The following is a 288,358-nucleotide window of genomic DNA, read 5'->3' as shown; positions in this document are numbered from 1 at the left end:
GCTATTGCCACAAACTTACCTGATGATTTTATTTTCACTGTTTAAAAGATTTTTGTTTTTCACGAATTAGACACCAAACAAGTTAACCCTGCAGTAGCCTTGATTTCCATCATTTTAGGTCCTGAAGAAAGCCGGGTCAGTTGACCACACCGGCTGAAACATGTCGACCTTGCTAGACTAAGTCAGGAAATAGTCAATCTTTCCAAGACTATTTGTTCTTTTAAATATGACACCTGGACAATCCTCAATAAACATATTTTTTGCCCATGTAGTCATTTTTAATGCACATTTACACTTGAGCACTGCACATCATTAGAGTCTTCATAAGTTTGAATACACACCGTGGCAGGAGTTTCTCTATCTTGGTATCATTAGGTCGGGCACTCGGCAGGGCCTGCTGGCTCGACATTGTGGGTCCAGACCATGACCCCGTAGAGTCTCAGATGACGAAGCTCCGCCAATAAGGGTGGGCTGATGGACTCTTAACTCCTCCTAGGTGATGTACTAACTATCTGAGGAGGTTTTCACTTTTTCTTACAGCATTCAGTGGCTTTCTGTTCTCTAAGAACCGACTTAACACCTTCTGTTAGTTTTTTCCAGTTTCTTTTGGGGATTGGAGGTGTGATAGTCCTTAAACTAACTCCCCTGGGACCCTTATTTACATTGTGTGTTTGGATCTTTAAAAGGGAACAAAGTCTGCAGGCTCGGGGACGGTGGATCTTCTGGAGCGACCAACACTTCAAGGGGTAAGTTGGGATCTTGGAGGGTAGGTAGGCACCCTGGAAATTGGGCACAGGAGACCGGGGCGCTGGGTGCAGGGGTGTTTTGGACGTTGGGAAATCTTACCGTCTGCTGGTCGCGGTTGGAGGGGTCCCTGGTTCTGAGTCTGCAGGCATCGTCTGGGTCATTGAGGAGGGTCCTTGGGCACTGGATGCCAGGTCAGAATCGCCGGGGGGACGTCCTCAGGGTCTTTGTCCACTCGGGCACAGGCCGTGCTCGGCGGGTGCGGAGTGGGCTGGATTCGCGGTTCCTGGCTGGCACCAGAGGTGTTGCTGTTTGAGCAGAGCCACTGCTCGTGGGAGTCCCAGTCTCTAAGAGGGTCAAGGCAGGCAGGTCCTCCGGGGTTCTTGAAGTTGCTGTCCGCAGGAGATGCCGGGATTTAGCAGGAGCAGGTTCAAGGATCAACAGGCCTGTAGGGCTGGGGCCAAGTCAGTTGGTGGCATCCTCTTGTTAGTAGCTGCACGGCAGGTCTTCTTCTTCTTGGTCTTCTTTCTTGTTTCATAATCGGGATCTGAGGAAGGAAGGTTCAGGGTGCCCCTAAATACTAAATTTAGGGGCGTTACATGAAGGGGAAGGGCAGGGACCAATTGGTCCCTGTCCTGGGGTGAGTACACCCCCTATCCTGCTCCTCTCCTGTGGGAGGGGGGCAGGAGCCTATCTCTGATTGGGCAGGGCTCCCCATCCTCAAGATGGCCGAGGACCAGAGTTGTGCTTCACCTCGCCTCTCCCACCTGAGGGGTGGAGTTGGCACAGGCTGGCACACCTCCTTTCCTCATGTAGGGATTCCCGCCAGTCTTCCTGCCAGAGTGGGGGTCAGAACCGGTGGGGGCCAGTTGCCGAGTACAGCAAGTGGTCTGGAGAAGCTCACAAAGGCGGAATGCCTTTGAAGCTTCCCCCTGCCCATCCTGGGGGAGGAGACCTAGCACCTCACCCAGGATGTGCATTGTTGCAGGCCTAGGAGAGCGGGGGGGATCTCCACCCAGGGGTCCAGCAACATGTCTGCTGTGTGGCAGCCTAGGCAGCCTCTCAGACAAGACGTGGATTGTAGGTTAGGTTTCAGGAGGCATCTCTAAGATGCCCTCTGTAGTGCATTTTACATTAAATCCCACACTGGCATCAGTGTGGGTTTAATGTGCTGAGAAGTTTGATATCAAACTTGTCAGTCTTCAGTGTAGCCATTATGGTGTTGTGGAGTTCGTAATGACAACCTCCCACCACCATATACTCTAAATGGCATCACTGCACTTACAGTGCCCAGGAATGGCCCTGGGTACTGTAGGGGCACAGGGCTCATGCACCTGTGCCCACACCACTGGCATAGGGCACCCAGGTAGAGGGGTGACTGGTGTATGTCAGGGTAGTGGGTTTGTGGGCATGGCACACAGGGATGTGTGCCATGTCGACTCTTTATTTAGTTCTGCACCAGGACACTCAGTCTGCAAAGGCAGTGTGTGGTTGTCAAGATGCAGGACCCCTAAGGGTGGCAATAAGTGCTGCAGCCCTTAGGGGTGTTCTCTGGTCACAATGCCCTGGGCACCTAGGGTACCATTTACCAGGGGCTGACATGTATCCAGAGATGCCAATTGGGTTTCAGCTTCAATATAGTTTTAGGAAAGGAACACAGACCCTGGGCACCTGATTGGCAGGAGCCCAGGGCACACTCAGTCAAAGCACATCAGCAATTCAGCAGAAAGTGAGGCATACCATGCAAGAAAGATGGCACTTTCTCACAGATGGGGCCTGAGGTGACGTGTGCAAACACGCCCTGTGGCGGGTTTTAAGATGGGAAATAATTCCCCTTCAATCCTGAGGGACCCTGGGAGCCAACTAGTCCACCAGGTGCTTCCAGTAAGCGCCACTGCGCTGCGTTGCACAGAGGTGGTCCAGGCCGTGCCCTTTTTTACACCTCTCTGCAACGCAGCTCTGTGGCGCTAACTGGAGATACCTGGTGGGCTACTTGGACCCAAGAGACACTCAGGATTCAAGGGGACTTTATCCCCCAAATTAAAATGGCCACAGGGCGTGTTTGCACACGTCAGCTCAGCCCTCCCTCCCTTCACCAGTGTGCAAATGCGCCCTGTGGCGCGTTTTAAGAGGTAGTTTTAATCCCCTTCCCTATTATGTACTAGGGGCTTACAGAGGAGGTCATTCTAATCACAGGGATACCCCAACGTATAGTGTCCCTAGTGTATGTAGTTGTTTTAACTGTATTCTAAGTGTCTTTTAGCATAGCACTGGCTCTAGGACTAGTTAGTTAGTCAGTTACCACCAGTACCCATCTGAAAAAATTGTAAAAACTGCACCAAAACCCAAACATTTATAAATTCACCCAGGCACTCTCCTTGCAGTCCTCTAATCACTCAGTCAGTTCCCCAGTATTCATGCAGTGAGCCAGGCCTTAGCACATGGACTGCTTCAACCCCCTATCCACTATGCATGCAGTCCTCTAACCACCTGCACACTTGTCTTTCACACCTTCAATTCCCCAGTCAGTATACACACACTTTCAACAAAAACCCTGTCACTCCCTTTGCACTCCTCTAGTGGCCTATTCAGCACCATGTACTAATCCATTTACTGCGCCAAAACCCAACCACTCCCCTTGCAGTATTCTAATCATTCAGTCAATACCCAAGTACTCATGCACTGACCCAGGCCTTAGCACATGGACTGCTTCAAACCCCTATCCACTATGCATGCAGTCCTCTAACCACCTACACACTTGTCTTTCACACCTTCAATTCCCCAGTCAGTATCCATACACTTCCAGCAAACACCCTGTCACTCCCCTTGCACTCCTCTAGTGACCCATTCAGCACCATGTACTAATCCATTCACTGCACCAAAACCCAAACACTTATAAATTCACCCAGGCACTCTCCTTGCAGTACTCTAATCATTCAGTCACTACCCAAGTACTCATGCACTAAGCCAGGCCTTAGCACATGGACTGCTTCAAACACCTATCCACTATCCATGCAGTCCTCTAACCACCTACACACTTGTCTTTCACACCTTCAATTCCCCAGACAGTATCTATACACTTCCAGCAAACACCCTGTCACTTCCCTTGCACTCCTCTAGTGATCCATTCAGCACCATGTACTAATCAATTTTCTGCGCCAAAACTCAAACACTTATAAATTCACCCAGGCACTCTCCTTGCAGTACTCTAATCATTCAGTCACTACCCAAGTACTCATGCACTGAGCCAGGCCTTAGCACATGGACTGCTTCAAACACCTATCCACTATGCATGCAGTCCTCTAACCACCTACACACTTGTCTTTCACACCTTCAATTCCCCAGTCAGTATACATACACTTCCAGCAAACACCCTGTCACTCCCCTTGCACTCAACTAGTGACCCATTCAGCACCTGTACTAATCCATTCATTGTGCCTGTTAGAAAGGATAGACGGACCGGGAGGGTCGGCCGGGGTCAGGAGGAGAGGTCTCCGGGGAGAGCCGTCTCCAGCGATCGTACAGACAAGTAACTTCCCCCCCACAGACAGATACCACACACGGATAAGGTTCAGTGTTCTTTATAAGCACTTCTTAAGGTACGGTTGAATGGTACAAGGAGGTCTGGACTCAGGGGTCCCCTCGATTCAAGTCTCTCAAAGCAGGGTAAGGGGTAGCGGGACAGTCTGTCTACCAGTCAGGTAGTTTGGATGAGATGATGATTAGCTCACAATCCTCGAGCTTAGTTGGTACGGGCCGCGGCAGCGCCAGCAGGTCCCGGTGGAGATGGTCGGTACACGGTCCGCGGCAGCACCAGCAGGTCCCGGAAAGATGGTCGATGTACGGTCCGCGGCAGCGCCAGCAGGTCCCGGTGAGGATGGTCGTTACAACGGGCCGCGGCAGCGCCAGCAGGTCCCGACGAGGATGGATGTTGTAGAAGGCCGCGGCAGCGCCAGCAGGCAGGACGATGGTTCACAAGAGCGGGCTACGGCAGCGCCAGTAGTCCATCAAGGCTGAGTTCTCTCGGTGTCTCTCGACTCCAGGATACAACTGCCTTCCTGCTCCGGAGTTGCCCCAGTTATAGGGCAGGCGCCCTTTGATGTCCGGACCCTCGCACTTGGAGGTCGGAGGGCCCGGGATGAAGGTGTCCAGACACCCAGCAGGGGGTGGAGCCAGCGCCTGGGGGAGCGGGAGGCGATCGGCACCTGGCGGGGGAAGAGCTCTTGACACTTCGTCCTCCCATTGACCTGCCAAGTGGTCCGCTCACCTCCCGGGTGGATGGTGGTGCCGGGATGTCGGGGCCGGCCAGGCCCGGGGTTAGGGTCGGGGCGAGGCCACGCGGCCTCGTGGTGCAGGGCCCAAGATGGCGGCTTGAACCGGCCGGGGGAGCCGGTGGGGCTGGGCCCCGTGATGAGTAGAGGTCCGAGGGCAGAAGATCCGTCGGGAGACGGGGTACAGGTGCTTTTCGTGGGTTATGCCTGGTGGGCCGGAGCTCGGGCCCTGTCGTGCGGGGAGGGAGCAAGCCCTTCGTGTGGCCTGTCCAACATGCGTCCCCCCCAGCTGAAGGCGGGGAGAGTCACCCATCTCCTTGGGGACTCTCTTCGTCGAGGCGGAAAAAGCGGGACAGGCCATCCGCGTTGGCGTGGTCTTGGCCTGGTCGGTGCTCCACAGTGAAGTCCATTCCCTGCAGGGAAATGGACCAGCGCAAGAGTTTTGGGTTCTCCCCCCGCATCTGCATCAGCCACTGCAGGGGTCGATGGTCGGTTTGTACCCGGAAGTGGGTACCGAAGAGATAGGGCCGGAGCTTTTTGAGGGCCCACACCACCGCGAAGGCCTCCCTCTCGATGGTGCTCCAGCGCTGTTCTCGGGCCAGGAGACGTCGACTGATGAAGGCCACCGGCTGGTCATGACCTTCGGGGTTTAACTGAGAAAGGACGGCTCCGATGCCGTGGTCGGAGGCGTCGGTCTGTACCACGAATTCCCGACTGTAATCGGGGGCCTGGAGCACAGGGGCGGTGCACAGGGCGGCCTTCAGCTTCTCGAAGGCCGCTTGACAATCGGGGGTCCAGTTAATCCGCTTCGGTTGGTTCTTGGACGTGAGACCCGTGAGGGGCCCCACGATGCTGCCGTAGTCCTTCACGAACCGCCGGTAGTAGCCGGTGAGCCCCAAGAAGGCTCGGACCTCGGTCTGGGTGACGGGGGGCTGCCAGGACTGGATGGCAGCAATCTTAAGTTGTAGCGGGGCCACCAGCCCGCTTCCCACTTGGTGCCCAAGGTAGGTCACAGACCCTTGGCCAATTTGGCACTTGCCGGCCTTAATTGTGAGGCCGGCCCGCTGGAGGGCCTGTAGGACCTCTTGGAGGTGACGGAGGTGGTCGGGCCAGTGGCGGCTGTATACAGCGATATCGTCCAGGTAGGCAGCGCTGAACTCTTCGAGCCCCGCCAAGACCTGGTTCACGAGGCGTTGAAACGTGGCGGGGGCATTCTTCATGCCGAAGGGCATGACCTTGAATTGGTAGTGGCCATCGGGGGTAGAGAAGGCTGACCGTTCCTGAGCCCTGGGTGTGAGGCCGATCTGCCAGTAGCCCGCTGTTAGGTCGAAGATACTGAGGTAGCGGGCGGCCCCCAGCCGGTCGATCAGCTCGTCTGCTCGGGGGATCGGATGAGCGTCGGTCCGGGTGACAGCGTTCAAGCCCCGGTAGTCGACGCAGAATCTCAGTTCAGGTGCGGTGCCGGGGGCAGCGGCTTTGGGGACCAATACAACCGGACTGGCCCAGGGACTGTCCGAGGGCTCGATGACCCCGATTGTGAGCATCTTGGCCACCTCCTCCTGTATGCAGGCCCGTACCCGATCTGGTACGCGGTAGGCCCGGTGTCGGACAGGGGGACTGTCCCCGGTGTCCACGTCGTGCAAACACCAAGGGGTGACCCCGGGGGTGAGGGAGAACAGGGTAGCGAACTGCAGCAGGAGGTTCCGGCAGCCCTGGCGTTGCTCCGAAGTGAGGGCGTCAGAGAGCCGGACCCCGTCCACGGAGCCGTCATTCTCCTGAGTCTTCAGAAGATCCGGGAGGGGTTCGGAGTCTTCCTCTGCCCCACTGTCCGTAGCCATCAGGAGGCTGAGTTCTGAGCGCACAAAGTGTGGTTTGAGTCGGTTGGTGTGGAGGACCCGAAGGGGGTTCCGGGAGGTCCCCAGGTCGATGAGGTAAGTGACGGGGCTTTTGCGCTCGACCACTTTGAAGGGCCCCGTCCACTTATCTTGCAAGGCACATGGTTCGGTGGGGGACATCACCCATACTTGTTGTCCAGGCTCGAACTCAACGGAGGAGGCATTGTGATCATACCACTTCTTCATGTCCTCCTGGCTGGCCTCGAGGTTCGCCTTGGCCATCTCTCTGAAGCGCCGGGTCTGATTGCGTAGGGCCAGGAGGTATTTGAAGACGTCTGGAGGGGTCTTTAGGGGGGCCATCTCCCAACCTTCTTTTACTAGGCTGAGGGGCCCTCGCACAGGGTGCCCGTACAGGAGTTCGAAAGGGCTAAAACCGAGGGACTTCTGGGGAACTTCTCGGTAGGCGAAGAGGAGGCACGGGAGTAGTACATCCCACTGGCGACGGAGGGGCTCTTCCAATCCCCCAATCATCCCCTTGAGGGTGCGGTTAAAACGCTCCACTAGTCCGTTCCCTTGGGGGTGATAGGGGGTCGTGAATCTGTAGGTGACCCCGCATTGTTGCCAGAGGGACTTCATGTATTTGGATATAAAGTTCGTGCCTCGGTCGCTGACGACTTCTCGGGGGAAGCCTACCCGGGAGAAGATCCCCATTAGGGCCCGGCCAACCACCGGAGCTGTCACGGTCCGTAGGGGCACCGCCTCGGGGTAGCGGGTGGCATGGTCCACCAGTACTAAGATGAACCTGTGTCCTTGTGCCGTGCGGGGGTCCAGAGGCCCCACGATGTCTATCCCCACCCTCTCGAACGGGGTGGTGACCACAGGGAAGGGTTGCAGAGGGGCATTCAGCTTCCGACCACTCTTCCCGCTGGCTTGGCATGTGGGGCAAGATCGGCAGTGGTTCAGGACGTCGTTCCTCATTTTCGGCCAGAAAAAGTGGGTCACTAGGCGGCTGTACGTTTTATCTTGGCCCAGGTGTCCAGCCAGGGGGACATCGTGGGCCAGGTTGAGCAGAAAGTCTCTGAAGCGGAGAGGTACCACCAGTACTCGACCGGCCCCCAGCTCGGCGATTCTTTGCTCGCTGTATAGCAGGTCGTTATCCCAGTAGACCCAGTGAGTTCCGGTGGAGTCCCCTGCGTTCTGGGCGCTGGCTTGTTGGCGGAGTCCCTCGAGGGAGGGACAGGTCTTTTGTTCCTGGCGGAACTGTGCTTGGGTGGGCCCCCCCTCTTGACGCCACTGAGCCAGGTCAGGAAGGTCCTGGGGTTGCGCGTCCCCTTCGGTCGTCGGGTCTGGGAGGCTGGCCTCGTCGTTGTCTTCTACTGGGGCGACTGGGGGCGGAGGTGCTGGCCATTCTGGTTCTTCTGCTCGAGGGACGGCACGGGCGGCCATGGACCGGGTGGTTATGCAGGCCCAGTCCGGGAGGCCCAGCATCCCCAGGTGCTCTCTTCTCTCAACGGTGGCCCACGGGGAACTCTCGAGGTCATTCCCCAGGAGGCAGTCCACGGGGGCATCGTCCCGGACCGTCACCTTCAACAGGCCGGAGACCCCTCCCCATTCGAATGGGACGCAGGCCATTTGACACATACTTTCAGAGTTGTCTGCCGAGCGGACGGGGCAGAGAATGTTCGGCAGGATCTGCTCGGGCTTCACCAGGTGACAGCGGACGGCCGTCACACTGGCGCCTGTGTCACGCAAGGCCTCGGCTCGCTGTCCATTAATGGTCACCCACTGACCGTATTTCCTGGTGTTAGCGGGTAGGGGAGCCCGCGGGACCATGTCTCTTCCCCCTAAGCACGCCAGGACCATGGCGGCCGGTTCCCACTCTTGCTGGGCCGGCTCATACTCCTCTGGTTCCTCCAATGATCGCTCTTCCCCCAGGGCGGCGGCAGCTACCTGGCGGGGCTTGGGTGTTTGGTTCTGCGGGCAGCTCGGGTCATTGGCGTAGTGGCCGACTCGCTGGCATCGGTGGCACGTGACGTTGGCTCGGACCCCAGGACGCCACGGGGGGTTGCCCCGACCGGCCGGAGCCGGGGTGCTGGCCACGGGTGTTGCGGGCAAGGCGTCTCTCCCTCGCCCCTGGCCCCCTCCTCCTCCCCGAGGACGGTGCTGGCCTTGGTTGTTTCTGTTCTGTTCGTGTGGCCCCCTCCGGCCCACTCGGGTGCTTTCCCATCGGTCAGCTTCGGCGGCGAGCTGCCGGGGGTCAGTCAGCTTACTGTCGAGGAGGTGCTGCCTGAGCTCGACGAAGCAGTTGTTCGACAGGTGCTCCCATACCATCAGGTTAAAGAGTTGTTCGTAGGTGGTGACCTGGCTCCCCTTTATCCAACCCTCGAAGGCACGGCTGAAATAGTTCACGTATTCTACCCAAGTTGTACCTGGGATCCGGGTGCAATCTCTGAACCTCTGGCGGTACATCTCGGGTGTGAGGCCGTAGCGGGTGAGGAGGGCAGCCTTCATGTGGTCGTAGGACGACATTTGGTGATCTGGGAGCTGCAGTAGGGCATCGCGACCCTCGTTGATAAACCTCCCCCAAAGTCCGGCTCCCCAATCACTCCGGTCGATCCGGTGGGAGGTCATGGCGATCTCGTAGGCTTTAAACCACTGTTGTATGTCGTCTTCTCGGACATACTCGCGGACAACATCCTTGGGGATGTGGACTTTTTTCTCGATTGGCCCCGGGGTGTGTGGTCGCTCAGGCACCCCCAGTTCCTTATTCTGTTTCCGAAGTTCTATTTCCGCCAGTTTGCGCTCGTGCTCGAGCGTTATTTTTTTCTCCTCCAGCTCTCTCTGTCTCTGCTTCTCTTCTCGTTCATCTCGGAGCCGCATGTGCTCGAGGTTGAGTTTCTGTTCAGCTAACTTGAGTTCCCCATCCATCTTGAGTCGTGCCATTTCCAACTCGTGCAATCTGGTTCTTTCTCTTTCTCGGATCTCCTCCTGCGAGAGGCCCGTTCCCCGCTCCTCGGGAGCCGTGGCGTTCCCCTCTGGTGTGATGCTGCTTTGGTCGGAGGGTCCGGCGACCCCAGTTTCTGTCCACGACTCTAGGGCGTGCTTTAGATCATCTTTGGTACTCAGGCCGGTGGTAGCAATGCCAAGTTCTATGCAGAATTGTCTCAGTTCGCGGTGGTTGTATTCTTCTAATTTATCCATTTGGAATTTCTCGGTGGAGTTGCTATCTTTGGCTGACATCGTGTTTTTGTCGTGGGGTGAGCTACTCTCTGTACGATTACGCGTTGATTCGGATCGCGCCGCTGGCCACCAATGTTAGAAAGGATAGACGGACCGGGAGGGTCGGCCGGGGTCAGGAGGAGAGGTCTCCGGGGAGAGCCGTCTCCAGCGATCGTACAGACAAGTAACTTCCCCCCCACAGACAGATACCACACACGGATAAGGTTCAGTGTTCTTTATAAGCACTTCTTAAGGTACGGTTGAATGGTACAAGGAGGTCTGGACTCAGGGGTCCCCTCGATTCAAGTCTCTCAAAGCAGGGTAAGGGGTAGCGGGACAGTCTGTCTACCAGTCAGGTAGTTTGGATGAGATGATGATTAGCTCACAATCCTCGAGCTTAGTTGGTACGGGCCGCGGCAGCGCCAGCAGGTCCCGGTGGAGATGGTCGGTACACGGTCCGCGGCAGCACCAGCAGGTCCCGGAAAGATGGTCGATGTACGGTCCGCGGCAGCGCCAGCAGGTCCCGGTGAGGATGGTCGTTACAACGGGTCGCGGCAGCGCCAGCAGGTCCCGACGAGGATGGATGTTGTAGAAGGCCGCGGCAGCGCCAGCAGGCAGGACGATGGTTCACAAGAGCGGGCTACGGCAGCGCCAGTAGTCCGTCAAGGCTGAGTTCTCTCGGTGTCTCTCGACTCCAGGATACAACTGCCTTCCTGCTCCGGAGTTGCCCCAGTTATAGGGCAGGCGCCCTTTGATGTCCGGACCCTCGCACTTGGAGGTCGGAGGGCCCGGGATGAAGGTGTCCAGACACCCAGCAGGGGGTGGAGCCAGCGCCTGGGGGAGCGGGAGGCGATCGGCACCTGGCGGGGGAAGAGCTCTTGACACTTCGTCCTCCCATTGACCTGCCAAGTGGTCCGCTCACCTCCCGGGTGGATGGTGGTGCCGGGATGTCGGGGCCGGCCAGGCCCGGGGTTAGGGTCGGGGCGAGGCCACGCGGCCTCGTGGTGCAGGGCCCAAGATGGCGGCTTGAACCGGCCGGGGGAGCCGGTGGGGCTGGGCCCCGTGATGAGTAGAGGTCCGAGGGCAGAAGATCCGTCGGGAGACGGGGTACAGGTGCTTTTCGTGGGTTATGCCTGGTGGGCCGGAGCTCGGGCCCTGTCGTGCGGGGAGGGAGCAAGCCCTTCGTGTGGCCTGTCCAACAGTGCCAAAACCCAAACACTTATAAATTAACTCAGGCACTCTCCTTGCAGTACTCTAATCATTCATTCAGTGCCCAAGTACTTATTTAGTGAGCCAGGCCTTAGCACATGGACTGCTTCAAATTCCTATCCACTATGCATGCAGTACCCTAACTAACCAACACACTTATAGTTCTGCACTTATACATTCGACAAAAAAAACAATATTTTAGTTTCAATATTTAAAAAAACATTTTTATTTCTATTTATATTAAAAATATATAATATAATTAAAAAAATAAAATATGTAAAAATAAACAGTTAAAAAACTGTAGAAAATTAGTTAAAAAAATACATATAACTATTATTACATTTAAAAATCATCATTTAAAAAACCTTGGAAATTCACTGAAAAAACCATAGGTTTCAGACATGTTATAGTTAGGAATTAGCATATAAAAAACCTTAGAAATTCACTGAAAAAACCCTAGGTATCAGGGCTGTTATAGCTAGCTGGACATTTCACTCGAACAAAACCATTTAAATTCCTCCGTTATAGTTAGTTCTGCTAACTATAATTCACGCGCCCGTAATCCACTGCTGAGTATGTCACATCATTCATGACATGGTCAGTGACATCACTGATGACAACTCAAATGATATCACTGATGACATCATCCACGTGACAATCAGATACACCTCATCATACACTAGTATAACCTTTCATCACTCACTGTAAAATACAGAGTGCCATATTTGAATCCGTTGACACACCAATACAAATTTCTAAAAACCCACTCAGTGATTCCTAGATCTACACACACATCTAATCACTTACCTATAGATTCACTCATACATGCTGTCAGTGATCAATAGAACACTATCAAATATACTTATACACCTATATCGACACTACACACCAGCACACATCCTATTCACTGGGCCATAGAGTCTCATCGCCTAGACAGTGTTTTTAAAGTGCCCATAACCAATTCAGTCCTTCGTTTCTTTTTACATAAAAACAGCTAGAGCGCAAATCTCTTTAGATTTTCATTTCGGTCACCATTTTGAAAAAATCATTTGTAGAAAAGGATAAAACTATTTTGTTAAGCTCTTTCTAATCTACTCGATGACCCAGTAACGTTCATTGAAATAACTGTAAAGTACAGTATTTGAAGAGAGGTAACATACCTTTTCAACAAAAGTAATGTGGCATAATTACAATCACACTGGCAGACTACAGTGCTGATTAAAGTCCTGATAATGTACTATTTCCTGTGCATGATTCAACAGAACTTGGAAATACATCCAACTACTTCTTAATTTCATACCATCACAGGGGACATTTCTAACGAACCAAAAGTGCTTTGTGCTAATCTATAGTCATTGCACAATCCCGATGCATTATTCAGTTTGCTGTTAAAAAATGGATCATGGGTATGAGTAAAGTGTGACAGTGCAATATGTATTAAGTGCTTTTTTTCTTATACTCATCCTATTCCATACGAGGTTTATGACAATCCCTATGACAGAAGAGCATACATACAAGCAGGAAACACTAAGGTATTAAAAAAGGGGCCGGAGTTTAAAGTGCCAAGTGCTGGTAATAGTTTGAAAGTACACTAGTTAAGAGATGGGTCTAATCATATGGTTGCTCTCCAATACATTATTCGATATATCAAACAGTGCAAAAGTTTTAAAGTTGTTTTGTAAAAACATACATTTTATACAGGTTTTCTATGTGAAGTACTGGTTAAATAAAAAAAAAACCTGCCTCAATAGATGTATTAATACACCAATGATCAGGATATGGTTAGAGTAAAGTGCACTGTGCATCTAACATGGCCGAGCTTACATATTTCATATATCTACAATACTTATTCTTAAATTTCTAACCATCTATAATGGCAAAACGTACTATCCAAAGAGATGTGGTTGGAGTCTTTCCAGATCCAAGGGCAATCAATTGAGTTCTATCAGATGATTTTATCCAAATTGTCCACAACGTCTTAGCACATGAAGGTGATCAACAATTTGCCATATTCCTTTTGATCATTGAAGATGTACGTGCATCAGAGTTATGTCCCATCGGTGTTTCTGTCCTCAATGAGATGATCATTCTAGATTCCATTCTCCGTAATATTAATTCTCAATTTCCACCTCTTTCATTTAGTTTGATGTGTCCGATTCCATAGTATTTAAGACCATTTATGTCGCCTCCATGATATTCTCAAAATTGTTTAGCTATCGGATACAAGAAACCTTGGTTTTTAATGGCTCACAAGTGTTGTAGGATCCTGAGTTTAGTTTTATGAACTGTGCTTCCTACATATAGTTTATGACAATGGCACTCTAAAACATAAACCACAAACTTAGTCTCACAGGTAATATGTTCTTTAATTTTCTCCAGATTACCATTGTACAGTCAGTAGGTGGTTTTGTTCATACCATTTATACGGGCCCTCCATTTTGTGCATCTCCAAAAGCCTGATTGACTAAGCCAGTTAGTTTTTGTTATCTTTGTTTTCTCAAGTGTAAAGTGACTTTGTGTTAGAAGGTCACCCAACAATGCAACGTTTCTATAAGTTAAGGGAGGGTGTTCCGTTAAAGCATGTTTCAAATGATCATCTGATTTAAAAATGTTCCAATTTCCATGAAATATTTGTTTCAGTTCTTTATGCTTGAATTGAAATCCATGATCATGAGTATTTTCTCTTCTGTTTCTGGTGTTTTACTGCAAGTTATAAGTAGTTCTTCTCTTGATCGGTTTTCAATACTTCCAATCGCATCTGTCAGTATTTCCATTGGGTCATCCCTTTATAAGAATCTTTCCTTCATTTCTAGAATTTGATCCTCTACATCCTAAGGTTCAGAGCATTTCACTCGTAGTATCTCTCCATAAGGGACACTCCATTTTAAGGCCTTATGGTGGCCACTATTGGCATGGAGAATACTGTTACATGAGGTTGCCTTACAATGATATTTTAGTACAGATCTTTCCATCCTTTAAAATGTCCAGGAAGGTGTTGAGATTGGGACTGATGGTGTATGAGAAATTTAAATGGTAATCATTTTGGTTCAGAGTTTGGATAAAGGTTTCCAATTCTTCTCTGTCTCCTTCCCATATTACAAAAAGATAATCTTGAAATAGTGTCCAAAGTTTCACATGTTGTAGCATAGTTTCATTACCATCTGTCCACGCGGAGTCAGCCTCCCAAAAGCCCATTAGGAGGTTTGTATATGTTGGGGGCCAATGAAGTGCCCATGACTATGCCCTGTCTGTGTAGGTCGTGTTTTCCATTGAACATAAAGATTTTATGAGTGAGACAAAAGTGTCGCCTATCTAGGAGTGTTCCAGAATGTTCCAAATAACTTACTGATCTTGCTTATAAGAAATATGTACAGGCTGTGATGTCATCTTTGAGACGAATGTATAAAGGGAAGTTACATCAGTTTTCACTAGTAGATAGTTTTCTTGCCAAGGGATTTCTCAGATGTTATCCTTTGAATCACGGATGTAACATAGAAGTGATGTTACATATTCAATGAGGAAGATGTCAATAAATCTTGCTGTGTTTTCTAGCAGAGACCCAATGCAGCTTACTATGGGACGACTGGGAGGTTCCTGCAGATGTTTATGTATTTTAGGAAGAAAATAGATTGTTGGAGTGATAGGGTGATCTACTTTCAAATATTGGTATTTAATATCATCAATTAGATTGAAATCAAGTCACTCTCATAACTTCCCATAATATTCAGAGGTTACAGCCTTCATAAGATTCTCCTTGAATTGTGTGTAATGTTGTCTGTTCCTCAGTTGTCTCTCTGATTCAGCCAAATATTTGCAATGAACACTAACATTGTGAACAGAATATCAAAAGGTTAAGTGCATATAGAGGGAGTATCGATTTACTATTCTTAACTCCACATCTGTGTACCAAGAAATAAATATATATATATATTTATTCTTGGTGCACAGACGTCCGGTCCACACTCATTCCCTTTCAGCGGAACCACAGGTACGGACCTCCAGACTCCAAGGACAAATCACGGACTCCCACAAGGCATAGGTGGGTGAAGCAGTGGCAATTTATTGAACCCAAAATATCACAGGAGCAGTGCCTGCCATGATGCGTTTCGCTCCTCGGGGGGAGCTTGATCACATACATACATATATATACATATACACACAGAAATGTATATATCTATGTATATATCCATATATATGTGTTCTCAAATTGGATTCCAACCTTTCACGTTGAAAGTAGAAGAACGCATATGTTCCTAATGCACCATAGGTGCGTAGAAGTATTGAACACATTATATATCTTTGTATTGAAAAGGACTCTGTGTGCAGGTGACAGCTGACTTGTGTTCATTCTGTTCCACACAAGTTTTTTGGGACTGAAGAAAAAGTTTCCAGCAGGGCAAAGACTCTAAGTACTACACACTAAGGGGACTATTATGATCGCCTGCCACCGTAACGGAGCGCGGGACCGCCCGCTGAAGCTGCGGCGGTCCCGCCATGCACATTAGGATGCACCCGCCACACTGGCTGGTGTATCCTGTGCCTTTTCCATTGCGGGTGCATATGCTGGCTGCAGACCCGCCCGCAATGGAAAAGGACTGTGCACATCATTGCCATTCACTACATGGCATGCACCGCATGGTGCCTGCCGCGTAGTGCATGGCAATGAGGGGGGGGTACCATAGGTACCCCCCATGTGCACCCCCCCAGCCCTTCTTCACCCTGGGGCCTGCAACTGGCCCCCAAAGCAAAGACCGTATGCCTTTCCACGATGGCAACGCTGCCGTGGAAAGGCATACGACTGCCATCATTGTAATATGGATGGCGGTGTCACCATAAGAAGGCAGTTTTTCCGCCGGTCGACGAGTCGACCGGTAGAAAAGCGGCGAACGGTCTGTCCGTCCGCTGCGGAGCTCCCAGCCATTATAATATGGCGCAGGTCTTTGCTGTGTGGATGGCGGGTGGATCGCCTCAGCCGGGCCGGCGGTGACTACCGCCGGCCCGGCGGGGACGATCTGCCCGCCATTCTAATGGGCCCCTAAGTATTGTAAGCAGCCTTAAGTTATTAGACAGAATCATCTCAGCATGCCAATTTCTACTTAACATAGAAGGTTGTGTGCACCAGGTACTAACCCATGTAAATGTGCTTGTTTGCTTCAGATGTGCTCTCTGTAAAGTTTTCACCACAGTATGAAGGCTCCAGGTAGTAAGATTTTCAGCACCTTCAGACCTTGGTTATTTTAATTGAATAGGCACTCTTTGGACACGTTTGCATAGACTGTAAACTGTTCTTAGTAGATACTTTTTTAATAGTCTGTACTATATTTCTCATGAGAGTTTCACTGTCTACAGTGTGGTACACAGTAAAATCTCTGCATAGAGTAAAGAGTGTTAACAGTACACACATTTCTACTTATATCCACTTCATTTCTCAATGTAGGTTCAGTGACTGTCAGGGGTTTGATACAGGTAAAGACTGTCAACAGCAGGGCATTAGTTATGTAACACAGCTTCAGTATCTAGAGGAACTTGGGGGCATATTTACTAGAAAATGATGCAGCGTGGCGCTGATAGCCATCTTGGTGTGCCAAGCTGCATCATTAGGAGAGTGCAGGGATGCGTCGTATTTACAGCAATATGACATAGCCCTGTACTTTCCTCTGCGCCAGCACACAATTGGCTGCCTAGCGCCAATGCAGGCACCCGTGCACCATGGTGATAGGGTGCCGGCATTGCAGGGATGATTGTTTTTGTGCAGGAAAGAACACCTTCCTGCACAAAAACAATAATTGAAAGCATGTTCCTCCTTCTATGTGTGCTTCAGAAGGCGAATAGAAAGAGCAAGCACTGAGGAGAAATGAAGGTATTTCTCCTTGTTGTGCCACTTTAATGCCTCCTCTGGGGCGGTGTGAGAATCGGACACATTCCCAGGTTTACGAAACCTTGTAAATCTGGGACTGTGTCAGAATCCATGGGTGTTGTGTGGGAACACCAACAACAATTCCCATGGAATGCCTCTTTCACGCAGAGTGGTGCATGAAAGGGGTCATTTTTACAAGGCCATTAAGAACCATGCAGGGTGGCTTTGCTTGGCCTTGGAAATATGGCTCAGCATTGTGCACCACCAGAGCGTCAAACAAAGTGACGCTTTTGTGGTGCAGTGGCCTTGTAAATATGCCTCTTGGTGTTCCCCGAACAGCTGTATACAGATTGAACATTGTGCGCAGGATAAGTTACTCTTTCATCTGTGTTTCATAGTCAACATAAACTCGGCTGCCCATGAAGCGTCTGGTAATGGGTCAATGTTTCACATAACACAAGCTTGCTTCACCTATGGGGGATTGTATGTATGATAGCAGTAATGATGCTTCATATTATTCTGAGCTATTTTGCTCTTACTTTCATAGCTCTAATGCCAAACCTGTTTATACAGCAATGTGTACAAAAGAAGTTTGGATGATGTCATCAATGATGTCATCAATGACGTAATTTGCGATGTCATCAGTGATGCCATAAATGTTGTCATAGACCATGTCATCAGTGATGTAATATGTGATGTCATGAGCAGTGCATGGCGTGGGTGCAACTAATACTGGTGAATTTCTATGTATGTATTTAGTTCCAAACATTAATGTTGTCTCTGACATATGCAACTTCGTTTTTTTCAGTGAATTTTCCACCTAGCTATAATGATTCTTTAACCTTTGTTTTTTTCAGTGAACTTCTAGGGTTTTTTTAACGTAAAGTAATATTTTATTACAATACGTAAAGCCAACCACCCTCCGTGCATGGCCTTTCCCCGTGCCCAGCGGGGGGTTGGCCACAATGGGGCTTATTTACAAGCCCCTTGTGCCACCGGTACGTCACTTTTTGTGAAGCACTTTGCTGACCCATATTTACAAGGACACGTAAAGCCACCCTGTGTGGCTTTTCGTGTCCTTGTAAATACAGCCCCTTTTCATGCAGCACTTTGATTGAAAGGGGCGTTCCATGGGTGTTGCTGTGGGTGTTCCCACGCAACACGCATGGAACCTGACACATTCCCAGATTTAGGAGCAATCTTAAACCTGGGGATGTGTCAGAATGGTATGCCTCCCCAGGGGAGGCATAGGGAGGGGCAATGAGGAGGAATGGTTTATTTTCTCCTCGTTTTTTCCTCTTTCTATGCGTGCTGGATTATGCAGCACACATAGAAAGAGGAAAACACCTCTAGTTTTTAAAGGGGAGGGAGGCCACATGGCCCCCCTCCTGCGCCTTATTAGGCACTGGGGCCCCCATGCCTCAGGTCCTTTTTTCTTTTACAAGGAAGGGGGACCAAGTCGGAACTCTCCCCGAACCTTATTAGGCCCTGGGGACTGCATCATCTAGGGCCGTATTTATCACACTTCCCTCTTCATTGCGGGCAGGGAAACAGATCAAAAGTCTGCTCCCAACCAGTAGGAGCATTTTTAAAGCTGCGGCTGGGAGTAAACTTTGTGTTTGCTTTCGTTCGGTGGGAGATTCAAGAATGACCTCGCAAAGCGGGAGCAAACACAGGTTTCCCTGCCTACACCGGTGTGGGCAGGGAAATTGCTTATCCTTGGGATGGGCTCTCCGGGACATAGCTAGTGAGCGGGCCCTGGGACATGGGGTCATTAATGGCTTAGGGAGGGGGGTATTTCCAATAACTTTGACCCCAGGGGGGAGCTCACAGGGGCCTTTAGAAGCTTGAAGAGGAAGGCTGCGCAACCCCCTCCCCCTCATTATTGAAATCTTCCCCAAGGGGTGGGGTCCCCGGGGCCTCTGAAGGTTCATGGAGGACAGTCACGTAGCCTTCCTACCCTTATATGCAGATTTGAGCCCCTGGAGTGTGTTCTCCGGGCCTGTAATGGCTCGGGGAGAGGGGCCACACAGCCTCTCTCTTCTTATTTAATACAGCCACGGGGTGGGCTCCCCGGAGCCTATAATTATGGAATGCGGCTGCCATTTCTTTTTTTTCCGATCCAACAGGATCCTGTGGAATTGCAGCAAATTTTGCAGATTTTTTATACGGGGGTTTTGGCCCCAGGGCGGGAGCAAGATCGCCCATGGGGAAATAAAGCTCCCTGGCCAATCAGAATGCTCCATTTTTTAACTGGCGCTTCCGTGAGAGTATCTCGAGCCTCTTGTGGACCCAAATATCCAGATATAAAAATCTTTTTGAACCTTCATTTCTCAAAACGTACTGAAAGGATTTACACCAAACCACAAAAAGCACATTCTGCAGACCATGGGCCCGATTCACAGAACTAACTTAAGACAAAATCCTAAACTTACTACCATTTTGGTATTCACAGAAGGCACTTACTCATTTCGGTATTCACAGAAGTTAGGAGTCCTAACTTTAGGACTCCTAAATGCCTTCTGTGAATACCGAAAGTCTTAAAATTAGGATTTTTCTCAGTTTAGGAGTCCTAAAGTTAGGACTCCTAACTTTACTACTACTAAACTGAGAAAAATCCTAATTTTAAGGCTTTCGGTATTCACAGAAGGAATTTAGGAGTCCTAAAGTTAGGAGTCCTAACTTTACTACTACTAAATTGAGAAAAATCCTAATTTTAAGACTTTCGGTATTCACAGAAGGCATTTAGGAGTCCTAAAGTTAGGAGTCCTAACTGTACTACTACTAAACTGAGAAAAATCCTAATTTTAAGGCTTTCGGTATTCACAGAAGGCATTTAGGAGTCCTAAAGTTAGGACTCCTAACTTCTGTGAATACCGAAATGAGTAAGTTCGTTCTGTGAATACCAAAATGAGTAAGTGCCTTCTGTGAATACCAAAATGGTAGTAAGTTTAGGATTCTGTCTTAAGTTAGTTCTGTGAATCGGGCCCCATGATCTTGCTTCCTGACAAATTTGGTGTAATTTCGTTCAGCCGTTTTTGCGGTAGCCTTGTCTAAAGAAGTCTATGGAAAAAGCATGGGGAGTTTGCATTCGGGCCCCCCCTTCTTTCTTGACCCCCACTTCACGGATCACCCCTAAACTTTCCATGCACAAACTAGTCAATACGTAGCACCTTTTTGGAATGTTTCATGGAGATTTGTCAAATAGGGCCAACCTTATTAGGAACACAAAAACGCATTTCATATGGAAACACGATTCTAACTATAACTACACAGTGGCGACCGCCATTGGGTAAGATAGATATATATATATATATATATATATATATATATTTCACAGAGCCTCTTCCCCGTGGGAAAGATTGAGCCGCACACATCGCGGTAGTTTTCCGAATTTATTTACAGCAGTTTCACAAGCTCCGGTAGTCCTAATGCATTTCAGCCAACCTTTGGCCTTCTTCAGAGAAGGAGCTTCAGGCATCTGGGGGCTGTACACACAGAAACCAGGTAATTACTTATTTTATATCACAGTGATTTCCCTCTAGTGGGCGCCGCGGTGGACTGCGGTATGAAGCACTCTGGTCCCTGTAGTCAGCCTCACAATTCCTTCCCTTCTGTGGGTGATGTCTGTTACAATCCGCCTGTAAGAATCTGCCGCGATCCCCTTGCACACCATTTTCAAGCGTGCTGAGGACCTAACCGAGGGTCGGTCCCTGGTGGCGCGCTTTTCAAAATGGTGCGTTGCTCCGCGCCCGAACCATGCCGCATTATATTTCACAGAGCCTCTCCCTGTAGGAAAGATTGAGCTGCACACATTGCATTGGTTTTCAGAATTCATTTACAGCAGTTTCACATGCTCCGGTAGTCCGAATGCATTTCAGCCATATATATATACAAGGTACATATATAGGTGTAACAAATCTATGCTTACATTTCAATATTTTATCCTTTGATATTTGGTTCTTTTGAAATTCCTACCGCGATAATCCGGAGGCACTTTGATTAAGTTTGCAGAGATGGCATTTGATTAAGTTTAATCGTCTCCTACATGTGCACTTAAAATATCTGCACATATTAGGGATCACAAACATCACAACTAAAACTATACACAAACTCAGTGACGGAAAGCCTTACAAGCCGAACTGTGACACCTAACACGCATTTAGGTACATGTAGGAGACAAGTTACGTTGGGTTACAAACCTATGTCTGTCAACATCAAACAAAACAAAAAAATGAAGTCAATCCCAATTTCATTTCGATCACAAACAGGCCAGACGTTATGCTGGATTCAGACAACAAACATAATCAAATGATTGCAGACAAAAAATATACCTCAATGTCCTTGGTGTGGGCTTTGTCTACGTCTTTGTTGACCCGAATGAATATCTTCACATAGAAAGAAGTTTCACAAGCCCTGTTATACCCCAAAAACAAACATAAATTTATATTTGCATACCGGGATTAAAACCCATGAAGAAACACAGCATGGCCATGGCCACGGCCATGGCCTGGGCGACCTAATTGTTCCACTGTCTGCATACACCTACAGATCACTAGTTTTAGAGTGTTTCAGATTTTTGTGAATTTAGATTAAAACAAATTGTAACAGGAAGCACCCGTGTCCAAATAACATACCTCTCAATGTGCTGTTGTTGGACATTGTATATGGGAAAACAGTAAATATAGAGACAAAAAAACCTTTCCAAACAAGCAATTGTAGAATAGCTTTTCAATGCGGTGTAACATGAGCTAATTAGCCAGACAATCAACACCAGCATTTGGAGGTTTGACCATATGGCTTGTTAGACCTGTCAGATTTAGGATGGTCTTTTCCCCAAACTTTTTGCCTGCTTGCCTCTAATTTTGCTGAATTCATTTTGTTGGTTTTGGGATTCTGAGCACTTTACACTCATCCCCAATTTACTTATTTAATTTACCAATAATTCCCTAATAGAGTGCACTACATGTGCCCAAGACCTGTAAAATAAATGGGCCTGCAGCACTGATTGTGCCACTCACACAAGTAGCACTTTAAACATATCTCAGGCCTGCCACTGCAGAGCCCGTGTGTACAGGTTACACTGCCATATCACCTTGCCATTTGAAACACCTTGCCAAGTCTTAAACTCCCCTTATATTACATATAAGTCACTCCTACGGTAGGCCCTAGTTAGCACATAGGGCAGGGTTCTGTCCAATCAAAAAGTAGGACAAGCACGTTTAAGTTTTGCATATCCTGGTAGTAAAAAACACCCACATTCGTTTTTAACTACTGTGAGGCCTACCCCTCTCATAGGGTAATATTGGGTTTTCCTTGTTACACTTTTAAGCTGTCATTCCTGATTGAGAAAGAGTAGATCTGCAATGGTTCATATCACTGGAATGGTAATAATAACTCCTCTTTACTGGTAAAGTCAAATTTATCATTACCCTTTTAAAAATGCTACCTTTAGAGAGATTTTTAATCATGGGGGGTTGGGCCCTTAACTACAGCCACCTTGGGCTTCTTATAAAGTACAAAAAACAAAATAGGAGGAGACTGCGTTGATTCAAGTCACTTTACTCAAAAAACAGGCCTTGTGTATTCATTTCACAATTCATTAAACCTGATTATTGTGTTTTTAACAAGTCATAAAAAGGGAAAACCCTCTTCTTTAACATAAAATGTGCCACACAAAAAGGGAAAAAGATGGCATTTCATTTTTACACTATATGGTAACTTTGGTGCAAACGTAGTGCAAAACGTGCTCTGGGTTAAACAAAATAAGTGTTATCGAATAGTGGTGTATTTATAGACACACATTAGAAATTAACTGTTTTAACCAGTTCAATACTTTTTGGCCAAAGGGTTGGTCATCTAATATATATGGGTTGTTTTTACCCTCTCTTTTCACTGTCCATATTGATGCAAAGTGAATGGAATCCCCGATGATTCTCGTCGATGCGCTTCCAACCACAGGTAGCTGGGGGTTCTCATCAGGACTTGGGGCTGGTAATTGTTCAAGTGTATCTGTGAAAAGTGTACATGACACTGTGTTAACTGTCATCTATAGCCTCTCTAAATTCAATATTGTGTGTGAGACCTCACGCCAGAGTTACCCTGTATCTTCAAAGGGAGGCCAAATCCATCTGTTGTGGCTCAGTGCACACGGAAAACGCCTAATTAACTCAGTTTCAGCGATTACCTACAAACTAAAAAAGGGGAAATTCAAAATTGATTGTAGTCTAAATCTTGAAACAACTACTTATGTTGCAACAAATGTTGGACATGCGTTTATATTTTCTGCTCGAAGAACTGCAGGGTTAGATGGTATGCTGTATTTTGAACAGTGATTTAGACTACAATACATTTTTGAATTTCCTCTGCTTGACTCATTTGTTAATTTAGAAAACATTGCATGTGCTGCATAACCAATGGTTTTCCGGGTTCCTGTATTTTCCCTTTAGGGGGTGTGTTCTCCACACTCCACTAGTCGCAAGTTTGGTGAGGCACCCGAAGGTGGCCCCTGTCAGAGTATCTTTTGATAGTTGTGAATAAACTAAGGGTGATTAATACAAACAACTTAATCTCTTTTATGAGCTGTTGAGCCCCCCCTCCATACTAAACTGGATTCTTAGATTAGCCCAAAATATATTTGCGGGGTGGTCTTATTAGCATAGAGATGGATCGCATCACGGTTTAGTTGGGGGTTCATGGGCACCACTAGCTCCCCAAGAGCGTGTCTCTCTTGGTGTGCGCATGGAGGCGCTGTCGGTGTCAGTCGCGTCTTTCAACCTACATGTGCGTGGGAATATGCGATGAGGGGGCGTCTCACTATTGAGTGTTGGTGATTGTAATGTGCCGCAAGATCACGTGTGTCTGTATCTCCCAGTTCCTGGCATGTGGCTTTCAACACAACCCTCCCTTGCAGCACCAGTTATCTCGACCACACCCTTTCTCTGGAAGGAATATGCTACTTGCCAGTATGCATCTGTTCTTTGCATGTAGAGCTGCAGATCTACACACTTTTGCATAGATCGCCATCTGGTGTTGGGCCCGGATGTTTGCAGTTTGTTTTTCCTCTTGGAAAGTCTTTGGAAGTCACGAGGTCGGTGACTCCTCCCTTGGTTCGTATTGCGCATGGGCTTCGGCTCCATCCTCAGATTGTTTTTCGCCAACAGGGAAAGATGGAGCGTAGTGATAATAGTGAAGAAACCCATGTGTGTTGTATCTCAATAAGATAGACTGGAACAGATACAGGTAGCCGGGGAGGCGGGTGGGCGTGTGTAGATCTGCAGCTCTACATGCCAAGAACAGATGCATACTGGTAAGTAGCATATTCCGTTCGAGGCATATGAGTTGCAGATTACACACTTTTGCATAGACTATATAGCAGTTCCCAACCCTAGCGGCGACCACCGGTATCTGTTGCAGTGGTTTGAAAAAGTGTTTTTAGTACAGCCTGGCCCACACTAGCTTGTTGCTTTGTTTGCACATCTACACAGTAATGTTTAGTGAAAGTGTGCGGTGTTGACCATGTAGCTGCTTTGCAGATATCATTGAATGGGATGTTCCCTAAAAAAGCCATAGAAGCCCCTATCTTTCGTGTAGAGTGGGCTTTAGGGGGAACAGATAGCGTGCGTTTTGCCTTGTGGTAGCAAATCTGTATGCATTTTACAATCCACCGAGCTATCCCTGATTTAGAGATGGGGTTGCCTTTATGTGGTGGAGAGAAAGAGACAAACAGTTGTTTTGTCTTTCTGAAAGGTTGTGTTCTCTGGATATAGTAAAGTAAGGCCCTTTTAACATCCAGTGTGTGTAGAGCCCTTTCTGCAACAGTTTGAGGTTGCGAGACAAAAAACGGTAATTCTACCGATTGGTTTAGATGAAAGGGGGGAAAAAATGTGTAGGAATTTTGGGTTAGTACGGAGGACAACCTTGTTCGGGTGCATTTGGAGAAAAGGTTCTTGTATAGTAAGTGCTTGTATCTCACTGACCCTTCTAAGGGAAGTGATGGCTACAAGGAAAGCTGTTTTCCATGTGAGAAATTGCAGTTCACATTTATGCAAAGGTTCGAAAGGCGGTCCCATTAGCCTTGTGAGAACTATATTTAAGTTCCACACAGGTGAGGGTGGTACTCTGGGGGGAATTATTCGTTTGAGGCCTTCCATGAAGGCTTTAATGGCAGGCACTCTGAAAAGTGATAGGTGCTGTCTGTTTTGTAGGTAAGCGGCAATTGCTGCGAGGTGTAGCCGAATGGATGTATATGCTAGGTTACACCTTTGTAGATGGAGTAAGTAGCATATGATGTGCTGTATAGATACATCTAGAGGGTTGATTGTGTTGTTATGGCAATAAACAACAAATCTTTTCCACTTTGCAGCGTAGCAGTCTCTTGTGGTAGGGCGTCTAGCTTCTCTGATGACGTTCATACAGTCAAGGGGAAGGTTAAGGTATCCGAATTCCAGGATCTCAGGAGCCAGATCGCAAGGTTGAGCTGAGCTGGGTCCGGGTGTCTGATCTCTCCTTGGTTCTGGGTTAGGAGGCATGGTGAGAGGTGTAACTTTTGGTGTAGCACTACCGAGAGTTCCAGCAGCGTGGTGTACCACGGTTGTCTGGCCCATGTTGGAGCTACTAGAATCAGTGTGAGGGAGTGCTGTTGTAGCTTTCGCAACACTAATGGAATTAGTGGGAGAGGTGGAAAGGCGTACGCAAATTTGTCTGACCAGTTCATCCATATCGCATTGCCTTTGGACAATGGGTGTGGGTATCTGGCGGCGAAGCTTGGGCATTTTTTGTTTTCGTGGGTGGCGAAGAGGTCTATGTGTGGATGCCCCCACATCTGAAAGAACGGGTGAAGAACCTGCGGGTGAAGTTCCCACTCGTGGATCTGCTGCGTCTGTCTGCTGAGCAGATCTGCCATGGTGTTTTGGACTCCTGGGACATGTTGGGCTAGGAGAAAGATTTTGTGTGGAATTGCCCATCTCCATATGCTCTGTGCTAGTTGAGAGAGCTGTGGAGAGTGTGTGCAGCCTTGTTTTTGAATGTAGTACATGGCCGTCATGTTGTCTGTGCGAATAAGGACGGCCTTGCCTAAAACCTGTGTCTGAAAGGATTTTAGGGCTTGAAAGATTGCCAGTAACTCCAGATGGTTGATGTGGAGTAACTTTTGTTGCGGCGCCCATGTGCCCTGCACTGTGAGGTGTAGTAGATGAGCTCCCCAGCCGTAGAGCGATGCGTCCGTTGTTAGGATTATTTGTGGAACCGGGACCAGGAACGGTCGACCTCTGGAAAGATTTGTGGTGTTCCACCACTGCAGAGAGCGATGGGTGCGACCGTCTACCAACACCAGATCTGTCAGTTGCCCCTGGGCCTGGTTCTATTGGCGCGCTAAGCACTCTTGGAGTGGACGCATCTGGAGTCTTGCATGAGGCACTATGAAAATGCAAGAGGCCATCATCCCTATTAGTTGCATAAACACTCTTGCTGGGAGAGAGTGTTGAGGTATGAATCTTTGACGCAAAGCCTGAATGCTTGCAATCCTGGCAGGATTGGGGTAGGCTATGGCTTTTGAGGTGTCTATGGTGGCACCGAGGTATTGCTTTGTGTGGGATGGTATTAGCTGGGACTTTTGGTGGTTCACTGTGAAACCTAGCTGGTGAAGTAGTTGGATTGTAGTGGCGGTGTGATGTACACATTGGTTGTAGGACGCGGCTTTTATTAGCCAGTCGTCCAAATATGGCAAGACGTGAATGTGCTGTCTTCTGAGGTGTGCCGCCACTACCGCTAGGCACTTGGTGAATACCCTTGGTGCTGTTGTGACCCGAATGGGAGCACCTTGAACTGGTAGTGTTGCCCGTCCACTACAAATCTGAGGTACTTTCTATGAGCATGGTGTACCGGAATGGGAAAGTATGCGTCTTTCAAGTCCAGTGTGGTGAGAAAGTCGTTCTGGGAGAGGAGCGGAAGTACCTGCTGAAGTTTTACCATGTGAAAATGGTCCGAATGTATGTATGTGTTTAGAGGCCGGAGATCTAAGATAGGTCGTAGAGTCTCGTCTCTTTTTGGTATCAGAAAATATAGGGAGTAGACTCCTATATTTTGTTGCCTGGCGGGGACTTGTTCTATCGCCTGTTTTTGTAGGAGGGAGATTACTTCCTGTTTTAGTAACGTGGAATGTTCTTGTGACATTGGGCGTTGCCTGGGTGGAATGTTTGGGGGGGTAGATGTCAATTCTAGGCAGAACGAATAAGTTGGGTCACCCATCTGTCTGAGGTGATGGTCTCCCAGACGTGAAGGAAATTTTGTAGCCTGCCCCCGACCGTAGTGGGATGGTCTGGAGGGAGCAGGGGGAAGTCATTGGGTAGGCGGTGTGGCAGAGCGGGCGGTATTTGTTTTGCCTCTGCCTTTATGGTTATTGCCTCTGTATCCGCCTCTTTGATAACCCCTTGTGAAGGTGGATTTAGCAGGGTATTTGTAGGATGTGGACGCGCTATCTGAGGAGTAGCCTCTGGCCGTGCCCCGAAAGGAAGAGCGGCGAAAGGAGCGCCTAGGAGGGTGTGACTGCAAGGCTCCCATAGATTTTGCCGTATCGGTGTCCTTCTTCATCTTCTCGAGGGCCTCATCTACCTTTGGACCGAATAGATGTTCTTGATCAAATGGATGATTGAATATGGAGGCCTGTACCTCAGGTTTAAACCCTGAAACTCTCAGCCAAGCATGGCGACGGAGGAGGACGCTAGTGTTAATGGCCCTGGAGGCTGTGTCTGCTGCGTCTAAGGCACAGCGTATAGAGGTGTTAGTTATGGTCTTACCCTTTTGAATTAATTCATTGGCCCTATTTTTGTATTTTTCTGGGAGATGGTGCATGATGGTTTCTAGTTCATCATAATGCGCTCTGTCGTATCTGGCCAATAGCGCTTGAGTGTTGGCGATACGCCATATATTGGCTGCCTGTGACGCAGTGCGCTTTCCTGACGCGTCCAGTAGCTTTGACTCTTTGTCTGGTGGTGGTGCTTCGCCTGACGCCTGGGAGTTTGACCTTTTCCGTGCAGTGGAGACCACTAGGGAATCCAGTGGCGCTGGCCCTTTGATATAGGCAGGATCTGTGGGGGCAGCTTTATACTTTTTTTCTATGCGTGGGTTAATGACCCTAGCCCTGACTGGGTCTTTAAAAACCTCTGGCGCATGTTTTATTACCCCCTTGAGCATAGGTAGTATGGAAGTATACCTATGTGCGGTATCAAAGGTGTCGAGGAGGAAATCTTCCTCTACCGGGTCAGTGTGTAGCTCTACCCCGTGATAATGTGCCGCCCTCTGAAGTAGGTGGTGAAAACCTAATGAGTCCTCTGGTGGAGATGGCCTGGATGGATAAAGGTCATCTTGTGGGACATCTGGAATGTCTGGATTATTATAATTGTCCCATGGGTCTGGGGATCCTGTAGGGGTGGGGTCTTGTGGCACATCCCCTGGATCGTAGTATGGGTCCCCCTGATCATCAAGGTCTGGAGACGGGGTCGGAGAGCGATGAGGCAGAGGTGGAGAAGGCGGAGGGGGCGGAGGTGGAGAGGGTGGAGGAGGTGGAGGAGGTGGGGAAGGCACTCTGAAAGGGGAGGTAGCACAGTCTTTCCTCTTTGGAGGTGGAGGCGGAGCCGGTTTGTCCAAATGTCTCTTTTTAGAAGAAAGTGCCAAATGTCCAGTTTTTGGATCCTTGGTAAGTGTCTTTTGCAAGGGATCCGGTGTAAACAGTTCCTGAGACAATGTTTGTTCCGTCGGCGCGAAGGTTTTGGGGCCGATGACTTTTTAGGCTTGTCCGTGCCGTGCTTTTTTGGAACCTCCGTTTTTTTGGTCGGCGCCGAGGTAGGCTTTGGCGCGGGAGTGTCGGTGCCGAGGGCCTTATGGTGTTTGGTCGGTACCGAAAGGCTGGGTTTCGACACCGAGGGCTTTGGTGCGGAGCTCGGTGTCGAGGTGGAGGCCGGTCTCTTTTTCGGTGCCGAAGTGCGTTTATCGGCACCGCTGGCAGGCTGGCTCGAGCCCGAGCCGCCGGAAGGCTTATTAGGCTTCTTCACCGGGCCCGAAGGTGGGGTGTTCGAAGCAGTGACTTTGGTCTTGCCGTGACCGAAGCCTTTTTAGGTGTCGGCGCGGGTGTGGGAGGGGGTATAGTACTCACGACCCTCTGCGCCGGGGTGATGTCCTCCACATCCGAGTCGTCGGCTTCGGAAGCACTGACGAGGACCTCTTCGGTGTGCTGCTGTCCCGGAGCTTTGACGTCGTCCCCGAAGATGTCGACTGGAACGGAGGTCGAGGAGTGCGCCATGTTTCGTCTGGCCCTTCGATCTCGAATAGTCTTTTTCGATCTGAAAGACTTGCAGGCGGGACAGTCTCGAGCCTCGTGTTCAGGGGAGAGGCAGAGGTTGCACACCTCATGAAGATCGGTGTGGGGGAATTCGGACCCACATCGAGGGCACTTCTTGAATGGAGTTCTTTCCATCAGCCGGGACCGAAGCTTGGATAGGCCCGAAGGCCGCCGTCGATGACTGGAATCGAAGATGTGTCGAAGAGAAGGTGATTGAGGAGATCAGGATCTGAACAATACCGCGAGGAGCGAGGATTCCGCTTCGATCGTCGAACTGGAAATGTTCGGAACCGGAGCGAGAAGTATTACACCCGAGCCCGATGGCGGAAAAAAACAATCTGAGGATGGAGAGACTACTCTGTGGCCCCCATTTAACCCTACCTATGCCGTCTAGTGGTGTCACAGGTAGGGTCCTACTACGTTCCCTGGTTGGTGCATGTAAGGCTTAAAGCATTTGTTAGTCACTATGCCCGATATGAAGGTGAGCGCATCCAGTATCGTACCATTGTCGGGTGCTGCAGTGAACATTGATGATCCCCCTTCCCTGGCACCCCCCCTCTACCTTGGACCACATTCTGCTTCCTCGCAGCGCATCTGTCCCTGGCTTGAATCTCCTTATGAACTGGTATGCTTTTGTCGCTATTTTGGAGGGATATAGCACGGTGGTCAGACATCAAGAGTCAAAAAATCGGAAAAACAGGAATGGGAATACAAAAACAAGAATAACCTGGGGCCTTGACCAAAAGCTTTTGTAAAAGTCTGGCAGGTGCTGATGAAGAAATAGGACTGCCTCAGCAGTTCTGGGATGCCTGGTCACCCTGGTGAACCCAACTGAAGACTTGGACATCATGAAGATGATTCGCAGTTTTACTGGCTCTTTGTGTGCGCTGTGGTGTTTGTAGGGTTTTTACCATCCCAGGCTCAGAGGAATCCTGGTTCCAGCTACTGAGGACAGCTTTGTTTTAGAACTGAACATGGGGTTTCCATTGGGCAGAGGCTTCTGACGTTTTGGAGGCAATGATGGGACTACACGCCATGATGGAAACATTGGTTCCGGGCCGGATGCCCGAGAATGGGGATCTTTCGACCTCGTGAAAGTAACCCGTCCCTATTGACTTTTGGATGCATGGACCTGAGAGTCTGCTTTTTAAATACTTTCTCTGGGAGCCGCCTTTCCCCCTCCTCAGACTGCCCTCCCCCTGGGTTGTGGCTAGCCAACCCCACCCTGGGGTATCAGCAGCAGAGTGGGGCCTAATTGAGGGTCAGGGTTGATGTGGAGTTCACAATAGGCAAATTAGTTAATTAAGACACAATTTAATTCACATAACTTAATGTAGCGTTTTTCATATCAGCATTGACTTTTTCCATATAATGCAAGGATCTCTGGCATTATGGAACATGAGCAAAGTTTTAAGAGAGTTTCTCAGGTCACCTTATACTTCACATGCTTGCAGCATATAACAATGCAGTTGCTAAAGAGGTGTACTGTCACTGATCATCCGTGTAGTACTAATCCCATTTCTGTCAAAGCCTGGCAAGTCTGAAACAACTGTGCTTCCTATCAGCAGTTATCTTTAATGAATAATAGTTAATGATTACTGCTCCACTGCATCCACCTTGGGAATTTGTGATGCATGTAGTAGAGGAGAGTACCAACAGCTCATCAGAGACCACATGGGTTCAGAAGAGGAAGACAGTCTTCAAGCTCTCTCCATCCGTGCGCTGTCAAGCACCACGCTCAGACGGATGCAGAATTTCCTCTCCACTTTGGTCATTCCAACACTTCTATGTTTATGGAAGGGTTTTCCAGCAAGGAGCCCAAACGGAGGCAGCGAAACTCCAGGCAGCTCCTCTGTCCTGCAGGATGCAACCTTGGGCTTCTTTATAGTCAAAAAGAGACCATGATCTCTTGCAAAGGAGCAGAACCAAATCTTATAGTCCTTTCCAAGACGATCGTCTATTTGAATTTCTCAATCCAAGATGTTGCAGAGTCGTGATGTTGGTTCATGTCTGAGGCCACGTATACATGAAGCTTAATGAGAGTAAGATGTGCTTTAGCTAAGTTTGTTCCTTGATTTTTTGTTGGCTACTATTTTGATTCAAGCTTCTCCAGCTCTACCTTCACCTTCCAAAGGATGTTTTTTCCATTTGTGAGTTTTTCCTCATAACTGAGACCCTCTAAAGGAGAGCCAACCCCTTTTACATATATGATAATTTGTAGGGTGCACTATGGCTACTGGAAGAAGCTTTACTTTCCTAGGGCAATCTAAAAACTGACACTTAAGAGACTTTGTCAGCGTCTACCAGCTTAAACCAGGTGCAATCTCCATGAAATAACCCCACTTACCACTGGTGGTTCCCCTAAAGTCATAATTCAATTAGGCCCAGTGATTAATCACCTGGCCGTTTCTAAGGAGAGTGAGTGGTACAACCGATAAAAGATGTTTTTTATTGGACTGGATGTTTAATAGCAAACATTTAGAATTTATCTGGGCCTCGTCTAGGTAAGCAGGCTGCTCGTGGCTGCTTTGCATGCAATGCGTGTGGCATTGAAGATGATCATTGCTTGCAGTCAAGCAATGTAGATCAAAAAAGGTGGCCAGACATGGCTTATTTAATACAACCCGTTGATATGATATGAAGTGTCATCAAAGATGCTTTCAGTGGAGACTGGGTAGAGTCAGCAAAAGTAGTGCCACCTTCTTTGTGGACAAGAGGTTCAATGGGGATCCTGAAGTAGGTGTCCAGATGTGAAAGTTGGAACCATGCACTCTGTAGTTTCTTGGCAATGTGGGCTGCGAATAAGCAGTTGAAGTGCCAGTAGATTTAACATGCATGGAAGGTTATCGTGTCAATACTTCCAGATTCATATCGTAGAGTCATTCTTCAATGAGAACTTGATTGGAATCACTGCCAGTTAGGGCACATCCTGTGTTGGGTTCAGTATCTGATTGGGCATTCATGCTTGAATGACGAGGTCTTGGGTTCAGTATCTTGTACATGTTGGGCATTCATGCTTGAATGACGAGGTCTTGGGTTCAGTATCTTGTACATGTTGGGCATTCATGCTTGAATGATGAGGTCTTGGGTTCAGTTTCTGGTGCACACTGGACATTCATGCCTGAATGATGAGGAAGCAGACTTTGAAGTGTTGGAGAATTCCAAATATGGTATTGTCCGCATATTGAGGAATAGAAATGATTGGGTGGAGAGGGGTTGGTGAAGACCAGTAAATCCAGAGTGGAATATCTGTGGGTAAAAAGTAGCAGGTGAGATCTTAGGCAGATCTTCTGTATAAGTTGTGAAAAATTGGACAGGCAGGACGAGAACCAAATGATTCTGGTGTTTATGACGTAGAGGCGAGGCTCCTGTAAAAGTTAAAGGGTGACCCCAAACAAAAGAAGACAAGGCTCATCTTGGTCTGGAATGAAGAAATTCAAAGTGGAAGCCTTAGAGCTGATACATATTCATGTAGTAAGTGAATTTCACTCTGCTCTTGGACCAAGATGACAACAAATGATTTAATTTATTTTCCAATCTATAGCAAATGGGTTAGTGGTTCATACCTGACTAGATCATCGAGACTGGCATTTCTTAAGGTGAAGGAGTATTTGGACTGGTTTGAATGTATGATAAAACGCCTTGTATGAGGTAGTAGGTATTTATATGGAGGAGTGGCATAAGTGCATTCCTTCACTGGAAATTCAGTAGAATCAATGTGAGGAGTGACAGCAGCACACTGCTGTCCGAAAGTTCAGGGTAATCAAGGTAAGGATGTGATCTTGTAGGAGGCTGACCTTAAGAGTGTGGAGGATGGCCATGAAGTCCTAAATTGGGTCCCCTAAAGATGGGGCATATAGAATTTTTCGCGAGTGTAGAAAGTTTTCTCCATCTACCTGTTGTTGAGTGCATCTCCCCCCTCAAGGATGGGTTGCTCCCAATGTGAGAAGGTGGCCTGATACAAGGTGCCCACTAGAACTAGTGGACAGCATATATCAGTCCAAAACAACCCCTTATGGTGATAGGTTAAAGACAACCTTTATTGAAAGCTATCCTAGTGGTAGCTATGGAGAGCAGCCTTCAGGCTACGACTTGAAGGAATGTAAAGCAGCTTGTTTTACCAGCCTATAATCTCTTGAATGACCAAATGAAAAGACAACCACACCAGGTATATATTAAAAATATATGTATTTAAGATAAAACACACCACTCTAGTCTCTTTATGAGACTGGAGTTCGAAGTACTTAGTTTACAAGTCAGCAATTATCAGTAATAGCACAAATACACGTTTGGGCCCTAGGGGCGTACAAAACCATATACCAAAAAAGTGGTATAAGAACCACAACTGGAATAGACACTAGGCCTATAGCCTGTAGAATCGCTGGGGCCCCAAGGAACCACCCAAGGTAGTGACACAGGGGACCCACGGGGACTGTATGCAGTGTGTAAACACAACCGCGGGTTCCCGTTATCTTCTATGGGCAATGTCGCGGTTGGAAATTTAAAGATTAGGGACACTTCTAATCGAGTCAGGACCAAACCCTTTTGGATTTAAGAAGTTCTAGGGCTAGCAACCATGGGAGCACCGGAGTACTCGAGTTACCTCACCCAGAGAAGCCGGGTTCATAGGTGTCTTTTGGTGTCGGGTCGCGTCGCGTCGTCGATTCAATGGGAGCCTGCAAAGAACTGCTGCTGCCGTGAAGAGGAGAAGCGTCCGAAGAGATCCAAGCCTCGATCTAGGATGGAAGGAACCTGAAAGCAGAGGGGACAGAGTCTGGGTCTAGCCAGTGACCAAGGGCAGGATGGATCAATGCCCACAGATGTCGGGTGCTTCAGGTGAGTTGATGGGTGTTTTGACTCTTCAGCCACAAGGTCCAGGAGGCGTCGACGAAGTTCATGAGTCGGATTCGAGCTGTCGAGTGCTGCGGTGTCAGCGACCAGAATGGACCCAACAAGCCTTGGCAACGGCAAGTCACTGAATTTCAGAGAAAGGACTGCGGTACAGACCAGCAAGGTCTGAGGGACTCACCCAGCACGGGTAAGTCAGGGCACATCTGGAGCAACCAGGAAAGCCCAAGCAGAAAAGGAGTTGCCTTCGTGGGGACCTGCTAGCCAACAGGCTAGTGATCGCAAAGGAGCCTCGAGCGGTCGCACTTGAAGCTGGCCCATGGGTCACTCGTGGAGTGTGGAGGCCAACAATCTTCGGTGCAGGAGGTGCTCAAGGCTGGGGCTACTTGGAGCCCAAAGCACAACTTCGTGGAGGACCAGGAAGATAGTGTTGCTGCAAAAGTTCATAGTGTCCAGGGGTCAAGGTTCCACGTCACCCATGATAGCCACGGGCCTCAGCTTTGGTGTGGACTCAGGGTAGCCTCGGGGAAGTCTGGAAATCCACCTCTGGTGATGCAAAGACTTCGGCGTCCGGCGGGAGCTTCAGCGATGCAGACTGGTCAGTTGCTTCTTTGGTGCCTGCCAAGCAGGGGAGTCACTCCATGACCCCAAGGGAGATTTCTTTAGTCTTCTAGTTAAAGTAGAACGTCGAAGGTCCAGGATATATGTTGCAGAGTTTCGTCCAGGATAATCTAAAGTCCTAGGGACTGGATTCCTATACTTATAGTAAGTTTAGGGGATGGACTAACTCTAAGGCCCCACCTATGGGTGGGCCTGGAAAGAGGGGCCCTTTTCCTTTGTCCAGTTTTGCGCTAGAGCAGGGGCAGGTAGCCCCTGCAACCGGTTTGAACTGGGCTATGCACAGAGACAGCAAGCATGCCCCCAGTGCAGGACTTCAAAGCACCAGAGTTCTCCCGCCCAGCCCAAATACACATCTGACTGTCTGGGGAGGTAGTCACACCTCCCTTCGACAGGAAACCAATTGTCCAGGCCTCCCCTGCCGGAGTTTCGGTCAGCAGCAGGAGGCCAGACCCGTGTCTGTGGCAGAGGCATCCATTTTGTGATGTCACGGCTCAGGAAAGTCCTACCGGGTTTAGCCAGTGTGAACATGTCTCTCCCTCTAGAAGGGTGGAATGCTACCCCCGCCGCCAGAACTGGCGGAGGGGTAGTATTCCAAAGCGTTTGACACCAAACACGACATGTTTGGATGCAGCCATTCCAAAGTTAGCATTTACCGCGAGGTTATAATGCACTTAAGAGTATATGGTATGGCTGTATCACAGAACAGCCATAAGGAAGTATTTCCGAAAGCTGCAGAGGGGCTCAGCTCATGCTTGGGCACCCTCTCACATAAAACCAAGCACCCTGCCTTCAGGATTGTCAAGGCCTGCCATAGGAGTGGCTTATAGGTTTATATGTGTCTGTATATGTGTGTGGATATAGGTAGCCTATACCACTGTATGGGGTGCAAGCACACCCTTACCCAGGCTGCAGTAGCAGACCTGTGGTGCCATTTTGGAGTGCTTTCCAGGGGTGGCATAATATATGCTGCAGCCCCTGGTAGGCCTCTGAGGTACCTATGCCCTAGGTACATAGTATACTGTATACTAGGGGCTTATAAGGCACTCCAGAATCCAATTAGATATGTACCTAATGTACATGGAAACCATTTTAGAGAGGAAGTAGCTAGGCTCTGGTCCTGATTAGCAGGGCCACAGCCAGACTAAGGTCGAAAAACAGTGAAACACCAGCAAAAAGTGGGGGTACCCATGTGAAGCAGATCCTACTCTCCTACACCCAATGTAGAGTTGTTGTAGGCCGCTGAAAATCCAGATGACCTGGTACCGGATGTCCATCTGCTCTGTGTCAGACTAGAGTTTGGGGCATGAATACAAACAGATTTACACATAGCTCAAACCCAGGAAATATGCCATTTTTAAAGCATTTTCAAGTTTGCATTAGATGCCTTAGGAATAGGCTAATACAGATCCAGTTAGCTCCTCTTGATGAAACACTACATTAATTTTCCTCTTGCAGACTGACCACCGGCTCTTTCATTGGCATCCTGATCAGTGACTTGATTACTTATTCCTGCCACGGTACGCTGTTGGTTTTGATTGGCTTCTACCAAACTTTAACCAAATTTTCCAAAAACGAAATCCCACAGCGGGTGTTTGCTATTAAAAAATAAACAACTAATGAACACCCACACAAATTTTTTTTCCCTGGGTGGGTGGGTGTGTGTGATGGGGAGGGTCATTATTTGCTTTTCCTGTCCCTCACTGCCAGGTTTTACCCTATGGTGAGCTCTGTACTTGACAGGAGCCACCATGACAGTTCCTGTCAAGATACAAAAGGTTTGTTGGACAGCTGCAATTACTTTTTATGTGCATCTACTAAACTTTAACCAAATGCTCCAAACACAAACTCCCACAAAGGGTGTCTGTAATTGGAGGGAAAAAAATGAGCCCCGCACCCCGGGAGTTTTTCCCTGAGAGTGGGTGTCATTGTTTATTTTTTTCTGTCCCTCAACACTGTCAAGTTTTTGTGACGGACAGAAAAAGGTCATCACACCATCCACTCTAATTAGGGTGGGTAGTGTAATGCCCCTTCTCTCACGGCCCCTACTCATCAGGCTGTTGGAGGAAGCTTTCTATTGATGGAGTCACTTGTTTTTACTATAGCAGAGAGACCCAGCCAATAAAGGTACCCTGGGGGATTCCTTTAGCTATTTTTATTTTGCACACACCCTTTTCCACCTCTACTCATACTACTCCCAACACTTATGCCTCTGCACCACTTCCATCTCTTCATCTACAAAAGGAAAAGACCTACAGCAAACAGCCCACTCGCGGGGCCCGTTGGGAATGGCAGCACCAGCCCTATGAGGAGCTGCCCAATGATGAAGCATGACACCTCTTGGGTGGGGGTGGGCCCTAGCTCCTAAAGGAGCTACGCCCTTTCTACCCTTCTTCTTTTGACACCTGGAATATCACCCTCCCCCCTACCACATCCCACCGCCCTGCTGCCACTAGGAACTGCATACCCTTGTTCTTGCTATTAATTTTTTTATTCTTACCACGATTCCTTCTTCAGCCAAATATTTTACCATGCTTGATTTAAAAATTGCATTTTTGTGTCTGCCCATTGCTAAAGGAAGTCAATACATTTTCTCATTTTCATTTCAAGGGCGTTCCCTTCAATTTACTCGAACTCCTCAAGGGTATACAGAAAGCCCTAGTATATACAGTCAAGCTTTGAAGAAACAATTAGACCTTTTTACCCCTTCAATAGGCTCTGTATTACTCCAATACATTGATGACCAATTAATTGGCTCAGATGTAAAGGTAGTCTGTACTGAGACAACAGTTAATTTGTTACATCATTCAGCACTCTTAGGACATAAAGTATCTTATCTAAAATGCAATATTGTCAACAGGAAGTTGCCTAATTAGGTAACCTCCTGTCAAAAGGGGGTAGAAGACTGCACCCACCTGACCAGTGCATGCTTAACAGGGTACGAGTTAACACTTTTTGCTCCAAATACTGTGGAATGTTTTGAACCAGCCACAGTGCTACCCATTCCCAGGGATTATGGGGAAGGACACTGTGATTGTGTGTTCACCACTGAAGAGACCACGGGACAGGTAGACCCGACAGATACTCCTATATTTGACCCACTGGGAGAGGTGTTGGTGAATGGTTCGCGTTTCAAATTACCGGTTGGTACAAACACTGCTACATATGCCCTCACCACTTTGAAAACAGTGGTAGAGTCATGTAAAATACTTCAAATGTCAGCACAAGCAGCAGAAGTAATTGCCCTCACACAGGTATGTGAATTGAGTAAAGATCTGATTGTAAATATTTATACCGACAGCCAGTACGCCCTTGGCGTCGCCAACTCATTTGGGCGATTATGGAAAGAAAGAGGCTTCTTGACATCACATGGTACTAAGATACAGCATGGGAAATTAATAGTAAAGTTATTGGATGTCCTGATGTTACCAAAAAAAGTTACCATTGTTAAATGCAGTGCCCATAAAAAGTTAATTGACAAGATAAGTCAGGGAAGTGCTTTTGCAGCTGAAACAGCCAAGCAACCAGCCAGATCTGAATACAGTTTAATGTATGTTACAGGACCAGCTAGATGGGTTCCTGAAGTACCAATGTTTAACAATACCTTAGAATGTGTTAGAGAGAAACAAAAGGAATCTACCATGGAAGAGAAAGGGACATGGCAGTTGTATGGTAGATTAGATGATACCGGATGTTGGATAGATCTGTCAGAAAAACAAAGATGGATACATTCAAATTGTTATGTTAACGCCATTGTTACCATGGCACAGAGCCCGGCTCACATTAGTGCCAAAGGAATAGTGGCTACATTAGATCATGTATGGTTCAAGAAACTGATTTCTAGAGTGGCAGAGTAACATGTAATGAGATGTATATGTGCTACTTATAACCCAGGAAAAGGTATCCTTGTCCCAACGGGCCATTTCACACCCCCAGATTTGCAGTTTGAGGTCTTGCAGATAGATTTCATTGAAATGGAACAAGAGGGCAAGCTGAAGTATGTCTTAGTGGTGGTTTGTGCCTTTAGTAGTTGGGTGGAGGCCTACACTCTAAGGGATAACACAGCCTTGCGTACTGAAAAAGTACTCCTGAAGGAGTACTTCCCAAGATATGGCTTGCCCCAAGTTCTTTGGAGCGACAATGGGCCACACTTCATTGGCCAAGTGATGTACCTGGTCTGCAAAGGCTTGCAGATAAGGAAAAAGTTTCACGCTGCCCACCATCCACAGGCTGCAGGCCTAGTGGAAAGATACAATGGTATCTTGAAAGGAAAACCGCCTTACCAATAGCATTGCTTTCTATTCGCACCACTGGGCACTCGAAAATGGGTTAATCTCCCTATGAAATTGTCATGGGGAGGCCTGTAAATGTATGGGGTGTACCTAGACCAAAGAAATTTTATTAAATTGGATATCCTTGCTGGTTGACTAGTGTGAACAATTGACTAAAGATTTGAATCTCATTCATCAACAGGTCGAGACCAGTCTCCCACCTCGCCTTGAAGGAGCCGGACACATACTGAGGCCAGGAGATTGGGTCTTGACCCACAGCTTCCAAAGAAAATCCAGCCTTGACCCTCACTGGAAAGGGCCGGTGCAAGTGCTACTTGCCACTCAGACGGCTGTCAAGTACATGAGACACAAGCACTGGATGTACGCCAGCCACTTAAAGAAAGCTGCATTGCCTTTGCCCTATGATAAATGTGTGAAGCAAATTTCACAGCAAGTACCTTTTAATGATGGTGAACTGGTTGAAGACGGAGAAATTGCGTATCTATTGCTCAACCTCACTCCTGTTGAGCCTGAATTGATACCAATACCTCTATTTGAGCGTCTGGATTGTGATTCGCCTAGGTATAATTTGAGACCTAGGACTGTCAAAAACTATAGACTTTGATTAAAAAAACTATATCTGGAGAGATAGCAACCCATGCCGGTGGTCAAGGTGGCCAACATCTGGACCTGTATATAAGACGGCAAGTGAGGCTTTGATGTAAAGGACACTGGGAACTCTTGATGTTCTTTGGTAGAGTAGATAAGGATTTTAAGGATGTCTTAGTTACATTACTTTGCTTTTGGCTGTTAAGTGTTTCTGATTTGTCTCTCTTTTGGGAAAAAAAAGAAGAGGGTTATCTATCCAAGGAAAGAAAGGGTAGAAAAGACAAAAAAAAAGAATGGTGTAAGCATAAAGACAAATATTAGGAGAAGCATTAAACGCTCATCAAGAACAGGTATTTGTACATCATACACGATAAATTCATTATGGGTAAGACTAGGAGTATTGAACTGAGACCGTTTGGGGAGTCACCCTCTGATCTGGGGCAGGAGGGGAAGACTCCAGTATCTGGTATACAACAATTTTGGACTAAGAAAGTGAAAATTGTGGTGCTTCTGTGCCTTCTGATAATATTAGGAATGCTAGGGTTGTTCTGGTGGTTAGAAGAAAACCACCCAGTCACCAAGTTAGTGACATCGGTCACCACACCAATTCCAGAGCATCACTACATACCCCTCGCCCCTCATAAACAAGCACACCGCTTGCATTGTGTGAATAATACATTAATTCAGGTTTTACAGAACGCCCATCTTGGCTATAATGCTAGATTGTTGGATATGTGGCTTCCTGCCATCTTTAGTCAAAAGGAAGGCTCCTCTAATTCCCCTACCTTTATCCTACAATGGGTCTTGCAGTGACTGATGGGAATTGAATTATGCGTCCTATATCAAAGTCACTAATAAGACTGTACAGTCACCTCTATTATCTATGCTGGCTAAATGCTGTTAGGATTTATGGCACCATGGAGGACAGGGAGGAATTCACCGGCTATAAATCCTCCTCGATGCTATTATCCTATGAGAGAAAGCTGTCCAAGGTGGCTATGATACCCATACCTGTGCATGTCCATAGAACCCCCTTTTGTGTTCAAGGTGAAGGGCCCTTTGCTGTTGGGAATATTATTTGCTGGTACAGTGATATTAAATTACATTAGTTCCCCATCATTTGGGGACTTGCAAAACACCTATTTTGTTTGTGGTAATCAGGCTTATGTCTGGCTCCCTAGAGGATGGTCAGGCAGATGCTATTACGGATTTATTCTCCCTCCCACTTACCATGCACCCTCTGATTATCACAAGACATTTTAACTTAATAAATGGGAAGTACAGGTTGACCAGATATATACCACCCTGCAGCAATTTATCGATGCAATGAAGGGCCTGGTGCCTTTCTGGGGTCCCATGGCCATAGTATTCAGGTCTGTAGATTGACGAGGGTAGTGGAAGCTGTTATCCATGAGACTACTGGTGCACTCAGTAACATTACTATAGAAATGCAAGCTACCAGTCTTGTTTACCTTCAAAATCGTATCGTTTTAGACATCCTTTTAGCAGAAAAAGGAGGGGTATGCCGCATAATTGATAGTTCATGTTGTGTGAACATCCCAGACAACGCCCCTAATGTAAATTTGCTGTACAAAAACTTCACAAAATTGCTCCTGAGATACATCAGGATACTAGAGATTGGACTTGGTCAGGTTGGTTTAGAGAAGTACTGCTCACATGGTTTTGGAAACTATTAGTGATAGCCTTGGTTATTGGTGGGATTATTTTTAGGGTGCGGTCTATGTGTGAATTGTCTTCCCATGTGCTGCACCATGCTCCTTTTAGCCTGCAAACCTCTTCCAGTTTCGGTTCCACAACAGAATATGCAAAGGCCCATTTGTTTATTTTCCTCTGCTAACAACCCTATAACGGAGAATATCTGAAAATGAAGTCCTATCATTATATGAGGAACCAATCCAAATTATCTACTACTGATACTATAGGTTAGTGATAGTAGGTAATGACAAAATGTTGAACTTATTTTCCAGGACCATTTGAGTGAAAGGTTGTATGATATGAACATGAGTCCAGCCATTTTTGCATCTACCTGACTTTGTACATTGTTGTCTGTGAATTGTGCATTTTCTTGATCTCCATGTCCTTGGAAAGTACCCAATGGTTGCTAGAATAATTACACCCTGTTAATCATCTGTGCTTCTCTAAGATGGAAAACCACACTTTTTTCCATCCAATTTGCAGTTAGTCAAGCCCTGTGAGTCTCTCTCACATTACTTACCTTGAAAATGTAGCGTGATTAGCTATTTTTTTGTATGTATAACTGGAAGGAAATTTCAAATGGACGAGGGGAGTGAAGTCTGCATGCAGACGTGTTTGCAATATAGTATAAATATGAAAGGAGAATTGTTTCAGTTGTTCATTCCCTTCATGGGCATGTTTTTCACTTGTTGGTTTGAGCCCGCTCAAGCATGATTAAACTACTCTGCTTTACCTCTGACTACCTTTACTCCTTTGGATTTAAATGGGCAAAAGTGGTATTATCCAGGGCGCAGGGGGCACACTTTCCACAATCTGTGGCTTGATCATTGTGAAAACCACCCTGGAATGGAGTATGAATTATTCAGTTGTCTCTAACATATTCCTAGAGATATTGGAGTATTAGTTTTGCACATATTTCTCCTTCACCATTAATTAGGCTGATTGTTAGCATGTAGGATATCCTGGTATAAGAGCAATATAACACCATCTCTCCATGAAGTGGTAAATACCAGCTCTGAGAGACACTGTGGAAAAGGAATCGTAAGATAAAGTAGTTACAGTCCTGGGGCTTTTCCTGATATGAACCTTGTTGATTTTGTAATCTGGGTATCAGAGCCCCAATATGCGATTTCCTGCACTTGCTGTTCTTCTCCCAGTTCAGTTGTAATCTTGATCAAGGGGGTCGACAGTGCACTAAAGCGCCCATCCAGGGGAAAGATACCTTTGAGGTGCAATTCCTACAGGTCTTGTGTATCCTTGTTCTTAATTCAGCTTCCTTTACTGTGTTCCCCAGCTACCCTGTGCCCCCATTTCTTTGAATCTTCACTTCATGCCTCACAGCAGAATTTCCTGATACAAAATGTTCCTGTTTTTTTTATTAAGAGGGTTGCAAATGCTCTCCTATATTCCTCCATTTACATCAGGATGTTTTCAATATTTGTTTCTCTTCTATGTATTTCGTATAGAAACATGCAATTTCACTTTTGTTTTCTGCTTCTATTCAATTGTGGGTATTTCCTATTCTTAATGACTGTAAAATATACTTGTCCCCCAGCTGGGCATAAAACACCATATATCCTCCGCTGTGAAGGGATATGCCAAGTTTGCACTGGGCTTTAGCCCTATTTTCGCGATTAGGGAATTCCTTTTAGAAGCTGCATCTCTGGAGAGTAGTGACTCTTACATCTCTTCCTGGTTGACCAAGTGCCTTTTTAGCCTCATATAGCTTTTCCTCTCTACACTTTTTCCATTACACCCATTGGTTATGAGTTGAAGTTATTTTGCTGGGTTCAGAATAGTCACAGCAGGAATACAATTCTTTTCACCTCTGTATGTGGGCATATTTTAATTGGGGACGTGCATGCAATGTATTAGAATACATTCAATTAATGAAATTGAGAATACACTGCAGAAGGAGGGTGCCAAGAAGGCATCCAAGGAAATAGTACACATGGTGGAAACTAGGTCCATTTTTGTGCAGAAATCTTCCAGAACCTTCCCTTTCCTGTTCTTTGCATCAGCAGGTGATTTGGTACTGGTGAGACAAAGGCCATTCCAGGTTCCAGAAAATCCGAGTGCTCACCTTCCAAGGGGCCTAATTTGATGGTTATATCTCGTGCAACAAATAGTTGTCCTTTGTAAGCCCCTTACATAGTGGGCAAGTTAGCCACCTCTTCCACCTAGTATATCAAGTTGGTAGGTTTACCATCTTTGGACAGTTGACACACATATTTATAATCGGCCAGATGCAAGTGCTGAAGGAGCAGCAAAAGAATAATTGTTTCTCTCCTTTTTCATTGTTTTTCCAATAGGAGCAATATCATGTCCAGGTCTGATGCTCCCATCCCAGGCCTACCATATTGCAGTAGATTTTATTTCTTCTTTTCGTCACTGTTAATGTTTATAATTGGTTGCTTTAGTTCTTTTTTTACCTGGGCTTCTGTCTCTTCAGCATGGAGGTTTCTGCAGAAGTAAAGGCTGTCCAATTCTTATGTTTCGATATGATGGGTCGGGTTGCCTATCGAGCAATGAATTATGTGAACTGTGTGTTAAAAGCCTGACTTCTTTGATGCATTTCTTTGGTGAACACCTGCAGGGCCTCCATGGTTGTCCGGATGGCTCAAATTACTGATTCACAATTCTCATACTGTTGTTGGCAGAGTCCTCCAATGTGATGGTATCCTTTGGTGTGGCGCAGAGGCCAGGGTGGCTGACTCCGGAGCAGGGAGCTCACAGCTCGATTCCCGGTGCCAGCTCAGCCCAGCACCCTGTGACTCTGGGCAATAGCTCACTTAATTTCCCTGACGGCCCCCAGCGCCTTGACACCCTTTGGGATGATTTGTTCGTGCTTTACAAATACCGTGCTATAAATACCAGGTTTTGACTAAGTATGTGAGCTCTTTCTAGTACCCATACTGTGGCGGTGGGTGCCCCCCCCCATTTGGTGGTAAGTCCATCCCTTGTGTGACATCAGACAGCAGCCTGGAAATGTCTGTGTCGCTGCCATCCTCAGATTATTTTTTCTCTCTTCTTTTTCCTTTTTAACTCCTCCTTGTCTCAAATTGTTGTTCTCCTCACCTGCTTGCTTTTGCCCCATTTCTGGGGAGGTGAGGGGAGTCGCGTGTGAATCCAGAAAAAGATTCAGGCTGCAAAACTACTCCTACTGGTAAGTAACCATATTGTTTTGCCTATTGAACCCTTTTCTGGATTCACAAGCTGTGCATCTGATTATGTAGCAGTGTTTGGCTCTTTGGGAAGGAGGGGCTGCAATGTGGGAGACTTGGCAAACAGGTCACCTAGTACTTTTTGTCCCACCTGTACTTCCCTGTTCAAATGGATGTCCTCACAGTAGTATTTCATGAAGGTGTGTGAGGATGCCTAAGTTGCAGCCATGCAGATGTCGGTAAGCAGAAAGTTTTCCAGGAATGCTAGGATTGCGCCCTTCTTCCTGGTTGAGTGTACCCTGGGTCATGTGTGTAGAGTCTTTCCCACCCTTGCATAGTATATTTTGATAGTTTCCACTATCCATTGTGAAATTGTCCCTTTGGTCACTGGTGAACTGGCAAAAAAGACGAAGAGCTGGTTCCCCTTCCAGATTGCTTTTGTCTTGTGTAGGCCGTACGTGAGTGCTCTTTGCACGTCAAAGGTATGAAGTGCCCTCTCTTCTAGAGTCTTTGGGTCCTGAAAAAAGGCTGGAAGTTGAATGCGTTGGTTGACATGGAAAGGTGATACCACCTTTGGTATGAAATGTGGGTCTGTTCTCAGGACAAATTTGTCCTTGTGGATTTGAAGGTATGGTTCTAGGATTGTCAGTCCTTGCAGCTCACTGACCCTGCGGAGTGATATGATGGCTATTAGGAATGCTGTCTTTAGGGTTAAAAACGTCAATACAGTCTTGTGCATTGGTTTAAATGGTTCTGCCATGAGTTGTGTGAGTACTGTATTACGGTTCCACTTGGGCGCTGGTTCTGGTCTTGGAGGTGCTTCTTCCTTTGATTCTTCCTGGAATCTTTTCATTGCTGGTAATGTGATAAGACTGTTCCCTGTTATTTTTCTCGCGGAAGCCATCATGCCCATCAGCTTCATGACAGTCCTCACTGTCAGAGACTGTCTGTTTTGGTAGAAGAGAAGCTCCGCTGCTGCTGATGCCCTCTTGAGGAATGGGTATGCATGTGCTGTCCTGGAGTCTGATGTTGCCCCCAAGAACACCATCGCTCTCTCCGGCAGTGGTGATAACTTATTGTGGTTTATGGTAAATCCAAGATTTTGAAGAGTTATGATGACAGTTTGAATATCCGTGTTGCATTTTTGTTTCGAGTTCGCATTTACCAACCAGGAATCCAGGTATGGTTAAATATGTATACCGTCTTCTCAGGTTTGCAGTCATCGCTGACAAGAATTTTGTGAACACCCTTGGTGCGGATCTCCAAGGGTAGCACTCTGATTTGGTAGTGTACTCCATCCACAAGAAAACGGAGGTATTTCCTGTGGTTCACTGGAATGTGAATACAGGCATCCTTAAGGTTTAATGTTGCCATATAGTCTCCCTTTCTTAGGAACAGGATTACTTCTTGTAGCGTTGTCAACTTGAAATGCTGCGTTCGCATGAACTTGTTTAGGTAAGTTCGGTCTCAGTATTAAGTCTTGTTTTGATACTAGGAAGTAAGCAGAGTAAATCCCAAAACCAGCTTCGCTCTGTGGGAATTTCTCTATGGCACACTTTTGATGAGTTATTTGGCCTCTTCTCACAGCTGTAGGAGTTCTTTTCCCCATACCGTTCTTGTCTTTGGGGAGACATGAGGTGTTGGTTTGATGAGTTCTATCCAGCAGCCATGTTTTATAATGTTTAAGATCGAATTGTCTAAGGTGATTTACCTCCACTCCTGGAGGAATCCTCCTATTCCCCCCCACCCACTGGTGTTATGTGGCAGTGATGTTGGTTGTCTGAGTCACTTGTCAGTTCCTCCTTTTGTAGGTTGTCCCGTGCCTCTGGGCTTTCCGCAGAAGGGCTGTTTCACTGGGTGTTACCGCTGCTGCTGAACAGGTTGCTGTGCGATCAGTTGGTTGAAGTTCTGCTGTTGGTGTTGTTGCTGGGTTGGCAAGAAACCTGCTCTGCCTGATGGTCTTCTGTTGGGGGCACCTCCCCTCCTTAAGGATCCTCAGAACTGTAAGGTCTCCATGGCCTTAACCGTTTCATTATCCTTCTTGATTTGGTGGAGCGCCTCGTCCACAACGGTTCCGAAAGGGTCTCCCCTATACATGGCATGTTTATAACCAAGAACTGTATCTTGGCCTCGAATCCTGCAATCCTGAGCCATGCATGCCTTCTCAGTTTGGGTCCTTGCACATCTGTCTGCTTGTGGTGTCTGATGCATCCAGTGACAATGCGAGGCATGAGCTGCCAATATTTATGCCCTCATGGAGGACTGCTTTTGCTCTTTTTTTTGGAACTCCTCTGGGAGCTGTTGCATCAGGCCTTTCATTTCTTCCCATTGCTGGTGGCCATATCTGTTGAGGAGAGCATTAGTATTTGCAATTCTCTATTGCATTGTTGCCTCCCTTTCCATCTGCCTACCCACCAGGTCCAGCCTCTCTTTCTTCTTTCTTCTTTCTGGCTACATCCATTATGATAGTCTGCTGGTACGTGTCTCTTGATGTACTGGGGGTCTTGATTAGAATACTTATATTTCGTCTCCACTCAAGGAGTAATCACCCTAGCTGTGGTGGATTCCTAAAAGGCTTCCTTGCCCTGGTCTATAATGCTGGGGAGCATGGACTGGTATAGATTTGCCTTCCGTTATGGCATTAGGGTTTTGAAGAGGAATCAGGATTACTCCCTCTTCCTCTAGTTTGACCCCATATGTGTCTGCCGCTCTCTTGATTAGTCCATTGCACACAGACAGGTCGTCCAAGGGGCGAGGGCCTCAAAGGGTAGCTGTCGACTCCTTCCTCGGGGGATTTGGCGTCGAAATCCTGCCAGGTGTCATTGAACCGGCTCTGCTTCTCTGCCCCAGTGGACTCTTTCTCCTTGTAACTGAAGAGGTCCTCCAGTTTTTCCTCGTGCAGTTCCGGCGTCAGCAGCACCTCAATGTCTTGAAAATCTTCTATCAGATCCCTCAGCTTGAGAGTTAAGCTGGGATACAAAAGGTTTTGAGGGAGTCGTGAAACTTCTTCCGCTGCATGAACACTGCCATTCTAGCTACAAGTCGGTGTTTTTTCCTTTCGCCCTCAAGCGAGCATTCGGCATTTGCCATAGAGGAGGACTTACTCTTCAAGGTAATTGACTCCATGTATTTGCCTCCCTGGTCCTGTCCTTCAGCACCTCCTTTGCACCTACTGGCGTCAAGGCTTGTTTTGAAGATTTTCCCCCATTGGTGTCCTTTGGTAGGGACCCGTGCGGCTCTTTGTGCCGTCCTTCGACCGTTGATTATTTTGATGCCAAGGTGGCCTTCGGGGTCTTTGAGGCTTTTGTTACCTTCCTTATTTTGGGGTCCCTCTGCGCTTTACTTGCACCTTTTATTTTTTCGACGTCAACAACGTTTCCTTCGGCGTCCGACTCTCCTCACTGTGCCGGCTCAGCTTCTTTGGCATTTTCTTCATCGTCGCTGGAGAGACCCAAGTCCTCAGGGATTCTTGTGGTTTCTGGGTGCCAGCCATAGCATGATGTGCGAGTCACTGCTTCAGTCTGGCCTTGAGAGTCTTCGGTAGGATTTTGGCACAGACCTCACAGTCTTTGGCGCTGTGATTCATCTGAAGGCAAGTTACAGACCTCGTGTGGATCCTGATGTGTGAACAGAATTTAAAGGTGGTGTGCTCCATTTCAACTATCCGTTCTTCTCTCCATTCTCCTGCCACAGGTTCCCATTCCCCAAGAAGAGCTCTCCTACTGGGATTCGATGCGCCTCATGGATTCCGGTGATTTTCAGTGCCCTTTTTCCTCCTCTTTCCGCAAGTCCTTAAAGATTCTTCAGTGCTCCTCCGGTGTGCTTCCAGACTAAACAGCAGAAAAAAGAATCTTAAGGCGGCGGCGACAGAAAGGAATTTTCGGTGTGCTGTCTGACGTCATACAAGGGATGGACTTACCACCAAATGGTGGTTGACAATACCCCCACACACAGAAAAGAAAAACAAAAGAAGAGAAAGACAGAAGGACAAAACATGATTCCAGACCCAACCACTAGATGGCAGAATAGATGCACAGCATGAGAATCCAGAAAAGGATTCATGCTGCAAAACCCTTCATATCATGGTCCTTTTATGTTCTTATCGCTGACAAATCAAATGCTCCTTCTTTGGGATATCCCTGAATCAGGCTTTAAAAGACTTAAGAGTGTCATCTTTTGTGCATAGTTTGTTTTGCCACTGGGTACTTGCTTGAATGTCATTTATCATCTTTGAACTTTTACCACATTTTTTATGTCTGTTCTTGTACATCTCATGTGTAATCCCATGTGCAGGCATAGCGCTGTCAGTCTGTTGTACGAAAATTTATATTTTGTTGCAAGTCTTGCATCTCTGGACTGAGTAGTGGGTAGGTCTCAGCCACGTATTGGGGTAGGTCCTTTGCAACAAATATATGTTTTTTTGAACGGGAGTTCTTCCTTTTTTTTTTACGTCCTACGTACTTCCGTTCAGCTCATAGGACAGCGCCTGAGCCAATTTTCATGTTCCGCCAGTCATAGGTTTTGTTTTTCAGGTTTTAAGATTTATTGTACTCTTTTACTGGATCTGTATTCAAAATTACTAGGCCTCTGAATTGAAACATTTATTATCTCATGTCTGCACCCATTAACATAGTTAGTCAGTGAAGTTTCTGTATTAGACCGGTTTGGTTTAAGTTGTCCATTTAGCTCTACACATTCCACTGCTACTCTGGAGGAGGCTAGCTTCCTGGATCTTTTCATCAACTCCATACATCCTTTTTATTAGGGCTTTCTAGAGGCACATCATTGTAGAATATCTGCTTGAGAAAATAAATTTTTTCAGCTTTGAACCCACTGAGCCTGGTCCTAAACTCAAATGATTTATTGGATGTAAAAGTCTTTTTAAAGCATCAACTGTATGACGGATTTCATCCACAAATCTCTTATTTATCTCGGATGTTCTTCCTATAGCATCAAGAACATCTCAATGTTGGTTCAATTTTAGAAGTCAGACCCATCAACCGTGGCAAACATTGTTTCACTGTTTAGGGCTGTATTAAGCGCGACTCAAGGACTTTCACTTTGGTGTATTCCACAACTGCTGGTTGCCACGATGCATGTTCTTCTGGTGGTTCTTGTAGTAAGCAACCCTATTTGGAACTTGCTTCAGCACTTTCCTTGTGTTGCAGGTGGAGCTCTTTCCATGAGGGCTGACCAGGTGTGGGAGTTAGGGGAGAGAATCAATGAAAGTCTCTTCATGGACACACTCCACCATAAGTCTAATGCAGATTGCACTGCTCTATAAATATTTGTGCTATGTGCTCACAGGTTGAATGTCTGAGGTGGCTTTCGGATGTAAAATTACCAAGTAGATTTGTCCTTCCTTCATTCTTGTTGTACTTCCCTTTTATCCGAAGATTCTTCTTGTGATTCACTTAGGTCCCTGTGTCCCCCGGAAGTATGCCCTGTACTGGGGAAGGCAGTTCTGAAGATAGATACCTTAATCTGACCAGATGGATGTGGGACATTTCTGTGTTGTTAATCAATGGTGATCTCTACCAGATGGGGAGCCTTGACTGGAGGAGTGTTCTGGTTTCAATTTCCCTCATCTTCATTTCTTCTGTGCTTCTTCATTCGGAGCTCCTTGAATCCAAGGTGGTATTTCAACGAAGGGGCTCTTCAAAATTCAAGTCACCTGGGGCTCACTAGCTTTTTTTGCCCTTCTCAAATATATTCCTTATCAAATGGGCCAGGGCCTTGGTCTGAGAAGGCTGATCATGGTGTTGTGTCCCCGCTTGAGCTGACGCAATGGGCCATTATAACTCGAATAACCTTAACTTGATTCAATTCTTCCCATTTTGGATCTCCTGAGGGGATATTACCCTTCCTCTGGCATGCTGTTTTCATTAAGTATATCCAAATTTCTGCCTGTCTTTCGGGCTGTTCCCAAGTAATTTGGGTAAACTGTGGTCCATGTCTCTGCAGGGTCAAACAACCTTCCTGGCTACAACTGCCTTGGCTTTTGCTTATTCCACTGGCTAACTTTGCTAGCAGTCTGCAGGTTCATGCATTTTCAGTGCTTCCCTCGAGTCCCATTCCATAGGGGGCCAAAGGAACGGGGTAACATTTTAAGCAAAGTCCTCTTCTGAGTCTGGGGCACTGGAGAAAGTTAGCAATATGCTGATATGCTCAGCAGTGTGGCCTATGAGCTCAGACACAATTCTTCACTTAACTCTTATCTTCCTTTTCTTCTTTTTTTGATGAAAATATAAACCCCTTGATTTCTAGTTCTGGGCCCTCTTCAGCGTAGTTGCACTTCCCTTGGCAGAAGGATGGTAATATTTGGGCATATTCTGGCCTAAATATTGTCAAAATTAGGGGTAGGCGGAATTTGCATAATCGCGTTACGCAAATCTCCGCGAAACGGTAAAAAATCTCCGTGAACACGCAGAAATTCCGCGAACACGCGGAATTGCTTGTTCGGGATACTTTTTTCCTGTTCGCGATCGCTGTTTGCGTGCTCGGGGTGAAATATCTCGCGAACACGCATACTGAGAACGCGAACACGCAAAAAATTTCGCGAAGTCGCGGAACGCAGATTTTTGGGCAATTTCGCGTTCTCCGCGGAACGTGAAATTACCCAAATTCCCCAAATTCCGCGAACGGAACGGAATTTACCGCCCAGGCCTAGTCAAAATACCAGTTGGATCTTAGTCTGCTAATACTCCAATCTCCTCCTGCTGACTCATTCTCTTGGATCCAACTACTAGCTCTATAGTGCTTTGGCTGGGAAACAGCCTTAACAACAAGGTTTTTACCTCGTTGTGCCTTTACCATGCATTTTTTTGCACGCATGTTTTTACCGCAAAAATGCATTTACAACGCATGCCAATACCACACATTTAGGGTAAGTTGAGGGTGTGGGGGGTCTCCCCCCACAAATACATTGTTTATAAATCTAAAAGCAATGAGTGGTATTAGCATGCATTGCAAGGAAAATGCTACTTACCAGTATGCATTTGTTCTTGGCATGTAGAGCTTGGGAAGCTTTGGCGTAGAGTGTTCCTTAATGGGCTTAAGCTGTGAAGGTTTTGTAGGGGTTTTCGACTGCGAAACATTTTTCAGCTCTGAGCTTTTCTTCGGCTCCGAGGCTTTTGGTTTATCCTATTTCGGCTCCGCAGCTTTTGGTTTGTCATGTTTCGGCTCCAAAGCTTTATCTTTTGGTGGCTTCGATGTGAAGGCTTTCGGTGTCGAAGGTGGCTTCGGTGCCGGCAAGGCAGGGTGTGCACCGGCTTGGTTTTAGGCTTCGGTGCCAAAGGTGTATGTTCGGTGCCAGAATGGGGCCTACTCGAGCCCGAGTCAGAAGGCTTTTGTTTCGGTTTCAAAGCCGGCCCGAGTGCGGGGAGTCTGAAACATGTTCACGGTGTCAACCTGAGCCCGAGGGCGAAGGTGTTACCGGAGCCTTAGGTTTGGTTTTGGTGGTGGCCTAGGGGGTTAGTACTCACGGTCCGTTGAGCCTGGGTGACGTTCTGCTCGTCTTCCTCGGAGTCGTCAGCTTCGGACACGGAGATATCTTCTTCTGCAGGTTGGAGCTCTGGATGGACATTAGAACCTGCTCCTAAGATGTCTAGAATCGAGCTGCTGCCGCAGGACATTTCGTGACGTCGAGCCAGACGATCACGGATGGTTTTCTTCGACCGGAACGATGTACAGGCCTTGCAGTGCTTTTCCTCGTAGTCAGGGGAGAGGTTACACACTTTGTGTTAAGTCCGTGTGTGGGAACTTAGCACCACACCCGGGGCATTTTTTTTACACGGAGTCCGTTCCATTGACGGGCGGCGTGGTCAACGCGGGTCGGTTCAACAGCCCGCTTCGAAGCTCTTGGTCGAAGATTATTTGAAGTTGGAGTATACGGGTCGAAAAAGGGGAACGCGATCGAGAACATTACCGTCGAGTGGTGAAGTATTGCACGTCAAAGGGGTTTCGAAGACGATACTGACCGGGAACGCAGCAAATCACATCCGAACCAGATGGCGGAAAAAACAATCTGGGGATGGGGATGGAGTCGATGCCCATGCGCACTATCATCGTAAGGAGGAGTCACCTATCTCGTGACTACAGAGACTTCTTCGAACAAAAACAAACTGCAAACATCCGAGCCCAACACCAGATGGCGATCTATGCAAAGTATATAATCTACAGCTCATATGCCTCGAACATGCATATTCGCAGTAAAAACATGCATGCTAAAAAATGCGTGGCAAAGGCATCGATGTATTTACCTGCGTTGTACCGCTGTACAACTGCTTTGGCTTTCCTTGAGCAGACTGGATCAGATTGGGTTCCGTTCCAGAGAGGGCCATCTGGTCTCTCAAGCAGGAATACTAACACAGCAGTACAGAGACATCCTACTACCCCCCATCAAGCATACAAAAATAGCGCCAGGACCGATGTAGGACTCTGGCAAAATCAAATTAATGACAGTTAGTGTGGAAGGAGGTGTAGGGAGTACATGGGGACAAGTAATGCAATACCTGTGCCCATAAGAGGAACAGGTACATAAAAGCTTATGCATATACCTTTGTGCCCCTGACAAGTATCTGAGCTAATTCAGCAGTGCTACTAAGACCACCTCTTTGCAGCCTCAGCCTCCATCTCAGCCTTAATTCTTCACGAGATTTCAGGGTTCTTAGCGTCCAATGCAGCATGCCCTTGTGATTAAGTGTTCAGTCTCGGAAGCATTTAGTGTGCACAGCTCCTACAGAACTGTCTCTTTCAGCTGCTGACATCAAGCATGCCACCCGACAGTGTGATCACTCCCGAATTCCTACTAGAATCTCACTTTAAAGACCTTTCCCAGAAATTGTTCCATAGGCAACTCAACTATCTCCTCCTGTTATGCAGGACATCCTGATGACATTTATTTTATTTCCAGCATCTCCCTGCCTATTCTTGATATGTTCAGTTTATTGGAGTAAATACAAGTGGAGTTTATAACACAGTCCATTTTGCTAAGCTGAAGGCTGTCACTCCATTCCTTTCTGAGCCCTTTTACTTCTTGCTTCTCCTAATTACTCTGGGGCTCCTAAGTGATGTTAATTTCTTGATCTTTTATTATTGTTTCTTTCAAAACAGCATCTTCATTGACTTCTCAACAGTTTTACCTTTGCCTTAATATGCCGTCACATCAACACTGCTGCAGGGAACTCTGTTCGCCTTCGGAGAGTCACCTTTTCTTTATTACTATTCATTGTTTAACCTGTGGGTCTTCTTCCCTTCCTGTTCAAGGGGGATTATCGGTTTGAGGACAACAGTCAACCTCCAAATGTATAGCTTTGGAAGAGGGCCCTGTGTGAAAAATGCAACTCGGGTAGTGTGACACACTGTGTATTCAGACCGGGATATGGTGCTCTTTTACTCTTGACCCTGTTGGGGTGACAACCTGGATTTCAGTGGTTCTCTGATTCGAAGTTTGTTTCTACCAGCTTTATGCCTGACACCCTGTTTCAGCATGCACCAACCGCGGGCAGGTGGAGTCATCAATTTCCAATGTTTTCTTCAACAATAAGTGTACTAATTTGATTTGTCCCCCCACCAAACAAAGCTACATGTTAGGGAATACATTCCTTAAAGAGGTAATCTTCTGCATCCCACACTGCCATTACGTGTTTTTACATTGCAGACATGTCTATGTCTCTGCTTAAGTTCACCGTAAGTACATCTTTGGAGTACGTGTCTCAGTATGTCCACTTAAGCATTCTCTCAGCTGATATTCTATGAAAGAATCAGAGGTGAGCAGGTGCCAGAATTTCAGGTCACCTTCTCAATCAGGCCTATTGCGTTTTGTGCTTTTCTACAATTTCTCTGCCAAGGCGTCCATCAACTAAGGTAAAAAGGCTTGTAAGGCCCATATTGGGGCCTTATTGGTTCCCTTTCCCTGCTCTGATGAATAACCAGCATACATCAACAAACAAATGACATTCCACCAGCCTCTCTTTTCCTCACAGACACCCCTCTGGATTCGCTGATCCAACAGCAGATGTTACTCCTTCTCTCACCTGGCGGCCAAAGCCTGGAACGACTTTCCCCTATACCTCAGGTGTGCCGCATCGCTTCAGGAATTCAGAATAAGACTCACAACATGGTTGTTCAAATGAACGGAGCACCGCGACGCAGATAGCAACGCCAGTGCTTTGAGACCCTCACGGATTATTTGCCATGCTTTATAAATACTGATTGATTGATTGATTAATTGACCTCAGTTTAACAAGCATGTAATGATCCCCTCTATCAGAAAAACCTGGGGACCGGGAAGGTCACAACTTATAGGGGAAAGCTTGCCACACTGGAAAAATACTGCTATCTTAATAGTGGCTTGGTCACTCAGAGTCTGTAGGGTTTCTTCTACTCCCAACCTGTGAATCCATTTACCCCCCACGCTCTTCCCACCTCCATCGCAAAGGCACCTCCCCCTCCTAAACCTTGCTTATGGGTGTTTAGATGAAAGTGAATCTGCTTGTCTGACTGGGTTTGGAATGGATTCTCCCCCCAACCCCCCCCCCCCCCCCCCCATATAGTGCGAGCACCTGCCTCTGCTTCAGTCAAAATGCCGCTGACATAGTCTGACCTGTACAGATCCCTGCACTGAAGCAGGGGGTTGCCTCACAGATATAGGTGCGGATTCTGCCCTACACTTGCGTTATCTAATTCAGTTGGTCGTGGGTATCCCCTTGTTTATCCGATTCATGCAAAGAGGTGTCTTTTCCCCACAGCTGTCATTCAGGATTGAACCAAAGGCCCCTAGTAATTTGTGTTCAGAATGATGCTAATTTATACAGACTATAGGGAACCTCTGTCCTTGAGCGCCATATTTGTTCCAGTACAACTGTTTTTTACATTTTAAAAACTATTCTAGATTGAATCCCTAGGCGGCAGGAATATGTAAAGTGTGCAAATATACAATAGCTTTGTGCTGCAAAAAAACCCTCTTTCTTACCTGTGATCACCAGAGCAGACAAAGACACCAGCACTCCTCAAAGATACCGCCCTCTCCACCCCACCACCTCTCCCAAATTACAAAGCCACAGGTTCTTTTATTCTTAAAAAACGTATTTAAAAGGCAGACATGTTTTACATGCATAGTGTTTGCAAAAAAGGTGGCACAGTTTGGACCCCTTTGCTTCCCTGATGACCCTAAATATGCTGAGCACATTAACTTTGTTCTGGACGAATAGTTTTTGAGTGCAATTGGGCCCTTATTGTCCTGCTATTCTTCTGTGTAGTGACCGTCGCAAAAACAAAGGGCAAGGAGCCCTTAAGGCAAGAGATTGGTAGAATCATAGAATGTGAACAACAAACCACCTCCGCATGAGAACGTTTTTTTTTTTAAAAACAGCTTATTTTTCTGTGCTTCAGCGATCACAATTAGCTTAAAAAGAAATATTTCATCGATCATTTCTAAGTTGACCATATTGTAGGTCACTTCTCTTGCTGCATGAACACCTGTAGACTCAGGATTCTTCTCTCATGCATGCACTCCAGCTGCTTCCCCCATGCAATGCGTAGAAGCTGCTTCATCTTGCAGACCTTTACCTAGAGAAGGCCATTAGAGAAGGTTACCCAGTGGCAGCCACTTCTGTCCTGCTGTGTGCTTCTTAAAACCCTTCTTCTCCATCTTGCAGTCTTTGTTCTGTCAGGATAGTGCAGGTGGAAGTGTCCCGATGAAGGCCATTAGAGAAGGATGTCAGTGATAGCCACTTTCTTCTTTCTCTGTACTTCTTGAAGTCCTTCTTATCCTTCTCGCAGTCTTTGTCCTGTGAGGATACTGCAGGTGGAAGTGTCCTGATCTGTCCCTCGTCTGCATTACATGCATTCTGTCCTTCAGCTCATTTTTAGTGATGCCGAGCAGTATCCTATCCTGCAGTGTCTCCCTTTAATTTCCTGGTCAATGTTCCATCACTTAGGGTCTCTTTTGTTCTGTTGTGCAATATCAGCCTGTGCATTCTGTGCACACCTTCTCGCTGTTCTACTCAACTTACTAAATGTGTACCCAAGATGTAGATCACAGGCAGTTATATGTGTAATCTCACGTTCACAGTGTGGGGGGGGCATGGAGCATCCCTCATCTTATTTTCCAGTCTAAAGACTTTAGGATAAGAGGCGAGAAAGCAAGGCAGGCTCCATTGAAGGCAGGTCTCTCCGTGGTCTCTGTTCTGTATGTACTTGCAGAGGGCTGCTGTGCCACCCAGACAGCTCTTCAGTGGCAGGATTTCTGCAGTCATATCTTCCCATCAGTATCTGGTCAGTAGATCCTCACTGAGGGCCAATTACAGGTGTCTCCTTCGTGGCTCAAGCCCACTAGCTGCTCCCTTTGCCCTGGCTGTTCTTGGCAACGGCCTGTCGGGCCTGCTCAGGGAGGCGGCCAGGGTTGGACAGGATAGAGGTCACCTTGATGATCTGAAGGAGTGATGAACTGATGGCTAAAAGGTGAGGGGAAGACAAAAAGGGGTGTGTGAATGAGTGAGAAGGGGGGATGGGAAGGTAGGGGAAAGGGAAAGCATTTACGAATATCGGAGAAAAGCCATAGATTACGAGCATGGAAAAGCCACAAACAAAACGGGAGATAGTTGATGGAGAGGGCAGGAAATATAAAGCAGATGAAGGCGATAAAAGGAGGAAAGACAATGGAGAGTAATACCACCAGAAGTAAAGAGGTACGTGGAGGAAAGATGGCAGAAGATTAGCAGCAAATGAGCAAGACAGCACCAAATACGACACAAAGGAAGAAAAAGAGAGAAGCAATAAGGGAGAGAGAAACAAAAGAAAAATTATGGAAGGAGGACACAATGTGGAAAGACACATTTAGAAATTGACAAAAACAGTGCAACACCAAAAGGGAAACAGCAGGAAAAGAGAAACATGGACAATTAAAGAAGAAATTATTTAACAAAAACAGAAAAAAGAGGATCTCAAGGGAAAGCATAAGTGGATTTCCAAGTGGCAAAAGGCAAAGGCACAGAGAGCAAAGTGTTAGATGTAGTGAAATGAGAGGAGGGTTAAGAGGTGTTGGAGTTGCAGAGGCAAGGGAAAGAGAGTGCAAGAGTCGCAGGAGAGGGTGCAAGAGTCGCAGGCGAGGGTGCAAGAGTCGCAGGCGAGGGTGCAAGAGTCGCAGGCGAGGGTGCAAGAGTCGCAGGCGAGGGTGCAAGAGTCGCAGGCGAGGGTGCTAGAGTCGCAGGCGAGGGTGCAAGAGTTAAACATGAAGAAAAGAGAAGCAAATTGAGGTAGAGTAGGTGAAATAAAAGGGTGACGAATGTTAGCCATATGACAAGAAGAAAGTTGTGCGAATTGGAGGTGTAAAATGGGAGGATGAGTTTGAATAAGGAAAGGGGTCATGCAAGAGAGAAAGAAGGAGGAAAGCATCAATTTAAAAAAAAAAGCTTCAAAGATAAGGGAAAAGGCAATTCAGAGCCAAGCTCAATCATGAGTTACTTTCAGCACACTGGTCAAGAACACTTGCTTTAATGTTTCATACACCCAAGACTCCTAGAGGACCTCCAAAGACACTTAAAAATCTTAAAGACTTCAGCCTCAGAATTAAGGCCCATTGGTGGCTTCAGAAAGCGATGTTGCCGAGCACTTTTTCTGAACTGCCTTGTGTTTTTCCTTCATTGAGCTCGCCTCTATGATCATACAAGCACACTGGAACTGCTCCCAGTATTTAGCATTTTTCATGACTCCAGAGTTATGCTCCGAGATCAAGAGGACACCAAAAGTGTACCCAAAGTCTGAGTGAGAGTGTCTGCCCCTATGTTAACCTAGCCTGTGCGCTGTCTGTCGTGGTAATAGAATTATGGAGTAGGGACTCTGTCCTTTTACCTGTGCCACAGTGGGCAGACTGGCTACTGGGTCTTCCCCATAAACATCCATTCAGTCCCTAAAACTGGGGTTGTCTCACTGATGTTTGGGACATGTCCGAAGGACACCTGGCCATGCATATGGGAAAGTAGAATTATAAAAGGACTGGCAAGTGCTGGAATCTGTTTAACCCAATGTGCATCTTTTGTATACAATTTGCGGCTTCCTTTGGGTTGAGCTGGTACGTGTCCATCTCCCATGAAAGCTGTTGCACCTGGTGGGTGGGTAAATATCAAGCCCATTTCCATTGTCCTTGTGAAGGGTTCCCCTGGGAGAAAATCCTAGACTCTTTGCCAAGTGTCCACATGGAGACCAGATGGAGTTCGGTTGTCATGTGGATTCATCTCTATCAGGTGGCTCAGTTGTCGGGAGGGATGGTTACAACACATGAAATAAAGTAGGGGTGGATTTTACTTCTGCAACAAAGATGGGAACTAGGCTGGCTACACACCCACTCTACACTACGTACAGGAATGCTTCATGATGTCCCAGGCGTAACAAAGACCAAGTAACTCATTGAAGGTCGACTACTCGCAAGGGTACACATAAAGAGACATATGGCCTCTGACTGTTCCTCTACCTTTAGTCATGACCTTAGCTGGGTTGAAAAAGTAGTAGGCACTCACACAAAACGCGTACACTTTGGGGGTTCCTTGGCAACAGAGCTCTGCACTGATAACTACAAAAATGTACATTACAGAGAGAACTTCCAGGTGGCTTGCATGATTACCAACCACACTAAGGAAAAGAGAAGGTCACGCATGGCTGTCTTGATTCGTACAATGGCAGATGGCACAGATTAAACAAAGGAATGCAGAGGACTGTTGCCTGAACCGCACTATTCTGTAGAGATGGCAGATAACTCAAGAGACAGCGTTTCCTTAGATCCCTCCTACAGTGATTAGACATGCTCCCTTGTGAGGGGCAAGAAAACAGAATCACTGGGGGCTGAAAAATCAGGTAGAAACTAAGAAAGATAAAGATGTTGCAAGTATTTGTCTCAAGAACAATTGATGCAGGAAGTGTGAATCTCAGCAAAGGATGGAGGTGTTAAAGAGACACACAGCCTGGTTAAAGCCTGACTGCTGAATGAAAATTTGATGAAATATGCTCCCTAAGACTGTAGAGGTTGGATGCATATGAGAATTTCCCCATGGTGTAGAAACCCTATCCCTGGTGTGGAAGACAGACCCCGGGGTCCACCCTCAGAAATATGGTGATCGCATTAATGAAGTACTGCAGGTGTCCAGAAGAGGGTCAGCTAGGGCACTTACCTCTATCCCTGTAGGTCCTTCAACAACAGGACTGGGTCCCATTGGTGGATCACTGTGTGAACATGAGGGGAGAAACCCGAAAAGAACAAAAATTAAACGTGACATACCTGGTCGCAATACAGGAAGAGCACAGCGCTGCCTGAGCCATGCCAGTACAGAGGGGCGGAACTCCTCAGGACTTGTGGAACTGACAGCCTCCTGGTATGTCTCAAAGAGAGGCCTGAAAATAATACTAAACTAGAAAAGAAAAGAAGTAATATGTTACTTATCCTATTCCACATTGGTAGACAGCAGTCTCCATCCCCCAGTCCTTAGCCCACTAACTCCACACTATGAGAGGCACTTACATCCCTCTGGTCCCACAGTGGGAGAGTCATCTAATCCCTCATTTGGATACAGCCTCCACTCCCCCTCTTGTTCCATCACAGAGACAGCTGCTTCCATACCTCTGATGTACACACTGGGAGAGAGCAGACTCCATCTCACCAACCCCACACTCGAAGAGGTACTTACAACCTTCTGACCCCACAATGGGAAAGTCATCTAATCGCACACTGGCACAGAGACCTCCTCTTCCCCACTTATCCTATTACTCAAAGAGACATCTCTATCCTTCTACCTGTGGGACCGGGGTGCCTTTAAAGCTTTAAGTGTATATAACTGCGCAAAACTCCACGGCTAGCTGCACCCAAGTGTGCATGGACTTTCTTGTCTTTCACTTACATCCGTTAATCAAATAATACCCTCTCCCTTGCATGGTTTTTGACTTAATCTAGAAAGGGGTCCTAATGTCTCAGTACACAATGGAGGGTCCCTCTCACCAGAGGACGTATGTCGTCCCACAAAGACAACCTGAAGGCTTCATGCATTCAACAAGAGTTCTTGTTCTGTTCCACACAGAGAGGAAGGCCCCACTCCTATTAAATTGCTTTTGGTGAAATGCATGCGCAGCGCACCAGCTTACCAGCCAAAACTTCCAATTGTCCAGAGTACGGATTCGCACATAATTTTCATAGAGCTGGTTCAGGTGCTCTGTATGATGAACAATTGTGGGGGCACCAGAGGCCGGCAGCTGCTTCTGAGATTCACTGGTAAGAAGGACAAGACAGAGAAGTCATCAAATCAAGGGCAATCAAGTGCTGCTGCCTGTGTGCCTTCCTCTGTACATTGCCCTGGAACGGGATGTTATAAATACACCTCAACCATGGACTTCTCAATTAAACCATATCCGTTTTAATGTTGATCTGCACAGCAGTCGCTTGGCAGATTTGTAGCCCAAAGCATTACCAAATAATCAGTTCTTCTACCGAGGGGCTCACCTGATGGCGGCATTAAGCTCCTCGATCTCATCTCGAAGGCGCTGAGCATCATCCTGCATGCGCCGACGCTCCTGTTGTAGCCGTGTGATGAACACCACCGACTTCTGAAGCAGCACGGCCTTGCTCATCTGGCCAACAGGGTTGAGGACGAGAAAGCATCATGAGCCAGACGAGGTGAAAGGGTGTTAAAACAAATGGCAGAATGGTAAAAGACTGAAGAGAGAGAGAGAGAGTCAAAGATACACAAAAACAGGGAGAACCTGTGATGCGAGAATGGAGAATTGTAATGAGAGGGGAACAAATGAAAGTATGTGAACATCTGAAACCCAAACCCAAAATAGCAATTATCATGAAATAATAACCTTGGAAAACTGTAATCAGGATATTTCAAGGTTTAGAGAGGGAAGAAAAATGACAATATTGGAGGTGTGGAAGAAATATGATGGTTTTATAGTAAAGGAAGAAAACATCAATGAAAGCTACAAGAATGCATAAAAGGACTTATTATGCTAACTAGATACTACGATTACAAAGTTTTAAGTACCATAAATAAAAATGAATGTAAATAATAAATTTCCCCGTAAGATAAAATAAAATGTTTCAAAATGGACTTCTTAAAAACAATGTTTTATAGTGGGAATGAGGTGCAGACTGATAGGCAGGGAGAGGTTGCGGAGGTGATAGAAAAAGGGTTGTGCAGCATGTTCAGGAGGTTATCAGCAGTAAAAGAGCCACAATACCAGAAATGGTGATGAAAGGACAATCAGAGTGAGTGTTAGGATGGTAGAGGGATGAGCAAGAGGAGGGTTTACACCACCAGGGAATAAAGAGAGTGGTGGCATACAAAATTCCAAATAAAAATTAACAAAAGTACTTTCTTCACTGTCATATTGATCGTTATTTTATAACAAATTTAATATAAATTAAAACAATTGTGTTAATGGCTTCTTTATTTGTATTTTATGGTGACAGCTATCTCAATGTTAGCAGTCTTTCTTTTCCCATAGATTGAGAGTACATACCTTCACTCCTGGTTGTGTGTGCTCTGGATGGACCAGGCTGGCCAGAGCCTCCAGGCCATTGCTAATGTTCATTCTTCTGGCCCGATCAGCAGAGGGTGGGTGCGATCGGCGGCTGCCCTGTGAAGCATAACACACAAGCCTTTACTCAAGCAGGAAGCATGCACTTTTAATAGCTTACTTATCAGGGCAACAACGTAAAGGAACATACTGCACCCCCAGTACTCACCCACCTACAAAAAGTAATGATGCTATAGCAGAGCCAAAACCCTGCTTCTGCTACAGCCTCAGAATGATTGTTCTTAGAGAAGAAACTCTGTCTTTAATTCATCTGTTCTACTGCAGCTACACCATGAAATACACTTAGAACAGCACCAAACAGCACTGTGCTGAGACAGGCACCCTGAACATGGCTTGCTAAAGTAGAGCCGCTCTGCCCTGTGTGCTTTCACTGACCTCAACAATGGAGGTGCTTGATCGCGGGAAGAGTGATGTTCACAAACACAGCCTAACTTTGTTGAAAGGGACCCACCAATAGAGGTGGTGGCACCTGTTCCCTCACATCAGACTCATGCGTCTGCTGCTAGCGGAAGCAATTCTAGTTTCGGGCAGTCTAGTCCTCATGCATGCGTGTGGAGCCTTCCTGCTGGGTCCCCGTGTTCAAGTTCTGTCCAGTCCGCTATCCCTGCAGTCCATTATCCTCATCTGTGGGACATGCGAACAACATAAGTGTCTCATTCGGGAAGGCCTCAATGTAATGTAGTGGGGCGGTAGGTGTGGGGGGTGTTTTCAGCTCTCAACGCTTATCTCTTGATATCTCCAAGACCACCACCACCAGTGCTATTCTATGGACATGAAGCTATTCTTTGGCCTGGGGAGAGGAGTGTTTCACCATTAAGATGCCCTACATACCAGAAACAGGACCATACCCGTGATGGAACTCCTCTGGCTTCTCCTGGTAGCCTGCACCAACTGCAACACCATCACAAATAACATGCCCTCTTACCTATCGGAGAAGATCACCACCTCTGGTGGCTCTCAGCACAGTTGCAGGCAGGACACTGTCAGAAGGTAACACAAGGTAACTGGCCATCTCCTTTAAAGCACTCAGGTCTTGAATGATATGATACCCATGTCTCCACCAAGACGACTCTACACCTGCTCCAATTTACGAGAGAGCTAAAGAAACACCTCTTTAGAAACCACTATGGCATACTTCCCAACAAATTAACAGCCACTTTCGCTCAGAGTCCAGCTACCCCTTCAATCACTCATACAGTGAAGGTGCAAGGGAATACCGGCCAGTTGGTAGAAGGGTGCAGAGACCCTTTAGAGAGCATGTCCGGCTCAGGGGATCCTGCAAGGACTGGATTGCCCTTATCTTTGCCACAGCGCCTTGCACTGTATGTGAGTGGTAGGCATTTTGTTTCTTTCCTACTTTTGAAAAATCAATTGGCTTCCAACATTTTTTTGCCCCACCACCTACTCCATGAACTATCCCGTGTGGCTCAGTCAGTTTGCCTTGCTGTTCTACCTTCAAGTACTAGGCAGATCCCTGAACGGACAACTGTCGCCAGGTGAAATCCCATGAGTGTGTTTATTCTACAGTCAACCTATAGCTGCCCACTGGATACCCGCCCATTGAGGCCATTCTCCCACAGCTTCCGAGTGACCTGGTTCAGCCCTGGTGCTTGGACTGCATACATTATATATGTCCACATTATGATCCCAAATTCTTCAAAGGACAGACGCATCATCAAAATAAGGGGCTACTGGCTGATAAACTGTTGGCATACCACTCATGAACAATCAATTATATTTTGTGGTTTTAAGTTCTGGTAGAAGAAGAAATTTTCTCCACACCCCACAGGATGACACCGACTGTCCAAGGGGAAACTAGAATCGGAACTGCACCCTGACAAGAACATTTCCCCACCAGTCAGACAGGATCAGCTCTACGTTTTCTGTGTCATCAACCTAACAGGGTTCTTAGATAAGTTCCCCTCAGTACATTTTTCACACCAAAGTGAAAAAACAGAGACAAAACATGTAGCGTTACAGAAGCAACAATGCATGGACAAGAGAATCCAGCATCTTAAAATGAAGAATATATGAATGATGTGTGGTCACTTCTCAGGCGAAGGCTGGTTCCCCTGCTTCTAGCATTGCACTGCTCTCTCCTGATATACTACCACCAGGAAACGTCTGTGACCGGGTGTTCTCATTAATATAATCAAAGATCATTCCTCAACTTGAAGGATCCCCCTCGGACCCCAAGAATCAGTGGACTTCCTTCTGCATCAACCCCTGCGTTACTGAAAGAGATCATGTTACCATTGTGGACGAGATGGTTCTGTCTCCCGATGAAGCTTCCTCCTCATCTTTAGACACGCATGAGGAAAGAAATGAGACAAAATTAGGAAATTGTAGCAAACCCTCTGAACAATATACAAAAACAAAGGCGAAGCGCAGCTTGGTCTACGGAGTGATATGATGTGCACGCAGGCAAGGAAGCAGACTCTGTGGTGGAGTCTGGAGGCCCTGATCTGCTGTCAAGATTTAGGAGAAAGGTCTAGTCAGAAAACTCACAAATCTGTACAGATCACTCACAGCTCAACTTCATCACTACTGACAAACCAAAAGTGGACCAGGGAAAGACTCATTTACTAGAGCTCAAACGGAACATGCATAGTTGTTCCAAGGTGTCATGTAAAAACCTCTCTCTACGGTGGTATCTTTACAAACACCAGAGTGACAGATGTGAAAAGTCATAAAAAGATGCGCCGCTCTAAGCACTCATGCTTAATTCTACCTGCTTTCGAACATATTTCGTACACAAAGTTAAAATCATTCTATTTTTTCTTCATATATGTTTAAGGCATGAATTCTTCTAAGCTTCAAACAAATAATAAAATGCTTAGCAAATGTAAAATATACACCGAACTCAGTGTGTAATAAGAGACAGCTACTCATTGGGTCTGCAGGATCCTTAACATTTGTGTATGTCTGCTTTGAGGGAATGCTGAAAGGTGCAGCATCAAGAAGGAAGTCAGACGTGGACATCTTCACATGCACACATCCACGACAAAGCCATTAGCCTTCCTGCACCACTTTCAACTATCTATAGCTGGGCAGGTGGAAACACGAGAAAATGTAGAGCTGAGACAGGAGAGTAAGTGATAGGAACTCTGCATGGGAGTTACCAAGATCAGCAATGTCGGTCTGTTTTGCACCACATAGTGGACCCTACCGCAAAGGAAGAGGCGGATCTGGACAGTAAGAATTCGCTGTTAGTGCTTAGTCAGGGAAATTAATTCTCCCCAATGGTATTATTTTTGCCTGACACTGAGTACTAAAGATAATCTGGAGAGCTGGCATGGACAGGCTCGGGCTTCTTTGTGTGTGCAACAACCCAACATTGACTCTTCTGTAATTGCTGTCGAGTCCGACTCATGAGTGGCATCTCTTGCCGCTTTCCTCGCCGATGCCAACTGGTCGCCGATGCTATAATCATACACAAAATCCTGCTCTAAACCAGGATACACATCATGAGCATCCCCTAAACCACACCTTGGTTCAATGCTTAGGTACCAGTTGTCAAATTCTGTACATCTTGGGTGCTCCTATCCTTAATTAAAACATTAATAGAGAAAATATTTTCTTTTTCAAAAAAGTGTCTGTCCCCAGTACATAAATAGGTTTCATACGTTTCTCACACCAAGAGTTTTAGCACATCATGTACAAAAAAAATATTATGTACAAAAAATATGTGAAGGAAGTGGAGACACCTCACGGAAGCACCACCATGGGAGCTACTGATAGGTTCTCATCAGTGTGCTCCGATTATCATCATTGGCAGCCTCCACAACCCAAAGTCTGCTAATGATGTTCATCCTGGTTTAGAGCAGGTTTTTGTGAATGATTATAGCGTTTGAGTGGAGGGCGACCTGCGCTTTATCCCTCTATCGCTCCTTTTGCGAAGGACGTAGCCGATGCTGCCTTCTGCGTCTCACTCTTCTCCCTGCACCGGGTCATTCCCCTCTTCCTTGCTGGAGAGGCCTACGTCTTTCAGGGATTCTCGCGGCTTGTGGGCACTAGCAATGCTGTGGTGAGTTAGGCACCGTCTGAGTGTTGCCTTGAGAGCCATTGGTACAAGTTCGGCTCAGGCTTCGCAGTCCTCGTCGCTGTGGTTCTTCAGAGAAACAGGTTGCAGACCTCGTGTGGATCCCTGTGCGTGAACTTGTGTTGGTAATTGGAGATAGAATTTAAAGGGGTGTTTTTCATGTCCCTTATCTGCCTCCCTCCCCTAAATTCTCTGTCCCAGTGGTGCTCACCGGCGGGATCCCATCAGGACCAAGAAGGCTTCCCTTCTTGTGCTCTCCGGTGATCTTTGTTGTTTTCCTGTGAGAACTCGCACCATTTTCTCCGGGTCTTCCAAGATCCTTTGGGGTTCCCCTAGCATGCCTCCGGAACCAACAGCTGAATAACTAATCTGAAGATGGCAAGCACACATGGGGACTTTCTGGGTGCACATTTGACGTCGCATGAGGGATGGACTTATCACCAACTGATGGCCAACGACACCCGTGAAAAAAAGAGAATTCCAGACCCAACCACTAGATGGTGGAAAAATACACAGCATGAGAATCAAGAAAAGGATTCATGCTACAAAACTGCTGCAAAACACCAGGTTGCTAAGAATAAGTGTAAAAAGGTGACCGTTGTGACCTAGGCTTCCTGTCTGTTCGCATCCAAGGAGGTGGGTAGGGTGCATGTTCTACAGCACTACAGGCTGCAAAGTGACTGCAACAGAGAAGTAAAGTTTCCAGTTTGCAGCCTCTGCTTCTGCACGCAACACATGATGTCATAGGCTAAAAAGCAGAGATTTATAAAGCAGTGACTCGCGAGCAGAAGTGACAGATATTTACAACAACAATATAAGTACTCTTTCCCAGACCCCTGCTTTTGAAGGGCATGAATGTCTACCCAATAAGGTTTGGTAAACGTGTGGATTGATAACTTGGTAGCAGCCTCACGTGTATCTGCTAGTGGTATATGGTATAAGGACACCATTGTGGTTACTGAGAGCGGAATGAGCTCTAGGTACATCATGAAGTGCGTTTGCCCACCAATCCTCCTGGCAAGCCCTGCCTTAACACTGCTTTACTGATACTGTTGCCAAGATGTGGCTGGTCAAAGACAACACATTTTTCTGATAGTCAAAAGTGTAAAGCCTCTTCTGATAGCAATTGTTGTTCGGGGGAAAAGATGCTAAATAATAGATGAACATGAAATGGTGAGGCGACTTTTAAATAAACAATCATTGGCAAAGACAATAGTTTTCGCCTATACAAGAGTTAGTGGTTTTGTCAACGTGTTTTTGCCATGTTGTTCACTAGTATGGCTGCTGTCCAACATGGATAAAAGTTATTGGCGTGGAGTGTCCTAGAGTGGATGGATGGGAGTAGAGTGTCATAGACTAGATTTGTTGGAGTAGAGTGCTGTAGGTGGGAGTAGAGTGTTGTGGAGCTGGATTGGAGTGGGGTGGATTGGATTGGATTGGGGTGAGGGGCGGTGGATTGGACTGGAGCGGGGCAGATTGCTTTGGATTGAGTGGATCAGATTGTTTTGGACTGGAGTGGGGTGAATTGGAGTGGGGCAGATTGGGATGTTTGGAGTGTGTTGAATTGCATTGGGGTGAGTGACTTGAGTTTGAGTGGAGTGGGGCCGATTGGTGTTGGGTTAGGTGGGGTGGACTGGCGTGGACCGGAGTGGCTTAGATTGGGGGGTACTACACAATTATGTGTTAAATCATAATTTCAGAAAATACACATAAGAAAGAAACAATGTTGCTTTGCAATAAAATAATCCTCATCTTTTGAGAACCGCATGCAAGAGAAAAAATAAAAGACAAGCATTGGCATAGCCAATAGGTCTCGCCTTTGGGACCTTATGTGTTTAGCCAGAACTTTTGGCTATGTTGTAGAGCATTGTGGCTGCTGTGCATCATGTTGAAAAGTTATAATAAAAAGTGTTAAGCATTTTTGTTACCTTTATAGAAACCAAGACGACATTATATACAAATGAACAACCTGATTAAAAAAAATTTAACATAAAAAATGTCTTCTAGTTTTTTTGTACTTGCACTGGTGGCAACTTCTTCCTGCCTGTTCTCATGCTTGTTTGTTATAATTTGTTTTGTTATGGGGGAGCGGGACATAATTAATGGGGGAGTGGAGGTTGGAAAACAGTCATTTAATTAGAACACGAGCAGCGGACGGACACTAGGGGAGAATCAACAGATGCCAGATTCCAAGGGCAGACTGACGTGATGCTTAGGTGATGATTAGGTGGTGTGCTGATGCAAAATGGTGGAGGTGAGTGATGTTTGGTGCTCAGGTGGTGCTACTATATGGTGTGGATTGGAGGTACCGTGTGGATTGTGGAGTTGAAATATGTTGTTTGGTGTGTAATTATGTGGTGTACATTGGAAATGTGTGGAGTTGAATTGTGTAGCCTGGAACTGTGGTGTTGAGTGAAATTATGCTTAGTGAAATTGTGTCATCGTGTGGAGTGCATTTATGTTGATTGGTGGTATGTGGCATAGAGTGCATTTATGTGGAGAATTAAACGCAATCACAGACATGCCTATATCAACCACAGCCTGAACTTCAACCTCCCGTCGAGAAGACTGGGCTTTGCCTCCCTATCACTTGCCCGCACTCCCCGCATATACCAAAGCAGAAGTAGACGATGCTTCTGTAAGAAAGTACCCTCTTTTTGCATGGTTGCCCCCACTTTTTGCTAAACTGCTGATGTGCTTTGACTGAGGGTGCCCTGGGCTCCTGCCAAACAGGTACCCAGAGCCTATGTTCTTTGCCTAAAACTGCGTTGAAAACAAAATCCAGGGGGCGTGGCTTAGGCAAGATGGCCGATCGGACGTGATCCGAGTCGGCTCCCGCTTCAACCCCGGACTTACCCCGGCTGCGGAGCGGTTCCTGGCTCCCTGGGTGGGACGAACGCCCTTCTGATGTGTGTCTGAGCGGAGGGGCACCGGTGGACCAGGGCGAATGCCGATCGGCGGCAAACTGGAGGCGCCTGAGACCCGCGACTGCGGCGGGGCTGCGACGGACAAAATGGCGGCGCCCGCCGACGGCCCGGATCTTCGCGCCAGGCGCGACTGACGCACTGCTGTGCCCGACCGGACGAGAGGATCCGGGAGCCTGGAGGGGCCGTGAACGGGGCGGACGCGGTCCAGACGGGAGTCCTCCCGAGGCGGCAGAAGTTGAGGAGGCGGGGCCCCGGGGACACGGGGACCCGGCCGCTGGGGCCTCCTGGTGCAGGACGAGGTGCTGGAGCAGTTGAGGCACGGTGAGGAGCGGGACTGTGCGATCCCGGGCGGCCCCCTGGGAGAGAGTGCGCCGGCCTGGACGGAGGGGGCGGAGTGATTGCTGATGGGGCACCGTGGGGGTCTCTTCGGTCATGCGGTGCTGCTTGGTGCGGCCCTGACGGCGGGGGCGCCCGGGAGGCCTCCGGCTGTGACCTGTTAGCGGCGCGCCCTCCCCGTGGGGGGCAGTGGACAGAGACTGTCGGGAGCATACGAGCGCCGGACGAGGGTGCCTGAGGTGGGTCGTCCAAGCGAGCGTGGAGCCTGGCGAGTCCCGACGGTGGCCTTGGAGTGGGGGGCCAGGAAAGACAACAGAGCGCTATCAGGGCAGTCCGAGGCCCCGGGGGCAATTCGGGGGCCGCCTGCTCGGGCGAGTCGGTGGTCGATCTGGTGGGGGGCGACCCTATGCCGGCTAAGAAGGGTCAGGCTAAACGCAACGCCTCCGTGACCGCCTTCTTCGGGCCGGCGGACAGGGGGCCGCCTGGGGCACTGGTGGTGCCGGCGGACACAATGGCACTGACCAAAGAGGATCTCCTGGCCTCGCTGAGAGATTTCCAGGTGGAGCTGCGGGAGGAGATTGGCCGGGATACCCAACGCTCGATTGATCAGTTGCGGACAGACCTGCGGGACCAGCTGTCCGGCCTCCGACAAGACGTTGACGCGGTGGGCACACGAGTGGTGGAGTTGGAGGCCCGACATGAGAGCCTAGACGGCAGGTATGCGGATCACTCGCGGCGGATACAGGCCCTCCAGGATCAACTGGCGCAAACCCAACTCAAGGCGGAGGACCTGGAGAACCGCGCCCGACGTGATAACATACGCGTCCGCCACTTGGAGGAACGAGCGGAGGGCCCGGACTTGGAGGCCTTCCTGGAGGGCCTCTTCGCGGAGGTGGTGAAGCCGCAGACCCTCAAGATCAAGCTTGACCGGGCACACAGGGTGGGCTTCTTGGCACCGGGAGACAAGCGCAGGCCGAGAGACATACTTGCTAAATTTCACTCCTACAAAGTCAAGGAGGCTGTGCTGGCGGCGGCCCGGAGGTCCTCGGAGGTGTCGTTTCAGGGGTTTACATGCGCGCTCTACCAAGACCGATCACCGGCGACGTTGGCGAGGCGCCAGGCCTTCCGGCCACTGACGACCAAATTGAGAGCGGAGCACATCAGGTATCGTTGGACTTTCCCCTTCGGCTTATCATTTGAATACCAGAATAAGCAACGAACTGTGACAGACTTGGCGGCCGGCAGGGCCTTGCTGGGTCTTGCCGGTCCAGAAGATGAGCAGGTTGAGGGGGGAGCAGCACCGGCTGGAGGCACCGGGTCACTGGTCGGAGAGTGGGCCACGGTGGGACGCGCCCCTCCCCGTTGACTCTGCAGGCGACGCCGCTTGGAGAATGCTTTACCCAATGGACGGAGTCCTCCGTTCTGGTTACGAATTCTGAAGGCCACAACTAGTGGCGGCCCCAGCGGGGCGGAGGGCCGATGCCCAAGAAGGAGGGTCGCTGGGTGCGGGCCTGCGAGAGGGGGCCTGGTGAGGGGCCCAGGAACTACCGTTGAGGACGTTTTCCTCATTACTTACTATGCATAGTGTTATTGTTGCGGCCGGGGTGGGGGGGGGGGGGGGGGGGAACGGGTTGCCGTGCCCCACGGGTACTTACCACGTGAATGTTGGGAAGTAATGTGGTATTTGGGCTTTGTTTATCTCTTTCTCATTTTTTCCTTTTTTCTTTCTCTCCTATTCTTTTCTTGACCCTGGGGACGGGAGGTTGGGCTTCGGGCGGGGCTGCTGAGAGTGGCAGGCAATCCATTACATGATGGCGGTAACCCTAGGCTCCTGGAATGTACAAGGGCTCAATTCCCCCCAGAAGCGACAGAGGGTGCTGAAGTACATATCTGACCGGCACTTAGATGTAGTGGCATTGCAAGAGACGCATCTCCGTAGGGGGGACGAACAGAGACTGCGACATAGGTCGTACCCACTCATGTATAGCTCGTCAACTACCGCTAAACACAGAGGGGTGGTGTTACTGTTTCATAGCGGGGTAAAGTTCCAGCCATTAGAGGTCTGCGCAGACAAGGCGGGGAGGTGGGTGATGGTAAAAGGGGTCCTGCGGGGGCAGACATGCACCTTTATATCACTCTACGCACCCAACACGGGCCGGGCGGGGTTTCTGTCCACTTTTTGCTCGCGGCTGGAGCAGTTTGCGGAGGGCTCGGTGGTTCTGATGGGGGATTTTAACTTGGTGTGGCGAGCGGAGCTGGATAGTTCGCACTCACAGAGAGCGGAGTCGGGGGCCTTTTCGGCGGCTGCGAAACATCGCTTCTCGGAGCTAGGCTTATGCGACGCATGGCGCACCTTGCATCCCTCCACGAAGGATTATACCCACTTTTCACATGTCCACCAGTCATACGCCCGGTTGGACTATATCTTCATCAATCGCTTTCTGTCGGGGTCACTACGAGATGCGCAGATCCTGCCGCTCTCCATCTCCGACCACAGTATGGTTACAATGACGCTTCACTGGCCGGGCCCTCGGGAGCCTCAGCGGAAATGGTATTTCCCCGCTTCCCTTACCAGGGATATAGTCCTACGCGCATCGCTACGGGAGGCTATAGATGACTATTTTGCCCTCAACAGCGCAGGGGAAACCTCGGAGCAGACGCGATGGGACGCCTTCAAGGCGGTACTCAGGGGCAAGTGCATCGCACTCAACTCCGCGCTTAACCGGCAGCGCGCAGCGGAGCGAGAACGCCTGGAGGAAGAGTTAGTGGCAGCGGAACAGGCCCATAAGGCTAAGCCTTCTCGCCTTACTTTGCGACCCCTTACGGCGCTGAGGGGCAAACTCAAGTCAATCTACGCTAACAGGGCCGAACTTACCCTCCTGCGGCTACGTCACACCTCATACAGCCAGGGGAACAAGGTGGGGAGACATCTGGCCAGGCAGCTCCGAGTTAAGCGGGACAGGGAATATATCGAGGGGGTGCGAGATGCCGCGGACGTGGTTGCTCACTCGGATGCGGGCAAGGCGGACTGCTTCCGCTCCTTCTATAGTGAGCTCTACTCGGCGGACTCCCTGGACGGCCCAGCACAGGACGATTATCTGCGGGAGCTACCACTCCCTCAAGTTACCGCGGCTGCCAATGCGGACCTCTGCGCTCCCATCTCCCTAGAGGAGGTTACCAGGGCCATAATGGCGCTTAAACTGAATAAAGCTCCTGGGCCCGATGGCCTTACAGCCCTTTTCTATTGTACCTTCGCACCGGACCTAGCCCCACGCCTGCAATCGCTGTTTAACGCTATCGTCGCTCAGGGGGTGGTCTCCACGTCCATGGCGGAAGCGGTTATTACGGTCATCCCCAAGCCGGGGAAACCCAAGGATCACTGTTCTTCATACCGCCCGATCGCATTGTTGAACCTAGACGCTAAGCTATATTCCTCGATTTTGGCGGCTCGGCTTAGCCCGCTCATGGCAGCCCTGATCCACCCCGACCAATCTGGTTTCATTCCAGGGAGGCAAACGCACGACAATACACGGCGCATAGTGCATCTTATGGAAAAAGCTTCTAAACGTCACCTGCCGGCCGTCCTGGTCGGGCTGGATGCCGAGAAGGCGTTCGACCGGGTGGATTGGGGCTTTCTATTTTCCACCATGCGGCGGATAGGCTTTGCAGACGCCTTTATCGCAATGGTTCGGGCCAATTATCGACTCCCTACGTCGCGAGTCCAGGTCAATGGGACCGGCTCGGCCCCGTTCGCCCTCTCGCGGGGCACCAGACAGGGGTGCCCTCTGTCCCCCCTCTTGTTTGCCCTGAGCATTGAGCCTCTGGCGATGGCCGTTCGACTTAATCCGCAGATCGCGGGTATTCCGTTCGCAGGGGAGGACCATAAGATCTCCCTCTTCGCGGATGACGTGCTTCTGTCCCTCACTGACCCCTTCGTGTCGCTACCGACGCTCCATACCGAACTGCAGCGCTATGAGCGGGTGGCGGGGTTCAAGATTAACCAGGATAAGTCATACATCCTTAATCTTACGCTTCGAGACGAGGAGTTATCGCGCCTTCGGCGGTGCACACGGTACCGCTGGGCGGCTACCTCGCTCCAATACTTGGGAGCTCAACTTACCCCCTCAGTCGATGACCTATATAAGGCCAATTTCCCCCCACTCCTTGCACAAATCAAGGCCGAATTAGCGCGCTGGAAGCCCCTGTTTATTTCCTGGATGGGGCGAATTCACTCGCTTAAAATGACGATATTGCCGAAGTTGCTCCATTTGTTCCAGGCCCTCCCCATTGAGGTCCCTCGTTCCTTTTTCTCGACTATGCGCTCCCTCTGCTCCCGCTACATCTGGCAAGGGGGCAGAGCACGGCTGGCATTCTCCTTGTTGCGGAGGCCTCGCTCTGCGGGCGGGGCAGGCCTCCCCGACTTCTATCTCTACTATAAGGCGGCTCAATTGCGCGTTTTGATAGAATGGTCGAAGAGGGAATCGGATAAACAGTGGCTGCATATGGACAGGTCGGTGGCGGGTCGGACGATTTGGGATCTGGCATGGCGCCCGAAACGGGATAGACCGGGAAACGCGTACATCAGCACACCCACTAGGACAACGTTGCGGGTGTGGGACACCCTGGCCTCGGACGAGCGGTGGACCTCTTTCCCTTCCCCTCACACTATTCATGGGCTGGCGGCTTTTCCCCCGGCGCTTCTCAGAGGGTCATTCGCTGCGTGGGAGGAGGGGGGGTGCTTAATGGTTGGACATCTTTTTAAGGGGACCCGGTTGATGACCTTTTCCGAATGTAGGGCTGACTTCAGCCTCCCACACACCGAACACTATCGCTATCTCCAGCTTAAGCATTGGCTTCAGTCACGGGAGCTCCAGGCAGCGATCCACCGGCCCCAGACACCCTTTGAAAAATTTGTGCGCACTACCACGGCCATGAGGGGGGCAATCTCCTTTCTTTACGGCCACCTTGTGGCCACTGTCGTCTCCCCGTCACCGCGATACAAGGCTAAATGGGAGGCGATGCTGCTGCGACCACTCGAGGAACGGGAGTGGGAGGCGTTATGGTCGGATATTTCTAAGCACAACCACTCGATAGAATTACGGGAGGCGCACACGAAGGTAATGGCGGATTGGTATCTGTACCCAGATAAACTGCGGCGTATCTTTCCAGGCACCTCTGATCGCTGTTGGAGGGGTTGCGGGTTGCTGGGGCACTTTGAGCACATTTGGTGGATGTGTCCTACGATCCGCCCCTTCTGGGAAGAGATCTTGGCGCACATTAAATCTATGTTGGGTTACCCGATCCCCACCTCCATGGCGTCGGCGTTGTTGGGCCTTCGAGATCCTGCCCTGCGCTACCAAACCAGAGCGGATAAGGCCGTGATGTGGCTGTGCTTGGGGGCGGCGAAGGTGGCCATTGCGGCCAACTGGAAGAAACAGACGGCGCCCACGGCCTCGATGTGGCATGCCCGCCTCTGGAGACTCTTGAGCTTAGAGAGAATGTCGGATATCTTCAGGGACGACTATGCCACGTTTGAGCTCAAATGGGGTCCGTTGGTGTCGTTTCTTTCTAGAGGCCTGCCGGCGGCGGTTTGTCCACCTCAGCTTAGAGGCCTGCGGCTGTTCCAATTGTAGTTGGCCGCGGTGGTTTTAGGTGACACCCCCTGCCTGTGTGCCCCGTGGTGCCGGGGGTTCCTGGGTGGGCCCCTGATGGGTCTGCACGTGGGACGGACGTCTCTCCTCCCTTGACATAGCGGCGGACCTTCGGGTCCGGCGACCGGAGTCCCCCCCCCTGTCTCCATCTTTCTCCCTTTTCTTTCTCTATCTCTCTCTCTTTTTTTTTTTCTCCTTGTTCTTGGTTTTCTGGTTCTTTCCAGACTTGGGGTTGGGGTGTGGGAGGAGGGAGGGGGGTGAGGGGAATTGGGGATATGGGTAAATTGCAAGTGCAGCCTTATGCCAGGGTGCCAGCGGGACTGTTTGGCGCAGCCTTTTGTAGTGCCGGACCGGCACGGGACTGTTAGTGTTTGATGGACGCTCGTTGAAGGTCTCTGGGGCACGTTGCCCGGGCTTGCTTCCTCTTCTTATCTTGACTTTTCTGTAACCCTCCTATAGCGACTGCTACGATGGGGGAGGCTTGCCCTTTTGTGGGTTTGACTACGGGCGGGTGCATTGTGGTTGTATTCCCTCTCGTTGGTTGGGCCATGCAGCTATGACACTTTTGCCATGGCATGGTTTGTATGTCATTCTTTCACTTGTGGCTAATAAAAACAATTTTGACAAAAAAAAAAAAAAAAATCCAATTTGCATCTCTGGCCAAAGGTCAGCCCCTTGTAAATGGTACCACAGGTACCAAGGGCACTGTGGCCAGGAAAGGCCTCTAAGGGCTGCAGCACTTATTGTGCTTAGAGGTCCTGTACCTTTACACTCACACACTGCCTTTGCAGGCTGCGTGTCTTGGTGCAGAACAAAGTGAAGAGTCAATATGTGCCATACCTACAACCCACTGCCCTGGCATAAATCAGCCACCCTTCTAGCTGGGTGCATTATACCAGTGGTGAGGGTACAGATGCATGAGCCCTGTACCCCTACAGTGTCTAGACCAATTCTTAGACATTGTCAGTGCAGTAATGCCATTAAGAGTATATGGTGCTGGGAGTTTGTCATTACGAACTTTACAGCACCATAATGGCTTTACTAAAAACTAGGAAGTTTGGCATCAAACTTCTCAGCACATCAAACCCGCACTGATGCCAGTGTAGGATTTAATGAATAATGCACGCAGAGGGCATCTTAGAGATAACCGCTGAAAAAGTACCAGCCACTGGTAGGTTCCCTGACTGGTACCCACCAACCTGCTACCACGAGACATGTTTCTGGACCCTTGGGGTGGGAGCCTTCGCTCTCTGAGCCCAGAAGCAAAACCTTTCCTGGGCGGAGGAGGTCATACCTCCCCCAGGCCAGGAAGAGCCATTTATGGCAGGGGAGCATCAAAGGCCTTGCCGCCTTTGTAATGCGACTCCCATCCTCTCTTGCTATCAGTAGCAGGCCCCTTTCCTGTCTACCCTCCTTTTCGGTGCTAAGACAGGCGGGAAAAATAAGCCAGCTCAGAAGGTGTGCCCACATCTGCCAACCCCACCCCTCAGGTGGGGAGGCGAGGTAAAGTCCACTCTTCAGTGCCCGCCATCTTGCAGATGGCAGGCACTCTCCAATCAGGATTAGGGATTGTGCCCACTCCCCCACGTGGGGCGAGTACACCAAGCAACCCTTATGGTGTGGTTGTAAGTCAACGTTTTCGGGCCAGCTGCCCTAGTGGTAGCGTAGGCTAAGCAGTCTTTGAGGCTAAACTCGTTTAAGCGTGTTAAGCAAGCTGTTTCACCATATGTAACCCCCCTTTATACCATTGAAAGGACACCACACAGATATATATTCAAAACATATATGCATTTATTACTCAAAGTATCCCCTAGACTCTTTATGAGCACAGGAGCACAAATCGTTAAACAAGAAAGTATCACAATTTACAGAAGTTGCACCTTATATGGATAGGCCCTGGTGGCCGCTCAAACCATATACTAAAATAGTGGTATAAGTACCACGAACAGGAAAGGGAAAAGGCCTAGGGCCTCTAGAATCGCTGGGCCTACAAGGAGCAAACTTCAGTTAGTGACCAGGAGGTCCACGGGTCGCGTGTGCAGTGAGGAAAGTTACACGCGGGCTCCCATAGGTTTTCAATGGGTGCGTAAAAGTTCAAAAGTTACTGCTAGAAGGGTCTTCTGGTTGGACTACGAATTCAAGACTTCAAACCTAGACATTGGAGATGTTACTCTACACTTGTGCATCGGAGTGCCAGCTTTACCTCACCCACAGGAAGCGGGTGCATAGGTCTCGAAGTGCGTCGGGTTTCGTCTATCTGTTCAATGGAGCCTGATGACAAAAATGCTGCAGGCGGTCGGTCCAGAAGAGATGCGGTGGATCCAAGGATGGATCGGAGTTGTAGAAGACCTGTAAGCAGAGGGGACAGTGTTCACAGTCACTAGCCAGTGACCGGCGTGGCACCAGGTAGGTACCAGGCGATGTCGGGTGCAAACAGGTGAAGATGTGTAGCTTGTCTCTGCAGCCACGTGGTCCCTGGAGGTCGACGACGTCCAGGAGTCGGTTCACGAGCTGTCCCATGCAGGCTCTCGCTGTCGGCGGTGTCGGCGACTCAAAAGAAGCAAACAAGCCTTGGCAAAAGCAGGAGTCGCAGGAATCGAAGAAAGCTTGTAGCTCTGACCAGCAAGGTCAGAGGGGCTGCTCCTTTGGAGGGAAGCAGGGGCCAGTCTGGAGCAACCAGACCAGCGTCGTAGTTTTCAAATAGGTTCGCCAAGATGGCCACTAGCCAACGGGCCAGGGACCGGTTAGGCGCGTCGAGTCGCAAAGTGCAAAGGGGCCCCACGCAGATCGTGCAGATGCTGGAGGGCTCACCTTTGGTGCAGATGCTGCTCGGATGTTGGGCTTCTCAGGACCCAAAGCACAACTCGGAGGGAGCCTCTGTTGTCGTGCTTGCAGCTTGTCGAGTGTCTTCCAAGATGGCTGGCTCCACGTGTCTCGGTGCCTCCACGGGTTCCTTCTTTGCAGGGACTGTGGATCGGGCTGTGAGAAGTCTGGAGGTCCAGTTCTTGTCGGTCTCTGGGCTCGGGCTCGGGCTCCGGCGGGAGGCGGCGGCAAAGCAGACGTCGATTCGCTGGTTGGTGCTTGCGTTAGCAAGATGGTCACTCCCTGACCATAGGGGAGAATTCCTTCAGTCTTCTGTGCAGCAGAACGTCGAAGTTCCCGTCTTCTTCTTAGTGTTAAGTTGATTCCAGGATGTCTGAAGTCTTAGGACACAGCTCCTACCTTTAAGCGGATTCTAGGGGCCGGACTACCTGCTAGGTCCCTCCCTAAGGGTGGGACCAGGAAGGGGGGTGGTTACACCCCCAATCCTTTGTCCAGCTCGCCCCAGGTCCGGGGCTGGTGTGCCCCAGGACCGGTTTGAACTGGCATATGCACCAAGGCTCCTTGTGAGCCTCAGGCATGTCTGATTCTATTCAAGCCCTACCTGACCAATACACAAAATCCTGTCTGGGGTGGTGCTCGCACCTCCCCTGGCAGGAAACCCTTTGTCCACGTCTCCCAAGCTGGAAGGACTCCCAGCAGCAGGAGGGCAGACTTGTGTCGGTGGTGGCAGCGTCCATTTTGTGGAGCTGAGGCTATGTCTGATTTTACCCGGGTTTCAGGTTCTGTACATGTCGTGTCCCTCTAGAAGGGTGGAATGCTAACCCCGTCGCCAGAATTGGCGAGGGGTTAGTATTCCAATTCGTATGACACCTTACTCGACATGTTTTGATAAAGCCAAACCAAAGATAGCATTTAACCGCGAGGTTCATAATGCACTTAAGAGTATATGGTATGACGATATCTGGAAACAGTAGAAGGAAGTTGTTCCGACCACTGCAGACAGGCTCAGCTCATGCCAGAGCACCATCTCACATGAAACCAAGCACTCTGCCTTCAGGATTGTTAAGGCCTGCCATAGGAGTGACTTATAGGTTAACATGTGTCCCATTTAAGGTTAGGTATAGGTATACTACACCTAAGTAAGAGGTGGATACACCAACTTACCCCAGCTGAGTGATCAGCCAGTTGTGTCAAATTGTGAGGCCAGGCCAGGGGTGGCACAATACATGCTCCAGCCCCTGGTAGGCCTTAGATACACCAATGCCCTGGGTACCTAGTGTACACTGGTACACGGGCTCACAGGGTGATCCTTACCAATTGTGTATGTACCTAGGGTACATGGAGTCCATTTTAAAGAGAGAGCAGCCAGGCTGAGATCCTGAATGGCAGGATCTCAGGCCAACTAAGTCGAAAAACCAGCTAGACACTAGGCAAAAAGTTGGGGGTAACCATAGTCAGATATCCACCTTCCTACACAACCCCCCCCCCCCCAAACGAAGGGAGATAAGGCTGTCCTTGACCAGGTAAGCCTATATTGCCCAAGTGGCCATATAAGGAAGAACCAGCACTGGCATGGTTACCCCCTGTCTCATGGTCCACTAAGCAATCCCTCACCCTAAAGGTATCATAGGGTCTCCACCATAGGGAATCTCTACCTTTGGTGTGTCTTTGCAAAGTAAAAGGCTGGTGTTGAGATGGAGTATTGAAGTGAGTGTCCTCCAAGTGATGCCTCAGCTTCCTCCAATCATCCTCCACCATGGATGCCTTTCTTTCTTTAACTGAGTTGCAGTGTGCTCTCAGGGTCAGCCTCTGGCTACCTAAAGCTGGAGGCTGGGTCCCTTTTGTGGGCTTACTGGAGGGACAGGTCAGGTTTGGGGCCCTAAGGTCCCATGTTTGCCTGTGCCCAACAGAATCCCTCTGGGGGAGGTCCCTAACTACCTGTACAGGGGATCCCTCAGGAATGTGTTTAACCATCACCTGGCTAGGGCTACTAGCCAGGCAATCCTCATTCTTTTGATGGGGGGGGTTCTTGTGGACAGGGACCCTCTTGGGGGCCACTGGCCTCCCTGACCTCTGCAGCCCTGGGCTGACTGAGGCAGGGTAGAGAGAGGCAGGCTACCTGCACCAGACTGGGTCCCACCCTGGAAAGGTCCACTGACATCAGAGGCTCTGCCAGGCTAGGCTTGGCTACCTCTGGGGCAGTTCTTTCACAAGGGGTGGTGTCAGATCCCTGGGGAGGCTGACCCTTTCCTAATGTCTGGGGAGAGGGAGACTTTTCTTCCTCCCCACTACTCTGTTTGTGTGGAGTGATCCATAGTTTCAGGCTTCACTACACCTATGTCAGTCTGAGTATGGACTGAGACCATTACAGTCCTGCCAACCTTTTTAGGGGGGCACTCAGTTTGGGTTTGAGCTGTGACTGTCACAGCTCTGCCAGTCTCTACAGGGAAGTCTGTCTTTGCCTGGGCTGTGGCTACCACTGCCCTTCCAACCTTTTCAGGGAGGAAATCTACTTGGACAGGGGTTGTGGCTGGCACAACCCCACTACCCTTTTGTGAAAGGCCTACCATTTTAGAATGGGTGTTTTGTTCGACTCCAGCCCAAACTGAGAGTTCTAAGTCATTCCCCAATAAGCAGTCCACAGGCAAGGTTGGGGACACTGCCACCCTTTTAGGGCCAGTGACACCTCCCCAGCTGAGACATACCTCTGCCATGGGATGACTGTTCTGTTGGCCATCAATGTTAGTTACCTAGTAGGAGAAACCAGGCAAAAGCTGCTCAGAGGGAACTAGCCAATGGGCCACCATAGTGATGCTAGCTCCAGTGTCTCTGTAGGCCTCAGCTTTTCTACCATTGATGTAGGGCTCGTGTCTGTACCTACCCAAAGTGTTGGGACAGGCAGTGAAGTTGGCAAAACCCATGCCACCATCACAGACAAGAGTAGTTGCTGTAGGGGAATTGGCTAAGCCAGGGTCCCCCTGTGTTCCCCAAGTAAACCCACCCAAATTTCTGGGGGCACTCCCACCACCTGGGGGTTTACTGCTGACAGTAATAGGTGGTGAGACAGGAGTAATTGGAGGAACAGTTTTGTTTTTAGCCTTTGGGCAACTGCTGTCAGTTTTCCAATGCCCAGGAATTTTACATTCATGGCAGTAAGGCTTTTTACCTGTGGTAGAGGAGGGAGCTTGGGGCCCACCACCCTGTGTGGAGTTTTGGGGCCCTGAGGAAGATTTCTCTTTTGTTTTATCCCCACCCTTCTCTTGAGGTTTGGTGGTATCTTTCTTTTGGTCACCACCCTGATTTTTAGGCCTGATCCTGGTCCTGACCCATTTATCTGCCCTCTTTCCCAATTCTTGGGGAGAGGTCAAATCTGAGTCTACCAGGTGTTGATGGAGGAGCTGGATTTGACAGTTACTTAAAATCTGTTCTCTCATCATCAAATTGTACAATCCTGTATAATCTGAAACCTTACTTCCCAGCAACCAAACCTCCAAAGCCTTAGTGGCACATTCAATGTATTCAGACCAGTCCTGAGTCTGTGTCTTCTGGGTATCTCTGAACATTAACCTGTACTGTTCAGTGGTTAAGCCTAACCAATCAACCAGGACACTCTTCAGGGCTCTGTAGTTTCTGACATCCTCCTCTTTAACAGTGAGGAGTCTATCTCTGCCTCTACCTTCAAAGGAGAGCCATAAGATTGCTGCCCACTGGTCCTCAGGAACCTGCTGCACTTTGCAGGCTCTCTCAAGAGCAGTCATCCACTTGTGGATATCATCCCCACTTTTGTAGGGGGGCACAACCTTGGACAGGTTCCTATTATCAAAGACCCTATCTTTGTCCCTAGGGACAATGCTGCCAAACAGTGGGTATAGACCCACTCTCTCTAGGTTGCCTAGCCTTGCTCAGTTTCTCTTCCATCAGGGCTACTTCTAGCTCCTGTTTCCTGATCCTCAGCTGGGCTTCCTGCATTCTGGCCTCATGCTCCCTCCTCTGAGGGCTGGTCATCCTTCTTCTGGAATGACCCTGAGAGCCTCTAGAGGCATGAGAGGCATTAGAGTCACCTGAGTGATTCCTCTGTCTCCCAAACCAATGGTTAAGTCCACTGGGGAGATTCAATGGGGGGAACCCATTGTCATTCCCAAATAGTCTTAAGTTAGCTGAGCCAGGTATAGCACCTGGCACTGGGCTATTTCTCCCATCTGAATTACTACTACTATCAGACTCATCCCCTTTGTCATCCCTGTCCATATGCTGATCCTCATCATCTGTAGTCTGATTCTCAACTAAGGGGCGACTGTTAGGAAGGGGTGCTTCAGTAGCATCTTTAGAAGGAGGGCCTCCTGTTCCAGTCCCTAAGGGGCCTAACTGGGAGGCTTTCTTGTGAGCTCTCTGATCTTCATCAGCTTGTAAGAGTTCTCCGAGTTCAGCAGAGGTAGGGTTCCTGGGCTGATTAAGGCCCCTGATGTTTGCCAACTGCCTGAGCTCATTCTGGTTTAGGGTAGCAAAGATGGATGGTGCCCTCTGGGGGTCACTCTCGACAGAGATGGGTACGTTGGACCCCTCTGCCCCAGCCATTGCTCTTAAGTGTGGGTGGATGTGTTGCAACTACCTACACTTGGGTTTTCCTACTAAACCTATCTAGTAGTTGTAGTCAGGGTGTGCTACTCCCTTTGCTCTACAACAACTAACTTCAGTAGAACTTAAGTATATAACTAACTTGTTGTATATGTACCTAAAGGTACCTGTATGATCTTTCAATTGGTAACAAAGAGATTACAGAGGTAAAACACAGCAAGCTCAAATCCCATCGCTGCCACCAATGTGAGAAGTTGGCCTGGTATATGATGTTCACTAGTTAAAGTGACCACCTTGTACCATGCCAAGCAACCCTTATGGTGTGGTTGTAAGTCAACCTTTACGGACCAGCTGCCCTAGTGGTAGCGTAGGCTAAGCAGTCTTTGAGGCTAAGCGTGTTAAGCAAGCTGTTTCACCATATGTAACCCCCCTTTATACCAATGAAAGGACACCACACAAATATTTATTCAAAATATATATGTATTTATTACTCAAAGTATCCCCTAGACTCTTTATGAGCACAGGAGCACAAATCGTTAAACAAGAAAGTATCACAATATACAGAAGTTGCACTTTATATGGATAGGCCCTGGTGGCCGCTCAAACCATATACTAAAATAGTGGTATAAGTACCACGAACAGGAAAGGGAAAAGGCCTAGGGCCTCTAGAATCGCTGGGCCTACAAGGAGCTAACTTCAGTTAGTGACCAGGAGGTCCATGGGTCGCGTGTGCAGTGAGGAAAGTTACACGCGGGCTCCCATAGGTTTTCAATGGGTGCGTAAAAGTTCAAAAGTTACTGCTAGAAGGGTCTTCTGGTTGGACTACGAATTCAAGACTTCAAACCTAGACATTGGAGATGTTACTCTACACTTGTGCACCGGAGTGCCAGCTTTACCTCACCCACAGGAAGCGGGTGCATAGGTCTCGAAGTGCGTCAGGTTTCGTCTATCTGTTCAATGGAGCCTGATGACAAAGATGCTGCAGGCGGTCGGTCCAGAAGAGATGCGGTGGATCCAAGGATGGATCGGAGTTGTAGAAGACCTGTAAGCAGAGGGGACAGTGTTCACAGTCACTAGCCAGTGACCGGCGTGGCACCAGGTAGGTACCAGGCGATGTCGGGTGCAAACAGGTGAAGAGGTGTAGCTTGTCTCTGCAGCCACGTGGTCCCTGGAGGTCGACGACGTCCAGGAGTCGGTTCACGAGCTGTCCCACGCAGGCTCTCGCTGTCGGCGGTAAGAAGCAAACAAGCCTTGGCAAAAGCAGGAGTCGCAGGAATCGAAGAAAGCTTGTAGCTCTGACCAGCAAGGTCAGAGGGGCTGCTCCTTTGGAGGGAAGCAGGGGCTCCACGTGTCTCGGTGCCTCCACGGGTTCCTTCTTTGCAGGGACTGTGGATCGGGCTGTGAGAGGTCTGGAGGTCCAGTTCTTATCGGTCTCTGGGCTCGGGCTCCGGCGGGAGGCGGCGGCAAAGCAGACGTCGATTCGCTGTGTGGTGCTTGCGTTAGCAAGATGGTCACTCCCTGACCATAGGGGAGAATTCCTTCAGTCTTCTGTGCAGCAGAACGTCGAAGTTCCCGTCTTCTTCTTAGTGTTAAGTTGATTCCAGGATGTCTGAAGTCTTAGGACACAGCTCCTACCTTTAAGCGGATTCTAGGGGCCGGACTACCTGCTAGGTCCCTCCCTAAGGGTGGGACCAGGAAGGGGGGTGGTTACACCCCCAATCCTTTGTCCAGCTCGCCCCAGGTCCGGGGCTGGTGTGCCCCAGGACCGGTTTGAACTGGCATATGCACCGAGGCTCCTTGTGAGCCTCAGGCATGTCTGATTCTATTCAAGCCCTACCTGACCAATACACAAAATCCTGTCTGGGGTGGTGCTCGCACCTCCCCTGGCAGGAAACCCTTTGTCCACGTCTCCCAAGCTGGAAGGACTCCCAGCAGCAGGAGGGCAGACTTGTGTCGGTGGCGGCAGCGTCCATTTTGTGGAGCTGAGGCTATGTCTGATTTTACCCGGGTTTCAGGTTCTGTACATGTCGTGTCCCTCTAGAAGGGTGGAATGCTAACCCCGTCGCCAGAATTGGTGAGGGGTTAGTATTCCAATTCGTATGACACCTTACTCGACATGTTTTGATAAAGCCAAACCAAAGATAGCATTTAACCGCGAGGTTCATAATGCACTTAAGAGTATATGGTATGGCGATATCTGGAAACGGCAGAAGGAAGTTGTTCCGACCACTGCAGACAGGCTCAGCTCATGCCAGAGCATCATCTCACATGAAACCAAGCACTCTGCCTTGAGGATTGTTAAGGCCTGCCATAGGAGTGACTTATAGGTTAACATGTGTCCCATTTAAGGTTAGGTATAGGTATACTACACCTAAGTAAGAGGTGGATACACCAACTTACCCCAGCTGAGTGATCAGCCAGTTGTGTCAAATTGTGAGGCCAGGCCAGGGGTGGCAAAATACATGCTTCAGCCCCTGGTAGGCCTTAGATACACCAATGCCCTGGGTACCTAGTGTACACTGGTACAGGGGCTCACAGGGTGGTCCTTACCAATTGTGTATGTACCTAGGGTACATGGAGTCCATTTTAAAGAGAGAGCAGCCAGGCTGAGATCCTGAATGGCAGGATCTCAGGCCAACTAAGTCGAAAAACCAGCTAGACACTAGGCAAAAAGTTGGGGGTAACCATAGTCAGATATCCACCTTCCTACACCCATTGGTTGCTGACCTTGAGACACCTAAAAAGCCCCCGTAAATACAGTAGTTAGGGGGGAGACCTGAACCAAGAAGACAGATTCCCGCAACCTACGAAGAAGAAGGAGGAAAGAAGACGCCCAGCAGAGGAGACTGCAGAGAAGAACTGACTTGGACCCAGCCCTACCGGCCCGTCTGCAGTTTCCATAGATCCTGCACCAAAAGTTGCCTTGTCCTGCAGCCAGCGACCTCCAGAACCCTGGGAGGACTGACTGCCTTCAACAAAGACTGGATCTCATATGAACATCAACTCAGTCCAAAAGAAACTCCCAAAACAGGCTCTGAGCCAGCTGAGGACAAAGAAACCCGTCGTCCGGAACCACCACTGCACCCGTTGCCTACGGCCCGAGTGGCCCACCAGTCCCAGCGAGGTCCCCCAGTGCTCCAGATTTGGAGTCCACCATGGGTTGACCCCTCCAGGACTCCCCAACGTCACCTGCAGCCTCTGCACAGAGACCACCCCCAACCGCGAGTGGCCCGGTAAGGTGAAATCCGACCTCAAAAGACACCACTGCATCCAGCCGCCCTGCGCCCTGGAGAAGAGACCCCGAGGTGCACCTACGTTCCCGAGCCCTCCAACTAACCTGCCCAGCTGTTGGTTTCTCTTAGAACACTTCCTGGACCAAGCCTGCAGCTAAAACCAAAACCGTCAATCCCCATTGAAAACAACAGGGCACTGGACACCAAAACAGCACCCTGCATCCAGCCGCCTCTGCGCCGCTGCGGGTGTATTTTGGGTGCTAACTCGGATCCACCTTTGCCTAGAGCCTAACACGAGGAGCTTTTGCTCCCACAACCTCGTGGCCTGCTCGTGAAAAACACCACCAACCGGAGGCCCCCTATCCCCCATTGGATAACATTGGGTCTCAGCACTCCCCACCCAGCCGCCCTAGTGCCTCTGAGGGAGCTTGGAGAGTGCATCCTCGACCCTGGGCGAACCCTGGTTCTAACACCAGAATACCGACTCCCACAAACAAGTACTTACCTGTAAACCGATAACCACATTTTCTCCAAAGGAATACACTGACTGTTTTTCCTTGAAAATTGTTCTAAATGTGGAGTTGGTCTTGTATGAGAACTTGAAAAACTGCAAATAATTGAAAACTGCTTTACTTACCTTTTCTCTAGGAAATGTCCCAGTGTGATATCTAGGCATATCATACGGACTAGAAAAAGTAATCCATAAAGTAGTCTGTAAAGTAATCAAAAGGAATCGAACAGTAATTTCCACTGTATTGAAATGATTTACAAACTTGTAACGATTTTCATTCAGAAGGCTTGCATTGTTCAACCTGCCTTGAAAAGTACCATATACACTTACCTGTGCCAGGCTTGGCTTAGTTCTAGAAATAAAATAACTAAATAATATTTTGATACAAATCAAATTGGTCTGAGTTCAGTCTTTGAGTGTGTGACATCATTTGCTGCCTGAGTGTGTACAACAAATGCTTAAAACTGTCCTCTGATAAAGCCTTACTACTCGACCACACTACCACAAATAGAGAGTAAGGTGCTATCCACTTTTACCTCTGCCTACCTTTGGGGTTCCACTGGACTTTGTGGAAACTATACCTCATTTTGGTATAGTATATACAGAGCCAGCTTCTTACAAGGGTAGAAAGAGGAAATGGAGTGATAGGAGGTGAGCAGGATAGCGGTGTGCGGGACGATAGAGGAAGGGTGGAACGGGGGTAGGAAAGGGGCCTAGATGTTGCTGTGCCTGCATTTCTGATCCGGACTTTCAACATCTACAGGAACACAGAGGGGGGAGCATAGAAATCATAAACTAAACTACTGCACAAAGCATCAGATCCATGAAGAGAAGATGATCATGCTTCTTTAACTACTGAACCATAGCCTTACCTGTGACATACAGCTGACTGGGCAGGGAAGCGTTCTTGGTGTTATGTGTAGTGCTGAGCAGGACTGTGGTTGACAGGTCTGGCAGTCCCGGAGACTAGTAGATGAGATGCAGAGAGGGTAAAATAAAGGTGGAGAGGAAAGAGAGAGAGAAGCTGGGTTCAGCACAATACTTAAACAGACCAAGTCAGTTTAATGAGACCCCGATAAGCACTATAGCTCACTTCAAATGCCCTCTCAACTAAAAAAGGTTCAGACTCTTTCAACCTACCCTCTGGAAGGGCCTCAGCTCACTCTTGCATCGATCCTACAAACATTGATTCTTGCCTCAAACACCCCTTGCGTACCACAGAGCATACTCGCAGTTTGTCTCAAACAGTCTCGCTCAGAGCTTTGCAATTCAAACAGCCTCATGTCTTGAACGGCGAGTATTCGTATGGAATCCTTTATGAGTCAGTTTCTCATCCCTAATGAAGCCACCTCTGGAATGGTCTTATTCTTCCACAGATCCTTCTGTCACATAGGCTCTACTTGCAGTTTACTTTCCCAAACGGCTTCTGCTATTGTGGCCACTAATCACGAAGCATCTCTTTGGTTCTAAGGCCTCTGACTTCATATAGCCATGCATTGTAAGAACTACTTTTTCATGTGTAGTCCTAAACCCATCTAAGCATGAGCATCCATACATGGACAGACTCAGATTTTCTATATTCGGTTTGGTTCAACTTATTTTGTTTCTTCACTGTTCCCTAGCTATGACTTTTGCTTTGTTTTTTTTTAATAAGTGTTTTAATGAGAGTTATCCGTGTCTCATTACAGGAAGATTACCCTGATACATGGATTTACAGATCGTTGCTTGAATATTACAATTGGGTGGACAAACAATACTGATATTCACCCGTTTGGGTTGAATGTTACTAAAAATCGAGAAGTGACTAACATTTTCACTGTAAACAGAATTCCAGGTAGGAACTAAAATGCGCATGAGCCTTTGTCTGCTCCATTTGGAACTTTGTCTTTTTGCTAATACTGTAAAATGGAATTGTTCTTATCTCATTTTGGCACTGAAAAATTATAGTTAAGTGTTTCCATTGGAAGAACGTTTTTTGTTTCGCTATTTAAAGTTGGGCAGAGTTTCACAAAACTGCACGAAACTTTACAAAAATAAATTTCAGCCACCTCAGCTCCTTCCTGGAAAGTTTTTTGTTGATTTTGTCAAGCGGGGGCTGAAAAAGATAGCATGGCAAATCATTGTTTTCCCATGTTAATTCTCATTGGAAACGTTGCTCTCTGATACAGAAAAATGGCTGAACGGAATTACACTAAATTTGGAAAAAGTTAGAACTTTACTCCAAAAACATGCTTTTTGTGATTTGCCGTAAATTCAGCTGTTTTCAAGAAATTCATGTTTAAAGAAGTGCTTGGATTGGGCTCCATAAAAAGTTTGTACTATCTGGACGATGAGTCCTGCAGTATCGAAAATTTTAAAAACTTGGACCCTCTGATAGGTCGAGGGAGCTTTTTCTCCCTTCTACCACTTTGGTATCATGGGACTAGGATCAGTCCCACAGTACTGAGCAATCTGATTGGCTTGCCACAACTCAGATGAAAATGTTACATCGACCATACCAGTATTTCGCGACTTGGTATCCATGTCCTGAACCTCTGGCACCTTTAGGAGAACCCAGAGGGTCTCAGATGGACCATCCTTTCAAACCCCAGGGCAAAAGAAAATTGTTCCATGGGTTCCTCAGGGAAGCTTGCACAGTACATTAGTACCATGGGGTTGAAAGGTGAGCGCCAACACTTGTGAAAACTATTAAAAACAAAAAAAGGGGGAAAAAAGGAAATGTGGCTTGGGTGTCTGTGGGGATTTTCATTAGTGATATCATCAGAGCTGTTATTTAACATGTCATGAGTGATGCAATATGTGAGATCATAAGCAGAGCATGGTGGGGCGCAAGGTATAGTCAGCTTAGTAAACCACAACTGGTGAATTTCAGTATTTCTTTTTTTTGTTTTTTAAAAGTTATTTCTACACATAAGTATACCGTTACATTGACCTCTTTTTTCAGTGAATTTCTAAGGCTTCACATAAGTTAAGATCTTATTACCATGCACAATTGTAACGTCACTGCAACGTTTGGTTCTTCAGTGAAAATAAATAATTATATGCATCTTCGGTAACAATTTGTTGCACTGTGGGATTTACAGGATAAGATTTGTTGGCTATGCAGACACGGACAAATATTTGCCACTTAGCTGCATAACAGGGGCGGGTTGAAGGCCGTATGGTCTCTTTGAGGTTGGACATACATTCTTGGGGAAAGTGGAGATACCTGAATTCGAGGACCTCCGGTGCTAAAGTGTAAGATTGAGTTGTGCTGACTCCAGATGCTGATCTGACAGCATCTCTGTGTGAGCAGGTCTTATCTGAGGGTAAGACTAATGAGGGTCGACTGGTAACTGCAGACATGTCTAAAACCAGGGCTGTCTGGCCCAGGATGACCTTAAGATGACAGTAGAGATGTTTGTCTGAGCCTCCTGATCACAAATGAAAGAAGTAGAAAAGCTTAAGGAAATATCCATAACCAGTTCATCCATGGACCATGGATGTGGGTATCTGGCAACAAAGTTTGGCCAAATTGTGTTTTCAGCAGTGGTTAGAGCTCTACTTGTAGAGTGCTCCACCGTTGAAACTATGTGTGGAGGACCTGGCGGTGGAGTTCCCACACATGGACTTGATACGCCCTGCGGAGTGTAGCAGGCCACATCCATGCTCTTAATCAGTGCAAAGGAGAAAGAGAGGTGGAGCTCTATTGCAGTGGTACCACAGTGGCTCTAGTTCATGTTTAAAAAACAAACAATTCCTGGACTCAGCAGAGCTTTTTGGGGGCAAACCTAGGGCCACACAAGCACTCTACAGGGAAGGCAGAGGTGGCACCCGCCCCCTTGCCCCTCTTACTAACTCACTGACACCATACAACATCCAGGTAAATAAGGCACAATATTTTTGCAGAGAGTTAAATACAGTTGAAAAAAATTAGAAGATTGCACCTCAAATTACACTAGCACCTTTTTTCCCTACGTAGCCGGAAAGTACATCACTCAGCACCTGATAAAAATAGAACATCAAAAGGACTTTCCATACAATGACAGGCCATCCACACCACTCAGGAAACCAATAAAAGGAGTCAAGGAATGCCGCCCTACTAGTATGGCAATAAAGCTGTGCCACCGCCTGTCTTTTATCGTGTGATTGCCAGGACTGGTTTACCTGAGACTGATTCCTTGTAGGCTGTCCTGGAGTGCCTGCAACAGAGAATTTCAATTATTTGGTGACATAGAAGCCACTCTGTCACACGTGCACATAGCTAAACAAGCATGGTCCCTATAACGAGGGAGTTATGCAAAACAATCCTCTACTATCTGCAGGTATCCCTACAGACTCATATTAATAGTAAAGAAACCAATTACTTAACTACAACATGAGCTACGCACCTGTATGTTTGTATATTTATGTCATCTACTATTTGGTCAGAACAGTCCTGTAGCAAAGTGGCTCTTTTTGCCATGGTTGCCCCCACATTTTGCCTGGTATCCGATGCAACTTTGACTGAGTGTGTACTGAGTTCCTGCTAACCAAGTCCCGAGTACCATCTTCATTCCCCAAACTGAACTGTTGTTTCCCAATTGGCTCTACCTTTTGAACCTGTGTAAGTCTCTAGTAAATGGTACCCCGGGTACCAAGGGCATAGGGACTAAAGAGGGTACCCCAGGGCTGCAGCACAAATTGTGCCACCCTTAGGGACCCCTCACCAAGATCATAAAAACTACCATTGCAGGCTGTGTGTCTTGGTGTGGACTAAAGCAGAGTCGACATGGTACACACCGCTGTGTGCCATGCCTTCAGACACTTCATATGGTGTAGGTAAGTCACCCCTACAGCAGGCCTTAGAACCCTAAGGCAGGGTGTACTATACACAATTTGTGGACATATCCGTCTGAGTAAATATGACACTGTGATATCTAAGTCAATTCTTAGATATTACAAGTGAACAGGGAAGCCATGTGGAGTACATGTGCTGGACAAACGTGACTACGCGTTTGTCCAGCTACATGATGGCTTCACTGAAACCCCAGATATTTGATACCAAACCTCTTGTATTAATATACGCACACTGCCACTGATGGATTTATTAATGTATGCACCCAGAGGGCACCTTAGAAGTGCCACCTGAAAACCTACTGACTACTAGTGTGGTGAATGACTGGTGTTGAACAGCCTGCCACCACAGATGTGTTTCTGACCCCCAGGTGATCGCCCCTGCTCTTAGAGGTCTGGAAGAAATCCTGCTCTAGCGGAGGTGTTTACACCTTATCCAAGCAGGATCTGCTTACCAAGGCAGGAAGCTTCAAAGGCTTCCGTCGCTTTTGTTATGCGACCCCAGCCTCTCCAGATAGTGGAGATGCCAACCCCCTGTCCTAGCCCACTTTTTGTCTGTAAGACAGGTGGGAAAACTCGCAAGATAGCAGGTATGTCAAACACCTGACTAGTACCACCCATAAGGAGGGCTACCTGATGTGGACACCACCTTTCAAATTCCACCATCTTGTTTTGGTGGAATTGAATACTCCAGGGACAGAGTTATGCCCACTTCCTACGGGAAGTGGTCATATAGAGGGTGTGGAAACCTTAAAGGTAGGCAGCCCATTGCCTACTACCTGTCTCTCCCCTTAATGCCCCTAAATTGAGTATTTAAGTGGCACCCCGGAGCACAAGAACCTAGATATGAAGGATTAAGAGAAGAAGGACGAAGAAGAGTCCCTGTCCAGCGAGAACCGAAGACAAGCTGTGAACATTTGGCGCAAAACCCTGCCTGCTCGCAACTATCTCGACATTCGAGACAGAGAGGCTCATCCTGCAGCTCCAAAACGACCACGAACTCAGGTAGCCAGCCAGCACTTCGAAAATCGCCGACAACCTCCCCTGGGGTAGAGGATATACTCCTCTGCAGTCTGCAGGCACTTGGCGCAGATTGGGGTCAACAACCTTGCAGCTCCCGGGCACGGCCAGCACCTCAGGAGAAAGAGAAGAGGTACCCCTGCTCTGAAGGGTCAGATCTGGTACCCCACCAAATGAGAGGACAAAAGGACCAACGGGGAGCCATGCAGCAATACCCGGGGTACCAGACACCTTGCATCAACAGTGGGAGTCTCTTCCGGATTTTCACTGCACCATGACTGAGCAGCCGTCGAGCGATATCAGCATCACTGAGACCCACTTTGTGAGTAGGCAAGCTGTCCTGCTTTTGCCTTCTCATGCTGCCAAACCGCAACTGCAAGGACCTGCTTTGAGCACAGAGGTCAGCTGATCTACCTACTCTGCATCCCAGCCACCCAGCCTGGGTACCGAAGAACTGACTGTGCTCCCTTGATCCCAGGACCCTTGCTACCAGAGCCCCCATTTGGGAGCTCGCGGACTTGTCCCCAAGTCCCTCTTTACAGCTGGTTTCTAGGTGGCCTCCCTTCTCGTAGCACCCAACTACAACCCGGATCAGGACCTTGTCCTCGGTAGAAACTCAGCAGGTAACAAGAATTTTCTGGTGGTACTTTGGACCTTGGCCCACTACAACCCTAAGTCCGAAAGAGACCACCCAGAAACGGACCGTAAATATATGTATGCATACTTGTCTTTTCCCCATAAGAAATGCATTGTGCGTAAAGATGCATTGTCTTCAAACATTTACTTACCTGTAAACGTTCCTAACAAACAAAGTACTAACTTGCGAATGAAGTTCTTGGGATCACAAAATATAAATATATATATATAGATAGATATAGAGATATAGATATATAGATATAGATATATAGATATATAAATTGATCTTGGATTTGTTCTTGTGTGTGCAGCTCATTTATTGCCTGTGTGGGTACAACAAATGCTTGGCACTACCCTCTGATAAGCCCAACTGCTCACCCACACTGCTACAAGAAAGCATTAGTATTATCTGTTTGTGCTTCTGCAAACCAATAAGGGTTGGCTGGACTCTCTACACAGTGCACTTCTTTTTAGTGCACTTTATATCCAACAAGCTTACGACATTAGTGGTTCATAGGACAGGTCTAAAACTTTGCGTTTGCTGATCCCACTTGGTCAATAGGTCACTATATGAGTAAATCCACAAATTGACTGTAGTTAAATACCTTTTTTTTAACTGTTGAATAAGATCCCAATGATCTTAAAACATGACTGAGGCAGAGGGTAACACCCAGGAACTCAACCTGGTCCCTTGCCAGAAACTTATGTTGACCCAACTTAAGAGCCTCTGTACAGCATGGAACATTGCCATGGGGACTAAGCCTACCAAGGCTCATCTACAGACTCTACGTGCTGAGCATGATAGAGCCATGGTAATGGAAGGAAACACATATGGCCCAGAGGATGCAATTGCCAGTGATGATGAGTCTGTGGACCCTTCCACTGGCAGCACCTCTATTGTGAGTACTGCTAGTAATACCCCAGATGATGTTGAGGATAACGATCCTCAGCTTCAAAAGTCAGCAAAAAGAATAGCCCTGGAGGCCATACTTTTGGCTATCGAGAAAGAAAGGGTTGAGATGGGCCTTTGACCCATCCCTGGTGGCAGCAAAATTGTAAATAGCTTTTGACCATAAGATCCCCAAAGGGATTGCTGCCAAATATGTAGAGGGTGATGATATCACCAAGTGGTTTAAAGCTTTTGAGAAGGCTTGTAAAATTAAGAAACTCAGCCAGAAGGGATAGACTCCTGACACTGAATGAGGCAGATGCGGAGTCCTTTAACATCATGAAGGGTATACTGGTTGAGGGCTTTGGAATCGCCACTGAAGAGTATAGGATTAAGTTCAGGATGACTCAGAAAACCTCGAGTCAATCCTGGGTTGATTTTATAGATTTTTCAGAAAAGACACTAGGTGGTTCGTTAAGAGGTAGTCAGGTGCAAGATTATGATGGGCTTTATAGTTTGCATATGAAAGTACATCTGTTAAGTAACTGTACTTCTAAAAGGTTACATCAATACTTTGTGAACCTAAATTGATTCCTCCCCAAGAATTGGGAAAGAAAGCTGACCACTGGGTCAAGACTAGAGTGTCCAAAAAGTCGCATGGAGGGGGTGACCAATAGAAAGGAGTTACTAAGCCTCCCAAATGGAAAGATGGTGAACACTCTAAAGAAAAAAGTAAAGAGTCTTCTCAAGGCCTCCAAACAAATTTTCAGGAGGGTGGGCCTGGGGCACTTCACATTCCAAGACTGGGTACCAAGGTAAAAATTAGAATCTCAAAAAGGCATGGTGCTTCAACTGTAAACAGCGCGGACAGCGTGAACTGGGCTGAGGTCGAGCTAAGGTCCCATGCAGTGATCCCTGAATGGCTGAGCATAAAAACCCAGGCGAAGAGCAAAGCCCAGGGTAAAAAAGATGTATTGGTGTCTGAAACAATGACACAATCCTCCGAGAAAAAAGGTAAGAAGTCTGAGAAACACTCTTCTGTACATCCACAAGCTCAGGTCCCCTCTGCTCAGGCAGAAGAATTGTCAGCCCCAGAGGAAACTGAGCCCCAGGAACTTGGGCCTTACCTGGCACAGCTCCTAGGTTCAGGAGGGCGCTGTAGGGAAAATCTGTGCCAAGGAGAGAGGATCTGTCCTACTCTTGAGAGCCTAAGACAGCAGGCTGCTGACCAGGAAAAGGGAGATGTCAGTGGCTCCCACAGAACTTATTGGGAGGAGGGACTCCTACACACTGAGGCCTGAGACCCCAAACCTGGTGCCACTAGGAGAGTTGTAGAGGCTCAGCAGTACAGAGAGTTTCTACTCTCATTAATTAGCACATGACATCACCCTAGCTGGGCATCTTGGAGCAAGACCACTGACCCATTTTCAGTGAATTGCTCTCCGACCCGCGGAGCTCTACCATTAAGTGAGGCCTCGAGTGTTGGTGTTTGAGGCCCTTCTCCACCCGCAAGTTTACCTGCGCCTCTTCCCTGGTGGTCCAGTGGACCTCTGTCTCCTTTCTCTCGCTCTGCTTTCCTCTCTGTTTTCACTTGTTTTTACCCTCAGTTTAATCTCTTTTCTGCACTCCTCTGCCTTTCTGTGATTTTCTGCTTTATTCCACTTGTATTTCCTTGAATACCTCCATATTCCTCCTATATTCCTCCTTTCCCTTCCCCACCAGTTTTCCCCGCTGCTGCTGCCCCCGCGGCCCCTCCCACCCAGCACGACCAGCGCGACCGGCCCAATCCAGCTCCCCTCCCCGAAACCACCTCCCAGCTGTCCAGCCCTCCCCGACCCCTACTTAATGGCAGCTGCTGTGAAGCCGCGCCGCTGGCGCACCAAAGGCAAGCCCATCTGCGCCCATCCGCAACCCGACCGCGACCAGTGCCAGGAACCCTGGACCTCTACCCACCAACGCAATGACCCAGCAGCACTCCACGTACTCAATCCAGGCCGCAACAAAAACTGCAAGCTAGCATCACCAGCCGACACCCACAGACCCTTCAGCTGTCACCGCTGCCGGCACACCTACAGCACCGCCAGGACCATGGACCCAGCACAACCCCGACCGCAGGAACACACCCGAACCGAAGACCCTGCAATGCATCCTCCTCAATGTCAAATCACTTCACAAACACGCCACCGAAATCTGGGACCTCCTCGACAGCACCACCCGGGACGTAGCATTCCTCACCGAAACCTGGACCAACACAACCTCGGGACCGGACATCGCCATCGCCATTCCCCAAGGATACAAGATCTCCAGGAAAGACCGCCCCTCCCGCCCGGGAGGAGGAATTGCCATCGTCCACAAATCCAACCTCCGCCTGAGCACACTCCCCGACGAGCCCATAGACCAGATGGAACACCTGCACTTCAAGATACAGGTCAGCCCTACCACCACCCTCCGGGGAACCCTCATCTACCGACCCCCGGACCTCGCGGACCTTTTACCGACTCCATCACAGACATCATCTACCTGCATGCCATCGCATCCAACAACTACACCCTCCTGGGAGACCTCAACTTCCACCTCGACAACCAACTAGACCCCAACACCTCATCCCTCCTAGACAACCTCCAGGACATTGGACTTCCCCAGATCGTGACCGAACCCACGCACTCAGCGGGACACACCCTCTTCACAACAGGAAACTCCATCACTTTCAGCCACACCACCAAGCTCCTGTGGACAGACCATCGATGCATCCACTTCACCTTCAGAACACTCGACCAAAATCACCAACGACCAGCTCACCTCCTCACTCAGCAACTCCACCCCGACCACCGCGGAAGAGTACGCCCCCAACACCACCGCCCGAACTCTACACAGATGGATCACCAACAGCATCAACACCACAGCCCCCCTCAAGAAGAACAACACACATGCCAAGAAGGCCAGATGGTTCACCCCCAAACTCCAAGAGTCCAGGCACACCTGCCGCCCCCTTGAGAAGACCTGGAGGAACTCCAAATCCACAGAAGCCCTCAACAACTTCAAAGCCGCCACCACCGCCCCCCACCAGTTCATTAGAAACACGAGGAAAGTTGCAATTGAAGACAGAATCTCCACACACGCACACAGCAGCAAGGAACTCTTCAACATCATCAAGGAGTTCGCACAACCCGCCAGCAAGTCGACTGACATTTCCCCCTCACAAGACCTCTGCAACAAACTCAGCACCTTCTTCCACTGCAAAATCAAGAACATCTACGACAACTTTGACGAAGACAACCAACACACGGCACCCCCAGCAAACCCACCCACGACGCCTTGAAGCCAAAGATCGACAGCTGGACAACCCTCACCACCGAAGACACACTGAAGACTATGAAATCAATCCACTCCGGTGCCCCCACAGACCCCTGCCCCCACCACATCTTCAACAGAGCCACCGACACCATTGCACCCATGCTTCGCCACACCATCAACCGCTCCCTGGCAAACCCTCTTTCCCCAACAACTGGAAACACGCAGAGATGAACCCCTTCCTAAAGAAGCCCTCAGCGGACCCCACCGACCTCAAAAACTTCAGACCCATCTCCCTGCTCCCGTTCCCAGTGAAAGTCATCGAGAAAGCCATCAACAGCCAACTTGCCACCTTAATCGAAAAACACAACATCCTCGACCCGTCACAATCCGGCTTCAGAAAAAAACACAGCACAGAAACCGCCCTTCTCGCCGCAACAGACGAAATCCACTCCCTACTGGACAAAGGAGAAACCGTAGCCCTCATCCTCCTCGACCTCTCAGCGGTCTTCGACGTGGTATCCCACCGCACGCGAACACGCTGACTCCACAACGCAGGTATCTGGGACAAGGCCCTCAACTGGATCTACTTCTTTCTCTCTGGCAGAACGCAGCGGGTCAGGCTCCCCCTTTCCTCTCAGACCCCACACCAACCACCTGCGGAGTCCCCCAGGGTTCCTCCCTCAGCCGAACGCTCTTCAACGTCTACATGGCTCCCCTCGCTCCCCTCGCCCCCATCGTCAGAACCTACGGACTCAACATTGTTTCATACGTCGACGACACCCAACTCATCCTCTCCCTGTCCAACGAGGCCAACGCAGTCAAACACAACTTCCAAGAAGGCATGGAAGCGGTGGCCAAATGGATGAAAAGCAGCTGCTTACAACTCAACACCGACAAAACAGAAGTACTCATCATGGGCCCACACCCCGACACCTGGGATGACACCTGGTGGCCTACCGCCCTCGGCAGCCCACCCACCCCCACGGACCACGCATGCAACCTTGGAATCATCCTAGACTCCGAGCTCAAAATGGACCCCCAGATCAACTCCGTCACATCCTCCTGCTTCCACATCATCCGCCTCCTACGTAAGACCTTCAAATGGATCCCCCTCAAGCATAGAAAAACCGTCACCCACGCCCTCGTCTCCAGCAGACTCCACTACGGCAACGCACTCTACGCCGGAATAAACAAAAACCTCACCCGCAAACTACAGAACATCCAGAACGCTGCTGCAAGACTGGTCCTCAACGTACCACGACACTGCCACATCACCCAACACCTGCGCACACTCCACTGGCTCTCCATCGAGGCAAGAATCACCTTCAAGATCCTCACCCACACACACAAAGCCCTCCACAACACCGGACCAACATACCTCAACAGCCGAATCAACTTCCACGCACCCCAAAGAACCCTACGATCAGCCCAGCTCTCCTAAGTCGTGGTTTTCCCGCGCCAGAAAAACCAGATCAGGAGGCCGCTCCTTCGCCTTCCTCGCGGCCAGTGCATGGAACGCCCTACCGCTCCACCGCAGGCAGACAACATCACTGCCAAAAAAATGTTATAGACAACATCACTCCCCATCTTCACGAGAAACCTCAAAACCTGGCTCTTCGACAGATCCCCTCCTTGATGGACTGGAACCTGCAGTTCTCCCATCCCCCCACTCTTTGAGACCCTTACGGGTGAGTAGTCGTGCTTAACAAACCCATGATTGATTGGCCAGAGTAAGACATGGAGTAGGTTAGTCACCCACTTCTAATGGCCAGGTATGTCCTAGAAGGTGAAAGAGTTTTCAAAGCCTGTGCCACCTGTCAAGCCAGTGGCAAAGCAGGTCGCCAAAAAAGGCCCCTTTAATTCCACTACCTGTGGTTGAGGTACCCTTTGAGAGGGTAGGGATTGACATTGTGAGTACCCTTGACCCCCCAATTGCATCAGGGAACAGATTTATTCTGGTGTTAGTGTATCATTGTACTTTGGAGCTCTCAAACAAAAATCATGCCCCACAAGCTTTAAACACAAATCACAAGGAAAAGTTCTCTTTTTCACCCACCACATTTGTATTGCCAAGAAAGTTCTCCAAAGCAAACCCCAAGCAAAGACAGCCAGTAATGGCCGACAAGCCTTGTGAGTCCCAAAACAGCACTCAAAACACCAAACTTGGTTGAGGAGCCTAGCCTGCAACAGAGATGGCCGCCTGAGCCCTCGGCTCCGCCGACTCGTCCGCTTCCCTCCCGTACCGCTTCTTCTCCTGATTGCGGAATCGTGCCTGTTGTGCGGTAACGGGTCTGGGAGGCGACGCTGCATCCGATGGTAGGCTCCCCGTCGTTCCTCCTGCACCGGGAATGAAGAAATGCCCTGAACTCCTGCAGACGGCTGCTGAGTGGGTCCGGTCCTTTGTTCTCGGCAGCGTCCGGCTGGAAGGCAACAACAGCGGCCATTACATGAGAATCTGAAACCGCCGGCGAGACGCGACAAACCACCGAGATCCTCAGAAGTGGCGCAACAGTTTCTTTTGGAGTCTCGCCGCTACGCTGCTTTACTACCACCGATGCAACAAATGTATCCCCCTTTTTGGAAGTTTCTCTTTGATTTCTCGCTACGTAGTGTAATGGAAGGGGCCATTTGTATTGAGTGATCGGCGCTTATACACGGCGCCTGGTTGGACCGTCACTGTGCTGTCCCTGTGCGTGGCGCTGGACTAGAGGTTGCTGCCCTGTCCCCGTGGTTTGGCCCTGTCTTTCTGGGAGCTGACCTACTAAACAACGCCTGGACATGTATGCTAAAGACTGGGCTCGAGGGTCGCCATACGCTTGCGGATTCCGGGGACAGGGAGCTGGCATCTCTTCCTCTCACGTTATGCCCGTGAGCATCGGCGACGTCCTGGAAGCTTTGGCTGCTGTGCGAGCGGCTTTTTGTTCCAACGCCCGTGACCTGGAGCGCCGGTTGGACGACGCTGTGCCCGTTCTCTCCTTGGCTGACCGGACGGGCGGCTGTGCGCGGAGCGGATCGCCGAGCCCAGGACTCGGCAGTCGTGTGCAGCCTCTCCGGGGAGACGTAGAGGAACTGACTGTGAGTGCACTTAACATCACCGCCGCTCGGACTGTCGCAACTATGGAGGACACAGTGCATCCTATATTTGGACGGAAACTAGAAGTTCGCCGTCGGATGCCAGGACTACCACCGCCAGCGGGTGCTGCTGACAAGATTGCTCTGCTTACTTTGAACATGTTGCCCGGGAGTGAGTTGCCTAATTTCGGTGGGCTATCACTGTACGCCTGCCCGTACTGCACTCTTGGGGATAACACTGTCCTGCTTTGGATGGCGATTACTGGCTGTTGCCATCTCTCTAGGTGGTCACATCGGATGCTCTTCCTACTCTACGGGGCTACGCCGCAACTGCACTTTGCTGGCGCACTGGAACGTAGGGGTCAGGGTTGAGTTTGTCTTTTTCTTGCCTTGATACCGGTCACTACATTCCTGGGACTGTGCTGGACTGACGAGGAAGCTGGACTTTGGGTATGGTTTGCATAGGGGTCCGGGAAGCGATGGCCGGATACACTCCTGTCGATTATTTTTGTTATCATGGGTTGGCCCTCCTCCGTTGATAAATGTTTTGCACCGGTCTGGCGAGTGGGGCAGCCGGGGACCTAGTTTTCTCTGAGTGACCGGGACATGTATCGGTGGTGCTAGAAGACTATTGCGGGGGCTTACGCTTATCAATCATGGCTTGAAGATTCCTTGTTGATATTTTGGATGTTTCGGTTGGGTGTTGCTGCCTTACTTACCCTGCGCGCTGCTGCTGTGACCTCAGTTTTCTCGTCATATTGGGCATGTTATTATTATTGGGTGTCAGACTACTGTTGCTATTATTGGTGCGAGATGGCGGAGCTGGGGGACGAATAGTGGGCTCCTCCCCACCTTTCTCAATTTTATGAGAGTCTTAGGCTTCTATCCTTTTCTTACTTTCTATATTTCGGGACTCCTTTTCTTGGGCGACAGGCACACTGCTAGGGGGGGACAGGCCGTAGCCAGCTGCAGGGGTGCAGGGTGGGGGGTACTTGGGGGGTGGGGTTGCTTTCTTTTTTGTTTTTCTTTTTTGTTCTATGGGCCTTCTATTCTTTGTCCTTTTTCCTTCCCTGGGGTTTAGACGTTCCTTTCTGGGTGCCACGCAGCGACTCTGGTGTTTTCTTCTGCTATAAGATTATCTATCCTGATTGTCCAACACCAGTATTGACTTGTTGTGCTACGATATCCTGCTTATGTCTATCCTACAAGGAAAACTTTTAAAACTAGACCTCAGTCCTTCTGTAATGTATCCTCTGTGCTTTCAGTAAGTTGTAATGTACCGTATGTGTGAGCCCCCAGGGCTCTTTGTTGATTTGTATTTGTTTTTTCTCTCAATAAAGGTCTTTCAAAAATAAAAAAAAATAAAAAAAATAAAAAAACACCAAACTTTTGTTCACCCCAGAATATATTTCAAGGGGCCCGCATGACATTCTTAACCGAGGAAATATATTAAAACTTTTCAAATCATTACCAGATCTAAATCATCTCCAATCGGGGGACATAATTGCTATAGAATTTATTTCAAGCACTGGTCCCAACACGGGCGAAGCCACTCAAATAACGTTCTTAACGTCCGCTATTCGGGACCTAGTGTTGACCAAGCCCGACCAGTTCAAAACATGGGGTATTATAACAACAACCCCGAGTGTCCCTCGTTATCCTTCAATACTTGAAACGAATCAGGCATGCACTGCAAGCTCCATCTTAGCCCCCTATTCAGTACTGAGGTCTGCCAGAGGCAGCTCGCCCAAAGGCAATCCTGAGCCAGCTAATAACCAGCGAAACAGTGGCACTGCAGACTGGTCATGGTTGCCGGGGGCTTTATCCCGAAACCAGACCGACTGACCCATAGTTAACCACAACCTGACAATATGTTCTTGGAACGTTAATGGATTCGGCTCGGAAAAACAAACTCCAGCCATAATTGACTCTCTAAAAGAACACAACGCTATCCTTTTACAGGAAACCTGGGCAGGAGAAAGTATTCCAATAGTGGGCTTCTTGGAGTTTAGGACACCTGCTTCCAGGCAGTCCAAGTTCGGCCGTCTTAACCCCTTCAGTGCCCATGATGAGCTGGACTCGTCATGGGCTGCGGTGGCGCTGTGCCCATGACGAGTCCAGCTCGTCATGAACTCCGCCCGCTAATAAAAAGCGCGGCACTGGGCGGGGAAAGGGGCGGGCATGCAAGGGGTTAAGGGTGGTCTCTCGATCTATGTATCAACAAAAATATCAACAAGTGTCAAACAGATCGATTTTGCAGAGGAATGGCTCTCTGGAATAACCCTGGGAAGCTCAACTATTGACCCCCAGTTGTTAATTCTTAACGTCTATATCCCTCCTGGCACTACAAAGAAAAAATCCAAAATGGACAGTTTGATCAATTCCATCTGCGATCTCATCAGCAAGTACGGAAGAATACCAAGCATCATCTCGGGTGATTTCAACACCAACCTATTTTGCAACCTCGTAGACGACACACGCCTGGACCCTCCAAGAACCCCCCCACATTTCCTACCTCAGGCAATCCTCGCTGGGAACAAATCATCAAAACTGGGGGAATATGTGGGATCACAGTTTAACAACTTGGGATTCACTTTATTGAACGGGCGATTTTCTTTCGATACTCCGCCCGCATGGACCTGGTCAAACGGCAGCTCCCACTCCTTTTTGGACTTTACCTTGGGGAGCAGAGAAATACTGCCCAGGATCAAGAGCTATCAAATTGCCCAACAGGGAGACAGTGACCATCGGGCCCAAATAATAACACTATCTACTGGCGACACATATCATCAGGAATTAGTTCACACCCACTTAGGCAGCCATTCAGAGGATCTCAAGCGGCTAAAGTGGTCAGATTCAATGGCCCCATCTCTGATGGAAAAAAGTAGAGTTTTGCTACATCAATCTCGAGACATAAATTTCCATGTGGTCAGCGGCTGGGCCTCTCTTATAAATCTTCTTCTCAACGAACTTCCCCTAAGGAGGGGCCCGAGTAACCAAACCTTTCAATTCTTCATCTCAAAAGCCATAAGGAAATTAAGAACCAAGAGGAATCGAGCACTCCGTCTCTCAAGAAAGTTCCCTAGCAACAAAATCTACTTTAATAATTACAAGCAAGCGCAAGCCCTATTCAGAACAACTATTCAAAAGGAAAAACTAAAGGTCTCCGACCGATTTTGGCTGAAGCTCATTCACGAAAGTAAAAACCCCAACCCGAAGCAATTTTGGTCTCTAGTGAACAGGAGTAACCAAAGAGTAACCGGTCACAGTAGCGCAAACATCAGTGAAGCAGACTGGAGCAAGTTTCTATCACTCCATTTTGGATACGTACACGACAATAAAGCTGGCCTCGATCCTGCCAGTCCAGCAAGCCCTAAGTCTCCTCTTTTGAGTCTAGAGAGCCAGGGGCGAGCTTTGCCCGAAAACACCCCCTCAGAAGACTCGGCAAAAAAGGACCCTACGGAACGGTATGACACTCAACCAGAGCCTACGGTGTTGCCAGCAGTACTAAAAAACAAGATCTCAAACTACATAAGGAAAGCAAGAGCGGATGGAGCCCCCGGTCTGAACGGTCTCCCCCAAGCAAGGTTTAAATCCGACATTAATTTATGGTCAGACTATTTGACCCCGCTGTTCCATTATTGCAGATTAAACAACACGATCCCAGAATCCTGGCGAGGAGCAGTCATTCACCCGATCCACAAAGGTGGAAAGCGAAACGAGCCAAAAAATTACCGAATGATTGCACTTCTCGACGTGGAGTCCAAGTATTTCGCAAACATCTTACTAGAGGAGCTGCAGGCTTGGGTCGAAACAACCGCGCGCCTCCCCTTTAATCAGACAGGCTTCATAGCCAAAACTGGGACAACAACCAATCTGCTAACACTAACAGTTTTGATAGATAAAGCAGCATGTCAACACACACAGCTACACTGCTGCTTTGTAGACTTCAAAGCAGCTTTTGATCGCGTTCCCAGAAGCCTGTTATGGCAGAAATTAAAATCATGGGGATTACCACAGTCTCTTCTACAGGCAATAATTCAGCTCCACACTGAAACTTGGATTAAAATCAAGCTGGGCGAAGGCCTCCATGTTTCCAGAAAGATCCAAACAGTGACTGGCGTTAAACAGGGTTGTGTGTTGGCTCCACTCCTATTTTACCTCTTTATATCGGACCTTTCTCCAGCACTTGATAGAGTAAATTGTCATCCCCCAAAACTTGATGGGACCCGTATAACCAACCTACTTTATGCCGATGACCTGGTGCTATTAAGCCACACAAAAGTGGGTCTACAGAGGTTACTGGACGAATTGTTGCCATACTCGACAAAAAACCATTTAGAACTCAACCTGTCAAAAACCAAAACCATCTCCTTTGGGAAACAAAAAAGGACAACAGAAAGGTGGTTCTTCAATAAAACAAAGCTGGACTCAACGTCCAGTTATAAATATTTGGGCATCTTCCTGGAGGCAAGTGGCTCCTTTGGCAAGCACAAGAAAGCATTACAAATAAAAGCACTCTCACTAGAGGCGGCCGCCGCAAAACTATCAAACCAGCTATTAGGTCCCAGTCTTACACCTATGCTAAAAGTAATGAAAGCCAAAGTAACCAACGCACTAACATATGGTCATGAGATCACCAAGGGCTCTACCAGTAAATTAATAAACAAATTAATTACAAAAATCTTCAAACGAGCATTCCGGCTGCCAAAATCTGCATCGCCAGCCCAGGTGAGATTAGAACTGGGACTCCAAGATCACTTCGGTGTGGAGGCAGGTGCCTTTGTTAAACTGTGCCATAGACTGCGTCAGGCCCGGGAGGGTTCTTTGGAGGCCCGACTCTGGCAGGAAATACAGAAAAAGCCCACCAGTCAAAAGTACCGACAATACCTGGATCACAGCTTACAGCTTTTAGGCGCAAAAGACCTATGGGACTTAAATCTCTCCCCATCAGTGTTAAAATCTGCCATAAAGAAATCTGTTAGGTTGTGGTCCTTTCATTCAGACAGGACAACACTATCGAAGAGGGGACATGCCTGGGCAGTGATTGCCAACTACGAAGTGGGTGTCCAGTTGCCCTATCTGTCTAGCACATATGCACTTTATTGGAAGCTTAAATTTTTAGCTTTGAGGATGGGAGAATGGCCCTTTTTGAAGAATCTTCCGGCATGGCGCCTGTCAGGCTGTAGCACTGCATGCAGGTTGTGCGGTTACCATACCGAATCAATGGAACATATAGTTTGTGCATGCCCAGTACTACTTCAAGCCAGACGGCAGTTATTGAGAGGCCAATGTATTAAATTGGGTGTACGTTCCTGCCGCCAAGCAATATTGGCTGCCCTCAACCCTGTGAACACCAAGTTAAACATCGGGCTAGCGAAATTTGTTCATAAAGCGTCAAGACTTCTTGAAGCAAAACCTACATTTCAGTAAGAGTCGAGATCCTGAACTAAAAGATTGTTTTATCTCAAACAACATGAAACTTAGGGTGACGTATCGCACCAGAACATTACCAAGACATTCACGATCACTGAACTCTATTTTTTATTGATTAATTGTTTTAAACTTTTACTATAGTTAAACCAGATTATTTAATTATTAGCACGTACAGTTGTAAATGGTTTTTAAAATCAAACAATAAAGAGCTATTATCTATCATTACAGTATGATTGTAGTAAGCTAGCTCTTTATATACTATACCAAAATGAGGTATAGTGTTCACAGACTCCATTGGAACCCCAAAGGTAGGAAGAGGTAAAAGTAGATAGCATCTTACTCTATTTGTGGTAGTTAAGGCGAGCAGTAAGGCTGTATCAGAGGGTAGTGTTAAGCATTTGTTGTAAACAGTCAGGCAGCAAATGATGTCACACACTCAAAGACTGAACTCAGATCAATTTGTTTGTATCAACAATAATATTAAATTATTTTATTTCTAGAACCAAGCCAAGTCTGGTGCAGGTAAGTGAAATAATACTTTGCAAAATCGTATGCAATGTTTTACAATTGAATGCAGGTTCAAATACAGTTGATTGAATTACAGGTAAGTCACTATTTCGAAATTATGGTTCAGTTACTTTACAGATTACTTTGTATGTTACTTATTGGAATACTTTTCATTTTACTTTTGCTAATCAGTGTGATATGCCTAGATATCACACCGAGACATTTCCTAGACAAAAGTAATTCACTTTTAGTACATTTGCAGTTTTGTCAATGTTTCATACAAACCAACTCCAAACTTAAAAAATCTTTGAAGAAAAGCAGTCAATGCAATCCTATGGAAGGAAATGAAGTTAACGGTTTGCAGGTAAGTACTTATTTGTGGGAGTTGGTATTCTGCTAACATAAGGACCAATGAAAGGTATTGGCAGGTATTGATCTGCTTTATGGTGAGGATTATGTTTTCATTATAGTTTGGTGTGTGTGCCACTGGGGTGTTATTTGGCACGGATTCCACATACACTGGGTGACAGACACGTTAGGTATATGGTAAAATTTGAGATATTAAAGTTGTTTTTTCTTGTGTTCACAGTAAGAAGACCAAATTGATGTTGGTCTTTCAACACCTACGAATTATGAGTATGGTTTTTCATAATTATTTTAAGCAGAGTGACATGACAATGGTCCTGATGAATGCCATGAATTCATATCAGTTTGGCAGAAACATGTTGACCTGACCTAGTCAGATAGGAAATATTGTATCCCTATAGCCACACTCCTTATTTTAAGATCCATCCCTAAGGGAGAGCTAATAAATAATTTTTCTCCATAGAGAGATGGTTTTAAACCACATTTGATATTATTTGCACTCTGCCCCTCATTCACAGATTCACATTGGAGTGTAAAAACACCTCAGCTCCTCTCCTAAGGGAGAGTAGTAGCCCACACAGTGTACCTTGCGGACACTGTGTGCATGAGGGGACCCAATGATGAAGCATGTCACCATCTTGGTGAGTGAGGGTTCTCGTCTTTAAAAACTAATACTTTTGAAGGTGTGTTTTCTGTGCACTTTTGTAATTAACCTTTGATATCTTTTCCAATACGGTATTTTTTGTGAGTTTAGATTCTGGGGTTGAAACCAGGGTTCCCCCAGGGCCAAGGATGCACTCTTGAAACACCCTCAGCGGCACTAGGGTTGCCGGGTGCAGAGGGCTGAGGCCCATTGTTATCCGATGGGAGATAGAGGGCCTCTGGTTGGTGGCTGCTCACGAGCAGGCCACAAGGTTGTGGGAGCAAAGCACCTGGACTTTAGCTGCAATTGGTGACCTGAACGTCTTAAGAAGGCTGCTATCGGTGCCATGCACTTTGTGAAGACCCTGGGAGCGTACTTTAAACCAAAAGGGAGCTCTTTGAATTGATAATGGCGCCCTGCCACCTTAAACCTGAGAAATGTTCGATGTTGAGGATGAATGGGAATATGAAAATAGGCGTTGAGGAGATCGAGAGACATCAGAAAATCACCTTTCTCCATTAGAAAAAGAATCTCCTGAAGAGAGAGCATCCTGAAAGATTGACTCTTTATGAACTTGTTCAGCATTCTGAGGTCCATGACCTGCCTCCATTTCCATTTTTCTTTTGATGAGAAAGAAGTGGGAATAAATCCCCCAGTTTTGCTGGTTGAGGGGTACTTCCTCAATGGGCTGCTTGAGAAGAAGCAAATGTATTTCCTTCTTGCGATATGAAAGCTGACGGAGGAGAACTGGGCAGTGGAACATTTGTTAATGTTAATGTTATAAGGTTCTTATATAGCGCCTATCACCACCGGTCTCTAAGCGCTAAACAGAAGACCACAAACATAATGACGCCTCAGAAATCATCTGCCTGCTCCAATTAAACTGAAGGTGTTGCTTTTCCGAACAGATGTGTCTTCAGTTTTTTCCTGAAGGAGAGCAAGTGAGAGTCTTCCTTCAGACTGGACGGAAGGTCATTCCAGAGTTGGGGAATGAGTACTGAGAAGGCACAGCCTCATTTGGTTTTTAGATTAAATCTGGGTTGAGCCAGATTGGAGACGGACCCAGAGCGTAAGGGTCTACCGGGAACATACTTCCTCAGGCGCTGTTTGACATACTCTGGGGCCTTGCCAAAGAGCGCCTTGTGGGCCATGCAGAGGCATTTAAATTGAACCCTACGCTTCACAGGCAGCCAATGCAGTTTACGAAGGAGTATAGTTGCGTGCGAGCTTCTAGGAAGAGAGAAGATCAGTCTGGCTGCGTCATTCTGCACGACCTGCAGTTTCCTCATCAGCTTCTGTGATAAGCCCAGGTACAGAGCATTACCATAATCAAGCCTCGAGATAACAGTCGCTGAGACGATGGTTTGCAGCGTAGAGGCTGAAAGAATGGTGGTAAGCTTACGTAACTGCCGCATCACGGCCGTGCAAGAACCCACCACAGCCGACACTTGAGGGGTCATGGTGAGATCCGCATCGATCTTCAGGCCGAGACTCTTCACTACTGTGGAGGGGATGGGAGTTTTGCCGAGTTCTGGGGGCCAGTACAAATCATCCCAGGGGTTGGCCTTGTTGGCGAGTACCAGCACCTCCGTTTTCTCGGCAATTACCTTAAGGAAGTTGTTGGTCATCCAGTTAACCGTGAATCTAAGAAGATTCTTAACTGATTCTTGGGCTTCTGATGTTTCTCCCAGCTGCACCAGTAACTGCGTGTCGTCCGCGTAATTAAAGATCTCACAGTTCCTACGCGTGAGTTCTTCCATCAGGGGTTGCAGATAGATGTTAAACAATAAGGGAGAAAGTGCGGACCCTTGAGGCACCCCCCATGTCACATCCTTAATCCCGGATAACTGGTCCCCCAACTGCACCCTCTGAGTGCGGCCTGATAAGAAGGACTCTAACCACTTGAACGCCTGGCCAGCGATCCCCAGCTTCGCGATGCGGTCCAGCAAGATGGTATGGCTGACCGTATCGAAAGCTGCCGACAGGTCGAGCAGAATCAGAGCGCATGGTTGTTTATTGTCTGCTCTGATTCTGAACTCATCGGTGACCGTGGCCATGACCAGTTCTGTACTGTGCTGTGGCCGGAAGCCTGCCTGCCTGGCATGCAGTAGATGGTGTTCTTCCAGATAGCTGGCTAAGGCGTTCAGGACATGTTTTTCCAAGATCTTGCTTAGAAAAGGCAGTTGTGAAATAGGCCTGTAATTTTTCAATGCCTCAGGGTCAGTACCCGCTTTCTTCAGGAGTGGGGAGACTCTGGCTTCCTTCAGAGATGCTGGGAGGTAACCCGCTTCCAGAGAGGCATTCAATAGATGCAGTAGCTGGGGTTGAATACCTGGCAGAGCCAGTTTGAAGATTTTTGGGGGGCAGGGATCTATAGAGGATCCCTATTTGATGTAACTAACCAGTTCTGTCAGGTGCTTACCATCAATGTCAGGGAAGCTATACAAACCCCCGGCAGGCTGCAAGTTGTCTAAACAAGGTTGCGATGGCAAGCTATCTGAAAGCGTGGTGATATCCCTCAGGATATCCTGTACCTTCTGGAGGAAGAATCCTTGAAAGGTGTCACAACCAGGCTGACCCAGCCCGCAACTTTTATCATTCAGCTGCGTGAGTTCCCTTAGAATAGCAAAGGTTTCCCTTTGTTTATTCGTGGCCTCCCTGTTTTGACACTCATAAAAGGCGGATTTCCTAGCCAAGATAGCAAGTTTATAGCTGGCTAAAAGAGATTTATACGTTAATGACTCTGCAATCCCATAATCCAGTCTCCACCTACGCTCCGCCTTCCAGAGAGCTTGCTTCTCTTTTCTAAGGGATGCGTCAAACCAGGGAGCACCTTTCCCTTTTTTCCGAGTAAGCTCTAATCGTTCTGGGACAAGCTTATCTAGAGCAGAGCGAATCCAGGTCATCATGGTCGTGGTATATACATCCAGATTTCCCTGCTTCATCTTAGGAGGGGGGGAGGAGAGTAGAGTTGAGACTAAAGAATCAGCCTCAATGTTTTTCCAAGGGCGGACCTTCCTCCTGGTTTGTGGAGGGGCCGCTAATAAGAGATCTCCCGGAACCCAACATTTGATCAGATAATGGTCTGACCAGACGCAAGGGCTGACTTCTAGGATTTTCATCAGCGGCAGGGAGGACCGATCAAGAGTGTGGCCCTTTTCATGGGTGGAGCCCTTTACAAGTTGATTTAGATGGAGAGTGGCAAGGTTAGTTCCAAACTCGGACGCAATAGGCCCCCTAGGAGTCTTGTCCCAGTGATAGTTAAAATCCCCGACCACTACCAGGGACTTATATCTGGATGCCAGATCTGTCAATAGTTCAAAGAGGGAATCATTGAATTCCGGTAAGCTCTGCGGTGGACGATATACTAACAATAGCAGAACACATGAGGATTTCAGTGATATTTTTATCCCTAATACTTCTGCACCAGCACAGCTTTCCGCAATGATCTGTGTTACCTTAAGAATCTTCTTGAACATAATGGCTACCCCTTCCCCTCTGCTGTCCTTAGGGCGGTTGTACCACAGGGCATCGAAGTTGGGAGGTAAAGCTGCTAGAATGTCCGGTGTTGATGAAGTCCCTAGCCAGATTTCTGAGAGCGCAAGGATGTCTATCTCGCCCTCGCCCAGCAGTGTAAATACCTCTAGATGGTGTTTATGTAAGGATCGTGTGTTGAGTGTGGCAATTATCAGACCTTGTGTACTAGTGGAAAAAGGTCTGTCCTCTACCTGCAACAGGTCTTCCGACCGAAGGCTGGCATATGTTGTCCCATCCAGCGAAGGTATCCCTTGTCGTAAAGATCTAAGGGTTGCAGGAGAGTAGACCATTTGGAGGATGCTGAATGAATTCTAGAGTGTGGCCATGTTGGACAATGTCTAGAACCCATCAGTTTGGAGAAATGGAATTCCATTTCTGAAAGGATGCAGAGAAGACGTGATCCTGGTGTGGGAATATGGTAGCAGGGGCCTGATGATCTACATTGTCTCCTATTGGAGTCTTGGGACTTTCCAGCAGATAGCTGCCTCTTGCGTCCTGCCGGTCTCCAATAAGTCTGAGTAGTGTTGGACTGAAAAGACCGGTTGTATGCCTAGTAGGTAGTTTGCGGATATGGTTGGTACCGCTGCTGAAATTGTGGACGGGATAAGAATTGCCCTCGACCTCTAGCCTGAAAGAAATTAAAGTGGCGCTGCCGGGGATTGCTTAAGGCTTTGACTGTATCCGTGTCCTTCTTGATAGATTGTAACTCTTTGCCTATGTGCTTACCAAATAAGCACTCCTCATCAAAAGGCATATCTAAAACCTCAGGATGAAAGGTGGTTGCCTTTAACCATCCCTGGCGATGCAGGACCACCGCTCCTGCCATCTGTCGAAATGCAGTGCATGAAACGTCCATAGTTATCTCAATGAGCTCTGAAGATGCTCTTTCTCCCCTAAAAGAATATCTTATGCCTCTTTCTTTTTATCCTCTGGTAGATACTTCAACAGAGTAGAGATGTCTGACCACATCTTCCAGTCATATCTCCTCAAAATTGCTATGGCATTAGAGGCTCTAATGGAGGTAGCCTCCAAAGCCGAGAACCTCTTCCCAATATTGTCCAGGTGATGACCCTTCTTGTCCAGTGGGGCAGTGCAGGGAGATGCTGTATCCTTGGCTCTTCTCTGTGCTGCCTGCATGATCACAGAGTCCGGCCTCGGATGACCAATGAGGCACGCAGGCGAGTCATCAAAAGCCATTTTTTGTCCAGTTTTGGAATAACCGCTGGAACGAAGACAGGTGTCTTCATCAACTTTAGCCCTTCTTGCCATAGAAAGTCAATTATAGGAACTGCTCTCACTGAACGTGGAGTGCCTGGTTTAAAATCATATAGAAAACACTCAGTCTGTTTGGTTGGCATAGGTAAATCAAAATGTTTGGAAGCCCGCTCCAGACGATCATGAAATACCCCGATATCTGCCGGAGAGGAATCCGCAGAAGGAGGATTAGGAGATGGTGGCATGGGGCTATGTAGTCATTCGATTCATCATGGGCATCTGTGTCTGTTTGTATCTCACCTTCTTCCGTCTGAGCATCCTGAGTGTCCTCCGTGATGACTATAGGAGGAGGGTCTTCTCCCTTGTGGATTTGGGAGTACTTTGCCCCAGAAGAATAGTGGGTACCTCTTGAGGAGGTAAAGGCCTCTGAGGAGCATTTGCTAATCATTAGGCATGTGACGGAGATCAGACACCAGAGACATTGAAACATTCATTGATGGTTCCCTGAAATGATGACGCTCCTCCTCTCTGTCATTGTAAGGATAGCGTTCCTGGAAGGAATCTTGCCTCTGCATGACGGATGTGCCTCTTTCCTCAAATGAAAATTCCCCTGCCAGATAAGAAGATGGATCATGGTCTTCAATTTCCTCATCATCAGATTCTACGTCAGGACCGGAGGCTTCGGATTATGCTTATCCACTCTCTTCGCTTTATTCTGAAAACATACAGCAGCCAGAGAGATTTTATCGTAACCATGAAAAAAGTAAACAATATACAAAAAACTACAACTCCCTACAACCAGGGAGGCACACTGTAACGTAGTCCATCATCTGTGTTCATCGTCATGTACAAGTTCCTCTGACAACTTCCTCTCATCCTCTTTCTTCGCTGCTTCAGCCAGATGAGTACATGTTTTGTTTTCTCTCATATCTTGGGGCATAACGTTACTTGTGTTTTCAGTGCTTTCACGTTTGAACAGTGTTATTGTAGCTGTGCAATCTTTTCGCTGTTTGTTTTTCAGCTCCCTTTGCCGGCCGCGGGAACGCGTCTCGCTCCTTACGCGGCCGGCTTCCCTGTTGCTTGCGGCGTTATTCGCGGCCGCTAGGGGGACTCTAACGTCTCGTTGCTCTCGCGGCGCGGTTCTTCAGCTGAGGAGCGCGCCGCAAGAGTAACGGTCATTGAGCCTTGCCCCTACTACCTCACACCGACGTCCGCGTTGCGGATTGTATGCCCCAGAGTCTTTGACGCCCCTGGTGGGGTCTGTAAGGCGGTATTATAACCGCGGAGAACGCGCTGATACCAGCGTTGTATGCACCTTGCCATTTCCCACGCATTGCGCGGGCGTTTATGTTCAAGTTGGGCACATAATTGTTTTTCCAACGCGCTGGGGAGGTAGATACCCAGTCAGGTTTGCCCTGAGGGTGTGTGCGCGTTGTGGGTATTGGTGCACCCCTATTTTGTATCCCTTTGGGCTACCCTAATCATTGCAGCCTCTCCCCTGCGCTAAAACTTACCTGCGTGATTGCGTTGTGTTCCTTTTCTCTTGTCAGGGACCTTGAGTGGTGGTTGTGTATCTCTAGGAATACTTACCTTTCTTGTCATGGCTAAACAATCTGAATACTATGAGGAGGAGGTGCAGGAGTACCTACCTTTTAGTGACGACTTTTTTGATGCTGTGGATGACTCCCTTTACCGGGTGGTTAATGAGGTAGTGGGGCCGATGGAACAACGGCTCTCCGACAGGATAGTGCAGGAGTGTAATAGCTTGGCGGCGGCGCGTGGGGGCGTTGGGCCCGCCACTGGAGACGGTCAGGAGGTTCCCCCCCCCACCACCCAAGAAACAGCGTTCAGAGGGTGTAGATGTGGATGCCTTTGCGTGCCTTAAGTCTGCGTTTTTGGCGAAGGCGACCCCACCCGTTCCCATCACTTCTTCGGAGACTCCGGCCCAAGACATACCAGACCCCCCCATCCCCGGCGATGGATAACGAGACCCAGGTAGATACCGATGAGTAAGGGGGATCGTCCCGTCCTTTGCGTCCAACTCCAACGTCCTCTTCAGTGGCGTTGGAGGAGGATGCCGATATGCTGAATCCCGATTATGCATCCTCGGTCCTCCGCTTGGGTCCCGGGGGATAAGGTTGTTCGTTTCCTCACCAATAGTCTCCGTAAACCTCTAGAGAAGGAGGCGCGGAGTTGCTTGAGAGCAGAGTGTCCGAGACCTTCCTTGCCGGATAAGATTGCACTAACGCCAGAGCTAGATTCCAAAATGGCCACTTTTCTGGCGAAGTATGTCAAAGATCCCCGGAAGGGCATTGATAGATCCTGGCGGTCTTGCCAGGACAAACTCCTTGATGCCGTCGGTCCATTGGCAAAAATCTTGGATATGGCAGAGGAGGCTAAGGTAACAGGTTCCACAATTTCCCCTGAGGTTTTGTCTAATTGGGCCCAGCGAGCCATCATTTTTATGGGAAACGCAAATTGCGCTCTCTCAACTGAGCGTCGCCGCTCTTTGTTGATCAAATTAGACCCCAAGCTTGGGGATTTGGCTTCTTCAGAGGCTGGGGCAGTGGCCCAGGGAGGCCTTTTCGGTGAACCTTTTGTTAAGGAACTGGGGAAATTTGTATCTACCTTTACATCGTTGGATAAGGCCCAGTCTAGCATTAAGAAGGTGTTTACCCAGCGGGTTTTCCGCGGGGCCGGTCGAGGTAGGGGCCGCTCGACCGGCCGGGGGTTCCAGCAAAACCCTTCAAGGGGACAAGGCTCTGGCCGCGGCCAATACAATTCGACCGCAAATTATACCAACTTTTACCCAACGCGAGGACAGCGTTTTAGAGGCCGAGGAGGTTTCAAGTCCAACTCTGGAGGCGGAAATCCAAGCGGTGAGTGTCCTTCCCTCAGATCAAATTCTTATAGGGGGGCGGCTAGCGTGCTTCCAAGAGGCTTGGGCGGCTTTGACGTCCGATGCATGGGTCCTTCAGACGGTACAGGGTTTTCACGTAGAATTTCTAGGCAACCCTTGTCAGGAGACGCGGCCTCGCCCGCTTCATTTCAGCCCACGGGATGCACGGTTGATCGACGAAGAAGTCTCCGAGTTGCTGCGCAAAGGAGCCATTTGCCGCTCGGCTCTGCATCTGCGTGGTTTTCTCAGCAATATCTTCCTTGTAGACAAAGCCAATGGGGGTCGTCGGCCCGTCATCAATCTCAAAGAGTTCAACCTTTGGTTGGTGTACCGCCATTTCAAGATGGAAGGGATACATCTCCTGCGCGATTTGTTGCGGCCATCGGATTGGATGGCGCGTCTGGATTTGAAGGACGCCTACCTGGTAATTCCTATTCATCCGCCCCACCGACGTTCCTACAGTTTTCTTGGGGAGATTTGGTGTACGAGTTCACATCCCTTCCATTTGGACTTTCATCGGCGCCGTGGTGTTTCACCAAGGTGCTACACCCTGCAGTGGAGTTTCTCCGAGCAAGGGGTATTCGCATGATCGTCTACTTAGACGATATTCTGCTAATGGCCCAGAGTCCTCAAACCCTGTTGCTTCACCTCCAACAAACTGTGTCTCTTTTACAGGATCTGGGGTTTGTTATCAACACAGCGAAGTCCGTTCTTCGGCCTTCGCAGTCAGTCACCTTTCTGGGGTTTGTGGTGGATTCCGTTCGAGCAACTCTGAGTCTTCCGTCTCGGAAGATGGCGAAGATACGCCACGAGCTCCGCCGAACAGCGTCTAAACCAACTATTTCCCTACGTCATTTGGCCAGAATTGTGGGTCTTCTGTCTTCCTCGATCCAAGCGATCTTTCCGGGTCCCTTGCATTATCGGGCCCTGCAGCGTCTCAAAGCCTTCCATCTCCGGAGGGGTCGGTCGTACGATCATGTAGTCCCGCTCTCCGCGGAGGCCAAGGAGGAAATCGCTTGGTGGCTCAACCATATGGAGGCTTGGAACGGCCGCGCGATCTTCGGCTCCGTTCCGGATTTAATTATCGAGTCCGACGCCAGCAGGCTAGGTTGGGGCGCCCGGTGCGGCGATTTTTCCACCGGAGGTGTTTGGTCGGCAGACGAACAAGTTTTTCATATCAACTGCTTAGAGTTGCTAGCGGGTTCTTTCGCGGTTCGCTGTTGGACCAAGGACAGAGTGCAATTGTGCGTCCTTTTGAAGATGGACAACATCTCCGCAGTCCGCTATGTCAATCGCTTGGGGGGTCCCCGTTCCCAGACGTTGGCGAACCTGGCGAAGGACTTTTGGGAGTTCTGTCTGGATCACCACATATCGGTGATGGCAGAGTATCTCCCGGGTCAACACAATCAGACAGCGGACTGGCACTCCAGACACCTTTACGATTCCAGCCTTTGGAGGCTGGACCCTCTGGTCTTCCAGTGGTTGAACACCCTGTGGGGTCCGTTCTCAGTGGATCTCTTTGCCTCCCGTTTGGACAATCAGATTCCACGATTTTTCAGTTGGAGGCCGGACCCGATGGCTTTGGCCACGGACGCCTTCCTCCAGGATTGGAGGGTGGAGCACGGTTATGCGTTTCCCCCGTTCTCAATGATAACGAGAACGACTGCACAGATCCATCGACAGTGTGCGGAGGTGATCCTGGTAACTCCCCTTTGGAGATCTCAAGTGTGGTTTCCGGTTCTTCTGGAACTTTCTTGGGATTCTCCAATCCTACTCCCCCTGTTTCCTCAACTTCTTCGGAACCCGAACGGGGAGCCTCATCAGCTGGTCACACAGGGGACACTCCGCCTCATGGTATGGCGACTTTCAGGCGACGGTGGTCGTTGCCGGGACTTTCGGGACAGGCTGAGGCCCTCCTGTCAAAGGCTTGGGCGGACAGTACCACAAAGCGTTACCGATCCGCGTGGTCACGATGGGTTCGTTGGTGTCTTCGACGGGATCTGGATCCCGTGGTCGCAGGAATCGTTCCCCTCTTAAATTTTTTCGCCGACTTGGCGGCGGACGGTCTGGCATATCGATCTATTAATGCTATCAGATCCGCGGTTTCCGCCGGTCACGTTCCTTTGGACGGCGCACCAATTGGGGAACATCCTATGGTCTGCAAACTTCTACGGGGCATACGATTATCGTTACCCCCGGAGCATCGTTATTCCGTCCTTTGGGACGTCAACAAGGTTTTGAATTTGTTTCTTTCTTGGCAGCCTAATAGATACTTATCTTTGAAAGAATTATCTTCCAAGCTGGCGATGCTTTTATGCTTGATCTCCTGCAGGAGAGTTTCCGATGTTCGCGCCTTGGACATCTCGGCATGATCTTTTTCCCCGGATGGGGTAGTATTTACATTAGGTCGCAGGACCAAGTCTCTTACAAGAACAATTTCGTACCCGGCCTTCCGGGACGTGCCAAAGTTATGTGTGGTGGATTGCCTAAAGGCTTACGAGGATTTAACGCAGCAACTCCGCCCTCCGGGCGAGCGTCAACTCTTGATTGCCCTCAAGAAACCACACAAAGCGGTCTCTTCTCCCACAATAGCACGGTGGGTGCGATGGGTTATGCAAGAGGCTGGTATTGATACAAAGCAGTTTGGTGCCCATTCTACCAGAGGTGCTATGGCCTCGAAAGCTTTTACACTGGGAGCGCATTTAGAAGATTTAATGCGCGCGGCGGATTGGTCTTCGGATTCTACCTTCAAGAGGTTTTACTTTAAACCAGTGGTTAATATGGCACAGTTAGTGGTAAGTAAGCTTTGAACTAGCATAATCCGAAGCCTCCGGTCCTGACATAGAATCGGAATTTGCCTAGTTATTATGACGGTAAGTTCCAATTCTATTAAGGACACGGAGGCGAGGATTATCCCGCCCGGGGCACTGTTGGTGCGAGCCCGCCCGTATGGTTGTAAGTAAGCCTTTTTTTCGATGTATTATTCTTGTTAAGGCTTCAGCTCTTGATTCAGAAAGTTTCGTTTTCATGCTCTGTTGAGGTGCTGCTTACAGTCGGCTGTTTCCAACTTCTGACCTCCTTGTTTGGCTCTTTTAGGGAATGACGGATCAAAACAGGACCAATGATGACAAGGCGTAACATTTGCGAAGAAAGAGGATGGGAGGAAGTTGTCAGACGAACTTGTACATGACGATGAACACAGATGATGGACTACGTTACAGTGTGCCTCCCTGGTTGTAGGGAGTTGTAGTTTTTTGTATATTGTTTACTTTTTTCATGGTTACGATAAAATCTCTCTGGCTGCTGTATGTTTTCAGAATAAAGCGAAGAGAGTGGATAAGCATAATCCTCGCTTCCGTGTCCTTAATAGAATTGGAACTTACCGTCATAATAACTAGGCAAATTCCGATTCTTGGCACTTGACCCTTAACTGCGATGGACTAAACATACCTTCATCCTCTGACTCTTGGAAGTCCAGAAGGCGAGCAGGAGGTAAAGGAGAGATCTTTGAGTAATCCTGAATTTGACTGTGCTGAAGTGACTGATTTTTCCCTCCGTAGACAGTCCCGTCGACGGTGCAACCGTCGATGCAATCGTCTGTGGCACCATCAACAGTGCATGGATGTCTTTCGTCTGCGGGGATGTCGTCGCTGGAACTGTCGACAAACCGCTAGTCGGCGGTGAGGCCTCGTTGATGACGACGTTGTTGTTACTGTCGTCAGACTTCCGGTCGCTGCCGTCGACGTCTTAACTGTTGTCGTTGATGACGAAGTTGTCGACGGTGCAGGAACCTCTATTTTTCTTGAGGAGAGTGAAATCTTCAACACTGTCGATGGTCGAGAAGAATGGTCTCTGAGAGGAGCCAGAGAGGCAGACGCAGGAGCTGAAGAGGGTTTTGAAGCCTCTGGCTGAGATTTCCTGTGGTGTTTAGGCTCTGATTTGTCCGGGGATTTAGATCTCTTAGAGTCCCCATGATGTGAAGAGGGACTGCCATCCTTTCTTTTCTTTGAGGAAGAATGGGCCTTTTCCTCAGGTTCAGACTGCAAATCTGAAGCAGCCTTTTTCTTCTGCAACAGCCTACCCTCCCTATCTTGGAGGGTTTTAGCTGAAGAACAGGTTACTTACCTTCGGTAACGATATATCTGTAAGAAACATTAGTTAGTTAGATTCCTCACCTTAGAATATCCCCAGGCGTCAGGATGGATCCGGAAAGATTTTGTCAGCAATACCCTTGCGCGTCACTAGGCATCGTCTGTGGCTCCGCGTCTGTCGTCGGCGTCGTGATCGCCGGGATGATGTCGTCGGAGTACTTAGCTGCCGCCCTCGCGCGCTGACGTCAGTTCTTGTACATAGCTAGATATCGGTTCGCAGAACGGGGAGGATGGGTGGGGCGGTGAGGAATCTAACTAACTAATGTTTCTTACAGATATATCGTTACCGAAGGTAAGTAACTTGTTCATCTGAAAGAAACACGTTAGTTAGATTCCTCACCTTAGAATAGATACCCCAGCAATACCAACACCGGTGGTGGGTCTGTGAACCAAGATCACACCAGAAAGTCCTAGAGAACAGAACGGCCAAAGAAGCAGTCTCTCCGGACTTGGCTGTCCAGGCAATAGTGTTTGGCAAACGTGTGCAGCGAGGCCCACGTTGCTGCCTGACAAATGTCCTGCAAGGGGACTCCCGGCCCAGAGCAGTGGTCGCCGCTGTGGCCCGAGTGGAATGGGCCCTCAGCCCTACAGGAGGTTCCTTTTTAGTTAAGGAATAACAGGCCTTGATACACAAAACGACCCACCGAGAGATGGTTCGTTTGTGCACCGCCGGCCCCTTCTTAGCACCCACGTAGCCAACAAAGAGTTGGTCATCCACCCGGAACTGTTTGGTGCGGTCCAGATAGAAGGACAGCGCCCGTTTTGGGTCCAGACGGTGGAGCCTCTCTTCCTCTTTCGAGGGATGCGTAGGCGGAAAGAAGGTGGGCAGTGTAACAGACTGTCCGATGTGAAAGGCAGTTACCACCTTAGGGAGAAAGGAAGGACGAGTCCTGAGAACAACTTTGTCCGGATGGACGGAAAGGAAAGGAGGCTTAGAAGAGAGCCTGGAGCTCACTCACCCTTCTAGCAGAGGTGATGGCAATCAGGAAAGCAGTCTTAAGAGTCAGAAGACGAAGGGGACAATTATGAAGTGGCTCAAAGGGAGCGCACATCAGATAGGTCAATACTAGATTCAAATCCCACTGAGGCATTACGAAAGGAACAGGAGGAAACATGTGAGTAATGCCCTTAAAGAATCGAGAAACAACAGGGGATTTGAAAAGAGAAGGCTGATCATGAAGCCGTAAGAATGCAGAAATAGCTGAAAGATATCCCTTAAGGGTACCCAGAGCAGAGCCCTGCTGGGCCAGGGAAAGAAGAAAGAGGAGAACCTCAGAAAGAGGGGCGGAAAGGGGATCCACAGCCTTTGCTGTGCACCATGCCACAAATTTGTTCCACCTAGCCGATTCTGGACAACTATGATATACATTATTTCCCTACCTGATGTCCCCACTATTTGGGTAGGCCACTGGCCATACGCACTATTGTGTAACGAGACTCGTTCGCCTCCAGGGGAAGAGGTATATATGATGCTCATGTAATGTTTAACCCTCATTGCCACTTGAACCTGCATATGTTTCTTCGTTTTGTATGTATGTGAAAGTGAACCATAAAATTTCAATAAACAAAGTTTAAAAAAAAAAAAAAACATTTGTTCCACCTGCAGGCGTATACCGATTTTGTGGAGGGACGCCTGGCTGCCAGAACAACATTACAGACTTCAGGAGGCAAGTCAAATGGCATCAACTGTCGCCGCTCAATCTCCACGCATGGAGGGGGAGGCTGGGCAGGTTTGGGTGGAGGACCGTCCCCTGCTGCTGCGACAGAAGGTCCTCCTGAAGAGGCAGGCTGATCGGGGGATCGTTCGATAGACTTAGTAGCTCGGGATACCAGTATCTTCATGCCCAATCCGGAGCCACCAGGATGACTTGGGCCCGGTCGCGCCTTATCTTCTTCAGCACTCTGGGCAGAACGTGATCCATCATGCACCGGTGTCTGTGTTCGTCTGCTATGGCGTTCAGAGAGCCCACCAGATGTTGAACCACCAGGGTGATGCCCTGATGTTCCAACCATGTCCAGAGGCGCAGAGCCTCCTGACAAAGGGTCCACGACCCCACCCCGCCCTGTTTGTTGCAGTACCACATGGCGGTGGTGTTGTCCGTGAACACCTGCACTACACTTCCCCAGACAGAGGGAAGGAATGCCTTCAGTGCAAGTCGGATCACCCTCAGCTCCAGAAGGTTGATATGGAGCAGAGACTCCACCGGAGACCAGAGGCCTCTGATCTCCGCCTCTCCCATGTGGCCCCCCCCCCATCCCAGGAGGGACGCATCCGTCACTACTACGTGCTCCGGTTGGGGTAGGGAGAGGGATCTGCCACTGACCCAATCGCGGTCCATGAGCCACCACTGCAACTGTCTTGCAGTGCCCACTGAGATCAAGACATGGTCGGACAGGTTGCCCCGATGCTGGGCCCACTGAAACTTCAGGTCTCACTGCAGAGCCCGCATCCGCCATCTGGCGTGATTCACCAGCAGGATGCAGGAGGCCATCAGACCCAGAAGCCGCAGCACCAACCTGACCGAAACCCGGGATAGAGGCCGAAAGATGGGAATCAGAGCCTGAATATCCCGGACCCGCTGTTCCGGAGGATAGGCCCGGAACTGTGCCGAGTCCAGAACCGCTCCGATGAAGAGGAGCTTCTGGGAGGGACTCAGATGCGACTTCGGCACATTGATGGAGAACCCCAGCAAATGCTAGAGGTCGGCCGTAGTCTGGAGGTGGGAGATGACTCCCTGGGGCGAGCCCGCCTTCAACAACCAGTCGTCGAGATAGGGGAAGACTGGAATCCCTTATCTGCGCAGATGAGCTTAGAACCACCGCCATCACTTTCGTGAACACCGGACGGGCACTGGTGAGGCCGAAGGAGAGTACGGTAAACTGAAAATGCTCTTGGCCCACCGTGAACCGCAGGTAACGCCGGTTGGCCGGCAGGACGGGGATGTGGAAATAAGCGTCCTGCAAGTCCAACGCTACCATCCAGTCTCCAGGGTCTAGGGCAGCCAGAACCTGAGCTAAGGTGAGCATCTTGAACTTTTCCTTCCGGAGGAAGGTGTTGACGCTCCTGAGGTCCAAGATAGGGCGTAGGTCCCCTTTGCCCTTCTTGGGAACCAGAAAGTAGTGGGAATAACAACCACAACCTACTTCTGGACCAGGAACGCGCTCGATGGCCCCGTTGGCCAAGAGGGCCGTAACTTCCTCCTGCAGAAGTTGCAAGTGATCCCCCAAAATCCAGTGGCACTGCAGTGGCATGGCTGGAGGGGTCGCCTTGAAGGGGAGGGAGTAGCCCCTTCGGACGATTTGCAGCACCCACCTGTCCGATGTGATGGTACGCCAGTGGAGCAGGTGATGGCAAACTCTGCCTCCAACTGGCGTGGAATGGGCCTGAAAGCTCGGATTAGGCGGGCTTTGAGGCGGATGCTGCTGGGGTAGATGTGGACGAACCGGCTCGTTGTCCCCCTGCTCCGCTTCGGCGGAATCCACGTCCGCAACCGTGTTGAAGTTGGTTCTGCGGCCTGTGGCTAGACGGACGTGAGGGGGCGCCCCTTCCTTGGCCACGAAAGGGGCGAAAAGTGGAAGTTTGGGGGCGCGGGGCCGAGAGGCCCAAGGATTTGGCCGTAGCCCTGGAGTCCTTAAAGCGCTCCAGCGCACTATCCGCTTTGTCGCCAACAAGGCGACTGCCATCGAAGGGCATGTCCATGAGGGTGCTCTGGACATCCCCGGAGAAACTCGTGGACCTCAGCCAGGCGTGGCGACGAATCGCCACCGTGGTCACGAATCGCCACCGTGGTCGCCATTGCCCTGCCTAGCGAGTCCGTTGCGTTCAGTCCACATCGGATAGCATGCCGTTTCGCATCCTGCCTCTCGGCAAGAGCCTGGGCGAGCCGTGTCCGGGCCTCCTCCGGACACTGGGGCAGCACGTACTCCACCATATCCCACAGGGAGTGGGAGTAACGGTCCAAAAGGCATGCAGTGTTGACAGACCGTAACCCCAAACTAAGGGAGGAGAACAGTTTCTTCCCAAACTGTTCCAACCTTTTGGATTCCCGATCCGGGGGAGCGGACGGGAAGGAGGTCTGGGAGGAAGAGGCCTGGATAACCAGACTCTCGGGCGTGGGGTGCAACAACAGAAATCTGGGGTCGCCCGGTACAGGGCGGTGGCGCCGGGCCAAGTTCCGGTCCACAGGAGTAACTGTGGAGGGCTTGGACCAGGTTCCCTTCAGAACGTCACTCAGTGCTTCATTGAACTGCAGCAGAGGCTCCGAGGAGATTGCTGATGGTTAAAGCACTTCACTGAGGAGATTAGTCCTCATGGCCACCGCAGGCAGCTCCAGCCCAAGGGCTTCGGCCGCCTTGCGCAACACCACAGAAAATGTAGCACCTTCCTCCGAAGCCACGGTCGGAGGAGAGATGAAGCCAGTGTCAGGGGAGGTGTCAAGACCACTGGCATCCCCCAGTTTGTCTGCCCAGTCCTGAGATAACTGGCCCTCCCGGGCCAGAGGGTCCTCAGACCCCTCCCAGTTGTCACCGTCATCCGATTCCTGGTATACAGGTGGAAGGATCGGAGCCGGGCAGAAGATGAATGTCACCCATCGGCGTCGGATGAGGTGCCAGATGGCGCCGCTCCGACACCGGGCCCGGATCGGGACTAAACCGGGGAACGGCGTCGTCCGAAGGCGCCGCTGGGGGCAGCACCGGAGACGCCGGGCGGAGGGGTCGTGAGGTCGACTGGTGCTGACTGGGATCCAGGCCTGGATCCCCCAGCAGCCTGAGGCATCGGGACCGGAGTCGACGCCGGCGCCGGAGTCGCAGGCTCGCTAGGCCTCCCAGTCGAGCCTGCGGGGCCCGAGGGCGCGTCGGCAGGCGTCGACGGCGGAGCCAGGTTCCTCATGGCCGCGAGGAAGTCCCTGACCTCCGCCGGAGTCGCGTCAGACCCAGGTACCGGAGGGTGTGGGGTCGGATGGGACTCCTGCGGCTCCGACGGAGCCGCGCGGTTGGTGCCACCCGAACCCTCAGCCGAGTTACGCGACCGGTGAGCAGAGTCCGAAGAGCGATGTCGCCTCTTCGACTTCTTGCTATGCTTCGACTTACCGGATCACGAAGACTTCGATCCCGACGAGCGGTGATGGCTGCGGCTCCGCAACCGGTCCCTCGACCTCCTCCTCGACCGGGACCTTGAGTGGCACGGAGCCGACTGCCGGAACTCGAGCAGCTTGCGGGACCGCTCCCGCCTAGCCTTCGACGTCAAGGCCTGGCAGTCGAGGCACGACTTGGCATCGTGGTTGGCCCCAAGGCAATAGAGGCACTGGCGGTGGTGATCCGTGACCGACATCAGTCGGTGACAGGTGTCACAAGCTTTGAAGCCAGGCATCCCAGAGTCGAGGTCGACGAAGAATGGAACCAAAAGAGTTCAAAAAAGTTTAGTCATTAAATGACTAAAAAAAAGAGTATGCTCTTCCCGGATCGGCGCTTGCTGGCACGGAAAAAAGAAGAACTGACGTCAGCACACGAGGGCGGCGTCTAAGTACTCCGACGACGACATCCGGGCGATCACGACACCGACGTCGAACGCGGAGCCGCAGACGACGCCTAGCGATGCGCAAGGGCTGATGAAAAATCTTTCAGGATCCAGCCTGACGCCTGGGGATATTCTAAGGTGAGGAATCTAACTAACGTGTTTCTTTCAGATAAGGTGCGGCAATATTTGCATTCCCTGGGTTTGTGGTGGGGCTAGAGGCAATACCGACACAGTTTGTGGGGGTCTTCAGAAAATAGCTTACACTTGCCAAAGGTCTTACAAGGCCTAAACATAACCGTTTTAGGTCGAGGACCGCCGGTCTGCCGAAGGCAGAACCGGAAGTCGGAGATTTAATGACTTGGAGAAGAGGGGCTTGAACCCGCCCCTCTTCTCCCCTGTTCTCCATTGGCTGGCCTCTTGAATGCTGGCCAGCCATTGGAGAAGAGGTCCCGTCACTCCGATCAGGCCCCGTCCTTTTCGGATCGGGGGGCGTGTTTTTTGCAGAAAGTCTAATTATCTCCTCCAGCCAATGGCAAGAGGAGATAACAGCAAAACACGCCCCCGAATCCGAAAAGGACGCTGCGTTTCTCCGAGGCATTTCTGCTCTGCCTCGGAGAAAGGCAGTGGTGTCTTCCGGTGCCCTCGGCTTGTAAACAGACTCCGTGTCACTTTCTCTTGCTCGGACATCACAGGGACTCCCCCGCTGCAGGCTCTGCTAATAGACTCCTTCCTGCTCTGTATCCACTTCTGCAAGCCCCTCCACAAAAGGTAGGCCATGTGAGGGGGTAAAACATCTGGTCACACATGGATGCTTGTCAATTGCTAAAGGAACATGCAATTCGGTAGCCTGTGATTGGTACGTTTAATTTCGGATAGTTCCAATGGAGCAATCGAATAGGTGCCCTGAGGGAGACTCGAGGGAAGACTCGAGGGTCCGCATCAATGTGTTCATGAGCGCCTCCTCTCCCCTCCCCTCGACCTCGGTTAAAAGGCCCGGATCTGCTGGGGGTGGGGTGACAGTTATTTATGGATCTGCAATGTCAGAAAGAGAAAAAAAATCCACGCATCGGCTCTCCTCGCTATCAAAGAGACCCCCGCCCGCCCGCCCTCCCTCCCTTCCACCATCATAGCGTCTGAAAATGGAGTCATGAGGCCAGAGCGTGAGTTACAACTGAGAGGTGCACCCCTTTCGGAGAGATAAACGCAGCTGCCTTTGTCTGACACAATTGGGACACGTTGATCGCCCCCGTCGTCTGCCACCCTATTGTTTGCCAAATGGAGGCGTTGGGGTCGGAGGTTGAGTGGCTCGTGGTACCGGAGAGACCCTACTACCAACCCAGAAACCAACCTTGTGTGTGTAACATCTGACTGTGGTGGCGTTAAAGGGGGGCTGAACGGGGACGCCCGGCCCCGCCCCTTTCCCTACGCCGTCCCCCGTGTGCAGAACTGCTGCATCGCTAGCAAATGGTGTGTGTTTAAGCAAAGTCATCTACAGATCATTCTATTGGGGGGGGGGGGGGGGGGGGGGGGGAGGGAATACTTATCATCTGGTTGTACCAGAATATTAGGTGTCTTATCTTAACTGAGACACATTTACTGCCCATCGACTCCCCGTCCACCTTCGCGTGTGCAAGGTTGAGACCCTGAGAGAAGATGTCATGTTTCATATCCCGTAAGATGTCGTGTGTGTGTGCGCGAGCGTGTATACAAGTGGCATGTACCAGCATCCCGCCCCTTTAGACATGTCTCGTATATCGAAGGCGGGGGATGGGTGTTTGGGAACAGGGTATCACTTGTACTGATCGTTACAGGTGCAGCTGCGGCGCAGAAAGGGTTATTGAATTCTGCTGCTTTGTCATGCTATATGTATGCATTATGTAGTGTGCGTGCCTCCTATACCCACGATATGGCCATGTTGGAATCTCCCTCCCTACTTCTATCTGCCCTGCACGATGGTCAACACGTGATCTCCCGTGGTTCTATAGTCACTTCCCGTATCTGCCAAGATTGACAGCGCCTAGAAGCTGGCTCGGTGTCGCTCCTAGGCGCCATAAAAAGAATGGGACGTTTGCACTGATTTCTAGCAGCACATGATTACACATTTCATGCACGATTCCTTCTTTCCGCTTTTATCTTAGAAGAAGAAATGTAAAAGAGTTTTGTTAAATACAATGATTTCCATGTTCTTATACATGTCCCTGGAACATCCCTCATGAGACACTTGAATGCTCTTCCTGTTGTATATATTGGCATGGGCTATTGGTATATTCAATTCTGCTTTGTCCCGAATGACCCCTTGTGTATTCATCTTCCCTCGCGTACACGCAGGATGCCTCCTCTGTGTATGTACTGTGCTGCATCAAAGCGCTATGAAGATGCAGGAAGGCAGCATGTGACGCTATAGGAACCAATTAAGTCTCTTGAGTAAGTAATTGTGGTATGGGCGCGTGTACCCCTCCTCCACGGGGTTGCCCTTGGAAGCAGAGGGGTCAATCGCATTGCAGATGACCACCGACACTCCCTTGAGGTCGCCACTAACCCCCACTAACCCCCATTTTAAAAGCAGGATGGCTGCCTCTCTGCCTTCTGTGTGGCCAGGGGATGGGAGGCTGACAGTGAGGGCCATCTGCTGCTCTATTAGCCGCGTACTCCGGAATCTGCCCTCCCCACCCTTCCTCCGCAGCCTGGTGAGCATGCCATGTGACGGACTCTACCCCAGCCCTACCAGCCAGCAGCCTGTCACAGAATCTCCAGCGCTCCAATGGTGGACAATGTCCGGATTTCCAGCCGGAAATAGGACTGGCTGCGTCTCAATCGTTCCTTCTTTCAGGGGGCAGCAAGCTGTATCGAAACCTACACACTCCCTCGAATGTTGCACGTGACTGACTTCCTCCCAAAGCTACCACCGTGCAGAGGCACGATTATCCAGAACCTGGCACGTCTTCACAGTGCATTTTTGACTCATACTTGCATAAAACATACAACTTAGTGCATCGAATACTTAACATCCAGGATGATGCCAGGTACAGACAGATCTGATTAACCGGAAGGTGTTGTGTGACTGTGCTAGCGCCCAGGGAGGAGGGAGTGTTTGGTGGGGGGGCGGTGTTTGTGTGTCTCCAATCTGTATTATGTCGCTTTTTATGTTTTTTCAAGCTCTTCGAGCCAGCGGGGTGCGGAGACGCCGGCATCCTACGGGCCCTGAAATGATAGCTATAGAATAATGTCATGAGCAATGCCAATAGCTCTAACTTTAACAATGCCGAGACCGTTGCATTGTAAATGCTTGTTTAGGCTCTGGCATCTCAAAAGCAGGAAGGTCAGAAGTATAAAGTCCAAGAAATACTTTGAGAGCAGCTAAAGCTGAGACTGGAGGTCAAAAGTTGAGAAGAAAATACTGTAACTGAGCAGAGCTAAGGGAGACTCCTATCAAACAAAGTGTGTTAAGAATTCCCAGGTATGGTGGTTGTGTGTGTAGGAAGCTGGCTCTGTATATACTATACCAAAGTGAGGTATAGTGTGCACAGAGGCCAGTGGAAGCCCAAAGGTAGGCAGAGGTTAAAGTTAGATAGAAACTTACTCTCTATTTGTGGTAGTGTGGTCGAGCAGTAAGGCAGTATTAGAGGACAGTGTTCAGCATTTGTTGTACCCACTCAATTAGCAAATGATTTCACACACTCAAAGACTGAACTTCAGACCAATTGGTTTTGTATAAAAATATTCTTTTAGTTATTTTATTTTTCTAGAACCAAGCAAGCCAGGCACAGGTAAGTTGATAAATACTTTGCAGTAAATATACAGTTTTAAATGTAGTTGTAAATGTACTTTGAAATGAATACAGTTTGAATTACTGGTAATGCAATACTGTGAAATACTGTACATATACTTTGTATCGACTTTGCAATGAAAATTATAGGTAAGTTACTTTTGAGATTACTTTTTAATTACTTTTTCTACGCAGTGTGATATGCCTAGATATCACACTGGGACATTTCCTAGAGAAAAGGTAAGTAAAATCAGTTTTGCACAATTGTTATTTTTCTGGTTGCCATACAAATCACACTTAGAACAATTTTCAGAGAAAAACAGTCAATGGATTCCTATGGAGAGAAATGAAGTTAACGGTTACCACGCAAGTAATCGGTCTTTGGAGTTGAGCTTCTGGGGTTAGACAAGGGTTCCTACAGGGTATAGGATGCACTCTCGTTACACCCTCAGCGGCACTAGGGCGGCCGGGTGCGGAGTGCTGAGGGACAATGTTATCCAATAGGGAATAGGGGGCCTCCGGTTGGTGGTTGGTGGCAAGCAGACCACTGAGTTGTGGGAGCAAAGCTCCTGGACATTAGCTCAGGGAAAAGGGGAAACAAATTACCCTCAGCGGCACTAGGGCGGCTGGGTGCAGGGTGCTTTTTAGAAGTCGGGTGCCCTGTTGGTTTCAATGGAGAACCTCTGGTTTGGAAAGACACTGCAGGCTCGGAGACGAAGGTCTTCTGGGTGCGACCACCACTTCGAGAGGTAAGTTGGGGGTTGGTTAGGCACCGTCAGTTTGGGCACACAAGGCTGTGGGGCGTCGGGTGCAGGGGTGCCTTTTGGGGTCGGATCTTCTTACCAGCTCCTGGTTGCGATTAGGGGGGCCTTCTGGATTTAGGCTGCAGGCGTCAGCTGGAGGCAGGTCAGGGGTCGCCAGATCTCGCGTCAGGATCGCCATGTTGACCTCCTCGTGGTGTTTGCCCACTCAAGCTCGGGCCGTGGACGGCAGGCGCAGAGTGGGAAGGATTTGCGGTGTCCGGCCGAAGCCAGAGGTTGCAGGTGAACAAATCCGGTGATCATGGGAGACAAAGTCTTTGTGCTTGAAGGCAGGCAGGTCCTCCGGGGTTTTTCAGGTTGCTAGCTGCAGGACACACCGGGATTTCGCAGGAGCAGGTTCAAGGGGGAGACAGGGCAGTGGGGCTGGGGCCAAGTCAGTGTGCGTCTTCCTCGTTAGCTGTTGCACGGCTGTTCAATCCTTCTTCTTCTCTTCTTTTTCTTGTTGCAGGTTCTTGTCTGAGGAAGCAAGGTTCAGGGGTGCCTCTAAATACTAGATTAAGGGGAGTTACAGGTAGGTTAAAGGCAGGGACCAATGGGTCCCTTCCCTGGGGTGGGTACACCCCCTATTATGCCACCCTCTGGTGGGAGGGGGCATGTGCCTGTCCCTGGTTGACTGAGTCCCCCATCATCAAAATGGCGTGGACTGAGAGTTGTGCTTCACCTAGCCTCCCCACCTGAGGGGTGGAGTTGGCAAAGGTGATCACACCTCTCTTCCTCACTTATTTTTCCTGCCGGTTATCCCGCCCAAAGTAGGGGTCAGAACCAGTGGGGACCAGTTGCTGAAAGCAGCAAGTGGCCTGGGGAAGCTCACAAAGGCGGCAAGCCTTTGAAGCTTCCCCTTCGTGAACCCTGGGGGAGGAGGCTTGGTACCTCGTCCTAGGATGTGCATTGTTTCAGGCCCCAGAGAGCAGCAGGCTCTCGACCCAGGGGTCTAGAAACATGTCTGGTGGTGGCAGCTGAAAGCAGCAACTCAGCCTGGACACTAGTGGTAGGTTAGTTTTCAGGGCCATCTCTAAGATGCCCTCTGTGTGCATTTTTCATTAAATCCCACACTGGCATCAGTGTGGGTTTAATGTGCTGAGAAGTTTGATGCCAAACTTCTCAGTTTTCAGTGTAGCCATTATAGTGCTGTGGAGTTTGTGATGACAAACTCCCAGCACCATATACTCTTAATGGCAGCACTGCACTTACAATGTCTAAGAATGGACTTAGACACAGTAGGGGTACAGGGCTCATGGGCAGTGGGTTGTAGGCATGGCACACAGAGATGTGTGCCATGTCTACTCTTCACTTGTTCTGCACCAAAACACGCAGCCTGGAAAAGCAGTGTGTGAGTGTAGTGGTACAAGACCTCTAAGGGTGGCACAATAAGTGCTGCAGCCCTTAGAGGCCTTCGCTGGTCACAATGCCCTGGGAACCTGTGGTACCATTTACCAGGGGCTGACCTGTGGCCAGAGATGCCAATTGGGCTTAGGCTTCAATGCAGTTTTAGGGAAAGAACATATGCCCTAGTTACCTGATTAGCAGGAGCCCAGGGCACACTCAAAGTACATCAGGAATTCAGCAAAAAAGTGGGGGCAACCATGCAGAAAGAAGGCAACATAACTTAAAATCTGCAGTTTCTTGTAAAGAAATAGGAAGCCTGTGTGATTGTCATAATACGCCCCCTGGCTTGGCTAGAAAGCACCAAACACAATACGGTAATATTCTTCAGATCTGTTGTGAGGGGCATCACACTGTGGGGAAAGGGATCTCTGAGGTCTCAGCTGTGATTGGCTGAAGTTTGGATGTTCTAAAATGAGGCTGAAAAGCTACTTAAGTGAGTTTTCTGGTCCATGGAGGTGTATGGTAATGTTGTATTACTGCTATTTCTTATGTTACCGTGGGACTCCCACCATGACGACGGGGAAGATTCAAGCATGTGAATCTATAAAAGATTCAATACTGGAGAAATTAATAATCCCACATGCTCTCTTTTGTGGTAGTTTGGGCGAGCAGTTAGGCTTATCAGAAGGTAGTGCTAAGCATTTGTTACACACAATAAATGAGACACACACAAGAAGAAACCCGAGACCAATTTAGAAAAATAACACCGATTTGTATATAGTTTTAGGCACCAAGATCATCAGAATCAGTAAGTAGTTCAGATACTATTGATTATTTCAGGGAAAAAAGTAGATAATCACAGCTTTCAGATTTGAGGCGTGAGCCTCGAACGCTGTAATGTTATCCTATGGGAGAAATATTCACTGCATAGGTGCACTTACAAATGATTCTTAGGGTTAATCTTCTGGACTTAAGGTGCTTAAGGACCAAGGTCCAAAGAACCACCAGCAGTTCAGATTTACCTGCCCTGATGTGTCTGGGTGCAGAGGTGCTGGTCACGATGGTATCCTCAAACACTACCTGTTAAAGTCAATGAAGAAACCTGATATCGGAAAAAGAGGGGACTTGGGGACAAGTCCGGCAGAACCCAATGGGGGGCACGGCTCGTGAGGGTCTCTGGAGCAAGGGGGCACTGTCGGTTGGCTCAGGCTCGGACAGTGGGGCTTGGGTGCAGAGGTGTTTTCTCCGGCGGGTCGCCTGCATTGGAGGCTCTGACTACTTAGGGACAACCTGGTGATGGAGGTAAACATAACAGTACAGCCACTCTCTGTGCTGGCCTCGTAGGTAGATCGGATTTGGCAGGTTGGTGTCTGGACTGGACATTTAACAAGCCTTGGCTGCTGCAAGGGCTCTGGTACCCAGGGCATTGGTGCTGGTGGGTCTAGTGGCTCGAGGGGTGCTGACCCAGTGATCAGCAGAACAGTGTACCGGGCAGATGCGGTTGCTGCCTGCAGACTGGAGGTAAGTGGCTCCTCCACTTCAAGAGAGATGCTGACTGGTTGGTAAAGTGCTGGCAGCCCTCCAGGGCTTTAGGAGGATGCAGAGCTGCAGGATGAGTTGGGTCTTTGCAATTGTTGGGACAGCAGGAGGCAGGGTTTGGCACCAAATCCGGGGCTGGTTTACAGTTCTTACGTGTTCAGCTCTTCTTGGTCCTTCTTTTGTTCCCAGTATACTAATCAGAGTTCCTGGTGTCAGGGGGACACCAAAATACTGAATCTAGGGGTGCTAATTGGAGTGTAAGGTAGTAGCCAATGGGCTACCTACCTATGGGATGCTTACACCCCACTTTCTGTGGAGAGTGGGCATAAACCTGACCTAGAGTTCCTAGTTTCTCTAAAAACAAGATAGGGGAAGGAGTAGTTTCTTACCTGTAACTCCAGTTCTGTAGTAGGGGTATCTCTGTTATAGTCATAATCTATGAATAATCCCCGCCCATGTGCGGGGACCCCGGAGCAATCAAAAATATCTCTTAAGCTGTCCCGCATTTGCAAACCTGCAAAGACACTTAAGAGACGGACAAAATAATACAGCCTAATCACAACAAGGCTGCACTGGCCAGCACTTCCTCTGAAGTGAACACAAAAGCCAAAATAAAGTTTAAATGTCATTTTTATTCACATCTGACATCCTCCTTTATTACCACACACTCCCTTCACCAAAATCCCTTTAAACAATAGAGAGGAAGGGGTGGACAGACAAGCCCTATAGGCTGTCATTATGTGTCTGCTAAAGGGATACCGTGCCTTTAAGAAACTCTCCAGAGGCCCCCGGTATCCCAGGATGCACAGCCAACACAAGTTACTTTCAGTTCTTTTTGAAGGTGTATAACAACAGGCCTGATACTATCAGGTTACTCCACCGGGGAGGAGGGAGGGTCGCTTATGACTATAACAGAGATACCCCTACTACAGAACTGGAGTTACAGGTAAGAAACTACTCCTTCTGTAGTAGGGGATCTCTGTGTATAGTCATAATCTATGAATAGAATGGCAAGCCCATCCCAACCAACAAACAGCGGTGGAGTAAGCCCAACCACCAACAAATCACTGTGCAAACAAATTCCTCAGCGAAGCCTGTCCAACCTGCGCATCTGCCCTAGCATCAGAATCCAGGCAGTAATGCTTCGTAAACGTATGGACTGACTTCCAGGTGGCAGCCTTACAAATGTCCGCAATGGGAACATTCCTAAGCAAAGCTGTAGTAGCAGCCTTGCCTCTAGTCGAATGTGCCGTAGGCTTACCCCCCAATGTTTTATTAGCTTTTTGGTAACAAAGCTGAATACAGGAAACAATCCATCTGGAAATGGACTGTTTTGAGGTAGCTAAACCAGTTCTTACCGAACCATAATTAACAAACAGTTGATCCGACCTGCGGATATCTTTTGTCTTATCCAGGTAGAATTTCAGTACCCTACGTACATCAAGTGAATGCAGAGACCTCTCCGCCGGAGAGGAAGGATGCTGAAAAAACGTAGGCAAAGTTATCATTTGATTTACATGGAAATCTGATATTACCTTAGGCAAAAATTTAGGATGGGTACGCATCACTACTTTAGAAGCATGGAAAACAGTATACGGCTCTTGACAACACAGAGCCTGAATCTCACTCACCCTCCTGGCTGATGTAATGGCCACAAGGAAGGCGGCCTTCCAAGACAAATGCTGCAACGAAGCCTTATGGATAGGCTCAAAAGGCTCCCTCATCAATCTAGATAACACCACATTCAATTCCCATGGTGGAGAAGGTCTTCTAACAGGGGGAAACACCTTACGCAAACCCTCCAAAAAATCCTTAATCACAGGGATTTGAAAAAATGAGGTTTGAGAAGGGCCCTTCCTATACGCAGTCAGAGCTGCGAAATGAACCTTAATAGACTGAAAATTAAGCCCAGATTGAGCTAACTGCAGCAGATAAGGTAAAATAACATCTTCTTTACAGGATGTAGGGTCAAAGTCCTTTGCCTTGCACCATAAGCAGAATCTCTTCCACTTATAGGCGTAAGAAGTCCTCGTAGACGGTCTCTTCGCCTCTTTCAAGATCTCCATACAGTCCTGAGGTAGGTTCAAGTGTCCATACTGTACTAGCTCAGGAGCCATGCTGCCAAACTCAAGGACGAGAGATTGGGGTGAACCATCTGTCCTCCGAACTTCGTGAGAAGGTCCGGCCGACACGGCAGGCGCCTGTGTGGCAGAACAGACCGGTGAAGAAGGTCGGTGAACCACCATTGCCTCGGCCACTCCGGAGCAATCAGGATCATTCTGGCTCTGGATTGCGACAGCTTGATCAACACCGCCGGGATCAGGGGAATGGGTGGAAAGGCGTAGAGAAAGCTGTTGGACCAGCTGATCCATAGGGCATTCCCCAGCGTCCCTGGTTGGTAGTACCTGGACGCGAAGTCGCGGCATTTGCTGTTTTCTGCCGTAGCGAACAGATCTATGTCCGGAGTGCCCCACTCTGCGAAGACGTCTCTTAGCACGTCGTCGTTTAGCACCCACTCTTGGTTCTCTTGAACAAGCCTGCTGAGCGCGTCTGCTTGGGCATTCTGCACCCCCGGCAGATGGGTCGCCGTGATCGACAGGTTCCTGGCCACCAGCCAGTTCCAGATCGCCTGTGCCTCCCGGGACAGGGTGCGTGAACGTGAGCCCCCCTGCTTGTTGAGGTAATACATGGTCGTAGTATTGTCCGTCTGAACCAGCAGGGAGTTCGTCCTGAAGGAGGGATGGAACGCCTTCAAGGCCAAGTGTACCGCTCTGAGTTCCAAAAAGTTGATACGGTAAGTCGCCTCCATCTGCGACCATATCCCCTGAATCTGAAGAGGGCCCGAATGCGCTCCCCAGCCCTGGAGAGACGCATCGGTCACTATGGTCTGGACCGGAATATCCTTGTGAAAAGGAGTCCCCTTGCAGACATTCTCTGGGGCACACCACCATTTCAGAGACTGCCGAGCGTGTTGAGACAGCTGGATCCTGTCCTCCCAACGCCCCCGCCTCTGGTCTCATTGATCCTCCAAACATTCCTGTAGGGGCCTCATATGCAGACGTGCATTGGGGGTGAGAAAGATGCAAGAAGCCATCGACCCCAGTAAGGAAGACACCGTCCTCACCGTAGGAGAGCGGGCTGAGATGAGATGCCGAGCCTTCCCACGGATCGATAAGCGTCTCTCCTCCGAAGGACACACGCTTGCGTTCAAGGTATTGACTGAGGCCCCCAAGTACTGGAGACACTGCACAGGGATAGGCACTGACTTCGACATGTTGATGTGCAGTCCCAGGCGATGCAGCAAGGCAGCTGTCCTGTTGAAATGGCACTGGGCTTCCTGGTAAGTGGACGCTTTGATCAACCAATCGTCCAGGTATGGATACACAAACACCTTGGTCTTCCGCAGGTGTGCCGCGACCACTGCCATGCACTTGGAGAACGTCCGTGGTGCAGACTTCAGGCCAAACGGGAGTACTGAATACTGGTAATGGTTGTTGCCTACCAGAAACCTCAGGAACTTGCGATGCTTTGGTGCGATCGGCACATGAAAGTAAGCGTCCTGCAGATCTATGGCGCACAGCCAGTCTCCTCGATGCAACTGAGGGTAAATCTGATGCAGGGACAGCATACGGAACTTTTCTCTGCGGATCCACTTGTTTGCTTGACGCAGATCTAGAATAGGCCTGTACTCGTTCTTGTCCTTTTTTCTTACGAGAAAGAACCGTGAGTAGAGACCTCTTCCTTTTTGCCGCAAAGGAACCGCTTCTATCGCCCTCTTTTTTAACAGAACGTCTGCCTCCCGCTGGAGCTCCCTCACCATGTAGGAGGAGCGCACTGGTGGAATCTGTGGAGGCGGGCTGGTGAAACGAAGACAGTAACCATTGCAAACAATATTCAGCACCCACTTGTCCTGCGTTATTGTCCTCCACTCTGCCAGGTAGTGTTGAATACTTCACCCCACCGGAGCGGGTAACGGATGAGGGGGAAGTAACTTTTCAGGGCTTCGACCCGGCCGGGCCTTTGTTCCCCGACGAGGACTGATGCTGTCCTCTGCCCCTCTGGCGCTTCTGAAAGGACTGGTTTGGGAAAAAGGGGGTGGTGATGGACAGAGTTTCTGAATGATGCAGAATACTCTTACCAAGTCAAGAGATCATGGTTTTAATCCATCACCGTTTTTTAGCTCACTGCACCATCCCAGCTCAGAACCTGGCTACATGCAAATTAGTCTGTACCTGTCCCAGTGCATGATGGGAACAGGGCAAACCAAACTACCAAGCCAATTCTTATACTGGGAAGGAAACAAGCTTCCGGGGACCGGTTTCTGGCATCACAGCCTTCGTCGGCCCGGCTTGCCTGAATCCTGATGGTGCAATGAGCAAGGGACTCACGTCTGAGCATACCCTCCCACACTGAGTGTGGATGAAATCGATTTGGGAAAAAGGGGGTGGTGATGGACAGAGTTTCTGAATGATGCAGAATACTCTTACCAAGTCAAGAGATCATGGTTTTAATCCATCACCGTTTTTTAGCTCACTGCACCATCCCAGCTCAGAACCTGGCTACATGCAAATTAGTCTGTACCTGTCCCAGTGCATGATGGGAACAGGGCAAACCAAACTACCAAGCCAATTCTTATACTGGGAAGGAAACAAGCTTCCGGGGACCGGTTTCTGGCATCACAGCCTTCGTCGGCCCGGCTTGCCTGAATCCTGATGGTGCAATGAGCAAGGGACTCACGTCTGAGCATACCCTCCCACACTGAGTGTGGATAAAATCGATTTGGGAAAAAGGGGGTGGTGATGGACAGAGTTTCTGAATGATGCAGAATACTCTTACCAAGTCAAGAGATCATGGTTTTAATCCATCACCGTTTGTTACCTCACTGCACCATCCCAGCTCAGAACCTGGCTACATGCAAATTAGTCTGTACCTGTCCCAGTGCATGATGGGAACAGGGCAAACCAAACTACCAAGCCAATTCTTATACTGGGAAGGAAACAAGCTTCCGGGGACCGGTTTCTGGCATCACAGGGAGGGTATGCTCAGACGTGAGTCCCTTGCTCATTGCACCATCAGGATTCAGGCAAGCCGGGCCGACGAAGGCTGTGATGCCAGAAACCGGTCCCCGGAAGCTTGTCTCCTTCCCAGTATAAGAATTGGCTTGGTAGTTTGGTTTGCCCTGTTCCCATCATGCACTGGGACAGGTACAGACTAATTTGCATGTAACCAGGTTCTGAGCTGGGATGGTGCAGTGAGCTAAAAAACGGTGATGGATTAAAACCGTGATCTCTTGACTTGGTAAGAGTATTCTGCATCATTCAGAAACTCTGTCCATCACCACCCCCCTTTTTCCCAAATCGATTTTATCCACACTCAGTGTGGGAGGGTATGCTCAGACGCGAGTCCCTTGCTCATTGCACCATCAGGATTCAGGCAAGCCGGGCCGACGAAGGCTGTGATGCCAGAAACCGGTCCCCGGAAGCTTGTTTCCTTCCCAGTATAAGAATTGGCTTGGTAGTTTGGTTTGCCCTGTTCCCATCATGCACTGGGACAGGTACAGACTAATTTGCATGTAGCCAGGTTCTGAGCTGGGATGGTGCAGTGAGCTAAAAAACGGTGATGGATTAAAACCATGATCTCTTGACTTGGTAAGAGTATTCTGCATCATTCAGAAACTCTGTCCATCACCACCCCCTTTTTTCCCAAATCGATTTTATCCACACTCAGTGTGGGAGGGTATGCTCAGAAGTGAGTCCCTTGCTCATTGCACCATCAGGATTCAGGCAAGCCGGGCCGACGAAGGCTGTGATTCCAGAAACCGGTCCCCGGAAGCTTGTTTCCTTCCCAGTATAAGAATTGGCTTGGTAGTTTGGTTTGCCCTGTTCCCATCATGCACTGGGACAGGTACAGACTAATTTGCATGTAGCCAGGTTCTGAGCTGGGATGGTGCAGTGAGCTAAAAAACGGTGATGGATTAAAACCATGATCTCTTGACTTGGTAAGAGTATTCTGCATCATTCAGAAACTCTGTCCATCACCACCCCCCTTTTTCCCAAATCGCTTCTGAAAGGACTGCCTCGGGAACTACTGTTGTTGCTGGGGCTGTTGTTGATGGCCTGACTGACGCCCTTGACCTCTCTGCTTGGCGTAGCGCCTGCCCGAGGATCGGAAGGACCTCCTCTGCTCCTTGGGCCTCTCCAGCCCCACCGCCTTTAGATGTTTCCGCCTCAGCCTTCATGCGGGCCATCTCGTCATCCGCATGCGACCCGAACAGCGTCGTGCCAGAGAACGGTAAATTGGCGATCTTCTGCTGTGCTTCAGGCTTGAGCGGGGTCAGCCGCAGCCAGGAATGCCTCCTCATGTGTATGCCGTGGCAGTACCCATGGGCCGCCAGCAGCGACACATCCCCCGCCGCACTGATGATCTGATTAGAGACCATCATGCCCTCGTTCAGCACCTCCTGAAAGTCCTCCCTCTTGTCTCGAGGCAGGGAGGCAGCGAACTGTTGCAGGGAGTCCCAAAGAGACCTGTCATAGCGCCCCAACAGAGCGGAGGCGCTAGCGGCCTTCATCGTAGTGGCCGACGTGGAGCACATCCTCCTCCCCAAGGAGTCCATTTTGCGGCTCTCCTTATCCGGAGGAGCCGTGGATGAAGGCGTCGTAGAGTGTTGTGTACGAGCCGCCGCCACGATAACAGAATCCGGTGAAGGATCCACTCTGAGGAACGCCGGGTCCGAGTCAGGAGCCCTGTACTTTTTTAGCAGTCTCGAGGGCGCTGGTTTCACCACGGCCGGCGTCAAGAACACCTCCATTGCAGGTTCCTCCAACCCCGGAACCAACGGGAGGAGGGGGCGCGACAGATGAGCCTTATGCAAAGTTTCAAAGATCACAGAAGTAGTGGGAATAGGGGTAGTGACTGATATCCCCAACTTCGCCGCCCCTCTCATCAGCACCTCCTGGAACGTGGCAATGTCATCCACCGGCGAGACGCGGGTAGGAGGCGTCTCCGACAGCGAGGGCGAAAACCGTCCAGTCCCAGAAGAGTTCGTGCCCCTCGAGCCTCTGGAACGAGACCGATACCTCCGTCGTCCATGTCCAGAGCGAGTGGACGATCTGCGCCTACTCCGCGATCGCCTGCGAGGGCGAGAGCGGGATCTCTGCCTGCGAGGAACCCTCGGGGGCGGAGGCGGTGGCTGCGGTGGAGATGTAGGCAGCTGAGGCACGGGCAGAGGCAGCGGAGGAGGGGGAGGAGGAAGAGGAGGAGGAGGAGGAGGAGGAGGATCAGGCACTGGTGGAGGAGCCGGTGGAGGATCGGGCGCAGGAGGCAGAGGCGGCTGCTGGGTACGCAGCGGGGACAGATGTTCCGAAGCCCCATCACTCCTAGCAGGAGAGCCCCCACCAGAACTGTCCGGGCTCGCGGCCACTCTCCTCTTCTTGGCGGGCCTGTCCCGCGTGGAGGCCACCGACGGGGAACGTCCGCGTCTCCCCGATCCCCGACTGGAGATCGTAATCACCGAGGACGTGTTCCCCGATGTCCGTGACGTCGAACTGTACGTCGACCTCGTCCGGCGTCTCTTAGCCCTCGACGTCGAACGCCGTCTCGCAGTCGAGCGTCCTCTTGACGTCGAACCATGCCTCCTCGACGGCGAACCATGCCTCCGTGACGTCGAACCACGCCTCGACCTCCGTCGCCGCGGTGTCGACTTCTGCCTCGACGTCGACTTCTGGTGCTTCGACGTCGAACGCTGGTGTCTCGACGTCCGGTGCCTCGATGGCAACCTGTGCCTCGACGGCGACCTGTGTCTCGACGGCGACCTGTGCCTCGACGGCGACCTGTGCCTCGACGGCGATCGTCTCCGCCTGGACGGCGGGCGCCGGGATCTCGGCGTCGACTCCGTCAGCGTCGAGCCGTGGGTCGATGGCGAAGGTGGCGAGTGAAGTCTTCCACGGGGCTCGGTACGACGTCGATGGGTTGTCGACGTTGACCGTGACACCTGCGACGGCGACCCGGTCCCGGGTCTCGCCGGCCCCTCTCTCGACGTCGAACGCCGAGGCTGCCGCGACCCAGAGCCCTGGATCGACGGTGAACATACCGGTGCCTTCTCTCTCGCCGTCGACGTCGTGGCCTTCGACGTCGAACGCGACCTACCAGCCGGTAGGTGCCGTGTCTGCTCCTTGCTCTGCCCGGAGGTCCCTCCAGGGGCTGAAGCATGGGCGGAGGAGGGAGAATGAGATCCTCCATGCCCCGAAGTCCCACCGGTCCTCTGCTGCTCCTGACCCTGAAGGCGAATCTTCTCCCTGTCCCTCAGGGTCCTCTTTGAAAAGGTTTTACAGATGGCACATGTAGCTGGGACATGTGAGGGCGACAAGCAGAGGATACACACATCATGTGGGTCCGTCTTGGCCTTTTTCCTCCCACACTCAGGGCAGTTATCGAACAAAGCCATGCTAAGAGTGGGCCAAAACTGCTCCAGATTGCAGGCAGTAGTAGACAAAGGCTCTAGACGTCGAATGAAAACACCATTTATCCAAAAAATCCAATTTTAATCAAGTAAACCACCCAAAAGGGTAGAGCTCAAGCTCCAGGGTCCTGCTAGCAGGAGCCGGAAAAAAGAACTGAAAGTAACTTGTGTTGGCTGTGCATCCTGGGATACCGGGGGTCTCTGGAGAGTTTCTTAAAGGCACGGTATCCCTTTAGCAGACACATAATGACAGCCTATAGGGCTTGTCTGTCCACCCCTTCCTCTCTATTGTTTAAAGGGATTTTGGTGAAGGGAGTGTGTGGTAATAAAGGAGGATGTCAGATGTGAATAAAAATGACATTTAAACTTTATTTTGGCTTTTGTGTTCACTTCAGAGGAAGTGCTGGCCAGTGCAGCCTTGTTGTGATTAGGCTGTATTATTTTGTCTGTCTCTTAAGTGTCTTTGCAGGTTTGCAAATGCGGGACAGCTTAAGAGATATTTTTGATTGCTCCGGGGTCCCCGCACATGGGCGGGGATTATTCATAGATTATGACTATACACAGAGATCCCCTACTACAGAACCTTCCTTTCATTGTCCACTTCAGGTAGGCTACTTATGGGTGTAATTAGCCTGAGAGTGAACAAGCCTTCTGACTGGCTTATTTTGCCGCCCTGTCCTGGAGCCAAATGGGACTCAGGACAGGGGTGACATCTCCCAGGGCTTGGGAAAGCCAGGGTCAAGAATCAAAGGCAGTAGAAGCTTTGATGCCTCTGGCCTGGATATGCTAAAACACTAGCCATCCTGCTGGAGGAGGTGTGAACACCTTCCTCTGGAGCACGCATGGTTTCTGACCTCTCAGAGCACGGGCTCTCACCTGCAGGGGGTCAGAATATGTGTCTGTGGTGGCAGGCTGAAAGATACCAGTTAGCCAGCACACTAAGACAATTGGGATTGAGGGGGCACCTCTAAGGTGCCCTCTGGGTGCATGTCAGGACAAATACAATGCTGGCATCAGTATGGATTTGTCAAGATGAGTTGTTTGATACCATTATTTTCAATGAAACCATCATGTAGCTGCGTAACTCATAATGACCAGTGCCCATTACATATACTTAAGATGGCTTCCTGAACACTTGCAATGTCGTTGCAATAGAACCAGACATCACTGGGGTGTATCGGCTCATGCAGAAATGTCCTCACATATAATAGAATCCACCCTACCTTAGGGCTCTAAGGCATGCTGTAGGGATGACTTACATATAGTATATGCAGTGTGCATGGGTATGGCACACAAGGAGTGTGCCATGTCGTGTTTTTAAAATGGTTTGCCCCATTTCACGCAGCCTGCAATGGCAGCCTGCAAGCAATTTGTGTTATGGGTCTCGTATGGTGGCATAATACATGCTGCAGCCCTTAGGGACCCTCTTCAGTACTCATGCCCTAGGTACCAGGGGTACAATTTACTAGGGACTTACAAGGGTGCTAAAGTCCTTGCCAATTGGGTTACAATTGAACATGCATTTTGTTTTAGGAAAAAGAGCACTAGCACTGGGGCCTGGTTAGCAGGGACCCAGTGCCCTTTCAGTCAAAATCAGAACTAGGGTCCTACACAATGGGTTTGGCCACAAAGAAATGCAAGTGCTTGAGTAGTAAAAGATTTGCAGTGTTGTAAAGATTGGGGCAGTTCATTCAGATAACAGTCCCGTGTTCACCTCTAAGGCTTACAGGAATTCCATGTCTGCTCTGGGAGTTTGTCTGCAATTCAGAAACCTGTTCAAAGCAGAATCAAAAAGCGTTGTAGAACGTGCTAACGACATGATTTATCAAGCTTAGATTACTACAGTGCTAAGTTCAGGTCTTAGTTGGTACCATAACCCGAATGGAGTTCAGAGAGGGTTAAATAACTTGGCTACACTAGTACTGGGAGGAAGCTCTCCTTTTCAGAGTTCCTATGTTTGTGACTGGCATAGATAATTCTGGGTAGGTGGCGGGTGAACATGACAATTTGACTTGGAGAAACATTTTGATGTTTTGCAGGATATCCAAGAAGTCGGAGACAAGCTGTCCAACACAAACCATGTGACATCGCCACATGTGAAGAGACTGTTATCACTGCTGCCGACGGGTGGATACCCAAAGTTGGGAACCTAGTTCAGGAACAAAATTACTACAAGCAAGCTTTTGAACCATCCTACAGACTACCAGTCAATTTTCTTTGTGTAAAAGGCAACACAACTATTATTCCTCTGCCACCTCTGCCTGGCTCAAGGAGAAACAGACAGGTGAATATTGACTAGGTTGTAAACCACTATGTGGCCAGTCCTCTACTGCTGAGTGCCACAGACATCAAGAAAGATTCAGAGTAGTGCCTCCCAGCCTCACCCTACTCTCAATACCATACCCCCTGAACAAAGCAGGTAACATTCCTGGTTCGAGTTCTCAGCCAGGGATATTTGAGCTTAACACTACGCAGAACATCGACTAAAACAAACACAGCTGATGGTGCCAATATAACAGTGGCTACTGTGGAACACAATTCCATGGTTTACTATGAAGTTCCACCTGACTTTGCGCCATTTGAACTGGTGCCCTTTTGAGAGCCTCAAGAGACCAAAGACATTGAAAATGACTGGATATTTCACAGGAGATTTTTCAACCCCATCTACAGTCACTCACTGGCAGAGACTGCTTCATGCTTGTCAATGGTCTTGTGACAAGAATTTGATTCCTTCGTGGTCCTATGCTTGGATCATTTCAAGAACTTTTCTTTTCATTTTGTGGTTGTCAACGATACCCGTAATTCAACTGCTAGATAATTGTCATTTTACCCCTGCAAGAACAATAACCTCGCCTGTGGTTCGTGAAGCCACACTTCTCAACCCACAGAGCCCGAAGAGGTCTCTACGCTGCGAACATTACAGCTTATGCTGCGCCTGAGGGTATAGCAAGGGAAAAGGTTCCATATCAGATTATGGGACCTACTGAGACATTGCAATTGCCTTATGTGATAAAGGTTCATTGAATGATGTTATTATACCCGGTTCTCTTTCAGATGATTGGGACATGGAGACGGTTAAAAGAATGATGTCAGATTTAGAGGCATATGCTACTTTGAATAATAAAGATCCTTATTTGAATTCAGCCAATTAAAAATAAATGTATTGCTATAACCACAATGCATATTATTACATATTTAGGATTAGCTATCCTAGAGGAATTCACAAATGCACACAGTGAGAACATTGTGAGGCTTTACCTCAAGATAGTCACTGTAATTTCCTGAAAAAATTCCCTTACTTTCAGAGCATGGACAGATCACACCCCTTAGCTTTCTATTTCATACAGAAGCCACAGCAACTTCCAAAAAGTCTAATCTCTACCAACAAGCTGATTTACTGAATGTATGTAAAACCTGGTTGTTCGAGGATAGGAGTATTGGAAAACAAATGTTGAGGAAAAAAGTATTTGGGGAATCATATTTTGGCAGATCCAAGGCAGAGAAGCCTTCTTTCTGTCCTGTATATTGTAGGAAAGTGGGTTTCTGTTGCAGTAACCCCCCACTTTTTGCCAAACTACTGATGCACTTTTTCTTGGTGTGCCCTGTGTCTCTGCCAATCAGGTTCCCAGGGCCTGTGTTCTTTCCCCCAAACTAACCCAATTGGCATCTCTGGCCACAGGTCAGCCCCTGGTAAATGGTACCACAGGTACCCAGGGCACTGTGACCAGGGAAGACCTCTAAGGGCTGCAGCACTTATTGTGCCACCCTTAGAGGCCCTGTACCTTTACACACACACACACTGCCTTTGCAGGCTGCGTGTTTTGGTGCAGAACAAAGTGAAGAGTAGACATGGCACACATCTGTGTGCCATGCCTGCAACCCACTGCCCTGGTATAGATCAGTCATCCCTCTAGCTGGGTGCACTATGCCAGTGGTGAGGGTACCGGTGCGTGAGCCCTGTACCCCTACAGCGTCTAAGTCCATTCTTAGACATTGTAAGTGCAGTGCAGACATTAAGAGTATATGGGGCTGGGGGCTGGGAGCTTGTCAATACGAACTCCACAGCACCATAATGGCTACATTGAAAACTGAGAAGTTTGGCATCAAACTTCTCAGCACATTAAACCCACCCTGATGCCAGTGTGGGATTTAATGAAAAATGCACACAGAGGGCAACTCAGAGATGCCCCCTGAAAACTAACCCACCACTAGTGTCCAGGCTCAGTGGATGCTTTCAGCTGCCACCACCAGACATGTTTCTGGACCCCTGGGTCGAGAGCTTGCTGCTCTCTGGGGCCTGAAACAATGTACATCCTGGGATGAGGTGTCAAGTCTCCTCCCCCAGGATGGGCAGGGTTCACGAAGGGGAAGCTGTAAAGGCATGCCGCCTTTGTGAGTCTCCCCAGACCATGTGCTGCTTTGGACAGGAGAGCCGGCGGAAAAAACTAGTGAGGGAAAGAGGTGTGCCCACATCTGCCAACTCCACCTCTCCGGTGGGGAAGGCGAGGTAAAGCACAACTCTGAGACCTCGCCATCTTGAGGATGGGGTGACTCAGCCAACCAGGGACAGGCACATGCCCCCCTCCCAACGGAGGGTGGCATAATAGGGGGGTGTACCCATCTCAGGGAAGGGACCCATTGGTCCCTGCCTTTTACCTACCTGTAACGCCCCTTAATCTAGTATTTAGGGGCACCCCTGAACTTTGCTTCCTCAGACAAGAACCTGCAACAACAAGAAGAGGAGAAGAAGAAGGATCGCACATCCGTGCAACAGCTATCAAGAGGACGGCGGCCACTGGCTTGGCCCCAGCCCTACCGGCTTGTCTCCCCTCGAACCTGCTCCTGCGAAATCCCGGTGTGTCCTTCAGCCAGCAACCTCGAAAACCCCGGAGGACCTGCCTGCCTTCACTTCCAAGACTGCTTCTCCCGTGAACACCGGATTTCTTCAAACTGCAGCTTCTGGCTCTGGCCGGATACCGCAAATCAAGCCCACTCTGCACCCGCCGAACCCGGCCCGAGCGTGAGTGGGAAAACACAACGAGGAGGTCCCCCCGGCAATCCTGACCCGAGATCCGGCGACCCCTGACCTGCCTCAAGCCTCCAGCCGACGCCTGCAGCCTTAATCCAGAAGCCCCCCCTGACCGCGATCCGGAGCTGGTAAGAAGACCCGACCCCAAAAGGCACCCCTGCACCCGACGCCCCATGGCCTTGGGTGCCCAAACCAACAGTGCCTAACCAACCCTTAACTTCCCAACTTACCTCTTGAAGTGGTGGTCACACCCAGAAGTCCTTGGTCTCCCTGCCTGCAGTGCTTTTGCAAACCGGAGCTTCTCCATTGAAAACAACAGGGCACCCGACCTCAAAACAGCACCCTGCACCCAGCCGCCCTTGTGCTGCTGAATGTGCATCTTTGGTGCTAATTTTGTTCCCCATTTGCCCTGACCTAAACCCTAGGAGCTTTGCTCCCACAGCCGTGAGGCCTGCTTGCCAGCAGCCACCGACTGGAGGCCCCCTATCCTCCATTGGATAACATTGGGCCTCAACACTCTGCACCCGGACGCCCTAGTGCAGCTGAGGGTGAAACAAAAGTGCATCACTATCTCTGGGTGACCCCTGAGTCTAACCACAGAACTTTAACTCCCACAGACAATTACTTACCTGTGAACCGATAACCTGTTTTTCCTCCATAGAATAACATTAACAATTTCCTTCCAAAAAGTTTCTCAGTGTGGAGTTTCGAAATCTAAAAATATTCTTTAAAAATCGCACAAATAACCAAAACGTATTTGCTCACCTGTTTACAGGAAATGTCCCAGTGTTGAATCCAGGCATTCAGCACTGAGTAAGGAAAGTAACGTACAAAGTAACTTACCTGCAATTTACTGAAAAAGTCTATTCATTTCAATGCACAGTTTTTTTCCAAAAAACGACTGTGTGGAGTTTTGAAATCTAAAGATGTTCTTTAAAAATCCTGCGAATAACCAAAACGTATTTACTTACCTGTTTCCAGGTATCCAGCACGGAGTTAGAAAAGTAACGAGAAAAGTAACTTACCTGCAATTTACTGAAAACGCCTATTCATTCCAATGTACTGTATTTGCTAAGTGTTGCAACTTACTGCATTCCCTGTAAATCAAACAAAGTACAATTTCTATTGCATTTCCAAACTGTTCTATATCCAGTAACGTATTACTGAAAAGTATTTAATGCTTACCTGTGCCAGGCTTGCTTGGTTCTAAAAATAAAACAACAGTGTATTTTTTTTATACAAGCACAATTGGCCAATAGTTCAGTTATTGAGTGTGTGAATTAATTTCCTGACTGAGTGTGTACATCAAATGCTTAACACGGTCCTCTGATACTGCCTTGCTGCTCGACCACTCTACCACAAATAGAGAGTAAGGTTCTATCTAACTTTACCTCTGCCTACCTCTGGGGTCACTTGGACTCTATACACACTATACCTCATTTTGGTGTAGTATATATAGAGCCAGTTTCCGACATATGTTACCAACAGAAATTATCTTTATGAACAAAACTATCCAACAGATTTACTCTACTGAACTTATTAAAAACCTGGCTGTTCAAGGATAGGAGTATTGGAAAACAAATGTTGATGAAAAAAGTATTTGGGGAATCATATTTTGGCAGATCCAAGGCAAAGAAGACTTCTTCCTGACCTGTATATTACTGACAGAAATTATCTTTCTGAACAACAGACTATCTGTCTGGGTTTCAGAACAACGAAGGACTTAAAGAAACCGTGTATACCAAAAGCCAATTTAACCATGTTCACTAATTGGCAATTCCAAACCAATATGTCTGAATCAGACAAATGATACGATACAGATATATACGATTTAGTCTGAAACCTGCATGCAGAATTTCTTTCCAACACTCCAAGACCTAAAATTAATCGTCCTGACCCACGGTATAATACACAAACACTTTAGTGGTTACCGCATATAGTGTAGGTAAGCTATGCCAAAGATGGCCAGACCATTCTTGTCTTTCATCGGTAAAGGAACACTTTTCCTTAATTAATGAAAATATGGATTTTTCTGACTATCTTCTGGGACCATGCACTATAAGAAATAAAAGATTCATCGCCAAAGGAATGCATGTAATTTAAAATGAATTAAACACATTTTCAGAGAAAGAAGCTGCAAAAAGAATTAGGCAAAGAGATTAAGAAAACTTTGTGTTACAGTTACTGACAATGGAATGCACATCCTGTCCTCATATTTAGACCTCATAAAAGGAGACCTAGGTTTGTTACAACATGGGCAGGCTCAATTATGAGCAACTATACAATTAAATTGGGCATTACACACTCAGATCAGGTTTCGTGCCTCTGCAACTTCTCAATGAAACAGCTATGTTTGAACCATATAAAGTGACAAACACTCAAAAACCAATGGCCAAGAAAGTAACTAAATAATCACTATTAAGTATAGAACAAGTTGAAGATGCATCATTTACACTCATCATACTGCTAATCAGCTATGGTTTCAGCATCTTTCTCCTGTTCCAATAAGGAAATCAAAAAAAAGGAGCACACATATCCACCTGAACAAAGGTGCCGAAAGACACTGTTATGATTAAGAATCAGGCACTCGTCGTCGTGGAGGTTCTCCATTTATTGTCTTGGTTCCACTGGATACATAAACAACAGAGGGACGCGTTTCGGCAGTCTTGCTGCCTTTTCAAGACAGCCGAAACGCGTCCCTCTGTTGTTTATGTATCCAGTGGAACCAAGACAATAAATGGGAGAACCCCCATGACGACGAGTGCCTGATTCTTAATCATAACAGATTGGGAAACATATTTTTTATATATATATATATATATATATATATATATATATATATATATATATATATATATATATATATATATTATATTACTGCTCCCGTTGCACCAAATCCGAGTCACTCACGGTCGGGTGCTGTGAATGCGGCGGTGCCTGCCGCACAATATTAACGCTCCAAATTCCTTATTTAGTAAAGAATAAAAGCACTCACGGGTGGCATGTCAACGGGTCTTTATTCCCAGAACAGATGCGTTTCGGCGATCTGCCTTCCTCGGTGTTCACGGCACACCGTAACCGCCATATATTTAAACATCACAGTGTGTCATACACATAGACATAGACAGAGGACAGCGTAAAATGTTTACGGAGTTGATCGCGCCATCTTATAATGTAGCCACATCGTATGTATAGAATATACATATACAATGCAAGGTACAGATTGTTCAAAGTTATCAATTCATTAAATCTCCTTTGACACATAAAACGTTAATCACTTTAAATAAAATGATCGCCGTGTTTTTCAGGACCCGAGTCCAAAGTACCTTAGTGTGTGTTTTGCTTGCAATATCCATGGCAACAACTCCACCCATCTCAACAATAATGCCGTGTATCGGCACCACTCTCAATCATGCCGTGTATCGGCTTTCACTAGCTGTCAAAAAATCGTCTAGTTAACACACATATGTAAAGGGGTAATTGAAAATAGCTCAACAAAGCGATCATTGCACTGTAAAGACATAATCCAATTCACAAATTCACAAATTCTCTTACTTATATTGCCAGACTGTCTTATTAAGTTCCCAAATGTACTGATAATTCTTCATTGCTGTTCAAACCAAATGGAAACTTAGATTGTAGATCTATAATGTAACGTGATTCTAACCTTCGTAGTTTCTTCAGGCGGTCACCTCCTCTAATATTTTCTGGGACATAGTCAAGGCCAAAAAACTGTAAAACATTTTTACTGTTAGGATGTTTTTCATCATAATGCCTCGCTACAGGATATGAAGCGTCACCTTTCACTATTGCCCTCCTGTGTTCAAGTATTCGAATTTTTAAAGAATGAATCGTACTGCCTATGTATAGTAGGCCGCACGGGCAGACAAGGCAATAAACTGCATAGGGGGTACTGCAAGTTAAAAAGTTTTTGATGGGTCTTTTTAAGTTTGCATTGGGTACTGTGTGTGTTAAGACTCTCTGGCTATTAGAACAAGCCTTACACTTCCCACACGGAAAGAAACCTTGCATGTGTTTCAAAGTGCCCTGCAGTGATGGTTGTTTTACTAGATGGCTACTAACTAGCCTATCCTTTAATGACCTGGCCTTTTTGAAGGTTATCATGGGATAGTTAGGAATGTCCACCCCCACAGTACTATCTAATGGGGCGACTTTGAAATAATGGAATGCTCATGATAATAGAGATAACATCCATTGTGTAGGGACATAAGGAATGGACGTTTAGTCCATATTTGTATATGTCTGTATTTTTTCCTTTCTTTTGTTTTGTATAATGGACGGATGTTCATTCAATTATATGTAAAATGAATGTGTGAAATTGCTTTCTGAATACTGATAAAAAAGTTTTTCCAAACATTACTGTGTCCAAACAATGATAAGATAGATAAATGATTGATTTCTGCGTATAAATAATTTTGTGGTGAAGGAATAATTTATGGTGTCCTTCACATTTTGAAAATGATTTTTTGATCTATTCCTTCGCATCAGCCTGTTTTTTTGCTTTTTTGTTTTTTTGCTTTCTCCCCTATGATTACATCGCTTTTTAAAATATGCCAATTTTTCTTGAACATTTGTTTCAGAAGATTGGCCTCTGCAGAATATGTGGTGATCATTCTGAACTTTCCTTCATGGGAGTCGTCAGAGTCTTTTCTTACTTTTGTCTTATTCTCGAGCAAGTGTTGTCTAGGGATCCCCCTGACCTTCTTTAATGTGTTGTCCAATTGTGCCTGTCCATAGCCTCTTATGCGGAATCTAGATATACATTCCCTGGCTGCTAGCTCAAAATCACAAGCTCTGGAGCTGTTCCGTTTTAATCTCAAAAGCTCTCCATATGGGATGCTTTGGATTAGTTTGGGAGGGTGATTGCTGGTCGCAAAAAGAATCGAATTTCCCGCTGTACTCTTGCGGTAAAGAGCAGTTTCTAACTTTCCTTCTGAAACAAATACCTTCAAATCCAGATAGTCCACTGCCACTGGACTTACTGTACCCGAAAAGTGCAAATTAAGGTCGTGGTCATTCAGATTCTCTATATAACCTTTAGCTGACTCAGTCGTGCCCTCCCAGACAATGAACACGGCATGATTGAGAGTGGTGCCGATACACGGCATTATTGTTGAGATGGGTGGAGTTGTTGCCATGGATATTGCAAGCAAAACACACATTAAGGTACTTTGGACTCGGGTCCTGAAATACACGCAGATCATTTTATTTAAAGTGATTGTCTGCCCGTGCGGCCTACTATACATAGGCAGTACGATTCATTCTTTAAAAATTCGAATACCTGAACACAGGAGGGCAATAGTGAAAGGTGACGCTTCATATCCTGTAGCGAGGCATTATGATGAAAAACATCCTAACAGTAAAAATGTTTTACAGTTTTTTGGCCTTGACTATGTCCCAGAAAATATTAGAGGAGGTGACCGCCTGAAGAAACTACGAAGGTTAGAATCACGTTACATTATAGATCTACAATCTAAGTTTCCATTTGGTTTGAACAGCAATGAAGAATTATCAGTACATTTGGGAACTTAATAAGACAGTCTGGCAAAATAAGTAAGGGAATTTGTGAATTGGATTATGTCTTTACAGTGCAATGATCGCTTTGTTGAGCTATTTTCAATTACCCCTTTACATATGTGTGTAAACTAGACGATTTTTTGACAGCTAGTGAAAGCCGATACACGGCATGATTGAGAGTGGTGCCGATACACGGCATTATTGTTGAGATGGGTGGAGTTGTTGCCATGGATATTGCAAGCAAAACACACATTAAGGTACTTTGGACTCGGGTCCTGAAATACACGGCGATCATTTTATTTAAAGTGATTAACGTTTTATGTGCCAAAGGAGATTTAATGAATTGATAACTTTGAACAATCTGTACCTTGCATTGTATATGTATATTCTATACATACGATGTGGCTACATTATAAGATGGCGCGATCAACTCCGTAAACATTTTATGCTGTCCTCTGTCTATGTCTATGTGTATGACACACTGTGATGTTTAAAAATATGGCGGTTACGGTGTGCCGTGAACACCGAGGAAGGCAGATCGCCGAAACGCATCTGTTCTGGGAATAAAGACCCGTTGACATGCCACCCGTGAGTGCTTTTATTCTTTACTAAATAAGGAATTTGGAGCGTTAATATTGTGCGGCAGGCACCGCCGCATTCACAGCACCCGACCGTGAGTGACTCGGATTTGGTGCAACGGGAGCAGTAATATAATATATATATATATATATAAAAAATATGTTTCCCAATCTGTTATGATTAAGAATCAGGCACTCGTCGTCATGGGGGTTCTCCCATTTATTGTCTTGGTTCCACTGGATACATAAACAACAGAGGGACGCGTTTCGGCTGTCTTGAAAAGGCAGCAAGACTGCCGAAACGCGTCCCTCTGTTGTTTATGTATCCAGTGGAACCAAGACAATAAATGGAGAACCTCCACGACGACGAGTGCCTGATTCTTAATCATAACAGATTGGGAAACATATTTTTTACATTTTTAGCGCTAACGGTAGCACTATGTTGTGTGCACCACCAGCGATCTGGCAGCACGCCAGTAAAACGGCAACTGCTTGTTTGGATAGATAGATATTATATATATATATACATAGTGGGAAAGTGGGTTTCTGTTGCAGTAAACCTTTTCACAAACACACTGCCTTGCAGGCTGCGTGTCTTGGTGCAGATCAAAAGTGAAGAGTCGACATGGCACACATCCCTGGGTGCAATGCCTACCAACCACTGCCCTGGCCTAGGCCAGTCACCCCTCTAGCTGGGTGCACTATGCCAGTGGTGAGGGCACAGAGGCATGAGCCCTGTGCCCCTACAGTGTCTGAGTCCATTCTCAGACATTGTAAGTGCAGTGTACCATTAAAGAGTATATGATGCTGGAAGGTTGTCATTACGAACTCCACAGTACCATGATGGATACACTGAAGTCTGGGAAGTTTGGTATCAAACTTCTCAGCACATTGTACCCACACTGATGTCAATGTGGGTTTCAATGTAGAACGCACAACGGAGGGCATTTTAGAAATGCCCCCTGAACTCAACCCACAACCAGTGTCCCGACTGAGTTGCTGCTTAGGCTGCCACCCACCAGATATGTTGCTGGACTCCTGGGTCGAGAGCCATCCGCTCTCGAAAGCCTGCAACAATGCACATCCTGGGACGAGGTGCTAGGTCCCCTTCCCCAGGATGGGCAGGTGAATCTTCAAAGGCCTGCCGCCTTTGTGAGCTTCTCCAGACCACTTGCTGTACTCAGCAACTGGTCCCCACTGGTTCTACCCCCCACTTTGGGCGGGAGAACCGGCGGGAAAAACAAGTGAGGAAGAGAGGTATGCCCACCTCTGCAAACTCCATCCCTAAGGTGGGGGAGGCGAGGTGAAGCACAACGTCGAGTCTCCGCCATCTTGAGGATGGAGACACCCAGCCAACCAGGGACAGGCTCTTGCCCCCCTCCCACTGGAGAGTGGCAGAATAGGGGGTGTGCCCACCCCAGGGAAGGGACCCATTGGTCCCTGCCCTTTACCTACCTCTAACGCCCCTAAATTAAGTATTTAGGGGCACCCTGAACCTTCCTTCCTCAGATCCAGCAACCACAAGAAAAAGAAGAGAAGAAGAAGGACGAGAAGCCGTGCAGAGCTAACAAGAGGACGACGCCCACTGACTTGGCCCCAGCCCTACAGGCCTGTATCCCCCTCGAACCTGCTCCTGCAAAACCCCGGCGTGTCCAGCGGACAGCAACCTCAAAAACCCCGGAGGACCTGCCTGCCTTCACTTTCCAAGCTGTTTCTCCCGTGAACACAGGACGTGTTTGAACTGCAGCTTCTGGTGCCAGCCAGGACCCGCGAATCCAGCCCACTCTGCACCTGCCCCGAGAATCTGCGACCCCTGACCTGCCTCAAGCCTCCTGACGATGCCTGCAGCCTCAATCCAGCCTCAATCCAGAGGACCCCCCTACCGCGTCCAGAGCGGGTAAGAAAATCCGACGTCCCAAGGCACCCCGGCACCCAATGCCCCACGGCCTTGTGTGTCCAACACAGCGATGCCTAACCAACCCTCAACATCCCAACATACCCCTCGCAGTGGTGGTCACTCCTGGAAGACTCGCATCCCCGAGCCAGCAGTGTTTCTTTGTCCCGGAGAATCTCCATTGAAATCAACAGGGCACCCGACCTCCAAACAGCACTCTGCACCCGGCCGCCCTAGTGTCGCTGAGGGTGCCCCTTTGGTGCTAACTTGGACCCCAAACTTGCCCTGAGCTTAACACTATGAGCTTTGCTCCCACAACCCGTGGCCTGCTTGCCAGCAGCCTCCAACCGGAGTCCCCCTATCCTCCATGGGATGACATTGGGCCTCAATACTCTGCACCCGACCGCCCTAGTGCCACTGGGGGTGAAACAACAGTGCATCACTGACCCTGGGAGCCCCCTGAGTCTTGCCCCAGAACCCTAACTTCAAAAACCGAATACTTACCTCGAAACCGATAATCTGTTTTTCCTCATTGGATAACATTGACACTTTTTCTCCCAAAAAGTTTCTGTGTCGACTTTTGAAAACTAAGAATATTCCTTAAAAATCGCACAAATAATCTAACCGAATTTTCTCAACTGTTTGCAGGAAAGGTCCCAGTGCTGAACCCAGGTGTCCAGCACGGAGTAAGAAAAGTAACTAAAAAGTAACTTACCTGTCAATTGAATTTCCTTCCATAAGATAACAGTGGGGGTTATTTGTGAAAAAGTTTCCAAGTGTCAACTTTTGAAATACATGAATATTGTTTAAAAATCGTACAAACTACAAAAACGTAATTACTTACCTGTTTTAAGTAGATGTCCCAGTGCTGAATCTAGGAGTCCAGCACTGGATTAAAAAAGTAACGTAAAAGTAACTTACCTGCTAAGTGAAATTCCTCCCATAGGATAACATTGGTGATTCTATGTGAAAACGTTTTCAAGTGTCAGCTTTTGAAATACAATAATATTCTTTAAAAATCGTACCTCTAACTAAAACGAATTTACTCAACTGTTTTCAGGAAATGTCCCACTGCTGAATGATCCAGCCCTGTGTTAGCAAAAGTAATCTGAAAAAGAATTAATTGCATTTTTCTTAAAAAGCCCATTCATTCGAATGTACTATACCTGCTAAGTGTTGCAAACTGCTTACTTAAACTGTAACCAAAATCAGTACAAGTTATACTGAATTTTGAACTGTGTTCATACAAGTAATTTACTACTGCAAAGTATTTATATGCGTACCTGTACCAGGCTTGCTTGGTTCTAGAAATAAAACAGTATATTTTTTATACAAAAACAATTGGCCTAGAGTTCAGTTCTTGAGTGTGTGAATTAATTTGCTGACTGAGTGTGTACATCAAATGCTTTACACTATCCTCTGATACTGCCTTACTGCTCAACCAAGCTACCACTTTAGAGAGTAAGGTTCTATCTAACTTTAACCTCTGGAGACCCTTGGACTCTATACACACTGTACCTCACTTTGTTGCAGTATATATACACCCAGTTTCTTACATGTAGATATATATATATCTAAAAACACATATAATCAACTATCTGAAATGATGCAAGGCTTAAAAGTATTCATTCTTTGCTATCCTTACTATCCGTTTAATTTTTGCCATTCACATAATTTACATAGAGGATATGTTCACTGATTTTGTTTTCTGCTCCATTTACATTTATATGATTAGTAACAGTCTTTTTTTGATTCTATACATATTGTCGTTCAAGTATATATTTTACTGTAGATATTTTTAGACCTCAGTAACTTAAGAGCATGGATCTCCCTACCTATTGGATAAATCCATACTGGTTAAATACACCCCTATGACATCACAATCAAACGTAAAAGCAGGCGATGATGTAAAGTCCATTTTATGTAGGCCCTGACTCCATGGTGGACAATGGGGGTCACCATGTTCTAAATCTTAGACAATGGGGGTCACCATCTTTCTAGATTTATGCAGAATCATTGTCATGTTTGTCATTTGGCGCAGATGTCTTCTGGTCTTATCTTTCTAAGAATTGTGGAAGCGTCAAGTCATTAGACTAATGACATAGATGTTTCTTTTATTTCTGCCTTCCCCCCTGCTTTTAAAGCGCGCTCCTGGCCCCTACCTTGCACCATAATCTGGCATCACCACCGCTGTTTGGCGGGTCCGGGTTACCGGGAGGTTGTGGGTTTCACTGGGTTCGGCGCCATTTTGCATTGGGGAGGAAGCGCGAGCGCCATCTTTGAGCGTCCAGGTCACCTGGGACGCCGAGACGACGCTATTTAATGCTCGCTGGTCTCGCGCAGCGGTAACGCGCAGCGGAGCGCCTTCCCTGCGCCTGAGTCGTGCCAGAGTCCTGCCCGTCTGCGCCCGTCAGCGTCTCGGAGGCGGACGAGGTTGGACTCTGGCGTACGGCTCCTGGTGTCTGCTGGATTAGAGGTGGCTACCTGCAGCTTCAGAATGATTACGTACAGCGCTGCTTCCTTGTGTGCTTTGCGCCCCACTTGCTCGGCCTGTTTGTCTCTATTCCCCGGCGGTCGTCGTTTGGGTAAGGGCTGCCCCGTGTGTAATTGGCTCCCCACATTATCATCTACTCCTAGTCCTTCTACCCTTCCGCAATACTGTCATTGCGCGTTGCTTAATACTAGGTCCCTGCCTCGTCATACTTCGGATATATGGGATCTACTCGCGCATTCCAAGATCTCTTGTTTATTTTTAACTGAGACTTGGCTGGGAGTGGGTTCTGAACCCGACATCGCCTGTGCTGTCCCGCCTAACTATTCCATCTTACGGAGGGATAGAACTGAGGGAAGAGGCGGTGGGGTGGCTCTGATAGTGGACAAGGTCTTTGACTGTTCCTCCTTTGTGGTGGACAATATTGCCGGATGTGAAGCATTAGGTTTTACACTCCATCTATCGGCGTCTCAGACCTGTACTGGAATTCTCCTCTATAGACCCCCTGGACCCATTGGTTCCTTTTTTGAGGACCTACAGTCGGCCTTATCTGTACCCTGTATGCGTTCGGCGCACTGCTTGTTACTAGGCGACTTAAATTTGCACATGGACTGCCTTACCGATGCTGAGGCTACCAAACTCCGTGAGATTACAGAGATGTTAGGGCTAGCCCCTTTTATCCATAGCCCCACTCACGAGAAAGGCCACACATTAGATGTGATTTTTTCCTCCAAACCTATTGAGGTGTCCCCCCCACTCCTGATCCTTTGGTCAGATCATTATCTGATAAACTTTGTCTTAGTGCTTGAATCTAGGCTTAGTCAAAGGGCTCGGGAGGAAGGCCCCCGGCATTTCAGAGCCTATCACCTAGTGTCAGCAGATATGCTTTCCGAGGCTCTCTGCCAATATCCGTGTCTAATGACAGGGGTTCTGGAAACCGACCTCATCCTGGTCCAGAACTGGATGCAGGCAAGATTCGAGGAGCTGGCCCCTTTGAAGCCGGCTAGAACAGCACCTCATCTCAATTCTGCTCCTTGGTTCTCGTCCACTCTACGTACAATGCGACAAGACTGCAAAAAGTTGGAAAGGCGGTGGCGGCGCAAGTACGATCTTGTGGAGCGAATGAAATACCGAGACGCGATAAAATCTTATTATAAGCAGATTGCCGCAGCCAAAAAGAATTATCTGGAGCAGAGAATTGATAAGGCCGATAATACGAGCCGGGAACTCTTTAGGATTGTGAAGGAGTTTGTCGATCCGGTAGTAGGGACCCCGGCCCATTCTCATTCGGAAGAATGGATTAAACAACTCGCCGACTTCTTTGTGACTAAAATCTCAAAGATTCAGGCCACTTTTCCAACGGTGGATTTCCAAACGGCTGATGTTGTGTTAGGGGACAAGTTGACCTATTTAGCTCCCTCTCAGGCTGAATCTGGGCCCTCATTATCTGTTTTTCCCCAGTTGTCCTGTGAGACATCGCTTGAGCTGCTATCCAGGCTGCAATCTGGTTCGCCTATGGATGTTTGTCCGGCGAAATGCTTGGGTAAGGTGGCCTCGGCGGTGAACAGTTTGCTGAATCCCCTGCTTAATCTCTCATTGAGTTCAGGGGTGGTCCCATGCCAATGGAAACACGCACTTATTCTGCCGCTGATTAAGAAGCCTCTGCTCGACCCCCTGCAATGCGCTAACTATAGACCAATCTCCCTCCTCCCTGCTCTGGCGAAGGTGTTGGAGAAACATGTTCAGCATACTCTGACCACCTTTATTGAGAACAACAAACTGCTGCATGATTCCCAGTCCGGCTTTCGTGCGAATTACAGCACGGAGACGGCTCTGGTTGAGGTTACCGACGCCATCAGGGAGACGCTTGACCATGGGGGAAAGGCTATGTTAGTTATGTTGGACCTATCGGCGGCATTCGACACCGTCCCACACGCAGGTCTTCTCTCAAGACTTAGGGAGATTGGTCTGCGAGGGACGGTGTTGGATTGGTTTCAATCCTTTCTTGCCGACCGCCGACAGGTGATCTGGGCTCCGCCGTTCTCGGCCGAAATGCTTTCGCTGGAGGTGGGGGTGCCTCAGGGTTCTATCCTGAGCCCCACCATTTTCAACATATACATGGCCCCTCTTGCGGAGGTAGCGGAGGCGTTTGGGGCCCGGGTCATCTCATACGCTGATGACACCCAGCTCTTGTTCACTTGCAGGAAGGGAGAGGCCTTTAGCGGCGGCAGAATCAAGGACTGTCTGAGTGCAGTCTTTGCGTGGTTTCAGCGGCACAGCCTGAAATGCAACTCAGACAAATCTGAGCTGCTCTTTTTCGGCTGTGCCCCTGATCCGGGCTGGAAGACATGGTGGCCCCAGGACATGTCCCCCCCAGAGAAGCCATCTTCTCAGGTAAAAAATCTGGGAGTGGTGTTTGACGATGATCTATCCTTTCGTCCACACATCCTGGGATTAGCAGGGAAATGTTTCGGCATCCTCAAGATGCTTAGGAAATTTCTTCCTCTACTTTCACTGCAGTATCGTAGGAAGGTAGTCCAGGCGCTTGTGGGCTCCCGCCTGGACTATGCGAATGCTCTTTTTGCAGGCCTACCTAAGTATCTGTTATCCAGACTGCAGATTGTTCAGAATTCGGCGGCCAGAGCTATCTATGGGCTGCCCAGGAGAGCTAGTGCCTCTGCGCTTTTGGCTAGGCTGCACTGGCTCCCAATTCTGGGGAGAATTAGATTTAAGCTCCTCACTCTGGCATTTAAAGCCCTACATGCGATTGGCCCTAACTATCTGAGGAAGCGTATTGTCTTCTATGTGCCGCGGAGGCTGCTGAGGTCGGCGGACCGGGCTAAAGTAGAGGTGCCTGTGGTCAAACGAGTTCGGATGGGAGGTCGTTCCTTCCAATACGTGACAGCCTGCTTGTGGAACGAGCTCCCACTCTCCCTTCGGAAAGCGAACTACCTCCTGGCTTTCAGGAAGGAGTTGAAAACTCTGCTTTTTACTAAGTAACCTAGTGTGACTGTAGTAGGTTTTTTGCCTTTGGTTCTTGTTTCTCTGGGCCACTTTGCCAAAGCGCCGGGACACCCTTCTGGGGTAGCCGTGCGCTCAAAAAGTGCGGCTTAACATAACACAACAACAGATGTAACACCTGATGCAACATTAGTGTGGGACAAGTGCTTACTCTTCGCCATGTAAAGGTCGAATAAGAACAAATACAGCCAAACCAGTGTAGTTTGAATTGACTTCCTATTACCTTATATATTCATATGGAAACGTATGGTATGAACACCTTGATGCAAATAATCTGTGAAATTCCTAAACTTATGTCATAAATTCTAATTTCTGATAAGGTTTAGTATACAATGATTACCATTTCTCAGGAGAGGTCCTTCACCCAGATTATCACAGAAAATCCTGCTAGAGGTGGTCTAACCTACTGCAAGCACACTTGGCAGATGGTAAATCTTGCCTGAAGCCAATAAAGCCGAGTTTGAGAGGAAGACCGCTACCACAGAATGTGTTTGCCCTTTGCAGGGAACACGGTCTTCACACCTCCGCTGATAAATACAGCCTTTGCTATCAACAAGGTGTGCAATGTGTCTCTTCTTCCTAAGAAACTCTAGACTGCTAGTAGCTCTGCCTTCCATGCTCTCTTAGTGTAGCGCACAGAAGTATAGATGTTAGGCTCTAGATGACATTTTAACCATGTTAGAAATTTTTCATTTTATTCTTGCTGTTTATACCGAGCATTCTTGCTGTTTTTATAGTAAACTGTGTAGTTGTTGTAGTCGTACGAGAAACAGGTTAACCCTGTAGTAATAAATACTTAGTAGTTAAAAGTGTTCTTTTTTCTTAATGCAGTGGGTGTGTGATACAGTGAATAACGAACTTGGATTGTAACGGTTACCATGGTGCCACCAATCCCTTCATAGGGATTTCAATAACACACTGAGTAGTTTTCTGTGGGGCTGCAATAACCTGTCTTTCTCATTCATCATTGGTGAACTGAACCAAGTTCACCTGTGGGAACGCATACCTTGTAGAACTACACCAGAGTCGTAGATTATACAACACATAGGTCTGGACAGAACTAGTCTTGTGACCTTCAAAGACTGAAGTCTTGTCTGAGATGGAGCCAGATTGTCTTAGATGAAACCTTATTCAAGCCCTCGAACATTGCAGTCCTATGTTTGAACAAAGCTAGTCATGTTCTAAAGCAGATGAAACTATTGTACATGTTTGAAGAGTACTCTTCTTTATCTATACCAAGGAAAAGGAGACCTAAACATTATACTATTTCACCTGAGACAAAGACTTCACAACATATGCACAGCACAGCAAGCACATCACCAATGTCATTATTGCCCAATAAAGAATACTGACCTGTGATCAGCAACTGGGCCATGATGGTGTTTGCTGGGGCTGTGCCTCTGGGTGCAATCTTCTGGAACATTTTCCGACGGCTGCTTCCTCCTCTTACAGGGGGGCCAGAGGTGGGCACAACAAAGGTCCCATCAGTGTGTTGGCTTTCATCTTGAACTGTGGGAGGGTCTTTGGGTAACCCTGCTTCAGGCACTGAAGAGGAAGTGACCAAAGAGAAAAATGGAGCAGGGCGATACAAAATGCATGGCTGATATTGAAAAACTGCAGTTGATGGTTCTGCTGCTGGCGACAGAGCTGGTGGACTAGCAGGTACCACAGGCGAAGTGAAGTAAGGGAGAAGTGTCTCATGTCCATTCAAAGGGGTAGGAGTGTCAAGCTTCTGTGAAAAGGTATCCTGAGGTGGCAAGGTGCAGGAGGGCGGGGGGCAATCATCCTTCATTTGACCCCCCAATGGGCCCAACTCAAGGCTTGTGAAGTCGGGTCCTATGACAGGGCTCTCAGGAAGAATTGACGGCTGCAGAAGAAAGAGAATGATCATTAAGTCTAAATGGTCTTCTGAGGGCTGAAGGAAGGACAGATAGGCAGATGGATGACAGATGTTACTTTTAGAGCTGCCACGTTTAAATCCAGACACAGGTACGTGACATTTACGGAGAATCCTGGAGAATGCACTGATCCACTCAAGTGTATCTTTAGAGCATAGACTGTATTTATTATGGCATTTTAACCAAAGTGCTGAACATACTAAAGTGAAAAAAGTAGAAAGGGTTAAGAAAACAGACACTATATAAATAAACGTAGTGCTTCAATCAAGGCGGTTTGGATAGCTCAAGGTGGTGAAATGTCAGCATTGCTTTTAAATATTAAAATAGGGTTGGGGATGAATCGCAACGTGAAGCTGAAGTATGACACTATGGTCAGGACACCTGCACAGACTCATGTTTCCTAATGTATACATGTGTTGGGCTGTGGACAATGGGTTGGGTGGGCGGGGGATGCACTGGAAGGTTAATGCGCACATGTTTATGTTTCATTATCGTTATCTTATCATATTGTTTGTATTAATTCTGGTGTTTTTTTTTTTAATGGGAATAAAGCTACACCATTTATTTGGTGATCTACTGCATCTATTCTGTGTCCTCTGGGCCATTTTCAGGCAAAACATTCAATTAAATTAGTTGTGAAAAAATAATAGGGTTGGGGCCCTCCTGAGAACTGGGCTTCATTTCACAAATCAAGTGGTAAAACAACAAATGAGTGAAAGTATCAGGGGGCACACAGAGAAAAAGCAGAGAGTATGGGGAGTACATAATGAAACCAAAGAAGCCACCACACTAACACAAGATAAAGGCAGTAAAACCAAAACTGAAGAAACAAAGATATTAAGCAAAGTTAGATATCGTAAGAGATGTGTGCATGATATGGGAGAGAGAATAAAAGATGAACACAGGAATTTGGGATATTCTAAAGAGGGTCTGTAATGTGTAGGGAGATCAATTTATAGTGAGCAAAAAGAGGAGTTTGAAGCACAGGTTAAAAAAAAAAATTTAGTAAAGAGTTGTGAAACTGTATGTGAACGTGACAGACGGAGACTTGAGCAATTTGATGGTGAAAGTTATGTGAAGAATGAAACACAAATGCACAATGATGTGCTGATATCGATACAAATAGTTGAGATGTTGGAAAGAAGATGGCAGGAGGGTAAGAAGCACAAGATAAATCAGGGGCCAAGAGTGGTTCTTTTTGGGGATTCGGTCTGAGAAAGTGAGAGGACATTCAGGCCTCAGCACCACAGGGGCTGGCTAAAAATTGAATTTGGAGTTCATTAGAGAAAGAAGAAAACATAAAGAACATTTGTCAGTCGTCTACGGGTAAGCGCAAGGCAAACTTAGACGAAGGAATGCAACATAAAGAGCACATAAAGAAAAAGCCCAGAGGAACACCAAAGTGAACAGGTTCAAGCACAGAAAAAGAAACTCGCCACAAGGTACAGGCTGAGGAATAACAAATAAACCTGTCACAAACAGAGCCACTGATACCCAATGTTGGAAGATAATTTAGAAGAGTTGAGTGATCCACCAGGTCAAAAGCTCAGCAAAGATGTAATAATATGAGAACAGAGACATGTATTAAAGGAGGTTCAGTAGATTTCTGTAGATGGAAAAATTATTTTGCAAGTGAAAACAAAAGGATGAAGATTAGAATGATCGGTAGGGCCAATTGTGGGTTTCTGGAGAAAGAAAGAACACTAGTCAAATTATAAGAGGCAAGAAAAACAATGGCCTGACTGAATCAAAGCAATGAAGTGAGAAGATGAGGAAAACAGAGTGCGCCACAAAGTGGGATACAAGCTCAGTCAAGGTTGAAAAAGATACAAGACTGAATGAAGAGTCAAAACATAACACAGAGTAAGGTAAAGCATCGGATGGGGAAGAAGCGGAGAGAGAAAAATGAGAAGATGCATATGTAGGTACAGGAGTAGTAGGGAAAGAAGCTTTCATATTACATATTTGTGAGGTGTAGTAAGTGGCAATTTGGTCAACACTAAAGATGGAGGAAAGAGACAGGCCAGGTGAGATAGAAGGAATGAGAGTGCTTAAAGATAAGAACATCCAGCATGGATTATTAGAATTATTTGAGATAGAAAACACGATTCCTTGACTCAGTTGAGAGGCACAGACATTATGATGAGCGAGAAAACAAGATGGTTAAGAGAGTTGTAGTTGCACCACAGACTTTCCAAATGTCAAGGGAAGAATGGTTCCTACAGATTCATTTGTGAAATATGCATTTAAGGAGGATGCCAGAACTATCCAATATCTCCCCATAGGGCGTACAATAAACAGATTCATTCTGAAATATAACTTTATGGAGGATGCCAGAACTACCTAAAATTTCTCTGTAGAGCGTGTGAAAATTGGTATCACTCCATCTGTTTGGATGCATGTACAAGTGAACTGAGCATTAGTTTTACTCGAGACAGAGTCATTATGTAGCTGGGAATCTCATTTTGAACAGTGCCCAGTACATACCTTAAGATTGCTCACTTGTAATATCCAGCAATGGAACTAGACAAAACAGGGCATATCCGCTCATGCAGATATGTCCTCATATGTGCTATAAAGCACCCTGCCTTAGGGCTCCAGGGCCTGCTGTAAGGGTAACTCACATATAGCCCATGCAGTGACTTTGGCATAACATTCAGGAGTGTGCCATGTTGCGTTTTCAAATACGGTTTGCACCATGTCGCGCAGCTCGCAATGGCAGTCTGTGCGGAATTTGTGGGCGGGTCCCTTAGGGTGGCATAAGATATGCTGCAGCCCTTAGGTACCCTCTTTTGTACTCATGTCCTAGGTACCTGGGTACCATTTACTAGGTACTTACAGGGGTGCTAAAGTCCTTAGTCAATTGTAGAACAATTGGACAACACCTTGTTTTAGGGAAGGAGCACTGGCACAGAGGTCTGGTGAGCAGACCTCAGTGCACCGTCAGAGTCGAACATCAGCATCTAGCAGCTAAAAAGAGGGCAAAAAGTGGGGGATAACTGCAACAAAAGCCCACTTTCCTACACCGTACTATATAATTTTGGTTTGCGTAACGATTTTGTGTTTCTGAAAGGCTACTGTATGTGAACATATTGCGCACCCTACAGAGGCAGACATTGAGGCTGTCTTCCCCCATTGCGGAACAGATAATTCAGAAATGCATCCGCTAAAGGGCATACTCAACATCTTTGCAAACATTAAAAGGACAGAGAATTAAGCAGGCTCAAGCAGTACGTTTAACAAAACTGACAATGTCAAACTCAACTGACTTAAAAGTAGGGCATTTTACATTGGGGGGTGGGGTAATTATGGTGCTGCCCACTATACAATGGATATCACCACTAAGACTTTCGGGTCCAGAGAGTTGCACATGAGCAGATCATCCTTACGTCAACAGATCAGCATCTAGGCGTCAGGAAACTATCTCTTGGCTGAAAGGAACACAGAAGACCTCATGGGGGTAAAAGGGCTTGGGGGTAGGATATCACTATTTGGGCCTGAGAACTCTGTGATAAGCAGATGGTACAGACACTTGCTCAAGACCTTAAGGAAAGAAGACTGGTCTGCAAGTGCAGGACAGGATGGTGGTGGGTGATCCAGAAAGACATGAGCCTACCTGGAAATTACCTATAGATCTAAATGTGAAGGGAAAGAGCCAAAGCAACAGATAGTCATGTTGATTAGAAATCTGAACGATTAAAAAAAATAAACAAATAGGTAGACAGGTGATTTCTTTTGGATAAATGAACAGAAAGGCAGTGCAGGCTCCCAAAGAATCAAAGCATGAATGCAATAGTAATGGAAGGGCTCCACAGCCGGAGAGAGCCAGCCGATACCCGTGTACTGATCCACATGCCTGACAGCTCTAAAGGTGAAAAACCTTGTACCAATGCTAGTTTATGGACTAGAGGGGACAGATTCCCGGTCACATGTATGATCTAAGAAAGCTGAAGTTCAGGATGTAAAAAAACACACCCAAAAAGGTAATATTTGCAATCTCCAGTCCTACAGATGTGTGAAGAGAAATGGGTGAAGGCATCCAAAGTATTAAAGCATAAGCACAATAACAATAAAAAGGTAAACCTATTCTAGATAAATGTCCCAACTGCTTGCTCTGCTCGTGCACATTCTTTATTCCTGGTCCTCAAATGGAGATCTGAACAGGATTTAGTCAACATGTGGCAGCTACACGTCAGGCTTCCGCAAGGCTGAAAGGTATCACACCAATACTTTGCCTCACCCCAATGCTTGAGTAAAGTCCTACCCGCTCACCTTAGCGATTGAAGATGCATCTTTCAGATCCCAGATTTCACTCTAACCTGTGCGCCCAGTTATCTTTCAGAATAAATATATTCAATGCTGAAGTTAACCAGGGACAGCAGTAAGAATTATTAAACAGTTGCTAAGCACAGACTCAAAGCAGATTTAGGGTACTGACCATATACCTTCCCGTTACAGCCTTTTTTCTAAGAATTCTGCACTAGACACAGGAATACTGGGTCCATCACATAAAAGATCAGACAGACTGTTGGAAAGGGGGTGGCACTGGGATGCAGGTCTTGTCACCTGAAGGACTGAATGGACTGTGGAGATTACCAGAGGGGTCTAGGGCCTGTCACCTCTAGAACTCTATGGACCCGTGGCAGATAGTACTGGATACAGAGCCAGCATCTCTAGGACAGGAAGGAGTGGTGAAGGTGGCAGTGGCATACAGGGTCTGTCAACATCTAGGACCCCAGGACCAAATGAACTAAGAGGACAGGCACTGAGATAAAGGACCCAAGACTAGATGAACTAGGGAAGGTGACACAGTATATATGTTCCGTTACAAGTATATCTGGATAGTTAGGGGTGAAGGTGGAGTATGGGGGATGGTTGCAATGGGATAAAGTGTTTGTCAGCTCTAGACCTGAACGTACTAAAAGAGAGTTGTAACTGTGGTAAAGGCACTGTTGCTGTTAGGAGTATAAGAAACAGAGAGGCTAGCACAATCATGGAGTTTCTGTCATCTCTAAAACATGGTGAAGGGGGTAGATGGGGGGTTAGCAATGGGATCCAAAGCCTGTCACCTCCAGAATTTGGTTGGTTAATGGGATCTTCAAAGATGACCAGTCACCTTTATGACTGGAAAGATTCACAAACTAACTCAGGTCAAAGAATGGTTTGAGGTGATGTTAGGAGCTGTCTGGGGGTTCGAAGAGCAGTACTCACCTGAGGTACAGATGGGCCTGTGCCTGGAAGTGACCAGGTGGAGGTAGAAAAGAAATCTATAAAAGAAAGACAAGACATCAGCTATAACACCTACAATGTCACCCAGTAACTTCTCTGAATTCCCAGGGCGGCACAAAACACTATGGATATCTTGGCGTATGGGTGAAGTGGAGTAACCATTTTTTTTTTTAATGCTACATGCCATGTTGACCCATGCCCTATCAAACGAAAATAAAGAGTTAAGTGGCGTAAAGTACAGTGGTGCAGAGTAGATTGACGCAGAGTGCATTGTTTTTGTGGAGTAGAGTCCATTGGCAGAGAGTGCAGTGAGCAGAGTGGTGGAGCGAAGATTGCAGTGGCCTAGAGTGCAATTGCACAGAGTGGAATAGAGTGGCGTCGAGTAGATTGTTTCATAGAAGAGTGAAGTGGCGTAGAGTGAAGGGGAGCAGAATAGATTAAAGTGGCGTAGATTGGAGTGATGCAGAGTAGAGTGGCGTAGAATGCATTGGTGCAGAGTGCAGTAGAGTGGTGTAGACGTAAGTAGTGCAGAGTAGAGTGCAGTGACACAGAGTGCAGTGGCATATTGTTGAGTGGCATAGAGTTCAGTGGTGCAGAGTGCAGTCTTGCAGAGTACAGCATTAGTGTAGTGGCGTAGAGTGCATTGGGGTAGAGTGGTGCAGTTGTGCATAGTAGATTGAAGCGACGTACAGTAGACTGGGGAAGAGTGTAGTAGTGTAGAGTGCATGGATTACAGTTGAATGGCATACAGTGGTGCAGAGTAGAGTGCAGTGGCAGAGTGGTACAGAGTTCAGTGGCAGAGAGGGCAGTGTTGCACAGTAGAGCTTTATAGAGTGCAATGGTGTATAGTGTATTAGTGTAGAGTGCAACGGAACAATGGTGTAGAGTGCAGTTGCGTAGAGTGCAGTTGCGTATATATGCAGTGACGTACAGTAGAATGCTTCAGAGTAGAGTGAAATGGCGTAGAGTGCAGTGACATTGAATGCAGCAGTGTGCACGGGCGCAGAGTAAATTAGATTGGCTTTGAGTGGATTGGCGTAGAGTGCATTGGCAAAGAAGGCACTGATGCATAGTAGAGTAGTGTGGGTAGAGTGCATAGAGTAGAGTTGTGTAGAATGAGAGACATCGAGTGAAGTGATGTGAGGTGATGCAGAGTAAAGTGCAGTGACGCAGTGAGGAGGGGTGCAGAGTAGTGTGGAGTGAGGTAGTATGCATGTTGTGGTAGCGAACTGCCATTACAGACAACTAATCTTCAACTGAAATGACCATTCTATTTGCACAGACATACAGCTTTACTGATGAAAGTATACAGTGCATAAACGATAATGTGTGGAAATGTCATTGTAAGAAAGTGGCTCTGTATATACTGTTCCCAAATAGGTTCAGTGTGCACAGAGTCCACAGTCCCCAGAAGTTTGGCAGAGGCTAACATTAGATATAACCTTACTCTCTAAAGTGGTAGCTTGGTCGAGCAGTAAGGCAGTATCAGAGGACAGTGTAAAGCATTTGTTGTACACACTCAGTCAGCACATGGTCTCACACACTCAAGAACTAAACTCTAGGCCAATGGTTTTGTATAAAAATATATAGTTTTATTTTAGAACCAACAATAGATTTCAAAATATACTTTCTCAGAATGAGATGCTTTAAATAAATACTTTCAATAGGCAATAGACTTTTGAAGGCAATAGATACTGTTGTTGCAATAGGCAACACAATTTCAAACACAAATCTACATTGAGCTCAATGGGAATTTCTAGTTAAATGCAATTGATTACTTTTTTGATTACTTTTCTTACCACAGGACTGGATCCTAGATTCAGTTCTGGGACATCTCCTGTAAACAGTTGAGTAGAAACGTTTTGGTTACAGTTGTGATTTGTAAGGAATATTATTGTATTTTAAAAGTTGACACTTGGGAACTTTTTCACATAAAATCACCAATGTTATCCTAAGGTAGGGAATTCACTTAGCAGGTAAGTGGGGATATTATTACTTTTTCTAACTCAGTGTTGGATCCTGGATCCAGCACTGGGGCATCTCCTGTAAACAGTTGAAAGAATGTGTTTTTGTTATACAGGCGACTTTTAACGAATATTTGTAAGTTTGCAAAATCGACACTTAGAAGAATTTCTGGCAAAAACCAGGGAATGTTATCCTATGGAGGAAAATCAAGTTAGCGGTAAGTACGGTTGTAATTACTTTGCAGGGTCAGTGCTGGGCACCAAGATCCAGCACTGGGATCTCTCCTGATAACAGGTGAGTAAATTCGTTTTCGTAATTCGGCTGATTTTAGATGAATATTTTAAAGTTTCAAAACTCAACACAGAAGAATTTCCAAGTGAAACCAGTCAGTTACCCTATGGAAGAAAAGTGAGTTATTGGCTTTTGGGTAAGTACTCGATTGGAAGAGTTATGGTTCTGGGCATAGACTCAGGGGTCTCCCAGGGTAAGGTAGGTACAGTTGTTACAGGGGCAGCCGGGTGCGGAGAGAGTTCGGCCCAATGTTATCCTATGGGAGGCAGGGGGCCCTTGGTTGGGGGCTGCTGGCTAGCAGGCCATGCGGCTCTGGGAGCTGGGCTCCTGGTCACTTGCTCAGGGCAAATGGGGAAGTAGATTAGGACAGAGGCGGCACTCCCAGGGGCACTCGGGAGGCTGGGTGCAGGGTGCTTTTGAGCCGTCAGGCGCTCAATGGATTTCAATGGAGTAGCTCAAGAACGAACCAAGGCTGCAAGCTCGGGGGACGAAGATTCTTCAGGTGCGACCACCACTTCGAGAGGTAAGTTAGGTAGTTGGCGGATAGGTAGGCACCCAGGAGTTGGGCACAGGGGGCCGCAGGGCGCCGGGTGCAGGGGTGCCTTTTGGCGTCGGGAAATTTTACCCCCTGCTGGTCGCGGTTGGAGAGGTCCCTGGTTCTGAGGCTGCAGGCATCGTCAGGAGCATCGAGGTGGGTCCTTGGGTGCTGGATTCGGGGACGTTCTTGTTTTCTTTGTTCACTCCAGCACAGGCCAGGCTTGGCGGGTGCAGAGTGTGTAGGAGTCGCGGTTCCAGGCTGATGCCAGGGGCTTGTTACTTGCTTTGAGCAGTACCACTGCTCGTGGGAGTCATAGTTAGTTAGAGTCACAAGGCAGTCAGGTCCTCCGGGGTTTTTGAGGTTGCTGACCACTGGAAATGCCGGGGTTTAGCAGGAGCAGGTTCGAGGGTCGACAGGCCGGTAGGGCAGGGGCCAAATCAGTTGGTGTCTTCCTCTTGTTAGAAGCTGCACGGCAGGTCTTCTTGTTTCTTGTTCTTCTTTCTTGTTTCGAAATATGGATCTGAGGAAGGAAGGTTCAGGGTGCACCTAAATACTAAATTTAGGGGCGTTACAGGTAGGTAAAGGGCAGGGACCAATGGGTCCCTTCCTTGGGGCGTGTACACCCCCTATCCTCCCACTGTCCTGTGGGAGGGGGGGCAGGAGCCTAGTCCTGATTGGGCAGGGCTCCCAATCTTCAAGATGGCGAGAGCCCGGAGATATGCTTCACCTCGCCTCCCCCACCTGTGGGGTGGGGTTGGCAGAGGCTGGCACACCCCCTTTCCTTCCTTGGGGTTTCCGGCCAGTCTTTCCACCAGAGTGGGGGTCAGAACTGGTAGGGACTAGTTGCTGAGTACAGCAAGTGGCCTGGAGAAGCTCACAAAGGCGGAATGCCTTTGAAGCTTCCCCTGCCAATCCTGGGGGAGGAGACCTAGCACCTCGCCCAGGATGTGCATTGTTTCAGGCCCAGGAGAGCGGATGGCTCTCTACCCAGGGGTCCAGCAACATGTCTGCTGTGTGGCAGCCTAGGCAGCTCCTCAGACAAGACGTGGATTGTAGGTTAGGTTCAAGGGGCATCACTAAGATGCCCTCTGTCATGCATTGTGCATTAAATCCCACACTGGCATCAGTGCAGGTTTAATGTGCTGAGCAGTTTGATACCAAACTTCTCAGTCTTCAGTGTTGCCATCATGGTGCTGTGGAGTTCGTGTTGACGATCTCCGAGCACCATATACTCTTAATGGCAGCACTACACTTACAGTGCCCAGGAATGGACTTGGGTACTGTAGGGGCACAGGGCTAATGCACCTGTATCCACACCACTGGCATAGGGCACCCAGCTAGAGGGATGACTGAGGTATGCCAGGGCAGTGTGTGTTGTGGGCATGGCACACAGGGATGTGTGCCATGTTGACTCTGTTTTGTTCTGTACCCAGACACTCCTGCAAGGGCAGTGTGTGTGTGTCAGGGTACAGGACCTCTAAGGGTGGCACAATAAGTGCTGCAGCCCTTAGGGGCTTTTTCTGGTCACAATGCCCTGGGTACCTAGTGTACCATTTACCAGGGGCTGACATGTGGCCAGAGATGCCAATTGGGTTTAGGCTTTAACACAGTTTTAGGGAAGGAACATAGGCCCTGGGTACCAGATTGGCAGGAGTCCAGGGCACACTCAGTCAAAGTACATCAGCAATTCAGCAAAAAAATGGGGGCATACCATGCGAGAAAGATGGCACTTTCTCACAGTCATCACCAAGTGTATTGATTTGTTTTGATTGTATTAAAATATTTGTTTCCACCACCTTCAGAATTACTCAAATATGTGCTTCATTTTTACTTTTCACATTCTGAAATATCTGCACAATTTATTTACAGACATTTAAATTTTGCTTTGTGCTAGAGAAAAAAAAATAACATTGTATAGCACACCCCGAGTAGCCAGCATGATTGTCACATAAATCCTCTCATTCTGAAGTCAGGGAAAGAAAAGTAAACATCGAGCTCCCTGGAAGACAGAGCTTGCCATTTGGCCTCCATCTTTATGTGCAGCACATGTGACAAGTTAAGAACAGGATTTAAAGGCCTGTTTACAAAAATTCAGTGCTGGTGGAAGACTATAGTAAACAGGGTTTGGGCAAGGGAAGGGATGAACTCAAGCTAGACAGCCTCATGCAAATAAAGCCAGCAAGTAGAAAGCAAGTAAATGTGAGCTGAAACCACAAAGCTCATGGTAAGCAATGGGCGCAAAGCCTTTCATTTTTGAATATCCCCAAGATGTCATTAGCAAACCAGACAGCTGCGATGTGTAGTAGGCTTCGACCTAAAAAGGGGCTCAACAATGCATGCCCCTCGACCTCAAAGCCAAGCTCTAGAGTCTCAATCCATGTAAACAGGGAGACCTTTAGTGGATGTACATGTTTGTCATATTCACAGGGGTGAAAAACGAAGTTCTAATAGAAACTTTCCAGTGACTTGCCTTGACATCAACAGAGGGCAGAGAAGCACTGTAGTGAAATGGGTTCCACCCATTCAGTTCACCGAGATTTTTCACTTTTGATCACCCGGGTTTAGGGGCTTCACTGTGGTTGAGTTTCACCACTTGAGTCTCTCTCATGGCAATTACATAGCTATTCAAATCCACATGTTTACCTCCAGTTTCTGCCTTTTATCATAAGGCTGTTGTGACGCAGCAAGGGTAAGGACACTAGACTGGTTACACATGACCATGTGTGCACAGGTAGCCTGGCGCAGAAGAGACTCTGCAAGGATAAGCTGATCTGATACAGACATTATGTATCAGTGGGCGCTCATGGATAAGTCAATAGGGTTTACTGTATTATCTGCAGTGTCACTGTACTATACACAATAGGGAAATCTGCCTTATATTTGCAACTTTGCTCCACCTAGGCCTTCAGCCCAGTGAAGTTTAATACTGGGGTTGAACATGCACACAGAGTTTGAATATGCAGGTCCTAAGAACAAACATTCTAATGGGAAATCCAGAAATGTCATATTTCTCTGGCTCAGCTCAGAATCAGTTTCCAGGCCTCTTGTCACCCTGCTGGGTTAAATTAATTACTCTACCCCCAGCAGAGGGAACAAAGGTCTACCACACAAAAGGAGTACTTGTCAGAGCTTCATTTAGCTCCTGAGGAGGAAGAGATGGGGAAGAAAATTTGCATCTAATATTAGCTGTCACACAGTACCAGGGTTCAAATAGCCCATGCCCACTAAACAATGGAGGAAGCCCTGTTATTTGGAGCCAATATAGAATGTGCTTCCCTGTGCAGTTTTGGTGGGAAAGTCTATGGCAGCGAGGTCAACAAGGGTTGGGTTGAGGCACTCAAAAGGAGCTGTGCACATAGAGCTCTTGGACATCTTTGCCCCAGCAGAAGGAGACGAATACGAGGAGCTAGGCAAAGGATAAACGCTGGCGCAGGGATGAAACCAAGATCGTCAAAATCGGCCAAACGTGGCCCAGGATATGCACAAGAAACAAATTTGGCGTTTGACCTCAGCTCGAGCGGCACAGAGTATGGGGCACTGATGCAACTTCAAATAAACCCCCAGGTGGGCCAGTGCCCAGGGGTCGGTGCAAACTTCATAAATCTTTAATGTACAGGGAAGGGGCATACATGTGGCCTCTCCCTAGCATTCTACTATACCTGCGGACCCCATTACCACACCTGAACCCAAAGGAAGGGTCTCATGACCCCATCACTGGGACTCAAAGACAAGGATGCCATTGCAGTCCACATTAGGGCTCAGGACCCCTTCCCCTGGCTCTGATGGAAGGAGAAAGAGAGGCGGTGCGGCCTCACCTGCAGTGCCAGTGTGCTCACCCCAGCTCCCTGTCCATGTGAATAGAGGAAGTTGCGCAGCTGCCACGATTGACACATACATAAGGATGCTGCCTCCTGATGGCCGGCAGGGAGCCAGCTGAGGCAGTCGAAAGTGGACTCCCCGTGCTACCCCCAACCTAATGAGCACCCATAGTCCAGTGGGCACGGACGCCTGTGACCTTAAAGGAAAACACAAAGGAAAGGAAAAGAAGAATAGGATGCACAGCAGAAGGCTGCAGTGCAAAGCAGAAGCAGCTGAACCCGCCTAAAGTATTCATCAGTTCATGAAGGGAGCCCCTCGTAATGCCCTGTGGGATTAGGAATCGCTGATGATTTTGTGTGCTCCAAAACTGGCAGAGCCACCATCAATGTCGTTTTTAAATTAAGTGAGTGCTGCAGGGTGTGCAGCACAGCCCCCACCCTCTTCCCGCAGTGTATTTGCAAAGTTACTAGGGCCATGAAATTCATGACCCCAGCCTGTTTAGCCTTCATTTTTAAGCGCTTTGGGCTGGAGCCTTTGCTCTACATCTTGTGAGAGCAGGGACCTCTAGTGGGGGGGTCCGATGGCTGCACTTTATGTGGCTTAAAGTGGTACAAGAGAAATGCAGACACATTTTATTTTGATTTTAAACGCTTTATAGATCATACGGTGGTGATATTGATTTTTTATACACACTGCAATGCATGTATTGACATAATGATGACATTTATTTATTTAAAAAGTTTTATAGAGCGCGAACAAGACCCAAAGGGGTATCAGAGCGCTGTACAGAGTTGTCGTCAGCTATTATACAAAACAAAGAAGGTAAGTGAAATTACAACCTGTGAGAAAACATTCAAGAATAAAGAGTAGGGTGTATCAGAGGGGTCAGAGCGCTACGAGTAAAACATCATACAATAGAAAGAACCACGATGTGCATCAAGGAATATTAACAACAACAACAAAAAAAGGGGAAAGAGCCCAAAAATCTATAGTTTTAAAGGTGTTTATTGATTCCAGCGATAAAATCATAAAATTGTAACATCAACAGATAATAGAGAAGCACTGTAGCAAAATGGGTTCTGCCCATTCAATCCACTGAGATTTTTCACCTTTTGATCACCCGGTTTTTGGACCTTTACTCTGGGTGAATCTCACCACTTGAGTGTCTCTCACAGTAATTACATGGCTATTGAAATGCACGTTTACTGGCAGTTTCTGCCTTTTACCATAAGGCTGTTGTGACACAGCTAAGGTAAGGAGCAAAAGACTGGTTAAATATGATCATGTGTGCACAGGTGGCCTGGTGCTGAAGAGACTCTGCAAGGATAAGCTGATCTGGTGCAGACATTGGATCAGTGGGCACTCATGGATAGGTCAGTAGGGTTAACTGTATACTGAAAAATGTCCTAGCTATCGTAGCAGAAAGTTTCAATTCTATTAAGGACTCGGAGGCGAGGATTATGCTTCTTTCTTCACTTTATTGAATAGCTGCCATTTGAAGTTAGAGTAAAACAACTACCATTCCCATGAAACATTGGGAAAACAACAGTTGCAACAATAGAGAGTCCAAGGATAGAGTGTCCATTCGTCTGCACCAATCACAAGGTTCCAGGGGGCTGATAGTCCTACCACTATCCATTCCCCCTCTTTTGTCGCTCGAGGCCAACCAGCAAAGACGCTTCACGAATCTTGTTTGTTGGAGTCGCCTGTGGAAGCAAAGGCAGAAGGTAAGCAACAGCGATGGCTAATGTTTAGCCCTGTAGGGGGAAATATCACAAATGCATTCTCAGAAAAACGTGACAGTTAATGTAAACAGAGACCAGCTAAATACCCCAATACGAGGGAGGGAAGGCTACAACAGAGCTTGTACCCTGGGTGGGATAATCCTCACCTCCGAATCCTTAATAGAATTGAAACTTTCCGTTACGATAGCTAGGACATTTTTCATTCTATGTCAGGACCGGAGGCGAGGATTATGCTCGTTTAAAGCTTGCTCACAACCAAGTGAGCCATGTCAATAACCGGTTTAAAGTAAAACCGTTTAAACGTGGAGTCGGAAGACCAGTCTGCTGCATTCAGAATGTCTTCCAGACGAGCTCCCACGGTAAATGCTTTAGAGGCCATTGCCCTCTGGTAGAGTGAGCCCTGAATACACAAAGGTTGCTGCTTCCTGCATCACCCATCTGACCCAACGGGCGATAGTGGGGGCGGATACAGCTTTTGTGGGGCTTCTTGAGTGCAATGTGCAATTGAAGTTCTCCTGGAGGAAGGAACTCTTCCGACATTTCCTCATATGCTTTGAGACAAGAGACAACACAATTTCGGAGAGTCCGGAAAAGCGGGATAAGAGATAGATTTCGTCCCACATTTAGTGCGTCTCCGAATCGTGGAGAGAAAATCCTACCCGAGACGTCCACGGACCTGACATCTGAGACCCGTCTACAAGAGATGAGGCAAAGAAGCATGGCTAAGTTTGCCGAGAGCTCCTTCCTAGAGAGGAACCTATTCGGCTGCCAAGACAGAAACAAGTTCAAGACTTGATTAACATCCCAGAGTTGAGAATAACGAGGTTCTGGAGGTAACGAGAGTCGAATGCCCCTGAGGAGGCGGCAGACTAAGGGGTTTTCACCCACCGGAGAGCCGTCCACCATGGTATGACCAGCCAAAATGGCAGAACGGAATGTATTGATGGTTCTATAAGCCAAGCCCTCCTACGCCAGGGCGGCCCAAAAATTCAGAAGGGAGGTCACATCTGCTGCCACGGGATTGAGACTCCGTAGCACACACCAACGATACCACCTTCTCCAGTTGGAGCGGTAGCGCTTGACGGTACTGTCGGCCCAGGCCTTGGACATGAATCTCTCAGTCGCTCCGGGAAGGCCTGGGACCACTCCTCGTCCCCTGTAATCCGCCACACCGTCAGGGCTAGGGATCCTTGCTCGAGTAGTGGGTGGGGATCCTTGTTCGGATTGAGAAGGAGAGTTGGAAAGCGGGAGAGAGGTATTGGAGAATCCCAAGAAAGTTCCAGAAGAACCGGAAACCAGACTTGCGATCTCCAAATTGGCAAGACAAGCACCATGTCCACTCTCTGGCGTGGAACCTGAGCCAAGACCCATGTGATCATGGCGAACGGGGGAAAGGCGTACCCTGCTTCCTCCTGCCAATTCTGCAGGAACGCATCAGTCTTCTCTGCAAGAGGATCCAGTCTCCAACTGAAGAACCTGGGGAGCTGGTGGTCCAGGCGAGAAGCAAAGAGGTCCACCGAAAAGGGACCCCAGATGCTCTGGAGATCCCCGAACACCCCGGGTATAGCTTCTGGAGACTCCCGTCGTGAAGATGGCATGATTGAAAGTCTGCCACTTGGTTGTCGTGTCCGGGAAGATACTGCGCTGTGACGGAGACCCGGTGGTCCAGGCAATACTCCCATAAGTCCGCCGCCAGGTTGGAGAGAACTCTCGATCGTGTGCCCTCAAGATAGTTGATATAGCGGACCGCCGAAATGTTGTCCATCTTGAGCAGGACGCAGGACCAGATGGAATCCTTGGTCCAGCAATGGATCGCGAATGAGCTCGCTAAGAGCTCCAGACAGTTAATGTGCAATCATTGTTCTTGTGGTGACCACACGCCTCCTGTGGTGAATTCGCCACACCTCGCGCCCCACCCGGATCTGCTGGCGTCTGACTCTATAACAATATCTGGAGCGGAACCGATATTGCTCGCCCATTCCAGGCTTCCATGTTGACGAGCCACCACTGGAGTTCCTCCTGGGCATCCACCGAGAGGCTCACTTTTTGTGAGTAGGAAAGGCCTCTGCGGAGGTGCGTGGCCTTGAGGCGTTGGAGGGCCCTGTAATTGAGCGGACCGAAAATATAGCCTAGATCAAGGCCAAAAGGAGAACCACTATCCGGGCTAGCTGCCTGAGGGAGACCTGAGTCTGAGATAAAAGTCTCCGAATCTCGTGCCGAATCTTCGTCATTTTGCGATATGGTAGGCTGAGAGTAGACTCCACAGAGTCGATCGAGAAACCGAGAAAAACGACCTCCTGGGTTGGAACCAGAGAAGATTTGGCCTCGTTGATCACAAAGCCGAGGCTCTGAAGGAGATCGACCACGGTCTGCAGTTGGCGAGAGAGAGTCGTGGGACACTGGGCCATCAGGAGGATGTCGTCCAGGTACACAATGAGCCTCATTCCTGACACCGCAGGCGTTCTATCACTGGCCGGAGTACCTTGGTAAAGCACCAAGGGGTGGAGGAAAGGCCGAAGGGGAGAGTGGTGAACTCATACGTCCTGCTCCGCCAGTGAAACTGCAGGAACCGTCAGTGCGGCGGGAAGATTGGGATGCGAGAAAGGTGTCCTTGAGATCGAGGCGCGCCGGGCCGGAGAATATCGCGAAGGAGGTGGATCCCCTCCATCTTGAAGTGGCGGTAAACCAATCACTCGTTGAATTTGTGTAGGTTGATGACGGGTCGTTGACCCCCCCCCCCTCTGTCTTGTCCATCAGGAAGAGGTTCCTGATAAAACCTCTGGGATGGGGGATAGTTTCTGTGATCGCCCCTTTGTCCAGAAGAGACTGGACCTCCTGATCCACTAAAGCGGCGTCTGGTGACGAAAAATAGAGCGGGAGTGGGGTAACAGATTGTCCGGGTTCCCCATGAAACTCTATGTGGAATCCCTGGGCGGTTTGCAAAACCCAAGCGTCCCCCATGATGGAAGTACAGGTTTGGAAAAAAATGCGCCAGATGGCCCCCCACTTTTAGAAGGGAAGAAGGGAGAACACTCACCGGAAGAGTTGGAGGCGCCACCGCCTCAATCGCCTCTGTTTTTGCCACGTTGTCCTCTTGTTGGGTAAAAATTACCAAATCTGGTTTGGTCCTGGTACTGACCATGGTTGGAGCCTTGTCCCCTGTTCTGGTACGGGCGGCTGGACGAGTGGCCCCTTCCTCGTCCGGCCCCTCGGAAAATCTGAGGGCGAAAGACCTTTTTTATCGAAGATTGCGCTTTGTTTAAAGACGTAAAGGTGTTCACGAAGCACACTAGTTCCTTAATAAAAGGCTCCGCAAAGAGACTGCTTTGTGCAATGGGTCCCGCTTCTGAGTCGGCCAGGTCCCCTAATTTGGGGTCTACCTTAATCAGCAGGGACCTGTGCAGTTCTGTGAATACAGCGCAGTTGACGTTGCCAAGGAAGACCACTACGCGCTGGGCCCAAGAAGAGAGGTATTCAGGTGAGATCAGGACCCCCGACAGTTTTGCCTCCTCCGCCATATCCAGTATTTTAGTAATCGGACCTAGGGCGTCAAGGAACTTGTCTTGACAAGCGTGCCAAGACCGGCCAATGCCCTTCTTCGGGTCTTTGACAAACTTTTGAAGGAACATGGTCATGCGCGGGTCGATATCGGGGGTGGCAGCTACTTTATCCACAAGAGAGGGCCGAGGGCACTCCGCCCTGAGGACGTTGCGAGCCGAGGCCTCCAGTGGCCGGCGGATCCGGCTGGCAATGTAGTGAGCCACCTTGTCAGAGGGGGCCCAGTCCGAGGACCTTGGATGAAGAATATCATCCGGGTCCAACATATCTGCACAGAGGTTCTGGGTGTCAGACATGGGTGCAGGGCAGGAGGAACGCCAGGGCGTGATGGGCTAACGGCCTCATTGTCGTCTTGGTCACCATCCATAGGGGTAGTGGGTGCCACTGGAGGAACGGTACTTGCCGGAATCGCCAGCTTGAGGCGGTCAAAGGCATCTGCGTCCACCCTGGCGTCCATAGCCCGTATGGCGGGTGGAGGCTGCTGGTCAGCGGGGGATCCGCCAGAGGGAGAGGTGGGCGGTAAGTTCTGGGTGGCCTTCGTCATCTTGTCGCAGGCCTGTTGAATCTGGCGGGATAGACGCTCCTCAAGGGGATTCATGGCTTGCTCCACCGCCTTGTGGATGGATGCATACACTGCGTCATAAAAATCCTCATCTCACTGTTGAGCTGTAAGTGGATCCTCCTCCCACTGATCATCCTGGCAAGCAGCGTCTTGGTAAGTATCTATCGAGCCTACGAAAGGGAACAACACTGTACCAGGTAAGTGGTTAGGCAAAGAGAGGGTTAACCTCAGGTTAAGGGGGGCTGGGTGTCAGCCTGAAAATTTGGGCGGGCATAGCTCGCAATACAATGGGCTGGAAGTCCGGGGACACAACAGTCCTGGTGCAGTAGATTGGAGGGCAGCCTGCTAATTGGGGGTCCCAGCAGGACAGTAGACCTGCGATACTGAATCTGAGCAACAGAGCGTTAGGAAGGCCTAAAGGTACTGAACCCCGAGGCAGAAAGAATGGAAACTGCCAGTCAAGCTGCCTGGCAGACTACAGACCCGGATGATGCGGGCGTTCAACGGGGGTGTGCGAGAGGAAAAACACAGCTGTCTAATGACAGTAATTAGCCGACCCGCGTAGCGGGTGTATCAGCAGGCGAACAAGGCTACCCACGGCATTGCGGCTTGGACTGAAGAATGCGCGGAATCCAAGCACTCACGCCGCGGGCCGTAGCGCGGCTAGGCACCCCCTAGCGGTAGGAGGAGTACACCGCGAGCCAGCACAGAAACCCACGGCCGCTAGGGAGCTCAGGCGCTTCCACGGCTGAACGTGAGTCAGCCGAATAGCGGGTGACTCGCGAGCTGAAGACAAAGAAAAAACTGAGGTAACACGATCAAAATTAAGGCCCTAACGCGAGTCAGCCTAATAGTGGGTGACTCGCGAGCTAAAAACACAGTAAACTGAGGTAAAGGGATCAAGCTTGAGACGGGCGCGCGTCATTGACGGAAACGCTCGGCATGCGTGACCGCACTCAGCTGAGAGAAGAGGTCGCGCTAGCAGCAAAGGCAACAAAACGCTCAACAATAAAATACAGCAAAGAGCACTAGCGCCAGAGCACGCATAAACACTAGGCAGAATCACTGTACGTGAAATCAACATATAGGTACAACACAAATAAGTAATGGAGCATTCCAACAGCAATATTAATGAGAGAGAAAATAATTGAACTTATCTAGTTGCCGAGCAGCGAAGAAAGAGGGGGAATGGATAGTGATAGAGGACTATCAGCACCCTGGAGCCTTGTCATTGGTGCGGACGAATGGACACTCTATCCTTGAACTCTCTATTGTTGCAACTGTTGTTTCCCAATGTTTCATGGGAATGGTACTTGTTTTACTCTAACTTCAAATGGTTGATATTCAATAAAGTGAAGAAAGAATAGCATAATCCTCGCCTCCGGTCCGGACATAGAATCTGCGGTGTCACTGTACAATACACATAGAGGAAATCTGCCTTAAATTGCACTTTTGCTCCACTTAGGCCTTTAGTCCAGTGAGGTTTCAAACTGGGGTTGAACATTCACGCAGAGTTTGAATATGCAGGTCCTAAGAACTTACATTTTCATCTAATGGAAAATCCAGATAGATCAAATTTCTCTGGCTCAGCTCAGAATCAGATTCCGGGCCTTTTGTCACCCTGCTGGGCCAAGGTAATTACTCAAAAAGAGGAATTCTCAGTACTATATTCAGCTCCTGAGAAGGAAGGGGTGGTGGAGAAAATCTGCATCTAATAATTAGCTGTCACAGTGTACTAGGGTTAGAGTGGCTACACATGATCATGTGTGCACACCTAGCCTGGCACAGAAGGGGCTCTGCAAGGATACGCTGATATGGTATAGACATTCTGTGACAGTATGTGGCTATTGGTCTTCAATATGATGACCCATGACAAAGACAATAGGTTTGTCTTACATACCAATGTGGTGACTGTGGGAAACTGTTTTTTGTTGCAGTTGCCCCCCCACTCTTTCCCCCCATTGTAGCTACTAGATGCCGATTTTCAACTCCAACAGTGCACTGAGGCCTACCAACCAAACCTCAAAGCTAGTGCTCCTTCCTTAAAACAAAGTGGTGTAAAGGGAAGCAGCTCCTCTGCTCCAAAGGAGATGTTGCTGGCCAGGTGAATTCACGGGTCACTCTTCCACTGCTTTAGGAGGTGAAACCGCTTTCTGGATGAGACAGGTCCATGCAATTGTCGGGGACAGAGAGCAGGCTGGCAGGGTTGGTGCCAAGTCAGTCGCTGCTCCTCAGTTCTCACGTCGTGGGCTCTTCTTTGTCTGTCTTTCTTCTTTGGATGAATCTTAGTTCCTTGTGACAGGAGCCACCTAAATACTCAATTTAGGTGTGTTAAGGGGAGTAAAGAGCTGTAGCCAATGGGCTACTTACCCGTGGGGTCAATACACCCCCTAGTACACCCCCTAGATGACAACTTCCTGTGGGGAGTGGGCATCACCGTATCCCAGAGTTCTTAATTTCACCAAAACTAAGATGGTGAAATTCTAATTTTCGGGATCACTTCAGGTAGCCCACCCTAGGGGTCGACTAGCCTGGAGGTGCAACATGCCTCCTTGCATAGCTAAATTCCCGCTTGTCCTGGTGCCAAATGGGCCTCAGGGAAGGGGGTGGCATCTCCCAGGTCTGCGGGAAGCTAGGCTCGCATTATCAAAGGCGGTGTGCTCTTTGAGACGCCCTGCCTTTAAATGCTACTTTACTAGCCATGCTGCTGGAGGAGGTGTTAACATCTCCTGGCAAATTTAGGCATTGTTTCGGACCTCTGAGAGTGGGGCTCTCACCTCCTAGGGGGTCAGGAAATCATCTATGGTGGCAGGCTGGACATGACCAGTCAGCCAGCACACTAGAGAACTGGTAGGTTTCAGAGGGCACCTCTAGGGTACCCTCTGGGTGTTGGTATTAATAAACTCAACACCGGAAACCGTGTTGGGTTTATTAATTTAAGGAGTTTGATACCAAACACCATAGGTTTCAGTGAAGCCATTATATAGCTGTTTTGACAACTGCCCAGTACATAGCTTAAGATGGCTTCCCTGCTCACTTGTAATATCCAGCAGTGCAACTAGACATTACAGGGGCATATCTGCTCATGCAGATATGTCCTCACATGTTCAATAAAGTACCCTGCCTTAGGGCTCCAAGGCCTGCTGTAGGGGTGACTTACATATAGCCCATGCAGTGACTTTGGCATGGCACACAGGAGTGTGCCGTGTCATGTTTTTAAACATGGTATGCACCATGTCACGCAGCCTGCAATGGCAGTCTGTGTGGAATTTCTGTGTAGGTCCCTTAAGGTGGCATAAGATATGCTGCAGCCTTTAGTACTCATAGACTAGGTACCTGGGGTATCATTTACTAGGGACTTACAGGGGTGCTAAAGTCCTTAGCCAATTGTGAAACAATAAGACAACACTTTGTTTTTAAGGAAGGAGTACTGGCTCGGATGCCTGGTTAGCAGGCACCATCAGAGTCAGAAATCAGCATCTAGCAACTAAAAAAGGTGGCAAAAAGCGGGGGGACAACTGAAACAAATACCCAGTTGCCTACAGGGTGACCATACAAAAAGAGACATTTCCTTACACTGTAGAAAATGAAAAGGAAGGTTATCTCCCAAGAAATGCTCATCGCTGACAGGAAATGGGGTGGAGCAAGTTTCGCTCTGACAGGGGAACTACAACTACATTAAAGGAGAACTGCTAGCCAGCTACAGAGACTACTGCTATCAGGCAGACAAGAGGGACAAAAAGGCTTCGAAGATTGAGACTAACACTTGTGGCCTTAAACAAAAGGTGGTCAACACACTTTTGAGTTGATGGACTCCATCCTTCTCCTTTCCACCCTCACACGTAAATATTTATAAATACGTCTGCTCAGAAGCCTTTGATGCATGTAATAGTGCAATACACACTGGGAAATCAGAAATGTCTATCGGAAAGATTTACTAACTAGGAACAGCAGAAATTCAGTTCTTTGAACCTGAATTCGAAACAACATCTGTATTAACCGAAACTGATAGCACTGTTAATTTCAGCCTTTTATCTGCATCTCAAATTGACTTATTGCTAATTCTAGTCCCTAAGAAGACGCAAGCAAATCCAAACCTTCTACCATAGGATAACAATTGCCAAAGGTCTCAATGGTGAACTAAATGTACAACGCTTAGCGCTACAGAGCCAGAAAGATCTTTGGGGTTTGTTCTCTGGCCCAGAAGTGCTAGGTGCCTATTGCTATTTCAAGTGTGAACGTTTTATTTAGCAGAAACAAATTTCTTTTCTTTAAAAAGATTCTTTTTAAGAACTTTATTTTCAGTTTTATAACAGATGCAGTGAGGATGGGCACAAACAAGTTATCCAATTATCGCTCACAGTGATACATAACATTGCCGACAATTTACTGATTTCTACGACAACACCAGACGTAAGTAGTTGTTTCAGGCAAGCCTGGTTGAGCACGGTTTCAGCTGTATCCAGGTACTGCTTAGGCCACTTCTGTTGACTCGCTGTCACTAGGGTTACCATCCTCACCATGCACGTCTGCCCCCTCTGCCAAATTAAGCAACTCCCTACACTGCTCTCTACAACAAGCAATATCCCCCTCAACCGTTTCATCTTTTCTACACGCTTTCATATGTATCTCTTCAGCCAATGACCACTCCCGCACGTCCCTCAACCTGCTTGTCAGGGCCGGGACAGCACTGCTCAGCCATACTATGGCGACCCTATGGCGGGCTAATACTATAGCCAACTGCAACAATTTATATCCCATTTTTTTCTTTTTGGGTCCCGGAACCTGTCCTATCAAGAAATGTAGATGACAGGCTTTAATCCGCACACCAACACCCGCACGCACTCTTTCCACCACCTGCTTCCAGTATGAGTATACCTCAGCACAATCTCAGGCCATGTGCATGAAGCCCGCCTCAGCCTTGCCCCACCTTGGGCACTTGTGGGGCAGCCAGGGTCAATGCGTTGCAGCCTAACCGGAGTCAAATACACCCACTGTAGTAAATTATAATGGATGAGTTTTAAACGTGCGTTACAGGATACCACCATTGTCAATGAGCAGGCACCCTTCCAAACCCTTTCCGCCATAGGAGCCTCCTCCCAAGCTGCCCGTGCCTTAAGGGGAGGTACCTCTGTGTCTGCCCTCATGGCCTTATACAGCAAGGATACAGCAAGGATACCAGTCGCCGCCCTTTCCCGCATGTAAGCAGAATGTCTAGTCTCCCAGTCACTTCTGGAACTTGTGCGTATGTGGGCCAAATCACTTTAACCAGTTCCATCAGACCTGCGTATTGCAAGTACTGCCCTGGACCCAACCCAAACTCATCACATAATTGTTCAAATGTGACAAAGATATCATTCACATACATGTCTGCCAAGATCCGACATCCGTCGTTCTTTAGAAAGATTTAAACTGTTTGGATAAATTTGTAGGAAAGTGCCCTTTTTGACATGGTCACTCCCACTTTTTGCCTAGAAATTGATGTAGTTCTGACTGGAAGTGCACTGGGTTCCTGCTGACCAGGTCCCCAGTGCCAAAACTCTTTCCCTAACCTGTGTAATTGATTCTCCATTTGGCAAACCTTTAGGCCCCCCACCCCCCCTGAAAGTCCCTGGTAAATGGTACCCCTGCTACCTAGGCCACGAGGTAATAAAGAGGGTCCCTAAAGGTTGCAGCACATATTGTGCAACGCTAGGGGACCCCATACAAACCCATGCAGACTGCTATTGCAGGCTGCGTGTCTTGGTGCAGACAAAAGTGAAAACACGACATGGCACACATCTGTGTGTAATTCCTCGAGATGTGGAGCTCCATCTTCCAGTCGCACGGCAAAATCCAGAAATATTCAAAGACTCCACTATTCACTACTGCATTTTTGTCAATTTCATTCAATTTTTTCATTCAAATATTTTTTCCTTACTTTCTCCATTCACATACAAGGCTTCATGAATCCCCCATGCTTCAAATGCTAAAGACACGCCTATCCTGTCCCTAATTCTATAGCGCATAGGAATACATGGTTCATCCTCTGGAGCCTTATTCGCATAGACCCAATGCAGTTCAAGCTGAAACAGCCCTTCGTCAGGGGTAACTACAAAGTTAAAACCACCATTTGTTATTCTGCAACATTCAACATAAAACATAAAGTGTAAATATCTCATCTCATTGTGGAAATCTACAATCCATGCATTTTAAAAAAACGTTTTATTTACAAACACTTGTCACCCATATCACATGAGAAACCATTATACCAAAATTGTGCCAACCAAATTCCCATGCACCACTACAAGATGGCTTCAGTGGTATCAAACATCTTGTACTACTAAGCCCACACTGATTCCAGTTATGGATTTATTGATACATGCCCCCAGAGAGCACCTTAAAGGAGCCCCCTAAAAACCTACCAACTTCAAGTGTGCTGACTGATTGGTTCTGGCCAGCCTGCCACCACAGATAGGTTTCTGACCTCCAAGGGTGAACGTCCCGCTCTCAGGAGGTCAGAAACAAAGCCTGCTGGGGTAGAGGGTGTTTACACCCCCTCACACATGTGAGAAAGTGCCATCTTTCTTGCATGGTATGCCCCCACTTTTTGCTGAATTGCTGAATGTACTTTGACTCAGTGTGCCCTGCCAATCAGGTGCCCAGGGCCTATGTTCCTTCCCTAAAACAAACCAAAGCCAAATTGGCAAACCCTGGCCACATGTCAGCCCCTGGTAAATGGTACCCAGGGCCTAGTGACCAGGGAAGGCCTCTAAGGGCTGCAGCACTCCTTGTGCCACACTTAGAGGCCCTGTACCCTTACACACACACACTGCCTTGGCAGGCTGAGTGTTTGGGTGCAATACAAAAACGAAGTCGACATGACACACATCCCTGTGTGCCATGCCCATCACCTACACTGCCATGGCATACATCAGCCACCCCTCTAGCTGGGTGCCTTATGCCAATGGTGTGGGCACAGGGGCAGGAGCCCTGTGCCCCTACAGTGCCCAGGTCCATTCCTTAGCACTGTAAGTGCAGTGCTGCCATTTAAGAGTACATGGTGCTGAGAGCTTCTCAAACACGAGCTCCACAGCACCATAATGGCAACACTAAAGACTGAGAAGTTTGGTATCACACTTCTCAGCACATTAAACCCACACTGATGCCAGTGTGGGATTTAATGTACCAAGCACCCCAGAGGGCATCTTAGATGTGCCCCCTTAAACCTAACCTACAATCCACGTCTGCTCTGAGGCTGCCTAGGCTGCCACCCAGCAGACATGTTGCTGGACCCCTGGGTAGGAGAGCCCCTGCTCTCCTGGGCCTGCAACAATGCACATCCTGGGCGAGGTGCTAAATCTCCTCCCCCAGGATGGGCAGGGGGAAGCTTCAAAGGCATGCCGCCTCTGTGAGCTTCCCCAGGCCACTGCAACCCCCCCCCACTCTGGCGGGAAGCTTTGGCCGGAAACCCCAAATAAGGACAAGGGGTGTGCCAGCCTGCTAACCCCACCCCTCAGGTGGGGGAGGCGAGGTGAAGCACATCTCCGAGCTCTCGCCATCTTGAAGATGGGGAGCCCTACCCTATCAGGACTAGGCTACTGCCCCCCTCCCACAGGAGGGGAGCAGGCTAGGGGTTGTACCCACCCCAGGACAGGGACCCAATGGTCCCTGCCCTTCACCTACCTGTAACGCCCCTAAATCTAGTATTTAGGGGCACCCTGAACCTTCCTTCCCCAGATTCAAAACTACAGAGAAGAGCAAGAAGAAAGAAGACCTGCCATGAAGCTGCTAAAAAGAGGAAGACACCAACTGCTTTGGCCCCAGCTCTACCAGCCTGTCAACCCTCGAACCTGCTCCTGCTCCAACCCAGCATCTCTTGTGGCCAGCAACCTCACAAACCCCGGAGGACCTGGCTACCTTTTGGCTCTAAGCCCCTGGGACTCCCATGAGTAGAGGCTCTACTCAAAACCTACCTCTAATCCCTGGCAGCAGCCCGGAACCGTGAACACAGCACACTCTGCACCAGCCAAGCCTGGCCAGTGCCGGAGTGAACAAAGACCACGAGGACGACCCCCCGGCGACTGTGACCCCGAGTCCGGCACCCAAGGACCTCCCTCGACACTCCTGAAGAAGCCTGCAGCCTCAGAACAAGGTGCCCCCCCTACCGCGATCAACAGAGGGTAAGAATTCCCGACACCAAAAGGCACCCCTGCACGCAGCGCCCGCGGCCCCCTGTGCCCAATCCCGGGGTACCTACCTAACCTCCAACTACCCAACTTACCTCTCGAAGTGGTGGTGGCACCTGAAGAGTCCTCGTCCCCGAGCTTGCAGTCTTTTTCTAAACCGGAGATTTCCCATTGAAATCAATTGAGCGCCTGAAGGCTCAAAAGCACCCTGCACCCAGCCGCCCGAGTGGCCCTGGCAGTGAAAACTCTACACCTACCTACTTCCCCACTTGCCTCGAGTAAGTGACCAGGAGCCCAGCTCCCACAGCCGCGTGGCTTGCCAGTCAGCAGCCACCAACCAAGGCCCCCCCTATTCCTCATAGGCTAACATTGGGCCTAACTCTCTCTGCACCCGGCCGCCCTAGAGTCGCTGAGGGTGAACCAACTGTACCTACCTGACCCTGGGGGACCCCTGAGTCTATGCCCAGAACCTCAACTCTGCCAGTCGAGTACTTACCCTTAAACCGATAACTCTATTTTCCTCATAGAGTAACATTGACTGGCTTTTTCCTGAAATTTCTTCCAAGTGTGGACTTTTCAAATCTTAAAATATTCACCAAAAATCAGCCGAGTAACGAAAACGAAATTACTCACCTGCTCTTAGGTGAGCTCCCAGTGCTGGATCTTGGTGCCCAGCACTGACTCTGAAAAATACTTACAACTGTACTTACCCGTAACCCAATTTCCTTCCATAGGGAATCATGGACTGTTTTTCTGTGAATTTTCTTCTAAGTGTCAATTTCTGCAATCTTTAAATATTCTTCAAAAATCGTATAATATCTGAAAACGTAATTACTTACCTGTTTTGGATAAAGGTCCCAGTACTGAGTCTAGGCACCCAGTACTGGATTACAGAAGTAACAAGAACATACTGTACCTGCAACTTGAATTTTCTTCCATAGGGAATCATTGACTGATTTCTTTGAAATATTTTCTGTCAACTTTTAAAATAGCTAAATATTGTTTAAAAATCATTACAGTAATTAAGTCGACTTTCATCACTTGATTCTGAGTACTGACCCGGGACTGAATCTAGGATTCAGTCCTGGAATTCCAAAAGTAATCTAAAAAGTAATCTGTTGCAAATAACTTGAATTTTCCATTGAGCTCAATGCATTGTTGTGTTTAAAATAGAGTTGCCTATTGCAACCACTTGTAACTGTTTACAAAAGTCAATTGCATATTGCAAAAGTATTTATATGAAACATCTCATTCTGAGAAAGTATATTTTAAATCCAAGTGTTGGTTCTAAAATAAAACAAGCATATATTTTTATATATATAAACCATTGGCCTAGAGTTCAGTTATTGAGTGTGTGAGACCATTTGCTGACTGAGTGCGTACAACAAATGCTTTACACTGTCCTCTGATACTGCCTTACTGCTCGACCAAGCTACCACTTTAGAGAGTAAGGTTATATCTAACTTTAGCCTCTGTCAAACCCTGGGGGACTGAGAACTCTGTACACCCTGTACCTATTAAGGAACAGTATATACAGAGCCACTTTCTCACAACACAGGATTGGCATTCCAAGCCAGGGAGCTTCAAAGAGCCCACCTTCTTTGGTATACAAATCTGGCTTCTCTCAAAGAAGGGGCTGCCAACCCCCCTGACCAAGGGTCCTTTTGGCACCTGGATAGGAGGTAAAATTAGTAGTCCGAGAGGTGTGTCCACCCTCAGGCTAGTTCCACCCTTAAGGTGGGCTACCTGATGTGGAGACAACATCTGAAAGTCTACCTTCTTGGTGATGGCAGAATTAGGAACTCTGGAACAGGATTATGCCCACTTCCCATAGGAAGTGGTCATATAGGCATAATGATCACAAGGGTAAGTAGCCCATTGGCTCCTACACTACACTCCCCTAACATTCCTTAGGGGAACCCCTGGCACCAGGAAATCAGATCCTGCCTACCTTAAAGAAGAGGAAGGACCAAAGCCGTGAAAAGCAGAATTGTGGAAGAAGCAACTGACTTGGCGCAAACCCTGCAGGCCTGTTCACTGTTCCCGACAATTGTGCCAAAGTCAACTCATCCTGTAGCTGCCTGTGCCTCCAAATGCCTGGGAGGACTTCCAGCCCTCTCGCAAGATCCAGGCACTCCAGTGGAATAGTAGAGCTACTCCCCTGCATTATGCAGGCACCCCAAGAGACCTGAGAGGACTCCGGACCACCAAAATCCTGACACCGGAAAGCATCACTGCACCCATGCCCTCTAGCCAAAGTTGAAGTGGGCCAACGGTGCCAGTGTGATCCCCAGAACCGAAGTCCACCTTAGGTTTCCCAGCTGTGGACTTCCAGACGCACGCCTGCAGCTCTGTGTGCAAGCCCCATCTACTGCGAGTGTCGTGAGAGACGAAAACCCGACGCCTTCAAACACCTCTGCATCCAGCCGGTCAGAGGAGAAGAGGACCAAAGGTGTCCCTGAGCATCCGGAGACCTGAGCCCACTTATTGGTTTAGTCTGACTGGTTTCCCAGTCTAAACCTGCTGCCTCTTTTTGACCGGACCAATCCTATTGACTTACACTGGCACCCAATGCTGTATTGCACCACTGCACCTGGACGTCCCAGTGACGTCTGAGGTGACCCCTTGGAAACTTTTGCTATACTCACCCTAAGTCCAGGAGATTGGCCCCGTAAGTCGCTGTGGAGTACCTGTATGCAGTACATGTCTTTCCTCCATAGTTGATTTTTCAAACCTGCAAATATTTCTATCTCGAAACGTACCTACCTGATCAGAATGATTCTGGTGACTAAATATACATAAACATACGTGTTATTTTTTATAAATTGGTGTGGATCTCCTTATTGAGTTGTATGTCCCATTTATTGACTGTGTGTGTATTGCAGGTGTCTAACGCTCCTCTCTGACAAGCCTAAGTGTAGGAAAGTGCCCCTTTTTGACATGGTCACTCCACTCTTTTTGCCTATCTGATGTGACTGGAAGTGCACTGGGTCCCTCCTAACCAAGTCCCCAGTGCCAGATCTCTTTCCTAAAACTGTGCAATTGTACGTCAATTGGCAATACCTTTAGCACTCCCTGTAACTCCCTAGTAAGTGGCACCCCTTGTACCTAAGACAAGGAGGCTAAGGAGGGACACTAAGGGCTGCAGCATGTATTATGCCATCCTATGGGACCCTCACCAAACACAGACTGCCATACCAGGCTGCGTGTCCTGGTGCAAGACAAATGAGAAAACATGACATGGCACGCATCCTTGTTTGTCATGCCTGCTAAAGATAAGTCAACCCTACAGCAGGCCTTACAGACCTATGGCAGGGTGCAATATACTACAGATATGCCCCGGTGCTGGTCAGTTCAATTGCTGCCAGTACAAGAGGTCAGCGAAGACATTTTAGGTATATGGACTGGACACTCGAGAAAACGAGTTCCCCAGCTACACAATGGCTTCACTGAAACCAGAGATGTTTGGTTCAAATATCTTGTATTAAAAAAACCCACACTGATTCCAGTAATGGATTTATTAATACATGCACCCAGAGGGCATCCTAGAGGTACCACCTGAAACCCTACCAATTACTAGTGTGTTGACCGACTTGTCCTAGCCAGCCTGCAACCACAGGCGAGTTTCTGACCCTCAAGGGTGAGGGCCTTTGCTGGCAGGAGTTCAGGAACAAAGCCTGCTCGGAAAGAGGGTGTTTAAACCCCCTCCCACAGATCAACCTGCAAATTAGCATTCCAAGGCAGGGAGCTTCAAAGAGCCCACTGCCTTTGGAATGCAAACCTGGCTTCACTCACAGGAGATCATGCTGACCCCCTCTATCCAGGGCACCTTAGGCACCTGGACAGGTGGGAAAATTAGTAGTCAGGGACACGGTTACTTGGCAGCGGACATTGCCCTGAGGGGAACGGCCTCCTTTCCACAATAGCCGTGAGGGGAGCGGCTTACCTGCATAGACATCCCGCCGTGAGGGGAAAGGCAGCCAGGCACTAAATCTCCCAGCAGGCGTGGGCAGACGCCTGCTGACGACGTCATCCAAAGCGGGCGGCGCCCTGCCCAATCCGGACTAGGCCACTGCCCCCCTCACACAGGAGAGTGGCAGGATAGGGGGTGTATCCACCCCAGGATAGCGACCCAGTGGTCCCTGCGCCTTACCTACCTGTAACGCCCCTAAATGTAGTATTTAGGGGCACCCTGAACCTTCCTTCCTCAGATCCCGATTCAACAACAAGCAAGAAGATCAAGAAACCAGAAGACCCGCCGCGCAACTGCTAACAAAAGGATGACATCAACTGACTTGGCCCCAGCCCTACCGGCCTGTTGATTCTTGAACCTGCTCCTGTGGAACTCCGGCGCCTTCAGTGGTCAGCAACCTCAAAAACCCCAGAGGACCTGACCACCTTGAGACTCTACCAAGACTAGGACTCCCACGAGCAGTGGCTCTGCTCAAAGCAAATTGCTAACCCCTGGCATCAGCCCGGAACCGCGAACCCTGCACACTCTGCACCCGCCAAGCCTGGCCTGTGCCGGAGTGAACAAAGACCCAGAGGACGTCCCCCCGGCGACTGTGATTCCGAATCCGGCGACTGTGATTTCGAATCCGGCACCCAAGGACTCACTGGATCATTAGAAGTGAGCATTAAAAGTTGGTCTGAATATTCACCCCAGAAATAATCACTTAGAATATTCACCTGTGCACACGAGTTCTGACCCTCACCGCTCTTACATGTTGGTTAGATATAATGAAGAGGCTTAGCCAGGATATTAGCAAATTAAAATCAAAAGGAGAGACTTAAATAATTCCTATCTGGGGCGGGGATTTTAATGTTGGTTCATGTCCACTAGCCCGGTTAGGAAAATGTGGTTTAACAACTGAGGAGGATGATCCGGTGATTAATTTTTCTCACTCAGATAGGGGCGAGATGTTTAATGAGATCTTATTCCTGCATGATTTTGGTTTTGCAAACTGTTTATGCTCGCCTAGGGTGGATTTTGGGCACACCTTCATAGGTAGAGGTGTTGAATCCACAAAAGAATTTCATTATTGTGCCTAACCGAAATGCAAGATATTTTACTGGCTATAACACCCATCGAAATGTAATGAGTGATCATCTGCCCCTAAGTGTAAACATAACCATCCCAACCATCGCAGTAAGGAAACATTGCAATCAAGTAGCATGGGTACTAAATATAGCAATAGGAAGACAAAATGGATCAACATTACGCTGGTCTAGTCTAGACCCGTTAGAGCTGAGTAAACAAATTGTCACTAAGGCGTATGATTCAATCTTAACGTGTCTAAACGATAGTACATCGCACGATAACATTCTGATTGCTTTCACCCATATTACAAAGGTTGTTAAAAACCTGCTGCAAGCAGAAAGCAAAGGTACTCATAATTGCAAAAAGGGATGGTTTGATAACAACTGCACAAAAACCTATACTAACTTAAAGGAAGCCCTATACAAGACAGTAAGAAATAAGGAGGAAATTAGAAAATGTAGGAAGTTGTATAACAAAGCGAGAAAAACTAGGAAAAATTAAATGAAAGAGAAGGCCTGGTAGAATCTTAAAGAAGCTTTAGCGAGCAAAGACAGCTCCCTATTTTGGCAGGCCATGAATGCGCCTTTTTTTATTACTGAGCCCGACGTGCTTTCCATAGAGGTAGCAATTGAGGAAAAAATTGGGTGGATTTCTTTTCAAATGTCTACACCCTACAGAGTGCTACAGAGAGGGAAATAGATTGCAGGCGAGAGTTCGAGGGGAACCACCAGGATTTTTTGCCTATTGACTTCTATATCACTCTGGAAGATGTAACTATGGCCATAAATGCAAGCAAGAGTGGGAAGGCCCCAGGCCCGGATGGGGTGCCAATTGATTTATTCAAGTCAACCCCGCAGCTGTGGACCCCAATATTAACACAGGTTTTACAAGCATGTTGTGCAAAAGGATTTATAGACACATGGTCCGAATCGATAATTGTCCCAATTTTTAAGAAGGGGGATTTGGAAAATCCCGCCTGCTACCGCCCAATATCTTTATTAGATTCCTTTATGAAGGTAGCAGAAAGGATTGTTCTAGATCGGCTGCAAACATGGGCAGAAAAAACATTTTAAGCGATGTACAGTATGGTTTTAGACCTGGTCTAGGAATCAACGAGTAGGCTCTAAATCTTAGTATTTTAATTGGAAAGTATACACAGGCTAAATCAGGGAAATTTAATTTTTCATTCGTCGACCTTACAGCCGCATTTGACTGTGATATACACAGCAAATTGTGGGGCATTCTTAGTAATCTTAAGGTCGACCCAATATTGTATTGGAACTATGGTGGGTTTCCTAAAAAGCATACTGAGAGCAAGGAAAATTTTAAATGTTTAGACCTCTGAGGAAAATATATGGGAGGTGTTAAATTTGAGACGGATTATTTTTAGTATAGATGCCAAATATTTTTACCCTTATGCATCAGAAACAGTTAAAGCAAAATGAATTGGTTATTGAACCTGCATATATTTGTTTACCTATGTATTTTTAGAAGTGTGAGGAGGAGTTTTTAATTGTTTGCTTTTATGATTTTCCATGCCTAAAATTGAATATAGCTCGTTTTGATTTGATTTGATTAGTAGTCAGAGAGGCGTATTCACCCTCAGGCTACTTCCAGCCCTACAGTGGGCTAGCTTAAGTGAAGATTACATTTCAGAGTCTGCCATCTTTGTGATGGCAAACCTAGGAACTCTGGGACAGGGTTATGCACACTTCCCACAGCAAGTAGTAATAGAGGGGGCATAGTGACCCAAAGGTAAATAGCCCATTGGCTATACTCCCCGTATGCCCCCTAAATCCAGTATTTAGAGGAGTCCTTGGCACCAGGAAAGCAGGTCCTGCTGGCCAAAACATGAAGGACCGAAGAGCCGTGAAAAGCAAGTACTGAAGAAGCAACTGACTTGGCGCCAACCATGCCGGCCTGTTCGCCAATTCTCAACAATTGCTCTAGAATCTTCTCATTCTGCAAGCTGCTGATCCTCCAAAGCACAGGAGGATGGCAAGCACTTCTCCAAAGACTCAGAAACTCCTGTGGAGCACCGGAGCTGCTTCTCTGCATCCTAAGAAAGACCTGGGAGGCCTCCGAACCGCATACACCGATACCAGTCAGCACCACTGCACCAGTCACTCCAAGCCCGAGTTGAAGTGGGCCAACAATGCCAGCATGGATTCCCTCCCCCAGAAGAAGCCCACCTTGGGTTTGCCAGGAGGGTACCCCTCGACGCCACCTGCAGCCTCTTTGTGTGGCCTCCCTGCTACTGACCACAAGTGCTTTCAGTGACAGAAACCGGACGTTTAAGGACACGTCTGCACCAGTCACCCCTGGCCCCTGGAGCAGAGGACCAAGGGTGTCCCAAAGCACGTGATTCAGCCCGACTGGCACCCCAGTCCAAACCTGCGACCTCTTTTCATGAAGACCAATCTCCATTGCGCACCCAACACTGTATTACACCTCTACACCCGGCCGCCACAGTGAAGCCGGTGTGACCTCTTGGTGCTGCCTTGGACCTTGCCCTATGCTCACCTACACTATACTATACCTATACTCCAGAAGATCGGTCTTGTAAGTCGCTGTATTCTACCTGTATGCCGTATTTGTCTTTCATCCCATAGGATAACATTACAGCTTCTGAAAATTGCACTGTCGACTTTTGAAAATGTAAAGAATGTCTCTCTCGAAAAATACTTACCTGATCATAATGATTCTGGTGTCTAAATACATATAAAGATATGTGTTATTTTCATAAATTGGTGTGGATCTCCTTATTGAATCATGTGCATCATTCATTGACTGTGTGTATATTTTGCAGATGTCTAACACTCCTCTCTGATAAGCCGCAGGCTGCTTGCCCACACTACTACCTAGAAGAGCACCTCAGGATAGTTAGAACAAACCCTTGTCCACTAGTAAGCGAATACCTGGACTGTTTGCACAGTATACCTCTTTTTGGTATGCTATATAAAGAGCCAGCTTTCTACAACATATATTACAGTCCCTGAGTGTCTAACCTTGCAGCCCCTCCAACAGCAAGAGTGGCTGCACAACTTTACTAAGGCAGGAGAGCCAAGTGATAAGAGAGAGCGCTTGGTCACCCAGCTTGAGTGCAAGAATATCTTGGCACCGAGACCCTAATGGCAAAAGACATTTTGTTACAATGAATGCCTAGTTGTCTACGACTGCCACATTACCCCAAGAAAAGGTCGTCTCTCAGTACCCTGGGAAGTAAAAAGCTCAAATTGAGTAATTTGGTTACAGATTTATTTTTGAGAGTAAAAACTGTAGAAAATGTCAGTCACAGGTTCTAATCCAAGCAGCTTCTCATCTTTCAAAGTGAAACAAGGATCAATTTAGAAAGAATATAGCATGTTACTATGCATGGTATCACATTGCGTTCCTTTACAATGCGGTCGTTACAACAACTGCGTTGTTAGAACGCGATACCTTTACAACGCAAGTCATTAGATCGACATGCTGTAGGGGGCGCGCTGGATTTAGGAATAGTATAATTTACTATTTCAACTTCAGCCTGCCCAACAGTAGGGAAGGTGTTGGAATAGTAAATCACACTATTCCTTATGTTAGAGCGCTCCCTACAGCAAGTCGATCTAGTGACTTGTGTTGTAAAGGCATTGCGTTCTAACAACGCGGTCGTTGTAACGACCGCGTTGTAAAGGAACTGCGAGTGAGGACTGCATTGTAAACGCTGTCTCCCATTTAGGAATGGTACAAAACAAATACATTTGGATACAAATGCTCAGATAATCAGATTGGTATAGTCCAGTGTTTCCCAAACTGTGGGTTGCGACCCACTGGTGGGTCATGAGTTACTGTTTGGTGAGATGCCAAAGTCCAAGCGATAAATAAAGATGCCTTTAAATTCTGTATTCATCTTGTCACATTTGATGCACTTCAAAGACAGAGGTTAAACGTCAGGCTATGTCTTATTTGTTTTATGTGATCCTCTTTGTGGAAGGAAAGGCTGTAGGACGTAATTATTTTGTAACACATAACAAAATGTAAATACCTGTAAATGAGCTGTATACGTCCAGCAGTTAAGAAAGCAAAACTGAAGCACATTTTGTTTGTACTTCTGAAGTGATAGAAAGAAAGATTTTAATAGGATCAAAACAAATCAAGATACTTTACTTGGTGAAGCACTAATGATAAATGTTCCCTAAAAGCTGATTTCCACACATTATCATCTGTGTGCATTATAGTTTTATCAGTAAAACTGTATGTGTGTGCAAATTTAGAGGCCATTTCAGTGGAAAATGTGGTCTGTAAATGTCAGTATGATACCCCACAATGCTTTGGTTACATTAAAAAAGAAATTGCACACTTCTTGTCCAATAAAACTAGGTGGCTCACAAATGTTTGTCGTTTTAACAATTGGGTAGTGGTTCTAAAAAGTTTGGGAAGCATATGTACTGTCATTACATCTGGATTATGCAAAAGATGATTTTGTGAATAGAGAACAATACATGTTGAACTCCACTAACAACCTCAACTCACACCTTCCCAGAAGTTTCAAAATCTATATTTTCTAGGGTGTTCCCCAAGAAAAAGGAGAAAGAACTCCTCCTCTCGCCAACTCCCAAGCTCATGTTTAAGAATTCTACCCATGCACAAAAAGTGACACTGAATATCCAACCCTATGGATGAAGATCTCCACTGAACTGAATTAGATTAACTCTTCTCTAATCTCGACCTGTAGCTTGGATTTCAACCACCAGCGTAATTCACACTCAAGAGGTCTACCTTTTAGTCAAAGGAGCAGCTCTTCTCCATAACCATTAGCCTCAAGAACTCTACCACTGAGCTAAGGCAGGAAACCCTCATTCTTATCCCCAGGACCATGAAAGCAGCAGTGTGAGAGATAAACAGAGTACATTAACACACAAGCTGTAACACCACGTAGCATAATGGCTAATCTTTCACCCACTCCAGTCTCACATTGTGGAAGTAGCAAAGACACCTCACCTTGCAGGGGCTCCATTGTGTCCATGAAATCCTCCCCCAGATTAGGGTGAAGCTGGCTGAGAGATGGCTGGATCATGTCTGCGTTCCCCAGGGAGGCTGCATCAGAGATAAGAAAGGAGGAAGTAAACATTAGCAGGTTAAAACTGGGTCATGTCTAGAGTACAGCACGGTAGAAGAGGACTCGCTAACTTGTAAAGGTTTAACAGATAGAAAACATAAGATTCTCTATAAAGATAACAGAGGGATGGGGGTTATGGGAAGCAGAAGGGCAAAACCAGAAGCCCCTGTAATAATGTAGAGAAAAGCCGAGAAACAGAGATACCGGTAAAAGAAACAAATATAGGAGCCAATCAAACACATATTGAGCTGTAACAGGAAAGCAGATGGGCAGTGCAATTCTTTTAATAACCTTATAGAGGAAGGACATACGAAACAGGACCACTACAGATCGCACAGGGGATACATTACAGGACAGGACAGGGAACCCACGGTAGCATCACAAATACAGAAGAGACAGAGCTCCTTCTATAAGAATCAAATACGGAATCCTGGAAGGAACCGTACAATCACCACAACATCCTTAGGAGGAGTAGTCAAGCTTTTAAAGGGAGCAAATCTGGAGACCGTAGAGGGCAAGGCAATCCCTTGAACATTCTTATGGAGAAAAGTGTGGAGATAAGATGATCTTGTATAGAAATGTTTGTTTGAAAGTGGAATTTAGCTGTAATTGAAGGTATTAATTGTTTTGGAAACTGCACTGTATACGTCTCCCCACTAGAGTTTGATGGTTCCTGGTCACAAATTCTGTTGAGTTGTCTTAGCCGATAAATGCTGTGTGGCTACTGTGCATACAAGTCCAATTTACTGCACATGTATAGAACATCCATAGTGTTTGGCAAAAATGAAGCGCGGGTGCACGGAATGGGTAAGATGGGCGGAAACAAATAATTGGGGGAAAAAGTGGTTGGGAGATGGGTTTGAAAGGGAAGAAAAAAATGGGACAGATGACAAATAAGAATGAAAAAAACTAAGCAGTATGTGGCAGAGAAGTGAAACGAGAGAGAGCAAGAAGAAGAGAAAATTAAATGCCAACATGAGACGCTTCGTGAAGGATTGTGTGTTTGTGGACTCTTTGCCGCCAACATGATCAGAGGGACTCAGGCTCCCAGGCTCCACCGGGGCTCATCACCGTCCAGCGGCCACTCCCCCTGTCACCAGAGTCTATTTGGGGAGAGTAGAATCCCGCTAAGCGGGACGCGCGCGGGCGGTGCCGGGCTAAGCCCGGGCAAAGGGCGGGCCCTCTTAGGCCCTCAGAGGCCGAAAGAGGCTGGGCTGGGACTATCCCCCTTCGATTTGTGGTCATATAGCGGCCACCCGACTTACAAGGGTGGCACGGGTCTGTGTGTTTTATTTTGTGACCTAGGCCTCGTGTGTGTTATTGAGAGGGAGGCTGTATTAGCTACATTCTATCTATCAATAAGGCTAAAGTGATTACTAAAACAAGTATGAGGGTGGCGGGTATGGGGACTTTGGATAGTTATTTGAAACAGGCAGAATCAGCTGTCATTAAGGAAATTTAATCGGTTGAACGGTGATTGTCCCTGGATCCTATTAGGCACACAGTTTCTTCCTTACCTACAGTGGAACTTGCCTCTAGTGATGCACCTTTGGACAGTTCGTATTCTCGTGCGATCCCAAATGGGTCAATTGCTGACGATAGTCTTACGATTATTCCTGCCCCTCCACTTGAAATTAGTGTAGCCCCCTTCCCCTGTGGCTACATGTACAAGGCAGTTGAGGGCTAGACCAGATATGATGACTAATCGTGGTAAAACTGTTCCAGGGAAAAGGAAGGCCAAGAATAACCCACATGGTAGCCGGCAACAGGCAAAACAATCGAGATTTAGCAATTTTGCATCTGGACTTGATCAAATTAAAGTTAGCGATCCTCACTTAGACAATGAGGATACGGGGGAGGGAACAAATGACTGTATTAATTTGGATATTGAAAATAGTAGTGGGGGATTTATGTCAGATTTTATCAAGATTCTGGATGCACGTTTTAGATCATTTACTTTGCCCTTAATGGCTAACCTGAAACGAATAGAGGACCGCCTCAATGTAATTGAATCTCATCTTAATACTAAGGCTTCAAAGGTAGGGCCAAGTACATCGGTAGCTGATTCATTAAACGTAGTTACAGCTTCAGTAAATAACTTGCTGGACTCTATAATCACCCCACTCCAACAACCGGTACCCCTAGCAACTACCCAGGGCATAGGATCAAGTATTCCACCTCCAGTGCCAAAAGTCGCTGGAATAACTCAGGGAGAGGAAAGGGGCTCTCGGAATACAATGGGGAGGTTAGGTTCTCCAGCACAGTTTGTTAAGAGAGAATTGCCGTTACATTTATCAGCAGAGGCATGTCCTTATACAATAATTCTTGCTAATGTCCCCAAACTAGAGGGCGGAAAAAAGGAACATTGGACCTCATTAAAAAATAAGGCCCTCCATTATTTGTCCAATAAAACTGTTTTGGGACAACATCTCGACAGTCATTTTATGATGATTAAAAGGGTCCCGTGGGTGGGCAAGACAAATAAAAACTTAGACGGAGACTGCATCGTCATAAGTTTTAGATCCCCCAGGCTGGTTGACGATATATTGAGGCAGGCTGGGTCAGTGAGAATCCAAAATGAGTATGTTAATATACTCCCTCTGGGGTTTTTCTATCCCCCATCTCACAATACGCCAGTATCTAGTGACCTATTTAAGGGAGTGGTTTCTATGAATACGCTGTCCCAGTTTTCAACAGATTTGATACTTTTTCTAATCTGGGAGAAAATGAGTGACTAGGGAATCAAGAAGATACTACCATCTCTGATATCCCGGTTACAGTTCCCCCTGTAGTGACATTGGCAAAAAATGCCCCTAGTACAGCTGGGTTTGATCAAGGGCCAACGGGTACACCAATAAAGTTGGTTACCTGGAACATAGCTGGCCTGAAAAATAAAATAGATGACCCAGCATGGAGAGAATTTATAGGTCTGGGTGATATTATAGGATTACAAGTAACCTGGGATACAGAGAATACCCTGACTGTGGATGGCTACTCGAGCTTTTTTGTTTCGGCGGAACCATCTAATATGGGGAGGGCAAAGGGTGGCCTGGTTACTTTAATTTCTGCTATTATTCCCGGTACACATACCCAATTAGACACGGGATCACGTAACTGCTTGGCAGTCCAAATCTCCTTGAGCAGGGGGGGGGGGGTGGAAACATTTTAATTATCAATTTTTATAACTCATATGATAGAGTTGCCACGACTGATCACCTGGTCATGTTAAATTGTTTTCTGGCTGATTACAAGGAGGTCAATAAAAATCATTGTTTTACCATAGTCATGGGTGATTTTAACTTTCACGGATGCTCAGAGAAATGTTTGTCGTTAGATCCATTAGGCCCGGCAGAGCAAGGGGAGACTCATTTTGAACATTCCGCACAGGGAGATCTCCTTGAAACAATTTTGGCGGATAATGGTCTGTTGCTTCCATCCACGTTGGATGAGGAAATACCTACCTTTAAAGGGAATGGCAGACACTCAGTCATTGACTATATTTTTGTTAGCTTAGCACTAGGGGAAAGGACCCATGGATACGCGGCGGTCTGGTCACATTTTAGCGACCATAACCCACTGGCCCTTAGCGTTTCGGACCTGTTCATAAAGCCCGTTATAGCTCATGATAGAACAGACAAATTGGATATTCGTCCTACAGACCAGGACCGTAGGATTAGATGGAGCAGAGTCATACGGGAGACTTTCATACTAACCTAAAAAGGAAGGGAGGATCTGAGCTGAATACGTGTCTGAATTTGGAAGCAGGGAATGAGGAGGTTTTAGTGGCGTACTCTGCAATTTGTTCCCAGATCTCAGTAGACCTCAGACGTCCATGGAAAGCTAAGGATCATGCCGAGTTGGGGTGGTTTGACAAAAATTGCTCGTCAGCCAATAAAAAGCTGAAGGCCGCCCTGAACTGTAAGCCAGTGAATAGGGCCACTGTGGCCTTGCTAAGAAAACATATAATAAAGCTTTGGAAACTAGAAAACAGAAGATCCGGGAGGATGCCTGGGAAGAATTATCCTCTGTGGATGTCCTTAGAAACAGCGCCAAATTTTGGTCCGTGGTAAACAAACCTTTTTTCCGTGACCCTTGTAATGACCAATTAGACTGTGGTATTCAGGAACAGTTGTGGTGCTCTCATTTTAAGTCAGTCTATGAAGGGGAAAATAATGGGGAGGTGAATATGCGTACCCCTATTTTGAATCCTTATACTTTAATGGTTACCAAGACCGAGGTGGCTGACGCTATCGGGAAGATGAGCAAAAAGGCTCCGGGTCCCGATGGCGTTCCAGCAGACCTCTTTAAATCAGATCTTGAGACCTGGTCCATAGTTCTAACTAATGTTTTTAACAGGGTATGTACAGCAGGTATTCCGGACACTTGGTCTGAATCGGTTATCGTACCCATTTTTAAGAAAGGTAGCAGGGGGGATCCCAGTTGTTATCGCCCTATCTCCCTTATTGATTCTGCAGTGAAAGTGTTGGGGCGAGTGGTTTTAGGTAAAATAACAGCTTGGTTGGAGGACACTGATACCCTTTCATGTTTACAATATGGGTTTAGGAAGGGACGAGGTACCATTGATCAAAGCCTCAACCATCACCTACTAATTGGAAAATATACTAATCGCCAAAAAGGGTACGCTATATTTAGCTTTTATGGACCTTTCCTCGGATTTCGACCGAGTGAATAGGTCGAAACTGTGGGGATTGCTCCTTAAGCTTGGCATTGATGAAAATATTGTGAATTTTCTTGCTGATTTACATAGGGATCTTACCGCTACAGTTCGATATGATCGTTTTGGTAACTGTACGGGCAAGATTGGGATCACTAACGGCGTTAGGCAGGGGTGTATTTTAGCCCCCCTGCTTTTTACCCTCTATATTAATGACTTGGGTGCTGCTCTAACTGAGGCGTGTAAGGATATTGCAAGGGCGGGCAAGTATTCCATCCCGGCATTATTATATGCAGATGATGCCGCCTTAATAGCACGCACAGCAGTGGGGCTGCAACGTCTTTTAAATTTATTTGCAAATTTTATGAAAACACTGGATTTAAGTGTGAATTTCTCGAAATCGTATGTAATGATTGTGGGCAGTAAGCCCAAAAGAGTTAAGACTATGCACTGTGAAGGGAATGTTCTATCCAGGGTTACTAGATTTCCTTATCTGGGGGTTATTTTCGATGATAAGTCCACCTGGTCGCCTCAACTAGCTGCTAAACGCAATGCCTTTACTAGGTCTATCTTGGCAGTTTTGGACTTTGCGCGCAAACTGGGGGTGAAGCCCTTACAGGCTGTGTTGAAAATGTATGCTGCTAAATGTACCTCTATAGCTATGTATGGTGCTGACCTGTGGGGGATTAAAAACGTTAAGGCGCTGCAGGTGGCAGAGGACAAGTTTTTTAAATCTATTTTATCCGTTCCTCAGTCAACCTCCGGATATATTGTTCATCAAGAATGTGGGATAGAATATCTAGCAGATCGCATAGCTCTAGCTCCGTTATTGAAATGGATATCAATATGGTTAAAGCCTGAACTAGAGTTGAATCATGAGATTCTCAGGGATTGTTTATCCCTTGAGCATGGTAACGCTATTCCCTGGTTGTACTATGTTAAGAAATTACCCAGAGAAATGGGTCGTCCAGAATTGTTTGATCACCCAAATAACCTATTAAAGGGGGATGTGAAATGGGTGAAAGATACACATAAGCAGTTGTCAAATTTAGCAAGAGACGAAAAGGAGCTACTTAAGCCAACAGTAAGGGCTCACCAGTTGCTAATTACTTCTAGTAGTATCGAACCCTACTTGGCTATTGTCAATAACATGAATCATTGTTTTTTATTGACTAAGTTTAGAGTGAATAAATTCCATCTCCTGCTCACCGAACGCCCAGGGTGGACGAACGAGAAGGATTTGGAGATTTGTTCTTGTGATAGATTCTCCATTAAAGATACTGTGCACTTTATCTTCTTTTGTAAACATCTGTGCCCTATTCGTAAAAAGTTCATCATCCCTCTTATTAAAGATAAAAGCTTTAGACAAGTTAAACCTGCTCTCTTGTATCTCCAGCTGTTGGGTACTACCTGGGAGATATTTAATGTAGCTAATTTTTTGGCAATATCAATGAGATTAAGGAAAAAAATTATTTGGCTATAGTGCAGAGAACGGGAAACTCATGAATTTTGATCAAGTGTTTTTGCTTCTATTTTTTAATATGCTTGTATTGTCTTTTTTAAATGATATTTATAATGTATGTCTTTTACAATGGTCTTGTCTTTGATGTATTATGCTTTTATGGTTTTTGCTATGAACCGAATAAAGTATCTTTTGACTGACTAAATGCCAACATACCACCAAACAAAACAAAACAAAGACCAAGAAAAGCATAAAAAAGAGCGTTAAAGTCACCAAGAACCACCCTGAGTTAAGTTAAGACTTGGTGCAGCCAGAAAAGCATTCCATAACGCCTTATCCTGTATGATGCCATATGATGAATTCAGAACAGTTCTTCCAGATCCTGAGGATAGTTCAAGAGAGCCAAAGCAGACCAGAGACCATGAATGAACCAATGTGTTTGAAAAGTGCACTTTGAATATATAGGTCCTCGTCCAATGACTGAGAGAAAGGAACTCAAGAGAAAACACCGAGCAGGAACGAGAAATCACAGCAGCACAACTAAAGAGAGGAAGTGAACGAAGATTGTTCAGACGTAACCACTACAATGGACAGAGGGGAAGGAGAGAAAGGAAGGATCACATTTTGAACAAAAGCCATCACAATCCAAAACAGGGATGGCAATAGGCTGACGACCATGAGAGTCTCACGCGATCTTTAAATAGAAGGTCAAAGAGAGAGTGGCGTCAGAACTGGGGCGAGGATGTAGCCTAACGGCTAGAGCAGTTGACCTCAAAGCTGGGGAACTGGGTTCGAGTCTCAGCAAGGGACACTCGAACATCCTGTGATTCTGGGCAAATCACTTAATCTCCCTGTGCCTAACAAAAATAAATGTGTTCATCTGTAATGCAACTGGTGCTCATCTAACGCGCTCTGATACCTTCGGATCAAGTTAACGCTATATAAAACGCCGGGAAAAAAAGAAACTACGTTCCAGCAATAAGGAACCACCATAGAAGGCAGGCACAGGTGGATCCTTAAGCCACCTGCCCTTATGAAAATGAGCGCCTCTTACCATATCCTCGCGGGTTGGGCCCACTGTAGGGGTTACGTGTCGAGAACAGGGTGTCCGTCAGCTCTGCGATGAGTGCATTGAAGTCATGCAGGGGGTCGAGGTCCATGGGGGAGCCTGAACCAGTTGAGTCCTCCAGGTCTCGCCATGGCAGGTCATCAATCTTGTGCTAGCCAGGAAAACACAGAACACCTTTTGTATAGCATGCAAATGAACACTGACTAGCACAGAAACATGGCAATAGGCTTAAAGATCAGAGTCATACCTCATTATGGGCAGGCAATGCCCTGCTATAATCTTAGATACCATCTCAGGTAACATCCCCTGGCACCAAAACAGTGTTTCTCCATAAAGCAAGCAGATCATACCCAAGTTCTTCGTTCCCCATTTCAAACACTCACAAGAGAGTAGAGGTAAACCCTGTACTACTCAAAACTTCCCCTATGTCCATATTAAGCCCACACAGAAGCAAAGGCAGACTCAGTCATGCTCCACAGCCCCTCTAAAGGCATCAAACTGCAACACAGTGCGTGAATACTTTTCTGTAGCCCCTTTAGCACCTTCTAATTGCAGAACACAGGCTCTGTGCCTGAAATCTTTTACTGAAGCACAGGCTGACCATGGTCTCCAGAAAGATCCTCCCACTCTCAGCAGTTCTACCTAAATACCCATCCACCTACCTCAGTGGTCGACGAAACCAGACTACCTTTCTTGTGCCGGAGCTAAAACAGGAAAAAATATATACTTTTAAATATTCCAGCTGAAGAAATATGGTAGAGCAGAGCAAAAAAAAGAGAAGAGAGAGAAAGAACGAGGTAGTAGAATAGAGAGAAAGTGTAAGGTGAGAAGAAGGACGAACTAGAAGAGGAAAGGATACAACGGTGCAGAATGAAGAAGATGAGGGTGTAATGCAGAGAATAATTTGGGAAAGAGGATGAAGGAAAAATAAGGACAAAGGAAAGCTGAAAAAGTTAAGATGGAGGTGAGGAGAAAGGGTTAAAAAATTAGATGGAAAGCAGTGGAAATAAAAAGGGGGCTAAAGCAGTGAGAGATGGAACTGAAACAGAGGAAGGGAAAGTAAACAAAGGGAAGTGGGAAGGAGGTAGGAGGAGGTAAAAAACATTGACATAGCTAATAGGTCTCGCTTTTGGGACCTTATAAGTATTTAGTTATGCAGCACAATATCCTTGGTGCAACAACATTAACTGTTGCATGGTTAAACACGTATAAGGCCCCAAAGACCTATTGGCTATGCCAATGCCTGGTTTTTTTTTTTTTGAAGGCCAAGCAGTGGAGAGAGAGAGTGGTGTGTAGAGAGAGAGAGAGAGAGAGAGAGAGAGAGAGAGAGAGAGAGAGAGAGAGGTGTGTAGAGCGAGAGAGAGAGAGAGAGAGAGGTGTGTAGAGAGAGAGAGAGAGAGAGCGAGAGAGAGAGAGCGAGAGAGAGAGAGAGAGCGAGAGAGAGAGGTGTGTAGAGAGAGAAAGAGAGGTGTGTAGAGAGAGAAAGAGAGGTGTGTAGAGAGAGAAAGAGAGGTGTGTAGAGAGAGAGAGAGAGGTGTGTAGAGAGAGAGAGAGGTGTGTAGAGAGAGAGAGAGGTGTGTAGAGAGAGAGAGAGGTGTGTAGAGCGAGAGAGAGGTGTGTAGAGCGAGAGAGAGGTGTGTAGAGAGAGAGAGAGAGGTGTGTAGAGAGAGAGAGAGAGGGGTGTGTAGAGAGAGAGAGAGAGAGAGAGAGGTGTGGAGAGAGAGAGAGAGGTGTGGAGAGAGAGAGAGAGAGAGAGAGAGAGAGAGAGAGAGAGGTGTGGAGAGAGAGAGAGAGAGAGAGAGAGAGAGAGAGGGGTGTGGAGAGAGAGAGAGAGAGAGAGAGAGAGAGAGAGAGAGAGAGAGAGAGAGAGAGAGAGAGAGAGAGAGAGAGAGAGAGAGAGAGAGAGAGAGAGAGAGAGAGAGAGAGAGAGAGGTGTGTAGAGAGAGAGAGGTGGGTAGAGATCGGTGGGTAGAGAGGTGGGTAGAGAGAGGTGGGTAGAGAGAGGTGGGTAGAGAGAGGTGGGTAGAGAGAGGTGGGTAGAGAGAGGTGGGTAGAGAGGTGGAGAGAGAGAGGTGTGTAGAGAGAGAGAGAGGTGTGTAGAGAGAGAGAGAGGTGTGTAGAGAGAGAGAGAGGTGTGTAGAGAGAGAGAGAGGTGGGTAGAGATCGGTGGGTAGAGATCGGTGGGTAGAGAGAGAGGGGTGGAGAGAGAGGGGTGGAGAGAGAGGGGTGGAGAGAGAGGGGTGGAGAGAGAGGGGTGGAGAGAGAGGGGTGGAGAGAGAGGGGTGGAGAGAGAGGGGTGGAGAGAGAGGGGTGGAGAGAGAGGGGTGGAGAGAGAGGGGTGGAGAGAGAGGGGTGGAGAGAGCGGGGTGGAGAGAGCGGGGTGGAGAGAGAGGGGTGGAGAGAGAGGGGTGGAGAGAGAGGGGTGGAGAGAGAAAGGTGTAGAGAGGTAGAGAGAGATCGAGAGGTAGAGAGAGGTAGAGGTAGAGAGAGGTAGAGAGAGCGGTAGAGAGTTAGAGAGAGCGGTAGAGAGTTAGAGAGAGCGGTAGAGAGGTAGAGAGAGAGGTAGAGAAAGAGAGGTAGAGAGAGAGGTAGCGAGAGAGGTAGAGGGAGATGGGTAGAGAGAGGGGGTAGAGAGAGGGGGTAGAGAGAGAGGGGGGTAGAGAGAGGGGGTAGAGAGAGAGCGGGGTAGAGAGAGAGCGGTAGAGAGAGAGAGACCGGTAGAGGGAGGTAGAGAGAGAGAGAGGCAGAGGTAGAGAGAGGTAGAGAGAGCGGTAGAGAGGTAGAGAGAGAGGTAGAGAGAGAGAGGTAGAGAGAGAGAGGTAGAGAGAGAGAGGTAGAGAGAGAGAGGTACAGAGAGAGAGGTACAGAGAGAGAGGTACAGAGAGAGAGGTACAGAGAGAGAGGTACAGAGAGAGAGGTACAGAGAGAGAGGTACAGAGAGAGAGGTACAGAGAGGGGGGTACAGAGAGGGAGAGGGAGAGAGACAGCGATCCGTAGGTGAGACCTAAAAACGGGGTGAGAGGTCAGGGAGAGGGAAGTGTGAATCTTTCAGCTTTTTTTCCAGGGACACCATGTTGCCTCGAAACTGGCCCGTCTCTCTTTACAAATGCGAGTTGGTGTAGTTTCAGCCTTATGCCCATTGCTGTTTTCGGACTCACTGAAGAAACCCTGAGTGATTTGGAAGTGCGCCACAAGGCCTAAGCAAGCTGGCACAGAAAGATTAAAATCGATCAAAGAAATGGCCCTGGCGGCTGCTGATCAGGCAGTAATTCTATGTTTGATTTTTCAGTTTCACAAATTACTACACAGCGAATGGAGTGCACCTATTGAAAGAATTAAATTAAACTCTGCAAATATGACGAGCAAACCTGCTTCTCATATATTTATTTTTTATGTGTTCATTACACATCTACTGGAGCGGAGAATAGAGCACTGGATACAGCGCGTGCAATGGTATCAGGTATAAAACCGGGTTGATGTTTAGCGCGTCACACGCTGTCTTCTGTTGCTTCAGAGCATTGGGGACAGGATGTAGAATTCCAATAAATGCTCGCATTTGGGAGGAAAGAGAGTTGGGTTTTCAGGTACGCGTACGTTTTTGTCGGAAAGGATTGGGTTTTCAAGTTTCTTTACCTAAAAATATTCACCTTCTATTTTTAGCAATTTCGAAAAAGAGGTCCAAAGAGTGGAGCTTTGCACTGCATATCGTGTACACTTGCGCGCCTTTTTGTGATGTTTTTGTGAACGCTTGCATTGTGAGTTGAGCCCGGGCTCCGGAATCGTTCATCCAACAAATGAAGTTGATTTTGGGATGACAGCCTGCACACACAGGAGACAACTCTTGCAGCTGGGCGGGCTTGAGCCTTGAAGAAGTAAACAAGTGGGAGGGGTGGGGGGAGTGCTGCCATGAAGCTGACGAGAAGGGAGGGGGAGAGGGGTGAGGGTAGTGAGAGCACAGAGCAAGGGGGTGGAGGAGCAGGATTCACGCGCTGTAAGGCTTAATGAGCCATTACAAAAAGCCAGATGGCGGCTGTGCACATTCACACGCGCGTAACCGCAAGCTTGACGACAGCAAAAGCGTGTAGTAGCACATTGAAAACCCACTTACTAAATATCTCGCAGAGCAACGCATGCGCTGGCTGAGGCGAGACCTAAAAAGGAAAATAGTGAAACAGGGTACAGAAAAAAGAATGGAAAAAGAGAAAGGTAGATAGGAAACAGAGAGAAGAACATGTTACTTACCTTGACATAATGGTCTTTCTGATGAATTTCTCAGATTCCTCACCTTTAGAATACCCTTAAGAGCCAGACTGGATCCACAGAAGAACAAGTTACATGTTTCTGGTGGATACAGTATCTGCCTGTGAATTAATCACCTTGTGAATATCCCCTGTGCCAGCAACGTTCGGAAACTTTTGTAGCAGTCCACGCCGATGGGGTCGAAGACGACGTCACAGAGACACGGCTCCGCTCGCGACTCCGCTGACGTCACCGGCTCCATAAGAAGACCTAGTCGGCGTGATGATGTCAGTTCCGCCCCTTTTTTCCGTGCCTTCGAGGCACACGGACGGACTGACAGTAATATATATACACAGCATACACAGTACACAATATGCAAATCAACACACACAGTGTGGAGAATAAGTAGAAAGGCAAAAGAGATAACACAATGCTTTTGACAGTTACAAATACACTTTGAAACACCATCAGCAGAATTATAGGTATAGAAGGATGGACAACGGGGAGGCGGGTGGGTCAGTGAGGAATCCACAGGCAGATACTGTATCCACCAGAAAAAGCGTTACATCTGCCAGTGGATTCCTCACCTTGTGAATAGATTCCCACAGCAGTCCCACTCCCGGAGGAGGGTGTCCACCCTTCTATACCAAAAAGTCCTGAAGGACGGAATGAGCAAAAAGTCTGTCCCTCCTCACCTCGGTGTCTAAGCAATAATGTTTTGCGAAAGTGTGGAGGGAGGCCCAAGTTGCCGCCCTACAAATGTCCTCCACAGGAACACCCCTAGACAAAGCAGAAGTGGAAGACTTTGCTCTAGTGGAATGAGCTCTTAAACCCTCTGGAGGTCCCTTACCAGCCAAAGAATAGCATATCTTGATGCACAAGACAATCCATCTGGAAAGGGTGCGCTTGTGCACCGCTCGACCTTTCCTGCAGCCAACAAAGCCCACGAAGAGCTGGTCATCAACTCCGAAGTCCTTTGTCCTGTCCAGGTAGAAGCTCACTGCCCTCTTAGGGTCCAAGCGATGAAGTCTCTCCTCCTCCTTGGAAGGGTGAGGGGGAGGATAGAAGGAAGGAAGGGTAATGGATTGCCCCAGATGGAAGGGAGTTACCACCTTAGGCAAAAATGCAGCCCTGGTCCTGAGTACCATTCTTTCAGCATGAATGGCCAAAAACGGGGGTTTTGAACTAAGAGCTTGAAGCTCACTTACCCTCCTTGCCGAGGTGATTGCAATGAGGAAAACCGTCTTAAAGGACAACAGCCTCAAGGGACACTTGTGTAAGGGCTCGAAGGGAGAGCCCATAAGATAAGTCAAGACAAGGTTTAAGTCCCATTGAGGCACAATAAAGGGAGTAGGAGGAAACCTGTTTGTGAGGCCCTAAGCACAATAGGCGATTTGAACAATGACGGCTGGTCCGGCAAGCAAAGGAAAGCCGACAAAGCCGATAAGTATCCCTTTACAGTAGCCACAGCAAAACCTTGCTGGGCAAGCGAAAGGGCAAACTGTAGAATGTTAGATAGACGAGCCTTCAAAGGATCAATTGACTTCTCTCCACACCAAAGTACAAATTTAGACCACCTATAGGAATATATAGATTTGGTGGAATGACGTCTGGCAGACAAAATTACATCTACCACATCAGGTGGGAGAGAAAAAGAGTTCAGGTTGCCCGTTCAATCTCCAGGCATGAAGGTGTAAGCTCTGGAGGTGGGGGTGTAGAACCTGCCCCTCCGACTGCGAGAGGAGGTCTGCCCTCAGAGGGAGACGGAGCGGAGGGCACGAGGAGAGGTGGAGAAGATCTGTGTACCACACCCTTCTTGGCCAATCCGGGGCGATCAATATAACTTGGGCCCGGTCTTGGCGAACCTTCCTCAGAACCCGAGGAATCAAGGGTATGGGAGGAAACGCGTAAAGGAGTCATGAGCCCCAACTCAACTGAAACGCGTCCCCCAACGCTCCCTGCATCGGATACTGGAGACTGCAGAATGACGGGCAGTGAGCGTTCTCATGAGTGGCAAACAGGTCCACCCGAGGAGTTCCCCACGTCCGAAAGACGCGACGAACCACCTCCGGATGAAGCCTCCACTCGTGGTCGGCGGAGAACTGCCGACTGAGACTGTCCGCACGCACGTTTAGAATCCTGGCCAGATGATTTGCCATCAGACAAATCTGATGGTCCTGAGCCCAGGACCATAGACGCAGGGCCTCTCTGCAAAGACAAAGAGACCCCACTCCTCCCTGTTTGTTGATATACCACATCGCGGTAGTGTTGTCCGTCAGGACTTGAACAGACTGACCGCAAAGGGAAGGGAGGAAGGCCTTGAGTTCCAAACGTATCGCCCGTAATTCCAAAAGGTTGATGTGAAGCAACCTTTCCTCTGGAGACCAAAGACCCTTGATCTCCAGATCCCCCAGATGCGCACCCCACCCTAAAGTGGATGCATCCGTAATCACTGTGGCCACCAATGGAGGTAGATGGAAGGGCTTTCCTTGAGACAGATTGCCCTCCACGCTCCACCAAGACAGATCCGCCGCAGCTTCTCACAGACTCCCTGAGATCTCCCTTGTGCTGAGACCACTGCCTGCGTGCATGGTTGACCAACAGAATGCAGAGAGCAAACAGACCGAGCAGGCGAAGGACTTTCAGAACTGGAACGACCGCCCCATTGTAAAACAAAGGAATCATTTCCTGTATGTCGAGAATCCTTTGAGGAGGAGGGAATGCTCGACACACAGTAGTGTCCAGTACCACACCTATGAACAGGTTGCGCTGAGAGGGCACCAGGTGAGATTTGGGCACGTTTATCGAAAAACCCAATTTGTACAACAGCTGAGTTGTATCCTGCAGATGATGTATGTCGGAGGGAGGACCACGGGTAGTCGGAGGGACTATTCCGGGGCACCTTCCTAGCGCAAAGTTATAGCCGAGCGCCGCTGAGAAGCCTCCTCGGGGAGGTCTTTCTCCTAGGATCGTACTAGGCCCAGTAACACCACCACACAGGACTCAATATCAGTTGCGTGCCTTGGTTCTTTATCAGCAGTAGTACGTTCAATAATTACAGTGGGATCGAGGGATCCTATAAGAGTCTCAATGTCTGTTAGAGGGATAGGGTAGCGGGACAGTCTTAGTACCAACCAGGTACGGGAGGGCCCTGCACCAGACCTTGAGTGCTGGTCTCAGAGCGGCTCGGACGTGGGGAGCCGCGGCGGCGTCTGCAGGGCTCGGGTGGCAGTTCCGCTTAGGTGGAGCCGCGACACCGTCAGCAGGGCTCCGGTGGTAGGTCCGCTTCGGTCGAGCCGCGACCAGATCAGCTGGGCTCTGATGGTAATGTTCAACAAGGTCGGGCCGCGACAGCGTCAGCAGGGCTCCAAAGGGTGGGTTCAAGGTGAGTCTTCTTCCGTAGGGTCAGCCGCGATCCGATCAGCAGGGCTCTTGACTCCAGGATACAACTACTGTCCTGTTGTCGGGTCGCCCCAGATATAGGACTGGAGCCCTTTGATGTCCGGACCCTTGCGCCCGGAGGGGGCGGAGAGGCCGAGTAGGGAGCGGCCAGACGCCCAGCAGGAGAGGCGCCAGGCCCCAGAGAGCTGTGGGGCGATCGCACCTAGGTGTGGGAGGACGGTTGGGGGTCCCACCGATACTGCCCTCCGCCGGGAGTGGGAAGGGTTCCCGTAGTATCCCCCGGGCCAGGGGTTGGCGCCTTGATGTCAGGCCTCGCTGGGACAGAGGCCGGGTGAAGCGGGGTCACGCAGGTGGTCACGTGGAGTGACGTATAATCCATAATGGAGGAGCCCCGAGGTGCATGGGACCTCATGCGGCTTAGCGCGGGGAAACAGGACCACGCCACGAGGCCGGCTCGCACATGCGTCCCCCCCGGCTGAAGGCAGGGAGAGTCACCCATCTCCTTGGGGGTTCTCCTCGCCGAGGCGGAAGAATCGGGACAGGCCGTCAGCATTGGCGTGGTCGTTGCCGGGCCGGTGTTCCACAGTGAAGTCCATCCCTTGCAGCGAGATGGACCAGCGCAACAGCTTGGGGTTCTCGCCCCGCATTTGCATGAGCCACCGCAAGGGCCGGTGGTCAGTCTGGACCCTGAAGTGGGTGCCGAAAAGGTAGGGCTGGAGCTTCTTGAGAGCCCATACCACAGCGAAGGCCTCCCGCTCGATGGTGCTCCACCTCTGTTCTCGCGGCAGCAGTCGGCGGCTGATAAAGGCCACTGGTCGGTCGAGGCCCTTGGCGTCCAGCTGGGAGAGGACCGCCCCGACCCCGTACTCCGAGGCATCGGTCTGGACTACAAATTCCTTGCTGTAGTCGGGGGCCTGTAGCACAGGGGCAGCGCACATGGCCGCCTTGAGAGCATCAAACGCGGTCTGACAGCGGGGCGTCCAGTGCACCGCCTTGGGCTGTTTCTTTGAAGTGAGTTCCGTAAGGGGGCCCACAATGCTGCCATAATCCTTGATGAATCGTCTGTAGTAGCCTGTGAGGCCTAGGAAGGCCCGGACATTGGTTTGGGTTGCGGGGGGCTCCCACGCCTGGATGGCGTCGACTTTTAACTGGAGGGGCGCCACCTGGCCACTCCCCACCTGGTGGCCCAGATAGGTCACAGATCCTTGACCGATCTGGCATTTACTGGCCTTAATGGTGAGCCCGGCTCTTTGGAGAGCGGCCAGGACTTCCCCAAGGTGCCCTAGGTGTGCGGCCCAGTGGTCGCTGAAGACAGCAATGTCGTCGAGGTAGGCCGCGCTGAAGGCTTCTAGTCCGGCCAGGACCTGGTTTACTAGCCTCTGAAAGGTCGCTGGGGCGTTCTTCATACCGAAGGGCATTACCCGAAAGTGGTTCAGGCCCCGGTAGTCGACACAAAATCTGAGTTCGGGGGCAGTGCCAGGGGCGGCGGCCTTCGGCACCAAGACTACCGGGCTGGCCCACGGGCTGTCGGAAGGCTCGATGACTCCGAGGGCGAGCATCTTGGCGACCTCGGTCTGTATGCAGGCTCGGACTCGGTCAGGTACTCTATAAGCGCGGTGTCGTACAGGGGGGCTGTCCCCCGTGTCCACGTCGTGGACGCACCAGGGGGTCACACCAGGCGTGAGAGAGAAGAGGGCAGCGAAAGGTTGCAGCAGCTTCTGGCAATCATGGCGCTGTTCTGGTGTCAGGGTGGCGGAGAGGCGGACGCCCTCCAAGGAGCCATTTTGGCCCGAGGACCCCAGGAGGTCTGGTAGGGGCTCGGAGTCACTTTCGCCCCCATCGTCGGTAGCCAGCAGTAGGCTTAGTTCAGTTCGGGCAAAGTGGGGCTTGAGCCAGTTGGCGTGCAGGACCCGGAGGCGGTTCCTCGGGGACTCCATGTCGACCAGGTAGGTGACGGGGCTCTTCCTCTCAACTACCTTGAAGGGCCCGGTCCACTTGTCCTGCAGGGCGCAGGGGTCCACGGGTGACATGACCCAGACTTGCTGGCCCGGCTCGAACTCGATGGCTGAGGCATTTTCGTCATACCAGCGTTTCATGTCTTCTTGGCTGGCTTCGAGGTTGGCTTCTGCCAGGGCCCGGAACTTCCGAGTCTGGTTCCGCAGGGTCAGGAGGTACCGGTAGACGTCGGGGGGGGCATCTTGGACATTCGCCTCCCAGCCCTCCTTGACCAGGCTGAGGGGCCCTCGGACGGGGTGCCCATACAACAGTTCGAAGGGGCTGAAGCCCAGGGATTTCTGTGGTACCTCCCGATAGGCGAACAGGAGGCAGGGCAGCAGGACATCCCATCTCCTCCTCAGGGGCTCTTCCAGGCCCTTGATCATCCCCTTCAGGGTTCTGTTGAACCGCTCGACCAGTCCGTTCCCCTGGGGGTGGTAAGGGGTGGTGAATTTGTAGGTGACCCCACATTGTTGCCAGAGGGATCTCATGTACTTCGAAATAAAGTTCGTACCCCTGTCGCTCACCACTTCTCGGGGGAACCCCACCCTGGAAAAGATGCCCATCAGGGCCCGGCCCACCACTGGAGCTGTCACAGTTCGGAGGGGGACGGCCTCTGGGTACCGGGTGGCGTGGTCGACCAGTACCAGGATGAAGCGGTGCCCCAGAGCGGTTCGGGGGTCGAGGGGCCCCACGATGTCGATTCCCACCCGTTCGAACGGGGTGTGGACGGCTGGAAATGGTTGGAGGGGGGCTTTCACTCGTCCCCCAGTCTTCCCGCTAGCTTGACAGGTCGGGCAGGACCGGCAGTGCTGGTCCACGTCTCTTCTCATTCGGGGCCAATAGAAATGGGTCACTAGGCGGCTGTAAGTCTTGTCCCGCCCGAGGTGTCCGGCGAGGGGCACGTCATGTGCCAGGTTCAGGAGGAACTCTCGAAATCGGAGGGGGACCACCAGCACCCGGCCGGCCCCTAGTTCGGCGACTTTCTGCTCGCTATACAATAAGTCATTGTCCCAATAGACCCAGTGGGTTCCCGTGGGGTCCCCCGCAGCCTGGGCGGCCGCTTGTTGTCGGGCCCCCTCGAGGGACGGGCAGGCCTTCTGCTCTTGCTGGAATTGTTCGCGGGTGGGGCCCCCGTCGTGGCGCCACTGGGCCAGCTCGGGGATCTCGCTGAGGGGGGCGGCCCCGTTGGGAGAAAGTTCGGATGGCCCGGCCTCCTCGTCAGGTTCCTCCGTGCCGGAGGAGGGTGATAGTTCGGGGCCCGTCGGCTGGTCGGGGGCCAAGGCAGCGGCTGGTTGGGCGGTCATGGACCGAGTGGTGGCGCAGGCCCACTCGGGTAGTCCTAGCATCCCCAGATGCTCTCGGCGTTCCACCTGGGCCCAGGGTGAGCTCTCTAGGTCGTTCCCCAGGAGGCAGTCCACCGGGGCGTCGTCGCGGACAGTTACTTTTAGGGTGCCGGACACTCCTCCCCACTCGAAGGGGATCCTGGCCATCCGGCACATGCTTTCGGTGTTGTCCGCGGTCCGGACAGGGCATAAGACATGCGGCAGGATTTGTTCGGGGGTCACCAGGTGGCAGCGGACAGCGGTCACACTGGCCCCCGTGTCCCGGAGGGCCTCGGCCCGTCGCCCATTGATGGTGACCCACTGTTGGTACTTCTGGGTGTTGCTTGGGATGGCGGCTCGGGGCACCATTTCTCGGGAGCCCAGGCATACAAGCGACATGGCAGCTGGTTCCCACTCGGGGGACCCGTCGTCGTGGTTTTCCTCCTCGTCTTCTCCCTCCCCCAGGGCTGCGGCGGCTATTTGTCGGGGAGGGGGCCCAGCGGTCCCGTTCCGTCGGTTCACGGGGCAGGCCGGGTCACTCGCATAGTGGCCCGTCTGCTGACAGCCGAAGCAGGTCACTGTCGGTCGTGGTCCAGGCCGTGCGATAGGGGTCCCCCTCCGGCCCTGGGTCGGGGAAGTGTGGTTGGTGGCTTGACCCCGTGGCGGGCTTCTGGGCGGCCCGGCCGGGAATTCTCGATTGCGGTGGGACCCCCCTCCGCCGCCTCGCTGGCGGGGAGGTCCCGTGGCACTCCGTGTGTAGTCCCCCACGGGGTTCCGGGGGACCCGGGTGTTGACCCATCGGTCCGCTTCGGCGGCGAGCTTCCGGGGCTCGGTCAGTTTACTGTCCAGGAGGTGTTGCCTTAGTTCAACAAAGCAGTTGTTGGCGAGGTGCTCCCAGACAATGAGGTCGAACAGTTCATTATATGAGGTGACCTTGCTTCCTTTTATCCATCCTTCCAACGCTCGGCTGAAGAAGTCCACGTATTCGACCCATGTGGTACCGGGGAGCTTCTTGCAGTCCCGGAAGCGTTGCCGGTACATCTCGGCTGATAGTCCGTAGCGTGTGAGTAGGGCTTCTTTCATGTGGTCGTATGAGGTCATCACCGCGTCTGGGAGTTGCAGCAGGGTATCCCGGCCCTCGCTGAGGAACCTCCCCCATAGGCCGGCACCCCAATCCTTCCGGGGTACCCGATGGGAGGTCATTGCTACTTCGTACGCTCGGAACCATTGCTGGATGTCGTCATTTTTATAGTACTCCTTGACGACATCCTTGGGGATGTGAACCTTTGGCTCGGTCAGGGGCAGAGCGTCCCGGGCTCCGGGGTTGCTGGTCTCCCTGTTTTAGCTTTTAGTTCAAGTTCCTTAAGGCTCCTCTCGTGCTCGAGGGTTAGCCGTCTCTCCTCTAGTTCCCGATGCCGTTTCTTTTCCTCGATTTCCTCTTGCAGCCGTAGTTGCTCCAAGGCTATCTTCTTCTCCGCCAGTAGGAGCTCACCGTCCAGCCGGAGTCAGGCGAGGTTCCATTTCGTGTGTCCGGACCCTCTCCTGTTCTCGTATTTCTTCGTGGGAAAGGCTGGTTTCTGGGACGGTTCGCTCCCCATCTGTCGGGGTTGGGGCCGGCAGGTTTCCGTCCCGGACCGAGGTCCCTTCGGCTCGGGGTGGAGTGGTCTCGGGTTCTGCCCAGGCTTCCAGGGCTTTCTGCATTTCCTCCTTGGTGCCCAATCCTGTGGTTGGGATCCCTTTGTCCTTGCAGAATTGTTTGAGTTCTTTGTGGGTGTATTCTTCCAGTTTTTCCAACTGGAAGGTTGCGGCCACGGTTGCTTCTTGGCCGTCCATGGTTCCCTTTTTCTTTTTCCGTCTGGTCAGGTAGTGGGTGCATTACTTGCCTGTACGATTGCGTCTGGCTCGGATCCCGTCGCTGGCCACCAAATGTTGGAGGGAGGACCACCGGGTAGTCGGAGGGACTATTCCGGGGCACCTTCCTACCGCAAAGTTATAGCCGAGCGCCGCTGAGAAGCCCCCTCGGGGAGGTCTTTCTCCTAGGATCGTACTAGGCCCAGTAACACCACCACACAGGACTCAATATCAGTTGCGTGCCTTGGTTCTTTATCAGCAGTAGTACGTTCAATAATTACAGTGGGATCGAGGGATCCTATAAGAGTCTCAATGTCTGTTAGAGGGATAGGGTAGCGGGACAGTCTTAGTACCAACCAGGTACGGGAGGGCTCTGCGCCAGACCTTGAGTGCTGGTCTCAGAGCGGCTCGGACGTGGGGAGCCGCGACGGCGTCTGCAGGGCTCCGGTGGTAGGTCCGCTTCGGTCGAGCCGCAACGAGGTCAGCTGGGCTCTGATGGTAATGTTCAACAAGGTCGGGCCGCGACAACGTCAGCAGGGCTCCAAAGGGTGGGTTCAAGGTGAGTCTTCTTCTGTAGGGTCAGCCGCGATCCGATCAGCAGGGCTCTTGACTCCAGGATACAACTACTGTCCTGTTGTCGGGTCGCCCCAGATATAGGACTGGAGCCCTTTGATGTCCGGACCCTTGCGCCCGGAGGGGGCGGAGAGGCCGAGTAGGGAGCGGCCAGACGCCCAGCAGGAGAGGCGCCAGGCCCCAGAGAGCTGTGGGGCGATCGCACCTAGGTGTGGGAGGACGGTTGGGGGTCCCATCGATACTGCCCTCCGCCGGGAGTGGGAAGGGTTCCCGTAGTATCCCCCGGGCCAGGGGTTGGCGCCTTGATGTCGGGCCTCGCTGGGACAGAGGCCGGGTGAAGCGGGGTCACGCAGGTGGTCACGTGGAGTGACGTATAATCCAAAATGGAGGAGCCCCGAGGTGCATGGGACCTCGTGCGGCTTAGCACGGGGAAACAGGACCACGCCACGAGGCCGGCTCCCACAATGTAGCACCTTCTCTGGCGACTCCGCTTTTATCAGCAAGTCGTCCAGATAGGGGAAAACCGAGATCCCCGACCTTCTGAGATGGGCTGCCACCACTGCTATCACCTTCGTGAAGACTCGGGGTGCAGTAGTAAGACCAAACGGAAGGACCGCAAACTGATAATGTTGCGATCCTACCGTAAACCGGAGATACTTCCTGTGCGACTTCAGGATGGGGATGTGGAAATACGCATCCCTCAAGTCGATCGACACCATCCAGTCCTCCTGATTCAGCGCTTGAAGAACCTGAGCAAGGGTGAGCATCTTGAACTTCTCTTGTTTTAGAAAAAGATTCAAGATTCTGAGGTCCAATATCGGACGCAATCTGCCGTCCTTTTTCGGAATCAGGAAATACCGGGAGTAGCATCCCTGACCCCTCTCCTGCTCTGAAACCACCTCTATCGCACCTTTTTGAAACAACTTCAGGACTTCCTCCTGCAGGAGAAGACGGTGGTCCTCCGAGCAAGCCCCTTGACAAGGAGTTTAATTTGGAGGGAATTCCCGAAAGGGAAGGGCGTACCCATTTTCTACAAGATGCAGAACCCAGAGATCTGTAGTTACAGATTCCCAGTCTTGTAGAAAATGGGTAAGCCGGCCCCCCACAGGACCAGCATGATCCAGAATGTCGGATCTAGGGCTGCTTTGCGGTGAGCAGAGGAGGAGGAAGAAGAGGAGGAGAGTTGACGGCCACGTGAGCGACCCCTGATTCTTCCTCTGTATCCTTTGGACAAAGAGCCTTGCTGTTTTTGCTGCTGCTGTTGCTGGGTCTGTCTGTAAGAGCGAAAAGTCGCCCTTCCGAAGCCTCTATATCTCTTGAAAGATCCCCTTGGCTGGGATTGAAGACCCAACGACCTAGCCGTAGCCTTGCTCTCCTTGAAGCGTTCGAGAGCAGCATCCGCCTTCTTACCGAACAAACCAGACCCATCAAATGGCAGATCCAACAAAGCCGACTGTACATCCGGGGAGAATTCAGAGGACTTTAGCCACGCACCCCTCCTGGCGGCGACACAAGACCCCATGACTCTGGCAACTGAGTCCGCTGTGTCCAGTCCACTTTGAATTACTTTACGTGCAGCCGCCTGGGCATCAGTCAGAACTTCATTGAAGCCGGCCCTATCCTCCTCCGACAACTTTGGTGCCAATTTTTTCGGTGAGTCCATAAGCGCATGGATATACCGCCCCAACAGACAAGTTGCGTTTTTCGACTTTAGGGCCATGCTGGCCGAAGAAAAGACCTTTTTGGCCGACTGGTCTATCTTTTTGGCCTCTCTGTCCCCTGGAACCTGAGGGAAGGCACCCTTGGATTTTCCCGAACAAGCAGCCTGAACCACCAGGTCCTCAGGCGATGGGTGCGATGTTAAAAACTCAGGATCCCCCGGAACCGCCCTATACCTCCTTGCGACAGTCCTAGAGACCACGGGAGCTGAAAAAGGTTTACGCCATACCTCTAATACAGGGTCAATAATGGCCTCATTAAAGGGCAACAAAGGCTCCGAGACTGCAGTAGGCAAATGCAGCACCTCAGTAAGAATATTAGACCTGAATTCCGTGGTTGGTAACTGGGAGGTCTAGCAGCTCTGCAGCCTTCCTGATGACCGCATGATACGGCGCTGCATCTTTAGAGGGCTCATCTGATGGTGGCGTGATTTCCCACTCAGGAGACAAATCCAGCCCACTAGCCTCCTTTAGCTCCTCAAACACCTCATGAGACTCAACCAGCTCTCCCTCTTCAGCTTCTTCCAAAAGATACCTCCTTTCATCCACCACTCTCTGTGCTTCCCTTCTGGATCGAATCCGCACCAGCGGCGTCGGCGGCACCGTGTTCGAATCCGACGGAGACGGCACCGGCGTCGAACGTGGATCCGCTGGAGCAGCCGGCGTCGAACGAGGTCGAGCCGGCACCGGTGAAGAGGGAAGCGGCGTCGGCGTCCTCGGCGCCGGTAGATGCCAAGACGGCGTTGCCGGAATGAACGGCATGAATGGAGCTTGAGGATAGACCTGCGGCACTCCCAAATTAAAAGCCATTGGACCAATCGGACCCGCAGGTGCACCAGTGGTATACATGGCCCTCGAAAACACCCTGTACATGGCATTTAGATAATGCGAGGGGTCCTGACCTGGTCCAAGGAATGCAGGGTACTGGTCAGGTATCACCGGATTCGGGCCTACCGGCGCCGACGGTGGAACAAACGGCGTCACAGGCTCACCCGGGACTGGAAGATCCTCAACCGAGGCCGGAGATGAAGCCGGAGCCGGAGATGTAACCGGCGTCGGGGATAGCACCGGAACCGGAGATGAAGTCTGAGCCAACGAAGCCACTGGAGAAGAAGGAACTGGAGGTGAAGTCGGGACTGGAGAAGGAGACACTGATTCCCTCCGGCGTCGAGCCGGCGACTTCGGAGCCGAACTTTTATCGGAGTGATGACGAGAAGAATGCCTCCTCTTCTTCTTATGCTTCTTGCTTCGCGAAGCATGCCCCGAAGTCGACTTGAACGCCGACCTCGACCTGGACTTTCTTCTTCCTCTCTTTTCTTTCTTCATCCTAGCCATGAAAAGCTTCGCCTCCCTTTCTTTTAGAGCTTTGGAGCTCAACTTGCGGCAGCAAGAGCAACCATCCACATCGTGGTCGGATGAGAGACACCAAACACAGTCTTCATGTGGGTCTGTAATCGACATGTGTTTGCCACATTCCCGACAGGGCTTGAAACCCGACTTCCTTGTCGACATCTTCTCGAAGAGAAACAGATGAAATTCAGAAGAATACACAAAGTATCAGAAAAGCTACTAAGCAACGATTCCCGAAATCCGTTGGCGTCGACGGCGCCGAAAAAAGGGAACTGACGTCATCACGCCGACGAGGTCTTCTTATGGAGCCGGTGACGTCAGCGGGGTCGCGAGCGGAGCCGTGTCTCTGTGACGTCGTCTTCGACCCCATCGGCGTGGACTGCTACAAAAGTTTCCGAACGTTGCTGGCGCAGGGGATATTCACAAGGTGAGGAATCCACTGGCAGATATATCCATCAGAATTTTTCTGCAAAGTAAAGCAACAGGTTACACAGTGTGACTGCATTACACCCTGGAAGTGATGGAGTAGAGTCACATGTAAGCAGCACCCCTGGGCGCAGACAAATGTTTTTTCAGTTTCATAATCTTTATCCTTCCACTCAATCCAACGCAGAACACTGCTGGTGAAGGCGGACAAAATTTAACTTAGAACCTTACTGTGATGATCTGGAGTCCACTCCTTCCAAATGGAAGGTGGGCAGGCAGGTAGCAGTCTGCGGTTAGATACAGTATGTATCAGAAAGAGCATTACCGAAGGCAAATAACTTGTTCTTCTGATTGATACTTTTAACCACAGATTCCTCACCTTTACAAAAGATACCACAACAGTTCCTCTCCAAAAGCGGGAGGGCCTGAGGGGATATTCAGATCAGAAAGTCTTGCAGGATTGAGCAGATAAAGTGGCGTTCCCACCAGACCGGTCAAGGGACTAGTGCTCAGTGAACGAGTATACTGGCGAGCACGTTGCTGCCTGGCAGTTGTCTAGCACCATCACTCCCTTGCCAATCTTTTCATAAAGGCCTTGGCTCTGGTGGAATGAACCCGCAAGCCTTCAGGAGGTTGCTTCTTTGCCAGCAATAGCAGATTTTGATGCAAAGGACTATTCATCTTGACAGGGTGCTTTTTTGCTCTGTCTTCTCTTTCCTTGATCTGCCTTCCCTTTCCTCGCTACAGAGAAACCTAGAAACAGTTGATTATCATTTTTTATGATCAATATAGAAACTCAAAACTCTTTTATTGTCCATCCGATGGAGCCGCTCCTACTCTTTTGTAGGGTGGAGCCAAAATTATTTGCAGAGTGATAGATTTCCGATGTGAAAAGGAATAAGAACTTTGAGTAAGGAGGCTGCCCAGGTCCTCCGCATTAATTTGTCCGGGAAAAAGGTGAGAGCACCTGCAGTTCACTCATATGGTGCGCAAAGGAGATAGCAATCAGCAAAACTGTTTTGAGGATCAGTAATCAGTGAGCAGCTGCGCAATGGCTCAAAAGGTGAGCATGTAAGAAATGACAACACCAAGTTCAAGTCGGATTGTGGCATGAGGAACCATTTTGGGCGAAACGGGAGAGTCAGAACTTTTATAAAACACATCATAAGGTATTTAAATACAGAGGGTTGATCACGTAAACAGACAAAAGTTGAAAGGGCCAATAGATATCTCTTAACAACTGAAGGTTTGGCCACAGAGTGTCCAGTAGGATGTATGCCACATCAGGCAACACATCTTCTCACAGCACTCAGCAGAGATGGACTTTGTCAAAGGGCCTAAGGCTGCAAGGATGACAGACTATTTCAGTGAATGGATCGAATGGATGAATCGGCCCCACTAAAAGTTTCATGTATGGAGGTGTAGGTTGCATAGATACAGATGCAGGACCCTCCCCTGTTCCCAGAACAAGAGATCCCCCTGAAATGGTAGCTGGAATAAAGGGCAAACGCTCAGGAGCACATGGTACCATACACGGCTGGCCCATTCTGGGACCATTAGGATGACTTGTTCTGAAGAAAGGGAGGAAAAACCTGTAGGCAAGAAAGCTAGCAGTGGAATTGAGTACTGGAGCTGCCCCCCCACTGAAGACACAATGCATCTCCTAAACACTGCCCTGGAGGAAACTCCAGTGTGGAAATGTTTGGACAATTCTTGTCCTTAACGGTGACAAACCAATCTAGCCAGGGGGTATCCCACTGATCAAAGACGCCCTGCATCATAGGATTATGGAGATGCCACTTGTGGCTCAGCAGTCGATGCCTGTTGAGCTTGTATGCTCCGGTATTCAGGGATTCCAGCAGATGGTTGGCAATGAGGAAGATGTTCTGCTGGTTTAGCCACACCCACAGACTCATGACTCAGACCCCACTCTGCTCTGCTTGTTGCAGTACCATATGGTGTTCTGCTGTCGAGGACCTGCTCCAGCCTATCTATGGATGAAAGGAAGTTGTTGCTTGAAGCTCCAGAAGATTTATGTGGATCTGGTCCTTTGCTGGACATCAGGGGCCTCTAATCTCCACCTCTCTCATGTGGCCACCTTCCCAACCCAGAAGTGACGCATCTGTCACAACTGGAGATGTGGAGGGTCAGCGAGTGCGGTCAGCCACAGGTCCGGCTGGCGCTTGTCCTGCATGGAAACACATGTATATCCAACCTATTACGGCAGGCAGCGACAAGCACCATCACTTTCACAAACACCCTAGGGGCTGAGGTAAGGCCGAAGGAAAACGCAGCAAACGGTTTCACCCCACTGTGAACACAGAGGACACCGGAGGAACGTCAGGAGAGAGTATACAAAAATCTGCATACTGCTTGTTAAGGGACATCATCCAGCCTCCTGGCTCAATAGCAGAAAGAATTGCAGAAGGGTGTGCATTTTGAATAGCTTTGTCAGAAAGACATTCAGCTGGTGAAGTTCCGTATAAGTCTGAGGCGTCCATCCTTTGGAATGAGGAAGGAGTGTGAATAGCACCCCTCCATTATCTCCGAATCCGACACCTATTTGATGGCACCTTTGGCAAGCAGATGGTGGATTTCTTTCAGCAAGTCGCACTGATATGAGTGGACAACAGGGTGGTGAGGAAATGAAAAGACAGGGTGTAGACAATTTGGATGATTTGCAAGACCCATCTGTCCGATGTAATTACGCTAGCCAAGGAGGAAAGGGCTTATCCTGGGTCCTATCAGCTGGGTGTGGGCAAACTAAAGAGACCAGACCGCCAATGCAGCAGGGAAGGAACTGTCAGATGAAAGCTGTTCCTGCTGGTGAGAAAGGCTTTGGCCGCCATGTCCTCTAATGTGAATGGAATAGGTCTGCTGCTGCTGAAAAGGTTGGGAGCCCCAAGAATTGTGCTTTGGCTCAACTGTCCTTAAATCGTGTAAGGGCCAAATCAGCCTCCCCCCAAACAATCTGGAACCAACAAAGGGCATATCCATCAAGGACGCTTGAAGACCCGAGTGAACTCATCCAGGCGATCCTTCTAAGCATACGATAGGTGCCAATTGCTCTGCTAACACAATCTGTGGTGTCCATGTAAGCACACAAGACATACCATGCCACGTCCTGTCCATCAAGTATCGTTTGCAAGTGAGGTGCTGAGGTCTTTTTGAACAGCCAGCAAGATCTCACTGGAATGTCCCTTAAAGAATGTAGTGCGTTTAAGAAATTACGGTTAAAGTGGCTGAAGAGAACTCTGAAAGCATCATTATATTTCCACTCACTTATCTCTAACCAGAGGGTTGGTCAGAAAGGCATTTGGAGTGACTTTAAATTGACGATACTGATACCACCAGGTTTTCAATCATAGGCTACTTAGACAAAAAAGGAACCTGAAGTTCTGATTTTTTTTAATGTTGCCTGGCCACAGGGCAACTAATTGAAGGTCTCAAGCATGGCTTAAAACAAGTGGCCATGAGTGTATCTGTGGGAGCCTTGCTGAATGGCAGAACTGGCTCAGATGACTTTAGACCAGGTTGAAGGACCTAAGTTAATAAGTTTGCCTTAGTTTCAACAGTAGGCAACTGTAAGTGTAGCAATTTTGCGGCCCTTCACCCTACTTTCATTGGTGGACCAGGTGGCGAATCCAGCTCAGTCTCTGAAGATGTATTAAGCCCAGTATCATTCTGTAAATCCAGGTGTTGCGCATGATCATTATAGTGAGGCGGAGCAGGTGTAGTGCCTCCTCCTCACCATCTTCATCGATGTCATGAGCAACATTTTGCACACTCTGAACTGGGTCATATGCACTGGTATCGAGGAAGAGGCTCAGGAATAGAGTCTGGTTGCATAATTACTTGCTGTGTTTTTGTAATCAAATTGTGAGACATAGGCCTAGAACGGGCCAACGTCCGTTTGAGTTCGGAAACCAGCACGGGCCCAAGTCTCAATGGTCAGCTGGCTGCAAGGGATGGTCTGTAGGTAGAAGTGCAACTGGAAGACTCTGTGAGATCCGAAAATGCACCAAAGGGAGATAGGAGCAACTGAAAGAGTTGAAGCACGGCCATTTTGAAGGCTGCAGTTTGCTGTGGGTCTAGTCGGGTGTCTTGGGACACTCTAGAGGTTAGGATTCTGTGGTTGTAAGTATCCATCAGCAATAGCAAGATTTAAAAGAGCAGGGAGCAAGAGAAGTAAAAAGGGACAGTATGAGAGGACAGTGGAAGAAAAAGATTAGAAAATGAAACCAGAAACTTTCATAGACATAGAGGCAAAAATAAAGCAAAATGGGAAAGAAGATCAGTAAGAGTAGGAAAACTATCAGTAGAAAAACAGAGAGAAGAAGGAGCACAGAGGTAGAAAGGAAAACTTTAAAAAGAGACTAATTGAGACAATAAAAGGAGGAATATAGTAAGGTAGATATCGTACCCGGCTTCTGACAAAGGTGCGCCATTTGTGGTACTCTCGTATGACTATCAAGCTATGCCTCTTCCAGTACTTCCCCTCCATGAGCACCGCCTGCAAGACAAGATCACAATAGCTGTAAGAGAGAAGGGAAACAGAGGGGCTAAAAGCTCAGCAAAACTTTAAGAGTTGTTATGATGGAGACTACGAGGTCTGAGGCAACTCTGAAACCATCATAGTGTACTCTACTCTACCAGTACAGTATACTCTGCCATCTTCCTATACCCGAGTAGTAGTCAAGAATGACTTTCTCACAACACACACACACACACACGCACACACACACACACACACACACACACACACACACACACACCCAACCCCCCCACCCCCCGGGCACCTACTCTTAGTTCCCAGTCTCTTAAGTGCTAGATAAGGTACAATCCTAAGGGCATAACATACTTTGGCAGAGGTGGCAGCTATAGTGCCCAGTATACGTCTAACCAGAGAGGTTTATCAGCTGCAAATGAGCAAACATGGTATCTGCTCCACAGTTAGCAGAAATTGTGTCAAGTTGGCCAGAATGGCACTTTGCATAAGAAATTAATGAAAATTGGTCCTTGTAAAGCAACGGATTCTGCCTTACCCCATATACGTCTTAAGCAGGGTTATCTGAGGGTTACGTGAGCTGGTGAAAGAAATGGATTTAAAGTATGCCATTGAGTGTGCAAGAAAAGCTCTTGCTGCCACCTTACCTGGTGCAAACCACCACTGTGCACTCACAAGCGGAAGGGTAAAAGTAATTCATTTGAGTGAGAAAAAAAAAGTGAAGGCTCTCTGAACATTCAGATAAGCATCTATTCTGCCTGAAAAGCAAGAAATGTAAAACCACACTGGAGGATTAAATGTAAAAGTCAAAAACCTATAGCAAAATAGGCACTATTGTCTTTCTTCAATGCTATAGATGGACAGCTGGTCATTGACCAATTTTCCAAGGTACGTCATACAAATATCTCGACATATAGCTACAAGACCGGCAGTCATATTATTTGCATCAGAGCACACTGACCCCAAGAATTGCCTAGCTAATCTCATAATTCCAGAGAATACATCAGAAATTCCAAAGTCCGACCTCTCAGCAATAAATAGCTGCAATATAAGCCAAATTCATTCCAACACTTTGTTATGGCATTGTAGCATTCCCGGGTAAGTTTGGGGCTTTCCTAAATTCAGAACAAAATAAGGTTTCTAGACTTTTATTCCAGGTTCCGCAGAGCGCATCCCCCTTTCAGATTAGATTGGAATTTGGGCTAATAAATCAAAAACTAGCACCATCGGGCTCACTGATCAAATATATGTCACTAATAAGATCCTCTGGAGAAAATACACTGCATGCTTTGATATGGAAAGAAATCCAAAATAACACACATCAAAATCCGAACAACTGGACCCGAGTTTGCGCCACAGCATTAAAAAGTCTGATAACCAAAGAGTTATGAGGTATGGCACCTCCACACTACTCCTTTAAAAAAGTTATCAACAAACAAATAAGACGGTTGTCATGAATCAATGACAAAGTGGAGTTTAGAAAAAGACGGTACGCCTGGACAACGATTGATACTTACAGGGAGCCACGCCTCCAGAAATTTCTTATAAAACTACTTAGATCGTTCTATGAAAGTAAGTTACTTCATTTATGATTTGGCCTATGACAAACACTGGAACACATCCCTAAATGGCAACCAAAACCATTGAATACAAAATGCAGGCTCTGCCAATTATATAAAGAAAGTCTGACACACATTCTATTGATCTGCCCGGTTTATATTAAAGAAAGAAACATTTTATTGAAAAGAATTTTTAATCTGCATGGTACCAGTTCATGTCGGCATGCCTTACAATTTTGTATGAAAGGAGAGTCATCACAAATAATAGCAGCCTTTATAAAATTTTACCTCAAAGAAGAGCGGCTATCGACTTCAAAGGGACTGATGAACAGAATGTAAAGCCAGTCCCATTGAAATGTTATCCAACGAGAGCGGTTAATGACTACACAGCCTTTGATGAACACTATATAGTGTCAGCATCTTTAGAAATCTTGTGTGTGATAACATTTTATCTCAAAGCAGAGCGGCCATTGACTGCAAAGCGACTCACAAACATAATGCAAGGGCGGTACAACAGAAATGTTATCAAAGCCAGAGCGGTTAATGACTGCAAAGCCTTTGATGAACATTATGTTAAGTCAGTATTTCTAGAAATCTTGTGTGGTAGTCATTTTGTTCATTATAACCTGCAACTGCTGTAGATAAAGACAATCTAACTTAAAATCCACAAATTCCGGAAGAGGTATTACGCAATTGTGCCCTAGAAAGGGAAGTACAGTACAGGCAGCGTATTATTTAATTTCCTTCAAGCCTAAAGACAACCTACACGAAAATGACTGCACTGTACAAGAATGGATTTTAATGTATTGACATAAAGATCATATGAAGACTCGATATATATAAATCGTCCCAAGACATTAGTATCAGTATCTTTTATGCATTTTAGCGTTGCATAAAATGAAAATGTTGAAAATCGATTTAAAAAATATATAGCATCTGTGCACCTTTTAATGATCTACTTTTGTAAAATAGTATGGTTTTTATTAACTGAAATAAAATTACCCTTGACCTTTAATTGACAGAATGTGCCATGGTAAGCACTACTTTTGTTCACGTCCCAGGCAAGGAGACATCCATATTCTAATGATGCAAAGCCTGTGCTCGCATTATGGAGTACATTAGGATGTCTGATTAAGCCCAGCAATGAGTTATGATTTTTTGTCGCCATATTACAAGCTTCTGTTTTCTTGACTGCAGCTATCTGTGCGCGTGCTGATGGACTAGAGTGCAGGTGAGGGGTCTTTGTGGGCACAGCAGGAGGATGCCTCACTTTCCTACATAACATTAAAGTCTATTTTGGAGTTCCCATACATTTGCTTTGAATTGCAATTTTTATCTAAATTCATTGTGTCACCACTCAGCATTGTAGCATTAGGGCACTACTATGTGTGTAGGAAGTTAAAAGGTACAGCCTAGGATGAGGAGGGGTAGAACTGAGTGTGAAGGGCTTGTATTTTTTGCAGCAGAAAGTGTGTCACTGGGTCTGCAAATTGCAAAATGGAGAGAGAGAGAGCGCAAAACATGGCTGCTCGCTACTTTTGGCATCTAACAGAGTCTGACTCCATAACAGAAGGTAAGAAGAGCATAAGTGAACATTAAATGTTGAAAGCCCTAATCAACTCCGAAAAGTTTTTCAAGATCGATGGAGGTGCAGTCTTGCATGCTTTATTTTGTGGTCAAATGTTTTTGTGCCAAGTCCCTGTGTTTTTTGTGCCTGAGATGTTCTCAGTAGCTGAAGTGTGTCAGTTTGGACAAGTTGGCTCTTAAAGCCAATCCTCTGTTTGGGGGGGGGGGTGGTCAATCGTCTATTGAGGGGTGGTCCTCCCTTTGAGGCGGTCTCCTCTCGTGGAGTAGAGACTCCTTTTGGGCAGAGCCTTTACAGATCAGTCATCTGTGCCTCTGCCAACCTAAGGGTGATGTGCTTTGGCTTCTTAACGTGGTCCCTTTATTGTGAGTGATGTGATTTTGAGTGCGGGTTGTGGAAAGTCCTGCACTTGAAATCAGAGTCTTATTCAGAGGAAGGGTGTGTGTTCTGCTCCACCACGTGGCACAAGGTCCCCATGAACTCCCCATAGGTGGGGTCCTAATTCATCAAAGCATTTTGTGGGGACTCAGTAGAGACCTGCAGTTCCATTAAAGCATAATGCACCCACCATCTGGTCCATCAAAGGCAAACAGTGCATTACAACAGAATGGATCAGAAGTTTATATCCACTGCGGTCCCATGGCAAATAAAGACTACAAGCATGACTAAGATCCAACCAAGAGTGTGAGAGAGAGTGAGTGTGTCTTAACAGGTGAACGGTGTGAGCTGCACAAGCTGGTGGTCTGGGTTGCCAAGTACATGTGTCCTAAACCCCTCCCAGAAATGAGTGAGAGGAAGTAGCCAGTCAGAACCTCATGTAGCTGCAGAATCTGTTCCAGAGTGAAACTTACTGCTCTCCCTTTACTAAATGCCCTGGTCGTGCGTTGACCACACTGGGACAGGCACCTCATAATTGAAGCACTCTAAAATTCAAAGGGGGCAACCTCCTTGGCCCTCAACAGCAATAAATGCACGCCTCTTGACCGGTCCTTTGTTCAGTATTTGACTCAACAACCCAGGAGGTCCAATGCACCAGCACAGAAGATAACCAGAAGCAGGAGAAGGACCCCTGCAAGTCTGCTACATTTCGTGATGACAGGGCCTCAGTCCAGATAGACCTGTTGAGAAACAAAAGAACCTGCCTGCAAGAAGAGTTACAGGGCCTTGTCAGAACGAAGTGCCCTGCTCCACGGGTGACTGCCAAAGCATAGAAGCCTTTGTGGAACAGCCCTGATGGACTGAGAATTCCCCAGAGGACCATGGTTGTCCTAGCTAGCTGCCCAAGCGGATCATAAACATCATCACATTTGACAAGCTTCTCCTCCACTCCCATGCCGCCCTGTACCCATGTAGGGTCTATACTTACCTGTCCTGCTGCCCTTAGAGTCATGGGAAATCCCAATTTGTCCACTGGCCTACAGTAATGTTCAGGATGTTGCGCCGATTCTGGAACCACTGGAATCATCTGGTTAGTCCTAGCACAGTTCCAGAGATAGTATTTGTCTATTTATTTTGTGTTTTATAGAGCGCGAACTAGACCCGCAAGGATATCAGAGCGCTTTACAGGATTGACATGAGGTATACAAGACACTTAGGAGGGGTGAATACATTAGGGAAAACATAGATAGATACTTCCTACCAGACACAAGCGGTCTCAGATCCCAGGGAGTATACATTTGAGATAAAGACAGGTAGATACATTTTACAAGAAACAAGCAGTCTCAGATCCCAGGGTGGGATGCCCAGAGGTGTCGGTGGAAATCATCCGGAAAATCCATGGTGAGGCTGTGATGGGAGGTGGAACAAAGTCACTGAGGTGACTGTAATGCAAGAATTAGGAGAGAAATTTGCCCATTAGGAATGTTTTGGCCTCCTTTTTGAAGCGAGCCAGAGATGGAATTCTTCTACTGGCAGGCGGGAGTGAGTTACAAATTCTTGGTGCGGCTCCAGAGAAGGCAACTTGTACGTTTTTTTTACCGCAAGTATGCTGGTTGGAGCAGGAGGTCTCTGGCGGACCGGGAGTTTCTGGCTCCTCCAGATATTACGAGTTTTTAGGCGGGAAAAGCAGGGGAATTTGAGTATAAGGCCTTGTGAGTGATGCAAGCCAGTTTAAGTTGGATTCTGGCCTCGAGAGGAAGCCAGTTCAAGGCTTCAAGGTGTGGAGAGATGTGGTTGAAATTCTTTGAACCTGTTAGGAGTCTGGCGGCAGCATTGAGGCAGGCTTTTAATGGGGCCAGCGAGATCTTGGGTAGACCAGGAAGGGTAGAGCATCCATATTCCAATCTGGAGATGACTAGTGCCTGAATTGCCTTTTTACGGCGGGAGTGTCCAGGGAGGGTTTCAGGTTTCTTATGCATCTCTGGTGAAATCTGGCTGTTTTGGCCATCGAGTTCATGTGGCCACGCATATTCAAGCTGCGATCTAGGGTTATTCACAGGGATTTAGCGGAGTCCACTAGGGTTGGTGGTCAGTTTAGCGCTGTGACCGACTTGATCCAATCCTGAATGTCAGGATTGGTTTTGGGTAGGGAGATTAGAAGAAATTCGGTTTTTTTGGCGTCAAGTTTGAATTGGTTAGAGGTGAGCCAATGGACAGTCAGCTTTAATGCATCATTTAGGGAAAGAATGTCTTCAGGAGAAGACATTTTTATGTAGATCTGGGTGTCGTCGGCATACATGGTAGGAGATATTGGCGGTGCAAATAACTTCAGCAAGCGGCTCAAGGTAAAGGTTGAAGAGAGTAGGGGACAGAGTTGATCCTTGGGGGACTCCAACCATGATCGGAGAGGGAGCGGACAAAGTACAGTTGATTAGGAATCTCTGTGAGCCACCAGGCCAATGGTCCCCAGATCCGGGTCGGGCAGTGAGCAGAGGGGGGTGGGGGGCGAAGGACTCCCCAGAATAAGTCTCCAGATCTCAGAGCAGGTCCAGGGCGACGAGTCGTGGTCAGCGCCAAAGACAATGTTGGTTATAATAGGAGAGCACAGCCCCCCCCCCCCGCTAGCCCCAGGGAAGCGTCGATCCCTCGGAGGTAAAGGGGAAAGGCTTCTCAGCAGTGCGCCTGTTGCCGGGCTCCATGCATGTCCCAGGCGGCACAGGACGCCAGGTTGCAGGGCGGGGGAGGGCCCATCAGCAGTCGGACACAATCAAGACGGTGGAAGAGATAGGAAAAACATACCCCCGCTGGGACCGAGCAAGCGTTGATCCCTCGGAAGCAGAGGGGAAAGGCTCCACAGCAGCGCGCCTGTTGCCGGGCTCCAGGCAGGGCCCAGGCGGCACAAGACCCAGGTCGCAGGGCAGAGTAGGGCCCATCAGCGGCGTGCCTGCCGCCAGGCTACAAGCAGATTTCAGGCGTTACGGGCAGGCAAATGCAGGCAGGCACCGGCCCAGACGAGCCCACATCGGGCGGCCAGACTCCGGGCACAGCCGAAGCGCAGCAGCGAAGGAAGCCGCAAAGAAAAGAAAAGCGCCGAAGATCAAGTGGCGCCGGTAGCCGCTGCCAGGCTCTGGGCATGTCGGAGGGGCAGCTGAGCCAGAGGCCGCAAAATGGCACAAGAAACAGATGGTGTTTGCAATCACAGCCGCCCCGCTGTATCAGGCGAGACGTCGCTCCTCCAGGGGCAGAGGAGGAGGACACACCGTCCAGGTGCTGGCCAACGGGCTCTAGTGAGGATCTCAGGAACACGGGAGAACGGCAGCAGGAAAGGACTCATCGCCGGTTCCTCTGGTTGTCGGGAGAGTCCCTGCAAATGGCGCCTGCAGACAGGGTCACCCACTGCCAACCGGCGACCTCAATCCTCCGGAGGCAGGCAAGCACCGTGTCAGAGGAGCCAACGGCGTCGGAGCCAAGGGCTCGTTGCAGTGGGTAGCTAACTTCAGCGGCAGCCTAGCCAGGCAGCGGGAGATCCGCCGAGCAGTGCCGGAGTCCGGGCATCATTGGTGCAGATCGGAACAGCAGCGCTTGTCGATCCAGCGGGTGAGTTGGCAGTCACTTTCCGCTTCAGCGGTATGCTTTGGTATGGGTGTGCAGTCCAATCCAGAGGCAGGCGGGGGGAAAGGCTGGTGAGGCGGTTTTAACAGGGATAACTACCAAGTTGGTAATCCCCAAACCGGGAGCTCCTCGGAGGGCTCCTACTCGGCGGACATCTTGCTTTGTGATAGTGCAGTCTGAACCCCTGACTTAGACACCATTGTCCAGGCCAGGAATCCAGTGGTTTGCTTGATGCAAACTGTAGGTGCCCCCAGGCACCCTGCATGAACATGCAGGTATTAGGTACCTTGCTTATCATTAAGTGATGGTCAACATATTTCGGTCCCTTCTGAGTGTGCCTCGGCCCAGGTGACAGATTTTGTAAACTATCCAAAGTCACCATCGAGCTAAAGATTTAAGTTAAGTGAATCCATTCGACGGTTTACCCATTGGATGCATTACTCCAAAGCCCCTTATTTTCTTTTGTTTTTGAAATTTTAGGGCTTGTATTATAAACTAACGATTAGACTTGTAACTGTCTGAGAAAGTGCTAGCACGCTCTGATTTTCTTCGTTAATCTTAAGCCTAAATAGAGTAACTTGGGTATCTAATTGCATTGCACAAGTTTTGGTGACCCGGGACACCAAAGAATAGCAGTATCTACCACTGATTCTCTCCAGTAAACAAAGACTGCCTCAGGAACCCAAGAAAAGGCCTGAAACTGTGTACTGTAACATCTGAAACGATCTGAAGAGAAGAAAAACCTACCAAACAGGATTAAATGAAACTACAATTCTGATAATCATAAGAAAGGCTGTAATCATTCTGCCCTCTAAATTAAAATTGTAGAGCTGAGCCAGGCATCCGTTCCAGATAGGCAGCTCAAGGAATATACCACTCTCTGCAGTGTCGACATAATCCTGTCCAGCACCAAGCTAAATTGGTACACAACAGCTGAGCTGTGCACATCCTTCAAAAATGGTAATCGATTCTTCTTCAGGAGGGCAGAATCCTAGTCCACAATGCACGCCCAGGATTGGACTGCAGCCACTACCAGAGAGACTGTCGGTGAGTTTGTCACAGTTTTAAGAAATTATTCCAGCTGTGAGCACATTTATGAGCAGGCCCAGATTACCGAGAAATGACTGCCAGGGCTACGGTCATTGACCAATGGCTTCTTAGGGCCACGATACTTGTGCAATGAAGGTGAAATAGCAAGTACTTCATTTAGCACTTCGTGTGAGATTAGAAACTTAGAATCATAGTAACATTTTGAAGAAGTAACTTACTTGAACTTCAGACAATTCTTTCCTGCCTTGAAGAATAGGACGTTTTGTGGTATAGTTCATCCAAACCTATGATACACATAAAACCAAGGGACCTACAACCATCTTGGAGAGAGAAGAGGCTCCAAACATGTTTAGCTCTTAAACACTAATTGCTATAAAAACAGTGAACACTGAGCTCTATGGCCGATGCCTTCGTAAGGGGGATGTTCAGGTCGACCTGAGACTTCTGTGAAGTGTTTAGGCCCGGGGACGTCTACAGAGTTTAGAATGACAGGCAGAAAGAGGAGTCTTTGTAACTGATAGGTTTGTCACTCCAAGTCAATGGCAGTGATCGTAACTGCAGGAATCTGAAGAATGTAAACAACTCAAAGCTCACAGGTCAATGCCCAGATAGCTCATCCCTCAATGCAAGAGACACACTTTTACAATGTAAAACAGGGCTCCTGGTGACTCTTGCTGGTGGTGAACAGTGTGGTCAAGTGTCCTGTCACTGTTGCCCATTTTGTGAACACAGTCAAGTCACTGAAATCCACAGTCCAGTTGCCTAAGTGCCCAACTAGACTGTCCTGGGCCAGGGAAAGTGGCTGGATAGAGCAATTACACACTAGATGTCTCTTTGAAGATCGTAAAATGGTGGTGGTCTGTATATCTGAAACCACCAGCAGCAGTCAATATTTTAGTGGTTTAACACCTATGGGTAAGGACACCAACAGTAGACATTAGACCGTCGTATGACCGCACAAGTCAAAGCTGTCACTGCATCCAGCTTCCACACCCTAAAGATGCTGAAGAAGCTATTCAAATGGCTCCGAAGCAACACTAGAAAAACTGTCACTCACACCCTAGTCACCAGCAAATTGGACAATGGGAACACCTTCTACGCTGGGATCACCCAGCGCCTCATTAGAAGACGACAAACCATCCAGGGCCCGGGGCAGCCAGACTCATACTAACCCTCCCACACAGAACACACATCACACCACACCTCCCAATACACAAACATGCGTAATTCAAACTCCTCACACACACATTCAAGGCACTACACAACTCAGGCCCCACCTACCTGAACAGTCGCTTCTCCTTCTGCCAACCACCCAGATGCCTCCGCTCCTCAAGACTCCAACTTGCACACATCCCACGCATACACAGAACCAGATCAGGAGGATGGACGTTCTCTTACATCGCTCCTAAAATGTGGAACAACCTCCCACTCCACAGAAGAGCCCCTCTATCTTCTTGCTTGAATTCTGCAAGAAGTTGAAGACTTGGCTTTTCAATTAACCAACCTACATAGTCAGGGCTAAGCACACACCTGCTCAGTGCCAGGTTACCCTCGCATGTGATAGTGTGCTTTACAAAAACACATAACATAATATGATACGAACATTCTTTTCTGGCCTTGACATAAGAGTGTTCTTTACTGGTGGTATGGCCAGAAACCAGAATGGCATGGTAGCGGATTCCAACAGCTTTAAAATTACCTCCTCCATCCGACAAGATGTGGCGAAAGGTCGCAAATGAGGTGGGTACAGGCACCCCACAGGTACAGGGAGAGCAAAGGGTGATGTAGTCTGACCCTTTTTGGTTGCAAGATGATAGAGCAGGTCCTCGATAAAAAGGTCTACATTTTAGTTCTGGACAGCTGGCGGGGTGACCTCATTGCTTCCTGGCTGTCTCAGTCTGTCATGCTGTGCTAACGCAGGTCATTTCACTCAGCGGGATGTTGGCTCTCTTCTCTTAAAGTCATTTTACAATGGGATGACAATCACAATAAGCATTGGCAAAGTCAGTAAGTTCCACCTACGCAAGCGATTGGGTTTGTCAATATTTTTTGCCAAATTTGTAATCAGACATTTTGCATGTAAACACACATGCCTATCAGTGTCAGAGTAACTGAGTAGGGTCTGCAAGTGGAACAAACTCAATTGGACTAGTGGGAATTTTCTGTAACCCCTTCCACCAATACCAATGTTTGCTGACTGATCTCAAACAACCCCTGCCCACAAATCCATCACTAAGATACCCCTCTCAACCTCTCCCACCAGTGGCCCTAGAGATAAACTAAGCAAGGCCACAAACTGAATGGGAACAGAGTTGTTCAGTTAACCTCCCAAATGGCCAGGACAACAGCAGGCAGCTTACCTCGGGGTTCCGCTGATAATCCACATCGCTCCCCTCCAACGGCGTGACAAAGTTACAAATAGGATTTTTCTGTTTCTCAACATCTACAGAAAAAGAATTGTGGATGTTACTTCAGCAGGAGCCCCTAATGGCACTTACCAGGATCCATGAACTTCAGACATTCGCCCGCCTGCCTAGGCAAGAATGTGGAACTGTAAGAACCAGTTGTATGTCGGAACCATGCAGGCATTAATCATGCCTGCCTTAATAACGTGGTCCGAACAACAAATGTGTCTTTACAATACATTCCGTCACCACGCAAGTCGTGACAACGGCTTGCCTTAGGGAAAGCGCTGAAGCTAGAATAGTATATTTACTATTCCAACTCCAGTCTGTGCAACAGCAGGCAAAGTGTTGGACCTAAAGTCCAACATCAATCCAACAACCCTTTCCCTAAGGCAAGTCGTTGTAACAACTTGCGTGGTAAAGGAATGCGTTGTAAAGACGCATTCGTGGTTCGGACCGCGATGTGAAGGCACAGCATGGTTCGAGCCGCGGTGTAAAGGCGGTTTCCTTTAAGAACCGCACTTGTTAATCTGTTTTATAATCTATTACTTCAGCAGTACCCTAGTGTGGCTCGCAAGTGTCATTGTAACTTCCAGTCTAGTCTTCCCTTCTTGGTGGATGTATTACTTTAGTAGCTGTCCCGCTCTGCAGTACTGTGTGTCTCTGAAAAAGCAATACTTGTGTTCCCTTCTCTGGGTCTGTGACAAGCAGCTACCCTTCCTCTCCTGGACCTATCCTATCACACTCGCACCCAGAGCCCTGACTAGTAGGGGTCACTTTAAGGACCTTACTTCAACCTCCACTCCAAAGTTTTCAGTGTTACATTATCAGACATGTTAAACTGGCGCTGTGCGTCACACTCACACTGCAGGTACCACGCCCTCCAGATGGCATTGTTGAGGCGGATCTTGTCTCTCTGAAGAAGCTTCAGGCCCTTGAATGTCTTCCATTTTGGGGACACAATCTTACCGCTGCAAAAGATTTCGAAATGGGGCTAATTATTACTTTCCCATAGACAGATGTGACACAAAAGTAAATGACAGATAATCCTGTCATTGTAAAAAAAATTTTAAAAAAAGACATCTTATTTTTATGATGAAGGTGGAAATCTAGAAGGCCCAATAATGTACAGATTCCTTGAAAACACCTTGAGGCTTTGACTATTAATTATGATTGCTAAGGTCTTCTATTCTGAACATATGGGAAGAGAAATGGAAACTATGATTCGTACGTTTAAATATGGACAGGGATAAATACACTATTGAGGCTGGAAAGAGGAAAGAGTGAGCTATTTAAATATCAAAGGGTCTAAAGTGAAAACAATGGACCTTTTAAGACCCCAGCGTATAAGGGTATAAGCACAGTCCATGAGCTAGAAACTGGGAATGAGAGAGACATTACAACATCCAAAGACATGAATACAGAACAGAAGCAGAAGGGAGATTAGCACGCAGTGCTCCACTGCAAAGGTACAAGTATCTTTTCAATTAAGAGCAGTCTTGTGGTGGGTACAACACCAGAGCTGATACAGTAAACTGTACTTTTCATCTTCTCTTAGCCACATTACTTAAAAACACAAAGTATTTTAGAATACCAATTCCAGTTAAAGAAACCTAGCCCATAACTTGTGTTTTCCAGCCCTTAACCTAAGTGCTTTGTAGAGAACTGGCAGTATTGAGGTAGGTACTGTTTAGCACCTATGAGCCATCAATTTTACACTACTGCACTTCCATGGTGAGCACTCAAGAACTACTCTAGGAGGTGGTAGGAGTTATAAACTTCAGCACCTTTTGACACTGGAAAGCACCCTCAATATTTCCACTGCCCAGACAGTGCTATGTCTTTTGGAATAATGATTTAAGTAGGTGTGTAAACATAGCAGGTAAAATTCTATGTCAGGACTGGAGGTGAGGATCATGCCTTCTCTCTTCACTTTATTAAACAGCAGCCATTCAAGACAACAAGATTACATTTCCCATCAACCCTGGGGAAATCTGTAGTCAAACAAAATTATCCAATAAGAACAGTCCTGGATCCACTAATCAGGGTCCTCCAGCCTGCACATAGTCTGCTCTCACTGGCCCTTCCTCCTCTTTCTTCGCTGCTGCGCAGCCAAGATAAGTGTTTTTTTCCTCACGCTATATTGTGTTATATTCTTGTTCTGAAGATAATTGTTATTATCGTATTTATAGGCGCATATGGCTGTGCTATGCTGCTCTGTGTTGGTGATACTCGTAATAGCATTTTTCTGCTCGGACTGATTCTGTGCCTCGCATTGCGGTTTTTTTTCTGTGCCTTTCCGAGGCTTTTACCTGAGGCAGTTTGGCGTTCTCGCCTTGGGTTTCCTCTGAGGGTTCGCCGTTCTGCCGCTGCCTCCGTGGCGGTGTTTTATTTTGAAGGACGAGTGCTGCGTCCCGGTGTTGGGAGCCGCAGGAGCGCTTCGCAACTACGCGGCTCATCTGGTGCACGCACAGATCTCCCGTCGTCAGGGGGCGTGTGAGGCGTTTCACTACGGCTCGCGCATTCAAACCCTGAAGGGCTTGTGCCGCGCGCTGTAGCTGCGCATCTGGCCTGAGGACGACGCCGTAAGGTGTATTTTGCCACGATCGGACCATTAGAGTTTTTAAGGCCGGTCTACGCTATATCCTCACGCTCCACTTGGCACCATGTTGTCTAGTCTGTATTCGCTACTACTACGCCAGTTTGGGTCTGGTATCAAGCGTTTCAACGCTTGGTGGGCACGTTTTGTCCCAGGCCAGAACATTTTTAACCTGATTGTTCTATATTCTTGCCTAAACCACCAGGCACACGTGCCCAGGGTTCGCCCTCAAATTTAAATTGCGAGTTCTCTCGCCCTTTCATTCAGACTAACACCCAGCCCTTCATAGATTGGTGTTTCTCCAGTCAGGTCTGTCACCCAGACCTCGCATCTTACCCAACTCATCTGCTCCACTAATTTTCTGCTGGCCATCATTATGGAATTTGAATATGATGACTCCCAGGGAGGGGACAACGCCCTGACCAACCTCCAAAGGGATGATGAGTTCTATGATGCGGTGGACGCATCCATTTACAAAGCAGTGGGGGAAGCAATGTCCCCGCTCGAAGAAAGGCTAACAAAAAGGATAGACCAGGCGCTGGCGTGCTTTGCAAACCTACCTGTTGCACCCCCACCTCCTGTGGTCCCTCCTCCCATTGCAGCACCTGCCCCCTTCCCCCTCCAGCTAAACGCGCAAAGGACACAGGACTGGACGCCACTGCTTTTGGCTGGCTTAAACAAGCCTTCCTGGCCACTCAACCAAGTTTGCCATTGGGGGGCCCCCTGCCTCTTCCCCAGAGCGCACCAGGGAAGGATGATTGTGAACCCGGTCCTTCCGGACCACCCCGCACTACGCCTGCTGCAGATATGTCGGACAGGTTTGACCCAGACAAAATCATACATCAACGATCTTCTGACTGGGCCCCAACAGGCAAGGTGGCGGAGTATGTGGCTATGCGCATCAGGAAGCCATTAGAGAAAGAAGCTCGCAACTGCCTTCGGGCGGAGTGTCCTCGTCCCACCTTGGAAGGTAAGGTCGCCCCGACTCCACAGATAGACACCCGCATGGCAACCTTCCTTCAGAAGTTCATGCGCGACAACAATAAGAGGATTGACAGATCCTGGCGAGCATGTCAGGATAAGCTATTGGACGTGCTGGGCCCTCTAACAAAAATTCTTGACATGGCTGAAGAAGCAAAGTCCTCAGGTTCGCTCAAATCTCCCGACTCCCTTTCCGGATGGGCACAGAGAGCCATCGTGTTCCTCGGCAATGCGAACTGTGCTATATCTACAGAGCGCCGCTGCTCTCTTCTCATTAAAGTGGACCCCAAACTTGGGGATCTCGCCGACTCGGAGGCCGGAGCAGTCGCCCAAGGAGGTCTTTTTGGCGACCCGTTCGTCAAAGAACTGGGAATATTCGTCAACACATTCACTTCTCTGGATAAGGCGCAGACAACTTTTAAAAAAGTTTTTCCCCGGGTTTTCCGTGGGGCTGGTTGAGGCAGGGGCTGCACGTCCGGCCGAGGTACTAACCAACAGCCTAGAGGGCAAGGCTCCAACAAAGGCCAATACCAGGACCAGTCCCGCTTTGGCAACTTCTATCCTACAAGAGGTAGATGCGGAAAAGGACGTGTTTCCGAGAAGCTGCATCCTCTTCCACCGGTGAGTGTACTCCCTTCTTCCCACTTAAAGATATGGGGGAGGCTGGGAATTTTTTTTCCCCAGACATGGACTTCTGTCACAGGGGACCCATGGGTTCTACAAACCATCCAGGGCTTTCACAGAGTATCTGGGGGATCCCTTCCAACACACCAGTCCCCATCCTATCCAGTTTTCTCAACAAGATTCCATTTTGGTAGACGAAGAGGTAGCCTCCCTCCTTGCCAAAGGGGCTATAGTCCACGCTGCACCTCATCCACGGGGTTTTGTCAGCAACCTATTTCTAGTGGACAAGACCAATGGGGCAACGCTCTGTGATCAATCTAAGTGAGTTCAACGAGTAGCTAGTTTATTGCCACTTCAAGATGGAGGGTATCCATCTTCTCAGGGACCTACTGCGTCCTGCCAACTGGTTGGTTCGCCTAGACTTGAAGGATGCCTATCTGGTGATTCCGATCTTTCCACCCCATCGGCGTTTCCTCCAGTTCACTTGGCGGAGTCAGACTTTCGAATTTGCCTCCCTCCCGTTTGGCCTGTCCTCGGCCCCTTGGTGTTTCACCAAAGGTTCTCAAACCTGTAGTGGAATGGTTGAGAGCTCAGGGCATTTGTATAATTCAACGATCTTCTTCTTATGGACGCTTGTCCTCCACAATTTCATCGACATCTTCAGCTGACTGTGAATCTCCTCCAGAGTCTGGGATTTGTCATCAACGAAAACGAAATTGGTACTTTCCAATTCTCAATCTCTGAAGTTTCTGGGTTTCGTGATCGACTTGAGGACCTCTACTCTCAGCTTTCCAACTCGGAAGGTCGCAAAGATTTGCCACGAGTTGAGTCTTGACGAGGGTCCGTCGCAGGTATCCCTCAGAGATCTAGCTCGGTTAGTGGGATTGCTCTCCGCCTCTATTCAAGCGATTTTTACAGGACCCCTGCATTATCGCGCGTTGCAATGACTCAAAGCGCTGCACCTGCGGAGGGCGTGCCCTTACTCCCACAAGGTGTCTCTTTCAGAGGAGGCCACGGAGGAGGTCCACTGGTAGCTTCAACACATGGAAGCCTGGAACGGACGATCAATATCTGGTTCAGCTCCAGACTTAGTCATCGAGTCCGACGCCAGCACTCTAGGTTGGGGAGCCAGGTGCGGCGATTTTTCTACCGGAGGGTTGTGATCTCCAGATGAGTGCAGATTACATATCAACTGTCTAGAGCTTCTGGCAGGCTCATTTGCAGTGCATTGTTGGACGAGGGAGTCTATTCAGTATTCAGTTCTTCTCATGATGGACAACATCTCGGCGGTACGCTACATCAATCATTTGGGGAGGAACGAGGTCCAAAGCACTCTCCGATCTGGCTGCCAGCTTCTGGCAGTACTGCCTGGACCACCATGTATCGGTGACAGCAGAGTACCTCCCGGGTCGGGAGAATATGGTGGCGGACTTTCAATCCCGCAATTTCAGGGATTCCAGCCTGTGGAAGCTGGACACAGGCGTCTTTCAGAAGCTGAATGCTCTTTGGGGTCCGTTTTCAATCGACCTGTTTGCTTCGATGTTCGATCACCAACTTCCCCGGTTTTACAGTTGGAGGCCAGACCCCTTGGCAGTGTCCAGGATGCCTTCCTCCAGGATTGGACCCTGGAGTCAGGGTATACGTTTCCTCCCTTTGCGATGCTCACCCGAGTCACAGCGCAGGTTCGGATACAGTGAGCAGAATTGGTACTGCTCGCCCCCCTTTGGAGATCTCAAGTGTGGTTTCCGGTTCTTCTGGAACTTTCCTGGGATTCTCCAATCCTACTCCCCCTTCTTCCGCATCTCTCCTCAACACCGACCGAGTTTCTCATCCTCTAGTCATGCAGAACTCATTACGACTTGTGGCATGGAGGATTACCAGAGACGCTGGGAAGTCCCGGGCCTTTCGGCTGATGAGCTCATATCTAAAGTATGGGCAGACAGTACTATCAAACGTTACAAATCCGCGTAGGGCAGATGGTCCCGTTGGTGTCTGCGACGGAGTGCCAATCCCTCGTTTGTCCTGAACTTCCTAGCTCATTTGGCCTCTAGCGACCTGGCATACAGATCTATCAACACCTTTAGCTACGCTATCTCTGCCGGTCGTGTACCTCTTAACAATTCCCCTATTGGGGAGCATCCTCTTGTCTGCAGGCTTCTCCGGGGCATCAGACTTTCCTTGCCCCCTGAACCTTGCTATTCGGCATTATGGGACGTAAACCAAGTGCTTAACTTGTTTTTGTCCTGGCAACCTAACCGGTTTTTATCAAGGAAGGAGCTTTCAGCCAATCTGGTGATGTTGCTTGGTTTGATTTCATACAGACTTGTGTCCGATGTTAGAGCTTTGGACATCTCCTCTTGGATGTTTACCCCTTCAGGAGTGACCTTTACTTTACATAGACGAAGTGTCACACCAGAGTGATCTCTTATCCGGAGTTCCCAGACTCTCCTAAGTTGTGTGTTGTCCACTGCTTGAAAGCATACGAAGAGATGACAGAGGAGTTTCGTCCCCCAGGAGAACGCCAAGTTCTCATCGCTCTCCGCAGACCTTTCAAGGCTGTCTCTTCTCCTACCATTGCCCGGTGGTTTCAGTGGGTTATGCAGGAAACAAGAATCAGCCTCAGGGATTTCAGAGCCCACTCAGCTCGAGGAGCAATGGCCTCGAAACCATTTGGTTTGGGTGCCCGTTTGGAAGATATCCTTAATGCAGCAGATTGGTCTTCGGACTCTACCTTTAAAAGGTTCTATTTCAAGCCGGTGCTGGATATGGCTCACCTCATAGTGAGCAAGCTTTGAACTAGCATAATCCTCGCCTCCAGTCCTGACATAGAATGAATAATGACCTAGGTATCGTAACAGAAAGTTTCAATTCTATTAAGGACTCGGAGGCAAGGATTATCCCTCCCTAGGGATCGCTGCCGGATGACCCACCCCGTACTACAGTAAGTAAATGAGATTGGTCTCTGTTTTCTGGTTCTGAGGGTTGCTTACCTATCTTATTTTCATGGCAATGTTAATGCTTATTCATGATTTACTGTTTGTATCTCGAACTTCGTTCTGTTCTCATTGCCGTTTCATGATTTTCTGAGAAGTCTGCCTCTAGGCATTTATCTGGTCGCCTCAAGTTCCTTTTGTGAATTGACGGCTCCTCTTTGTCCTCGTAGGTTCAGATCCGAATAAACAAGATGCAAGAGGATCGGTTACCGCCTGACTTCGCGCAAAGAAAGAGGAGGAAGGGCCAGTGAGAGCAGACTATGTGCAGGCTGGAGGACCCTGATTGGTGGATCCAGGACTGTTCTTATTGGACAATTTTGTTTGACTACAGATTTCCCCAGGGTTGATGGGAAATGTAGTCTTGTTGTTTTGAATGGCTGCTGTTTAATAAAGTGAGGAGAGAAGGCATAATCCTCGCCTCCGAGTCCTTAATAGAATTAAAACTTTCCATTACGATAGCTCGGAAATTTTTCATTCGGATCTACAAAGAAAATTACAAGGTTCAACCCTTAAGGTTTTATAGCTCATGTGTTACATTTTGTATGATCCTATCACCTTATGGCCAATGTTATTCTGTAGGGCTATGTTTTGCTTCAATTCTGGGATCTTTGAGTTTTGTACCTAGTTTTTTTGTGAGGGTTTCCTACAATAAATGTTTCAGGCTGAGGACGCAGCTGCAGAGTTTCTGGAAGCACAGACAAATAAAAGATGTTACATAAAAAGTCCACGTTCTACAAACCAACACACAACGAAGGACCCTAGCTATTGAGATAGGACAGACATTGAACTGATGAGAGACAGTAGGTTTTTACGTCCCTTCCCAACAAATCTGCTGCCACAACATAACTATTAGGGCACCGTGAGTACCCTCCCTCAGAAAGTTTATCGCCTCTGCTCATAGACTTCCCTAGTATTTAACCGACGCAAGACTTTAGACACTGGGACTTGCAAGATACAAGGCGCGCTAGGAACGCTGGTCACCACAAGAACTCATTCTAGAGAGGGCATTTTTAGTAGCCCCTGCGATACTCAGTCAGTGTTCTCGGAATTTGCAACTATTTCATTAGAAGCTTCTTTGGGGGAACTCCATAAATGAAAATCTGGGTCACCTGGCGATCCTTGGCCAGCAAAACAATACCGTGCCTTGGCTGAGCTGCTCAACCCCCACGTGAATGCCATCTGGAATTCTTCGCTGAGACAAGGGGGTCTTTCCATCGGCCTGGAAGCACGAGTTTCTTCTTCCCATATTAATGAAAGTCAATGCTGACCATGCAGTCACCAGCAATTATAGGCCCATTTCCCTGTTGCCTGCCCCTGCTAAAATACTTGAAAAGCTAGCTCACCAGCAGCTGGCTGCGTTCATTGAGTCTAATGACATACTGTATGATTCCCAGTCCGGCTTTCGCTGTGGTTTCAGTACAGAAACAGCGATGATTGAGATGGCAGATGCCATTCGATGGGTGGTGGATGGGGGCTCTGCTGTCATGTTGGTTACTTCTTGACCTGCCAGCAGCGTTTGACACGGTGTCCCATTCCATCTTACTGGATCGCCTTAAGCATATTGGCATCCAGGGAACAGCACTTGACTGGATTGCGTCTTACCTACATGGCCAAGAACAACAGGCCTCGACTCATCCTTACACCTCCCCCGCGAAACCATTAAAGTGGGGGGTACCACAGGGATCGGCCTTGAGCCTGCTACTTTTCAACATCTATTTGACTCCGCTTGCGGAGCTTATCGGCGACATTGGGATCAAGGTGACATCTTATGCCGACGACACTCAACTGATGTTTTCGTTCAGTGGAGTGTCGTCATCTTCCTTTGACTCTTTGAAACTGTGCCTAAAAACATCTCTGCCTGGATGAGCACAAGTTTCCTTAAACTTAATGCTGACAAGACAGAGGTCTTGTTTTTTAATCAAGCTGTAACACCATCCTCAGCATTATGGTGGCCAACTGATTTAGGATCCCCCCACGCCTAAGGACTCAGTTAAGAATCTAGGAGTTAGGTGGGACAAAGACCTGTCCCTTACCACCCATGTTCAACAGGTACCCGCGGCTTGCTTTGGCAAGCTAAAACTCATTAGGAAATTCATTGATTTCTTACCTGAGTCAGTACGCAAACCCGTCGTGCATGCCCTAATCACATCCCATCTTGATTACGCTAACGGTCTCTACATGGGTCTGCCAATTGGACTGATCCGTAGGCTTCAGATAGAGCAGAATTCGGCTGCCAGACTGGTCTGCAAGGCCCCTCTTCGCAAACATATTTCCCCCTTACCTGAGACAGTTGCATTGGCTACCTGTGGCCAAGCGCATCGAATTTAAGGCCCTTACGTTTGCTTTTCGGGCATTTCAAGGAAGGGGGCCTAACTACCTGAGGAAGAGACTTCATCCCTACCAGCAGAGTAGATCTCTTATGTCTAACCACAAATGATATCTTACCACACCCCCGATTCGCGAAGGCCAGAATGGGGGGGTGGGGGGGCCGGGGGGTAGGACATTTGAGGTGGGGACCTCCAAATGCTGGAATAACCTTCCTCCTCAATTGCGTGCATTGCAGTCCGAACAAGAATTTAGAAAGGCCCTGAAAACTTGGCTCTTTAATCGCAATGACTAAGGTATATTGACCACTATCTCTACTGTTGCCCGCACTAGCGCCGGGACACCCCATTTGGGGTAACTGCACACTATACAAGTATCTTTATTATTACTCCTTGTACTCCCCGGTCCATGATTTACATGTGAGGCTTGAAAAGTTCCTAGGTACACCAACACTGGGGGAGTCCACCCCCTACACACACGCACAACCATGAATATGTGAGTTGGCTTTGTACCCGCTATACAGTGGTCACACCCAAGGGTGTGATGAAACTCTGCTAGGTGTATATTCAGGTGACGAGCTTTGGTTTCTTCACACCCGCTTCATACTATGCGCTGGGCCACTTCTTATCGACTCTTAATTACTTCACTTTAGTAGACGATCTTCCTGGATCCAGTAGTGCTTCAGTACAGAGAAGTTTTGCTATTGAACTCAATTCTGCTTTAAAGACCTAATCCTCACAGACCACCATCTTAGACTTTGGGTGTTTCTGGCCATTTGGCAATCTTTCGGTTTACAAGAAGCCGGCCATGGCACAAACTAGGTTTTTCTTTTTGGGGCGAGCCAGATCTAAGGTCTGTTTCCTCGAATAAGTGTCACTTAAACTTTTTAAACCAGACACAAACATTTAAGAAAAATGCTTAATGTGATACAATTGACAAACATTCGTGTACTCTTGATTTATTATATGAATGAGAGTGTTTCGCATTTTTAGAATGCTTATTTTACGTGTGTAAACTGGGAAGAAGACTTACTCCCTGCTTTCACTCTTGGAGCAAATTCAGACCTCTACCTCCAAATTCTCCGGCTGTCGTACTTTAATCTCTGTGACCGCGTAGGGAACAGGGCCCCACCCCTGTCTATCCTGGTATTAGCAAACCTCAAATGGTTAATGCGGTATGTACGAGTGCTTTATATATCGTTCTAGCTATGAATGCACTGTGTACACGTTATTCTGCTTCACTACGCGGGTTCCATTTTGGAAGCAGTGGCCATCTTGTGATTGCCCTCACATAGGCTATAATGAATGAACCACGGGCCTTGCAATGCATGTGCCTTTCCTTGACTCTTCTGTGACCTGGGCAGCTTGGCTCTGCTGCCCCAGGTCAAACTGGTCTCACGAGCTCCCCTTCCTCCGGCCACCTGTGATTAGCACCAGGGCTCAACGCACCATAAAGTCCTTTCATCACACACAAGCCTCCGGCTAATCACTTTCGCACCTGCTTGTTCCTGCTTTATGGCTTGTTTCCCAAAACAGGAGATGCTCATGTTTATTGGGGCCTATCGATTATCTAATGTGGGATCTGAACCTTGCTGTGTAAATAATTGTGGGCTGGCTTAGCTGGAATGTGGGATGGTCATCATGACTCTGCCTTTTCGTTTGTAATGTACACGTGTATATTGCCGTATCATAAAACCTAGGAATGTATGCTTGAGGCAGGAAAAAGTGTATTTAAGATGAAGTCCGTTTCTATGATTTTCAGCAGTCTCCTGAGAACATACACGCTGTTGTACTTCTAGGATACCTGTAATTGGTCTGCAGCCAATAAATGAATCTTTGACTTCACCTAGAAGAATCTGTGTTTCTGTAGGTCTGGAACAGGGTGAACCCAGAAGTCATAGGGTGTGTGCCCCTGCACCGCTGGGTCTAAAATACCCAGTACTTCAGTTTGGCGCCCAACTCGGGACGATTTCAGCGGTACCAGTCCAAGCCAGAGGTTCGTGAGGAGCTTCGTGTGGAAATTCTGGAGGAAGGCCGCCACTTCATCGACCCCTGCATGTCGACGTGGTCCGAAAGTCTTTTCTGCGAGGTTCTCCGCGTCCCGACGGCTACGAAGGACTGCTGCCCTGATTAATCGACCTGTTTTGGACCCTTGACGAGTTTTGAGAGAGCGAAACAATCGAGAGAGTCTTCTGGTGACGCCATCGATCAGCAATATTCAGTTAAGTATAAGTGGAGCGTCTCCCATTTGTTTGGTATCCCTCGGGATCGTTTTGATTTGGAAATTTGGAGTTTGCAAACGCCAAAGCCAGAGGACTCGTGTATTCACGAGACTATCGTAATCGATAATCCTTTGACGTGTGGATCTAGACTAGTGAGCGAAGATGCCTGGTTCTAGAATATTTGGTAGAATATTTTGTTTGGGTTGTGGAAGAGATTTCCAGCTGGAGGAATCATGTCCGGTTCCTCCGGTTGGAACTCCAACTTATGAGCTCTATGTAAAACATGGCGTAGGCCCTATTGCATATAACGAAGTGTGGATCCACTACACCAGAAAAGACGGTGTTTTAAAATGGTAGTTTCGATACCGATATTTTAGATAATTTGGAAATTAAGTTGTTTAAAAAGAAAGCCCGGCCGGCGAGGTTTGATTCTTTCAGCTTGTGGCGAAAGGAAGCCAAACAGAAGGAAATAAAGCTAGCGAAAAAGAATAAGAGAGAGAAAGGTATGACAGTAATGCAAGCAGCTGTACAATTCAAAGACAATGAGGAGGAGCAGATGAATGAGCAATTGCACAGGCAGCGTAAGTTAGGGATCGACAAATGTTACCCAGCTTTACCACACTCTAAGCAGAATGAGTTAGAAGAAAAGGAGAAAGATCCCCTGATGTCGCATTTGTTGAGTTCGCCACCCCCGTATGCTCAGAATGCCACGGCGCCTCCCCAGCTTGTGAATATGCCACCTCCAGTCAATATACTGCAAGCCTTGCCGCTACCGCCAGCTGCTGCGCAGCCGGCTCTTATCCACATAGCGCAGCCCTCTCAAGGGCCGCCAGTTGTGTTTCCAACTGCCCCCGCACTTCCTGCGACTTTGTCTAGTTCAGCAGCTGCCTCCCCTGACACTCTTCCTTGCACCACTCCAGTACCTGTTTCTGCATCCTCTTTTCTCCCCTCTGTTTATCCCCCTGTTTTTGCCTCACCTTCTCCTTCAGCGCGACAGCGCTTAGCTAATGTGGTTACTACGTTAATGTCGCCTCTCTTTGAGTCATCTAGTGCGACTCCTGGTTTACAGCGTAAGCAACTGCGTAGTCAGTTGCCTAACCCCGATGAGAAAAAGGTAATAGATCGCATGGCGCGTAGATGGATTGTTCTCCCTTCACTGTATGATGTGGAATCAGTTGTCAACGTTTTTCATCAGTGGGATGCCCCAAAACAGAGATATGTGTTTGAGAAAATGTGCGAAATTCTCTGTGAAGAATTGAAGGATAGTGGTAAAGACCCGAGCCCGCAGGAGTTGTGTAGAGAGGTTCGATTTTGGAACTGGTACAATTGTGGATCGCGAGGTAGATAAAGCAGTTGCGGTTGTATTATCCTTCAGGAATGAGGATTGTCAACAGTCATTGTTTGAGCAAGATGTCCTTGTGGGGAAAAAGGTAAAAGCGCGACAATACCCCATGAGAGAAGTTCCCCCGGTATGGAAGGAAGCAGTTGCAGCTGATGCCGGTGCCGGTATCGCTGCTGTGCCAGCGCATTTCCAGCGTGTTTGGGTGCATGTTCCATGGAAGCGTTCTGAGGTGCTAGCGCTTAAGCAGACATTGCCTGATCCCCGTAAAAACCCTGCAGGATATTATAAAGAGTTGTCACAGACGGCAGGGTCATGCGTTATGAATCTGGCCGACATAGACATGTTGTTTGGTAATGTTGTTCCACAGCCCCTATGGGGATCAATTCGTAATGCAGATCACGATGCAGAACTAGGTGCTACATGGGCTGATATTATTGCCGCTGACGCTAGACAAACTGGTGGCGCAAAACCTGAGCCTTTAATAGCAGAACTCCCTGGTAGAATCATCACGTATATGAAGACAATAATGCTGCGATGCGCGTAAATTGGGACAAGCTATCTGCATGCAAGCAGAAGAAAGATGAAACAGTGTCAGACTTCTTTACCAGGTTTGAAGAAACGTTTATTGACCACAGTGGGCAAGATATGAGTACTGAAGGTGGCCAACGGTTATTTGTGGATAAATTTGTGCAGAATTTACTTCCTGACCTGTGTAAAAAGTTAAAAGATTCAGAAAGTTCTTGGGCTGTTTCTTCTTCCGCGCAAATACTGGCTACTGCACAGTATTATGAAAACAGAGATAAAGACGAGAAAGATAGAACAGAAAAGAAAACGAAGGAATTAAAGACAAAGGTCCTTTTACAGCAGGCCTATCCGCCACGTGGAGGTCAGAATAATTATAGGCAACCCCAAGGTGTCTATCACCAACCCCAACAATTTCAGAACAATCAGCAAATGAACGGGTATTATCAACCACGTGTCCCTGTAGGTCCCAACCAATGTTCATACTGCAAAGAGGAAGGTCATTTTAAATATAGTTGCCCTAAATTAATGCAGCGGAACGGTAATGCTTATGGCGCAAGAGGTAGGGGTGGTCAGCAAGCTCCTAGAGGCAGAGGGCGTGGAAATGCTCCCCAGAACGCGCGTCCTCTGCCGCCTCAAAATACCATCAATAGTTTTGACCAGCAAGCTAACGCGACTAGTAATACAGCTCAGTATTACAATAATGATTATTATGCAGAGGACGGCGATGCAGAAAATAACGATTACTAGGACAGCCGTAGACAGAGAGAGGGAGTTGTTTCAGTGCCAGTGGATCAGAGCGGACCGTATGTTGAGGTGACTACAGCAAATGTAACGGAGCCCTTTCTGCTAGACACTGGTGCTGCAAAGAGTTCAATCATGCATTCAAAATTCCCTGGCGCACCTTTGTCTGGCGATATAAATGTTTCAGTAGGTTTTTCTGGCGCCCCAGTTAGAAACCCGATTTCTAGTCCCATGTCACTTTCTATTGGACCTTGCGAGCTGAAAGCACCCCTGATTCTAACAACAGGTTGTGGTGAGAATTTGCTATGGTTAGATTTGTTGAAAAGATTGCATGCTACACTGTATTGTTCACCGTCAGGAGTACAACTTACATTAGGTAGGAAAGTGATTTCCCCGATGTACTTGTCTAAAAATACAATGCCGCCTGAATTGTCATCCCTTCCGGATGTCCTTTGGGCTACTGGTCCCAATGATGTGGGCCTCTTGGAGATACCGCCATACGTGGTAACTTTAAAGGCTAATGTCAGACTGCCACGTATTCCCCAGTACAAGATCTCTAATGAAGGCCAGAAAGCATTGTTGGACATTGTCAGCGATTTGATTAATAAGGGTGTAATTGAAGAGACAAGAGGCAACGTTTGCAATAGTCCGATCTTACCTGTCTTAAAACGAACGGACCCTTCACAGCCACCTGTTTACAGATTTGTGATTGATCTTAGAGAGGTTAATAAGATTGTTGTGCCACAGTTTCCAGTTGTCCCTGATAGAACTGCCTTGTTAACGATGATTCCAGCCTCTGCTGCATGGTTTTCAGTGATCGATTTAAAGAATGCTTTCTTTAGCATCCCAATTGCAGAAGAGAGCAGAGACATTTTTGGCTTTAGTCTGGGAGGCCGAAGCTTCCGCTTCAAACGCGCTCCCCAGGGCTACTGTGAGAGTCCATCCATATACAGTCAAGCTTTGAAAGCGCAGCTTGATGCACTTGTTTTACATAGTGGCGCTATTCTGATTCAGTACGTGGACGATTTACTAATCGCCGCGGATACTGAAAAGATCTGTAAAGCCGCCACATTGTCATTGTTGCGCCATTTATCTGCTTTCCATCATAAAGTGTCTCTCTCCAAGCTGCAATATTGTCGACAAGAAGTGACCTACTTAGGTCATCTCTTATCGAAGGAGGGAAGGAAACTGACCCCAGAAAGAATTCAAACCATTGCACAGTTGAGTGTGCCAAAAACACAGAGAGAAGTGCGTGCTTTCTTGGGCATTACCTCATACTGTAGGCACTGGATCCCAAATGTTTCCTTGTTGGCAAAACCTTTGTTAGCCTTAACATGCAAAGACACACCGAATCCTATCCCATGGTCTGAAGAGTGCCAGAAAAGTTTTGTGGAATTGCGCAATGCATTGTGTTCAGCTCCTGTGTTGGGTACTCCTGACTACAGCAAGCCTTTTACATTGTATGTTCACGAGAAAGATGGATGTGCGTTGTCAGTGTTAACACAGCCTTTTGGTGACAGACCGCGCCCATGCGCATATTTTTCATCAACCTTGGACCCTGTAGCGAGGGCATTGCCAAGCTGTCTGAGAGCGACAGCTGCTGCAGCTATGTCTATCTGACAATCTGCTGGTTTGGTAATGGACAACACATTGATCGTTATGGTTCCACATGCTGTAGACACATTATCGAACAGAACCAAGACACAACACTTGACTAGTGCGCGATTATCAGGCTATGAGCTCACACCGTTAGCAAATCACATACACATAAAGAGATGCAACACGCTGAATCCAGCTACGTTATTGCCAAATCCAGCAGACCTAGATGAGAATGAGCAACATGACTGTCTGTTCAGAACAGAAGAAGAGACGAAAGGGAGAGTAGATCTAAAAGATACTCCCCTGGCTGAGTGTGATGGTACTTTATGGGTGGATGGTTCGTGTTTCAAGCTCCCTAATGGTGATACGACTGCTGCATATGCTATCACGACATTACACACGGTCGTGGAAACTGCACGAGTGCCACATAATTCGGCCCAAGCAGCAGAATTAATCGCCCTCACGAGAGCGTGCGTGTTGTCTGAAGGAATGAGAGTGAATATATACACGGATAGCCAGTACGCCTTTGGCGTGGCTCACAATTTTGGACGACTGTGGAAAGAACGTGGGTTCCTGATGTCGCATGGAGCTAAAATTCAGAATGGCAAGTTGGTGAATGATCTCCTTGAGTCACTGACCCTACCGTTGCAAGTTGCGATCATGAAATGCAGTGCGCACAGGAAAATCACAGATGATGTTGGACGTGGGAATGCGTTTGCTGATGAGATCGCGAAAGAAACAGCACAGAATGTAAAGACTAGAATGTATATTGCAGGCCCCGCAAGATGGGTTGATGATGTTGGAATGTGTGAAAACACAATAGAGAGTGTGAAGTCGCTTCAAGCTGAAGCTACAGAGAAAGAATTAAGCAAGTGGAGAGAAAGTATGGGTAAGTTAGATGAGAATGGTTGTTGGATTGATCTGACAGAACATAGGCGATGGTTGTTGCCCGATGCATATGTGCTTCCAGTAGTTACAATGGCACATGGGATGGCACATATCAGTACGAAAGGAATTTGTAAGTTGTTGACTCCAGTATGGCAGAATGCTGGGATTCCCAAGTGTGCAGAGAATGTGGTCAAGAATTGCATGGTATGCTTGAAATACAACCCTGGTAGGGGAGCCCCAACTCCAGCTGGTCATTTTGCACCCCCATCATATCCATTCGAAGTTTTGCAGCTGGACTTTATTCACATGGAAAGGTGCAACAACCTGAAATATGTGTTGGTGGTTGTTTGTGCTTTCTCCAAGTGGATAGAGGCTTATCCTCTGAAAGATAACACTGCCCTGTCCACAGCCAAAGCTCTTGTGAAGGAGTTTTTTCCCAGGTTTGGAATGCCAAGAATGGTGTGGTGTGATAATGGAAGTGAGTTTGTGGGTAAAGTGATGAAGAATGTGTGTGAAGGGCTAGGTATAAAGCAAAAGTTCCACGCTGCAAATCACCCCCAATCAGCTGGATTAGTAGAACGCTACAATGGAGCCTTAAAGCTCAAGCTGGCCAAAATCCAGGCGAGCACCGGTCTTAAATGGCCTGATGCCCTGCCTTTAGCACTTCTGTCCACCAGAATGACCATACACTCACGAGTGGGACTTAGTCCCTATGAGGTCGTCTTTGGCCGCCCGGCTAATGTATGGGGCGTGCCAAGACCGGCGAAATTTAGTGAGATCGAGCATCCAGTACTACTCGATTACCTGTATGATTTGACTGTTAAACTGCGTGTTTTGCACCAACAGGTACATGATACTCTTCCTCAAGCTTCTGAAACTCCTGGACACCCTATCAACCCTGGTACGTGGGTGCTGATCCGAAACTTCCAGCGCAAGAGCAACGACGAGCCTCGCTGGATCGGCCCTCACCTTGTCCTTTTATCAACAAGATCAGCGGTGCGAGTGAAGGGGAAGAAACACTGGATCCACGGCACCCACTGCAAGGTAGTTCCCTTGCCCCTGCCATATGACCGGTGGGTCCAGGAGGGTATCGCCGACTCTGAGACAGACACTGTACCTCGTTTTGTACCATTCAGTGACGCACGCATAAGAGACACAGTTTCAGACCAAGAGAGTGACAATATTCTGCAAGAGGCTGTGCCACTGTCAAATCGATTGGACACCACAGAGCCTGAACTTTTGTTCCAAGACCAAACAGCACCTGGCCGTCTCCGCTATAATTTGAGACCAATGCCCATGGACAAATAAAGATTTCCTTACTATTTCCTTTTTGACATTTTAGCTCTCCCATCTGAAGGACTTTCTTGATTTTTGTTTTTCGAACCACCATCCGGGTTCAGCCGCAGAGTCGCGGTGCCAAGACTCTGGGGTACAGGCCGAAGACGTTAGGTAAACGGTTCTGGTTGGTCTAGGGCGTTTCCCTGGACTGACAGGCGTACTCCTTAGCAGAAGAAACTCATCCGCCGCGAGCGGCCCGATTAGAGGATGGAGTTTTTTTAAGATGGAGAGACCCGTTGAGGAAATGAACTTTAAAGCAAGGATGTGTAGAATTGTAAAAAGTAAATGTTTTGTATTTTTGTGCCTATTTACACTGTGTAGTATAATAATGTTCATCGTAGGATTTGTGTTTTTCTCCTCTCAAAAGACCATTGCGCCCACTGTACAGCCTATACCTCTTTCTACTGCCTCCTCTCACTCTTTTCACCCTCTGCCTGAACATGAACAAACCAGACGATCAGAATTTGTAAATAACTCGTTTATTCAGCTCTTGCACCAACACCAACTAGTAATGAATACGACCAATTGCTGGGTCTGTGGGTTAATGCCACATACCATTAACAAGGATATTCCCTATTTGGTGCTGCCCTTTAGTTACAATGGATCGTCATGGGCATTCCAGACCATGTTCCTCTATGCTCTAGATGCTTACTCCCCGCGACAACCGCGTTCCATCAGACCTAGTACAAATAATAAAGCCTTAGTGAAAGGAATTGCCGATATGAGTAGGGATATTGATGCATACTCATCCATTCCCAAAGAAGAGCTGAGAGCTTATGTAGGGTGGAACGCGACGGGGTATAGTATTAGTCTGGGTGAAAGACAGCGAAAAATCTCCTCTCCAATCTGGGTCGTACCCCACATGGGTCGGTTCTGCTTACAGGGTAATGGTCAGAATCCTAGAGCTCAACTGGGGAGAAGTGACTGTACTGAAACGTACACTTTCCCGTCACAGTTTTCCCCTGCGTTTTTGGCTGCCAAGGGTACATATTTCATCTGCAATGACCGAGCATATACATGGTTGCCCCCTGATTTCTCGGGCACGTTATATTGCGAACTTGCTACCGCCAACATTTACTGCTGCCTCTGATTATCACAAGATCAGAGTTGTGAGAGGTGTGATTAGTAAGGAGGATACTGCCGGTCAGGAAGCAGGAGACTTCTTCTTGGGTTTCCTGCCGTTTTGGGGACCTATGGTAAATAGTAGGAACCTGAGACAACTGACTCGTGTGGTTGAATCCACTGTCAATGTATCGGCTGGTGCCCTTGGTAATCTGACCGCTGAGCTCCAAGCGGATCGCCTTATGACTTTGCAGAACCGCATGGTTCTAGACGTTATTCTTGCAGACCGCGGTGGGGTATGTAAGGTTATCCAATCCAGTTGTTGCATTTTCATACCAGATAACGCTCCAACAGTCTATCAAGCCATCTCCAAACTCCATAAAATATCTGAAACCATACACGTGGATAAGGGAGACTGGTCACTGGTGGGGTGGTTCTGGGAACTGATATCTGCCTGGGGTTGGAAAGTTCTAATGGTCATTGGAATGATCTTAGCCATTCTTTTCCTGTTCTGTCTGTGCATACAGTGTGCTCCTGCGATATGTGGCCTCTGTGCTACCTTATGTGTAAGGAAACCTGTATCGAGGGACGAGCTAAGTAATAGGATGATGCTACAGCAACATCTCCATGACTTTGTGAACATTGACCTAGACTCGGATTAAGATGAGTATAGTGATTGCCTATGTAAGGGCAAAAGGAGGGTCTGTCGTACTTTAATCTCTGTGACCGCGTAGGGAACAGGGCCCCACCCCTGTCTATCCTGGTATTAGCAAACCGCAAATGGTTAATGCGGTATGTACGAGTGCTTTATATATCGTTCTAGCTATGAATGCACTGTGTACACGTTATTCTGCTTCACTACGCGGGTTCCATTTTGGAAGCAGTGGCCATCTTGTGATTGCCCTCACATAGGCTATAATGAAGCAACCACGGGCCTTGCAATGCATGTGCCTTTCCTTGACTCTTCTGTGACCTGGGCAGCTTGGCTCTGCTGCCCCAGGTCAAACTGGTCTCACGAGCTCCCCTTCCTCCGGCCACCTGTGATTAGCATCAGGGCTCAACGCACCATAAAGTCCTTTCATCACACACAAGCCTCCGGCTAATCACTTTCGCACCTGCTTGTTCCTGCTTTATGGCTTGTTTCCCAAAACAGGAGATGCTCATGTTTATTGGGGCCTATCGATTATCTAATGTGGGATCTGAACCTTGCTGTGTAAATAATTGTGGGCTGGCTTAGCTGGAATGTGGGATGGTCATCATGACTCTGCCTTTTCGTTTGTAATGTACACGTGTATATTGCCGTATCATAAAACCTAGGAATGTATGCTTGAGGCAGGAAAAAGTGTATTTAAGATGAAGTCCGTTTCTATGATTTTCAGCAGTCTCCTGAGAACATACACGCTGTTGTACTTCTAGGATACCTGTAATTGGTCTGCAGCCAATAAATGAATCTTTGACTTCACCTAGAAGACTCTGTGTTTCTGTAGGTCTGGAACAGGGTGAACCCAGAAGTCATAGGGTGTGTGCCCCTGCACCGCTGGGTCTAAAATACTCAGTACTTCACGGCTTGCCAGCTTTAGTCCATATCTGGTTAGCAGAAGAAGTATTTTGCAGCCAGGAATTCCAAGGTGTCCAGACCTTTAATTTTTGGGTGTATTCCTGAGCCCCACGCTCCATTTGTTTCATTCTTAGTAGATTACTGCCCTGCTTTCTTCCAGGTTTCTCTGCCTGCCTGGGTATGGATTATTTAAAGGTATGCTTTCAGTTCCAGTTTCTCAAATAATAGGCCAGTTTGCTTAGGTTGGGCATCTATCGACATCAACTGGTTCAGAGATTACTGATCCTGATGCTGTATGAGCAGAACTTTTAACCTCTGCACTCTAATTGGATAACCAACCTACTTTCCTTGGGAACATAACTTTCCAGGGCTAGTGAAGCTGAGCAATCAAAGCAGAAGTGCTTGGGGGTTCAGTGAAAAATCAGGAACAACTTCTTACATTAAACACAACACATGAAAGTCAATGCCAATGTACAATATGGCACATTAAATATTGCACAATAAAGGCTATGTCCAGCAAGAACGAAGATGTTTAAGAAGAACAGAACTGTTTTAACAGGTAGGTAAAGGAAGCAATTAAAAGAACTATACACACAGAAAACCAGAAGGTGCTATCATCATTTGGTTCTATAACAGTTGTATGCGAGGCGCTACATTTTTAAAATAACCTTCAGCCATAAGGCCAAAGTTATCCCATGTAGCAGTGTACTAGTGTTCTCCATAATCCCTTACTCTTACTCTAAAGTGTGTAAACACAGTTGTCAATGGCATGAAGAACTGACAAAGGAAATTAGTACAGCAAGATGTCTATAATACGTCAGACCCTCTGGCTGCTGGTTGCTACAATCCTAAAAGAGACATAAAATGATATTTGAATGATCTACAGCTACGTGGATACTGATTTGGAAAGTCCTGTACAATACTACGAAAATGGCTATGAAGAATGTATAGATATACATGGGATTAGAGTGACTTGTGAATGGTGTGCTTCTGTGTCTTCCGTTTGTTAGGTTTGCTCTGGGACAAGGAAGGTCTAACTAAACTTTCTTTGTATACCCAGGTTACAACACTCTAGGTGGGTGAGTGTTTGACACTGAGATGGCACCCAATATTAGAGTGCCGCTAGAATAACGTTTGGAGACATTATGATGTGCAGATCACATATAGCAAATCCACCATGTTTGTTGTTGAAAATGTCAGACCCTCTAGGATGTCTGGTGTCTCTTGCGCCACATGTGGTTATTGAGTGGATTTGAGACCTTGTTCATGAGCTTCTCACAGGCGATCTAGCAACCAGTGTCTAGTTCGGACAGACCAGTTAAGGAACCACCTCACGTCAAAGTTCTGTGCATAATTTGCAGCAGTGTGCCAATAAACACTTTGAAGTCCCACGTGCGCACCAACATTATGAGGCTGTATTTCTCAAACATGTCCAGTCACAATTAAATTTTTACATTGGTGATGACACACATGGTACTGGAGAGCACATAACTCCACCCACTTCAGACCAAGAACTAAAGAGTAAGGCACAGATCCAATCATGTCATCTCTATAAAGGTTAGAAGGATAGATTAAACTGTTGAGGATTCAGATGACCGACTGCAGCCAGCAGGACACAGCTCACATGGCGGGGGTGAATGAGAACGTCCTCCGAGGCTATTTATGTGCACCTTTATAGAGAATGTCAGGGACATCATAGGCTAACCACATATGAAAATAATTCAAATTGAGGTAATTATACTTACAATTACTCTTTTGTATTCAAACACAGGAAGAGCATGTTTTGATATGGATGAATCAACACAAGTCTCTGAGCACTGAGCTAATGCAGCATAAAAGAAAGGCACAGCACATGGGTTGATTACAGCAGTGACAGGTAGTAGAGAGACATGATATTGTCGTAGGGCAGTAGGAACTCTCCCTCTTGCCTCCTATTTTCTCAGAGTATCCTACTTCCTCCCTTCTTTTCCCCTACCACAGGTTAGAGTAGAAATAGCCCTGCGGGACAGATTAAAGAGCATGACAGAAAAGCAACTATTTTATAATTTCTACCAAGCCTAGTCTGAAACATTAACAAGTGTTGCATTGAGAGCATACTTATGTAAACATGAACGGGTCTCAAAACTGAAATGAAAATCTGTGAGCAATAAAAATAAACTCAAAACCAACGGACGGGAATACATTATTTTGCGTAATCCCTTAATTCACAGATACAATTTTTACATCAGCCATGACAGTTTCTTTCTGCCTGTTATTTGCTACAACTGAAAACAGAGCTCCCACAAAAACATTTCATAAAAGCCCTCTACATTACAAGGAACTGACTCTAACACTCCAATCTGTTTAAATTGATTTGAAATAAAGGGTGTGGGTGATTTCCATTTAAGACAACGTACAAAGCATTCCCCACCCAGCAAAGCATCAGGTTAGGGTGAGCTCACTGCAGTCAATGTAGTATGGTTTCAAGTCAAGACTGTATATTTATCAACAATTTTGACTGGAGGTTGCCACTTTCTGGACAGCCCTACTGATTACAAATTTTAGTGTCTGATGCTAGGCTTTTCAAGAGGCCTCTGCAATCAACTTCACCTCGGGCAGAAAAACAGATAAAAACAATGCCTGGGAGAGCAGCCAGGGATTAAATGCGTCAAGCGTCCCTAGAAAGTGAACTGAGGAGTTTGTTTGCATTTGAGAGGAAGGCAGGGCACCGAGGGAAGGGGCAGTGAAGGGAGAAACAGCTTTAATGATTTATTCTTCATGCCTATTAAAAATCACAATGGATAGTTTGAGTGTAAGGCAAAATGACTGGTATATCTGTAAAGCGCTTTGCTTTTAATCTCTGGGACAGGGACTGTCTGTATCAGAAGTGTGTCTGAGTAACAACCTAAGCTGTGTTTTTTACCTCATGAACCGAAGCACAGTAAAGCATGGAGCAGCTTGCTACATGTCTGACCAACAGCACGAGGGGCCTCTGCCGTTTGTTGCAAACTTTTATACCAACTGTCAAGCCACAGGACTATCTGCCCCAGTTACATTTCCAAGACATCTTTGGCACTTTTTCTTTCTATTATTTACAATTTGTTGTTTTTTAGTCATGCGGTAATTTAAAACCAGTACCTTTTCGAATGGTCCAATAAAAATCCAATGTTCCTGTGATGTGCTTAAAAAATGTTAAATGTGTATTTAAGTAACAGTGATTCTTGCGGATGATGTGAAAATATTCAATAATCTGTAAGCACAATGGCAAAATAAAACAGAAAAAGAATGCCGAAGAAGAAACTTTATACAGAACACAATAAAGAGACCAAAAGAGAATTCATGGGATTAACATGGTAAAATGACCAGAAGGAGAAACAACCATAAAGGAGTATCTCAGAACTCACCCTAGTGAGGGGAAGACCTCAAAGCTGGCACTAAACCAGAGCGTGGTATCGTGTAAACATGGGCCACGTTAGGAAAGGGCCATCCAAATGGCAAAAGGACACATGGTATTGTGTCTGGAGGGGAAGACGTGAACCACTGTAGGAAAAATATACATATTAGAATCCTGGAAGAGGAAAGGTTAAATAGGATACTGGGAGAATGGCACCGGACAAACCCAGGATAAGGAGGCCACAGTCTGATGGTGACGGAGCAAGGTTTCGTAAAGAAGAAACTTGTTTGGATGCAATCCTCTCAAATAACGTATAATACCGTTACCAATTTGTCTTGTAAATACTAATATTGCATTACACACAATATATCGTATCTAGGGGAAGCATTCCTATGTGTATTACTAACCAGTAACCAGAGTGTCTTAAAATGGCCGACAAAACGCGGGAATTTCACTGCGCATGAGTCTACTGCATTTACGTAGTATGACATTTTCTATGCTTGGAGGGAAACCTTTGCAGCTGCGCAATAGCTTCTAAAATGGCCGCTTGAAACTCACATGTTAATGCACATGCTACTGCTTAAACTAAACCTCATAAGTTCTACTAAATACTAATGCGAAAGATTTATATAAGTAAATGGGACTAGAGTAGCGATAAGTGGTATACAGTGAATTAATTTATTTCCGTATTCTAACATGTTTTTTTCTGACTTTATTATTAGTTCGTATTTGGGCCTCGGAGGGTGACTGAAATCCCTCTCATACCTGATCTGTGCGCACACGCACTATACCCTGCCCGGAACAATGATGACACCATTGAAACCCAGCCAAGGTCAAGCTGGCAAGAATCACATGAGAACTTAACTCATTGACCCGGACAGAGGAAGAAGAAATTACAATTTTTGCATACAATGTATTGTGCATAATGTGAAATACGGGTGGCAATAAAGCTTTGGGAAAGTAAATTAAGGGGCGGGAATATTGAAGAATGAACCTAAAGTAAAATATTACATTTAGCATGGTGTGATGAACTCACCTCCTTGCTCTGTCCAATCAGAAATAGGGGATTCACGATATTGAAACATTTGGGGGTGGTACACGAACACAGAATAGTATAATTGAAGAAGGATAGTTAGTTCGATGTCACAGATCCGTCAATGACTCTATGCTGTCAGACCCGTCTGTAAAACCCGTCTCTCAGACCAGTCATTCCGACCCGTCACAGACCCAACACAGATGCTGCCACATACTCTGTCTCAGACCCTGCAGATGCCAGAGACCCTGCTCGAGAGACCGAAATACTGATCGATAATCCAATCATCTAGAAGGGGAGTCACGGAAGAAATGTCGAGGAGAGTAGTGCCAGAGAGGGGTGCGGCCTGAACCTGTCCTGATCCTTGTCTTCCACCTGTCCCGGTGGACTTCATCTGACCCATCATCAAGGAGTTGGGTTCATCTATCATTTTAGGTAAATATAATTCTGTGAAATCTGTCCTTGTACCCGCCCTCTGTTTTTCTCCCCTTCAGGTACTGTCATCATGATATATTTTAATGAGACTTCTATTGAACTAAACGTGATCTCTTTCCTGAATGAACCCGATGTTAACATGTATTTGATCTTTGACACTCAAACTTTTGATTAGATAACACTTTTAATACTCTTTGAGTCTGTGATTATTGGAGAAACCCTTAAAAGTTCATTTTACCTATTCTACTAGCTACTAGATTCATGGAACAGAGGAAATTTATTGACAAGGAGATTGGGATGTAAGATTTGGGAAAAGATAACAAAATCTTGCAGGTAAAACAAAATTGACTCCGGCGGTACTACTAGCTTATTGTATGAATGTTTATGGGCCCAGGTGAGTATATGGTGTGTGTGTAATCCCAAGCTCGTAATCCGCTGGATCAGTTTTTCTTGGTAGCAGAGCTATGGTTAGGGTTCTAGTTAGTTAGGTAGAAAATATTGTGGATTGAATTATTGATTTATGCATTAACACCCGTTATTCGTTTATGTTTTGTTTTATGTTGTCTGGAAATTCCCGGGAATATTGAATAGCGGTTGGCAAAAGGAAGCCACACTGCAGTGAGGTTACTTGTCTGGATCAAGAAGGTGCTGAAAGTTATGCAGGACTAGAAGCACCGATTTAGGGATTATTTTCTTTCGTATAAAAGCGAGAGTAATTGGTAACAAAAGAGTTCGCTGGTGAAACTTTGGTCTTATATTACCTAGAAAGGGCACTACTGAAGGAGTAGCAGGTTCTCTGATGCTTGAGTGAAGAGTAAGCGGAAAGGTTTTACTCGTGTGTGAAGTGAAAGCGGAAAGGTTTTACTCGAAGCAAAAGAAATAGACTATTCTTTGAATTTAGAGGATCAGACAAAGTAGCTAATGTTTCTATGTTGTTAATTAATGAAAATTGCACGTAAATTGAAGAAAATAAGTGTTCGCATTACCTTGTAAAGGAGGGGTTAGTTGCGAGTGTTGGTTAGTTGCTGAGACTGACGTCACAGAGGGCCGCGCTGTGATTGGTTGGAACAGCGGGCGTGTGACTGACTCAAAGAATTGTAAAGGAGGGGTCAGTAGTAAGGAGTGATACTGACGTCACTGAGAGTCGCGCTAGTATTGACTAAACACGCAGCAGAACAGAATCAGATTGGTGAGAAGAATAAGAAGTCACGCTGATATTGGTCAATTGTTAAAAGTAAAAGCGAACATTTGATTAGCTGAAAAATAGAAGCCATAATAATAATTGATAGTGGGTCTTGCATGTGGAGACACAATCCTACTTTGACAGGGAATCGTCCAGATAGAAGGTACTTAGGATTTGCCCATGAACAGTACATAAAAGGAAGATCTCGAAAAACGTACGGAGAGAAAAGGAAAATGTCATTTATGCAGAATATTAAAAATTATTTTAAAAAGGATAAACCCATTAAAACTAGAGAAGGAATTCTTATCCCTCCTCCGAAAACGCCCGCATCTTACATGATGATGGAAAGAGGCTATCATACCTTTGTATGGCTAGAAAATTGGATAGAATATACAAAAGATGATGGAATACTAGCTTTTCCAGAGTTTGCAACCTTTAATGGAAGAATCCTACATAACTTGCGTACTAGAATGAACGAATTCAAACCCAGACCCAGATTAACACAGCATGAGGCATTAGAAGAATGGGAGACTGAAGCATTTGAGAGCGATAGATCAAGAAGTGACAGAAACTGGAGCAGATTTTATCCCAAATTTCCCTGTGAAACCCGAGATAGTCATATGAAACAGTGGAGGCAAGCCATGGTAACAGAAGGATTATATCCTGTATTGATGGCTGAGGAACAGACAGGAGGAAAATGCAGAGAAAAAATAAAGCACTTAACAATGGCAGGTAGTGGAGACTCAGAAGATGATTATTTAGAAGATATTTTAATGAAAAATCCTCCGTCCTATCAAGAAAAACCTAATAGGACTACTCAGAGTGCCCCAATTCTAGATATATCTTTAGTTCCACAGGTAGTACATGAAAGAACAATGGAGAGGGTACTTCAAGAAAGAGAAAAAGAAGCGATAAATAAAAATAGAAGTGAATTAATACAGAACATTTCCCAGTTAAACACGCATCCTGAAGCTCTGACTATTCCAGTGACTATAGATCCTGTAGTCCCATTGTATGGGGATAAATCAAATGATCCTAAAACACCTGTCATGACTACTCTCATTATTGAACCTAGAAAAGAAAAATTAATAATTGATGGCCAAGCCACTTAGAAGATACTAAAATGGCTACTCCGGCAGTTTTGGAAGTGGTGGAGGAGAACACCTGGTGAGGGAACGCCTTCGACCGCAGCCGGTGGGTGTCACAGGGAGCAAATGCGTCTCCTGAAGTAGGCATATGTGGGCATCTGAGTTCCCCAGGTAGGACAGAAATGTCCTGCGTTTAGTGGGATTATTCAGCCCTTTCACATTCATTAAAAATGGAAATTTTGTGAAAGAATTGCTTGAGGCAATACAATTGCCAAAAGAAGTGGCAGTGGTCAAGTGTGCTGCACATCAGTCAGGAAATGACCATGTGACGGCAGGTAACCGATATGCTGACCAGGTTGCCCAACACTGTGCCAAATTTAAAATAGCAGTGAACAAGAAAATTGAAACATGTGGATTCAGCTGCCAACTTATGTTACTTTCAGGATTAGAAACATGGAAAGAAGTAAGAGAACTACAAGATGAGGTGGAAACAAGAGAAAGAGAGGAGTGGGAGAAAGTTGGTTGTCAGAGAAGGGCAGAAGATGGTGTATGGATCTATTTGGATGGCAGACCTGTAATGGCAGATTGTAGGCTTGCACCAATGGCTAGGATGTATCATGGATACATTCACATAGGCAGAGATGCAAGGATTAGACCACAGCTTTCCAAACTTTTCATGTTGGTGACACACCTTTTAGACAATCGCGACCTAGTGACACGGTAATGCGAGCGAGCGGGGTTCGGGGTGGTCCTCCCCTGAGAAAAGTTTGAAAAAATAGTGGGCAAATGGTGCATTTTCAAGCAAATTCGAGAAAGCAGGAAGGTTAATAAAGCAATTGTGAATCTGTTCTAACAAAGACAATGATTGGCAAAACTGGGTGTATGGTTAAGTTTGTGCCTGAAACAAGAATATAATCATGCACAAAATTAGGGGAAGGGGGGGGGGGGGGCTAAATAGAGAAGGCCCTGCCCGTTTAAAATGAAAGTCACAGTATTAATCAAATTTTGTTTTTAAAGGGACACGGCCGGGCAGCATGTCAGACATCTTCATCATTTTTATCAGGAGGAAATGGGGTTTCACTGGCATGCACTATCGCCGCTACTTACTCTTCTGACGTGGCGTCTTCATGTATCTTCCTTTTATCTATTCTAGGCTATTTTTCAGTGAACACAATGCATTCAATGCAGCACTCTCTTCCCCCGTGATCAGCTCCATGTATTAAGTCCCCATTTTGTATGGATTTGTCCCATCTCGTCAACGTCACGGTGCTCGATTATTGTGGGCTACAGCAGAGTCAGAAACATATGAGACTTGTTCTGCCATAAGGCCAGTGGGACAGGGACAAATGCAATCAGATGTCATCCTTGTGCCTTTGAAATATTGCTATTAATAGGGAAAAGCTTGCAGCATAGTTGTTTGCAGTAACATCTGTAAAGAATTCACAAATCACCAAAACCATATTATCAAGTGCATTATCGCCGGTTTAGCAGCAGTTTCCTGCCTCTAAAGCGGCGAAAATGTTATCGCCGTTACTTGATGATATGGCCCCTCATTCATGTACACATAGCCGCTGTACACATTTTGTTTTCTAGTTCACCCATCAATCTGGTATTTCAGTACCTCCAGGAATAGTGCACATTCCCACCCAGGGAAAGCAATGCTGTTCAAAGAGAGACGAGAAAACAAAAGTAGCGCTTCACTGGCAAACACTGTGAAGTGGCGCTAATGTGTTTGTGTGAATAAATCAATCTGGCCACCTTACAACCACTCTGTCTTGATTGAGTTAGTCATTCATATTTTGAATGTTTTATTTCTCTCCACCCCGAGGCTGCACTTAAAAACTGAACAATTTCAGAAATACGACGTTTTCAGCAAAAGTCTTTTTCTTTTTTGGATCCATTTCACAGGGGAGCAAATAAACGAAAGGAGCAAAGAGTAGGTAATACCTGTTTCTTGAAGTCTCGATTTTCACCAAATGAGGAGGCGTGAGACAGAAGGAGAGGGAAGAGGGGGAACAAAGAGAGGGGGGTGCGTGCAGCTGCTAGCGGCAGGAGAACTGGACACTTTCCTGGTCTTCTCTGCCCGTTCTGCCTGTCCCCAAAGCCCAGCCTTAACTATCGTCCGTCGTGATTTCTCGAGTCGGGTAGGCATGTTAAAAAACAGAAATTGGGGAACGGACTCTGTGAAATTAAAGAATTACGGGCACGCCGTGCCCTGCTAATCCTGCTCACTTCGACCTCTGGTCCTCATAGAGACAGTGTTCGGAAAGGAAACACTAACGGCTCTGAAAACAGGATCACAGATTATACGGATGAGGATGCTTACTCCTGAATAAACAGGTCCGTCACGCACTTACGTCACTGTAGGTCCTAGCAAGAAAGAATAGAGCGCATCTCCTTGTCGTTGCGCGACACACCCAAGCACGGCAGGCGACACAGTACTGTGTCCCGACACAGAGTTTGGAAAGCTCTGGATTAGACTTTTCAGACAAATGCAAAGTTCAGGAATGTCGCAGAGAGTCTTTGCCAGAGATGCTTAACCTGTCAACAAATGAATCCAGGAAAGAAAGCCATAGTCAGTATGGGAAGAATTGGAAAGGCAGAAGGTCCATTTGTAAGGCTTCAAATAGATTTAATTCAGTTGCCTGTTTGTCGAGGATTGAAATATATACTTGTCATAGTTTGTTTATTTTCAAAGTGGGTGGAAGAATACCCAACCCGAAGAAATGACAGTTTGACAGAGGCCAAACTTCTATTGAGAGAACTCATTCCTAGATTTGGTTTTCCAGTAACTATTGAATCAAATAGAGGGTCTCATTTCAGTAATGAAATAATTTGATTAATTTGTGAAGCATTTAAAATTGAACAAAAGCTGCACTGCGCATACCGCCCAGAGGTTTCTGGAGTGGTAAAACAAGTGAATGGCACAATTAAGTCCAGATTGGGAAAAGTGTGTGCATCCACCCCACAGTAGTGGCCTGATGCTTTACCTCTTGTTCTGATGGGACTCAGAAGTATTCCAGACAAGAATACCGGATTGAGTGCCCATAAAATACTCATGGGAAGAGCCATGAGACAAGCATGCATACCAGGACACAAGCTGTTGAATATATCTGAGGATTTGGTGCTAGAGTATTGCAAAGAGTTGGCTGACCAAGTGCGTTCTCTCTCTGACCAGGTTGGAGAAGACGCAGTCACCATGCAGCCGAACCAAGCGCATGATCTGAACCCTGGCGACTGGATAGTTGTGAAGAATCACACTCGAGAATCGTGCCTAGCACCAAGGTGGGAAAAACCACATCAGGTTATATTGGTCACAACAACAGCAGTAAAATGTGTGGGCTTGCCTAACTGGATTCATGCAAGCCATACTAAAAGAGTACCAGCACCTGACGAAGACGGACCTCAACTGACTTATGCAGTTGGGGATGCTGAAGGTTGTACAGCTGAAGGATCCAGAATAACAGATCCTGAAGTAGCTGACCAAGAACAACTGAGCACCAGTCAGGATGATTGGATGCCAATAGTAGAAATACCTGAAGTAATTGTAAGAACAAGAAGCCAAACCAGATTCGTTATTCAGGAAAAGAGTGAGGACCAGATAGGAGCAGAAGAACGCGCTCAGGAGAGTGAAAATACAACAGTTAGGGGAACCTGAGCAGGACCAGTCAAGGAGCGAATAATCAACTCAGATGGAAGAAACTGAAACCACAGCTCATGAGTCTGAGGAGGAACAGATAGGCTTAGAAGAACGCGTTCAGGTGGCAGAAAGCCAAAGTGCAGTAAGACCTGATGAGGACCAGACAAGAAAAGTAAAACAAGTTCAGGGAGAGGAAGAAGAAAAACAATCTGAAATAAAACCTGAATAGGGTCAGATTAGGGAAGAACGATGCATCCAGGCAGATGATACTAAGACAATAAGCCCTGGACAAGGTCAGATAGAGAGAAATTCTGAAGACGAAAATAACCAAGTTGTGCCACAAACCAATGAAAACATAGGAACATTTGAAGAAAGTGAAAGTGCAATGCAAGACAAAAGAATCTGAAAAGGCGATAATTGGCCTAGTGTTATCAAGAGTGAGATACCAACTCGAAACAATAAATGAGGAACCGGACCAAGTAAACGAGGTATCCAGTTAGACTGAACAATCAAAGGTAAATCCCAAACGAAGAAGCACAAGATTGAAAATACTGAACAATAAATTCAAAGGCCCTGAATGGACATACGTTATTCTTGAAGACTTCAAGAATCTGGAAATAAATTAAGGAAGTGATAAAGAATTCAATGCAGAGCAAATTGAAGAAGTGAGACCAACCTGAAAGAAAAATTGATTACCAAAAGATACCATCGCAGATTAAAAATTCCAAATTGAAGAAGAGAAAATCTTCTTATCCCAAAGAAAATGGCTGACAATAGAGCTGCTGGAAAACCGAAACGAAATTGTGTCAAGAAATGTTGGAGAATATGTATATGTAGCATATTTTTAGTACTTGTAATTTGGTTAGCACTAACAGTTGCCATTTCTTATATAATGGATACAGTAGAAAAGAATAACACGCACACACATGAGAGAGGAGCTAACATTAAAAGAAATAGGGTAGCCTTAGAAGCACCAGATGAGAATAAGACAAAACGAGACAAAGTAGATTTAGAAGCACCAGATGAGTTAGACATATCACACACAGTGACAGACAATGACACTGCTTTAAATCTATTTACAAAATTATTAGTACAATACGTGGACACTATGGAAGTTAGTGATTGTTATGTGTGTACGAAGTTACTAGCATCAGTAGCAGAAGGTGTGACATATCATCATATTCCATTAACATATATTATCTTTTGTAGTGTTTTAGCAAGTTTATTTTATAGAACAGGAAAACTACAATATTATTATTTTAATCTAGACGTGATTTTTCCGAGGTTCCTATGCGAAAGAATATGAACCCTGCCCTTAGTACTAGAGACTCACAATTCATGGGAGAATATTTTCTAACTATGAAAGCAATAGATATAGCTGAAGCACATAAGCACAATTTAACATGTAAATTACACGAAGAAGAAAATATATTTTTGAATTTAGTTGAGCAGAGGAGACAGGACTTCCAAAGAAGGGCTTCTGAACTGAAACCACAGACACCTCAGTGGGCTGAGAAAGCTGAAATTTATAAAACTGGCAAGACTCATGCTGCTATGTCCCTGGACTTTGAAAAGAAAGGGAAGATCTGCCTCTATAGATTAAAGACTGAATATAACAATGTGTTTATTGGTTCCAGTGAATGCGAACATAAAATGTCTTAGTAATTGGGGGATGGTGACTAAAACGTGGAATAGATCCAGTATTTCCTGGAATTTATTATGTATGTGGCAATAAAGCTTATTTCAGATTGCCTGATCATTGGTACGGGAGTTGCTATTTTGGAATCATTTTTCCAAACGTGTATCATGTGAACAGAATCACTAGAAGTAATGAAGACGCAAAAGAACTAACATGTATACAAAGAGCTTGTTTTTCTGAAATAGTAGGTGACATTTTTAGTGCATTGATACCTTCAGTGGGAGTAATTCTGAATTCTTGTAAAATTTGTCAATTGTCTACAGTAGTGTATTGGTTATCTACTGACACTGCTGGAGGGTTGTTGATGATCAATACAGAATTGATTGCGATCAGATCTATAGTTTTGCAAAATCGACTTGCTCTTGTTATATATTTGGCGAAAGAGGGCAGAGTCTGTAAAATGCTGAAAACGCAACATTGTTGCACTTACATTCCTGATAAAAAATTTGAAATTGGAGGATATATTGAAAATATTACGAAATTAGAAGAAAGTTTGAAACCACTAGAAGTTGACAGAGTATGGAAGAAATTAACAAATAGCATTTCTACTATAGGTAGTCGGTTTTCCAATATAGGTAAAGGTATGTTAGGTCAAATAATCATGCCAATAATGGGACTAACATTATTAGTTTTAGCAATTATGTTTTGGTACAAATGTTGCAAGAAAAGAAAGAAGTATTGAGTGAATGAAAAGGGAAAGAAGAGAAAATACGAATAAATACAGCTGGAAGAAATAAAGGGAGATTTTTACAAAAGAATAAGGGGTTTACAACACAAAAGGGAAAAAGAAAGAAATTAAAGAGATGAAGAAGAATTCGAAATAGAAAAGTGCTAAAGTTGGCATCTGAATTAGTAATAGAAATTGGTGATGGAATAAAATGCCCTCAGAGAGGGGACTGATGGAGCAAGGTTTCGTAAAGAAGAAACTTGCTCGGATGCAATCCTATCAAATAACGAATAATACCGTAATGAATTTGTCTTGTAACTACTAATATTGCATTACACACAATATATCGTATCTAGGGGAAGCTTTCCAATGTGTATTACTAACCATTAACCCGAGTGTCTTAAAATGACTGACAAAACGTGGGAATTTTACGGCGCAAGCGTCTACTGCATCTACGTAGTATGACATTTTCTATGCTCGGAGGAAAACCTTTGCAGCTGCGCAATAGCTTCTAAAATGGCCGCTTGAAACTCACATGTTAATGTACATGCTACTGCTTAAACTAAACCTCATAAGTTCTACTAAATACTAATGCGAAAGATTTATATAAGTAGGCAACCTGGCAAGAATCACATGAGAACTTAACCCATTGACCCAGACAGAGGAAATTACAATTTTTGCATACAATGTGCATAATGTGAAATATGGGTGGGAATAAAGCTTTGGGAAAGTAAATTAAGGGGCGGGAATATTGAACAATGAACCTAAAGTAAAATATTACATTTAGCATGGTGTGATGAACTCACCTTCTTGCCCTGTCCAATCAGAAATAGGGGATTCACGATATTGAAACATTTGGGGGTGCTAGACGAACACAGAATAGTATAATTGAAGAAGGATAGTTAGTTAGATGTTACAGATCCGTCAATGACTCTATGCTGTCAGACCCGTCTGTGAGACCTGTCTTTCAGACCCGTCATTACGACCAGTCACATGCCCGACACAGATACTGTCACAGACTCTGTCAGAGACGCTGTCTCAGACCCTGCAGATGCCAGAGACCCTGCTCGAGAGACCGAAATACTGATCGATAATCCAATCATCTAGAAGGGGAATCGCAGAAGAAATATTGAGGAGAGTAGTGCCAGAGAGGGGTGTGACGCTGGAATTGCACTTAGAAGAGGTCACCTTCCCTGATCCTTGTCTTCCACCTGTCCCGGAGGACTTCATCGGACCCATCATCAAGGAGTTGGGTTCATCTGTCATTTTAGGTAAATATAATTCTGTGAAATCTGTCCTTGTACCTGCTCTCCGTTTTTCTCCCTCTTCAGGTACTGTCATCACGATATATTTTAATGAGACTTCTATTGAACTAAACGTGATTTCTTTCCTGAATGAACCCGATGTTAACATGTATTTGATCTTTTACTCACAAAATTTTGATTAGATACAACTTTTAAAACTCTTTGAGTCTGTGATTATTGGAGAAGCCCTTAAAAGTTACATTTTACCTATTCTACTAGCTACTAGATTCACTGACCAGAGGAAATTTATTGACAAGTAGATTGGGATGTAAGATTTGGGTAAAGATAACAACATCTTGCAGGTAAAACAAAATTGACTCCGGCGGTACTACTAGCTTATTGTATGAATGTTTATGGGCCCAGGTGAATATATGGTGTGTGTGTAATCGTCAAGCTGGATCAATAGAAAGAAAAAGGGCTCCACCAGGAGAAGCAACGCGTTGAGTGGCAAGTGGATGAAAACACGTCGGTCCGTGTAAATGATGATGCTGAGGCTGCAGAAGTCAGACTCGCGGTGCAGGATAGTGCACGAATTGCTCACAAATGGGAATATGTGGCGTAGCAACATGCGCGAGGCAACATCACTGCGGTACGTAATAAGACAACATAGGTGAGAGACGAGCACCAATCAGCATGCATCTCCAGGTTGAAAGGCAATAATTGGCATGGTGATAACATTGTGACGTGCGTGAGGCAACGTAACAAGACAAAGTAAGGGAAAAACCAGCACCATTGTGTGCCAAACGATCTATTTTCACATCGTCCACAAGAACCACTGTTTGGTAAATATATTGTATGCCCTGCTTACTTGTGAGTAGGCCTGTCCTTTTTTTTTTTTTTTTTTTAAATATAAATTAAAAAAAGAAAAAGGATTCCCATGCCTCTTCTTAGTACAACTACGTGTTGGGAAGCAAACCTACTGCTCTATTAAAAGTGTATTTTTTTTTAATTTACATTTTTATTGAAAGCGTGTCTGTCATGTTTACGCTGTATATATTTTCTTTTTGCAGCATATGCTTGCAATAAAAATTAAAGATAAATAATCACTGCACCAGCTTGCGAAGGCCAGACCTACTGGTCTTGCAAAGGCTTGGGGTTGGTGTGTGATCAGAACATCCGTCAGCCACTAACTACCCCTTGCATCATGTTATCTGTTCAGGACGCGCCTTACGGAGTGTCATGATGTGATTTATAGTTATGCTATCACTGTGAATAAGTCATGTGATGTGGCATAATTTCCAGTTATGTCATCATTATGCTAATTAGCAAATTCAAATCTTGAATTTTCCTGCCTCTTGTTGTTCATAGAATTTTGGCAAGTATGAATCTTGCAAGTGGAGGCCTTGAGGAGTTTTATCGACACCACACTTGTAGCATTCTCTCCACTACTGTGTGGTCAAATGTTTTACCCTCTATCCTTATAAATAGATAATTTCCATTAGCCTACCACCCAAACACTTATTTCGGGTCCTGTGCCATCTCTTTTCTTGGTGTGGCCCACACACAATCCACACAGTCTGTTTGGGTCTTTTTCCTTCCTGAGCCCTAACAGTAACTTCTAAAGTCCACATATGCATAACCACGGAACTAACCAATGCACCGAAGGTCCAGCTACTTGCTAAGAAATCACAAATCTACAAGCAAACTTGCCCCATGTCAAATCGTGTTCTCCAGCTTCCTGTCAATCCAAAATCTTTCCATGTTCCATCTCAACAGCATGTGGAACAGCTTTGAGATAGGCAATTTTATGGGCAAAACTTTACACTGAAACATAGCGTTAATTCAGCATGTGTCAGGCTTTTGAAATTGGATTTTGAAAGTGAATATAACCTTTTTGCTTCAATGCTTCTGCTGAAAAGTTATTTTACACATTCAAAACTAAATGACGTTTGCAGAATGTGAACCAATGTATGGTGTCATTTTCAATGTGTTATAATTTACACATGAGCTAAACTAAGAAAATTTAGACCTTCAAATTGTTGTTGTAGTACTTTACAATCCCCCCCCCCACCAAAAAGTAAATAAAGGGACACCTGAGAAAATGCCATAATCTCACCTGTATGCCAGCGTCATGCACTCGAAGAGCTTAGTAAGAGAGGCATCAATGTTCAAGCACCCGCCACGGTTGCCTGGTCCATATCGGTAAGTCTGGCAGGTGCGCTCATTCACGGTGTCAAAGTCATACTCCCCGGCGCCTTTTTTGCCCCGCCAGGTGGGCTCTGGCCCAAGCTCCACCAGTGCCCGCTCGGATAGTGCCATTACCACCGATTCTGGTGCCACATCATCGTCGTCATCATCATCCTCTTCGACACCACCGGCTGCTAAGGCACGGTCAGCATGTGGTTCAGAGACCATGAAGTGGCCGCTGTGGATGATCTGGGGACGGGACATAGTGGCAAGGCACACCGCAAGGAGGTCCTGTGTCCTAATGTCACAAAATAAAGCTTATTGAGCATTAAAGTAAAACTACTTGATTTTCTCTGAGGCTAAAAAAATGCTTGAAGACCATTTCAAATATTCAGCACACAAACATGAGAAAAACAAACTTGAAAAATCCCCAAAGATTTGTTATATTTCCATTCAAGCAAATTCTCAAAGGGGGAGGGGGGCTTCAAAATAACCTAACTCCAGAGCTTTTTGAAGGCTAAGGCCTTCAAAATGACTTGACTCCAGACCTTACCTCTTGTCTCAGAAACTCTACAGCAACAGCCCTGCCACTTGCCTCAAGGTCTTAGCCCAGTTACTGGCCAAAACCATCACCTTGCCACCTATTGAAACTACTAGTCTTAGTCGTGTCCCGAACCCCAGCACCAACACAACCTCAAGCCCCAGAAACTCGAATCTATTCCAACCCTTTTACCTAACCTACTTCCTTGCTCGACAACAGCAACCCTTCCTCCTGCCCTACAGCAGCCTCACAATACACACAGCACTAACTTGTACCAAAGAGACATATTTCTGTTTCCTACTCCAGACCATCAATCCTACCTCCTTCCCTGAATCTCAAACCTACTATTATAACCCTGCCTCAGAGAAGCCTCACGATACACACAGCACTAACATCTACCAAAGACACGTATTCCTGTCTTCTACGCCAAACGATCAACTCTACCCCTTCCCTGCATCTCACACCTAATATTATTATATAACCCTGCCTCCTGTCTTAGTTTTCCAGCCATGCCTCATGTGCTTGGCCTACTAGGTACACCAGATCTATAGCTCTGCTGTCTGCTTTTGATTCCCATCACTTTCAGCTACAGACCCCAAGCACTGACACACTGCTTCCACCCTACCTCATGCTTCGTTATCACAACCTAATTTTCAGCTCCACAGTAGGAACCCTGCTCCAGAGCAGGCTCGTAATATAAGCAGCACTAACTTCTACCAAAGACTTATTCCTGTCTCCTACTCCATACCATCAACTCTACTAACTTTCTTGCACCTCAAGCCTACAGTTCCTATTATAGCCCTGCCTCCTGCCCTAGATTCCCAGACATGCCTCATGTCCTAACTCTGCCTGGTGCACCAGATCTACAACCCTGCTCTCAGCATTCACTTTCAACTGCCACACTGCCCCCACCTTCCCTTCTGCCTCATGACCCAAACCTGCCTCCTGCAACAAAGCCAATCCCTTACCTCCTGCTGTTACAGACCCTAGCCCTGCCTGTGCGTTTCCACCTTACCTTCTGCCCATAAGCCTCAGATCCAACTCTGGAAAGGCGCCCTTCTCTGTCCCTGCGGGGTCTAGGGGGCTCCCGGGCCCACTGCCTACTCCACCGGGCACAGCTCTGCTCACAGCAGAGGGTCTAACACGGGTCCATCTGGGAGGAAGGAGCAGCTGTGCCACGGGCAGGTCACGTGATTACGTCACATGGCGTCTGTGCGCATGCCCAGGTAGTAGACGCCGTGACACGATAGAGGGCCATACTGCGCATGCGTCGAAGTAGCGCACTACAAATGTAGGGCACGGCCTAGTCGGAAAGGACAGGTCTGTTATCATTGCGCATGCGCGTAAATTGAACTGCACGTATTCATGAGCTCGGGAATGCAGTTGCACAACCCTACTTTATTTACTTATTTATGTGTTTTATATAGCGCGGACTTTACCCGAAGGTGTCAGAGCGTTTCGTAATAGGAACAGTAATGATACATGAGGAGAAAAATTACAAGTGAGCATGTTACCAAAGCAAACGTTACGTTACATGAGGCAATAGTGACAATTGTGCAAGTATCAAGAGCAAACAAAATACAAGAGGTAGCAAACGATACGTTACAAAAGGAAAAAGTGACGTGTGCAGGTTACAAAAGCATACAAAGTACACGTAGGTTGCGGCACAATTATTATTTATTTATATTGCAATCTTTTGTATAGCGTGGGACTCGACTTGAAGGTATTGGAGCGCTTTTACATCACACAAGGGCACTTTCAACCACATCGTGCCAAGTACCACTCATCGGGGGTCAGACTAACGCATTTTAGTGCTGGTTTCCGCATCACCGCATTATAACTGCTTATAGTCATGCATTATGCCACCTCATGGGCTACCCCTTTATGGGAGGCTACATTTAAGCAGCAAGATTGCTCCGCTATACAAGCCAACATTTTAGAAGAGAAAAGTGTGAGATTTATAAAAAAAAAAAAAAAAATCGGGAGAATGGATTTCTCTCATTGACTTCTATTGAAGCAGAGGCAATTTCAGATGGGAGACTGACAAAATAATGTTATTTCTGGCTTCAAAAATCTCGTACTTGAAACTGGTATACTGGCATGTATGCTGTGATGCTCAGACGAAAGCTGCATGCTCCCAATACTGAACGCCTCTCTCTTAGTTAATTATTAATTGCCTGGTTATCAACGCTCTGTAAGGAGCCGCATGGCTTTGCATGCCGGTGATGGAGCAAGGATTCGTATAAAAAGAAACTTAAAAAGCCACACACGGTTGTGGTGGATACAAGGTCGCACTTCAACAAACACCGCCAGGGTGTGCTCAGAGTGGAGAACATGGCGGCCAGCGTCTAGCAGGCCGCGGAGGCACCGCCAGAGCGTCATGAGAATAGCTACTGTCCATGTCCTTATTAAACTAGAACAGATTTAGAGCATTTACGGAGACCCGCCAACCCTCTCTTCCGTCTTAGTTTAAGTTTTTTTTCCTGTTTTTTATCCTGTTTTCTGTCTCCCCACACTCCCTTACCGCCGATCTGCTGCTGGTGTTCGGCGGTCTCGCTGTGACTTGAGACGCGGAGCAGCGGGGCAGTGGAGCAGTGGAGCCCCCCCTAGGCGGGGGTCTCTTGAGATCGGTAGCGGCGGCAGTGGCGCTTTCGGCATCAGGGTGGAGGAGGCAGGGGAGGTAGCGGAGCGGACGTGGGGGAGGGCGGCCCTGGAGCTCCGAAAGGGAAGAGGCGTGGCAGCCAGAATCTCCTTCCGGGGGAAGGGGGGTTGCGGAGCCAGCGGGCTGGAAGGTCTGTCTGGGAGAAGAGTTGTGAAGCGAGCAGAAGAGGCTCTGGACACAGTTATTTGTGAGTCGGGTGAGTCGAATGAAGGCCGGTCACAGGGGGTGCTGTCTGGAAGTGTGAGTCCCCGCTCCGGTATTGGCCCTGAGTTCATTGGTTTTACAGAAAAGGTGAAATCTCCCCCGGTTTTGCCTCCATACCCACACCCACACCCACAATATCTTTTAAGGAAGATTTAGAGTAGAGGGGGAGGGGTAAGGGAAGAGAAATCAAGATAGTAACAGGGGCTGAGAACGAGGAGGAAGAGGGGGGTAAAATAAACACAGTAAAGAGAATAAAGGAAAGGAAGACTGTCGTCCAAAAGGGAAAATCCAGGCAGGACTTAAAGGTTATTCCCTCCCTCAAGACTTTCTTTAAGGTTATACCTCAAACAGTTTTTCTAGCAGAGAGCAGGATGGAGGGAGAGAAGGAAGATGAGGCAATAGATAAGGAGAAGATCATAGAAAGTGAAATTTCCAACAATGTGCCTACATAGGTCAGCGACTGGAGCGAAAATATCTCTCCTAACAGATGTCAAATCCTGGCTGAGTTTCCTGTTAATGAAGATGTAATTATGAGCACCCAGATGCCCCTTGTGCCCCAAAATAAATCACAGCAATTGTTAACTTCCAAGGTCCTGCTTCAAGACCTAGGAGCCTCAGGAGCGTCAGGAGGGACGGCGAGTGAGGAGCTGCTGCTGAGTGGGTTGTTAAAAGCTCTCACAGTGGAGATGAGGTCTAGGTTTGAGACATCAGAAGGGAACCAGAAAGAAATAAGACAAGCTTGTGATAATTTGGAAAAAAAGATAGACGATCTCAGCAGCAGAACGGCCCAATTGGAGGGGGAAGTAAAGGAGATTAGGGAGCAAGTTGGTTTGAATACAACTGAGATTACGAAGTTAAAGTCCTCGGAGGCAGAGTATTTAGAGAGGGTTGAGAGGTTGGAAAACTTCCAGAGAAGGAATAATATAAAAAAAATTAAAGTCCCTGAAGGTAGAGAGGGGGAGGATATAAAAACCTTTGTAGTACGCATGATTAAGAAAGAACTACAACTGGATGAGTCTGAAGAAGAAATAAGTAAAGACATCCAGCGCGTACATAGGGATCCGTTTAGGCTAAACACAAATAGGACAAAGCCTAGGAAAATTTTGATCAACTTCCTAACATTTTCCCTAAAGGAGAGAATACTCTCTAAAGCACTAAGTCTGAAATCGGTAGAAGTAGAAGGGGAAAAGTATGAATTTCGTTCGGATGTCTCAGCTGCTACCTCAAACAGGCAATGGGAGCTAGGAAAAAGGATGGACCAACTGAGAGGCCTGGGAGCGGTGGTTCAGCTAAGATTCACGGCTTATTTAAAAGTGATGATAAATAATAAAATGCTCATTTTTCACTCTGGCGAAAAAGTAGATGAGTTCTTAAAGGACTTTCAGGCGACTAGAAAATAACAAATTCTTCAAAATTTATGTATGGATTGGCTATGTCGGTAAATATACATAATCTTAGCTAAGCATCAATACAAGCTGTAAGGGAAAAATGGTGATGAAAGAGAGGGAGAATGGGAAGGGAAATGGTTTTCGGGGATGGAGGAAAAAAAAAAGGGGGTATATAGGAAGAAAAATATGTATAAAAATTGGTTGGTAAACAAATGAAAAAAAAAAAAACCTTTACAGGAGTTTTGGGTTACAAAAAAAAAATATATGTATATAACTGTATAGATATATATTAAAAAAATGATAATAATAATACATTTTCTCCGCGTAGGTTTTTTGTCTCTCTCTCTTAGGGTCACCTTTTTTTTATGTTTGGTAGTATACGCTGTGGGGGAAATCCAGATGACCTACTGGTCATTGAGGATGTGGGGTGGGGGTTCTCTATGGGAGGGAAATGCACAGGGTGGGGAGCAGTGGGAAAAAATTCTAAAAAATAAGTCCTCTATAACCTCTTTTAATTTTTTTACAGAACTTGGTTTCTTAATAGTATTAGAGGATGGGTAGTAAGAAAGGTGGAAATATAATAATATTGTCTTGGAATGTAAATGGCCTACGGGTCAGAAGTAGGAGGATGAAAATACTTCAGTATTTGAAGGATTCTCCAGCCCGTATAATTATACTTCAGGAAACCCATCTGACTGAGAAGGAGGCAGTGGAGCTATTTAAGACCGTGAAATGGGTGTCACAGTATGCATGCACAGCTCAAACAGCAGTGACTAAAGGGGTGGCGATTCTATTTAAGCATGGGGCTCAAGTTAGTTTAGACTCCTTTTCATCTGACAAAGCAGGCAGATGGATAGTAGCTAAAGTTAAGATCTCAGTTAGGTCATTTACGATAGCAGAATATTATGGGCCAAATCATGATGATGTGATACCCTTGCAAGATCTTTGAGCGAGGTTTTTAAACTCATCTGATCCAATTATTCTGGCTGGTGACTTTAATGTTGTACTGAACAATGTATTAGATAGGTCTATATGTAGTAAAGCTCAGACTAACCCTAATATGTTTAGATTAATCAAACAAATGATGGAACATCTAGGGTTGCTTGATATTTGGAGGCGGAAAGCAGGAGAAAAATAGGCCTTTACTTTCTTCAACAAAAAGTATAGACACCAGTCCAGAATAGATTATTTTTTGGTGGACTATAAGATTAAAGATGAGGTACAACAGGTTGAGCATATAGGAGCCCATCTGTCAGACCACTCAGCGGTAATGCTTATATTAGAGGCCAGGGGGGTTGCGGTTCAGTCCAGATGGACTATCGACCGCACAATTCTACTGGAGGAGGAGGTGGTACAAGCTCTTAAAAAAGAAACTGAAGAGTTTTTTTAGATCAATTGGGGATCAGTGGCCCCTGGGATTGCTTGGGATGCTTATAAGACGTTTCTGAGGGGGAGGTTACGGGCTCTAGCGGCTGAGAAAAGGAGAAACTACTATAAAGAAGTAACAGCACAGGAGGAAAAGATCCGTTCCCTAGAAAAAGAATTAAGGAACTCTAGCATAGACGAGCAGATGAGGACAAGTATGCTTCAAGAACTGCTACAACAGAAGGTCAATTTGTCCACGGTAATGCAAGCGAGGGTGAGAAAGAGATGGGAAGCCAGTCAAATGGCACACTTTGAATACAGTGAAGGGTGTGGTAAACTTATAGCATGGAAGGCAAAGAAAGAACAACTGAGAAATAGGTTTGAGGAAATTATTTGTGAACAAACAGGCAGCCTAGTTGAGGATAGCGAAGGGATTGAGCGAGCTTTCCAAAATCATTTTAGTAGAGTATATCAGGAAGATCTTATGCCATCTAAAGATACTCTTAGTAAATGGGTAAGACCAGGTATGGGAAATTCCTTGTCAAGGGAAAAAGCAGATTTTCTTAATGGTAAAATAAAAGTTCAAGAAGTGGGTAATATAATGGCGCATCTAAAGAAGGGGAAGGCCCCAGGGCCAGATGGCATTCCACAAGAGGTTTATAAAAACTTGGCGGACACCTTAGCTCCCATCTTAACTAAAATGGTTAATGAGCTATACATTGAACATAAGGTCATGCCAGCCTCCTGGAAGGAAGCCACGATAGCCTTGATATCGAAACCTGAAAAATGCTCAAAAAAATGCGACTCATATCGTCCCATTTCCTTGCTAAATAGTGATTATAAGATCTACACGAAGATTCTGGCGAATAGGCTAAATGGGCTGATGGCTGATTTAACTCATGAGGACCAAAAAGGTTTTACTCGGGGAAGGTTTCTGAAAGATCTGACCTCCTCATTGATTGCCACGATTGACCTAGCGTCTACTTACCATCTTCCTTTAGCCTTGGTGGCCTTGGATGCTACCAAGGCTTTCGACTGGGTAAATTGGATATATCTGAAGGAAGTGACTACATCCCTGAACTTAGGTATACATTTCTGTAATGCTTTGGCTGATCTCTATCAAGCTCCCCAGGCTAGGATTTTAATAATGGCTCCTTGTCTCAACCAGTAAAGATTTCAAGAGGAACGAGGCAGGGGTGTCCTCTATCGACTCTGCTTTTCAACTTGTATATAGAGCCTCTGGCAAGGAAGATCAGAGAAGATCCAGAACTTCAGCTTTTTAGGTTTGCTGGCTGGGAGAAAAAAATGGGGCTTTATGCCGATGATATAGTTAGCCTCTCTACAAATATAAGGAAAACCTGGCCGCGTTTAATGACTTTAACAACTGACTTTGGGATGGCCTCAGGTTATGAGGTTAATGAAGATAAGTCCGAAGTCATGATTTGGAATATAGAGGGGGCATCTGGGAAGGACGAGATTAGATACTTGGGAGTAATGATATCGCATGACATCGACAAAATAGCGAAACTTAATTTCGACAAAGTTCGAAAGGAAATTACTAAACTTTTGAAATCCTGGTCTCACCTCCAATTATCAATTTTTGGAAGAAGCAACTTGATTAAAATGGTAATTCTTCCAAAGGTTACTTTTCTTTTTGATGCAATACCCCTACCTTTTAAAACGCTTTGGCTTAAGAAACTACAAGGGGACTTGGGTTCATTTATTTGGGCAAGTAAAGGGCCAAGAATAGCCTGGAAGAAGCTACGAAGAAGGATTGAGAAAGGAGGAATTGCCTTACCAGATCTCCACTTCTATTCATTGGCTTTTCTTTTGAAGAAGGGCAAGTATCTCTTTAACTCATCTAATCCCTCAATTGCAGGAGGCTTGTGGTCCACAATAGCAAACCTAGAGCCGGGAGGGAAGGAGGGGTTCATTTTTAAGTGTGCCGACCCCAAATTCTTTAAAAAGGTTAGGTTGAAGATCTTGAAAGGGTTTGCAGAGACTTGGTACAATATGAGAAGAACTTTGAAAATTCCTTACCATAGTCTTTTAGCCCCTATTTGGGATAGTCCCGGTTCTCCAGAGTGGACAAAAGACAGCTTGGCTAAACCCCTATTACAGGGAGGCCTCAGACAATGGGACCAGCTAATAAAGGATGGGAGACTTATCTCTTGGGAGAGCTGTAGCCAGCTTACAAACTTTAGACTCTCCAGTTTTAAATACATGCAAATTCAGAGCTGGTTCGCTGATCCACAAACAAAAATAGGGGAACAAAATGAGTTAGAGTTTAAAATGAAGCTGCAACTGCGTCAAAAAAAGGAGGTGGCGGTGATCTATTGGTTATTGGTGGAATCCGAAGATGGAGATTTTACGCTTCCAATGGAGTTGTGGGGAAAATACTTGCCGGAATCATCGCTGGAAAAGTTCTGGCAAGTATCTATGGCTATGCTATTTAAATCAGTTAAGCCTGCGCACCTGAGAAGAAACCATCTCTTTTCTATCCATAGAGCATACTGGTCACCTTGGAAGCTGTCAAGGTTTGGGAGGAGAGGTGAAGTCCCTTGTCCAAAATGTGGTAAAATGAAGGCAGATGATGTCCACATGTTTTTAGAATGTGTAGAGTTGCAAATTTATTGGAACGAAGTGACTGAGGCGTTATCCCAAATGCTTAAGCTGCAAGTTAAGGTAAGCGTCCTATTTGTCATCTTTGGGCAATTGGAGCCTGAAGTAAAATTTACTAAAGATCAGGCGAGACTTATCTTTTACATTGCATTGCTTGCACGGAGAGAAATCTGTAAATTATGGGTGTCTCCTCTCGCCCCAAATTTAGATAATCTGTTTAGCTCAGCCAACTATATAGTCACTTTAGATGGGAAGAGCACTAGAGATGTACATTTTTGGCTCCCTTTTACTGAATGGTGTAATAATCTAAACGATAACAGGTAGTTTCTTAATGGTCCTATGATTATGCCTACTAGCCTCGCTCGACATTCGGGTTTTTGGTATTTGTGATTTGGTTCTGCTTGGCGGAAAGTGAGAGAGAAAAAAGCGGACAAATTGACATGATCCCTCCTGCTTTGTCGTCTATTCCTATACATACCTACCCGTATTGCCAAAAGCATAAGGGGGCAGAAGCGTCAGGTGCCCATCAAGATGTGCAAAAGAGGAAGAACGTTTGTTTTTTCTTCCCGATAAAGAGGCTTATGAGGACTAAAAAAAAAAATAAAAAAAAAAAACACCGCCAGACAATGGGATATTGTGGTCAATTAGGCTTAGCAATTCATAAAATGAATCGGTGCCACTCAGGGTAAGATACCCCACTACCCAGATTATCAATAACACAAGACACTAGATGAATTGTACAATATATTCAAAAAGAGAACCCCGGCACTCCAAATATTTATACGTACAATTATGTATAGTAGTCCCTAAAGCAAAGAAACACAATGATGAGAAGAGATACCTCCTATTACAGGAAACATTAAGAAGAAAATTAGTTGATCATTCATTGAAACAATTTATTTTCTGATAATACCAAAAATACACAGACTGGCACTAAATTATTTGTTGATACATTCATAAATTCTTATTCTAATTCTTCATACGTTTTAACAGGTATTAACGAGGACTGTATCTCCAAGACTAAATAAGGAAGAAAGGACCTCAAGTAGACGTCAGAATTTCGAATATGGATCCAAGAGGTTTCTTGTGGACACGACTTTGAGCCAATGAAATTTCTGGCCCCCGTTCCAGTATTATTTAAGTCTTGAGAAAGTCACGGTGGTGACGAAACGCGCGTTGGCTGTTTCCGATATTCCACACAACAAGGACTGAACACCATATACATCATGAAAAATGAATTTATGAATGTATCAACAAATAATTTAGTGCCAGCCTGTGTATTTTTGGTATTATCAGAAAATTAATTGTTTCAATGAATGATCAACTGATTTTCTTCTTAATGTTTCCTGTAATAGGAGGTATCTCTTCTCGTCATTGTGTTTCTTTGCTTTAGGGACTACTATACATAATTATACGTATAAATATTTGGAGTGCCGGGGTTCTCTTTTTGAATAAAAAGAAACTTGCTCGTAGGCAATCCTCTCAAATAACGTGTAACATTATAACCAACCTGTTTGTGAGTACTAACTTTGCATCACACCTTACATATTGTATCTAGGAGAAGCTTTTCTATGTGCTTTACTAGTGAGTAACCCGAGTGTCCTTAAAATGGCCGCCAAAACGGGAGAACTCTTCTGCGCATGCATCTACTACATCTACGTAGTATGACGTCTTCTCTAGCTTGGTGAGAAATCTTTGCAGCTGTGCAATAGCTTTTAACATGGCTGCTCGAAAACCTCGCATTAACGCACATGCCGTGCTGAAACTAACCTATGCAAGTTTTACTAAGCTATTAATGCAAAAGAAACACTAAGTAAATGGGGTTAGAGTAGAAGTAAGTGGTGTACAATTAATTCATGTAATATTGTATTCTTTTTTTTTTTTTTTTTTTTTTTTTTAAATTTTTTATTGAGATCAGGACAGGAGAACGAGACAGCACATAATAATTAGAATTACAGGCAATTAAACACATTGATCAAATCGAACAGGCAATACAAAGAAGAGCATGTATATACAGATCAGCAGCCGTATCAGTTTTATTAGAATCAACTCAATGACAAAACACAAAAAGAGAGAAAAAAAAAAAAAAAAAAAAAAAAAAACCTCAGTCTTTACTTAGGGTTGAGGCGCCCCAGATTCTGTTAGTTTTTTGTAGAAATTTGTGGCCTCTGATCTTAGCTAGAGAAGTTTCCATGGTGTGGATTTCTTTGACAAGAAGCCACCACTCCATCACATGTGGAGGGTTGCAAGAGATCCAGGTCCTAGCGATAGTAAGTCTGGCACAACCAATCAAAATATTAATAAGATCAGTTTGTGAGGCTAAAGATGGATGATTCAGCAGGGGAGTACCAAGCAAAACATTAGCCAAGCTTATTATAGTTGGTTGTGTCAGAATCTGCGTAATACCCTGGCTAACTTTAGACCAGAATTCAGTGAGTCGGGGACACGTGAACATCATGTGTTCGAGATTAGCAGCTAGAAGGTCACATTTGGGGCACCTTGTCCGTTCGCTACTGGAACTATTACTAGACCATTTTGAAACTTTTTCCGGAGTATAATATAGCTGAAATATCGTTTTATACTGTTGTAAACGTAAGCTTGAAGACTGGACCGAGCGATTAAAACTAGTAAGTGAAGATGATATCTGGTTAGCTGTGATATTCAACCCCAAACGGGAACTTCATTTATCCGCGATATTCCCGCAGTCGTCCACTTTGAACGATGTAAGAACTTTATAGCCTAGACTAATAAGTGATCTAACCTTAGCAGTTTAGAAGCAATTCCATATATCTGAATCTTCGATTTTAAGTAACTTTATTTTGCGTATTAAGTAATCATGTATCTGAATGTATTTAAACTGTGCAACTGAAGGTAATTTGAAGATTACTCTTAGTGTCTCGAAGGCCAATAGTCCATCATTACCATAAAGGTCACCGAGTGTTTCAATTCCGGCAACCTTCCACTTATGAAATATACCATCATGAAATATGTCCGGAAGACCGGGATTAGCCCATAGAGAAAGTTGAGGATGGAAAAAAGACGTATTACATTTGGCTAAAATAAGTTGCCAAATTTTAACCGTGTCTCTAATCGTCTTAAATTTTACCCGTTTGAAATAGTTTGGGTCAGTAGATTTGGCTAGAAACATATTGGAGTCCTCGCCGAGGGCGAATTGGTAACAGTATAGCGTTTGTATGTTGCGGATAAACAGGCCACGGAGACGGCTCAAAAAAGCAGAGAAATAATATACTCTAAAGTCGGGAAAGGTCAAGCCACCTTGGTTAAGAGGTAGTTTAAGAAGACTAATTGACCTGCGGGCCTTCTTGTATCCCCAGATGTAACTGCTAAAGATCCCATCAAGCCGTTTAAAGTATGCATTACTAACAAGAAGAGGTATGGACCTGAATAAATATAAGAATTTTGGTAGTATGTTCATTTTGATTAGGTTGATCCTACCAACCATGCTTAAGGGGACCTTGTGCCATTTTTTTAGAGTTGTAGCGGTTTCTTTAAGAAGAGTCTCATAATTAAGTTTGATTATCTCATTAGTATCTGAAGAGATTTTAATACCAAGGTAAGTGGCTGTTTTGCAAGTCCCTACTATTTGAATCGATGGTTTATAGTTAAGAATAACTTGTGTTTTATGTGAGTTGAGTTTATAGCCGGAGACTAACCCGAATTTGTTAGCCTCCTCAGTAATTCCTAGTATAGCTGATGGAATATTGGTTGAATAGACCGCAATATCATCGGCATATGCCGTTATTTTTAGTTGTTTCTGACCGTTTATGAAAGGGGTAATATTAGGATTTGCTTGTAATGCCACGAGAAAAGGTTCGAGCGATAGCGCAAAGAGCAAGGGTGATAATGGACACCCTTGCCGAGTACCACGAGAAATGAAAAAGCTAGAAGATGTTAGCCCATCATAACAGAGCATAGCTGAAGGACGGTTATATAAAGCCTGGAGCCATTTAAGAAATCAACCATGGAATCCCATAGTGATCATTGTTGACCAGAGAAATTCCCACCCCACTCGGTCAAAGGCCTTTTCAGCGTCCAAAAGAATCATACCGAGTGGGGTGGGTCCAACCCTGGCAACATCGAATGCGGTGATGGCCATATTAATATGGGCAGTAGTATCTCTTCCCATAACAAAACCATGTTGGTGAGGGGACACCAGATGAGGAATGAGTGGAGCTAGTCGGGAAGCAAGTACCTTGGCAAAAATTTTGGCATCTGTATTGATGAGTGAGATGGGTCGATAGGACCCACATTGATCCGCCGGTTTACCCTTTTTTAAAAAAAAGACCATCCTGGTTGTGTTCCAGGATTTAGGAGCCTCCCCATTTATCCCAACATTACTGATCACATCAGTAAGTAATGGCAGAATTTCCTCCGAGCATTTTTGGTAAATATCTAGTGGGATAGTATCCTCTCCAGCAGCTTTTCCTAGGGGTAGTGAAGCAATTGCTTTTCTGATCTCTTGCTCAGTGATATTTTCGGAGAGCAACTCCTTGTTTTCAATCTGGTTTCCTTTAGTTATGTGAGTGTCTAAATATTCTTGTATCTTATTCAGATCAGGTTGCTCCTCTTGAGGAAATATGAATTTTGTGATCAGTTATGTCCCCTATCGTAGACCCCAACGGCTCCATGTACATGCTATAAGTACATGTATGTTCCCTCCTACTCCAGTTTTGAAGACGCAAATATATGTGCGTCCACCGTCAACATGTCCTCTTTCAGATCCACTATGAATGGGTCAGATATTCCTTTTCTAAGTATGAAAGGCCACCGACTTTATGTGGTTCACTCTCCACATTTTACAGATTCAGGCGAGTAGGCCCGAATTCTGTCATCAAGCCTTTTCCTGCCTTCTGCCTCTGAAAGCTCCAGTCTGAGCCTGCATCTGTGACCATGAACTTTGTCTTACTCCCTGCGCGGCTAACGGTGCCTGATCCAGTCCGTCGCCTGCCAAGAACTGTATTTCACCTTCAAGATTATCTCCTCCGCCCCTCATCCGATGCATTCCTGTCTAGCAGTTTAGGTAAACATTTCTCCAGCTACCGTGCAAAGGGGCCAAGCCTCGCTGTCCTCATGCAAGTAATTCATAGCCCTGTTCTATGGAATATTCCTACCCCCTCGCATCTAGTGTAGACACTTAGACGCTTGTACACGCACTAGTCAGTATAGTCAGTATAGAATAAGATTCTATCCTAAGAGACCTCTCTTTTTGGATAACACAGTTCTTTAAACATAGGATACTAGATATGATTTGGGATTAGGTTGACATAACCCCAGACTTCTGTCTCCACATGTAGAGCTAAATGTCAAGTCCCTTTCTCCCTCTAGTTGCACGTCAATCACACGTCATGCGGCTGCGCACGCATCTCTGCCAAATATTTCTGCTGACATTGCAGGATTCTCTTATGGATCCACCCATTTATGACACCATGTATGATGACGTTGTCTAGTTACGCCTATTCTAGTTACGCATGCATAGTTTATTTTTCTTATCAGTTGATACGCCTACTGCATCTGTTTTACTGTAATGCCTTTTCTATAAAAATGATTACCTGTCAATAATATATGTTCCTTCCTTCCTGAACTTTCGTGGTGATGGAATAGAAGGCCCACAATTCGAATTGTATTCCTTTGTATCGGAATAAAGCCTTTTCAAACCCTCTAATACCACGGATTCTGCCTCTCATTTTACTGAGTTATTCTTAAAAGACTTTACCGCATAAAAAATAGTACCGGTAACGAAATATTTACCACATAAATTGGCGCCCGAACAGGGACACTTTCTCATCTCACGCGCCGGCGGTGCGTTGCAGGCCCGGTCTCCTGCCACAGCTGAACGGACAAAAACGCGTATCCGCAGGATTTCCTGTATCTCCCTCCGGCCAAGCGGGGACGACTGAGGCTGCGATCAACACCCAGACGAGGCGGTGAGAAGTGCGAAGTATCCCGACCAGAGCCTAGCTGAGAGAGCAAGATCCGAGGTATACAGAGACCCGCCAGGTTCCGAAGTTCCGAGTCCAGTCCGGTCCAGTCCAGTTCCAGTTCCGTTCCGAGGCCTTCCGTTCCGAGCTACCCGGTGAGTACCATTACCGGGGAGGCATTTAACGTGCACATAGTCTGTGCCGGTCAAGACGGGTTTGGGTACACAAATCCGGTCTGCACTGTTTTAGCAGTGTATCTGTACTGTTTAGCAGTATATATAGTATGTTTTGCATATAAATAAGATAAATAAGTATTATCTAGTGTCAGTATAATGTCAGTAACTAGTTTTCTATT

General features: G+C 47.7%; 1 protein-coding gene across 2 annotated transcripts; it reads right to left on the bottom strand.

Moving 5' to 3' along the window:
* Positions 1 to 55,765: 55,765 nt before the first annotated feature.
* Positions 55,766 to 275,037, bottom strand: LOC146839558 (MLX-interacting protein-like). 2 transcript variants are annotated; one of them, XM_085651624.1, is made up of 18 exons: positions 274,839 to 275,037; positions 273,212 to 273,580; positions 236,802 to 236,908; positions 235,893 to 235,975; positions 225,265 to 225,354; positions 204,625 to 204,666; positions 203,948 to 204,113; positions 196,639 to 196,734; positions 165,954 to 166,009; positions 160,198 to 160,711; positions 90,529 to 90,563; positions 87,255 to 87,348; positions 64,538 to 64,584; positions 62,207 to 62,323; positions 61,185 to 61,312; positions 60,830 to 60,953; positions 59,973 to 60,102; positions 55,766 to 57,156 (listed from the first exon to the last, which is right to left on the bottom strand). In XM_085651624.1, exons 1-18 carry the CDS (start codon positions 274,847 to 274,849, stop codon positions 57,035 to 57,037), a joined length of 2,331 nt encoding a protein of 776 aa, XP_085507750.1. In that variant the 5' UTR covers positions 274,850 to 275,037; the 3' UTR covers positions 55,766 to 57,034. The 2 variants fall into 2 exon arrangements, with proteins under 2 accessions (XP_085507750.1, XP_085507751.1); XM_085651625.1 differs by lacking the exons at positions 87,255 to 87,348; positions 90,529 to 90,563.
* Positions 275,038 to 288,358: the final 13,321 nt, after the last annotated feature.

This window comes from Triturus cristatus, chromosome 4_1 (genome assembly GCF_964204655.1).
Source record: "Triturus cristatus chromosome 4_1, aTriCri1.1, whole genome shotgun sequence".
In the NCBI taxonomy this organism is placed as follows: Eukaryota; Metazoa; Chordata; class Amphibia; order Caudata; family Salamandridae; genus Triturus; species Triturus cristatus.
This window is presented reverse-complemented; position numbering and strand designations above follow the sequence as displayed.

Coding starts and splice junctions, on each gene's coding strand:
- LOC146839558 (XM_085651624.1), bottom strand. Junction 236,909..273,211: donor TGCATGACGCTGGCATACAG/GTGAGATTATGG, acceptor AATCTTTTGCAG/CGGTAAGATTGTGTCCCCAA. Junction 160,712..165,953: donor CAGGCCCATCTGTACCTCAG/GTGAGTACTGCT, acceptor TTTCTTCTGCAG/CCGTCAATTCTTCCTGAGAG.